The sequence below is a fragment of the Rhamphochromis longiceps genome, linkage group LG15 (assembly GCF_057381845.1).
Source record: "Rhamphochromis longiceps isolate RC_006_pf linkage group LG15, R_longiceps_female_GT1.1, whole genome shotgun sequence".
Lineage (NCBI taxonomy): Eukaryota > Metazoa > Chordata > Actinopteri > Cichliformes > Cichlidae > Rhamphochromis > Rhamphochromis longiceps.
In genome coordinates, this window is record NC_140571.1 from 33567404 (window position 1) to 33855761 (window position 288358).

The window sequence follows — 288358 nt, forward strand, 5'->3', positions numbered from 1 at the left end:
TGATCAGATATTTTCATCAACTAAGAACATGTTCACTCTGAGTTAAGTGCTTGCATGAGAAATGAGAAATGATCTTTTAATTCTGAGCTGATAATAAATGTTTAGTTATGATCATCTGTGTCTGGTGATCATGTCCTTATGATGACTATTGCACTATTGATTAAATGAGTTTCATACATGTACTTCAGCATCCTCAGAAGGAGAAGAAGAGTTGGATAGAAACTCACAGTTTGCTGTGGAAAACTTAGCACTGAGCAGGTTAGATTCTTAAAGTACATCAGTAACTGACTCTAGCTTTCTTTCTAGAGAGTCCCTTATCTCAGTGTTATTAAACTCTAAAACTGAAAGTAGGCCTAGTTCTAGTTTTAGTCTATTATTTAGAACAGGCGCCAGGAAGGATGCGAGGACCATGAAAAAGTCTGGGCAACAAGCTGGAGCAAAGGAACAACAGGGAACAACATAAGCAGGTATTCTGACAGAGGGGTTGTCAGGGACAGGGAGAGTAATTAGGCAGCAAGACAGAGGATCAAGTGGAGCAAGTGAAACTAACAGGTAAAGACAGGGAGGACGAGGCAGATAATCACAAACTCAAAATAAAAAACAAGAATGAGACACATCAGAAACAAACCTTTCAAGTAAAACAGGAAAAAACAAGGGACATTATTGATCACCCTAAATAAGAAGACAGAGACAGAGGAATACAGGAGGGAAAAGGCATGAAGACACAGCATAGGGATTCAAAATAGGGAAGCACTGAGGCAATGAAACCAAGAGAAGAAAAAAATATCTGAACAGCACCCAAAGCTCCATAATATGGGATAAAAAACCAGGTACCATGAGAAATAGACGTATTGTCAAAGCACTGACCCAGACCTGGCAACAGAATCACTTATAAGTTAAAATGTATCAAGACCCATGTTAAATCTAGACAAACCACTAGTACCTAATGAAATGTAGATATAAAATGAATAATGTCACTGGTGTGAATGAGACACGGCGGGTCCAGGGATCATAGGTTTGAGCCATTTTATTCAATATTTGTCACACCACAACACACACCAACCCCTGAGTCCCCGTGTTTTTAACTAGGCGGGCGTGATTAAGGATGCCGTGCAGGTGCGTCTGCCCTCCCTGCACGGCACTGCAGACCACGCCCCACCACAGTCACACATTTATTTTGTGTGTATAGATTACAGGATTATTGTTTCCTGGTTTGGACTACTGCAGGTATTGGAGTAATTCAAATGGACTTGCTGTGACACAAGCCATGAGTGACATAATATCATGTTCAGACATGAACTCTAATATTCTCTTTAATGTAAATCACTCAACAAAGTCATTAAATTTGTAACTCCAGTCCAGGTCATGCTGCTCAAGTCCACTGACATAGAAAGCTTAAGTTGCTAATGCGCTGATACAATTCAAAGGGTTGTTAGGGTTAACATCTATGGTCTTATTTATTTTGTGAAGATTTCTCGTTCTCGTTGACTATTTCTTCTCCTCATTGCTGGATCACCTAATACCCAGCATTCCCTGATATCTTAATTTTTCTACTTTGCTAAAGTCTGTAAGCAAAGACCACTCTGAGGATCCTGTTAGCTGGCCAAATCACTACTGAGGCTTTTTGCCTTTCTGCCCATTTGTAACAAAACATCTCCATCTTTGTCCTTGAGCAATGTGAGAAGAGGCGAGCATAAGGTTCCATTAATACTGCATTGTGCTGTAGGCCTACCTACAGAAAAACACTAAGCTCTATGCTCCGGTGGAGGTTCACAGATGTTAGTTCATCCTAAAATTTTAAATGTAGCTTACTTGTCTTGTAAACATAACTTTCTTCATGTTTATCCTAAAATATCCATAATTTCATTAAAAAGCTGATTTGGGATTTTCCTACTGCTTCACCCAGCATGATTAGTAGGGTTTCTGTGGTGCTAGCAGGACAGAAACTGAAGAAGCTGCTTAAAAAGAAAACTGTGTAATAAAACCTCAGATATCTTTTTACAGAACTGGGCCTTTAAAAACTCACAATTAACCAATACCTTAAAAAATAGGCTTTACAGTCCTGTAAACACGACTGCAATATATGGAGACTCGCTGTATATATAAACTTTAAGTAAAATGTTAAACGTCAGACACTGTAAGAGAACTCCACTAGCTTAAAGTGTGCTTGCTTGCAGACAATCAGTCATTCAAAGGGCATCAGTGAGGGTCTCAAAGTGGCAGAATGCCAAATTAATCAGGCTACAGAGATTAGACAACTTTTGTTTCCAGAGCCATTAGTGTCACCTCAGGCGCTTAGTGTTCTACCCACTCAGCGTGCAGCATATTCCTAATAATTAGCCTTAATGAGCTGACCTATGGACCCACCACCTGCAACACTTGACTCAAATCAGCATTTGATATGATTATAGTGGGAGAAAGCAAAATGTGTGGGAGAAGGTCCAGTGTATTTTGCTCAGGTTCTTACATATTTCATTCTGGACACATTAAGATGTAGCACATAAAATCCCAGTAGGTGATTTTAGAAGACATTGAAAACGCAGGTTAAAGAGTACGCTTTGTGAGCAATGTCTTTATTAAACTGCTGTTTGCCTCTGAATCCTTTCCTCCTTTTCTGGATGGAATCAGAGATAATTTCATGCATATTGTAGCGGAACCTCTATTCCATCAATTATTCGTAATACACAAAGGTGAGCCTCTTCCAACAGGGAACAAAAAAACCCTGGTTGAAATGTTTAAGCGGTTTTAACAAAAATTAAATGAATTTCATTAAAAAGAGAAAGGATTAGTGAGAAAGAATTGCTTGGAGCTGGTGGAACTTCTCTATGAAAACCCTGCTGCTCAGGATCAACACACAAAATTATGTCAATGCTGTTAATTGTCCCCAAGTCTCTGTCCCACAGTGTGGCTCTCAGCTGCCTGTCAGTGCTGTCGGAATAATCTGCACATGGTGTAAATCAATGCTATTGAGATTTCCATTACAAAGCAAACTGTTTGCATTCTCTCTTCATTCTCTGCCTTGCGGAAGGCTTGTGTAAGTATTTTTGCAGCAGTAGTACCACCTCATTTAAAATGTGACAACAGCATAACCATGTCATGATACCTGTTATAACCATGGAGTCAGTCAATGTATTTCAGTTATGCTAAATTTAATACAAAGTTGGATTTTTTTAAAAGATGTCTGTCTACTTGCAGTTTTTAATATATTAAAGTGTAAAACTGCTTTCCTAGCATATATACAGTGTTACACTGCTGGGTGCTCATATTAAATATGCCCAAGCTTCAAATAATGACATCAGTATATTACAACTAAACCCTGTTAGCCAAACGCTCAGACTGCTGCAAACACACATTTCCAACACATTTATTCCACTCTTTGCACCATGTGATGTTACCTGTTTATGTATCCTTAACCTTCCTGCCTTCTTGGGACCTTTTTGTGCCACTGCTATGTGTTAAATGGCTGCCATTTCCACTGTGTTCAGTGGAATATAACCAAACTTGCCACAGGATAGTTTTTACCTGTCAATGTTAATATTCCAGTGTGAATTCCTTAAATCAGCCTAAAATGGCTGAGCAGCAGAAATCCCCACACCCATCACCCTGGGGACCATTTTCTGCCCATTGACTTCCATTATAAACGCTATTTTTCAACCCCAAATTATCATCATATGATTTTATTTTTTCTTCTTTTCTTGGATGTCAATGAAGACTCAGGGCCTTGAAGTTTTAATTTTTAAATTGCAAAAAAAATGCAAAAAAAATAATGGCAGGTCAAAATGTATGTTGGTGCCAATCTTTGGTCCATCTAAAGGCCTACTTATAATGACAATCACATATTACTTCAACTGGTTTTTGTGGAAATATTTAGTTTCGTTTTTTGGTTTTTGGGGCTTATAACACAGGGCGCTCATGTAATAACACTGGGATTTGAAGGGTTAAAACAACGAAAATATAATTAAAACTTTACATGAATATTTCAGGGAGAAGTAGTTTTACAAGGTTGGCTAATTTAAAGTGGAATAAAATATGGATATATGGTCTTTTTATGGCGTGGCTGAGAATGGTCCCTAGGGTGATGGGTGTGAGTTTTTTAAAGGATGGCAGGAGGGTTAAATGGTGCCGCATTTGAAAGGAAACCTGCCTATGCCAAACTGCTATTTAGTCTCATTTGGTGTAGAAATCTGGAGAAACAAGACATTTTTTCTTTTTGTCCAGCATTTGTCATAAGTTAGCCAGTGTGGCTGTGTTGGTCACTCTTGCATGAACAGTACACCCAAGCTAATCCTGCAAGTGTTCAATAGGGTGGAGGTCAGGACTGCAGGCCCTACACACCATCACACTGCCCCATCCAAAAACTACTATCCTATCAGCAATGGCATGGGCCCTATGCAGATCCGTCATACATGCCATTCTTAGAGCAGACACCAACTGACCATCGTGGTAGAGTCCATGCTCACAGGTAGCTGACATGACTGTCAACACCTGGGGCACCAAAAATTCAGAAGAAGTCAATAATAGAATAGCTGTTTGGCATTGACAGAAAAGATCTGAAGTTTTTCATGAGTGCAACCCACATACATACTTAACTCTGTTACTCAACACACAAATGAATTTTAATTGCAAATTTAAATCACACCATTTAATGGAGACTAACACCCAATAATCACTTTTACAACAAAGAAGCAATCAATACACATTTCCTCACTTAGGGTTTTGTTTTATACCTATATGTTGCACAAGGTGGCTGCTCTGCACATCAGACAGACAGACAGACAGACAGACCTATCTCTATAGCCTCCACTCCACTGCAGGGGTATTGTATCATTGGACATGAACCCATCACTGAATCTGGATCCTTGTCCCTGCCAGCTGATTGCTAAACATAGCTAAAAATCTTCGTGCCAGTTGCGGTCTCATTTCTTTTTATTTTTCTTCTCCTTGTGCCTTGTTTTCTCTAATGTGCTTTTTCTTTTATTTAAAGTGAGTGAACTCCGCAAGGTGTAACTCATTCCGTTTTTTGTGTGGTGTCAGGCCAAAGGTAAAAGTAACAACAAAAGCAATGTTCACATACACCAAAAATGCAAGAAAAATAGCAACATGCAGAAAAACTGAAATTAATTTTAAATCTATCTGCACTCACAGCAAATAGAATATGAGATACAGCGTGAGTAAGTAGCTGTAAAATAATTTAAGGTTTAGGGTGTAGCATGCAGAATAATGTTTCATTTCTCTGATTCACATTTTTTTTCTTTGTCTGCTTTGTTCACTGATTGTTTTGAAGCTGTTATGTTAATAAAGACACTTGCACCTTAAATCCTTGAAAAAAAAATCCAAGTATTTTAATAGGAAAATAGATTCACTTTTTGTTAGGTATGCTTACTGAACTCAAACACCCTCCTCTTTCTGGCTTTCTTCCAGTCTCACAGACTTTGCTATTTCCTGAACACAGAATTCATTGTTATCAGTGATTCAATATTAAATGATGAAATTCAAACATCAAACAGCCTGCCTATACATAGTATATTTACTATTTCATTTTAAGGTGCCAAGGAAATATCCAAAGAGGTTACAATAGCACTTAAAATAATGCCATGGCTGTGCTCATCATTTGCTCCAGATGAGTGTTATGGGCCAGAGGAGAACAGATGTGGTTGTCACTGTATTATCAAGCAGGAGAAAAGGCATGACGAGGCTGCTGGTGTGAAAGGAAGCCACTGCAATATTTCGAAAGTCAAATGATTCATCCCATCCGACCAAAGTCATTTGTCTGTGTCAGAGTTTATGCGATGTTCCCAAACACTTTGCCTAGCCCCCCAACTTTCCTGTCTCCTATCCTTGAAAGCCAAATCAATCAAGCTTCCCCATGCAGGAAAGTGGCAAAATAAAGAGACAATGAAGTGGAATGAGCGAAAGCAGGATTGATAGCATTAAGAGGATTTGGGACAGCTTGTGAGGAAATTTCTGGGCTACAGTGTTTTTGGGGTGGAGTAGCACACTCCAGTCCACACTGCTGAATAAGAGGTATGCAGATAAATGGAGTCAAAGCAATGTAATCATATATTCAGGCCCTAGGAAGCTATCGCTAGCACTGATCTGATGGATGATTGCCTATCTTTATTTCTTGGAGTTAGAAAGTCAAAGTTCCAGTGGAAACTGTAATCGATCATTCGTGTCTGTGCTTTCAGGAGTAGATGGTGGTTGTCCCAACAAACTCAGAATGTGAAATGTTTCTCTTTTTAAAAGTAATACCTCGGGTGAGGTTTACTTACACTGACATGTTCAAGCTTTTAATAAGCAGACGGGGAAAAAATTGTATGTTATAAACCAAATTTTATATTGTTAATACTGTAATATGTCTCACTCTGAACCCAAACAAGTAACAAACAATATCTGTTGATATTTTATCTTTGGTCAGGTCAGCTTGTGTCCCTGCATAATGGAAAAACTCCAGTGTTTTTCATGTTCCGCATATTTAGACAAGGAGTGGAAAGCAGACATCCAAGTTGAAGGGCAAGCTCTTTTTATTTGAAGTCACACAGACCCGTGTCAGATTAGTAAATCCGAGTGCTTTCTTGGCCAGCTTCACCACTGGTCACGGCACTCCTCGAACACCATTTGATAGACTTGGACATCTGGACCAAAGTCAAAGAGTACTTGGCAAAGCAGACACTTTATTGTCCAGAGGTGAAAAGGGACATTTCTGGCTGTTGTTCAGGCATTTATTTTCTTGGAGAAACACAAGCATCTGTTGTTAAGTTAATTTTTCACATAGGTGGGAGCTGATTAGCACTTTATCGTAAGCCAAAGCAGTCAAAGCTCAGGGGAAGCAGAGATGTTCTGTCAAGCATTTGAGTTATCAGCCAAGATTTGTTTCAGTAATGGTAATGATTACTTTGATGCAAATCGAAAAGAAGAAGAACAGAATTTGAATCTGAAGGGGGAAGAAAAAATTATTTCACACCTTTGTCTCCACTTTATGCTCAATCTGGGCTCAGCTTGTGTCAGTCTGTCTCTTTTTCTTCGCTAATCGACTTTTATCTGCAGGACTTTTCCCTTTGATCGCAGACTGTTAGCAGCAGACTGCTCCTCGATGTGAGTCTCTGACAAAAAGGGTGAAGCATACGGTTGCACAGTGGGATTCTGGGTAGCCCTAGCGCCTTCACAACATTTTCTCTGTGTGAATGAACCCTTTACAGAAGAAGTGAGTAAGGTAGGCTGAATTCAAATCTGTTTCATTGTCTGTCTGCCTGACAGATATTGTGCCTTCTGATGAAGCCAGCTGAGTCCTAAAATGTAGTGGACATCCATAAACATGTCAAACATATAACCCCACAGTTTTACTTTGGTTTTTTTCTTGGGTTTTGTATCTATATTTTTTCTTTTACTTTATATTTAATAATATTACCACTTAAATTTTTTACAGTACACACAATTGTAGAAAACTGTGACCTGAACTGAAGAGCAACCAAAGCAGGTATTATGGTCACAATTAGGTGGCACTTCAACCCCAGTAGCTTAATATTGATCAAGAGAAGCAGCAAGGACACTGTAATAGTTGCATGATAATAGTTATTTGATAATACAAATGCATAGTTACTCTGGTGGTAAAATACTGTTACTGTACACCAATGGCCACAAAGAGCCAATATCTTTGCAGCTTTCCGAGCCTTATATTCAGCTAATGGGGCCAGAAAGTAACAACATTTTTGGGGTAACATGTTACATTGTAATATAGTGTAGTACAAGCAATTACATAATAATAAGAGTAATGAGGAGTAAGCCTAGTACAGCTTCCATTTCCTGCCTTACCTGCTTGTACTGTAGAATAGCTGTTCCCACAATGTATGTGAAGTGCTGTTTGGGCTGCTAGCCCACCTTTGTGTTAAAACTCAAAAAATAATGTGTGTTTCCTCATTAAGATGTGGATTGACGCCCATGTGTTGAGATGTAGCCTAAGGTTTATGTTGTTAAATGGTAATTAAGTAACAAATTACTTTCTCCGGGGAGTAATTCATTAACGTAATGCATTCGATTTTTGAATCAACCAACAGTGACAAGACAGTTGTAAATCTGTATACCAGCAGAGGAAAGTAAATACTCCACTGCCTAAAGCTATAGAGGACAAGCAGGTCATGAAGCATGTAAAACCACGTAACCCTGTCCCTGAAAAGATAGCAACTGGACCGTTTAGATTTGTTTCATGTCTTCTCTTTTGTCTTCCTCTCCAAGACACTCGTATGTCTTGGAACATTATACTGAGCTACCAAATTTCATATATATAGATGTCCATCCATCTATTTTCTTCTGCTTATCGAGTTCATGGTGGAGGGGGACAGGCTGTGAGGCAACAGTTCCCCAGAGTAAACTATTTGATCAAGATTGAAAGTTTCACAATTTAACTTGCGACTAAATCTCTAGGAGAAGTGTGTTCAACTATAATAATATAAAATAGCATAAAAGTTCAGCACAAACTGTGCCAACTGCCTATTACCACATTTCCACCTGTGCCTTTCCAGCTGTCATGCCAGTTTTAGGATAGCACACTAAAAAAATAACTGATGTGTGTTCCCATTAGGATCAGAATTTTTTACCACTTTGTGGGACTTCAGTGTATGGTTTAAATTCTTAATATACGATGTATCTAAGATCATATCATGAAGCAACAAAAATTAATGTAAAGCACAGAATGATAGACTCAGCAGGAGTACTTAAATAAAACAGTGCATTATTTTATAGAAAAAGAAATGAGAAATAATCTAACTCATTACTTGTTTAGTGCACCAACCCCAAAACTCAGTGGCAGAAACAGGCAAGTCAAAGGAGAATCAAAGTGTTTGGCTGAGGCATGCGTTAACTGAAAGGCAGAGGCACAACTTGTTTTTTCACATCCAGGATCTGTAGGTATCACCTAAGAACACGCTGAGTAATCCTTAATGCATTTTTTTAGTTTTTTCAGCATGCAGGCAAGTGCGAGCAATTTCAGTGGAAGTGTCTCCTTTTCCTGTCCATTTACCACCTTTCAAAGCAAAGTGGTGCAATGAAGCAGTATCCTAAATTTTGGGAAAGTTTTTAAACCAGGTTCATTCCAAATAACTTGATTAAATGCCAATGTGTTAGAAGTGTTCATTGCTGAAATATAGACTTGAATGTGACCTTGTCTTGTAGAGAGACTGGTCCAAAGATCTGCTGCCAGCTTTCATGTTTGATAATTATGGTCTTGAGACAACACACGAGAATGATGACAGTAAAGTAATTAAAGAAGTTTTATTTTATCAATCATGTGGGTAAACAGGAGGTGATGTAAAGGTGCGATGTCCAAAGTCCAAAAAGATGAACCAGTATGTAACAAAGACACAGAAAGTACACAGGAGCTGATTTGATGGCTTGATACTAATGAGGATGGGATAAAGAGCACAGGAGGAAATCAGCAACACAGCAAGGAAGTAACCTTCATAACAAAATAGGCAACTGAAAGTATGTGGATAAATTTTCTCATCCCTTAAAGTCTTCCTGTATGAATAACACACTGCATCACAGTAAACACGGAAAGTAGCTCAGGAGGTGAGAGAGGTGAGAGAGTCATTGCCTCTTTTTTCTTATCTATTACCAGTATATTTCTTTAACATTTCTTTATTTATTTCATGGATTGAATTTTAGAAGAAAATTTCAACTTAAAACGAAAATCTGAATGTCTTAAAATGTAATAACCTGCCTCGGTTGTATAATGCACACAGTAGAAATCTGTCAGCATCATCGTGTTTCATCATAACCCTGTGCTCAAAACTCGTGTTAATACATAATCTGCTCTGCATGTACACATCCAGCATTTAATCAGGTTGACGTTGGCTCTGAAGAGTCTGCTACTGGCTCTATCATAACTGTCTTGGGAACAATCCATCAAAGATGACAAACCCTGCTGGAGAACTCTTTTATTTACAGTATGAATCTAAAGCAGAAAAAAACAATAATTTTCTTACAGTTGTCAAAATTCACAAATTCTTTGCTATAATATGATTAATAAAATTAGGAATTACTAATTGATTTTTAAAACTGCAGTCACATGTTATAGTACCACATTGGCCTTTACTGCTGAACACCATTATGGAGTAAGCTGCCAGTGTGTAGTATACAATAACCAGTTTTCTTAAACCTCACTAAAGCCTTTTCCGATACAACTTTTTATAAAGTCTTTTGTCCAAAACCTCCAAACACCTTTTCTCTTTGTATGTCAACAGCACCATCAGTCAAAAGATATTAATCAGATTGTGTGATCACTCTGTTCACACTGCTCTCATAATGTTTTTACCAACTTCATGCACTACTTTGCGTCAGCTTATTTAGCACAACAATATCAGTTCACACCATTTTCACAGTTTCATTCTGAAAAAAAATGACCTCCATGATCTCAGGGCTGGTTACAGCCACGGTGAGAAATTCTAACAATATTCACTATTCTAAAGTAAAATTACAATTTTTTTAAACTGCTGGCTGAGAGATGAAGATGTCCTCGGGGCCAGTTTAGCTACAAGGTTGAACTAGAGTGTAATTATATTTGCAGGGCAGAGTTGGGCGAGATTCAGGAAGCCAGGTCCAGTGGGGTTAGAGCATGCTGCTGTGTGGTTGACATGATTGATAGACTCCTCCCTCAATGCTTGCAATGATCCCTCAAACTGTAATGGCCCAGAGAGAGGGGCAGCATGGGAACATCTTCTCAGAGATGAATGTCCTGTACCTGGGGTCCTAAGCCCGGTCCTTCGAAGTCTGAACTGTCAAGTCATCCTCATGCATCGATTGGAAGCAGTGATAAATGCCTCACTGCAGTTAGTACTAGATGCCTATGGAACAGGGTTGCAGGATCCCTTTTTAGCAGAAACCTGGAATTCATTAGCAAAGCCATAGCAGCCCTGACCGGACATTACTACCTTTTTATATAATTACGTCCACTCTGCAAAGTTGCAGGACTGGCTAAATCCTGTACTGCATTTTGTTAAGGCAAGACCGAGAACACAGGAACACAGGGCCTGCCAGTCCTATCAATCAAAGAGTAGCCTAGCAAATGAGCAATTTTAGTTGGACATTTGGAATGGGATTAAAGCAACGATGTGTGCAGCAGAAAGGGCAAAATTATCAAAGGTTATAAGGACTGCATCTGTATATACACAGTGTTGTCATGGCATTGTAAATAAAAAGTACAACAATTCAGGCACATTTTGTACGTCTTTTCAATAATTTGTATCAATTCACAGCTTTAACATTCTAAAAGGTTTGTGTTGTTGCAAAAGGCGTGAAGGTCTTTCAGAGGGTCTCCTCCCAGCTGGTTATACAAGGAAAAACCTCTAAGAGGAAGCACCAAGGAGGGATCCTAACCAGATGCCCAAACCACCTCAACTATCTCCAGAACACTCTACACTACTCCCCCCTGCACAGTCTATTTTTGCATTTGGATTGTCTGATTACACCTACTGTCATTCATTTCTGCAATATTCTTCTTAACCTCTTTATTAAGAATCGAACCGTTAAGATACCAGGATGTTGGATTTGTAAAATATAATCTATGTCATTTTCTGCTGTTATCAATGAGATTTAAATTTAGCAGAACAGAATTTGGTATTGAAGACTTTCTGGTTTAGTGTCTTTATGTGGCAAGAAAAAATGAAAGCAAAACATGACCAAAAAATTCATGATTAGGGGAGAAATTATCACAGACTTACTGTACAAACCAACGTAGCTCAGAATGATAGATAAAGAAGATACTCAGTTAAACAGAAGAAAAGAAAAAAGTGAAAAGTGTAATGAATCAGAAATTTGCCTAATCATATATGGCTGATGGGGGGACAGAAAGAGATTGGGCTAACTTTATTGGATTCCTTAGGGGACTAAGCCATAGAGAAACCCTCATATAGCTAAAGGTAAGAAAATGTAAGCCAAAGCTTAACTGACCCTTACATTTCTATACCCACAATCAGCCTAACTAAGATCTGCAAATGGTACAGAAACATTGAAGTTACTGGTTTTTTTTTCATAACTCATTGAATATATCAGTCGTATATCAATGTAATTTCTGGGGAAGAGCTGCTATTGTGGGAACAATATTAGCCATGTGCAACAGGGCTAAATGGGGTATAGGTTACTGGGAGTTCAAACTCAGATGGCTGTGCATTTACACCACCAAACAGAAAAGCAACCCATCATGTTTATGACCCCAAAACCCAGTGAAAAAGAATCTTGACTTCATACAATTTCATACTGATTTCATAATGCCTCAACATGTAAATCATGCAGTTTGAATCAAACTGAGCACACTCTTTATTCTCCGTCTGCCTGCAGACACAAGGGAGAGAATTCAGAGCATAACCAAAGTCTTGACATGTCTCTGTGAATAAGGGAATTAACTTATAAACTCATAAATATGTTGGTTGCAAAAGGAATTACCCATCCTATTCAAGGCTGTTCGTCTTTTCAAAATCCCCCTTTTCTCTATGCAAACACGAGCTATTCATTTGAATAATTCTCACTAAACCTGTCTTATCCACTTGTTTTCCCTTTGAGAGGCAATCACCCGTTGTCAGCTTGTAATTTATGACCACATGCAAATCTGCTGCAGTTTTACAGGATTGCATTAGAATACATTCTTGTTATTGTGAAGCATTATGGTAAATGGGGAAATATATGCTTTTTAATGGAAAAAGACAAGGTAGATCTTGAGTTTTATGTGTTTCTGAGACACTGAAAGCAAGACGGATTATATTTGCATTGCTACTTTTTTATTATCCTAATTATGCAAAGAGTTTACTGCTGTGAAATGCTTTTAAAAGGCTTGTGAACAACCAGCTTCTCTGTTAAATTAAGATACATCTAGATTCTTGTTTTTTGTATTCATGCTTCCCAAACAAGTTGATTATTACCCTAGCTGTAACTGTTGGTTACCAGGTAACCATGGTTAACAGTTAAGACATCCAATGCATTCATTGGAGTATTAACAGCTGGCAGCACTAAAAGCTTGGCTAAATGTGGCATGTTTTATACAGCACTTTGAGTAATGCCAGAGAATTGAAAAGCGCTATATAAGTATCAGACCATTTTAATTCAATTTTATACAGCTCCAAATCTGTCACGGCCTGGAGGTTCAGCTGGTCGCTGATCAGCTGTCTCTCTCTCTCTCTCTCTCTCTCGCCAGGGCGGAACTCATTGTGGGTTCACGCCCTTGTCCCACGCCCTCGGAGGAGGAAACACCTGTGCCTCATCAGTGGATGGCATTTACCGGTAAGCCAGGAAGCAACGGCTGTTCTTCGCTGGATCATTGTAAGAATCGCGTCAGAGAAAGTCAAGCGTCTAGCAAGTGTTTTTCCATGTAGTTGTGTGTTTGGAATCTAACGAGCGTTTCTTTGTGTGCAGACCTGAACTGTTTTCCCTGGTGTTCCCTGAGTGATGAGTGTTCGAGTGGATTCGTGTTTGGATTGTTTGGAGAGAGACGAGAGTGTTCACCTGGATTTCCCCCGGAGCCCTGCCCCTCTCACAAGCCTGCCACAAGGCAACTGTTACATTGTAAGGTAGACCTTACAATAATACATACAGAGAAAAACCCAATAATCACATAACCCGCAAGCACTTTGGCGACAGTGGGAAGGAAAAACTCCCTTTTAACAGGCAGAACCTGCGGCAGAACCAGGCTCAGGGAGGGGTCGGCAGGGATGGCCTACAGTCTTTACTTAAGTACATCCAGATGTAGTAAATTTGTTTAGTCAGCTCTTTTATCCATAATTTTTCTTTAATATTTGTAATCCCACTGTAGATATTGACATTTAATGGAAAATCAACATGTCACATACTGTTCAAAGCCTTTTAATTCCTTTTTAAGTCTTTATCATTTGGTTCAAAATTGACGTTAACACACTTTCATTTGAAAAAGAAACTGCACTAATGAAACCAACAAAAGGAATTAAAAACCAGTCTATAGCAGGGGTATAGACAGACTGTGTGTTTACTACAGTACAATATATATACAGTTTAATGTTTATTTATATAATGCAGTTGTTGTTGTTTTTTGCACTACTTTGTCAAAGGTAGAAAGGGAAAAAATATTTCAAACATATTTATGTGATTATTGTAGCGACTAGGCTTTTAAATGAATCAAGATTCAAATTAAACTGTCCACAAAGTCTGTGCTTTATTTACATTGAGTAAATAAATGAATTATTACAAAGGTCATTTTAGTCATTTTGCAAGGTAAACTCTAAGGGGTCCTGACTGCACCCACAGTAAAAACCAATGATTTTAGAAAACACTCATCTTTAACGCTATCATTGGTACAAACAGATCTTTTAGCTCCCCCTTCTGGTAAATTTGTGTAAGATCGACCAAGACAAATGCCCACATAAAACTGTTTCTCCTGTATAAACAAGCAGCTATCAGATGGAGCTGACCCTATAAAAACACCAGATTACAGTGTGAGAATAGTGTTGACCAAACAAAACCCTAGCCATGTCAGCATAAAGCAACCAGGTGACCATCTGAGAATTGTTAAAACAGCAGCTAAGACTTCCAAGTAACCCATTTGCTGAGTCTGACCATCTACAAAATCAACAAGTGAATAAAACAAATATAAAAGAAACAAAAAAGGCCATACAATATTCAGATCTGTGATTCTGTGCTTAACTTATGTCCCTGTTGTTTTCTTACCTAACCTAACGTTATGGTCTAAGCCACTAATGACATTTTAGAAATTTCAATAATCAAAACCTGAAGGGTTTGATTATTGAGGGAAGTTGCGATTTATCCCAGTGTCATTGTCCTTACACAGTCACGTTTCATCAGTATTTGTGTGTATATGTGATGTGTTGGTTGTCTGTTTGTTTGTTTGTATGGACATACTGCAAATCAATTTCCCGTTAGGGACAATAAAGTTACCACCACCACCATAAAGTATTTTTAAGCTGATCACTTATTTAGCATTGAAATTTCAGTCCCAACTACAACGATGATTCAGATGAACATTTTTTCAATGTAGTCTTGCTTTAAATACATAAACCCATAAACAGTACAAACACTACACTAGGTCCACATAAACACAAATGCCAAAACAACACCAAACCAAAACACGCATCTGACCTTTTCCTTCAATACCTTAGTAACACGTTATGCTATTAAGCATAGTTATTATAGTCTGCACCGACGCGGGCGCTTCATGTGGTATAACTTGTACTACTTGATTCTACTATGTGTAATACGCCTAGAATTATGCAGTCTGCCACATTTCAACTAAACTTTCCTCTGCGATTTTGTGTTGCGTACTAGTACTTCCATCACAGTTGATTCCTTTTTTTTAAATAAATGCTATAAGTGACATTTGCCCCAGGCCCATCAGTCCTATATTTGCTCTTAATACACCTGTAACAGACAGCTTTGAACCTTTTTAGCTGTACAACATAAAACCAGTGATTTGAAGCCACAACCAAAAACACCACCATGATCCTGTCACATTGGTCATCTGTCATCTGTGGAAGGCCAGAATGGTACAGTGTGTACCTGGGTTTAGGAACACAGTTTAAAACCATGGATATGTTGTGGCCTCAGTGAATGACAGAGCTGAAAATTATCAACCAACCCTGATGTTCAACATAAACTTTGACTTAAGTGTGCACTTACTTCTCTCTGTTAGATAAAAAAAAACAAAAAAAAACCCATTTCCAATGATGAAGATGAGTCAGACTTTAGATAACTGCATTTAAAAACTGCTGGAAGATATCAGCAGGCTATGAGGCAGGGGTGCAAACGGACCGGCAGCACCGCCATGTGGTCACATTGGGAAGTTACATCAAACAATTTAGTCATAGTTGGTGCAAGTTGCCAAAAAACCCATGAACCCATATAGTCTTTCTCTCTCACACAATCATGTTTGTATCAATTAACAGGACGTTGAATTCACCTTTTTTATTTGCTGGAGGCTTGCTCAAGCCTTAATCATAATGTTTTCTTTGCCTTTCCCCTAATTTTATAGCAGAAATCAGTACATTTAGGCACGTAGACTAAATGAAGATGACGTGCTGAAGCTCAAACTGATCAACAGAATGGCAAAGAACAGTGATTTAACAGACACTGAATGTGACATCCTTGTTGGTGCCAGAATTCAGATGAGAATGATGAGATTGCTTCTACGTGATAGGATGGCAGCAGTAACTTAAAAAAAAACATCAATTAAAAAAAACAGAGTAAACAGAAGAGCTCATTGTACTGCAACATGGATGCAATCAACTTATCGCACTACTGAGGTTTTTCTGAAGCTTAGGTGGCTTAAATAGTAGCGTTCTGCTCATCTGTGTTTTTGGCTCAGGTGTTTCTCATCTTCCCCTTGACAATACTTCACATGTTTTTTGCAGGATTCAGGTCAGGGGAGTCAGTTAGCCAATCAAGAACAGTAATGTGATGATTTGGTAGTAGCCCTGGTAGGTGCTGAGTCCTACTAAAAAAGGAAACCTGGATTTTTATAAAGTTGATCACCAAATGGAAACATGAAGTGTCTACTTGAAAATCTCCAAGTAGACAGTTGCATTGACTTTGGACCAACCAACTTCAGAATGCAACATGGCACCCAAATCATCAGAGACTGCAGGAACTAAACACTGCACTTCAAACACCTTGGTTTCTGTCCTTCTCAACTCTTCCTCCAGATTCTAGGACTTTGTTCCCAAGCCAAGTCATCAGTCTTTCCCATGACAGCATTTATGTGTACTGAATTAGACTAAGATACATGGTATTTATACAGTTTGTACTTGCATACATAATGAAAACAGAATATTAGTTTACATTTTTTAATTAAATCGTTTAAAATATGAACTTTTTGACAGTATTCAGATTTGTTCATATACATTAGTTTATTTACTGAAATTGAACTATAGCCGGTGTGCAATACCATTTTGTACCATGAGATGGTGTAGAGAGTCTATCCATCTCCTTCCACGTAGCCAATTCAGGGTTGTTGAGGGGGTGCTGGAGCCCCATGGATGTCTTGGACACAGGTAGAACACAACAACTTGTCACAGAAAGACCCCAACTCTAGATTTGAGCCCAGGACCTTCTTGCTGTGGGGTAACAGTGCTAATCACTGCATCACCATACCACAGGGTTTACAGAGTTAATGTCCTAAATGTCATAGGGTGAGAGGCACCCTGAACAGAGACCTGTTTAACAACTCTATTCTATAATAGTTTTTACAAATTGATCTATGGGACAAGGAATTCCAGGTAAGTTGCAACTTTTTTCGAAAGGTAAAAAAGTTGGTAGGCAGTATGCATATGAATAAAATACAATATATACTGACAACAGACAGCGTGAACAATGGCGCTTCCTGTTATATAAAATGTCCACACAATGAGAACCTGCAATGTGTTGACCCATTCTGTCCTGTTATTAAGTGCAGCCCGAGACTAACCTTACAGCAGAGCTCTGAACCACAAAGTTTCACATACAAAAGATATCTTATTATCATTCACCCTAATGTCAGAAGGGCTGATCATGTTAATCCACAGTTTAATACTCTAGCAACCAGCCTTTTCACATAAAAGGGGTGGTGTTGGTAGAATGTCACCAATTACAAAACTCCAGGCAACAAAGTGATTTATTTTAAACAAATCTTCCTATCTAGAACAGCAGCGTGAACATAACAGAAAAGACACTGTGTGGTTATGCAAGTTATTTAAGTAATGTTAAAACCACTGGTGTTTGTGCATTTGAAGTTCCATCACCTAGTTCATCCTATTGGAATGCAGGAAGTAGAACTAACAAAAAGCTGCATAAGTTAACAGGCTTTTCAACATAACCCTTACATTAGGGCATAGGAGTTCCTGCTGGTTTATAATCCACTGTTTCATTAAATTACACCTGAAGTAAAGGATCTTCATAGTACAGAAAACTAGGGTTGAATGCCATATGGCAATGGATCCTGCTGAGAGGCAAACCACCTTTCTAATGCTGAAAACCGAGGGTTAACCCTTACATTACCTGGTTTAGCCCAAACTCCTTTTCATAGTATAAGCATCAAGCCTCCGTTCTACAGTATTTATTATAGGTTATGGAAACTTATACCTGTTTGAAGAAAAAAGCTAATCCCAACCAATAAAAGTACACAGCACACAATGACACAGAAGACAAAGGACTACACATTCAGACTCCAAAGACCATCACTGCCATGCGTCAAAAGCATGGGAAAAAAGGTTTAATGTGTCAGATGAGTTACTCTGATGTCAGACTTTCATTTTCCTATCAGTGTAAAATTCAAAAATCCAGGCAAATCATACTAAATACGGTTCTTTTAATTATATTAGGCTTAGGGACAATTAAGTTAAAATACAATATGATTATATATAAACACTGTCAAGATTACAATGTACAATTAACAAGAATTTGTGCATGACACTGAAAAAGAAAAAAAAAATCAACATTAGCTAAAACACCAGTTTAACTGGTTTAGTAAATGCATCAAGAATTTGAATGTTTGTGCCGTCACTTTGTTGTCGCAGCTTCCATTAATATGAAAGACCCCACAGATCTGAGAGCAGTGTGAACAGAATCAAAAATCACATTTTTCAGTCACAGAGCATCAAACCGTCGCACAATGAATGAGCAGAAGTGTGAAGCAGACAGGTGTGGTGATACTGTGATGATACTGTAGGTGCTTAAAGGAGAAAAAAAGTGCATGCAAATAACTGATTGTTCACAAATGTAGCTTTAACAACTACAACAACTAGCTGCTGATCAAAATTCACAGTATATTATGTGGGGAGAAAAAAAAACAAACTAGACTAAAGTAGCTAATGTTATGCTTCCATTTACATTATTTGCTTTTAGTGTGAACAGAATAACAGCCATCATGACTATGTGCGACTATGCAAATGGTTAAATGCAGCACAATAGTTGCATTTAGAACTTTTAGTAGTGGTTATTTTGGAAACATGACTTAACAGAGTATGCAGCAGGTTTCTCTCAGGACATCTGCAGGACCCCCACGCCCATCTTCCTTTTATTTGTCACCATTTTGTAGCAGCTGTTAGAATTTCTAAAGAGAAAAGCTTGTAGTTAAATAGCTTGGTTAATTTGTCTTATTAGTGACCGCAACTTTGGTTGTCGTCCTAGAACCCCAAAATAACAATAAATGTGATAAAACTGCAGTGCCTGCTATTCTCTCCAAGACAGCAGATTGAGCTTCTAGGTGAACGTGACGCATTACTCCTGTCATGCAATGGCTCAACAAGTCGTTAGTGGAAAGAATGTTTGCTATGCTTCGAGCAAGCCGAACCAGTTAGTCGAGAGCAACGTAATGCTGTGCTGAAAAAGGCGTCTTCCAGTTAAGCGCTCTGTAGGAATTAGGTTAGACACGCATGTTATGCAATTGAGTGCGTTCATTTCAAACAAGACTATGAGTGCTGTCACCAACTCCATTCTGCTTTCCTATTTAGACCTTTTAAATTACATTAGCCAGTCAGTATATTCACGATTTCTTAAGAGTTTTTTTTGTTTGTTTGTTTTCTAATATCACAGCCTGGCAGTTGTGCTAATAACGAGTGGCATCGTCATAGGACGTCACATCCTGTTCAAAGTATTCCTCCAGCTTCCACTGCAGGGTCTCAAATGTAGGCCGGTCCTGTTCATTTTCCTTCCAGCAGTCCTTCATAATGTCATACAAGACTTTGGGGCAGTTTGCGGGGCATTGCATCCTGAAGCCCTCAGCCAGTTTCTGGACCACCTGAAAGTTTGTCATTGCTGAAAGAATCACAGACTCACATCAGTACTAATCTTACAAGCTGGAATTCTTGCTAGATCTTTGTATTTGATAGAAATCAAATCTCACCTGGGTACGGCATCTGGCCAAATGTCACAATCTCATACAGCAAAATTCCAAAGGACCAAACATCAGATTTGATAGTGAACCTGTTGTCATGAATGGCCTCTGGAGCGGTCCATTTCACAGGGAATTTAGTTCCTTCTTTGGCTTCGTACACATTTTCGCTTTCTTTCTGCAAGCAAAAAAAGGCACAAAGATCCAGCCAAAAGTGATCATCAAAGCACATCAGTTTATTCCTGCAGTACAAACATGTGATGTGATCCTGACAGTAGTATAATAGATTCTGTGGATTAGTTTGAGGAGTATTTACAAGTTATGCCTGAAAGCAAGCAATTACATTTAGTAAAGAATGCAGGTTTTCTGAAGGACGTATGACTGGAATGAACGGCATCATGAAAGTGTAGAATACCAATTTCAGTTTTACACTCACCATGAAAACCCTGGCCAGGCCAAAGTCAGCCACTTTGCAGATGTTGTTTTCGCCCACTAGGACATTTCTGGCTGCCAGGTCTCTGTGGATGTAGTTCTGTAACTCCAGAAAAGCCATGCCTGATGCCACCTGTGCAGCCATCTCAATTTGATCTGAGATACGCAGTGTTCTACCTTTATCCTCTGTAATCCAAAGAGAAAGCCAAGTTACTGGTCACAATCTTACACACACACTTTTTCTTTTTTTTAATGAAGCATGCCGGTAAGGAAACAAGTATAGTTAGTAGAGAATGCTAGCTTCTCAAAGAATGTATCTATTTAAGTCTGTCACTTTGACAGTAACAAATTCTTTGTTCCGACTACTGTGTCTATGTGGTAATTTCTATGATTTCATTTCTCTGCCTCCTCACATGTGACCCCAACTCTGCCAACAAGAGCTCAAACTGCCCTGCATAGATGCATACAAAAGCATTTTGGATAAAGCTTTAACTTCTGGATATAACCATGAAATCTTCCCTGCTGCTGGGGAACTGGATGAACCCAGAATATCAGTTTCTTTCTTTACTTGTTTAGAAACATCAGGACTAGCTCATCTTGGCTTGATGTCTTCTTAAGCCAGATAACACACACCAATTAGTTAAACTGCAGGAATGTCTTAAAGACATAAAGACCTGGATGGCCGCTAACTTTTTGCTTCTTAATTCAGATAAAACTGAGGTTATTGTACTCGGCCCTGAAAAGCTTAGAAATATGGTATCCAGCCAGATTCTTTCTCTGGATGGCATTACCTTGGCCTCCAGTAACGCTGTGAGGAACCTTGGAGTCATTTTTGACCAGGACATGTCCTTCAACGCACATATTAAACAAATATGTAAGACTGCATTCTTCCATTTGCGCAACATCTCTAAAGTTAGAAATATCCTGTCTTAGAGTGACGCTGAAAAACTAGTTCATGCATTTATTACTTCCAGGCTGGACTACTGTAATTCATTATTATCAGGATGTCCAAAAAACTCACTGAAAAGCCTTCAGCTAATCCAAAATGCTGCAGCAAGAGTACTGACAGGGACTAGAAAGAGAGAGCATATTTCTCCTGTTTTGGCTTCCCTTCATTGGCTTCCTGTTAAATCCAGAATTGAATTCAAAATCCTGCTCCTCACATACAAGGTTTTAAATACCGTAAATGTCGGGCTATAAGCCGCTACTTTTTGCACAAGCTTTGAACCCTGCGGGTTTTAGTCAGGTGCGGCTTTTCTATGGATTGTCCGTGATTTTTGTCATATCGTAAGACGATTTGTTTTGTGTGTTCCGCTGTTGTACGGCACTACGTTGCCTGGCGGAAGGATCGGGGTTCAAGAGTGGTATGTTAGTCACATGTCCGTCCGCCAGGCAACGTAGTGCCGTACGAAGTAGCGCGAAAAACAAACTTCAAAGTAGCGCTACGCGTTCAGCGGGAGTCGTGGATGATGAGCGGCGATAAACTTGCAAGTTATGCCCAAAAAGCAAGTTATGCCCAACTCCACCGGTGGATTCTGACAGCGTGGAAAAGTGTGAAAACATCCACGATCACCAACGGATTTTGAAGGGCTGGACTGCTGCATGATGGAGAGGAGGACACCGCCACGGCCCTTCTGAGGGTGTTCGACTCTGACACTGACAATGAGGATTTCTTTGGTTTTGAAAGTGACAACGAAGGAGAGAAGAAGAGTGGATGACGAAGCCATCATGAGCCTGTTTGTATCCGACACTGGAGAAGAGGACTTTGGTGGTTTTAGTGCGCAGGAAGAAGAGAAAGATGGTGGTGAATGACTGACTTTTCTTCTTGTTAAAGCTGTGTCACTGCACCTGAGCCTAAAAGGTAGGCCGAATCTATTGTTCTGGTGTGCTGTAGGTTATTGTTATGTACTACATGTGCAAATATGTACCCATAACTTGTTTTTCAAAATATTAATAAAAGTGATGTCTCCAAACAGCCATCTCTTTCCTGACAATTCCCTTTGTGCATATTCTCTTACATATGATAAGTCAACATTGAAACACCTGCGGCTTTTGGTCAGGTGCGGCTAATGTATGTACAAAACAGGATTTTCCCCTGATTTTAGCTTGTGCGGCTAATATTTAGGTGCGCTTTGTAGTCCGGGAAATACGGTAATCAGGCCCCATTTTATCTTAATGACTTTTAGGAACAACAAGTAGGCCTGCAGAGCGAGAGCGAAGTGCTCTAATAGGGTGATATGGTACTACGAGTATTTAAAAGTAGAATGGGAGGGAGAGCCTTCAGTTTTCAGGCCCCTCTTCTGTAGAACCAGCTTCCAGTTTGGATTCGGGAGACAGACACTATCTCTACTTTCAAGATTAGGCTTAAAACTTTCCTTTTTGCTAAAGCATATAGTTAGGGCTGGACCAGGTGATCCTGAATCCTCCCTTAGTTATGCTGCAATAGACGTAGGCTGCCAGGGGATTCCCATGATGCATTGAGTTTTTCCTTTCCAGACCTCTCTGCATTGAATCATATCTGTTATTAACCTCTGTCTCTCTTCCACAGTATGTCTTTTATCCTGTCTTCCTTCTCTCACCCCAACCGGTCGCAGCAGATGGCCGCCCCTCCCTGAGCCTGGTTCTGCCGGAGGTTTCTTCCTGTTAAAAGGGAGTTTTTCCTTCCCACTGTCGCCAAAGTGCTTGCTCATAGGGGGTCATATGATTGTTGGGTTTTTCCTCTGTATCTATGAAGCGCCTTGAGGCGACTTTTGTTGTGATTTGGCGCTATATAAATAAAATTGAATTGAATTAATTTTTGGGTGCCAGGGTGCTGGAAAGGAGAGTTCGTCCGCTAGTCGAACCTCGGATACAGGAGGAACAATGCGATTTTCGTCCTGGTCGCGGAACACTGGACCAGCTCTTTATCCTCTCCAGGATACTTGAGGGTGCATGGGAGTTTGCCCAACCAGTCTACATGTGTTTTGTGGACTTGGAGAAGGCATTCGACCGTGTCCCTCGGGGTGTCCTGTGGGAGGTGTTGCGGGAGTATGGGGTGTCTGGCCCATTGCTACGGGCCATTCGATCCCTATACAACCGGTGCAAGAGCTTGGTTCGCATTGCCGGCAATAAGTCGGACTCGTTCCCGGTGGGTGATGGGCTCCGCCAGGGCTGCCCTTTGTCTCCGGTTCTGTTCATAATTTTTATGGACAGGATTTCTAGGCGCAGCCAAGTGGTGGAGGGCTTTCGCTTTGGTGGCCTCAGAATCTCATCTCTGATTTTTGCAGATGATGTGGTTCTGTTGGCTTCATCGGGTGAGGGCCTCCAGCTCGCACTGGAACGGTTCGCAGCCGAGTGTGAAGCAGCGGGAATGAGGATCAGCATCTCCAAATCTGAGGCCATGGTTCTCAGCCGGAAAAGGGTGGAGTGCCCACTTCGGGTCGGGGATGAGTTCCTGCCCCAAGTGGAGGAGTTCAAGTATCTCGGGGTCTTGTTCGCGAGTGATGGAAGAAGGGAGCCGGAGATCGACAGACGGATTGGGGCTGCAGCTGCAGTAATGCGGACGCTGCACCGGTCCATCGTGGTGAAGAGGGAGCTGAGTGTAAAAGCGAAGCTCTCAATTTACCGGTCGATCTACGTCCCTACCCTCACCTATGGCCACGAGCTGTGGGTAGTGACCGAAAGAATGAGATCGGATACAAGCGGCAGAAATGAGCTTCCTCCGAAGGGTGGCTGGCCTCTCCCTTAGAGATAAGGTGAGAAGTTCGGCCATCCGGGAGGGGCTCAGAGTAGAGCAGCTGCTGCTCCACATTGAAAGGAGCCAGCTGAGGTGGTTCGGGCATCTGCCAAGGATGCCCCCTGGGCGCCTCCTGGGTGAGGTGTTCCAGGCATGTCCCACCGGGAGGAGGCCCCGGGGCAGACCCAGGACACGCTGGAGAGATTATATCTCTCGGCTGGCCTGGGAACGCCTTGGTGTTCCCCCGGATAAGCTGGAGGAGGTGGCTGGGGAGAGGGAGGTCTGGGCCTCTTTGCTTAGGCTGCTGCCCCCGCGACCCGGCCCCGGATAAAGCGGATGAAGATGGATGGATGGATGGATGAATTAATTTTTTCCCCACACAATCATTTTTTTGGATGAATTAACCACTAACCACAAAATGTATTCTGTAATGGCCTTAAGGACTGTGCTTTTTGACACAGATTACTCTCACGTGTCCAGCAGCTCAAATAGACCAAATCAGTAAATCTATTTAAATCTATTAACCAACATGACAACAACTATTTCACCGCTCACTCAGCTATCTTTATCTCATGGGAGATATTCTTTACAGTTAACATCTGATCTCTTCAGTCAAAACTATCAAATACAAATACATAAAAATTCTAATAATTACAAAGATCTAACCAACCTAGAACCTTAGATGACTCCTGCTAATCTGCTTTAAATCAATGAAAACAAAAGAACACAGAGTCAATCTGTCATATATTACAGGCCAGTAGATAACTTGTAATTGTCTATTTACAGCAGAGCAGAATGAGTCACTCCTCAGTAAGACTGCTATCATCACCTACTTCCTTTAACCAGATTTTTTAAAACGTGAAGTCTAACAATCCAAGACAGTGATATATTTCTTTTGTATGTTCTAAATTCTTTACACAATGCATCTGATCTGTTACTAAAAGATTAAAATCTCGGTACCATGGCCTCTCACTGGTGATAACTTTTTAAAGAACAACAGCAGCAGCAGCGGTGGTTCTGTCATAAAGCAGAAGCTGTTCAGAATCACAGGTGCAAAATAAAGAGTGTGGCTGTCTTACTTTGAAGGTACTCCAACAGGCTGCCATTTGTCATCAGCTCTGTGATTATGTAGATGGGCTCCTCCAAGGTGCAAACGGCATACAGCTGAATCAGCTTGGGGTGCCGCAGCCTCTTCATGATCTGAGCCTCTCTCAAGAAGTCCTCTGCGTCCATGGTGCCTGTCAGAGGTGTGTAGTGATTTCATGGTTGTATACTGGCACTCAAAGCAGCTTAGAAATATGGTCATTTTTGTTGAACCCAGCAATGCTAACTGCTCTGCCAACAAATACAACTTGTTTGTGACATACATTTAACTTTACTTTTAAATATATTATCTTTATTTATTATAAGCTATTTTCAGATGGGTGCAAGTGGGCATCTTTCCAGAAAAACCTACTGCTAATTGGAATGTCAAAGGAATCTTCTAAGAAGCTTTCATGCATAGGAACTTGAGTCATATCCCATTTTCAATTCATACGGTTGAAGATCATATCGGCCCACCCAACTTGTAGAAGCAGTACTTATAGGCAGGTGTTTTATTTTATACAGCTGTGGCCATGGAAGTCACTGTAAAACTTGAATTTAATCATTTGGATGGATAAGTGAATACTTTGGTAACATAATCCATCAGTAAGGACAGATAGATGGAAATATACCAATTAGCAGTCACATAAAAACACAAAAGGCATATCTTTATGAGCACTGGCAAGTGAAGTGAATAACACCGATTATCTCTTCACCATGGCACCTTTTAGTGGGTGCAAAGGAAATTTCTTTCCTTAAATTTGATATGTTCGAAGCAGAAAAATGGCCAAGCATAAGGATTTGAGCAAGTTTGACAAGAGCCAAATTATGATTTCTATATGGCTTGGTCAGAGCAATGATAATTTGGAGCTCTTTTGGAGCGTTCATAGTCAACAGTGGTCCAAAGAAAGACGAGTGGTGAACCAGTGACCAAGGTCATGGGCCGGAAAAGCTTACTGATGCATGGTGGGACCGAAGGTTGGCTCATGTGATCATGAGCTACTGTAGCTCACATTGCTGAAAAAAATGTATGCTGGTTCAAGATGTCCGAATGCACAGTGTATCACAGTTTACTGTGTACAGCGCTGCATTGCTGCAGAACAATGAGTTTCCAAGCTGACTCCTGTACACTCCTGAAAGCACCAACAATGGGCGCATGAACATCAGGACTTGACCATGGAGGAATGGAAGAAGGCAGCCTGGTCTAATAAATCCCATTTTGCTTTACATCATGTGGATAGCCAGGTGTGTGTGGGTCGTTTACCAGGATGCTCTGTGGGAAAATGGCAATCCAGCAGAGAGTTTGATGCTTTGGGCAATGTTCTCCTGGAGAACCTTGGGTCCTGCCGTGCATGTGGGTGCTACTAACATGTACCAACTACCTAAGCATTGTTTGAGAGCATGTCCACCCTTTAATTGAAATGGTAATCCCTGATGGCTGTGGCCTCTTTTAGATCTGATGTCTCAACAGGACCTGGAAAAACTAGTCCATGCATTCATCTTTAGTAGGCTTGATTACTGTAACAGCATCTTTACAGGTCTACCTAAAAAAATCAGTCAGACAACTACAGCTCATTCAGAACTCTGCTGCTCGAGTCCTCACTAAGACCACATCAGTCCAGCTCTGAGGTCTTTACACTGGCTGCCTGTCCGTCAGAGGATAGACTTTAAAGTTCTGATGCTGGCCTATAAAGCTCTGAATGGTTTAGGACCAAAATACATCAGTGACCTCCTGACCCAGTATGAACCATCCAGATCCCTCAGGTCATCTGGATCCGGTCTTTTATCAGTTCCCAGAGTCAGAACCAGACACGGAGAAGCTGCATTCAGCTTTTATGCTCCTTATATCTGGAACAAACTCCCAGAAAGCCTCAGATCAGCTGAAACACTCAGTTTATTTAAATCCAGGTTGAAGACTCACCTGTTCTCAGCTGCATTTGAATAAAGCACCAAATCCACACTTTAAGCTTAAATTTCAAAACTTACATTTAACTACTGATTTTATCTACTGTTCTGATTTTATCTGTTTTGATTTTATATACTGTTGTTTGTTTGTTTGTTTGTTTGTTTGTTAATTAGTTAGTTTATTTGCTTGTTTTAATCAATTTTAAATCATGCTTTTTATTTGTTCTTGTTTCTAATGTCTCTGTAAAGCACTTTGAATCACCTTGTTGTTGAATTGTGCTATACAAATAAACTTGCCTTGCCTTGCCTTAATATGCCATAAAACAAAAGTTGGCTAAGGAATGAACACTCAGGGCTGTTTTGACAGCAAAAGGGTCCCAACACAGTTTTAGGAAGGAGGTCATAATAATATGTCCCATCAATGTAAACACCATTTTCATTATTAGCTCTAGTATCTAGAAGCACGCAGTAGTCAGGTGCTAATGATAAATAGCTTATTATTGGTTTAATAATTTGACGACAACTTCATCGGCTGATTAAGTTTCTTTATGTGAATCACTCTTTTTGTAGTTTTTAAGAGCAGCCCTATTCTGACAAGGTCAGAATGTCTGAGTATTTGTCGTTTTGTGTACCTGGTTTGAGAGTCTTCACGGCAACTGATGTAGTTTCATTCCATATGCCTTCAAAGACCTCACCAAACTGTCCCGCTCCAAGCTTTTTCAGTAGTTTGATGGAGCTACGATTGATTTCCCATTGGTCCACTGTGTTATAGGACAGACCATAAGTCTGTGGAACTTCTATCTGCAGACAGAAAGAGTCACAGATTTAAAATTAGTTAATTAATTAGATAAATAAATACAAATTATGCATCGTGCGTGGCAGCATAGTTTGTTTTTTACCTTTTTGCATGGCTCACCCAGACGTGCACAGAGGCCATCAGACTGTCGGGAGTAATGTTCCACTAACTCCTTCAGTGTTTGAAACGATTTGGCCCTTGACACATAGTAGTGACCATTGTCCAGTTTTCTCAGCTTGTAATGCTTCACCTTTCCATTGTCAAGCACTGTAAAATAAGTTAATAAGGCAACATTTGAACATCTCAAACACTATCAAAGATAAAAGTCTGAAACTTTTATTAGTCTTTCTTACTCTCAAAACGAATCATAGTCTGTAATATGGGACAGATAAATTGGCGCACTGGTGATGTAATGACCCTTACAGGAAATGCATGAGACTTTCTATACTAACTAGTTTATATTTCTTTACTTAAAATTATTATTTTTATTATTATTATTATTGTAATAGGACTTTTATCAGAAGAATGATAATTATGTTTGTAGCAGCAATACATTTTTTAAAAAGTGGTAAGCAAAAGATTTCTGTTATAAAACAGCATCAATATTTGGATTGCAAATACTCCATAAGGTTATCAGCTGGCTTTAATAAATAAATATAGCAAAAATTCAACCATGGTGGAAAGAGCAAGGACAGAGTGGAAAACAATACAGATAAGAGCTCAAAGAGATAAAGTGATCCTACTATTTTTTATGGCAGTGGAGACCTCGATTAAACTTTCTGACCTTTAAACCATTAGTCACTAAACAATGCTGCAGTGTCAGGGAAAGTGTGCATCCAATAGTATGGGAACAACAAAATGTTAACTATGTGAGAGCTGACCAACTTTTAGTAACAGTGTCAACGTCTTTTTGAAATATTCTCTCGCATAAGGTCTCTGGTTTTATTTTGTCTTGTTTTAATATTTTACGGTCTACATTTAAAATAAAACACTGTGGCATCCCATAAATGTTTAAACAGGTTCACAAGACTTTTACAAGTCAAAAAGCCACAGTAAAAGCAAACACAAGTGAACTTCCTAAAATGCATGTGACAGCATTATGGTTAAAGAAGTAATAAAGTCAAACAGCTGATTGCTGTCACTAGTCACAGTTCCTACCAGACCAAGTAAGACTGTAGCAAGAAAACCCCTGAGTGGACTAAAGTGAGCAGCTAGTAAGTGTGTTTTATTGGTTAGTAATTCAAATTTTATCGCTAAGAAAGAATATCTTTTTACAATATCACATTACTTTAGCTGATTTCATTCTGAAGCATTTTCATTTATAGGACCTGCCGGGTCCCATATTCACAAACACTCTAAAAATCAGTTACGACAGTTCCAAACTAAGAATTTCTAGCAAGAACTTAGAAGGGATTTAGAACAAAGTCTCTCAAACTCTGGCCAAAAAGAGACTTAAACCAAGGCATGACTGAATATGCAGGGCTGTTTAGGATGTAACCCATTTAATTTTATTAGCCAACTTTCAGAGGAAACAACTTTACACTTCTGGTCATTTATCCAGTTAGAGGAGCGGGGAATGGAAGAATAGGCAGATATTTCACAAGGTTTGGTTTTGGAGACACATACCACAGAATGGACTAAAACAGTTTAAAAGCCCATTTTTCAAGTGAGTTTGTGTAGGACATTACACAAGTGCTACTAAACCCCCCCCCCCCCCTTCCTTCTCGATGTCTTATTTTTGCATATTTGTCACATTCATCATCAAACTAATATTAGACAAAGGTATCCCGAGTAAACACAAATGATGATGTTATTTATTGAGGCGAGAAAAGCTATTTAAACCTGCCTGGCCATGTGTGAAAAAAATAACTGAACAGAATTTATGGAGTCACAGAACTATTAGCATGGGTGCATTGTGTTGCTCACTCATTTTGAAAGAAGGGAAAATCATGGCTATACTACTTTAATTTTCACAAGCAAAAAAGCTATAAAATTTATTTGATGACATTGACTTCAAAAGAGATGAAGTCAAGTGAGAGGTTACCTGACAGTGAGAGGTCTCCTTTCTGACTTTCACAGTTTCTGACGAGAAAGGCTCCATGCTTGTTCCCTCCAGCCATCAGCATCTTCTCAGCATCCAGCCTCTTGGTGTCAGGGAAATACCATCTGGACATCAGAATGGAAGCAGGATATGTCCATATTAGCAATGTTGCAGGGAAGACATGTTTCTGGACTGTCAATGCTTAAAATAAAAACTGCTGACACAGATATATCTTCTGTCATTTTATTTGGGTTTTAATGTTATTTATTTCCCAAGGAAACCAAGAAATCATCACAAGACAAATTTTAGAGTCAACTCTTTGCAAGTTTTCCAACACCGAGCAGATAAATAACGGTCACAGACAGAAGTCAATGTTTTACATGTAAATTAAGTAAAATCTTATGGGCAATCTACCAGTATCAGGAATCATATTAACCACTACACCTTGGGCTCACTTTGTGTCTGCGTGTGTGTCCTTCAATGACCGTAGCCCTTCTATAACCAAGCTATGATATTTATGCTCACTTGGACTTTAAAAATCTAATTGAAAGAGTAAAAAAAGTCAAATCTGTATTTGAATGGTCTGACATTTTGAAAAGTTATTTTGACAAAAAAACTTTTTTTCCTTTGGCAAATATACTTCAACTAGATAGTTACACAACATTATGACTTTGTTTAACCTGTCAGAGTACAAAATTAACAACACGGGGATTCCCATTATGGGCAGAGTAAACCAAGAAAAACAATGATGTCACTGCACAGTTGCAGCTTAAATTAATTGTACGTTTGCATCAGTGCAAAAACACAATAAGTTTTCCTCTTTGAGTCTTAACTGGCTCATCTGGGTGCTTTCCCTTTGTAATGCTCAAAATCAAGTTAAAACTGAGGGTTATTTTCCAGTATTCACACACTTCAGACATATACAGTATCTCTGTCGAGAATTAGAGTGAGATTAATCAACAACAAATTCAAAGAGAGTCACATAGTGCCAGATGTAGAATTCAAAGGATTTCAAATCATAATCATAAACTACACTGTCTATAATGGAACAAATGTACCTGCGGGAATATTGAGTCATAAAACTGACTGATTGAGCTGTGACACCGTTTTCCATTATTAAAACAAAAGAGCTGATCATCTCATCGATAGGATTCTCTCTCTAAAATTGCGGAGTCTTTAGAAAGAACCTTCAGATGACTGATCTAAACTGGCACTATATCCTGAATATAATGTTCAGAGTGCTGTATGTTTCCATTTTTACTAAAGTACTGGTAGTAGATTCTGCTGTGTAAAACTTGATTTCTACTATTAGAACAACCACCTCTTCTTAATCACTGCTTATAGTCGAGGCTCTCTACCAGTCCACGTTACATTTGAGCCAGATTATTTTATGTGGTTAATCTAGATTTGATTAAACTGACAATTAAATTACACACTACAAGTTTTGTCGACTTGTTCTGAACTAACGAGGCCTGACTTTTAGTTTTCCATTAGTTATTTACAGATAACGGCTTTCCTGCAGGTACACAATGTGGCAGACTGGATAATTCATTGTGTAATTGCATTATGGAACAGGTCTGCCTATCTATTAGGTTTGCAACTGGACAAACTATGACACAAATAATGCCAAGACTGATTACCTCTTGAACTGGGTTTATTCTTGTAAAAAAAAAAAAAAAAAAAAAAAAAAAAAAAAAAACCCTTCCATTATTAGTTAGGAATTTGTGTGACGTCATCTTTTTTCCAACAACTAAGCTACACATGGCAGCAAAGAAAAAGGTACACATTCCAGGATTGGTTGCTCTATAGTACCGTGCCCTACACAGGATACCTGAAGCTGAATTTATGACAAACCAATCCTGTCTTTATTCTCAACACTAGAGTTAAATGGCATGAAATGCCAGCAATGTGGCTTTAATGTGTGGTTCTGGTTCTTGTTTATGATCTCCACCTTCAACAGGAATCATTAACCTGTAAAGCTTTCCCAGCATTTCCTGGTCTCAAGGTGAATGATTAACTAGTTTCGGCAAAGACTTTAGGGATAAGGAAAACACGCCGTTACATTTTACAGCCTTTTACCCGTGGGACATGACTGACTATTCAAATGTTTTAAAAACGTCAATCTCAGGCAGAAATAGAACAGTAAAACACTTAAATCACAGGCTGAAGTACTTCAAAAGAATTTTGAGGTTTTTGAGGTACTTCTGCATCTTCTACATTCTGTCACTTTAGAATTGAGAGTGAACTCTAACGACATCGCCTTTACAACACTGTATTTACCATTCAGCTTCAGGAAGTATGTTCTTTTTAGTTGTTACTACCAGTTAAGTTAATACATGTTTCATTGGAAGAAATCCCTTCAAGGAAATTTAAATGACAAAGTAATTTAAGATTAGCTTCCTCCTCATACAAACCTATTCCGTTGATGACTGTCGATGACCATTTGTTGCAGTTATTTAGCATTAATAAATACATTTTTAAAAAAGAAATATATATATATCTATATCCATATCTATATATCTATATCTATATACAAACATTTTAAGTGTTAGATTAAAGAGAAAGTTTCACTTTTTGTTGTCATTTTCGACACAACTGATATGAGAGGATTACTCTATGATGAAAATCCCTGCTGTATGTAACCCTTCTGTAAGTAGAAGAATATGACTGTGCGGATACAATTTGACTTGACTTTCCTTGGAAAGGAAATAAACATCTATTTTGTAGTATTATTGCCTATTTCCCCCTCTAGATTATTTTAAACTCTCAAAAAAAATATGTGCATTTACTTTGACCTGTAATTGATAACAAAAAAAAAATGTTAACTCGTTTTTCAAGTTGTTCTTCCATTCCCAAACAAAACAAAAATGGCTCCCCCCCTCAAAAAACAAACTAAATAAAATAAAATAAAAACCTTCAGCTTGGGATTCAAATAAAACACATTTTTTTAATGGTTAAGTTTGATAAATTATATAAAGAAGACTTCAGATGATCCTTCATACAAAAGCTATACTTACGGTTCGGCATTAATGCTCTCCACAGGCGCCACATAGTTAGCAGGGATGTATCCCTGTTTGGAGGCTGACACCCCGGTGAGGGCTTTAGCGAACCACCAATCACCGGCACTTTTGTCCAGGGCCTCTAAAGTATCCCCCGTGTTGAAGCTAAGATCCTCTTCTGTGCGAGCAGAGTAATCATACAGGGCGACATAATACTCCACATCAGCTGGTGGCAGCGGCGGTAAATCTCTTGTTGAATGAAAGCTCTGTTCGTCTTTGTCAGCAGCGCTCAAGTTTTTAATAACCGTCGATTTTTCCCCACGGTCGGTCTCGTCTCCAGAGGGGCCATTTTTTTTAAAACACCCCAAAAAACTGTCCCAACAGGCAGAAAACCTCTTTTGGATCTCCATGGTACTTTCGTCAATCACAGTCGGTCATTGTTTTTGTCAGGAATAAACAAGGAAATCGTTTAGAGAATCCGTCCTCCTGTCTTTATGATCCACATCCCATTAAATACAAGCGCATTTATTTTTCCCAGTTTGGGATGGTGGCGGTCTTTGACCTGAACACACGCCCAGCTATCACAGATCGGTGTGAGGGGAAGGGAGCGGTAGTTTAAGTGTGGATCTTCGTGTTAGAGGATCGGTCTCACTGTTCAGGTAGCAATCACCTGCACCTGCTCAGGAATGGGGAGCGGCTCGCGCTCACTCTCCACTGGGGTGACGTCACGCCTGCGCTTATAGTCGGGTTAGTCACGCGTTATGAATGTGGGAGAATGCTGATTCATGACACTTTTAGGAATATTTTTTATACATAATTTTCCATTTTTAGAGGCTCAAATGTAATTGGATAATTGACTGGCAGTTTCATGGCCAGCTGAGGCTTTTTACATTGTTATTTTATCACTAACTGAGCAGATAAATGTATTGATTTTACAGTGAATAGAAATAAATATGCTCATTATTTCTCCTTAATGTGACAATTAGCATATAAATGCTTAGAACTGTCATCATGGAAAGGTTTATCTTTATATAGGTATAGTTGTGTTCTCCACTTTGCATGCAGTCCTCATACAGTCATCGGGCTTGAAAACCTTATCTTTAAACCATATCTTACTTATCTTTACTCCTCAAAACATACCTGTCATTGTAGCCTGGTAGTGCTACAATGACAGGTGGTTTGTCCCCTCTAACCACATTTTTTTTCCTCCAGAAGCAGACTTGACTTGTCCATGTGTGCAGCTTCAAATTTCAGTCAAGACTGAAGGTGTTAGTTCTGAATCAGAGGCTTTCTTCTTGGTTGTCACCGTCTCAGTCATGGCAATGTAAAACTCTATTAATATTTTCTAACAGTTCATGGCAAGCTTGAGCCCTGGTGGTTCCTGGATTATTCCTGAACATCCCAATAAGTTTCTTCTCATCGGATGCTGACAGTTTGTGTCTGTAAATGTGTGTGTGAATGGGTGGATGACTGGATATGTAAAGCGCTTTGGGGTCCTTAGGGACTAGTAAAGCGCTATATAAATACAGGCCATTTACCATTTACCATTCTTGCAGGGGTCTTGGCAAAGTGGTCATACATCTGAATACGTGTACTTCCATGGAACTGTGTAAAATGATATCTTGGAATCTGTAGTTTTTAAATGGTTCCAAGAGACCTCCTCAGTTTGTGTAAATCTACAACTCCTTCTTTACTGAGATCTTTTATGTCAAATGTGTTAATATGTCAAGTGTTTTCTATGTTATATTTGCCATTCCTGACCAGATACAAGTGATGACTAGCCAGGTCTTACACCATGAAGAATCCAAATGAGGATCTTTTTCATTCAAAGTGTTATCAGTGTGTATAGAAATGAGGAGAGAGGTGGGAGTGATTGTCTTTAGAACTACTTTCAGCCTGTGGTGTTGAACATCTTATCAGAATTTGTTGAATTATGAACACGGACAAGTACTGTCAGACTTTGAACAATGAAACAGTATCAGCTAATTGCCATCAGCTTAATTTGTCAGTGTGAAAATGATTCCAAAAATTATGTTGCTGTGTATGTTTAGACCTATACAAATAAAACCTTAGCTTCAACATTAGGGATATTTTAGAGATATTTTAAAGTGCCGGTGATTGGTGGTTCGCTAAAGCCCTCACTGGGGTTTTGGCCTCCAAACAAGGATACATCCCCACTAATTATATGGCGCCTGTGGAGAGCATTAATGCAGAAACATAAGTATAGCTGCTGAATGAAGTATCATGTGAAAATAATGAAAGAGCAGATGTGACTGTAGCTGCAGTTTGTATCCATATGATTGTGGCGGAGGTGTGGTCCCGGGCGCGTCTGCAGGGGAGGAGTGGTGCAGTGGGCTCAACGGGGCGGTGCTGGAGATGCCGGTGAGAACAGCTGATGGCGATTTGGACTGATAATGGTTTCCTTCCCTTTTTATAGTGATAAAGACCTGTGTGTGTGTGTACCTGTGTATAGTGCATTTCACAATGATATAATGGATAAAAACAGGATAAAACGGTGTATATATGATGGATAACTATTCTAGATGGAGAAATATTTCAGAAGACTAATTAAAGAAATTACAAAAAATAATAATAATAATTCTAGGATCATACCAAATATTGACTTTAAAGTTCATTAGATTTCTACAGAATGTCATCAAATTAACAGACTAAAATATATCAAGCAACTACTCCTTACAGAACAAAATCTTACATCTTTTTCACCTCAGTTTTTTTCTTCCCACATTTGATCTCAGAGGTCAAAAATGTCTGATTTAAACTCACCCTCTTAACAGAAACCAGATAAAAGTATAATTTATACTAATGTGTTGTTGCAGATGATGTTTAGAATTAAATGAGTTTCTTTGCTTTGATGAGGGTCTCTGTACCTCGGCCTGTCACAGGTGGTGAGACTGTTTTCAAAGAACAGCAGCAGCAATGTTCAAGTGATTTTGAGCTGCTTCTGCTTTATGACAGGGTCAAATGTGGAAAATAAATAGTGTTGCTGTCTTACTTTGAAGATATTCCAGAAGGCTACCATTTGTCATGAGTTCTGTGATGATGTAGACGGGTTCTCCCTGCTGCAGACAACTGGACCAGCCTGGGGTGCCAAAGCTTCTTCATGAGCTGAGATTCTCTCAGGAAGTATTTAGGGTCTATTGTGCCTAGGAGAGATGTGCAGTGCTTTCTCAACACTGGCACTAAAACAGGCTCTCAGATGTTGAGAAAGCATGTTGATTTTTGATGTTATTTTTTTCAAGGATGCTGTGTGGCAGGCGGGAGGATGAGTCAGAAGATGGGACATAAAAACTCAAAAGCAGCTTTATTACTTTGCACTTACAAAACAAAACACGGTTCTGGTCGGGAACAGATCATTTAAAAGGGCAAGGGAGAACTCAGACAACATACATACAAAAAAAAAAATCCCCTCTTGCCCCTGCGGGCAGTTTATCCTTCAAGCTCGGGTCCTCTACCAGAGGCCTGGGAGCTGTTCCTAGGACTGCGCTCTGCTGGACAGAAATCTCCGATGTTGTTCCTGGGATCTGCTGGAGCCACACGGCTAGTTTGGGAGTCACCGCACCTAGTGTTTTGATTACCACTGGGACCAATGTTACCTTCACCCTCCACATTTTCTCAAGCTCTTCTCTGAGCCCTTGGTATTTCTCGAGCTTCTCGTGTTCCTTCTTTCTGATGTTGCTGTCATTGGAAACCGCTACATGTATCACTACGGCCGTCTTCTTCTGTTTGTCTACTACCACTATGTCCGGTTGGTTAGCCACCACCATTTTGTCCATCTGTATCTGGAAGTCCCACAGGATCTTAGCTCGGTCATTCTCCACCACCCTTGGGGGCGGCTCCCATTTTGACCTTGGGACTTCCAGGTTATACTGGGCACAGATGTTCCTGTGTACTATGCTTCCGCTTGTCCTTTTCAGGGTCGCAGGGGGCACTGGAGCCTATCCCAGCTGTCATAGGGCGAGAGGCGGTGTACACCCTGGACAGGTCACCAGTCTGTCGCAGGCAACAGTAACCAATAGGCTAAATAATAAGACAGAATACAGAGGCATAAAACAACGAGCTAGCGAAAACTCAGAAGACCCAAAAACTCATAATAGTACCTACCTTACCTTCCTGCATGGCTCACCCAGACGTGCACAGAGGCCATCAGCCTGTCTGGAGTAATGCCCGGAGTAATCCCCCCTACTGGGGTTGTTTTGGTACCTCATGACCTGAAGGACTTGCTGTGGCAAATGGAACTTTGAATTCTGCTGTCTACCAAGACATCCTGAAGGAGAATGTCTGCCCATCTGTTCATGACCTGTAGCTGAAGTGCAAAAGAAAAACAAAATGAAGTCTTTGAAGTGGCCTAGTCAAAGTCCTGACCTGAACCCAATTGAGATGCTGTGGCATGACCTGAAAAAGGTGGTTCATGTTTGAAAACCCTCTAATGTGGCTAAATTACAACAATTCTGGAAAGATGAGTTGGCCAAAATTCCTCCACAGAGCTGTAAAAGACTCATTGCCAGTTATTGCATATGCTTGATTGCAATTGTTGCTGCTAAAGGTTATCAGGTTTGTAAAACAAACCTGTTTTACAGACCTGTAGGTTTGGACCCCCCCCCTCCCCCCCATAATGAACACCTTCATTTATAACCTGTATTTTGTGTTTACTTGTGTTATCTTTATCTTATATTTAAATTTGTTTGATCTGTAACATTTAAGTGTGACCAACATACAAAAAAATGGGAAATCAGGAGGCAGGCAAACACTTCCTCACACCACTGTAGTAGCTCTTTTCCAGTTTTACTGACCATAAAATGTAAGCCATCAGTGTAAATGACCAGATGTTGCCAATGGCACCCCTTTCATGTGAGCATGCTCAAACCTAGACCAGGATGGCTAGTGAATAACCAGCTTCAAGTGACCATTTATCCTATCTCCTATTGTAAGGTGGAACCAAAGATCTCAAATTTGGACTCATCAGCCCAAAGCGCAGATTTCTACTGATCTAATGTCCATTCAGTCTTTCTTTTCCCAAACAAATCTCTTCTCCTTGGTGTTTTTTACCTATTCTTTGACAATAAAGGCCCGATTCGCGCAGTCTCCTCTAAACAGTTGATGTAGAGATGTGTCTGCTACTGGAACTCTGTGTGGCATTTATCTGGGCTGTAATCTGAAGTGCTGTTAGCTTGCAATTTCTAAGGCTTATTAGCTAATCATAATAAGCTGTTAGCCAGTGAGCATGCACTGTTTTTACCCCTCAGCTGAATGAGGTATTGTCTACCTGTGGGGCAAGTGGGTGTGCGGCTCAGACACCCAACTTTATGAACAAGATAACTCAAGAATAAGTTGAAGTAAGATTTGAAAAATTTGAATTTGATTTGAAAAATCTTACTTCAGACCTCATTCACCTTGAGGTCTCTTAGGTTTCAGATGATACTTTTTCTGAAAATCTTGTCAACACGATAACACGAGAAAGATGTCAACTATGATTGATAAGATAGGTGTCTATACTAGGAGTCTGGTGGCACTGGCAGCTGCCAGTATTTTTTAAAAATAGTATGAGCAAGACTTCCAAAAAAGACTCGACTAGTTATTATCTGACTAAAGGTGAGTGGCTGAGTCCATAAACTCATCTGGAAAGTGTTTACAGAGGGCAAGGCACAAAACCACATTCTTGTAGACTTTTTTCAACCTGTTATTACCACTTTCTGGTGTCCTTGAGATAGAAGGCAAGTTTAAGGCATGTCCAAATTGGCTTTTGTTTTCAACCCAGGAAGCTACATCCATGTTTTATGCTGAGTGGGTGTGAAGTTTTTAACTGAAGGAGGCAAAGGTGGAACTTTTGGTGTTAATACTGTTGAAAATGAGTATCTAATCCGAAAGCAACTTTTAGCAAACCCGGGTTAGATATGACTTTTTTATCTTCCAGGAAAGCATTCTAGCTTGGAAGATTACCATAATGTGACCTATGACTAACACTGACTATTAGCACAATGACAAGGATGCAATGTTTACAAAAAGAATAAAAACCTCTGTGAACAAAATTATTTCCAGACATGAACACACTGACATGCAGTAACACATTCAAAGAGAATTTAAAATTACACTTAAATGATGACAAATGAACATATTTTGAAATGGGCAGTATATGTGTCAAACCTAACTCCACTTGACTGGAAGATACCTTTTTCAGGACAGTGCTACTATGCGTCACTCTCAACCAACTGGTTCTCCTTGCTTCAAACATAGCAAGCATTCTTCTCACTGACTTCCTTACCAGAAAGCAACTATTATGAATCATGTTCACTTAGGAGCTCATTTTGCATTATATAACCAAGCTTTGATTAAAAAATTTTCTCTTTCTGAAACTACCCTTTTGGATTGGTCCCTTTGCGTGTGCAGATTTCCACCTGCATTCCAAAGGATGCATGTTAGGAAAGACTGGAGTTGTAAGAGTGAATGTTTGTCTGTCTCCTTGCCTTTCATCCCATGACAGCAGGGACATTATCTTTCCACACCACCTTAGGGTACATACTGATATTACACCAGCCTGGCCACTGTTCACCTTCAGATTAGATCTCTACAACATACTTCATAGATGTTTTGTTCATTAAGTCATTGCTGTTTCTTCACATTCCATTAATAGTTTTGGTTAATTTTGCAATGCTTAAATAATTTGCATATTTCATATTTTTATTTCCATAATGTTGTTATTGCATTTCTCCATGATGTGGGAATAATATGTAGTACTTTCTGTCTGTTATCTATACCACACTCACTGCATCTCTATAGAGGTGCTACTGCCAGACTTCCTGATGGAGTTCAGACACATATCAAAATAACTGGCCACCACAATTTGATTCTAACTGCTGACCTTTGTTTCCTCTTTTAACTGTAGAAATGGTGAAAGAGGTAAACATAGTTAAAACTGTTATTAAGGGCAATAAGGGCTGTTGAAATAAAAATGCTTTGGGACTCTGTTTGAAAAAGGTCAAATATAAAACATATACAAAATAGGAAAACATAAATCAAAACCAAATATGTTTCTCCAATACATTTAAAATTAATCTTATTGGACATGTTATATGTCCTGTAAAATCCACGACACATGGGGAAGAAAATATAAAAGTGTGCTGTTGAAAAATGAAAGGATTTCTCTTGAGAACAAAATAAAAAGCTAAAGATTGAGACAGGTTACTGTAAGGTTATGTCATGGCCTAATGTGTCATGGCCTAATGTGGTCCTACAGTAGTGCAAACTACAACAAAGGCGACTTCAGGTGATGTTTGGATGGTGGTAGCTGTGTAAGACAAATTGACCTTAAAATTAAGGTTGGGTTTGGGAGCGGTGGTTGTATCAGCACTGAGTAAAATAAGTCAACTACAGCCTGCTCTCATGTATGTTTTTTTTTTTCACATTCTCTTAAATTTGTAATGTACTTTTAACTTAAAACTATTTTTAAAGTCTATATTGTGTATACATTTATTTAACATGTGTGGTCTGACAGCTCCTTGGCATTGCCATTGTCCATCTTCTTAACTTCTTCAGTTCAGTTTTGCTATTAGAATCTGTCCCATCTGTCACAGGGTGAAAGGTGAAGTACCCTCCGGTTTCAGGTCGTTCTTATGACAAACAAGGAAATGTTCACAAAGAGGAAGAATAAATGGATAAACACATGATTTTAGACCACATGATTTAGATTCATGATTTGGCTATTCAACATATCTGCCAACTGTGCTGCATTTGTTCATGTTCATAGACTTGAATTGTCCTTCTTTTTGTTTGTGTGTGTTTATTTCTGAAGCAGCACAACTAGAAGTATGTTTTTGCATATATGCTGATTCTTCAGCAGATTCTTCATCATCTTTAAAGCTTTTTTTCTGGCAACTAGAAAAAACAGCTTTATGTTTTTATGAATGTTGTTTGTATTACGTTGTGTTTTCCAGATTTATTAATTCTTTGTTTTTTCATCTATTCGCGGTTTTAGTTTCTTTGTGTTCTGTGTATTTATGTCTTGATTTTCTACATTGTCTATTTTTTGATCCAGTTTTTTTTTGTATTTGTCTTTAACGCTGGCTATCAGGTTCAGTTGTCTGTAAGCATTTGCTGTTTTCTGTTTGTGTACAGTGTATACATGATTAATTTAGTCTATTCTGTGTGACAAACCGTGCATTGTTGTGATCTCCCAGAGCCTCCAGCTGGAGAGACTAATTATATCTGTACAAGTGCGGGTATATGTACGTGGTGGGATGCTGCAATCACTACTGCAGGCATTAGCCTTTGCGTGCCCTAGATGGACGACTTTTACCTAATTTACCCGATACCTATACACTGTGTATTACGGTTTCACACCCGGAAGCACTGCGTGCTGTCTTGTCTTCTTCTGGCACACAGGAGTTAAACTTATGCCTCCATGTGGACAACTTATTGACATTAACCGTTCTGTGATCAGCCATTTGCGTTGAGGAAAAGCCGCGCTGGTGGGATTATTTTCGCGCAGGCAGAGCGCAGAGCCATCCTCGCCGTCACACGGTGACATTGACACACTCGGAGTGTTTGTGCTGCTGTGCCCAAGTTGGTGCTTCGGAGCGTCCCCCAGCCTCAGCAACAATGAGCGAATACTTCAGCCTTTCGGACTGCGACGTTATCGGCTTCGACCTGGACCACACGCTCTGCCGCTACCATCTGAAAGAGACCTCCAGGGTGAGTGTGCAGCGCGCGCGGCTAGCTTCACACGCACACAACCGTACGGTGGCCGCGAGGCGCTGGCTCGCAACACATCTGGAATAGAAACAACCCGTGGCTGGCCAGCGGGCTCAGCGGGCATCTGTGGCATTTTTCACTGGCATCAAGGCTCGCTGGTGAAAACGCTGGTGTGTGCTGTGGGAGGTTTGATGTGATGTGATGCTGCCGCTGCTGCAGTCACTCTGCGTGACTCACGGGGTGAACGTCGGCGGTGATGCTCACACATACATGTCTTTAAGTGTTTAAGTCCCCTCAGAGGCCTGCTGATAGCCAGCACATTTTCATACCCTTCTTCATCTGATGTCGTTAGAGTAAATAATAACAACACTGCGGACTCGCGGGGTGTTGCTGGATCCCGTGACATCGTATGACAAATAAATAACTGCTGAATCCTTGTTTCCTGCAACTTACCAAGGCCTGGAGTTCATTTGTTTTCCATCAATGTCAGATACGCACAGTTCAATTCTTTACACATATCACACAATGGATATGTCAGTGATAAAGATGTCGTCCAGTTTTAATAGACTAGTGTTTATTATCTGTGAGTGAAAACTAACTTAATGCCGTGATGTGGATTTTTCCTTTGATATTCACAAAGCATCGTACAGATATGTGTAACATGAAAGGTTTAAATACTGACAAGCTTAGTACGTGAACTCTCCAGTTTATAGTTACCTTCGGGTCTTTAGAGTCTGTGAGCACTATAATCCATTGGTTCCCTTTGTGGACCCATACTTTGTGCAGCTGTTTCTATGCTTATGCTGACTCATGGAGGTCATATTCTATAATAAGTATTTCTGTAAATAAAAAAAAAAATAAAAAAAACCTGAGCGGTTATGAGCAATAACTAGTTGTTCTTCATTATATCAGGGTCATAATAGGTCTTTTTTTGGCAATGAGTCTGTGTTAACTTGTTAAGAAAAGAAAAGCATGGTTTAGATATGAATAAATAAACCCCCAGTATAAATAAACCCCCAGTATAAAACATGTTGAAAAAATGCTAATAACCTTCACCAGAGAAGAATGAGGAAAGTCTTTAGTATAGCCTTAATTTGGAATATAAACCTGTATATTTTTGGCATTCTGTAGCACTCTCTGTACACTTCGGTGTGTGATGGTATGTGCTCTTTGTGTTTACAGCTTATCTACGAGAGCTTTGCCAGATATCTGGTGGAGCATAAAGGATATGACAAAGACCTGCTGAATCTAACTCCTGCTACCTGGGATTTCTGGTGAGTCAGCAGCAGCATCAGTTTTGTCGGCCTAAAGCAAAATGGGACAGAAACACGTGTAATGAATATCTGACGATCCCTCAGGTACTACATTCATCTGATATTAATGGCTAAAAAAGAAGTAACATCTTTGAAGAACAGAATGTTAACCTGCACTTCATCATTGATGAATGTATCTTTCCCTCTGCTGTGTTGACTGTTAGTAGGCCAGTACTAACCCATATCCAAGTAAAATCAATATTCGCATTCAGATGTCACTATCAGCACCCACCGAAGTGCAAGCATTCCTATTCACAGTTTTCATTTGTGTGAAGCCCTGAAGGGCAGAGTACCATTCAACCTTACTGAACATTTCATCAAACCATAGTGCAGACATATCAATTTGTTTCAAACCACAAATATTCTGCCTCTCATATGTACAAAACCAAAGAAGTGTGGACATACTGAAAGTTGTATTTTAATCACTTTTAATCAATCAAAGTCATTGCAGGAGCTCCACTTTGGTGGTTTTCTTTTAACCCTTGTGTGGTGTTCGTATTTTTGTTACTCAGCCAGTGTTCATGGGTCTGGTGGACCCGCTAGAGTTTTGGCTTTCCAAATTAACACTATCAAACAATTTTATGTTAAATTACTCAACAGATGTTTACTTCATCCCAATTACAAGCCATATGAACAGCAAACATGGTTAATTTTTTCCCTTTACCTTTGTTAGATCACATTTATGAATTAATGTGCTTCTCGTTTTTCTTTTATATAAAATGTTATAAAAAAATCTGTTATAATCAAGTGGAGTGAGTGGAAAGACACAACACATTTACACGTGAAGCAATATGTTTCACAACTAAATGGGATCAGCTGCTCATCAATGGTGACATTAGGCCCAGGGTTGTAAAACAGGGGAGGTGGTGCACACACTTATCCCACACTGTCCTGATGGCAGGTAGCTTGTCTCTCTGCCGTCGAGCTGGTCTGTCGTCTCGGTTATCAAAACGGATAATCCTGGAAATTTTGTTGAAGTTTTCCAGAAACATTGATGCATGGAAAGGTTCTTGCCGGTTTCTTCATCCCACAGGGATTCTGTGGATTCCCCTTTGGACCTGAAAACTCCAGCAAGGATAAGAACCCCAAAGTAGGCCTTTGGGGTTCTTAGATGGATTTGGTCCATCTCCTTCCACCTCTCTCCAAAAACACACCTTCCTTCTAGATTACTGCAATCCAGAATAATTTTCTGGATGGAATCTGGGATGAAAAGCTCAAATGAAGACTTGATGTCCTGTCAGCCGTGTTGGCCCTGGCTTATCACAGTAGCAGCTCTGCAGGGTGGCTCATTTCTTGGGCAAGAAGACCATTCAATTTCACCAGTTATTGACATCCATATTTCTTCACTTGCTGTCTGGTGGGCTTGTTCTGGTCCTGGAGCTGGCTGCAGATGGGGTACTCGTCTTCGTTTTGTTACTAAATGGTGCTCAACCTCATCCTCTTCTTCAAAGTCACTGTCAGACTCAGAAATGTGAAATATTCTGAAACCTCTTTGTCAACATCATCATCAGAAGCCCCTCTCTCTTCCAAAATCAATTGGATGGCCCTCGCAGCAGATAATCTTTTGCCATCTTGATCAGTTGTGATAAAGAACCACACTGGCAAAGTCTTATTTATAGTATTATGCCCCTAATTTGCAGGTGGGACAGGGTATGAGAAAATAAAATTTGGATCCCTAAAGAAAGAGGGTAAAATGTGCGGGAATGTAAGAGCAGACAGTGTTGATAGTTGAATTTTCAACAATGTTGCAACTTTGTGCGGAGCAGGAGGGGAAGAAAACACTATCAGCAGCACCAGAAAGGAGGAAGACAGAGTGTGGGAACACAGGACCTACACTTTCAACACTTTTATTAGACCTGGGTCCAGTGGACCCGAACACCTTGTATGTAATGTAAATGCGTGGGGGGAGGTACAGTATGAGGTCATTGAAAATTTGTTCAGATTCATGTTCTTCACAGAAAATAAGCCAAAGCCAATGAATTTCAGGTTGAAAAAATAATTAATTGTTTAATTTTTCTTTTGAAAAAAAAACTGAAAACGGGTCTCACAGACCCGAACACCATACAAGGGTTAAGTATATCTTGAGTACTTTCACCAGGACAAAAGCATGAAAAAGAATGTCCCTTATATATTCTGTATAAAAGGTATGCAAAAGTTTTACATCTGAATGGGTCAAAATTTCCTCTTCAAAAGGGATGTCAGGACACAAAAGACAAGCTAATTCTTCAGCTAATTGGCTAATGCTAGCTGGATAAGGTAGTGATAGTGTTACAAAATTCATGTTGGTGTTTTCAGGTTGAAAAGATAATTAATAATGAATCAATTTGGAGTTGTTTTTGCACTTTTATGGCATCTACACCCTGATAACAGTCTTTAAGTTACAATAAAATGCAAGAAACTTTATTGTAATTTACCCACACATTATTATTTTTTTTTATCAGATTTACAAAGTTGTGCATGGACACAGTCTTGTTTAATAAATGTTAGTCGTCTTGTGCTTTTACACCTGTGGCTCATTCCCTCTCCCTTTATTAGCCATGGATGGATGTAAATTCACAATAGAAATGTGTGTTTAGCAATCTTAGATCTGATATCAGACAGCAAAAGAAAAACTACTCAAAGGAGAAAGAGTAATGGAGGCTATCAACTCTACATTTAGAACAAAAGGACCTGGCAGATGTAAAAAGGAAAAAAGTACATCAGTTCGCAGAAAGAAAACATCAGCTATTTATAGCACCCATTTATTAGGGTACAATTTGAAATGTGAAAATGTTGCTGTTAAATGTTAAATATGGCTTCACCTTATTATTTTGCTCAAGTCCAAAGGTCTTGCCTTGCTTAAAAAAAAGAGTTGTAGGTATGGTCAGACGTACGCCTGGTGTTGCTATAGTTCTACAGCACATTTCCCATTTATGCAAGTTTTTGTGCATACACATTCTTTATCCATCTGGCTGTGGCGTATAAGCATTTTCCACTGAACACACGGTGAAACCAACAATTGGTAGGCTCAACAGATGGCAAACAATTGCTTGACCACTGATTTTGTACTTGTAAATCAAGTAACTGCAGATAGTTTTTCTAACAGAGACTTTTGTGTTCAGTTTTAAAGGGCTAGTGGTGGATCTGGAGGATGGAAACCTTGTAAAGCTAGCGGAAGATGGAACTGTCTTAAGGTATGAGTCTGCATCATGACAGTTTCAGCGTTCACAGAACTTCAAAGTGAGATGATAACTTTATCACGGTTTTTCTTCTGTTTGAATAGAGCGACACATGGAACCAGTGATCTCAGCACAGAAGAAATCATCAAACATTATGGCCCCAAAAGAGAGTGGAATCACTTTAATAGCCTCAGTACCTCCTTCACGAGATCTTGTATGATGTTTACATCCATCTGTATCAATCAGTAACTGTAAGCTGTTAGCTCCTGACCTCTTAATATCTCCCATATCACTAGAGACCTGTGGGTTGGTGATGTCTTCTCCTTTATATGGAAATTTCACCTATTTGGGATACCTTACTGAATAATAATCTTAAACTGAATAATAAGCTTACAGCAGATTGCATGTGAAAAACTTGATTTGAAAGGTAATATCTTTCACTGTAATGTTTTTGAAACTGTGCTTTTTTTAATTTGTGGCTAAATGGTTTGCCAGTGACTTGTTGGAGCTTAAGCAGTTGAGAAGCTAATGTATATTTTCTTTATATTTTTTCACAGTTTTTTTTTTACATTTCATTCATTTGCTAATATTTTCTTTTGGTCTTTGCAGCAAAATACTACTTCTATGATAACTACTTTGATCTGCCTGGTGCCCTTCTCTGTGGACGAGTCGTTGACATGTTGCACAAGGTCATTTTTGTTTTTTTACTGTGAGATTTGTAATATTGGTTGGCATTTTCATGAAGAGAACACATACTGAAACTTAATTTATGTTTGTTTCTCAAACAGCGAGGAAATGAGGTGAATTCTGACTTTTGGAAAGACATGGTGGCTGCCATTGACCACAATTACAACACATCTGCGTTCAGAGGTAAGAATTTTATTACAAACCTGCATACATTTTAGATTTCTTATGAGAAGAACACAAATTAACACACATAGGTAATCTTTCGTTTTCAAATAAGAACTTTTATTCCATGTTTGGTCAGTGAGTGGTACATAACTTAACACATCCAAGGAGACATAGTTGTTTAGAAAAAATGGTTTGAATTTTTTTTATCTTACGTTCCTTTCCTGATCACAGTGCTTGTGAGAATGTGCTGATCTCTAATGACATATAGTACACGTTTGCCTTCTTGTATGTCTTTTTATATGTATATTACAGGAAAATTCTTAAACAACAGACATTAATAAAACAAACACAAGTAAAAGACATGCTGTAAATGTTACAGGCAGTTGTAGAGCACCACTTAAAGTATCATGTATCTTATGTTGTTATGTTTCATGGATTTTAAAATTCCAAAGGCACACACAAAGTAAACTGGGGAAAGTGATCATTTTTAATCTGCAATAAATTTCTGAACAACTTCTTAGCAAATTGAAGACATTTAATGAGGCAGTTAAACCTTTAAAACTTGTAACCACATTTTTCTTTAATCTGCAATCCAAATTCTGAACTTTGTAAAGTGATATTTTTCTCTGAGTATTTAAATGTTTTATAAGGTTTTGAGGTTTATTTGGATTTGTGAAATCACGTTGAGGCAATCAAGAACCCAGAGAAACCGCAGTGAACATTATCGGCAGCAAATATGCCATTACTCTCCTCATCAGGGACCTGAATATAGACTCTGTCACCTGTATACAGCTGGAGAACAGCACTGCCTGCCATCTCATCCAGGAAGCCTTTGTTGTACTCATCATAGGTGAAAAGAACTGGCTCCTCATTTCTGTAGAGGGCCACCAAAGCATTGGCACCATTGACATGAAAGTGATAGCTGAAATAGTAGAGGCCTGGGACCTGGCAGGTGAACACGCCACTGTGAGGGTCATAATGGTTCTCGCCATTGTACAGAATCTGGTTAAACTGAATAGGGGTTACCGCTGGGGGGTAGGCCGTGGTTAGCACAGCACTAAAAGCGGACATAGGAGCCTTAATCATCTGAGGCATCACAACCTCATGAGATTTGATTGGCATGCTCTTCTCATGGTGGTAGACCATTTCTCCTGGTGGACCAGGTGGTCCAGGAGGACCAGCAGGACCTGGGAGACCATCATGACCTCTGGAACCAGGAATTCCAGGAGGACCATGGGGACCAGGAATTCCCTTAGCTGTCAAGCCAGCTGGGCCAGGTGGACCTGGAAGACCTGGATGACCCTTGAATCCAGTGGGACCTGAAGGACCAGGAGGTCCAACGGGTCCCATTGGTCCAGGCAGTCCAGACTCACCGCTTTTACCTGGTGCTCCTGGGGCGCCAGTGTGTCCCTTTGGCCCTTGGGCACCATTAATACCTGGGAGTCCTGGGGCACCTTGATGGCCTTGTGAACCCTTTGGACCTTGAGCACCATTATGACCTGGGATTCCCGATGGACCTACTGCTCCAGGGGTACCTGGTTTTCCAGTGAAACCTGGAGCTCCCTGTTCTCCTTTGGTTCCTCTTGGGCCCGGTGCACCTACCATGCCAATGTCACCTTTGGGCCCAACTGGGCCTGTCTCACCCTGAAATCCTCTTGCACCTTGTGGGCCAGCTGAACCCATGGGACCAGTAGCACCTGGCTGACCGGTAAATCCAGTTGGGCCTGGCTCTCCTTTTTGACCAGTAGTTCCTGGACTACCGGGGGCTCCTCTGCTACCTGGAATTCCAGGTTCACCTGTTTTGCCAACACCTGGCATGCCAGGTGAGCCTGGTTGACCAGCAGGACCCTGTGGACCTTTTACTCCCATTGGTCCAGGCATACCTGGGGTGCCATTCTGACCGGGTTTTCCTGGTGCTCCTGTGCCTGGTTGCCCAGTATGACCCTTTGGCCCTTGCACACCCATTGGTCCAGGTGAACCATCTCTTCCAGGCTCACCAGGCTTGCCAGGTTCTCCAGGATAACCGGTGGCACCAGGTTTACCAATTCCAGGTTTTCCAGGCATTCCAGATGGGCCCATTGGCCCAACAGGCCCTGCTGGTCCTTGAACGCCAGGAACTCCAATGCCTCTCTCTCCTTTGGGTCCATGAAGACCAGGAATTCCAGGATGTCCCTTTAAACCAGGCTCTCCTCTTGGACCCATTGCTCCAGAGATCCCAGCTGGTCCAGGTTTTCCAACAGAAGAAAGTCCAGCAGGTCCAGGAGATCCAGGGGTACCAGGTGCACCTCTGTGACCCATTGGTCCAGTTGCGCCAGGCTGACCTCTTTCTCCAGGCTTTCCAGGGGCGCCTGGTTTTCCAGGGCTACCTGAGACACCAGGTTTACCTGCTTGAGTGAAACCAGGTGGTCCGGGTGGTCCAGGTGGGCCTTGTGGTCCAGTGTGTCCCACACCACTCTTTCCAGGAGGTCCAGGAGGTCCCATTGGTCCTGGCTCACCTGGAGGACCTTGAGGGCCTGGCTGGCCTTCAACAGCTAGGGATTACAAAAACCCACAAAAAAAGTAATTAATCAGTTGATAGAATGTATATGTCAAAATGTTATTATGCCTCCGTTTTTTCTGGTTTTAGCTTTTGGTCAGCTCTATCTTTATCTTTGAATTTAGTAAATGTATTGATGAACTGAAATTGAATTTATATGTTGAGATAGTGGCTTCATAATAGAGCATCTTGTGTCCATTTATTGTACAGCCTTTTATGACCCTTGAATAAACCTGACATCTGATATCTTCTCCATAAGATCACAATCTGACTTGAAACACTGATCCCTGTAAATTGTGGAGTGGGTTTTTCACAGCATGATCTTCACAGCACAGTAATCTGTGGTGTTGCTCCCACACAGTTTATGCTTGCTGGTATAAGACCCAGTTGTACCCTCTCCTATGAACAGCAGCTGTATATGTCCACCCAATACTGCACCCATCCTTTTCCTGTACTGCCCATGCTAGTAAATGTGTAGTTGGTGGCATCAAATCAACATCATCTTAATGCATTTCGTGCCATATAAAGTACAATACAAGTACAAGTAATGGCTAAAGTGGGATGAATATGTGTGCTAAACTGGTGTATAATGCCAGTTTGTAGTGGAAGTTAGTGTTCACTAAATTTACAGCTATAATATAGGTGTAGTTAAGCATAGTTCCTTTTCTCCAACAATACAAACTATTTATAGCTTTACTCCAATTTAACAGTAGATAGGGAGCATCATGGACAAAGTTGGCAGTTTGTTCTTCAAACCTAAGGTAACACACATAACTTCCAGACAGTCTAGTTGTGTTGTCTCTTGACCTCTTAACATCAAGCAGGTTGCTAGCAGACTGGTTTGGATTAGGATTAGGTTCACATATACCATGTATCAGGAGTTTTTGTCTTTTTTGAAATATGCAAATAGAAATCGTTAAAAAATGGGGGGTTAACTGCAGGATCAAAATGCATGTAAGAGATTTGATTTGAAAGGCAACATTTTTTAGTTTCTGAAAATATGCCCGTTTGGTGAAAATCAACCCTAACCTCAAGTCTTTTGCAGATGACATGGCTGAGATTAAGAGATTACATTTGTTGTTCATGCATTGGAATTTTTACTGATGACTTAAACTTACATGTATTATTTTTCAGTTTGGTACTATCTTAAAGTTAATTTAATACTTTTAGTGAAAGTAAAGTAAAGGACACAGTTTCCAGAGCTGTCTACCTTTAAGTATCTTTATAAATAATATAATTATCATTTTCATTTCTACTGTAAAAATGAAAACCTGAGCACTCTGAGCTTTAATATTAACAAGACAAATCATTTATATAAATGCTGTAGCTTTTCATCATAACTCTGGATGCATCCTTGTCAAATGAAGCCCTGTCAGAGAAACAAATCAAATGGTGCTGGCCTCTCTTTTGAGATGGTGTTTTGAGAAAAAAAAGTTCTCTGAGAGGGCTATCATTTTCCTGTCACATAAAGGCTGTGCTTGAAACCTCACAGGAGATGTTTGTCCAGAAGTGGGAATTTTTGGCAGCCAAGAAAACCACAAAATGAAGGTGATGATACTGGCCTCGGTAGCTAACCCCTGATCTGAACTGCGTGTTGCCTGTAAACACTGTGCATAGTTAGGCTCACATTCCATGTAGTGTCATTATCCACGCTCAGTTTGGCTGCTTCAGTAAATACCCCCTCAGTCTGACTCTTGATTCTGTCTTTTATATTAGAAAGACTGTTTCCATTCTTTCAGCTGAGTGAAGGTCCATTAAATTTGCTGTGGTTTGTTTGGGAGATTTACTGTTTGAACTTATGAGAGCATTTCTCTGCAGCCTGTATAGGTTTTTTTCCCCTTGTAATTGTATGGTGTGATTTTAATACCACAAGGCACTTTGCGAGGGCGTGCCTGCAACGTGGTCGCAGCATCTGTTTTGGAGATTTGTCAAATTTGAGCTTGCATTGTTGACTTTGAAATCTAGATTTACGTAAAGGCACACAAGTCAAACCACATCAGAGCAAAGCAGCAGAAATAAGTCCTTCTGAAAGTTTGACTCTTTGTTTTGTTGGGGTATAAAATTTAGTTTTAGGCATCATCTTGGTTGCTGTGTCATAACTACTGCTTTGTTTTTTATGACACATGCAGTATACACAGCTTTCCTCTTTAAACTTAATTTATCCAGAGCACAAGTGCTTGCTTACAGCCCTACCCCACCTTTCAGTTATATACAGCGGTACACAGCAGTTTACTTGGCCTGCTTGATAGCACTTAATTAAGGAGGGTGGCACTTTCCATATGTATATGAGTCAGGAGTTTGCCAGGATATGTGACATTCGTAGCGATGATAATTATGATGAGGATAATGACGTGTAGCTTGTTGAAAGATTGTCTTCAACCTATGTAAAAGGCTGCTGTGTTTGCAGGGTTCATGCAGGTTATCAGATCAGCGGTGACAGCTCAAACGGCAATTTTTGTCGTGAGGTGGTGACTTGAAAACCTTGCTTTGAGTTTCCTTTTTAAACCTCTTAATGTCCACCAGGTTGCTGGCAACCAGTTTATCGTAAGGGACGGAGTTAGGCTTAGGTTCACATCTCCTCCCTTTATATGGAATATTCAGGCTAGCATACCCAAACTGGAATCTTGTAACAGTATGAGGCAAAAATGTCTGTAAAAGGCAAAATCTTCAAGTTTTTAAAGCTATGCTTATTTAGTATGTGGCTAGAACCCTACATGGTTTGCAAGCAACCCAGTGAATATTATAAGTTTTATTAAAAATTACTACTATTTTATTTTGGTCAAGTTTTTAAACCTTTATACCTTTTGTAACTTAATGTCCACCAGGTCAGTGCTGACCTTTGTAGAGTTTGGTGAACTGTACGCTTAAAATAAATGTATGCCCAATGCAGGATCTTGTAGTTTCTGACAGTATGTGGCTAAAATGAAACCCGACCATGACCATGACCCTGGTCTTCAGTAACCTGGTGGGCATTAAAGATGGTAGTATTGGAATGATATGGCTTAATTCATCTTATTCATCATTTGTACTGTTTCCCTCATTTTTCCAGCAATAGAGCAGGTTACAAAATATGACAAGTGTCATCTATTCCTTTTTAGCACTTTCATTTGGTTTTAACTGCTCAACAAAAATGTGATGGATTATGAAACTGATGGAGTCTAAAAGAGGTGTGCGTTCCAGCCTGCAGTCATTTGAACACTGGGCTTGTCTGGAGTTAACATACTAAAAGAAATAGATGCACTTTTTGCATGTTTTTTTAAGGCATGTTTTCTATTCTGGCTCCTCCTCGATTTGTTATTGGGATTTTTATGAAAATAAAACACACACAATAAAACTCACCATGACTCTTGACAGGGTAGGGAGTCTTGCTCACTTTTGGGACATGATAATACCTCTCAGGCGTTGCCTCAGCTAATGCTAGGAGGACGAGGAGGAGGCTTGTTACCCTCAGGTCCATCTTGTGACGCTAAACCTGCAAAGACAAAAAAGAAAATCACTTTTATGAGAAAAAGCATCTTCACATACAATCAGTGCAAGTGGAGGAGATGGCCAAAAATTAAACTGGCTTGTCCTTTTAAAAAAAAAAAAAAAGTCATACATCTATTGATTCACTGCTAGAGGAATATTTTGTTGGATCGGCACTCTCAGGTGCAATCTCTCTCCTGGTGTAAACCCAGCTGCAGCACATGGCTCATTACAGTCAGCACTCTGACCCACCTCTCAGTCAGAGCCAGGCTCCAGCTGGGAATCCCCTGATACATTCCCCTGAAATCAGGCAAAAGCCACCTTACCGGGAAGGTTTAGGCCTCTGGAGAAACAGTGGGGAACTTGGGAGGCTGCTGTCCCGGCGTGGTGCTCGTATATCCTTAGTTGTGGAGTCTCTCTTGACTGAGCGGCTGCTGCTGCTTCCCAGGGCACTGGGCTCAAGGTATTTATACTGGTCTTTAGCAGCGTGGAGGATCTGCCTGCTGGAAGTTCCTCCCTTATTCTGATGTCATCTTTAATGATGGTGCCATGTCACTTGTCACTCTAGGGTGATTTTCTCTCTCTCTCTCTCCTCACTCCTTCTGGTTCTCTCTGTCTGTGCGGAGCAGCAGCAGTCAGGGGATTCCTAGCAGACTTTCTATGGGTGACATGTCCCAGTGAGGGTGATCTGTGAACATAACACCTTTAACAGCTCTTTTGACTGGCACTCTTGTGACAGATGTCTGCGTTAGTGTCCCTGTTTAGCATTTTTAATTGCACAAACATAGGTGTTTTCTTAAAGTCTAAAAACATCAAGTTATTGACTAAGTGGGTTGTGACGGGATGTTTTTTCTGGAAAAGTAAAGACTGCAAGTCTGACAATATTTTCCTCCAGTCGGAAGGCTCTGTACTGGTCAGGCTGTGGTGTGCTATACGGAGCAGACAGCTATTTTCAGTCACATTGGGTTAAATGTGAATTTGCACCCATCTTTTAATGGGTGCTGGAAACTTTCCCTTTCTCATGTGTAATTTTCAGCAGACTGTGTGTATTCTTCTAAACGCATTTCCAAACTCAGCAGTCTGACCTTTCATTTGTGTTCAGGTTTATATTTCTCAGAGTAAAAACATGTCATGATGCTGGCATGTTTATGTCTGTATATTGTCTGTGTAATTTTTGCAAACCAGTCTGTGGTTTTTGAGGCTGAGATCCACAGTGCAGCTTTGAAACACCAGGAGGCAGAAGTGAGGTTTTTTTCTAAGACGCTCACCTGCTTCGTCCTGTGAGAAGCCTCCTGTTTGCGCTTCAGGCTCAGGGAGCTGGGTGCTGCTCTACCAGTGCAGCTGGAGGATAGCTGGAGTGAAGTTATTGTTAGTGTGGGATTTTTTGTTTTTGTTTTTTTTTTAATGGCAGTCTGTGTTACAGAGAAAAAAAACCTAAATTGTGTAATTGGACAATGATCTAAAGCTACATATCTGAAAAAGGCATTCTGCTTTAGTTTTAATGTTTAACAACAGTCATTTACTAATCATTTAAGATCAATGTTTAGACAAAAATAATAAAAACATATTAAAACCTTCTTTCAAAATAAATGATCACTTTGCTGTCTGCAACACATTTTTAAAAAGTTGTGAAAGAGGCAGCAATAATTGTACGGTTTTTACTAAGTTAACTACCTTTAATTTAGCAAACTCCCACCGTAAGGGTGTGTTTTAACTGATGAAACTGTGTCGTACTCAGGCTCGGACATCTGATTGCTGCCTTTTATAAGTTTATTCCACAACCATAAACTAACACCAGTACAGTAACCGTGCCTTTACAGATGCCAGGTAATCAACTGAAAGACACAAAATAAAACAACCATACAACATTAACAAAGCAACACTATTAATGACAGTACAGTTTAGTAATAGTCATATTTATAGCTTTAACACGTTACTTGGTTAACACAGAAACTCACCAGCTCGGCTTCATCAGTCATAACAGCGATATCAATGAAAAGAAGATCCGGCAGGTAGGATCTATGAGCGGCCGTTAACACGTACCATCCCAGACTTAGATAAATCACTCCGTCTTAAATAAATTTGTCATTTAAAGCAAATATGAGTCTGGCTGATAATAAATCACAACAAACAAATTGGCATGTTAGTAATATGGGAAGAAACCACACAATAATAGACTAGGACAGTTATCTAATATCAAGCAAAAAAATAAACAGTAATTAGGAGAAAAAAAAGAGCATCCCAGAGAAACTGAATCCCTCAGAAGTAAAGATGAGAATGAAACACTTTTTGGGCAAATAGTTTCATAGAGTAGTAGATTTTAAGAGAATTCTGGGATTTTAGCATTTACAATACATAATAGAAAACAATCCCTTTATGCAACAGATAGGGCTGAAAACCAATACTGCATGATGGTGATGATTATATAAGTCTTTATTGTCAACATGTTTGAAGAAAACGTGGTCAAGGCCCTTTTTCCTTCCTGTACTGTACCTTGAAAAAACATATTTTTTGCGCTTTTTAAAGTGGGGGATGTTTATACATTGCTTCAGGGTTAGAGTAGGTTGTAGGGAGTTGTGATCTTTGGGTCTTTAGACAGCACTACATCATTCTGTAAATCACAACACGGGCACAGGACCACTCCAGAAACCACTGAACAATGAATTAGAGCCAAGTTTATTTAAGATGGATTGACAAGAAGTGGTGTGTGCTAATAATCAAACCCGCTTATTATCAGCACCAAGTTAAAATAGCAGGACAATGCCAAACTCCCCTGCCAGCAGTCTAGACCTGCTACCCTCTGAAAGTGTTATGAAATGGAAGCTTGAATAAGAAAACATGTGCCATTCAAGACTGTAGCAGTTGTAGCAATTGGACTCTTCACTTCCACAATGCTTATGCTACAGTCATAGTAGGCAAAACAGTGACCAGAGGTTGTGGTGCAAACAAAATTATTGCAACCATGTGCAGTGAACTTGTGATTTCAATGCTTTTGGTTCCTTCAAGATACTAACCCCAAGTTGCTCTCCGATGCATCCATCGGAGTATGAATGTGTGTGAGTGTAGTTAGAAAGTACTCAGTATAGAGGTAGTGCTTGTGAGAATGGGTGTGACTGGGTGAATGTGGCGTGTTGTATAGAGCTCTTTGAGTACTCTGGGAGAGTAGAAAAGCGCTATATAAGAATCAGTCCATTTACCATTTAGATGACTGAGTGGACCATCTATCTTTTATCACACTTGTAGCTGTGGCCAGTAGGTTCTCATATGACATCAGTTGGCTAGAACAAGCTTTGGTTTGGCTACAAGTTAATAGCTTGAAGCCAAGCAAGCAGTTGTAATTTATCTAGGAGTTGCCATACTGAGATTGGGGATGGGCATTTAAAGCAAAAATACTATTTGATGTTCACAGAGAACTATTCGGACTAATTCCATCTTTAACTGTGGGAGATGCTCTAATGGGTGTCACCACTGGTTTTGTAGCTTAACCAAAGGTCAAGACCGTGGCCATGGTTAACTCTGGCTCCACCCTTCCTGGTAAGATTGAGTCTCATTAGGCTCCACTCGCAGCCCATGTGATATTTATACATTCAGTGAGTAGTTTTTTTTAAATTGGTTTTTCTGTTTCTCTTTCTGCCTCACATGACATTTTTTTACACATGTCAAGTAGAATAAATGCAAAATTCAGTAAGCAAAAAAAAAAAAAGAAATCAATGAAATTAACAAAATCAAATTAATGAAATAAGAATAAATAATTGTATTATCAATAAACATCATGAATTGTATCTAAAAGTGGTTGTGAAGTAATCCTGATGATAGCCTGACATGGTTGAGGTTGACAACCAGTACAACTCTGACTCATGACTTATCCAAGTAATGCTTTCTGCAGCTTAAACTGTGTTAACTTCCTGATCTTCATCAGCTTACATCTGCTGTACATAAGAATCGTGACTGGCCTGGGACTGTGTAATATATCTGTGGTTTTAGAAAAGCCTTTCCTCCGCTTTCACCGTATCATTTACCCTGCCAGCCACAGATGAGCATTCAGCGAGCCATGGGCCTCTTCGGTAAACTCTTTGAATGAAATGACAGAGTAGCGTGGGAGGTGGAGTCGACATTTAACAAGTTTCTAAGCTGCAGATACGCCATTGCATCTCACCATGAAAGTGGCAGTGACCGCAGTGATAGCTTTAACACGTTACTTGGTTAACACAGAAACTCACCAGCTCGGCTTCATCAGTCATAACAGCGATATCAATGAAAAGAAGATCCGGCAGGTAGGATCTATGAGCGGCCGTTAACACGTACCATCCCAGACTTAGATAAATCACTCCGTCTTAAATAAATTTGTCATTTAAAGCAAATATGAGTCTGGCTGATAATAAATCACAACAAACAAATTGGCATGTTAGTAATATGGGAAAAAACCACACACCTCCCACTTGGGCTACGTGCCAGACTAAGTAGGCCACAATAACCAGTAGCAATAAACACTAATATAGAAAACAAAAAGTCTTATAACAGTGTTTTAAACAGGTTGGGCCTGGTCCCCACACCCAAGAGTCCCCAATCTGCAAGTATCTCCTGGGTACTCAGGGGGATGAACCACGTTCCTCTTGCTCCTCTACTGGCAGTAACACCACCAACCTCCTTACGTCCCTGTGGAGAATGGTGGAATGACATGGTTCCCTGTCCTTCCTTGCCTGAGACCAGTTGATGGGACGACTACAACAAATCCTTACTTTGACATCTCGAACAACACCTAGGTGATCCGGATCTGCCTCCTCCACGCGGCCCAGCTTGAAACGACCCCTAAGTGCGTTCTGATCTGCCACCCAGACAAGGTCCCCAACAGAAACATTTCTCGCCGGGGCATGCCATTTTTGCCGAACAAACAGGTGCGGCCCGGCCAACTGACTCCAGCGTCTCCAAAACTTGTCCACTTCCACCTGGACTGCACGTAGACGACTGAATGGGTAGGCAGGGAACTCAAAACCCATGTTGTCGCCCCTGGGCCCTGCCCGACCCAACAACAAAGAGTTTGGTGTCAACACATCTACAATTTCTTCCTGAATTTGAGCTCTGGCCCCGATAGGCCTCTCATTGGTGAGGTTGGCCGCCAAATAGAGGAGGGTTTGGAATTCCAGAGCAGTCAAGTTTCCCTCCTCACCAACGTTACTCAACGCCCTTTTCAACACGCGAACAGCTGCCTCTGCTGCTCCATTCCGGTGTGGGGAGTCCGCTGGACTAAACTCCCACATCCAGTCAGACCCAACTACGGCTGCCTTTCTTTGGATCTCGTCTTTGTCGATACCCGCAAGGAAATCATAGAGCTCCTTCAGCGCAGGTTTAGCTCCCACGAAATTGGTCCCCTGGTCAGACCAGAGTTTCTTGGGGTGACCCCTCAGGGCAGTAAACCGCTGGTATGCCTTCAGGAAGCCCTCAGTTGACAGATCTTCAACTATGTCTGCATGAACTGCTCTTGAGGCCATACAGCTAAAAACCACGCCCCAAACTTTCTTCTTCACTCGTCGTCTTACTGAGTCTCTGACAAAATATGGACCAAACAAGTCCAAAGTAGTGTACTCAAAAGGGGCTGCTGGCGTAGTACGTACGGGAGGAAGATCACTCATCACCTGAGTGCATAGCTTGGCCCTGCACTTTCTGCAACTTACGCACGAATCAATCACCTTCCGTACGATCCTGGGACCTTGAACTACCCAGCCCCTCTTCCTCATCCGAAGAAGGGTGGCAGAAACACCTTCGTGGTTGACACGATGGGCGTCCTCAGCGAGGAGAGAGCTTAACCGACACTTGTAGGGGATCAAAGGGACCCCGGACCTCTCCTCCTCAACGGATTGAATCCGACCATAGCACATCAAGAGCCCCGTTGTTTTATCCTTGCGCACAACCAGGCGGTTGAGCGTCGTCGTAGGGAAAGTCACACCTGCTTGGGCGGCGAGGCATAAGTCCTGAAACACCTCTACTCGCTCCTGAGCCGTGGGCACTGCCTCCCACTTTAATCCTACAGCAGTTCGACCCCTGCCAGATAACCAAAAGCGCAAGGCTCTGTGGACATAAGCTATGACCCCACAGAGCTTGGCTAGAGAATTGAACCGTGAAAGATCTACTTGATTTATCAAGGCTGAACCCCAGCACTCCTTGATCCTGCAGACATTAGAAGCAACAGAAGGAGACCCCTTAGTCTCAAAAGACGTAACCTTGTTGCTGAATGGTAAAAGCTCTGGACTTACTCGGCCGCCGACCACGGCTTTGACGCTATCAAAACCATCTGGAGTAGTCTGCGCCCTTTCCTGCGACCTTGTTAAGATGGCAGAAAAAGCCTTTCTTTGGAGTCGACTGACGACTTCTCTAGTCCCAGAGGCCACCTCTGCAGCTGACTTTATGGGCCATTCCTCTACTGGCTTGGTTAGGAACATGGGACCGGTCTCCCATGAAGAGCCCTCACCAAGCTGCTCAGGGGAACATCCTCTTGTGACCAGGTCAGCCACGTTGAACTGGCCAGGAAGCCACCACCAGTCGGTCACAGGCCCAGCCTTCTGTATCTCTCCCACTCGATTGGCAAAGAAGGTCTGGAACCCGTAACTCTCCCGTTGGATGGCACCTAACACAGTCTGACTGTCCAGAAAATGGTACCAACGATCTATTTCCAACCGACTGTACTTCAGAAAGTAACCTTTCAGGCGAGTGGCAAAAACAGCTCCACAAATCTCTGCCTTGACAGCATCTCCCTTTTGTTCAATTGGAGTCAATTTGGCCTTGGACTCCACGAGCCGGGTCTTAACCCCTCCAGATGTTTCCCAGCGCAGGTAGAGGACCGCTCCGTATGAGTCACAACTTCCATCAGAGAACGTGATCCCCCAGGGTTTACCCACCCAGCCGGATGGTGTAATACTCCTGGGAAAGATGATGGTACTCAGCCGCGCGTACTCCTCAAAGAGCTTGATCGCTCTCCCACGTAGTTCACTAGACAGCGGCTTATCCCACGTATCCTTAGTCAGTATCCCGGCCTCCTGAAAGGCTCTTCTGACAAGAATAACACCTTTCTGCTTCAGGGGCGTCGCCAGACCAAGGGGGTCATAGAGCCCTGCTACCTGACTTAGAAGCATACGGTGGGTGAGGGGATTTGGCGTCTTCTCCCCTATGTTCTCCTCAGTGAGGTCTACTTGAGTACGCATCTTTTTCTTTCTTGCGGAGAAGTTAATAGCCACCATGAGGAAGAGCTTGTCTTCTTCCACGAGATAACCCACACCCAAGGCCTTGTTGTCCTCGGTCCGCAGCTGGTTGGGCAACATGATGGTTTCTGGTTCGGCAGGAACAGCACCTTGCCTCCCACTAAAGCCAGACCGCACCCAAGGCTTGAGGTAAAACCCACCATGCTTGAGAATGGTTTCAACCCCCTCAAGGATCTCGCTCAGTCTCTCAAGGTCGTTGTGGGACACAAGGATGTCATCCACGTAAGTATCCTCTTCAATGACACGTCTTTCTTCCACTCTGTTGACAAACTGTGGCAGAAGGGCAGTCTCTCGCATGGCAACCTGAGCGATACAACCTGCAGGCTTGTCACCCATGTTCACACGCACCACAGCATAATCCTTGATGTCCTCCTCCAGGGAATGCCTCCACAAGAAGCGGTGAACATGCACCTCTTGATCCTCCAGCCATACAGAGTTATACATTTTGGAGACATCCCCTATTGCCGCATGCTCTCCCTCCCGGAAATGGAGCAGCACTGCCCTAATGGGATTCAGGACATCTGGGCCTTTCATCAAGATGCTGTTCAAACTAACACCTCTGTACACCTGGCTGCTGTCCCAAACGAGCCTCACCGGCGTGGTGTTCAGAATCAGAATCAGAATCAGAATACTTTATTGATCCCTGGGGGAAATTATTTTTTGTTACAGTGCTCCATTTTAAACCAACATTAAGACAAGACAGACAATACGCTAACTAAGAATAGTACAATATATACATATATATACATACATACATACATAAGTCACTTATAAATAAATATTTGGAAAAGAAACGTGTAGTTGTAGCAGCAAACAGTGTGTTAAGTGGATGCGTTGTACAGGGAGATGGCCACAGGCAGGAATGATTTCCTGTGTCGTTCAGTGGTGCTTTTCGGTAATCTCAGTCTCTCACTGAACGAGCTCCTGTGACTGACCAACATGTCATGGAGTGGGTGGGAGGTGTTATCCAACATTGTCTTTATCTTGGACAGCATCCGCCTCTCCGACACCACCTTGAGGGAGTCCAGCTCCATCCCCACAACATTGCTGGCCTTACGGATCAGTTTATTAAGTCTGTTGGCATCTGCGACCCTCAGCCTGCTCCCCCAGCATGCAACAGCATAGAGGATCGCACTGGCCACAACAGACTCATAGAAAATCCTCAGCATTTTCTGGCAGATGTTGAAGGACCTCAGTCGCCTCAAAAAATAGAGACGACTCTGGCCCTTCCTGTAAAGTGCTGTGGTGTTTTTAGCCCAGTCCAGTTTATTGTCAATGTGTACTCCAAGGTATTTATAGTCCTCCACAATGTCAACACTGACCCCCTGGATTGAAACAGGGGTCAAGTGTTTCCTGGTCTTCCTGAAGTCCACGATCAGTTCCTTGGTCTTTGCCACGTTGAGCTGCAGATGATTCTGCTCACACCACGTGACAAAGGAGTCGACCACAGCCCGGTACTCTGTCTCATCATCCCTGCTGATGCATCCAACCACCGCAGAGTCATCAGAAAACTTCTGAAGATGGCAGGTCTCTGTGCAGTGGCTGAAGTCTGTGGTGTAGAGGGTGAAGAGGAAGGGGGAGAGGACAGTCCCCTGTGGTGCCCCTGTGTTGCTAATCACCTTGTCAGACACACACTGTGGGAGACGTACAGATTGTGGTCTTCCTGTCAGGTAATCAACAATCCAGGACACCAGAGAAGCATCCACCTGCATCGCTGCTAACTTATCACCCAGGAGGGTCGGCCTGATGGTGTTGAAAGCACTGGAAAAGTCAAAAAACATGACCCTCACAGTGCTCGCCGGCTGGTCCAGATGGGTGTAGACACGATTGAGCAGGTAGATGATGGCGTCCTCTGTTCCGAGACGAGGCTGATAAGCGAACTGAAGGGGATCCAGATGTGGTCTTACTATGGGTCGCAGCTGGTCCAGGATGAGCCTTTCCAGGGTCTTCATGATGTGGGAGGTCAGTGCCACGGGCCTGTAATCCTGGGGGCCACTGGGACGAGGCGTCTTTGGTACAGGGACGAGGCATGATGTCTTCCACATCACCGGGACCCTCTGCAGACTCAGACTCAGCATAAACAGTTTATGAAAGACTCCACACAGCTGGGGGGCACAGGTCTTGAGGACAAGGGGACTCACTCCGTCTGGTCCAGCAGACTTGCCTGAGTGAAGTCTCCTCATTTGCATCTCAACCTGGTATTGAGTGAAGGTGATGGGTGGGGGAGGGGTGTCAGGACTCTCACAGGAGGCAACATGTGAAGAGAGAGGCTGGCACAGTGGTGTGGCTCTGGATTCCAGGCTGACTACAGGTGAGGTTGTGGGGGTGGGAGCAGACACTGTGGAGTCGAATCTATTGAAAAACAGATTCAACTCGTCGGCTCTATTCTCACCTCCCTCAGCTCCCCTGCTGTTGGTTGGCCTGAATCCAGTGATGGTCTTCATGCCCCTCCATGAAGTGTGGGTTGGGCGCCATCAGATGGTTTATCCACCACACCGCTCCTTTCCACTCGTCCAACACCGTCTGGGAAAGCTGGATAGCGGCCCCCCTAGCCAGCATGTCGCACACCTGCTTAGCATAAGCTGCCTTCCATAGCGGATCTTTCTCGAGGCGCTTTTCTGACTTCAGGAAAGTCGCCTCCACAGCTTTGCGGTTGTTAGGCAGGGTCGCAGGGTCCTCTTTCCAGGGATATTTAGCATCCCAATGGGGTTTGTCACTATGATTGTCACTCAGCTTGAAGGTTAGACCTCCTCTGATGATCTCCAACTCTCTTTCATCAGCAAGTGACATTTCTTTCCCTCCAGGGGCGCACTTCCCGCAGCGGCACCCGCCACACATGGGATCACAGGCGGCACCAATACTGTCCCACTGCAGCCATTTGATGATCTCAGTGTTGGATGTAGCCGTGGTACCGACTTCTACGCCGTTCTTTGGTTTTGGGCAGCAGTTATGGAGGGCCACAACTCTCTGAGACTCCGCCCTCATGGAGCATGCAAAATGGGTCGATGAGAGTCGTGCAGTCACCTCCACATCTTCAAACAGATCTGGGTGTGCACCACTGATGGTTTTCCCCAACGGACCATCCCACAGAACCAAGTCACCGCACCTCATCATTCTCTGGGGGGCTAGACGACCCTCCCGGGTGCTGATGAGTAGCTCAATCTTTTCCGGGCGAATCAGTTCCCCGGGTTCGACGGAGCCTGGGAAAAACTTCTCCAGGCGCCCCGAGTCCACGACGTGACCCACATTGGCAATCTCTTCTAATCCATAGCAAACCATCTCATGGAGTCGCCATGTTCCCTTCTTTGTGGCTACTTTTATGCTCACCAGGTATCTCTTTGTCTCTACTTTTGCCTCCATGCCACCAACACCATGAACAACTAAGGTGATTGGTTCACCAGGCAGACCAAGCCTCTCCGCTGCCTCGTGGGTGATATAATTCGTGTCAGAGGCTAAATCGATGAGTGCTCCAATCCAGTCTCCCCTCTTGGTGGTGACGTCCAACAACATCATGAGGACCGGGAGCTCCTTCAGACAACTCTCATCTTCTGAGCCTCTGCCAGCCCACAACTTTGAAGTTACTTTGTTTGTGCAAGCCAGCTGCTCCGGGGACAGACCTAGGCCAGCAAACACAGCCTCTTGCTCTTCCGTCGGGCCTCGGGGTTCTCTCCTTTTATCCCCTTTTATCCCTTGCCTAGCTGCATCTTTCCTAGTTGGGATCTTAAGACACAGGAAGAAATGGTGATCCGATGAGGCATCACCCCTTCTGCATCCTTCATTACGACACAGAAAGTTTTTACTACACGGGTCATCACTCCCATGAGAGTCCAGACACCTGGGACATACTTTTGTCTTTTTCACGTAAACTCTCCGCTCTGACGGGTTGGCCTTTTTAAACATCTTACAGCGGTATAAACGCCCTGTGTGACCCTCTTCGCCACACAAACAGCAAGGATTCTGTGACAGCTCACCTCTCGTCTCGCTCGCAGTAGCCTTGGTGAACGAACGTCTCTCTATCCTCCGATCAGGCCTCTCTTTTGGTTTCTCGCGGGGGCTCGGATCGGCTGCCCTGGCAGTATTAGACTGTCTGATGGATTGCAACTGCTCCAGTTGCACCAGAACTGTCTTCTGATCTTTCAGGAACTGCCATAGCTTATCAAACCGGTTCTGTGGACTGACATCATTGACAGGATCACATCGGTACAAAAGCCACCTTTCTTTCATACTGTCCGGCAGCTTACTCTCAAGTGACCGGATCACTAACTGATTTTTTATGGCATCTTCACAACCTAGGTCTATTAAGTCCAACAGCGCCCTCTCTACAGCTTGGATCAACTGTAAAACCTCTCTGGGTTTGTTGTTGCGCACGCCCGGTAACTCCTGTAGCTCAAGTACAATGTCATCTGCTATCTGTGATACGTCACCATAACAGTCCTCTAAAACTCGGAAAACCTCACTCGCTGTACGGCAGTGAGACAGCCTAAGTTCACATTTTACTGGATCAGCAATACTGTCCATCAGGTGGAAGAGCCTGCACTCCGGGGAACCTGTGGGTTCCGCTAACGCTTGGAGGATCCCCCAGTTACTCTTCCAGCGTCAGTAGCTTCTCCTGTCCCCAAAGAACTTTGGTAGGCTCAGGGGTGCGAGTGCGATCCTTGTTCCGAGTGATCCTTGAGAGACGGTAGACGTGCTCTGTCCTGCCCCAGCGCCATTGGGTCTCACACCATGCACTCCTCGAAGCTGCTGTGGCGTGCCTGAGAGGCCAGGGTTGAACACAGGACTCCCCAGACCCTGGTATAGTGGTCCCTGTGGTGGCGCTTGAAGGGCTGCAATGGAAGGACTTGCAGCTCGTGCTCCATCGGGGCCACCTTCATCAATAACCTGGTTACTACTGCCCACTGCGGCACTTTGGCATGCAGCAGGGTGCACGTCAGCATCTAGCGCACCACTGGCACGCGCTGGGCCATCATCTCCACCGGTCGCAGTGGGCCCACTGGGCTTGCTAGTGCTGGTCGTCACTCCACCGTCAGCGCCACCTTCATCACTGCTTTCACCTTCACTGCTAGTCCTGCTTCTAAGGTCGCCACACCCAGATCTCCTTCTTCCATCTAGGGTGGTAGCCAGCAGCACCATAGCCACTCTCTTCCTTTCCTTGAACTCTTTGAGACAAGCTCGCATAACGTTCACTTCTTTCTCTGGAACATAACGATCCCACTTATGCACAAACTCACTCAGAGCTTCCTCTCGGCCTTCCACAGCAGGGAGCATTGAATCAAACTGATCCTGTTTTATTTGACCCGTTTTGAGCGCTTCCACCTGGCTAATCATATCTTTTAGGTCAACTCTTAGACTGTCAAACTGACCTGATGCACAACGAGACCATGACGCTTCCTTTAGCTTCATTTCTGTGGTCTGGTATTTTGAGCGGCAGTCCTGCAGCTTCTTCTCCACCTCAGCTATTTCTGCTGCAAGCCCACTTGCATCTTCTTCTTCCATAGCAGCGATGTAATCAAAACTGCTATCACAAACCTCACTATAACTGTCTTTGAGTGTCCTACTTTCACACATGAGGTCATGTTCAGTCAGAAGGTCAATGTTAAAGGCAATGGAATTGGCTTTCCTAGTAAAAACTGCTTGCGCAGAGGACCGCCTTTTCTTTAATTCTTCTCGGGATGCCATACTGACTTTTCCTTCTTGTTTATTACCGGCGTTATTCCTTTGCCCTCAACAAAGATGGCGGCGACCCACTTCCGGTCGCTTAGCGGCTAGTAACTGAATTAAAAGTTCGTTTTCGGCGGCCGGCTTATCCTATGCCAGCGCCCTAATAGTCCCAGCAAAGAAATCCACACACAGTCTCTCACGTACGAGGGCTTGACGGTGTTTTGAGAACGAAGTCACGTCGATCGGCCGTGTCGATCGGCCGTGTCGATCGGCCGTGTCGATCGGCCGTGTCGATCGGCCGTGTCGATCGGCCGTGTCGATCGGCCGGGCTCCGTCTAATTGCTGGATTCTCCGTAGTCGACACAGACCCTCCTCCACTTCTCCGTCGCGGGGGGTTGGCTAAGTGTTGATTACTGTACGGTTTTTACTAAGTTAACTACCTTTAATTTAGCAAACTCCCACCGTAAGGGTGTGTTTTAACTGATGAAACTGTGTCGTACTCAGGCTCGGACATCTGATTGCTGCCTTTTATAAGTTTATTCCACAACCATAAACTAACACCAGTACAGTAACCGTGCCTTTACAGATGCCAGGTAATCAACTGAAAGACACAAAATAAAACAACCATACAACATTAACAAAGCAACACTATTAATGACAGTACAGTTTAGTAATAGTCATATTTATAGCTTTAACACGTTACTTGGTTAACACAGAAACTCACCAGCTCGGCTTCATCAGTCATAACAGCGATATCAATGAAAAGAAGATCCGGCAGGTAGGATCTATGAGCGGCCGTTAACACGTACCATCCCAGACTTAGATAAATCACTCCGTCTTAAATAAATTTGTCATTTAAAGCAAATATGAGTCTGGCTGATAATAAATCACAACAAACAAATTGGCATGTTAGTAATATGGGAAGAAACCACACAATAATAGACTAGGACAGTTATCTAATATCAAGCAAAAAAATAAACAGTAATTAGGAGAAAAAAAAAGAGCATCCCAGAGAAACTGAATCCCTCAGAAGTAAAGATGAGAATGAAACACTTTTTGGGCAAATAGTTTCATAGAATAGTAGATTTTAAGAGAATTCTGGGATTTTAGCATTTACAATACATAATAGAAAACAATCCCTTTATGCAACAGATAGGGCTGAAAACCAATACTGCATGATGGTGATGATTATATAAGTCTTTATTGTCAACATGTTTGAAGAAAACGTGGTCAAGGCCCTTTTTCCTTCCTGTACTGTACCTTGAAAAAACATATTTTTTGCGCTTTTTAAAGTGGGGGATGTTTATACATTGCTTCAGGGTTAGAGTAGGTTGTAGGGAGTTGTGATCTTTGGGTCTTTAGACAGCACTACATCATTCTGTAAATCACAACACGGGCACAGGACCACTCCAGAAACCACTGAACAATGAATTAGAGCCAAGTTTATTTAAGATGGATTGACAAGAAGTGGTGTGTGCTAATAATCAAACCCGCTTATTATCAGCACCAAGTTAAAATAGCAGGACAATGCCAAACTCCCCTGCCAGCAGTCTAGACCTGCTACCCTCTGAAAGTGTTATGAAATGGAAGCTTGAATAAGAAAACATGTGCCATTCAAGACTGTAGCAGTTGTAGCAATTGGACTCTTCACTTCCACAATGCTTATGCTACAGTCATAGTAGGCAAAACAGTGACCAGAGGTTGTGGTGCAAACAAAATTATTGCAACCATGTGCAGTGAACTTGTGATTTCAATGCTTTTGGTTCCTTCAACAATGGGGACCAGATTGGTGTTCACTTGCAGTCATCAATTCAGCAAGTTTCGTGCATCTAAATGGTGATAAAATGGCCAGAAGTCAGAGTCAGTCCGCTGTCTGTTAAATTGCCAATGATTGGGTCAAGAAACTCAAAAATTCCTGCTCCAGTAACATGGTTGTTGTAGAATGGCAATTTAACTAAAAGATGACCAAGAGCTTAGCAAACACTGTTTTTTTTTCTGACTAACTTCTTTTTTTCTCTCATCTGTACTTTGGTGTGACCAGGCAAGTAAAGGTGTAGTGAAATGGAGCATTTGGTATTAAATTCTTAAGGAAGGAGGAAGGTTTAACATTCTTTACAAAAAGTCCAACCAGACGGAATTGATGCTGCAGCCACTGGACGAACTTCCCAGGTGGAAGGAGTTATCATTTTCTGACTCCTGTTCCATTAAATGTACTAAAGGCCATCACTGTAATACTTTAATGTTACAGTGTTACAGGCGTTTCCATTCGTGACCCATGCATGTGGACTGCTTGTTTTTTGTAATTGTCCTATGATCCTCACTGACATGCAGATCATTTACTTTCAGTCACATTTATCCCTCTGTTTCATGCTCTTTTGTTACTTAAATGTGAAGAATCATCTGCGACTGTGCTCCTGGAATTTGTTTGAAAAAGTACAGAACTTTCAAACAATACTTGTTAGATGGGTGGCTGTAGCTCAGGAGGTAGAGCAGGTCACCTACTGATTGGAAGGTTGGAGGTTCAATCCCAGGCTCCTCCAGTCTGCATGCCAAGTATCCTTGGGCAAGATACTAACCCCAAGTTGCTCTCCGATGCATCCATCGGAGTATGAATGTGTGTGAGTGTAGTTAGAAAGTACTCAGTATAGAGGTAGTGCTTGTGAGAATGGGTGTGACTGGGTGAATGTGGCGTGTTGTATAGAGCTCTTTGAGTACTCTGGGAGAGTAGAAAAGCGCTATATAAGAATCAGTCCATTTACCATTTAGATGACTGAGTGGACCATCTATCTTTTATCACACTTGTAGCTGTGGCCAGTAGGTTCTCATATGACATCAGTTGGCTAGAACAAGCTTTGGTTTGGCTACAAGTTAATAGCTTGAAGCCAAGCAAGCAGTTGTAATTTATCTAGGAGTTGCCATACTGAGATTGGGGATGGGCATTTAAAGCAAAAATACTATTTGATGTTCACAGAGAACTATTCGGACTAATTCCATCTTTAACTGTGGGAGATGCTCTAATGGGTGTCACCACTGGTTTTGTAGCTTAACCAAAGGTCAAGACCGTGGCCATGGTTAACTCTGGCTCCACCCTTCCTGGTAAGATTGAGTCTCATTAGGCTCCACTCGCAGCCCATGTGATATTTATACATTCAGTGAGTAGTTTTTTTTAAATTGGTTTTTCTGTTTCTCTTTCTGCCTCACATGACATTTTTTTACACATGTCAAGTAGAATAAATGCAAAATTCAGTAAGCAAAAAAAAAAAAAGAAATCAATGAAATTAACAAAATCAAATTAATGAAATAAGAATAAATAATTGTATTATCAATAAACATCATGAATTGTATCTAAAAGTGGTTGTGAAGTAATCCTGATGATAGCCTGACATGGTTGAGGTTGACAACCAGTACAACTCTGACTCATGACTTATCCAAGTAATGCTTTCTGCAGCTTAAACTGTGTTAACTTCCTGATCTTCATCAGCTTACATCTGCTGTACATAAGAATCGTGACTGGCCTGGGACTGTGTAATATATCTGTGGTTTTAGAAAAGCCTTTCCTCCACTTTCACCGTATCATTTACCCTGCCAGCCACAGATGAGCATTCAGCGAGCCATGGGCATCTTCGGTAAACTCTTCGAATGAAATGACAGAGTAGCGTGGGAGGTGGAGTCGACATTTAACAAGTTTCTAAGCTGCAGATACGCCATTGCATCTCACCATGAAAGTGGCAGTGACCGCAGTGAGGCATGGCTCCTTTTTTATTTCAATTGGATTACTTTTTTCCATTTTGGTGTGTCAGAATTAATGCCTCCCTATCTAAATCTGGCCGCTGTGAGGTTTATTGTAAACGGCTACTTAGATTCACAGCCTGTATTTGGGCGAGTTTGTGCTGTGTATGGCAAAAAGCAGTCATAAAGCAAAAACATGTAATTAGGAGGGGAGATGAGCTCGATAAGAATTAGTCTTCAGTGTTTTCAGACACCTTGTGATGGCAGGCTGGGTTGCACTTGTGGGAAGGGTCTGCTGTAAACGTTGTTTTGCCCCTCCAAACATTAACACACTGCCGCTTCATTCCAGACATGACTTAATTCTTCTTCAATGGCTTTAATTAACTCTAACAGAGTTTGTCCCCCCACTATACTCAGCCTCTGTTTTCCACATTAACTTGAAACATGTTTATGATTAAGTCACATTTGTGTTTTCTGTGATTCTGAAAAAATGTACTCTGCACCTCAGCTGGCAGAGGAACGCTCACACCTTTTGTTGTCCTTTTTCCAGTTTGTGTTGTCTTTTTTAAAATCCCATTGTGTGTTTTTCTATAGTTGAATGCATTTTCCCCCAGATTTAGCCCAGGAATAAACAGTATATTGGACAGTATCAAACCGGCAAATTAAAATCCAAATCCAATTCAAAAATTGGATGTGTTGTTAAATGACTACTGAATTGTAATTTGTATCTTTGGACAGAAAGTCCAGTGTGGTGTGTCTCGGTGTGTCTGTAACTGTTGGATGTAAAAAAAAAAAAAAAAAAAAAGGACAGTCAGTGGTATTTGCATAAACTAGTAACGCACACATAAATGCACTCGGCAAAACTACACAAAACAAGTAAATGTACATGGGATACAACGTTAAGAACAAAAACAACCAAAATGTATGAATTTTGGTGCCAACAAAATCTGATAGCTCAGTGTCATTGTCTCTGGCCAATAGGCAGGGGTAAAAATATTTGAATTTTTTAGTAACTGCGTCCAGGTAATTTAAAATACCCATAATGCCATAATGGCTCAGTCACACGGTCCCCAACCTTTTTTGCGCCACGGACCAGTTTATGCCCAACAATATTTTCACGGACCGGCCTTTAAGGTGTCGCGGATAAATACAACAAAATAAAACTAGTACCAGTACCAAAAAAAAGAAGATTTATTCATAATACACGTGAAAAGACCCAGGAAAACCGAGTTAACGATAAAAACGATAACAAAATAACGCTGAAAACCGATAAAAACTCTGAAAACCATACATTTCATACCTGAGCCTCAACTCTCGCGGCGCAGTACCAAACGACTCACGGACCAGTACCGGTCCGAGGCCCGGGGGTTGGGGACCGCTGCACTAGAGTGAAAGTAGGGTCGCAACCTCTTTGTGTTTGGGAAAAATCTGGTTGCCCTTAGTTATGTTTGATTACCTAGAAATTAAACATGAGGCACTATCAACCTCTGTGTGATAATGTGTTCCAATCTGGGAACCTATCACCTGCTGACTGGATGCTGTTGTTATTGGTGCATGCAAACTGTGACATCATCACACAGCCAGCCTTGACCTGCTGCAGTCAGAAGAAGTCAAAAAAGAAAACAAAGCGTTACTGAGGTTTTTCCAGAGCTTCCTACAAGCATTTCATCCGTCTTCTGGGGGCAACAAGACAAGACCTACAAGACTTACATAATTTCCTTAGGGATTATTAAAGTAATATGATTCTGAAGATTTTCTGTGCCAGAAAACTTTATGAATGAAATGAAAAGACCATCAAAAACCATCACTTAAATCATATGAAATGACAGTTTCAAGATTGCATTCGATTGCAAATGTCTTTAATCTTTTGCTCTTAGTAAAACTCAGACTGCAAGAGGACTACAACCAGGATCCAGAAAACTCCCTGATCCTGTGTGCACATACGCAGGGATTTTTAGAGATGACCCCAAATTAAATAAATTTTTTAAATTAATTAAATTTATGCAGTGGACTTTTTTCTTAGCTGCCATCCACACCCATGTGATGTTAGTAAGTTAGTCAGGCTAGCTCTTTGTTAATCTGTTGACCCCAAACCAATGTTTGGGCTCCATTTGTAGCCAAATACTCACAGAGGCATGGACTCTGTAAGACCTCTGAAAGTGTCCTCTGGTGTCTGGTGTCAAGAAGTTATCTTTAGATCATTTTAAAATTAGACTCACCCCAGCAGTCTCTTCCTAATTTATTCCCTTTCAGACCACTCTCAGCAAATACCACAAAATAATACACAGCTACCGACTAGGTGCACCCCAGCCACATGAGAACATCTAAAAAGAAATGTCACTGATATTTATATCAGCGTTTTAGTAGCCTCCTCATCTAAGACCCAAGTCATTCTCTTGTCATTTGTGATATATAATGCAGATTTTCTCATCTTCCTATCTTTTCCTTTACACATTGTTTGTTTGGTTTTGTTTTTGGGGTTTTTTTTTGTCTCCATATTGTCCTGAGCCCTGCAGCCCGACAGAAAGAGGAAAATAATTGCAGGTTGATGTGCCTAAGGAAACAAGGAAGAGTGGAAAGCAAGAGCTAAAGATAGAGTGTTTGAGATGGGAAGTGACGGTGGCTAAGATTTAACGTTTTAATAAACCAAATAGGCCACTAAGAGGCACTTAGAGCTTTATGATTGGAAAGACTAAAGCTGGACCTCCTGGCTGAGTCTTGGCTGCAATTACAGGGATCCAAAGACAAAAATCATGGTTGCAGGCTTGACCAACCTGAGGCTAACTGTAATTCAGAATAGCAACTAAAGCCCTCACTGCATCCTTCTGGATTTTCTTTGCCTTTTTTTTTCATCCTGACAAAATCTTGCCCGAGTCATTATGAAATTATGGAGAGGTTGGTCTCATGAGAAAGAAAAATTAAAGTCAGAAACACAGAAGTCCATGGTTACCAAATCAGATTTTGCTCTCATTTTAGGATTTATTTCAGGAGCAGGTAATGGGTTACTTTAAATCTAATTATCTTAATCAAGGCTGAGTGAGTGCTTTAATGACCAGCCCTTTTTATTTGTACCAAAGCCTTACCTCTAACTCCAGTTCATAATAAGCAGGTTTTCATGCTGCTGTTGCAATCTGCCTATCCCTGCGACTGAAGAAGAACCTTAATACTTTACTCACTCGCACGTCTTGGTCTTTGATACATTATATCATGTTTTGTCTTGTGTAGGTTGGAAACTAAAATCAACAAAAGCAGTAGTTCACCCCCCCAAAAAAATCCTGTGTACTGAATGTGATTACATGAATTTTATGAATAAACTAAACTATGAATGTAAACCTAGTGAAACCCATATTCACATATACACACTGGCGTGGATCAGACCACACCCATCTTTGAACTGTGTATTGTATTTTGCAGGCTGTGACACCCTGTGTAACAGGACCAAACTAAATCATCTAAATCATAAAGCTCATTGTCATTGCTCAGTTTGGAGGTGAAAGAATAATATATGAGATCAAACATGAGGAGCTTCCCGCTGTGGTGACTCGTTTTGGCAAAGTAGCAGCCAAAAGTAGCTTTAATGTGTACAGCCAGGGTGAAAGTACACTCTGAAATTGTCTAAATTCTAAGATTCCTTGCATCAGAACATAAAAAACAATCTATTAGGCAAATACAACCTCACTATGCAACATGACAATACACAGTGTCAGTCTTTATTTAACTGAAGCCAAGAGCAAAGGCAATGTGTAAGAAACTAACTAACCCTTACTGCTTCAATAAGAATTAATAGTTATTATTTTGGAGTTAAATAAGTTAGGTTCTACAGCAGATCATTTCAAAGCTCCATGGCACATTTGTCTTTGTATTTGTGTTGGTGGCCAAATCACTTCTATCATGGTTTTGGGGTTTTACAGTGAAAGGTGCTGCAAAACAAGAGGCTGTTTGCCCGTTTCAAGTCCTCAGTCCTTCCATACAGCGTTTACCTTCTTCTTCTCAATTCAATTCAATTCAGTTTTATTTATACAGCGCCAAATCACAACAACAGTTGCCTCAAGGCGCTTTAAGGTAGACCCTACAATAATACACAAAGAGAAAAACCCAATAATCATATGACCCCCTTTGGCAAGCACATTGGCGACAGTGGAAAGGAAAAACTCCCTTTTAACAGGAAGAAACCTCCGGCAGAACCAGGCTCAGGGAGGGGCGGCCATCTGCCATGACTGGTTGAGGTGAGAGAAGGAAGACAGGATAAAAGACATGCTGTGGAAGAGAGACAGAGGTTAATAACAGATATGATTCAATGCAGAGAGGTCTATTAATACATAGTGGTTTCTTCTAAACAGAAAGCTATGCTACTTGGACTCTCTCACTATTTTTGCCTGGTGCATAAGAGGTAGACAGCACAGCTCTTTCCTGTTTACAGTCATTGTACTGGTTGTCCAGTGTCTCTGGGAAGCACTGCAGACTTGGTCCTGCTGCTAACTCACTGTGGAGATGGTGACAGCGGTGAGAAAAGGTGTTAGAGGCCAAACCCAGTGTCTTAAACAGCTCCTTCACTATTATGCATGTTTTTTTTTCTTTTTTTGGAAGAAGTGCTAGTGTTTAGCAAACACACAATTACAAAGCACAAGCACAAAAATGGACAGAGCAATAGCAACTGTCTGCTCCTGCAAACATCCGAGTCAAATGCTGTATTTCACTGATTATGAATCCAATATTTTTTCTCTGTGGAAGAGAAAAAATATTGGATTCAGTGTCTTGTTGAAAGGTGGAGTCATTTGAAAGTTTTGTTGTTTACTGGCAAACTCCTTCATAACATGCTCTTCTTGTTGATTACATCTGAGGTGACATTCTTTACAGCCTTTTTCTGGAATTAAATGGCGCTCAGAGCTCAAAAATGTTTATGCCACTGAGAGAGCTTTATGATCAGAAGACAGACAGTCATACATACACCAGTCACCAGTGACATGGTCGCGATTAGGTTGACATCCACGCCTTGATGTGCAAATCTAGACCACATAGGCTTAGTTCAGCAGGGTTTTAGGTTTGGGAGCAGTTACCTGGCAGCTGCTTCGGGGGAAATTACGTCAAACTTTGAAAGAGTTTTTCTGTGCCGCAGCGCCTGTATCCATGCAAACAAGTCCTTAGCTATTAGCCATAATAGGGCCTGTGTTTTAAACAGTTATTAAGTCAGTCTGATTGAAAAAGAAATGCACAGTCCTCAGCATTTAATAGAAAAGTACTGGCAGGCATGTTGCGTGTAAATCAAACAGAAACCATGAATTATGTTTGAATAAAAGCCAAGCAAAATAGAATGCTCTGTAAATATAAAAATACAAACCCTTCACCTTCTCTATGCTTTTTTAAATATAACCAGTAAGCTCGGTTCTTGGCATAAAGTATGTGCTTTAAGATGTCTTTATGGTATTTTAAACCATTACCCATGCTTATCAGTGCTGGTGGCCTGTGTCCTAAATATACTGGGATCTGTGTGGATTTCCCTCGCTGGGCTGCTCTCCGCTCAGGTCTGTTGTTGTTTTTGTCGGTTTAGGTTTTATTTTAGGTGCTGGGCTGGGAGAACCATTCTTAGCCGGTGGGAAGAATGTGTAAGGAAGTTTAGAAGCTTTTTTCCTCCTCCAATCCAAAGAAACCGAGCGTCCCTCAGCAGAAATGAATAAGCAGCGAGTCACGAATAGCATTTATCTCACGAACAGTAAATATCTTTGGTTTGATTTTCACCACAGATAGTGGAAGTGGGTATAAATTTGAAAACGTAAAAGCCATTATATCCATTAAAGTAGCTTAAATAAGTTTTAACTTGTAGCCTCAGAGAAAATATACAGAATGTAAAATTAGCTGAGTAGGGTTTTTCTTTTATTTATGGTCCATCATCACAGAAAAGGCAACATCTACATTTAATTGTACAGTGTCAGATTTGCATCTTTTTTTATCAGCACTGTGAAATGTAATAATAAATAATAGGTCCATGTTTCCTCTGTAGCTTTTGGCTGCAGTCAGCTAAACCATTCACAAAATGAAGTATGTGTTGTTTACAGGGGTGCTTAAGAAAGAACACAGCGAGGCTGTGGAGGAATGAAACAAAGCTCTTGGACTGCACTCTTTAAACTGTGCTGAGACGTGTAAACACAGTCTGAAGATTGCTGCTCTTACCAAAACGGGGGCTTTGTGTTCCCAAAAGCGACTGCATTTACAGCTTTGTAGCCGTGGGTGTGTTGACACTAACACTGAATGGTGTGATTTACAGAGTGCTGTGAATAGTTCAAGGTCAAAAACTTTTGTGGATATATGTAGGAACAGAACAATTCGTTTTAAAACATGAAAATAAAATAAATACATAATTATAATAATTTTTTAAAAAAAAGGAACAGAACAAATCTTAAACGGGCAAGATTGGGGGGATCAGGACTAAAGGAAGGCATTTTTTTGCCAGCCGTGCTAAGACAAAGGCTCCATCTACACTAATCCAGATAAATTTGAAATAGGCGTTTTCGCTTAAAAACGCTCCGCGTCCACACTATCCTTTCCAAGCGTTTCCAAAAAGTTGTTCATCCACACTGAAACAATCGAAAACGCTGCATTCCTGTATTGTGCGTGGGTGAAACTGTCTGCCGTTTATTTACTTAACGGCTCTTTGAAACATTGCGGACATTAAATGGACTAACAATGAGGTGGAGTTGTTGCTGCAAGTAACATAAAAGTACAAAGTTGCAAAAGCGAGTGAGAATTAAAGATTTTGAGGAAAAGCTGTCTACAGCATGTACAAACTGATATTAATCTTTAATAGGGCTGTCAAAATTGAGAGCAAACAAAACAATTGCTGTATAATGCCCTCCATAATCTTAGTTTAACTGGTCACATGACTGCAACACATGACTAAAATACACTATTGTTTTCGAAAAGGCTCCGTGTTCACGGTCCACACTGCGACTGTATCCGCTTTGGAGAGCGTTTTCAAAACGCTGTGTTTTCCTTGACCGAAAGCGCCATCTCAGTGTGGACGGAAGGCCAAAACAGAGGGGAAAAGATGTGTTTTCAAACAAAATTGTATTAGTGTGGACATGGCCAAAACTTGCAAGTATATTATGGTGTCTGACCCAGCACATGAGTCTGTGTCTGTTAACCAGCTCAGGCACTTTTCTTATTCACAGCATTAGGCATTTAAGTGCCTGATACTGAACTGAATACACCAACTGATACAAGAAGAGTTATAACCTGTTGCTGTAGCTACTTTAGCATATTTTCATTTTCTAAAAAATAGCAAAACAAAAGAGGGTTTCAGTTTTGCTTTTAGCTTCCTTTGCTAAACCAAAAACTTTATGTACTGTCACACCTTTTCCCAGCATGTGAGTCTTTGAAACTTGGTTCAGATGATTTGATGGATTATTTGGCTTCTTTCTATTGTAGGTTTATAATAGCTGGTCAGTCATGAAGGGTTTGCTGCGCTCCCATGCATCAAACAGGGGGCTTTGGACTGTAATGACCACTGGTTAGGTGAACTTGTCCAACCCTCCTTGTCCAACCCTGTAATTACTTGGACCTTCTTACAACTCTCAGGCCATTGGTTTCGAGTATGTGGACAAAACACATTTAATGTAATTCACAGCAGAAGGAAGAGGCTAACTGCAGCTGTTAGCGATAGGGAGAAGTAGTAAATAGGACTAGTTTTCATTGACAATATTTTGAAACCACTGCTTTGGTTTTGCTCGAATTTTATTAGCAATATACACATGTGTAATTCAGCTGCTAGTCTGAAGTCAGCAAGTATCACCCAGGAGAGGTGGAGCAAGTGAAATAAAGAAATGCCTAATTTTCTCAGTAAAATGGTGAAGTGGCATGTGCTCTGGTTTTTATGGTAATCCAGCAAATCCAAAATAAGATTGCTTTAAAGTCTGCAGTTTCATTTCAAACATAGTATTAAGCTGCAAAAATACCAAAATGCTCTCATCAAATTCACCACGTCTCTGACCACTCATTCACCTCAGCATCCACTGCTAAATTCACTACTGAATTTGTTTAGCTCAGAAGAATTGTTTGGAGCATCCTATGTCTGATAGCGTGGCTGCTTTCTGCATCGGAAGGCTCCTAACCAAAATCCCATGGTTTATGGTGTGATTGTAATCCTTCAAAGCAGAATCCTATTACACTTTTGCAACATTTTCCTAAACCCTGGTCTTTTAGACTACAGCTTTTTCTAGAGACAAAACACCATTCAGCTGTCTGCACTCTTATATAATCCTGATAGACTTTTATTGTAATCAGTAACTATATTACTATCTAGCTTGTCACAGTGTTTTTCTATGCATCCATCGCTCAGGGCTGTCATGAAGTGAGTGCGTACATGTGCCACTTGTATGTTGACACAGCAACTGTATCCATGTTTTTACAGCTTTATAAAGATTTAAGTTGGATGATGAAGTCATCCATACCACAAGGCTAAATTAGTTTGCAAAGTAGCAAGTGGATTGAATATGACATCTTTGTTTGTGTCTTTATTGTGCCAACACCAAACCTTGAAAAAGTTGGAACGAGAAGAAGGAAGGAAGGAACCTGAAAACATGCACACTTACCCATTCTCATCTGCTTACTGTTGCAAACATGGAGAGTCCACCATTTGACCTTAGAACTGAAGAAGCTTCTCGGATGAGAGGTGAAACGTCTTCAAGCAACTTAAAGAAGTCCAGACGCTTTTCTTTGCAAGCTCCTTTGACTACGATGACCTGGATGACTGAGAACCTTCACAGACAATAATAACAATAATGATAATAATAATAATTAATGTCAAATAAAATATGACAATCAAGTGGACCAGTATAGCAAACGCCGTATAAATCTGTTGGGCATTTTTCTTGGCCTTCAGACAATAACTCTGATTGCTACAGTGCCGGATGGGACATACAAAAAAACCCCATCATAACTTCATTACAGTTTGTGCAAGAAACAGATTTCAAACAGATTTAGAAAGCAGAGAAATATGCTTTATAGGGATATTCAGTGTATCACAGTAAAGCATTCACAAGGTACTGCTGTCTGAGCACAGACAGAAAAATCAGCTCTACCTACACTGTGTTGCAAATTATTATGCAAATGATATTTTCCTCTGATTTTCCTAAGCAGTCGATTCAAATGACAGTCGGTATAATTTTTGATTCATCAACCAATAGATTATAATTCAAATGTTACTGAACAAAACTACCAATGAAAACAGTATCTCTTTCAAAAATAAAAAACTTAAAATGCACTGCTCCAAAATATTACACAAACAGAGTTTCAAAAGTTTTTTAGGTTGTAAAGAACTCAAAATGGTTATTTGTAGAATTTGCAGCATTAGTAGATCAATTTTACTGAAATCAAAAGCTATTTCAATCAAAAACATCTTAACAGGTCAAGTTACATATTAACATAGGACCCCTTATTTGATAGCAGTTTTACAATTCTCATATCCATGGAACTTGAAAGTTTCTGCTTGAATGTCTTTGCAGGATGTCAGAATAGCCTCCCAGAGTTGCTGTTTGGATGTGAACTGCCTCCCACTCTCATATTTTTTTGCTTGAGGATGCTCCAAAGGTTCTCAATAGGATTGAAGTCAGGGAAAAATGGGCACCACACCATGATTTTCTCTTCTTTTATGCCGATAGCAGCCAATGATGCACAAGTATTCCTTGTAGCATGACATGGTGCATTGTCTTGCATGAAGATGGTTGTGTTGCAGAAGGCACAGTTCTTCTCTTTCTACCATGGAAGAAAGTGGTCAGTCAGAAACTACACATACTTTGCAGAGGTCATTTTCACACCTTCGGGGACCCTAAAAGGGCCGATCAGCTAGAAGCCTCGGTGGGAAAAAGTAAACAAAGCTGGGGCATAGAAGCAGAACCCAGTCCTATGTGTGGAGGGACAGTAACTGTGTGTGTATATGTAAGCATTTAAACACTGCAGAGAGTACAATTAACAGTAACAGTATTGTAGAAATTCATTTCACCGAAACAATAACGTGGCGCACACTGTGACGTCAAAAAATGCACACACCTTTGACGCTGCGTTTTCTCAGTTTTTCTTGTCCACACGTAAATGCAAAAATGGAGTTTTCAAAAATATCCACCCTGGCCGGAGTTTTAAAAAATCTCCGTTTTCAGTGACCAAAAACACTGTTTATGTGTGGACGAAAGGTGCAAACGCATAGAAAAATCTGCGTTTTCAAAAATACCCGGGTACGTGTGGACGTAGCCTTGGTTAGGGATGGCCAAATAGAAGGTTTATGCACAACTGCAAGTCTCTGGAGGATCCTACACCTTGATGTTCGCAGGGCTCCAGAGGTACCAGCAGCTTCAAATATCTGTTTGCTGCTTTGTAATGGCCTTTTAGCAGCTGCTGTCTGATGTATTTCTCTGGCAGAAACCTTCATCATTGTGCCTTTATCTGCACAAACCTGTGTGTGCTCTGACTCAGCCACAAATCTCTTAACATTATGGTGATCACGCTTAAGTTTTCATGAAATAGCTAAGTTTTTCATTACATGTCCAAGGCATTCAACTATTTCATGCTTTTCAGCAGCAGAGAGATCCTATTTCCTTCCTATATTGCTTGAAAATGATGGTCTGCTTAATAATGTGGAATATCCTTCTTTAGTAGTTTTTCCTGTAATTGGGCTCACCTGTGGGGATAGGTTAATTGGATAATCCAAATTGCCACTAGGTGTGAATGTGCGAGTGAATGTGAGTGTGAATGGTTGTCTGTCCCTATGTGTTAGCCCTGCGACAGACTGGCGACCTGTCCAGGGTGTACCCCGCCTTTCGCCCTATGACAGCTGGGATAGGCTCCAGCACCCCCCGCGACCCTGAAAAGGATAAGCGGAAGCGAATGGATGGATGGATGGATGGATGGGCTCACCTGGCAAACTAATGATCATAGGTGTCCGGCATTGATTTCAGTCATCCAAAGAGCCCTGAGACACAATTCCATCCATGGGTTTAATTGAAAAACAACTTATTTAATCTTTATGACACTTAAACACAATTTGCATAATCATTTGGAATGCGGTGTAGATTTTACCATGTGTGCTTCCCATTACTGTAACTCGTCAACCATTTTGGATTAGAGAGGAAATTCAAATGGTTCTTCAAAGATGAGAAATATTTTGTATGTTTTATACTCCAAGACATTAATACATTGGGGATTAAATTATTTTATTAAAGTATTTCTTAAATGCTGCAGAGTGCACATTGAAGTTTTTTGATTCAGTTTCAGATTTTGACTACTAAGAGTACCACAGCAGTACGAGACAGAAAGAGTGTGTGATGTGTTGTACTTTAATTATATACCTTACCATGATCACTGTGTTTTTGTTCCCTTAGTCACTTTAGGCACTCTGTGCCTGATTTATTTTCTGCCATTTTCTGTAATGGAGTTCAGCAAGATCAGGTTTTACTTTGCTGTCTCTCTCCAGTGATAGAAAAACACAAGCAGTACATACAGCTAGGCCCATATATATTTGGACATTGACACTGTGCATTTATTGCACAATGCATTTATATAATGTAGATGGACATAATGTGTAGACTTTCAGCTTACATCACTGACATTGGATGAAGGATTTAGGTGTTTCAGCTCCTTAACATGACCAAAAGTAATTGGACACAATTTAATGGCATTTCATGGGCCGGTATGGGCAATTGCTTTGTATAGCCATTATCAATTAAGCAAGGCCTGGAGTTTTATGTGAGGTGTGGTGTTTGAAGATTTTGCTGTAAACAGACCACATGCAGTCAAAGGAGCTCTCCATGCAGGTGAAAAAAGGCATACTTAAGCTGTGAAAACAAGAAAAAATACATCTCAGAAATTGCTACAGTTTGTTACATTCTCTGAGAAAGAAAGAAAGCACTACTGAACTTATGTTCATGGAAGACAACACTTGTGGATGATCGCAGAATCATTTCCATGGTGAAGCGAAACCCCTTAACAGCAGCCAACCAAGTGAACAACACTTTCCAGGAGGTAGGCATATTGATATCCAAGTGTACCATAAAGAGAACTGCATTAAAGTAAGGATTGACACAGGGTTCACTGCAATGTGCAAGCCACTCATAAAACTTGAGAATAGAAAGGCTAGATTGAACTTGCTAAAAAAAAAAGAAGAAGAAGGAAACATCTAAGGATCTAAGAAAGCCAGCAGAGTTGAGGAAAAACATTTTTTGGACAAATGAAACAGGGATCAACACCAGGATGATGGCAACAAAAAAGTATGGAGAAGGCGTGGAACAGCTCATGATCCAAAGCATACCACATAATCTGTAAAGGCACTGTGATGGCTTTACAGAACTAATTCTGAGGTGTTCAGAAACACACTGTCTGGTCAAATACAGCCAAATGCAGTCAAACTGATTGGGCGGCATTTCATAATGCAGCTGGACAATGACCAAAAGCATACAGCCAAAGCATGCTAGGAGTTTATTAAAGCAAAAAAGTGGAATATTCTTGAATGACCAAGTCAGTCAGCTGATTGTAACCCAACTGAGAGTGGATTTCAGTTGTTCACTAAACTTCGAACTCAAAGGCCCACAAACAAACAGCAACTGAAAGCTTCTGCAGTAAAGGCCTGGCAGTGCATTAAAAAGGAGGAAACGCAGGATCTGGTGATGTCCTTGAGTTCAAGACTTCTTTGAGTTCAAGGCTGTCATTGGCAGCAAAGGGTTTTCAACCATGTACTATAAATTAACATTTTATTTTCGGTTATTTAACTTGTCCAGTTACTTTTTAGACATCATCAGATCCAGCACTGCACATGATCTGTTGTTTATTGTTTGTTGAACAGTTAAAAATGATGGCGTTACATGTATGTGTGTTTACAGTTTGCTGCTCCCATATGTGTATTCAGGACACGCAATATTTACATTAACCCCTCCCATCTGTGTCTCCAGTGACAGAGCTAGAGAAACACCACAAAATCCACAGCTGACTTCTAAGTCCTGGGTCTCGTCTGTTAGTGTTAGGCTATTTTCATGTTTTAAAATGATCTGTTTGGCACTGGAGTCCCTTTGTCATTGTCTTTTAAACAAATGTATACATATGTTCCACTGCGTGACGTTCCCCACATCAGGGTGGGGATGCACAGTGTTATGTCTGACTTGCCAAATGATGTTGTGGTGGCGCCTTTCTTTGATCAGCCCCATGTTTGCTCACAGATAAGCTAAATATGTGTTTTGCGTACAACATAACAGACGAGGCATGTTCTGCGCTGTGTCAAATAAACAGCAGACTCCTAATGAACTGCTAGTTTAGTTTCCATCAGGTTTTCTTTGGAGGATGAATGATGCTGCCATATCTTAAACAAGGATAAAATAATGGTAATTGCTCATGTGGTTGGATGTTAGAGTGTGATCAGTAGATTTCAGTCTTAAGAATTTAAAATAAGCGTATATTCGCTGGTCTGAAAGGAACGATAATCGCACCTTTTTTTGGAATACAGAGAATGAGCTCTGACTTACTTTTAACATCAGTTCCATCTGACATCAGCAAAAGGAGCCTCTTGTTTCTTCTGCTCTGAGAGTCGTAAAAACTTAACTGAGCAGCAGCTTGGAGTGTGATTAAAGTGGGTTCCACCAAAGACTTCATTAACTGTTCTCATATTGTGAGAAGACAATAGTTGCACTCAGCTCAATATGTCTTTAATAGCCCGCCTTGCTGCTGTTAAGGCTGTGAAAAATGCAATAAATATGAGTTTGGATTGCATTGTATATGTATATAAAAATAGTTTAAATATGTACTGAATAACTAAAATGTGAGGCTCAGCTCTAAGCATTCAGGGTGAAGAACCAATAGCTACCTATAGGCCTACAGGACTGACATTTGTGAGTATTATCTACAGTGATTATCATGAACTTTTAAACAATTCTGAGAAAAGGAGTAAATTGCCTGCTTTTAATCTTAGTAAATTACACTTGTGTGATTCATTTAAAAGTGCGGCAAGTAATTTTTTTGAAGTTGTTTAATAGGAAAAAAGGAAAACTGTCCTCATGAATATATTCGTTAGTCTTTAATCACATCTTCCACCAAATTGATCCATTCTCCAAAAGTTTGAATTATTATTTTGAAAATAAGGAGCGTGCACCAGAATTCGTCATGTTGCCTCACCATCTTGAACACAGTGGCCAAGAAGGACATTACCACCACATACAGTGGCTTGCAAAAGAGGAGGATGTTGTCCAAGATAAAGACAATGTTGGATAATACCTCCCACCCACTCAGGGGCGGATCTAGAGAAATTTTCTTAGGGTGGCATGAGGGTGGCAAAGAAATCAAATGGGGGGGCAAAATCAAAGCCTTTTTTTTCAAACACATATGCAGGTGGTTAAATATGGTTAAAATGAGTCAATTGCAGTAAGTACACGTTTTTCATATAAATATATATGGTGAGGACATAGAGGGGGCGACACACTGTCTTACAGACTACCTCAACTTTTGTGTGGACACGGTCGCCCCTGCTAAGACGGTACGGTGTTATCCTAATAACAAACCGTGGGTAACACAGGAAGTCAAAGCTGTCCTCAACATGAAGAAGAAGGCTTTCAGGAGCAAAGTGAAGGAGGAGATGAAAGCAGCACAGCGGGAGGTGAAACGCTGCCTGAGGGAAGCAAAGGACACCTACAGGAGGAAGGTGGAACAGAAGTTGGAGAGGAACAATATGAGGGAGGTCTGGAATGGTGTGAAAACCATCACAGGCCACAACACCAAGAAAAGCACAGTGGGGGGGACTGTGGAGAAGGCAAACGAACTCAACAACTTCTTCAACAGGTTTGACCAGCCCACAACCCCCCCACCCTCACCCTCACCTTCACTACAGAGTCCAATCCCCACTCTCCTACCTCCCTCGCTTCCCCCCCTTCCTGACACCATGACACCCCCCTCCTCCAATCCCTCTCTCAGCAGCAAGACATCTCCCCCCCTCCCCTCCTCCCAAACATCTCCCAGTGTCACAGTGGATCAGGTCAGGAGACAACTGAGGAAGCTTCGCCCCAGAAAGGCAGCAGGCCCAGACAAGGTGTGTCCTAGGATGCTAAAGGCGTGTGCTGCTGAACTTGGAGAGCCGCTACAACGAGTCTTCAACCTCAGTCTGCGACTGGGGAGAGTGCCCGCCCTATGGAAGACATCCTGCATCGTCCCGGTCCCCAAAAAGAACCGGCCCAATGAGCTGAATGACTTCCGACCGGTGGCACTGACGTCACATCTTATGAAGACTCTAGAGCGGCTCTTCCTCAACCTCCTCCGACCACAGGTACAACATGCCCAGGACCCACTACAGTTTGCATACAAGGCGGGTGTCGGAGTGGAGGATGCCATCCTGTACCTCCTACACAGAGCCCACTCACACCTGGATGGGGGAAAAGGCACGGTCAGGATCCTGTTTCTTGACTTTTCCAGTGCCTTTAATACCATCCGGCCCTGTATGCTTCAGGAAAAACTGAACAGGATGGAGGTGGACCCCTGCCTGGTCGCTTGGATCTCCGACTACCTCACCGACAGACCACAGTACGTCAGGCTGAAGGACATCACGTCTGACACAGTGGTCAGCAGCACAGGAGCACCACAGGGAACTGTGCTGTCCCCTCTTCTCTTCACCCTGTACACCTCTGACTTCTGCTACAACTCTGAATTATGCCACATTCAGAAGTTTGCAGACGACACAGCCATCATGGGGTGTATCTGGGATGATCAGGAAGAGGAGTACAGAAGTCTGGTGAGGAACTTTGTCGCATGGAGTCACACAAACCACCTGCAACTCAACACCTCAAAGACTAAGGAACTGGTTGTGGACTTCGGGAGGTCCAGAGAAGGTCCACTGCCGGTTCAGATAGAGGGGGAGGAGGTGGAGGTGGTCAACAAGTACAAGTACCTCGGGCTGTGGGTGGACAATAAACTGGACTGGTCATGCAACACAGAGCACCTGTATAAAAAAGCCCAAAGCCGACTGTACTTCCTCAGGAGGCTGAGGTCTTTTAACATCTGCAGGAAGCTCCTGAGGATGTTTTACCAGTCGGTGGTTGCTGGAGTACTTTTCTATGCTGTGGTGTGCTGGGGGAGCAGCACAGCAAAGAAGGACTCATCCAGGCTGGAGAAACTGATCAGGAAGGCTAGCTCTGTGGTCGGCATGAAGCTGGACACTCTGGTGACAGTGGCAGAGAAAAGGACATTAAAGAAACTGATGGACATTATGGACAATGCCAGGCATCCTCTGCACACGGCCATTAACAACCAGAAGAGTCTGTTCAGTGACAGGTTGCTTCTCCCAAAGACAAGAACTAACAGACTTAAAAACTCCTTTGTCCCACACGCCATCAAACTGTTTAACTCCTCTCTGGAGGGGAGAGGGAGGGGAAACAGGAGGACAAAGGAGGGGGGAACAACTAAGCTGTAGTGCCTCTTCACCTCACTGTGCAATACCTTTTGTGCAATACTTTTTGTAAATAGTCAACAGTGCAATAGACCTCAATACTTGAAATGTGCAATTCACTTGTATTTTTATTTTTTATTCCTATTTATTCTATTTATCCCCTTCGTATATTTTATTTATATTGTCTCTGTATTTATATATATGTGTGTGTGTGTGTGTATATATATATATATATATATATATATATATATATATATATAATATTCTGTAACTCTGTAACTTCTGTCGGTGCTGTGCTTTTTTGGAAATCGAATTTCCCAGAGGAACCCACCCGAGGGATTAATAAAGTTCTATCTTATCTTATCTTATCTTATCTTATCTTATCTTATCTTATCTTATAGTCTATAACTTAATTATTGTCTGTAGCCAATGCGTTTTGATTTTATGTACTGTATAGCCTGTATAATAAATATGTAGCCCAATAAGTATAAAATCCAGAAAGCTACACAACATGGGGTGGTTGCTTTACAAACACAAGTCTAACTGAAGTTTCACACTGTCTTTTGTTAGAAAACAATCACATTGTTACATGCTTAAATTACACAAAATGTCAGAAATCTGCACTGTCATGAGCAAAAAACAACTAAATTCAGTTGAGCTGAAAAGAATGATACTAAACAAGGCAAGGGGAAAAAAATAAAATGAAACAATTTGAGGGTAAAATACAAATGTAAAAAGGAGTCAAAAATGGGCAGTTGTATTTCAGACCTCAGAGGGTTAATTCAACAAATCATGAAAAATTAGATTTGAGATCTGACAACTGCTGTTCACAAACGCTGTCCATCTAATCTGACTGAGCTGGAGCTGTTTTGCAAGAATTTCAGTCGCTAGATGTGCAAAGCTGGTAGAAACAGACCCTAAAAGACTGGCAGCTGTAATTGCAGCAAAAGGTGGTTCTACAAAGTATTGACTCAGGGGCTGAATAATTACGCACACCCCACTTTTTAGTTATTTATTTGTAAAAAATATTTGGAATCATGTATGATTTTCATTCCACTTCTCACGTGTACACCACTTTGTGTTGGTCTTTCACGTGGAATTCCAATAAAATTGATTTATATTTGTGGCTGTAATGTGACAAAATGTGGAAAAGTTCAAGGGGGCCGAATACTTTTGCAAGCCACTGTACATAGTAAACATCTTTAAATTAAAAAATCACAAATAGCTCTTTCATATATGACCATTTAACATTTGTACATTTTCATCATGTCGTTCTCCTCCTCCAAAACTGCTCTCTCCCTGCTCTTGTGTCCACTCCTCACCTCAAGCCTCTTCTCCTGGACTGAAGTGAGATCTCGAACACAGAAAAACATTTGTAAACATGCTTATTTATCCTGTGTGTCCTTCAGTGTTGCTTTTTGGTAATATCAGTCTCTCACTGAATGTACTCCTGTGGCTTGCCAGCAAGTCATGGAGTGGGTGGGAGGTATTATCCAACATTGTCTTTATCTTGGACAACATCCTCCTCTCCGACACCACCCTAAGGGAGTCCAGCTCCATCCCCACAACATTACTGGCCTTGCGGATCAGTTTATTTAGTCTGTTGGCATCTGCGACCCTCAACCTGCTGCCCCAGCATGCACTGGCCACAACAGACTCATAGAAAATCCTGAACATTGTCCAACAGATGTTGATGGACCGCAGCTGCTTCAGAAAATAGAGACGGCTCTGGCCTTTCCTGTAAAGTGCAGTGGTGTTTTTGGTGGTTTTTTTGTGTACTCCGAGGTATTTATAGTTCTCCACAATGTCCACATTGATCCTCTGGATTGAAACAGGGGTCAAGGTTTTCCTGGTCTTCCTAAAATCCACAATCAATTCCATGGTCTTTGCCACATTGAGCTGCAGATGATTCTGCTTGCACCACGTGACAAAGGAGTCAACCACAGCTCGGTACTCTGACTCATCACCCTTGCTCATGCGTCCAACCACCCCAGAGTCAATAGCAAACTTCTGAAAATGGCAGGTCTCTGTGCAGTGGTTGAAGTCTGTGGTGTAGAGGGGGAAGAGGGAAGGGGGGGAGGACGGTCCCTTGTGGTGCCCCTATGTTGCTGATTATCTTGTCAGACACACACTGTGGAAGATGTACATATTGTTGTCTTCCTGTCAGGTAATCAACAATCCAGGACACCAGAGAAGCATCCACCTGCATCTCTCTTAGTTTATCACCCAGGAGGGTTGGCCTGATGGTGTTGAATGTAGAGATGGCACGATACCACTTTTTTATGTCCGATACCGATATCATAAATTTGGATATCTGCCGATACCGATATGATTCCGATATAGTGTTTTTTAATCAACAAAACTGTTTTTTTTTTTAAATATCTTGCTGCATTTTGTATAAGTTCATACTCAAGTTTAAAACAACAACTACACTAAAGCTATTCTGTTATACCTGTATGCAAAAAAAAATGTTTCATAGTTCAGCAATACTGATCAATCTAATAAACTTAAACCTACACCATCCTCCCTATTCTGGTATTTTAAAGAGTACTTAGCGTAAATATTAAGCAACCTAACTAATAGGGTTCCAACTCCCAGCAACAAAAATAAATAAATAAAAAATAGGGAACCACCCCTCACGCTCCACCTCATGATGCTTAATCGACGTAATCAACCTTAATTTGATGCAGTGTGAAAAAAAAATGCACAGAAATCAATTTTTTTTCAAGAAATATTAAATAGATTCAACATCTTTCTTCAACAAAATTGCAGACTGCACAGATGGTACCTTCCCAAAGGAAAAAGTGCTATAGCTTACTAGGGTATATATATTAGACTTAATAGTCACTATATACAGTAATTGACTTCTATTCATTTTACATCAAATTAAAACTTTGGGTGTCAGATAATTATTTATTAAAAGCTTTTATTTATTAGACATTTTAAATGAGAATAAGAAAGAAAAGTATGTCTTTGTGCCCCCTTTTCCCTGTTAATGCCCTATCGGCCCCCCTGGCTAAACTTTGCTAGATCCGCCCCTGCACAGTTACCAGCCGTCAGCTAGGTAGAAAAGGATCCTGGTGTAGAAACTAATATTAAATAAATTCTAACAACAGCTTATCAAGCTTAAACGTGCTGCTGTTGTTCAGCCGCTGGTTTCCTCTTTCTGGTGCAAAGTGGGCCTTATTTGCCTCTGAACCTGGTTGTGAGTGAAAGTGATAGTTGGGGGAGGGGTGTCAGGACTTTCACTGGAGGCAACAGTGTGGAGAGAGAGGGAGGCCATGTCCACACTAATACATTTTCCTTTGAAAACGCATCTTTTTCTCTCTGTTTTGGCCTTCCGTCCACACTGAGACGGTGTTTTCGGTCAAGGAATATGGAGCGTTTTGAAAACGCTCTCCAAAGCGTTTTCTTGTCGCAGTGTGGACAGCGAACCCGGAGCCTTTTCGAAAACGATGACACATTTTAGTCATGTGATGCAGTCATGTGACCAATTAAACTAAGATAGCGGAAGGCATTACACAGCAGTTGTTTTGTTTGCTCTCAATTTTGACAGCCCTATTAAAGATTAATATCAGTTTGTAAATGCTCCAGACAGCTTTTCTTCAAATTCTTCATTTCTCACTTGCTTTTGCAACTTTGTACTTTTGTGTTACTCGCAGCAACAACTCCACCTTATTGTTAGTCCATTTAAAAAACGTTGTGCTTTTCCTCAACATTTTGCCGCGGCGTTTCAAAGAGCCGTTAAGTAAATAAACGGCAGACAGAAATGAGGCAGGTCGAATCGGCTTGTGTTTCACGCATGCGCAGTACTAAAAATGACACTTTCCCATTCTCATAGAAAGTTTACTCGCCAAGTGCAGCTAACAGCAACAAAAACAGCAGCGTTTCCTGACAGAAAAGTTAAGGATATCCTCATCAACCCACCTCAATATCCCTGTCATCAAACAAACGTGTGCTTCACTTACTCACTGGATTGTATTAGACTCCTTTCACAACATTTTACAGCCTCCCCTTGGAGCATACAATTGCATATGACGAAAGCCCATTGGCATTTGTGTTCACATATTTTATTCTCCTAGTGATCACTGCTTCATCATTTTAATACCTTTGTCTCTAAAGTCTGGGTTCTATTTTTTAAACTTGGTGATCATTCTTACTCAGCTTTACTGCAAGGTGATCATTTTGCTTTTCTCTCAGGCATCCTGGGCCCTATCAGAGTTCCAGTCCACAGCTTGGATATAGAAATAGTATTTCTTCTGTTTACGTCAGCAATATAAAAGATGTTGTTGCAACATAAGTCAGTATTTTTGCCATTTTTTTCATCCTGTGTGAACTGATGAGGAGTAGCGATCGTGCACGCTTCCCATGTGTTTTCTAAGACTCATGTATAAAGATGGTAGCCAAACAGGTAGCTATTGTTTATGGAGATTGCACCTTGGAGGATAATTCATCATTGTGAGTGCCATAAACTCCCTGTGATTATAACAAACCAGACTGGACTTGTTCAGGGTTTTACACATTTTGCTTTTTGTGCTTTTCTTTTGTCGGTGTTCTTCTGAGAGTCAGCAAAATGTAGTTAAGATAAATATACATAAATGTGTTTAATTTGAAGGGCAATTTCACTTGTGCATTTAACTCTTGTTTACAATAGGCAATGGGATTTTTGAATCAGCGTTTTCTTCCCTGTGTATTTCGGTTGCGCTGCACCTACTGAGACTGTGCACGGTGTCACCCTGTATAGGGAATTTAAGATGTGATCTTCCTGAGATCAGACCTTAAAGTATGAATGCCTGCAGTTTTCTTAAGATAGCACTGGCTAAATATAGCTCTGGTTTGGTGTAATGACAGATTGCAGTGTCCCTCACGTTTGCTCTGAGGCGAAAGTGACTGCGCAACTGGCGTCACTGTCCCCCACAGCGATGTGTATAAGGGTGTCCAAAAACCACCGTCCCTTTTTTTTCACAGCTGCCATTGTTCTTTGTGTCGCTTTTTATCTCCACTTCAGTAGCACTTCTTCAGAAAGTAGAAAAACTAAGGGACAGGAGTCTATCTGCCTGCCTAGTGAACAACTCAAAGGTTTCCCTGTTCTCTTTTTTATGTTCCTTGATCATTAAGATAAAACACCCTTTAAAGCACAACACCTCAACGAAAGACCGCTTTGGGAAAGCTATTCTAATGTATGATAGTCTAATTAATCTACTTAGATCAAACTGGGACAGCAGGCAGATAAATCCTTGGAGGTGTAATTCATCATCTTTCACAAAAAGTTACCTGAAATCTAGCCCTATATTTTTTAGAGATAAAAAGGACCATTTGGGGAAAATACTTTTGGGAGATGGAACGATGGATGGAGGAATTTCCACAACTCATGCATTCCCTACATTCATTGTATGATTTAATAGGACTACAAAATAAAATACTTTACTAATTCAATCTTTAAAATTTCTTCCAGTTTATGAAATTTATTTGATTTATTTTTCCTAGGAAACATCTTCCTAATCTGTCTTAAGGACAAAGTTATCTTATATTAATATTAATGAGGCACTTCGTAACCACAACTTGACTAAACTAGGTTGAGTTTTACAATGAAAACAACTTGTGAGTGTGTGATATTTGTTGAGGTATGTTTCACATTCAATTGAACTCTGCAGTCTTACACTAGTCAATATATCCCAGCGTAATGTAACACCTTTGTACCATAATGTTAGGTTTTCCACCACCATCAACAAAACTTTATTGTTCCAGTAGATGCATTGGTGGAACTCACCCCAAGTTGCCCTGATGTATCCAACGGAGTGTGAATACATTATGTTTAAAGTGAAAACATTTGTATGATAGTGTTTGTGTGAATGGGTGAATAAGGCTGTTACTAAGGCTACGTCCACACGTACCCGGGTATTTTTGAAAACGCAGATTTTTCTATGCGTTTGCACCTTTCGTCCACACGTAAACGGCGTTTTCGGTCACTGAAAACGGAGATTTCTAAAAACGCCTGCCAGGGTGGATATTTTCGAAAACTCAGTTTTTGCATTTACGTGTGGACGAGAAAAACGGAGAAAACGGAGAAAACGCAGCGTCAAAGGTGTGCGCCTTTTGTGACGTCACACTGTGCGCCATGTTATTGTTTCGGTGAAATGAATTTCACCAATACTGTTACTGTTAATTGTACTCTGACTGAGTTTGTTTAAATGCTTACATATACACACACAGTTACTGTCCCTCCACACATAGGACTGGGTTCTGCTTCTATGCCCCAGCTTTGTTTACTTTTTCCCACCGAGGCTTCTAGACTTCTGATTGGCCAACATTTCTACACGGTTAGGAATATATCGCCACCTGTTGCTTTGGCATGTTCCTAGCAGCGTTTTTCTTCATTTCTGTGTTTACGTGTGGATGGGATTATTTTTTAAAACGAAAACGGAAAATGTCCGTTTTCAAAAATACCCGTGTACGTGTGGACGTAGCCTAAGAGAGTGCTGTACAAGTACCAATCTATTTATTACTACTTTTGTTGTCATTGAATCCCCGTCCAAACTTTTTCTAAAGGTCTCTCAGATTTCTTTAGATCTGGGTACGATAATGAAAAGCAAACCTTAGACAGGAAACGGGTTCCACAGTTCTCTTCTCAGTGAGGGTCCAATCTTTGGCACCTAATTTGCAAACTCAGATTTGAAGGTGTAGTTGCACTTTATGAGCTATACTGAGCTGTTGTTCTTATTTATTTCAGTCATGAAAGTTACTTCAAAGTGACAACTTTTGTGTCATTTGTTTGAGTGATTTACCTTTATGTAGAGAGGATGAACAGTTTAATTGACTTACAATGTCAAAAAAAAGCAAGAAATGTCAAAGGCTTTTTGACCTGACGTGAAACTTGTTGTGGACTAAGTTGGAACCTCCTTTTGACAGCTTTGTTTTTAGAGTATATTGCCTTTTTGTTATCACGAGTGTTATTTCGATAGTGAAGCTCCACTGTCACTGACTGAAAGGGGAAAAAAAGTGTGCAAAGGACATGATGCAGCAATTTGTGGTCGTTCTGCTAAAAATGGAAAGTCCACAGACAGAATGGCCCGACCAGTTTTTCCACGTGGTTCCAACAGGTGCTGGAAAATGCTGTTTGTCTGGATGCCTTTTTAAGACAAAACACTGTAGATTATAGCTTCCCTTTAGAGATTTAGTACATGTGCTTTATACAGTGTATATACAGAGATTGATGTTTATTATGTATAATGACAAAAAGAGTAAATGGATCTTTTCTCACATTTGTTTTCTTAGCCTTTATCTTTCCTGCTGGGGGGATAAAGAAAATAAATGAACGTGTAGATTGTGCCCCTCATCACTTTTGGTGTGGCTGGTTGCAAAATGCTCATGTTCTCTGCCCTAATTTCCACTGCTACTGTTGATTTGTGTATCCTGTCAGGATGCTTTGATGTATCAAAGAGATTGACCTGCTGCAGGTTGTGGTTTTCTTTCACTGAGCAGCTATTCAGTTATGCAGGCCTGGCGCCTGCCTGCACAGTGCAGTGCCCAGGCACAGGCCTGCTGGGCCTCAGGGCACTTCAGTCCTATATTCACAGCTAGACACACACACTGTAGTAGCCTCACAGTGGTGCCAGAGCAGCATTTTAAATATGCGCTTCTCTGCGGGACTTCTGGTTTGCTTCTTCGCTTGCTTCTCTGCTTTAAATCATTTGCCTGGAAGCAGACAGAGGGCTGAAGAGATATAGAACAAAATATAGAGCGTCTGTGAAATGAAAAAACCGAGTTGTTTTTGGGAGGTGTCACTGAGACAGAAAGAAATAAAACAAAACAAAACAGCACTCAGTTGAGGCTATCATCCTGTTCTGGGATCACACTCGAGCGTTTTTTTTTTTTTAGCATCTTTGTTCATATGAATTGCAGAATGGGTGGAAGTGTTGATCTCTATAGGGATGTGCTGATATATCAACTGTCTGCTGCTGTCAGCCAGTATTGACTGACACTGACATATCAGCAAAACAGGCGATATATGACCAGCGTCTGTGGTCAGCATGTATATCTGCAAACAAATTTTTGCACTATCTGTTAATATTGACTAAATTGGACACTATGGATTTAGAATTTCCCTTGATCTAGCAACAGGACACTATTTACCACCTACAGCAGAACTACCACGTGCTTTTATGATGTTTTATTGTGGCTGGTATTGGATAAGGAATCCAATATCATCTTTTTAGCCATCTTCATCTCTGAATCTTTGCGGCGTGTTATTGAAATCTGGTGCTGGCATGTGGGGTCGATGTTTGTTAAACACATGAAACTACTTCATGGAATCTTGCTGCTAGGAGAGTTCCCCTAATCCCCCACAGATGACCTCCCTGATTGTGGGTAATGAGGCAAGACAGGCTTTGTGCTTCCTGAGGAGCGGCCGTGGTTGTTGAGACCCCTTTTTGCTGTTTAGCTGAAGGTGTAATGATCTGTGGATGCAATTAAAACTTCAGACGAGATTTTTTTTAAATGTTTGCATCTGGAACACTTTCAAAATGCGGATTAAGAGGTTCTCACTGACCGGATAAACCAGATAAATGAGCCATTTTTGCTTGTTTGTGTTTGTCACCATCTTCTGTTTAGACCTCTGTACTGCCTTTTTTGGAAAAAACCAGAGCATTTTTCCTCTTCCATGTTAGTCCTGTATTTGGCCACTGGAGGCCAGCATGCCCAAACATTTTAGACTTGGTGCAGGACTGAGAAACCGCTCAACCATATCATTCCCATGACAGGCAGTAGTTGTTACATACCTATTTATTTAGTCAGATTAAAAAAAATAGACCTAAACAGAAAAGAATTTGAAACTGCTGCTATAAATACTGTGTCAGGTAGTCTGCTGAGGGTGCTGATGTCAGGATATTAAAAATGGTATTAACTTATAGAGATAAGTAGTGTACTATAAGTAGAATGTAGCTCTTTTTTCTTCTGCTTGCAAAAGAAAAAACACAGCTTCTATTAAAGTTTGTCAGCAAATACCATCTGCTTCATATTTCTGTTTGTATATGGTTGCCTTTATGTCAATTCCATCGCAGAACTGTGAGGTCTTTTGTCTGTAGGATTCATTGGGTCTACAAATAGTCACAATTTTTGCAGTTACAAGACTTCCAGGTACCATTTGATAATGTTTCCACATTTTACAATGCAGAATGGCAATATTATATGTATTCATGTGTATTATGTGTTGTCAGGCAGTATCTGTATTCTTGATATATCATGCTTTATTCATAGGTTTTTATAGTGATGAGACACATAACTGAGTTACATGTTTTAATGAGCCAGAATTGGTAATACTAACAGGAAGTGAAGTGATGGAGAAGCAGGGCCATGACCCTTAGGTCCCACTTTTGTGAACACAGATTCCAAAGAGAACTTTATGTTTTTTTCTGTATGGCATCTTTAAATATAGTTCATGTTTTTGTGTGTTTAGTTTTGTTTGTTTTTTGAAGCTTGCTCAGCAGAAAATAAATTGTGGAAAAGTTCAAGCACTTCAGCCTTCTTTGCTCAATCTGTAAACATTTAGTCTCTCACGAGGAAAAATGGAAGCATGTGTCCTTTGATGTTTGTCTTTGAAAGAATTGTAGCTTTTTTGGGGTTTTGCAACAATATGCGAAGAAGCTAATTGATTACCATCTGTGCTGGTTTCTTTCAGTAACCCAAAGACTCCTCTGGCATATTTATGGTAGCAGATTTCAGTTTTCTTTTTCTTTGTTTTGTTGTTTCTCTGCATCGTTGCATTACAGGTAGTTACTTGTATCAAAGTTTTAACGCAGCTGAAAGAATTTTATCCTAGAATAAGTGACCATAACTGGAGGTCAGCATGCTGTCCTTTGTTATTAAAGTGTTATATCAGGTAAAAAGATAAAGATGACCACAGATTACTTAAAAAAATCAGATTAGACAATAAAAATTTTACCTGTTTAAAAATGGACACTACGTTAGCGGTTGTGAACAGCTGGTACTTTCCATATAGTGTTACATTTGCACTGTATGATGGTACAGCAGAGCAAAAACAGACCTGTGTTAGCCACTCAGAAACATGCTGTCAGTTTAGCTCTATGACACAACTGTAACTTACACGTATGTTACAGTGGGGATCAATTTTAATGAGATGGTCAGTGGGTAGTAAGGAAATGCTGTTATGTTCAGCAGCTGAGGGTGTTCTAGCATTGGACTGTAAATAACAAATGAGTTCAGTTCAATTTAATTCAGTTGACTTTGATTTGTATAGTGCAAAATTACAACAATAATGGCCTCAATGGGCTTTGTCTTGTCTTGTAAGGTAAAGACTCTACAATAATATAGAGAAAACCCCCAAAATTAAATGGCCCACTTTGAGCAAGCAGTTGGTGACAGCGGGAAGGAAAAACGCCCTTTTAAAAGAAAGAAATCTTCAACTGAGCAGGTTCAGGGAGGCAAAGCCATGACTAGTTGGAGATGAAAAGATGAAGAGAGTGACACAAGACAAAAGCCACAGTAACACTAACTAATGATTAAATACAGAGAGGTGTATAAACATAGGGAGAGTGAAAAAGAAACACTCAGTGTGTAATACGAAGCCCCAAGCGGCATGGTAGTAGTGCTTCACAGCTACAGTAATCAACTATTACCATAGTAAATAACTGTTGTAGCTTTGTTACTGGAGTCTCTGTCGAGGTGTGTCAGATTGTGGAAATCTGAATGTGAAATAGTAGCAGCGTCACTTTTGTTTACATAGCGTGCACGTGTCTTACTACTGTTGTGTTTCCCCACAGATGATGCAGGGACATACTTCCCAAGTGTGAAGAGGGATCCGGGCCAGTACCTGCAGCGTTGTTCCGACTCTGTCAAGACCTGGCTGCGCAGCATGAAAAATGCTGGCCAGGTTCTGCTCCTCATCACCAGTTCCCATAGCGACTACTGCAGGCTCATCTGTGAACACATCCTGGGGTAAGACTGCCCACACCAATACTTCACAGTGGCACCTCCATTAACAAAGCTGGAACCTCATCTGCTTTGTTTACCATAACAGTCCAAATAGGGCTTTTAACCTATTCTTTTTTCATTCAACTCACTCATCCTTGACCTTTCTAAACCTGCCCAGCAGGATGCTGATGAGGTCTGTGTTTTTAAATTGTAGCGGTGGGGCTACTGTTCAGATCACTGGCTTTGTGCATTACCAGCTTCCCTCTGTCTTCACTATACAAAGTGTGGTTAGAGCCTTGTTTTTGTAGCCTAAGCCCCATTTCACACTCGATCAAGCAGCAGTACAGGGCCTTGAAACAACACAGTGTCCACGTTGCTGCTGTGTTTGGACTTAGATAAGCCCTTCTTGTTCTTTGTCGGCTCTTATCCTCTTCTCTGGCCTTGTCGATAGTTTGGTTTTTTTTCAGTCTCCATTGCTTGAAGCTGTTGCTCCATGTGAAGTTTTCAGGTTAAAGCCGTTTTGCTCTGGATGTCCTCCTCTCACACCATTTCCTGTCGTCTTCCACAGAAAGCAGAGGCCTGTCTGAGTGTGTGTGTTTGACACACACTCAGACCTTTACAAGGTCAGCAGATTTCTGTTGTAAGACTTAGAAATTAGGCTGAAGTGGTTTAGGGAGGAGTGTTTGTGCTGATTGAGGTAGTTGGCTTCAACATCCTACTTGGTTGTCTTACAGCCAAAGTTTGTGTATTCTTCCAGGGAAATGTGTTGGTGGGTCATGTCAGCACATGATGTGTGATATGTTAAGAAAGCACTTTATTGAGAAACGGGGCTTCTCCTTTGTCATCATGCCACCGTCCTTTTCAAGAGAAAATCGTCACTGGCCCACAGTAGTTGCTGTGTGGCAAATAGTGGCTGAACACCAATGACACGAGGCTGTCAGAAATAGCACAGGAAAGCCAGCTCTGTCCAACAGGAGAGTACAAGCTAATACTGACCAACCTGTCCAGTGAAGTGGGCATTACTATTTGGTACAATTGGATGAAGACTTTTTTTATAAGAAGAATAGCATCATTTCATGATTCTGTGAGTGTTTATTCCACTGACTAAGCATGTTTTCTGGTTTATATAAAGTACTGAAAGTTGAGATGTTTATCCATTTTCTTCAGCTAATGTGGGAGTGGGTCATATGGGCAGCCAAAACTGAATTTAAAAAAAATTGAACTTAATTTTTTTAAACATGCACTTTTCAAAGAGGTTTTTACATGTCCACTTAGGTGGACAACATACGTTTTGACTTATGAATTTGACAAACTACTAAAATAAAATGTGAAAGAACTATAACATAACAAAAATATTTTTTATATATATTTTAAATATATTTTATAACAATATATGTAACAAATATTTATTAATCCTTTATTTATCCAGGTAAAAAATCTCATTGAGATTAAAAATCTCATTTCCAAGAGAGACCTGGCATCATAGCAACAAAAGTCACATACCACATAGGTATATATAAATATAAATATAATATATATATATAAATATAACAAATATAACCCTGTCACCCAGTGAGTGGCAGGGTATGGAGTGACACAGCAGTGTCCAATGTAGTGGTTTATATGCAAGTATACTATCAACACAGACACAAATACAAGAAAACCGCCTTTGAATAGCTGTCCACTGTAGTGACCACTATGCATGAAAGGGTTAAACTCCTTGTCCCTGACCCAGTGTAGGCAGTTTGGGGATGGCCCTTCCTTTTCCAAAGTCACACATCACTGTCTGACTTTCCCATAAACACACTCCTAAACCTCATGGAAAGCCTTCCCAGAAGAGCTAAAGCAGTTATAGTTGCAAAGTGTGGATCACAATTATATTAATATATTTTTCAGTACAAATAGACTTTTGAGTTCTGAATTATGATTGTTAAAATGTGCAGAAACCCATTTTTGCCACGGTTATATACTGTACTGTACTATAATGAGCACTTTTGTCATGAAGCAATTAAAGCTTGGCACATACTAATATGTATGTCTTGCTTCATGAGCCACTTGTTGGCTTCTCTCCTTATAAGGAAGATTCTTCCTCATAAACATGTATACTAAAGTCCTCATGACTGTAGGTCGGTGTTTACTTTAGTCTGCATTTCTTCACTGTTTATTGCTCTGTGTTTTCTATCATCTGTATCATCTGATTGTTTAGGCTCATTCAGCCTCACTGTGTGCACTTGTGTACTTGGATGCTTTCCACGAGTTGTCGAGTCTAAAGAGTTTTCTCTGGCTGTTACAGGAAGGACTTTGAGGAACTATTTGACATCATTATCACAAATGCCCTTAAGCCAGGATTCTTCTCCTTGGTGCCCCAGCAGAGGCCCTTTAGAACCCTTGGTAAGTAAAAGATCACCGCACCCATTTCTCAGTTATTTAAGCCTTGAAAACATCTGTAGAAAAGGCTCAAATATATAACTTTTGCACCGACTGGAGGTTTCAAAATGTTGTTAAATGTTACATTAAAATATTATTATGATTTCAAATATATAAAAATAATAATCTGTCACTTTAAAGAGTACCATCACATAAAACGTACTTTTAATTAAACAAAAACAAAACATCTTTTTTCAATTATCTTGTACGTGTTTGTCATATTGTGTAATTACTGCTGCATGTCTGCAATTGAATATATTGGCTTTGCCACATTAAACAGCAAAGTGGCATCATTTTGAGTCCAATGATCTGGTAATACTTTTTAAGGAATGGTGTTGTGTAAGTTTACTGTAGCTGACCTCTGTAATATGAATGTTTCAGGACATATAAGAGTGTACGTTAGTGGTTATTAACACCGACTTATTGGGTGTGGTTTCTGGACATTTTCAGTTTAAGCCAAAGCTTAATTACAGATGTAAAAAGCTCCTCCAGACCATTCCCTGTGGATGATTTGACTAAAACAGGTCAAACTACACTGGCTCATGTTTAGTTTGCAATTGAGAGTGTTTAAAGGATGGACAAACCCACTGGTTTTGGATTCTACATTATGAAAGTGACCTTATTTGAAAAAAAGAGGGTGGAATGCAAGTTTATCAGCCAAGAATATCAAGCTTGGCTAGTCACCAAAACTAAAGGGCAAGGGAGCCTTGACCTCCTTGGCTCACTTGTGACCTCAGTAAACACATTCCTAAGGCGAGAGGCGGCGTACACCCTGGACAGGTCGGCAGTCTATCACACAGAGACAGACAAGCATTCGCACTCACAGTCACACCTATGGACAATGTAGAAATATTAATTAAGCTAACCCCAATAATTGCTTATGTTTGGACTGTGGGAGGAAGCCATAGTACCCGGAGATAACCAGATGGTGGAGTTCTTTCTGACGTCAACTGTTCTAACCCCACACCTGTGCTGCTCCATTTACAACAGGCTTTTATTACTTTGTTAGTCTATTGATGGGAATGAGAGCTTACTCCAGCTATAACCACCACAGATTTTACATTTAACCTGAATATTATAAACAGCTGTGCGTTCTGTTATTGACAGCACTATCTGCAGCTTCCATGTAGCTTCTCCTACCTGCCCCAACCCCAGACATCTGCTCCTAGATGCTGGTGGTGAAGGCGTGTCCTGGGACAGGGGTTGTTTCCTGGTATGCTCCCCATGTCTGGATTATCTGGCTGCCAGCAAGAAGACTGGGGATGCATTATGTGTGAAGACGGGATGATCCACTCACTGAAATATTCTCTCCCTCGCCCTTAGCTTTGCCACGCTGGCAGAAGTAGCATCGGCATCTGGCCTCTATTCTTTCTTTTTTTTTAAACTGAAATCGTTGCTTCTTGTTCTGCACTCTTGACATATTCTCATTTTTATTGGCCAATAAAGTTTATTTAGAACACTTCAAATTTATTACACTAGAGCTGATGTTTGAAGACCCGCCAAGCATGCTCAATTCATTGTCATGAAGGTGAGCGCGCAGAGCTGATCATCAGCTCGTAAATGATTGGTTTAAGAACAACGTCCACTTTCCTTCTATATTCTGAAGACATTCAGATTCACAAATTGCATTTACTTCCTCATCATCTGCAGATTAGGTAACACTACATAAAAGTACTCTACAAGTACCTGGATGGTGTACTTGTAGATGGCCCTACTGGTGGTGGTCAGAGGGCCCGGTGGCGCCAGTGTCCAGCAGCCTCGCCTCTGTCGGTGCACCCCAGGGCAGCTGTGGCTACAATGTAGCTTGCCATCACCTGTGTGTGAATGGGTGAATGACTGAATTTAGTGTAAAGTGCCTGTCATTCTGGGACAGGATAGTTTTATCTGTTCAAATTCGTCAGTTTCTGAAGCCTGAAAGTCGTCACCAGTAGAAGAAAAAACTGGTGTTACAGAAACAGGACTTCTTAAGAGCTGCTGCTTATCTCAGCTGCACCATTTGCACTGCTCTGAATCCAAACCACATGACCCCATCACTCTCATACCCCAGTGTCCTTGCAGCTGAGTATACACGTGTGCATGAGTATTCGCAGATGTTCAGGTGCTCATCCCTCGTCTTACTGTTTTTTCTCTCCTGTCAAAATGTTTCTAGCATATTTAACCTGAGTTTGAACTCGCTCTGTGGAACACTGTCTTTTTTATCGCAGAGGGTGAAGGACTCCTTTTATCATTATGCTGCTGCTGGGTTTTAGATGCAGTGAGCCCTCTATCCTGCTTCACAGAGAGGAGAGTGTAAATTCAGACAGGGAGCAAGCGTTTGCCATTGTTTAGGTTGACTAAGGAGGCTTACTGCAGAAAGTCAAACAGTCATACAGTATATAGCAGCTTCAGAAAGTTTTCTTTTTGCACATTTGCATTTTCACAAAGTTTATTTTAGCAAAAAAAACTGTAAGAAAATACATACTTAAAGCTGTGAATTAGTTTTTATAACTATATGAAATATTTACAGTATAAATGTGTAAAATTACAGGATATTTTCTGTAATTTTACACATTTATTTCTTACAATTTAAACTCAAACAGTCAGTTATTGAAAATGATCTATAGGAAGCTGCCCAGCATTGTTAAATGTGATGTTGTGATCATCGTGCAGTTAATCATTACTGAAACATTGGGGATTACATGTCTGTATCCCAGTTCCACTTTTGCTTATTATCTGCACTAACAAACAGCTTCTCTAGAAGGAACTTCTTTGCTAACATCAAACCTGTAGCCAACCAGTGGAAAACTCTTATTCGCGTTGTTATTCACAAGCTCTGTATTCTGAAAATGACACGGGTGTTTTACCTCCACAGAACCATGGCTCTGACTTTTCGGAGAGAAAAGATGAGATTTGTTAATACCTTGGCTGACAAGTGGTGTTTGTTAAGGTTGGATTGAAACAAGAGGGGCATGGCTGGATCTGAATATGGCAGTCTTCACTGTGCTGCTTTCATTCGTAGTCTGATTTTCCCCTTCAGTGCTGAGCTGAGATAAGGGCTGCCGAAATGCAGTTTCTATCAACAGCAGCTCACGTCTTTGTAGAGTCATGGAATACTTGGAATCAAGTTACCAAACTAAACCAAACAGAAACTTCAGAGGTTTTCTACCATTTCGATTGTCTTTTTTTTTTTTTTTACTTTTTATTTTATTTATTTGAACAACTCACTTGTCCATTACGCATACAGTTTCTTCAGAATAACAGAATACAAAGAGGGTCACAAACTCAAGACAGTGAAATTAGAAAGAAAAAGGAACAAACAAATATATGTATAAAAATATAAATACATATATAATAATAATTAGAAAAATAAGATAAAGTAAAACAAAAGAAAAAAGAAAAATAGGAAACATGCCTGTGGTGTCAAACATTTCCATCGTTCATTTCACATTCTTTTCTTTTTTTCTTTTTTTTTGTATGCCCATCTTCATTCAGTTCAGTCTTTGTTTTTTTTTCTTCTGCTGTACGTCAACCATTTTCCCCAGTTCTTCAAAAAGCGTTCTTCCTTTAATTTTAGTTTATGTGTAAAGTTCTCCATCTTCATAATGTCCTCCACAATTGCTACCCACTGCTGCTTTCCTGGTGTTTCTGTCTTAAGCCAGTTTTTGGTGATGGCCTTCTTTGCTGCCAAAAGGAGAATCTTTGTCGCATGGAGTCACACAAACCACCTGCAACTCAACACCTCAAAGACTAAGGAACTGGTTGTGGACTTCGGGAGGTCCAGAGAAGGTCCACTGCCGGTTCAGATAGAGGGGGAGGAGGTGGAGGTGGTCAACAAGTACAAGTACCTCGGGCTGTGGGTGGACAATAAACTGGACTGGTCATGCAACACAGAGCACCTGTATAAAAAAGCCCAAAGCCGACTGTACTTCCTCAGGAGGCTGAGGTCTTTTAACATCTGCAGGAAGCTCCTGAGGATGTTTTACCAGTCGGTGGTTGCTGGAGTACTTTTCTATGCTGTGGTGTGCTGGGGGAGCAGCACAGCAAAGAGGGACTCATCCAGGCTGGAGAAACTGATCAGGAAGGCTAGCTCTGTGGTCGGCATGAAGCTGGACACTCTGGTGACAGTGGCAGAGAAAAGGACATTAAAGAAACTGATGGACATTATGAACAATGCTGGGCATCCTCTGCACACGGTCGTAAACAATCAGAAGAGTCTGTTCAGTGACAGGTTGCTTCTCCCCAAGACAAGAACTAACAGACTTAAAAACTCCTTTGTCCCACACGCCATCAAACTCTCCTCTCTGGAGGGGAGAGGGAGGGGAAACAGGAGGACAAAGGAGGGGGGAACAACTAAGCTGTAGTGCCTCTTCACCTCACTGTACAATACCTTGTGCAATACTTTTTGTAAATAGTCAACAGTGCAATAGACTCAATACTTGAAATGTGCAATTCACTTGTATTTTTATTTTTTATTCCTATTTATTCTATTTATCCCCTTTGTATATTTTATTTATATTTGTCTCTGTATTTATGTGTGTGTGTGTGTGTGTGTGTATATATATATATATATATATATATATATATATATATATATATATATATATATATATATATATATATATATATATATATATATATAACAATTCTGTAACTGTAACTTCGGTCGTTGCTGTGCTTTTTGGAAGTCGAATTTCCCAGAGGAACCCACCCGAGGGATTAATAAAGTTCTATCTTATCTTATCTTATCTTAATCTTAGCCAGGTAACGATCCTTTACATCTACAGTACCTTCCAAGTACCCTAGATACAAAACAAGGCAGGTTCTAGGAATAATATAACCTAATATATCACAGAGAGCCGAGTGAATTTTAACCCAGAAAGTGTGAATTTTTCTGCATTTCCAGAAAATGTGCTTATGGTCTGGTTCATCCCATCCACACAGCCTCCAACATTGTTTTTGTGTATTGGTTTGTTTATTTTTAATCTTAGGTGTAATAAAATAGCGAATTTGATTTTTCCAGATGAATTCTCTCCACCTCAATGAGTGAGTTGTATTCTTATGTTCTTTCCATGTTTCATACCACACCCTCTCAGTGATTTCTTCACTCAGCTCTCTTTCCCATTTTACTTTAACATATACAGTTGATTCCTGTCTTGAGTCCATCAAACATTTGTATAGGGTAGACACTGATTTTGGAATAACACTTTTATATGCCAGTATAATTATTTTTATAATAGGATGGATTTTGTCTTCCTTTATTTTTATGTTTTTATTAACGTAATCTCTCACCTGTAAGTATCTGAAAAAATCCTTGTTTTTTAAGTTGTATTCCCGTTTTAATTCTTCAAAACTTTTAATTTCTCCTTTTTTGATTACCGTAATTGTCGGGCTATAAGCCGCTACTTTTTGCACCAGCTTTGAACCCTGCGGCTTTTAGTCAGGTGCGGCTTTTCTATGGATTGTCCATGATTGTTGTCATATCGTAAGAGGATTTGTTTTGTTTGTTCTGCTGTTGTACGGCACTACGTTGCCTGGCGGAAGGATCGGGGTTCAAGAGTGGTATGTTGGTCACGTGTCCGTCCGCCAGGCAACGTAGTGCCGTACGAAGTAGCGCGAAAAACAAACTTCAAAGTAGCGCTACGCGTTCAGCGGGAGGCGTGGATGATGAGCGGCGATAAACTTGCGAAAAGCAAGTTATGCCCAACTCCACCGGCGGATTCTGACAGCGTGGAAAAGTGCGAAAACATCCACGATCACCAACGGATTTCTAAGGGCTGGACTGCTGCATGATGGAGAGGAGGACACCGCCACGGCCCTTCTGAGGGTGTTCGACTCTGACAACGAGGATTTCTTTGGTTTTGAAAGTGACAACGAAGGAGAGAAGCGGAGAGTGGATGACGAAGCCATCCTGAGCCTGTTCGTATCCGACACTGGAGAAGAGGACTTTGGTGGTTTTAGTGGGCAGGAAGAAGAGAAAGATGGTGAATGACTGACTTTTCTTCTTGTTAAAGCTGTGTCACTGCACCTGAGCCTAAAAGGTAGGCTGAATCTATTGTTCTGGTGTGCTGTAGGTTACTGTTATGTACTACATGTGCAAATATGTACCTATAACTTGTTTTTCAAAATATTAATAAAAGGGGTGTGTCTCCAAACAGCCATCTCTTTCCTGACAATTCCCTTTGTGCATATTCTCTTACATATGATGAGTCAACATTGAAACACCTGCGGCCTTTAGTCAGGTGCGGCTAATGTATGTACAAAACAGGATTTTCCCCTGATTTTAGCTTGTGCGGCTAATATTCAGGTGCGCTTTGTAGTCCGGGAAATACGGTAATAAACAAATTGCTGTGATTCCCTTTTCATTCCAATTTTTAAAACCAAGATCCAATTTTCCTGGTCCAAATTCTTCATCGAAGGCTATCCATTTTAGCAAACCAAGCTCTTTACCAATTCTGAACTCCTTTACTGTATCATACAATACATTTAATGTAAAGGATATTATTGGGTTCCTATCTTGGTCTTTAGTTACGTATTCAGGGATCTTTTTTATACCCATGTTTGTTTGAATTGGGACATTGAGTGTGGAGAGCTCCACATCCTTCCAGCGAGCCCCATAATCATCACTACACCAATATGTTATCTGGCGTATCTGTGCAGCACGAAAATATTCTTTTAAATTAGGAAGCGACATTCCTCCTTTCTCCTTAGTAAGCTGTAAAGTAGTGTATCGTACCCTTGGCCGCTTGCCTTCCCAGACAAATCTAGATATATACTTATCCCATTCTGAGAATTGGGTTTCAGGTAAGCTTATCGGAAGAGAGAGGAATAAATATAGCAATCATGGTAAGATATTCATCTTTATCACATTTATCCTGTCACTAAATCCTAACGGATATGTATTCCATCTTTCCATATCCTGCCTTATACATTTGAAGAGATGCAAATCTAGCCCGATTAATAGCACTGTAATTTAATCCTCTGAGGTCGACATCCTCATCAGTCGCAACCCAAATTCAAATTCTTAGCCTGGGCTATCAGAATATGTCATTTTTCGTGGTTGCATGATTTTCATTAAAATGCTCTTCCAAATTTTGGCAATTGAGGAAATAAGAAAATAATTATTCCAACTTTTTTCAAAAAAGTCCATTTTGGACTTTGAAATAGAGGGTGAGGGTCGTGTTGGGGTTAGATTTACAACCTATGATCAACTCAGAGGGTTAAAAGGTTGAATGATTCTGAAGACCTAGTAAAGAATCATAAAGTAATTTAAAAGACAAATTAGAGCTGAGGATAAGATGCTATTTGTACTTCCCTGTTCTGTTTTTTCACAAACACTGAGATTTACTCTTTGTTTCCCTGCACAAATGACGCTGTACCTCTGCCACTGAGTTGTGTGGTTTTGTCCTGGATTACTGGAGGTTTTGCTGGTGTGTCTGCTCCTGCAGCAGCTGGCTTGTTGGTCAAACTGCTGCGACTGTTTTATATTACCCATTTTTGCTTGTGCAGTGAACGATGTGGAGGAGAGCGAAGGTCTGCCATCGCTGGACAAACCCGGCTGGTACTCCCAGGGCAACTGGCCACACCTCCACGAGTTGCTCAAGAAAATGACGGGGAAACCAGAGCCCAAGGTACACAAACCACCTCATACACTACAGCAGGCAGCCAGAGCTCTGGCTCACTTTGAGGTTAGCTCCAACTTCAGCTTTTGGCAGGCACTGAAAGAGATGAAGGCTTCATGATAAATACGCTCAGGGAGATTCACACTAGAGTGATGAAGAGGAGGAACATGGCCCCTGGCATGACTGTTGACAAGGCAGGGGTGTGACAGCATGCTGAGAATTCACTGATAGAGCCAGTATAAGCCATTCTTAGAGACACTTCTTTCCCTCAAGAAAACAACAGTTAACCAACATTCAGTCCCACACGACAGTGGTTTGTTTAATTGACAAGACTAAGGGAAACCTTATTTTTTGTCATGTACATACAGATATATTTATGACTTCTCAAATTAAACATGGAAAAAATTAGCTAAACTAACTAAATACTGTGGTCAACTCCAGCCAAGTACCTCTGGCTTCAGACTTTTCTAAATGCTTGGCTTCAGACTTTTTCTTCCAAGGAGCCACGTTTTTTTTTACATTTTTAAAGTGGTCTAGAGCAGCGGTGTCCAACTCCAGGCCTCAAGAGCCGTTGTCCTGCAGGTTTTAGATGTGTCCTTGATCCAACACAGCTGATTTAAATGGCTAAATTACCTCCTCAACTTGTCTTGTAGTTCTTCAGAGGTAATGAACTAATCATTTGATTCAGGTGTGGTGACCCAGGGTGATATCTAAGGCTACGTTCACACTGCAGGCGAAAGCGCATCAAATCCGATTTTTTTGACCCTATGCGACCCATATCCGATCATGGTATGACAGTGTGAACGGCACAAATCCAATATTTTCAAATCCGATCTGGGTCACTTTCGTATGTTGTACTGAATCTGATACATACCCGATGTTTCAGAAAGCGACTGCTGTGTGAACGGTCAAGTCGCATTAAATCTGTCTTTTACATCACTGACACAAGACAGACGCCAATTATCAAGCGCCCGATAAGACATCGCGAACGCTTCCTGGCCATCCGGTGAAACTGTTGGGAAGACAACGTTGGAGAAATGTTAACATTTTATTTATACTGCATAATCTGCAGATTCTGACAGAAATCTGCAACTATCCTTTGAAGCACCGCTCCTCTCTAAAACAGCAATAAGGATCATTATTAGGTTATCTACATTATTATGTAAATAACAAAATAACTTAAAGCAAAAATTGGGAAACGTGAAGTCCGAAGTCTTTATATTAAGGGCCATCAGTCAAACAATATTGTTTGCTCTGGGTCTAAACAGAGCGCGTTGTGTGTGACATCTTCTTTTGCGCATGCGGCCGCTTTGAGCGTTCACACTTGAGAGCGTTTGCTGTCGCATTTTATTTGTAGTGTGAATGAGCAGACAAAAAAATCGGATTTGATCAAAAAATCGGAATTGAGCATTAAGACCTGCAGTGTGAACGTAGCCGAAAACCTGCAGGACACCGGCCCTTGAGCCCTGGAGTTGAACACCCCTGGTCTAGAGTATTAGTTCTCCAGGCTTTTTGAAGGTCTTTTAAAGTCTTTGGACTTTGGCTGGTTTTTCACGCATTTTCATTCCAGTTCTTGTGCTTCATCATTTTAAGAGGAATTCTCTTTTTTTTTATTGTTTTAAAAGCCATTTTATACTCACTTATGAATCATTCGAGCATATAAAAAGTACTGTTGCGAAACATATAATTTGTTCCCATTTATTTAGTCGACTGTATGTAAAGTGCCAACAATAGAACTGTTTGACAGGTGTAAAACAATATTTTTGCACTACCGTATTTTTCGGACCATAAGGCTCATCGGATTATAAGGCACACTGTCAATGAACGGGTCTGTTTTCATACATAAGGTGCACCGGATTATAAGATGCACTAAGCAAAACAAAACAGTCAGATATGTCAAACTTCACTCAACTCATTCTTCTTGTTCCTCCACTTCCGTACCATTGATTCATTAATGTTGAATTCTCTCGCAGCTGCTCTATTCCCATGTTGTTGCAGTATATTAATGACTAACCTCATATTGTGGATGGATTATCTCAGTTGTTCTCCTGACTGAAGTTTGGTCTGTTTACAGCATCCTGCCTTGTGATTGCATTTGTCCCACACCATTGGGAACCCTCACGTTAACTTTTATCGAGTGGATAAAAGTTAGCGTTCATGCTCCAGCTTCACTGTGTTTATGTTATGCTAACATAGCTGTGTAGCGATCATGTAGCACATCATTATATTCCAGCTAGTCTAACTTCAGTAACCCTACAAAAGTCACTGCTGTTTAGTTTTCTGTCTTCAGTTATGTTGGAAGTGATAGCAGAGCTGTACGTTTTAATTTTTCACAAATCTCTCAGTCAGAACATGCTATATGATGTTTAGGTGGAAACTAGCAAGCTAACTTCTTGCTAACTTCTAACTCCGTTAAATGTAATAAATTTTGTTGTCATGGATGCGTGGATGTTAAATTTAATTGTTATACCTGGTAAAGTGGCAATGCTGATCATTTTATTAAAAACGAAATAATTTAGACAGTTTTTCCACTCTCAGTGATGCCACCGTGTTCGTTTGACTTCGGGACCTTAAGTGGAGTTTGGACCCGGATTACTCCGCAAGGCTCCTGACTACGGTAGCCGTAATGCTCCAACAATCCATCAAGCGGTGCAGCTTCGTAGCTTACCAAAGTTGTACTAAAACATTTTTTGACAGACTTTTGAGCGCCGTGTACCACATAAAATCGGTTCAACATCAATAAGCACAACCAGAATTCACACATAAGGCACACTGTTGATTTTTTAGAAAGTCTACTGAATGTGGGATCACCTCGATTGAGAAAAGAAAGATAGAATAAAAAAGGAGTATCCAGAAGTTTTGGGGCATCCTTGAAGAAACTTGAAGAACTATTCCTGAAGACTCCTACAAGATATTTACAAGAAAGCTTGCCCAAGTAAGATGAGGCTGTGTTAAAGAATAAAGGTGGTCATACCAAATGCTGTAGAACTAAAACAAAACCGAATAGAAAGGATAGACAGAAAGGATCAAAAATAATTGGATAATTGACTGACAAGTAGTCCTACTTTTCAACTGTTTATTTCCCCCACATTAATTGTATTTCGGATTAAAATCTTGCTGACTACTCAAAAAGCTTTGTGTTGACTCATTTGTAGAATAAGACAAACATTTATTTGTATTGTTTGTTTTTATGGATAAAATAGTATTTGCTGCTCTCTTTGGTAGTTGACAGTCTTGAAAATGAGATTTTCAACCTTAATTAAACCTTTATGTGATCACTTAAAGGATATATTAAATAAAACCTAATAAACAATCTAAGAAGCTTTAGGGATTAGCCAAATATACAACTTTCTAGATTTCTTTCTCTATGAAAATAACTTTTTAAAATTTCAATTAAATACTTCATATACTTCATTAAATACTACGTATGTCAAAAGATTTTACACCAGATACCGTCACCTGACCCAATTAACCAAGTTTGGAATTGTCACTCGGAGTCCCCTAGCTTATGATCTGCTAGGGCCAGATAATAAGGATCTACAGACAAGATTTTAGTTGGGAGGGAACAAGATCAGAAATGACAATGGTTGGATGTAAACGTGAATATTTTGGCAGCACGGTGGCACGATGGTTAGCACTGTTGCCGCACAGCAAGAAGGTCCTGAGTTCAATTCCACCATCAGGCCGGGGTCTTTCTGTGTGGAGTTTGCATGTTACTCTCCGGGTACTCCGGCTTCCTCCCACCGTCCAAAGACATGCAGCTTGTGGGGATAGGTTGATTGGATAATCCAAATTGCCACTAGGTGTGAATGTCCGAGTGAATGTGAGTGTGAATGGTTGTCTGTCTCTATGTGTTAGCCCTGCGACAGACTGGCGACCTGTCCAGGGTGTACCCCGCCTTTCGCCCTATGACAGCTGGGATAGGCTCCAGCGCCCCCCGCAACCCTGAAAAGGATAAGCAGAAGCGAATGGATGGATGGATGAAAACTATCAAATAAAGTAGGTATTTATAAGACAATAGCTTATATTTGGTGTCTGGTAAGTAATGCAGCTGTCTTCCAGACAAATAAGCTTCCATCTGTGTGAAATTATGAAATTGTATCAGAAAAACAAGCAATAAAGTGGCATCAAAGCAACAGTTTAGTCAAAAACAGGGCACAGGACACAACTACATAAAAGGAAAAATGCCAGACAAAATAGACCAGAAAAAATGCTGACTCATCTCTGCTCTCAACAGTCTAACTACAAGCCAGCCACAAAACTCCCATTAGACGTTACAATGAAAGCTTTTTGGCTTGTGGCTTTTTGTAGAGAGAAGAGCTGTCCCATACTGGAATGCATCTAAAGGAAAAAGCTGTTAAATAATCCAGTGTGTCTGTGTATGCTCACAGGGATGTATAATTGTGTCTAAAAGGACCTAATTTGGAACAATCATGTCCCTTTAAATTTGATAGATTTTCACATAATACAATGAAATATAAATATGTATGCTCAATGATTACACTTGAATGTTCTACAAGCAATTAATAATGTATGTTATCCATCTATTTTCTTCTCCTTGTCCCGGACAAGGAGAAGAAAATAGATGGGCTCCATCTCCTTTTCCGAGACGGAGCCCACACCTCCGTCTCCGTAGCCACCTACTCTAGTTTGTCCGAGGGAACACCAAGGTATTCCCAGGCCAGCCAAGAGATGTAATCTCTCCAGCATGTCCTGGGGCTTTCTACCAGTGGGACATGCCCTGATGAATCCGAAAGAATAACATCATCTGCAAAAAGCAGAGATGCGATTCCGAGAGCACCCAAGTGGAAGCCTTCCATCACTTGGCTACGTCTGGCTATTCTGTCAATAAAATTATGAACAGAATCGGTGACAAAGGAACTCAGGGTGAACCTCATCTACCTCAGGGACCCTGGTGCCATGTGCACTTATGGACACTTTTGTGTTCGAACATGGTGTTCATTAAGGACAAACTGTGGTTTGATCAGGCAGACCATTCTTTCCAATCAAGCCCCTCCAGGTCTCGGTGTTGTTGCCCACATGAGCATTAAAGTCTCCCAGTAAGAAAACAGAATCCCCAGGTGGAGCACACTCAAGCAACCCACCCAGGAACTCCAAAAAGGCAGGTACTCTGAACTGTCGTTTGGCAGATAAGCGCAGATGACAGTTAGGATCTGTTCCCCAACCTGTTCCCTTGATCTTACGCTTATAAGGGTCTTCTAAATTGCTCTTTGTCTGGTCTCTCACGCAGGACCAATTTGCCATAGGAGACCCTATCAGAGGGCAAAAGCCAGCCGCCAGAACATCAGAACCCTGGGACACACACTGTGACATTGTGATGTTAAGACAAGAACTTTGACAGTGGCTTTGTTAGTGGCTGGGCAAATGGGGTTTAACACCACTGACAGGCAACCACAATTTATACTGATTTTTCAGAAAGCTCACAATTGATCCAAGTAAACACTTAAAAAATTTAACACGAGTATAACTGTTTTTGGACATTTATTCAGAAATGTGAAATGTGATTTTCGCTCACATAATTGTACACATTGAAATATAAATCAATGTGTGTGAAATATAAATCTTCTACTACGGTTGTTGTGGTATGGTGATGTATAAATTTTTAGCACTTTATGATTTCCTATGAAGCTTTCTTGCTTTTGGAAATAAGAGGAATAAGGAAATCTGTAGTTTAGCTGCCAACAATGCCTTAAGAACCATAAGAGCATGTAACTTTTCTTTTAAAAATAATCAGATAAACTTTTTCTATCTAAACTGACAAAATAATTTAGGGCAGGAGAAATGATCTGTAATAGATCAGGCACAGCCAGCACTGCACTGGGCAAACCCAAGTCCAGGTAGTAATACTCATCACCATCCACATCGAAAGTTCCTCTTCCCCCTCCTCCCACTCCTGTGCTCAATGCTCCCCCTGTTCCTCAGCCACGTGGAGAAAGCTCTTGTGGAATTTAGTGTCAACCTGCACTTATAGCTGCTTTAAAGACTCCTCTGGGTTGACCTGAGGCACTCTGTATTTTCAGTTCTCTCCACTTTCACCTGACAGGACTTAAGGCAGGTGGCTTGAATAGAGGCATTCAAGGAAGATTACAATTGACTTACAGGACACTGCTGAAACTACTGGGGTTGTGACTGGACTGATCGGACATGATCAGACAGGTTCTTTGGGTATGGGTAGTTCATTCTGTGTTCCCTGTGTTGTTTTGGGAAAAGCGGCACAGGTTAAAAAGGAAAAAAAACAACATGTGTACTGATTCTGCTGACAGTATTTCACAAGTTAAGAGAAATGTCTGGTTTCTGAGAGTGTAACTGACAAAATGTCTGTTGCCCCCACCCCCCTTATGCTCCAGGCTCCATGCTGCCTGTAGCACAATGGCCTCATTAAGGTCATTCTATATGTTTGCATTGCCTGATTGCCTGATAAAAGAACTACAGACCCACATGGCTGATTCTCATAACTTGACCAAGGGGAAACTTTCATGTGCAGCTTTTTGCCATGAAGGAATCCCATTGGATTCCTAGTCTTTCACCTGCAAACTTTATATTAATACTAGATTTTCTGGTTGGCTTTCAACTTACATAATGAGGCATGACCAGATAAAGTTCCATGCTTACATGTTCTGCAGAATTCATCCTGAAAAACTTTGGTATTATAAGATGGCACGTCAAGTAACTTTGAATTCAATTCTACTTGTATAGCATTTTAATTAATTTGCACCAGATAACCTGTACACTGGAGAGGAACTGCATCTCACTAATTTAGGAGGTCTTCATTTAGTCTGGAAAAAGAGTTTGTTGCTCTAATAAGTCTTATAATAATAATAATAATAATAATAATAATGGATTGGATTTATATAGCGCTTTTCAAGGCACCCAAAGCGCTTTACAATGCCACTATTCATTCACTCTCACATTCACACACTGGTGACTTCCCTAAAGCTAGGGCGTCTTACTGGTCACTGAATCTCTTTTTTTTTCTTTTTCTTTTTTTTTTCTCTTTTTTTCCCCGATCTAGATCCTATAACTTAGTCTATGTACCGTATTTTTCGTACCTTAAGGCACACATATAAGGCGCACTGTCGATGAACGGGTCTGTTTTCATACATAAGGTGGACCAGATTATAAGGCGCATTATGTGAAACAAAACAGTCAGATAAGTCAAATTTTACTCAACTCATTCTTCTTGCTTCCTCCACTTCCGTACCATTGATTGATTAGTGTTGAATTCTCTCGCAGCTGCTCTATTCCCATGTTGTTGCAGTATATGAATGACTAACCTCGTATTGTGGATGGATTATCTCAGTTGTTCTCCTGGCTGAAGTTTGGTCTGTTTACAGCATCCTGCCATGCTATTGCATTTGTCCTTAACCATCGGGAACCCTTACGTTAACTTTTCTTGAATCGAAAAAAGTTAGCATGCATCCTCCAGCTTCACTTATGTTATGCTAACATAGCTGTGTCGCTAGCGATCACATAGCACATAATTATATATACCAGCTAGTCCAACTTCAGTAACCCAAGAAACGTCACTGCTGTTTAGTTTTCTGTCTTCATTTATGTTGGAAGTGGTAGCAGAGCTGTACATCATAATTTTAAGTTTTCATGGATGCCAGGATGTTAAACTTAATTTAGACAGTTTTTAACTCTCTTTTTTTTTTTTTTTTTTTTTTTTGGCCTGTCCCGTTTGGCTCTTTTGCCATCAGAATTGTTGTCTAAAGGCAAAGAAAGATGCCCAACGGATTTACTTTACCAAACTGACCATCCCAGCCTTGCCGTAATGGTCCATTTGATTCACCTTTTATTGTTTATTTTATTTTCACTTAATGAATACGGGACAGACTTGACTGGGGGAAAGAAGGGGAGAAAGAAAGAGGGAAAGAGAAACAGCTGAGAAGAGGGACGGGGGAGAAGGGCAAAAGACAAAAACCAACAGAACGGGCAGAGAAAAAAAAATGCATATATCAATTACCTGGATCACCTGCTGAGAAAGAAAAAAGAAAGCAAGCAGAAGAGAACAAGAGTAATAGAATAAACAACATCACAATGATATATGGGAATATGACAGTAAATACTAAATGTTAAACATTATTGTGCAGCACATAAGATCAACAGAACACAGTGTGCTTTGAGGTAGGAGCCAAAAAGGGTGTAGTTTGTGGGTGTGATCACCCGTGTGTACACCTGTGAGTATGGACGCGCTTGTTTTTTGTTTTTTTAAAAGGTTCCTTCATGTAATAATCTGCTAGAGGGTGTGGGGGGGCCACAGCCCCGTCCTCCAGGGCGTGAAGCAGGTGTGGAGGAGATCAAAACTCCAGACATCCAGAGGCCCCCAGAACACAAGAGACCAAGGAAGACCAACAGAGGGGCAGCTGCGCCACTGTCCCGGAAAGAGCTGAGGAGAGTCCCAGATGAGGGCTCACTCAGCAGCCGCGGAGCAGAAGCCAGGGGGAGTTGCAGTGACGCGCCCGTGAGCTCCGCCGGCAGCCAGCTGCGCCTGAGTGACCGAGCCCCAGGCCGAGAGGCCGGGGGCACCCCACCTCCGAAGTGGCCCGAGCGAGCCCCAGGCTCCAGGCCCCGATAAGCGGCCGCCAAGGAGTGAGCCGGTGTGTACCTGGACGCCCATCCCCGGACACAAAGAACCACCAACGCACCGATGTCTGAGGGGGTCCGCCACTGGCAGGGGAAGTGGTGGTAGGGGGAGATAGGCCTCCAAACCTTGGAGGGCCTGAGATGTCCCCAGAGAGGTGGCGCCTGACACCCAACCTGACATATAGACACAGACATACAGGCACACACAGATACAAACATCCATTCCCACCCTCATGCTCTCATATGCACTTACTCCACACTCAACCAACGTGGAGACAGACATAAAGAGACGTTGTACACACGATCACACTCCCCAAGCGTACTCTACAAACCGGGTCTAGGTGCCCCCGCCCCTGGAGGGGGAACTGCACCCAGACCCAGGTGGTGTTTCCCTTTTCCCTGCGGTGGGGGGAGGCAGACCGCCCCGACTCCGCAGCAGCAGGAAGGCTCCACACTCCAGACCGCAGTCGGACGGCCAACTCCTCCTCCTAGTCCTAGCCCCCCTGCTCCAGCAGGTCGCAGAGAACGGGGGTGAGAGAAGACTCCGAACCTCCCTCCACCCGCTCATTGTAATGTTGATGCATGTGTGTTCTAAGGTGCATTTAAAACCCAGGAGGGCTTGGGGCTACCTGCCAGAGAGCAGCAGGTAAGCGCATGGTCCCTCCTGCTAGCCCTCAATGTCTACGTGTATTTAAAATTGAGAGGTGGGCAACGATGCCAGGGGTGGGGTGTACACCCTGATGGTACTTTGGACTCCGTGTATCGTGCCCACCCCCAAGATCCTATATGTATGTGTAATGAGAGTGTGAGTAATGTGAATGTCTAAGTTGTGGGATAAAATTGAGGCAGAGGCAGCCAGAAGGGGACAGAGGGGGGGGTAGCCTCCTCTGCACCCTGGTGACATACCCCTACTCCAAGGCCCTGCATGTGTGGGTGGTTGTGGTGGAGCGGGAAGAGGGAGGCAGCTGGAGATGGGGAGGGAAGGAAGGGAGGGGCAAGTGACCCCTCCCTGGGGCCAGCTCCCCCGCTGACCCCAGTAGGCACCCCCATACTCCGCGACCCGCCAGGGAAAGGGGGCCCAGGCCCATCCAGACCGGGCCCAGTGCAGCAGCGCCGCCCGGCCCCACAGAGCCCGGGACAGTCCACCCAACCCCACCACAGAGAAAACTGCACCCACCCCACCATCCACTCATCTTCCAGACTACATAAGACAATAAACACCCAGGCTGAGATCTTCCTCCACCTCTCCTGTATCTCCCCCTCCTGCAGAGGGAGCTCCTGAGGAGAGGAAAGCTCCTGCAAGATGTGACAATCTCCCCCACCAGTTGAAGAGCCCCCCAGGTGGCTCGACGCACCGGCGGCACCCTGCTCCAGGGCTGGGCCCCCATGCACCCACCCGCCCACAACCCCGGCAACACACCAACCAGGACCCAAGCCCCCGAGGCCCGGTCCGGGTCCCAGCCCAGAGACGGAGCGCCCCCAGAACCTCACGCCCATGCCGGACCCACCCAGGGGCAGCCAGGCTACCAGGTCAGTAACCCACGTCCGTCAGCACAGACCCTCCCCTAGCCCCGCTGCACGCAGCCGCGAGGAAACAGTCACCGGAGAGCCAACAGAGCCCCTAACTGGACATGACCGCTACCCCGGGTTGAGCCCCCCAAGGAAGATGCCTCCGGGGAACCCCCCGACGCCCTAAGCCTGTCCCTACCCCCACACCAATCACAACAGTGAAGGCGGGACCAAACTATGACCCCCCACCCCCACTAGGTGATGGAGCTGATCAAAGGAGCCCAGAGCAATTGATCTGATGTGGTGGCAGAGGCTGTATCAAGACTAATGTAATCTAATAGATAATTTCTATATTGGTTAGAATTAAGATTATTTTTATTTTTCCAGTTCATGAGGACTGTTTTCTTGGCTATGCATAGGGCAGTGAAAACCATATGGGCGATATTCTTTTCTGAATTGACATTATCTAAGCTGCCCAACAAACACACTAAGGGGGAAGTTGGAATGTTACATTTCAGACACTTCGATAAGTCTTCACATATCTCGCGCCAAAACTTCTGAACTGGTGGACAGAACCAAAGAGCGTGGATATAATTGTCCGGTGAATTGGTTTGGCAGTTTGAGCAGTTGTTGGTAGACGTAAAGCCCATCTTGAACATCCGATGACCTGTATAGTGCACTCTATGTAATATTTTGTATTGAATTAATTGAAGACTGGGATTTCTAATTAGATGAAAGGTTTTTAATCTGAATCTCTATTAGTGAGCTACGTACCACAGGCCTTTAGGATTTCCACGATGCTGCTCATGTTGTTTGAAATTCCTACCAACACCACCATATATTTTTCACAAATGTTCTATATGCAAAAAGTGCAATGTATTTGTGTTAGCCAATCGTAATATTGGAGAGAAATCAAGTCAAGAAACCGTTCCTAGAACACCAGCTGTGCTGCGGCACAGCAAGTTTGACAGCTGAGAATTAAGAATAAAATACAAAAACTAAAGGGTGCATTTATAACCAATGAACAGTGTGATCGTTATGCTTACAAACCAAGAGGTGTCTGCCTGGCTGATTTAACCATAGCCTGGAGTCTGATTCTCTTTATAGGTCTTCCCCTAATGCAGAGCTTAGTGTAGTTGAGGTCGGTGTAACTGTATTCATCAACAATGAGTCTATCTGTAATATATTTTCTCTGTGCTGGAATCCATGGCCTCTCTAAATATTTATCATAGTGATCCCACAACTCTGGCAGCAGTACTGCTTAGCAATGAGAGGTGCAGGATGTTTCTGGGGTTCGAGGATCAGCTGTGGCCAGTTCTGGGAAAGTTAGTGGAAATATAACTCCTGCAGTCCTTGCACCACAGGCTCTGGGCTGCAGCCCCCCAGATTAGCCGGTCTGTTTGTTTACATGTGAAAGGGAGCTCTTGAGTCACAGCACAGAGCTGTGAGGAGAGAGACAACCCCCAGCTACTGGAATGCCTTACATACTCTTTATGGCCTTCTGGTTTGATTTAGTTGTATCTAACACGCATATATTTGCAGAGATATGTGTGTGTGATCACTATTTGTTTCGGCTAGTATGGGTTTACATCATTGTATATTGGGTTTGGGTAGAAACGGTAATACGTACTAGACTCAGAATTGCTACACTAATCAGCTTAGCTATATATGACCATTAAATACACCACCATTAGGTATAAACTGAGCTAGACTGGTTTGCATGACAGGGATAAAACACTGCTTTCCAGACAGAGCGGTTCTGCCATCTGCAGATCTGTTGAAACTGTGTTTTAAAGACAAATGAGATGTACTTTCAGTTTTCATTACAAAAATTATGTTAACTAAAAGAAAGTGGTTAAAAATCTTAGCCTATCTGTGAAACGCGGTGGTGGTAATGTCATGGTTTGGACCTGTTTGGCTACATCTGGGTCTGACAGCTTGTCATCACTGATGGAGTGAATGTTTTCTAAAGGAAAAAGTCAGGGCCTCTAATCATCAAATAAATCAAAAAGGATAGTGAATTGTGCAATAAGACATGACACAATGCAAAATATTATTAAATATTAAAATATTACCAAAGAGTGTAAAATGATAAAGCCAAGTCAAAACTTTGGCCTTAATCCAACAGAAATGCTGTGGAATTAGAGGGAACCCATCAACATTTTAGAACCTTAGAGTTTTTTGAATGTGAAATGGTATAAAGTCCCTCCCAAGTCTATTATTGTTTTATTTGATTATTCAGTTGTTTTTACATATACTATTTTGAGGGCTTGTGTGAAAAGGATAAAAGAGATATAGAAAATTCCAGCAACTGTAAACTGTATGTATCTGTGTAGTATTCCTGTGAACTGACCTCTAGTCTTCTCCATTTTATACTACTTACTCTAATGCCCTTTTCCCATCTTCTGTGTGTCAGTAGGTCTGTGTCATTTCATTTTAAACTCCTGCATTCTGAGTTCCCCACTCCAGTTTGGAGGGCTTTAACCTCTTAACATCAATCACCAGTGAAACCCTTTTTTGTGTGTGTGGGAAATAGGTCAGAATTCATACATGCTACCGTCATCATTGTGAATGTTAAAAGAAGATAAAAACCAGTTTAACTGACTTTCACTAAGCCTACGCAAGAATTCTGTTTCACTGAGAGTAACCAGGCTGTTATTTTTCACCCTGCAGGTAGTTTATTTCGGTGACAGCATGAGATCAGACATGTTCCCTGCCAGCAGCTTTGGGAAGTGGGAGACGGTGATGATAGTGGAAGAAATGGAGGGGGAGGGCGTCCCAAAGAGTGAAGCGGCATTGTCCAATGAGGCGCAAGTGGAGCCTCTAGAGAAGAAGGGAAAGTTTGAGGTAAGTTATATAGCAGTCATTCCCTACCCCCAGCTCTAGCCTTCTGACACCTTGTGGACTTTGTGTTTGTATATGCAGGCTCAAATCTTCTGTCAATTGAACTTGTGTCTGACTCTTTCTGGTTTCTTTAAGTATAGTTCTTACCCCTCAGCTGTAAAAGGCTGACGGGGTATTGTCATCAGCCTACCAGGCAGGTGGGCAGGCAACGTGGAAACTCAAGATTTAAATGCAGTAACTCAGGAATAAAGCAACATAGTTGTTTCAAATTGATACCATAGGTCTATGTACTAAAAATCTTGGATGACTTTGAATCTAACAAAGCACAATACTCAAAAGGAGGCGTTATAGTTTGAAATAGGTTCCAAAGCAGCTTGCAGATGTGCAACAAGTAAATAGTTTGTGCTACATACGACTTTCCAAATGGAACTAAAGAATATGACTTCAGCTGATGGATCTGCAGAAGCAGTCTGGCACTGAGATCAGCTGCTCTAAAACTGCTGTAGGATAGAAAAATGTAAGTGACTTTATTTTAATTTTGCTTTAATAGTCCAAAAAGTTGAGAATACTGCCCAACTGTGTTTGACCTTAAAACATCCATTCATGAACTTGTGAGGCAGGCTTGCTGAGACACAGTCATGAAATAAAAGGTTTTTAAAGGCAAATTATGGATCATATCAGGTGTTTAACTTCTGTCGTGTAGAAAGGAAATTGTAAAGAAATGAATAAATACATATCAGCCCTCTTGGTCACAGTTCAATGAGGATATTAAGCAGCAGGATGTTAACATCCCCTCAGACAAAAAAATAAGGCGTCAGCACATCTTCTGGCAAGAAACACCAGGATAAGAACATTTCCTCATTTTCGTTTCAAAGGGCACTCTGCACTGTACTTTACTGCAGTAAAGGAAGGAAGAGCAAAATTAGATGCGATGGAGTAAAGCGGTCACATTTACCCGAAACACCCTGATCTAACTTACTGCTCATGTATTAAAACCAAGAACTTATTTTTTCCAACATACAGAAAAAGCCCACAGATGTACAGTGCACACTTTAAAGAAATTAGTAAAATAGACTGTATAGGGAGACTTACTATGGAGTCTTTGACCTCTGAATAATTCAGTTTTAAAATATATTTTGTCCTGTTATTACTAATAAGAAACCAAACTAGTTAGTAGGAACACTGCAGTGTTAATCATATATGAGGCATCAGGGCACAAATTCACTGTTGGGCCCTAACTAACTACAGAGTGCCTTGTTACCTCCCTTTAACTACAATCCAAATTCTGTAAGGGTTAGGATAGAGCTGGTAACATTAGCATACATTCTGATATACTATTAAGACTGACTTTCACTCAGTTATATATTACATAATGTAATATATTCATAATATTCTAATTGTTATGCTCAGTTACTACAGTAGGTACCTCTAAGCTAGCTAGCTAGTCATGTCAAGGAATCCAGCTTTTTTGGAACTTTCTTGGGATGAAACCATTCTTTGCCCTACTTATCTTTTATCTTTATCTTTCTTGTATCATTATATCCATTATAGTTTTTGGTTGACCATTTTATAGCCCTGAGTTTGGTATTCTAGCCATTAGGAGGTTTTCAGCTAAGCTAGAACAAATGCTAGTGCTGAGTAACTAGAGCAGTTAGCAATAGTTAAATGTAGAGACCATTTTGTACTAGGCTGTTAGTTAATTTATCATGTTACGTTGGCAACTTTAACATGAAGGAGACTGTAACAGAGCTCATGTAATCGTTTCCATTGAATAAATGAATTAAACAAGAACTTAAGTGTCAGAGATATTGGTAGTGCTGATAAAACAAGTGTTACTGACACAGATAGAACATCATTTGTGATAAGAAACTTCCTTTTCCTGTGGTTTGCAGTCTTTATTTTGAGCATTATCAAAGATCAAAACTAAGTAGTGTGAAGCCTGCTTGGTATTTTTCATCTTGTTTCACGGTCAACCATCATTAGTCTTTAGTGCATTTCATGTTTTCCCCATCTTCATAAATCTTTTGCGCAGTTTGCCTTTTTTTGTTTTAAAATATTATTATTATTATTTATTTTTTTTGTACTTTTATTTAACTTTTCCCCCCCAACAAATACAAGGCTGGTTCACATCCAAAATAATAACACTACACAGCACTAGAATATTACAACATTATGTCGATAATTGTTGTCCATTAGGATCCAGTTTACCGGTTACTCCCAGTGCTTCCAGTGGTTTCTTCCATTTGTCCACAAAAATCCGGGAGCTCCCATCAATATAGTGTCCCAGCCTGATCAGAGTCATAACTTCAATGATGAGCGACTTCCATAGAGAAATGGAGGGAGGCTCCAATATACCAATATATACATTAATATTATAAATAAAATATTCTTTTTAAAGTAATTGGAACACGTCTTAACATCATAAGCAGCTTGGGCTTTTTCCTTTTTTCTATTTTATCACCTGGTAAATCTCTGTTATGCAACATTTCCTGATATCTTTAAGGCTCATAAGATCAGTGTGTTATCAAACTTATTTTAAACACCACATCCTAATGTTGCTGCTCATTAGCAGAATCTGCTTGCAAAATGTACAAGTGATTATGACTAACACAGCAATACATTTCTCAGTAATAGTGATTCATTTCAGTACTAAAGAAAAGAAACCTCATCATAGCTGGCTGGATTGAAACCAGTTTAGAGATTCATCATCCTCTGTGTGCTCAGGGTGGTAATTCCTACATGTAAACAAGTCTGTACCTGTCTGAAAATGAACACAGTGTTGCATAGTTTGGCTTTTCTATCAACTGTCTCAACAGGAGCAGGGCATGAAGTCACCCTCTGCTGTGTCCAACCAGTGGGGTTCTTACTTTGTTGATGTGCATAAAAGTGGAGGAGGGGATGAGGAGAGCCAGAAGCTGACCTGGTGCTGCCACTGCATTCACAAATACAGCACCATGGCCATCCCTAGTGTTGAGCACATAGCAGGTATGTGAAAGGAGACAAACAATGGAAATACATTTGAAAGTGATGTGAAATACAGAGCAAATTAATATAAACACAGGGTTAGGGAACAGGGAACAGCCCTTTATTTAGAGCTCATGTATTTGTTACCCTCTACAATAACCCGAAAGGCTGACAGGAACAAGTACAGTGGGGCAAAAAAGTATTTAGTCAGCCACCGATTGTGCAAGTTCCCCCACCTAAAATGATGACAGAGGTCAGTAATTTGCACCAGAGGTACACTTCAACTGTGAGAGACAGAATGTGAAAAAAAAATCCATGAATCCACATGGTAGGATTTGTAAAGAATTTATTCGTAAATCAGGGTGGAAAATAAGTATTTGGTCAATAACAAAAATACAACTCAATACTTTGTAACATAACCTTTGTTGGCAATAACAGAGGTCAAACGTTTACTATAGGTCTTTACCAGGTTTGCACACACAATAGCTGGTATTTTGGCCCATTCCTCCATGCAGATCTTCTCGAGAGCAGTGATGTTTTGGGGCTGTCGCCGAGCAACACGGACTTTCAACTCCCGCCACAGATTTTCTATGGGGTTGAGGTCTGGAGACTGGCTAGGCCACTCCAGGACTTTCAAATGCTTCTTACGGAGCCACTCCTTTGTTGCCCGGGCGGTGTGTTTTGGATCATTGTCATGTTGGAAGACCCAGCCTCGTTTCATCTTCAAAGTTCTCACTGATGGAAGGAGGTTTTGGCTCAAAATCTCACGATACATGGCCCCATTCATTCTGTCCTTAACACGGATCAGTCGTCCTGTTCCCTTGGCAGAAAAACAGCCCCGTAGCATGATGTTTCCACCCCCATGCTTCACAGTAGGTATGGTGTTCTTGGGATGCAACTCAGTATTCTTCTTCCTCCAAACACGACGAGTTGAGTTTATACCAAAAAGTTCTACTTTGGTTTCATCTGACCACATGACATTCTCCCAATCCTCTGCTGGATCATCCATGTGCTCTCTGGCAAACTTCAGACGGGCCTGGACATGCACTGGCTTCAGCAGCGGAACACGTCTGGCACTGCGGGATTTGATTCCCTGCCGTTGTAGTGTGTTACTGATGGTGACCTTTGTTACTTTGGTCCCAGCTCTCTGCAGGTCATTCACCAGGTCCCCCCGTGTGGTTCTGGGATCTTTGCTCACCGTTCTCATGATCATTTTGACCCCACGGGATGAGATCTTGCGTGGAGCCCCAGATCGAGGGAGATTATCAGTGGTCTTGTATGTCTTCCATTTTCTGATGATTGCTCCCACAGTTGATTTTTTCACACCAAGCTGCTTGCCTATTGTAGATTCACTCTTCCGAGTCTGGTGTAGGTCTACAATACTTTTCCTGGTGTCCTTCGAAAGCTCGTTGGTCTTGGCCATGGCGGAGTTTGGAGTCTGACTGTTTGAGGCTGTGGACAGGTGTCTTTTATACAGATGATGAGTTCAAACAGGTGCCATTCATACAGGTAACGAGTGGGGGACAGAAAAGCTTCTTACAGAAGACGTTACAGGTCTGTGAGAGCCAGAGATTTTCCTTGTTTGAGGTGACCAAATACTTATTTTCCACCCTGATTTACGAATTCTTTACAAATCCTACCATGTGGATTCATGGATTTTTTTTTCACATTCTGTCTCTCACAGTTGAAGTGTACCTCTGGTGCAAATTACTGACCTCTGTCATCATTTTAGGTGGGGGAACTTGCACAATCGGTGGCTGACTAAATTATTTTTTGCCCCACTGTATTTTTCTATGACAATGGGTTCCTTTTACACTCCTGTGCAAAAGTGAGCTACCTTTCTTTTCTTTACACAGTGGGGGAAATGATCATTTGACCCACTGCTGAATTTATAAGTTTGGTTACTTACAAAGACAGTTTCTGATTTGTATAGTAGAGAAATAGAATATCAACCAAAAATACTAAATAAATATACATAAATATTATAAATTCATTTTCATCTCACAGAGTGAAATAAGTGTTTGATTCCCCGAGCAAAACATGTCTAAAGAGAAACCCTTGTTGGCATGCAAAGCAGTAAGACATGTTTTGTAAGTGGTCACCAGGTTTGACCTAACACGAGGTTTGTTGTATTGGATCATTGTTATCGTGTTCTGGCTGAGGGGAGGAGCTTCTTGTCCAAGATTTTAAGGTACTTGGTCCCGTCGATTGACCAAAGTATAATGCTTCCAATTCCATGCTTGAAAGTGGGGATGGTGTTCTTTGGGTCATACTCAACTGTTCTTTTATTCTAAACGCAATGGATCGAGTTAGTACCAGAGAGCTTGATTTTAGTTTCTTCTGACCTCAGCACTGTCTCCCAAGCCTTTTCGGAATCATTTAGCTGTTCACTGGCAAACTTAAGATGTGCCTGTACACACGCCATCTTTAGCAGAGGGACCTTGCAGGTGCTGCATGATTTCAGTTCATTATAATGTAGAGTGGTGTTCTTGGGGACTGCGGTCCCAACTTCATTTATATCATTAAAGAGCCCCTCCATCTTTCTCATGTTACTCCTTGCACAGATTTTTACACCGAGGGTGATTGATTGCCATGTTCTATTTCTTTCATTTCCAAATAGTTTTACCTGATCAATTTTAGAGGGATGTTTTTGTTTGTTTGTTAAGCCACTTAACATTGACCCATGAATCACTCAAACATAAAAATGCCACTTCTTTAGTTGAATCCTAGCCTTGAAGTTGATTAAGCTACCAGTCACTGAAGCCTTATCAAAAAAGGTCTTGGTAAACACTGGGTTTTAATTATTTATAAAAAAAAAAAAAACAGGTACAGGTAACTCTGTTCTAGTTTATATACACATATGGTAAACAAACTGAGAATCAAACTTATTGTGTTAAAATTGTAAAAAAAAACCTACATCCTTTAGGTATACAAAAAAGTCCTCGTATCAGACATCTCCATTATTCTACTTCATCAGAGAAACATTCACATGAACTCAAACAAGGACAGAAGCAGACACAGATGTGCAGCCAAAGTTAAAATAACTCTTACCAAGCAGCAGTGTGCTGCAGAGCAGATCCTGGGAAAATGTGATCTGCGGTTCCCTCATCAAAGTGCAGGTGTCCACAAAGGTTGCCAAGAAATGTCTTTTTTGATGTGTTGCATTGATGTTATCCTGGCGTGTGTGTGTGTGTGTGTGTGTGTGTGTGTGTGTGTGTGTGTGTGTGTGTGTGTGTGTGTGTGTGTGTGTGTGTGTGTGACCTTCCTGTGTAATCTACTTGGAACAGTTTGTATTGTGACTGCACAAAAACCACAACACTGTTTGACTAAATATCATGTCAGGCCTGGGTTATGGTCTCTGTGAACTAGTTCTTAAGAAATGTTTGTCCACCACATGGGAAATCCAGTGTTTATTCTCATTGTCAATGGTGAAAAGTAGGCTCTTATGCAGTTGGGGACGTGGTTATGATGGCACGCATTTTCAGACTTGTTCTACAGGCAGACACGACAAAATGTCACATGTGCATGAGTAACAAAGGGAAGAAAAGGAAGGCTAATAATAATAATAATAATAATGGATTGGATTTATATAGCGCTTTTCAAGGCACCCAAAGCGCTTTACAATACCACTATTCATTCACTCTCGCATTCACACACTGGTGGAGGCAAGCTACGGTTGTAGCCACAGCTGCCCTGGGGCAGACTGACAGAAGTGAGGCTGCCATATCGCGCCATCGGCCCCTCTGGCCAACACCAACACTTCTAGAATTAGAAGTGCAGTTCTAACTTTGGGCTCCTCTCCCACCTTCCTGCACCATTGGCCACTGTGAATGTCAAATCATCCCATTGTTAAAGCTAACGGGTGATGGGGATGTTTAAATCTTTACCATGGACTATATATAGAAGAAGGGATGGGCCTACATGATGAAAGGGGAAGCAAATGTGGACGTGCCTAACATCTGCATTATTTATAATGGCCAGCAGGTGGCGACTCTTCTGGTTGGATAAAATAAATCTAGGATTTTATGGGAAGATTACCCTTCAGCTCCCTTGCTCTATGACCTCAATAAACCCTTTCCTAATGTGTCTTTGGGTTCAGTGGCTATTTTAAATTCTTACTGAATATGTTTGAAATGTATTTTGCAAATTATGAAACCCACTGTAGTCAAAGAGGATTATAAAGCAGGTATGGTTCAGGGCTGGTCTATAGGAGACATTATGGTGTCTTCACGAGTTAGTATCCTAACCCTAAGCCTCAGCAATATGCTCCTTGATCTTGGAGAGCAAAAAATTATTCCAAGCCTTAAAAGCTATTTTTTGTCTGTCTCTAAAAGTAACAGAGTTAGGGTTAGACAAAACCTGAGCCCAGTGTTAAGATACTGCCAGTTCATGTATGTACAGGTATGTTTGTGAAAATTCTCAATCATCTAGGTCATTGTAGTCTAAGGAGCTTGGAAAGAAAAGTATCTGGACTTCTTTACATTTCTTGAAGATATTTCATCCGAGAAGCTTCTTCAGTTCTAAGAACAACTGGTGCTGTGTCCCAGATTTTAGGCGCTATAATCCCTATGGGAGTGTACCTAAGGCTATGTCCACACTAGCCTGGATAAATTTGAAAACGGCTTTTTCGTCTGAAAACGCTCCGCGTCCACACTATTGTTTTCAGTCGTTTTCACAGAGTTGTGCGTCTGCATTGAAACGGCCGAAAACGCTTACGTTCCAGTACTGCGCATGCATGAAACGTGGTCACATGACTGCATCACATGACTAAAATGTGTCATTGTTTTCGAAAAGGCTCCGGGTTCACTGTCCACGCTGCGACGCGAAAACGGCGTTTTCTAATGTATCCGCTTTGGAGAGCGTTTTCAAAACGCTGCGTTTTCCTTGAACGAAAACGCTGTCTCAGTGTGGACGGAATGCCAAAACGGAGAGAAAAAAATGCGTTTTCAAATGAAAACGTATTAGTGTGGACATGGCCTAAGAGGGTCATGGACCCCCTACTGATCCTCTACCTAATCACAAGAGCCAAGGAGTGAAAACGGGTGTGGGTCACAATCAGCCAAGGTTTCGGGTGAACCCATTGTGAAACCAACCAATTGTGATCACTTGCAGCTGACTTTCCTATTTGATTTTTCCTTTTTCTAGATCTGCCTCTGGATTACAAGTTTCCCAGGTTTTCCCCTGATAAGCCCTGCACCACCGGCTATTACCCTAGACCCCCGGATTCTTTGCTGAAAAGGTGTGAGAGTATGTCATAAAAGAAAAGAAACGGAAAAATAAAATCCTCCCTTACCCCTTCTCAGGAGAGGAATGTTCCTCCATTTATGCCCGTAGTTCCCCACCTGACCCCACCATCATCTATGGAGCACAGAAAACGTCCACTTTTCATCCTTTCAGAGAAACCATGTGAATGTAAGCCACAGTATCTCTCTGTAATAATGCATACATTTGAACATTGTTTTGTGGTTTAGTGTACGTGGAAATACGACAAACTAAGTGTGTGAGCGTGTGTGTATCTACATTCAGTAATGATACGGTGTTCTTATTGTTTTATGTGTGTGAGGCCTTCTCTTATTTTCCTTGGTAAATTGTTTCAAAATCTGAAGAAAAATCAAATGTTTTGCCCTCTTTTTCCTGAAGTTATTACCTCAAAAATGTGATTGACTGTAAGCAAAACAGGAGTACCTATCCCTAAAGATCTGTTGGAAATATTGTGTGAGTATTTCTGTAAAACAGTATTATTGTGTAGTCCTCTCTTCTGGATATGGTTTCACTGTATGCATTTTAGTAACCTTAACACGAGATTTAAGGTCTGTTGTTCCTACTGTGTCAGTTTAGTGGAAGATGTTACTCTTCAGGTCATTGTTGCTAAAGAACTAGCACAATACTGTCCTTTGTGATGGTTGTTTCAACAACAAAAAAACAAAAAAGAAAAAATCACAACTTGGGGAAACAATAATAATATGACTGATGATGACTATGCTAGATGTTCTTTGTATTACTTTTGTTGCAACAGTGAAATGTGCTCTTTGAGTGTAAAAACGTGGACTTCTACTTGTGCTTCATTTGTATTCAGATTGAGGTATGCTTTAACCGACTTCTGAATGGTTATTTTGTCGGTGTGCATAGACAGGTTGTGCCATAATATTTAAGGAACACTCGGTTTGGGAAGACTCCGCAAAGTCACAGAAGATTGGCATCAGGTTTATCTTTGTGCATCCAGGAAGTGTTTAGCATAACTTAGTACCAAGTATCCCTGGTGCACAGTGAAGACCTTTAGTTGTTTGCAGGGATCGCAGTAAGCAAGACCTAATTTTGCCAGGGCTAAACTCTGTTTAATAGAATTTATGCTGGGTTCAGATCACTGATACATGAAAATAGCCAGACCAGAATGATCTTGAGTGTCTCACAATACTCCAGCAGAAGTACTTCTCACCTCTTCTGTAATGCTGACCCATAGCCCAAAGCACTCTTCCAAATGTAACAATGCGAAAAACAAGATAAAACATAGACAACCCATGCTTTTCTTTGGATATGATCTGTGTACTTTCTTTTTTCTTTTGTTAGCCTTCGATTCATGCCAGTTATTTGTTTCTGTTCTGGTGCATGTTAAAGGGTCTCCATTGAAGGGGATAAAAGCCAAATGTGAATCAGCTACAGTTTGTGAACACTTAGATTGCACGTGGTACCTTTGCACATGACTTTTCTATCTATCGTGCCAAATCGAGAATTCTTCCATGTCTTCTATCAGATGATTTAGCATCATCTCTTCAGTACAGTTCACTCTGTTTGGATTAATCATTTGCACAATTAGGGTAGCTATCATTGCTATAGGGAAGGCAGCAGAATGGCATGGAATTCATGAGGTAGGCCTACTATGTGAATTTCAATTCCTTAGGTTTTGTGCCAAAAAGTAGATGCTAGTTTGTGCTAACCTGGACCCCGACCTGTCTCTATGCTAACCTCACAAAGATGATACTGGTCTAAATCTTCTTATCTGGCTTTGATAAAGTCAAACAATAGGATTTCCCAAATGGCAAAGTGTTCCTTTACAGTGGCCATCATCTCACAAGTGAAGACGGTATATTTTGATAATGAACAGCATCCAGCTGGCAGCATGTAAGTGAGATTGGTCATCCAAAGTGAATTATTACTTGTGCTGTGTGTGCAAGTGTTTTATGCATACAGCTGTAGTGATTGTACTCTTTGTTTCTCATAGACCTGGAAGATTTGACATGCGCATTTGCCTTATGTTGGATTCATTTGTGCTCTTAAGTTCTTAAAACCACAGGGAAAGTTCACTTAAGTGTTCAAGTGTTGGAAGTATTGTCAAAGAAATAAAATGTTCTTTGATTTTCTTACAAGTTGTTTGAGATTTCTTTGCAAACTGACGACTTTTGCTGCACAGATTCCATTAAAATTCAAAAAAACACATTAGCACAAACATGATAAGAGCAGCTGAGTGACTCCAACTCCCATCTGTGTGGAACATCAGACAGCAGTTGGCTACTACTGCCTAAAGTCATATTCATAGAGTCTAGGCTGTAATCTTAATTTTTAATGCTGTAAAGTTGGGCGTTAACTAAAACCTTGACTTTAAATTTACAGAATGTGTTTTTTTGATCATTCCTTTCAAATGTATAACTCTGTCTGTAGCTATTAAACGTGGCTGGTTAGTCTTAATCACTAAACGCCTCGTGTCTCATATTTGATACATGACTTTTGAGTCTCCTACATCATCAGTGTGATTTTTTTCCCCCAGATATTGCAAATATTTTACAAATTTAAACTCACATATTTAGTCATTTTTTTGTCAGGAGATTCAACAGCCAATCAATTTGGGGGGAAAAAAAAGAATGTTCTGATTAAACTTACTATTTGAATATATATCCACGTTTTTCTTGCAGTTTACAGCAGCTCTGGTTTGGGGCTTTTCGTTCAGCCACAGTTCATTAGGTCCTCTTAAAGCTTCTCTTCCTGCGGCCCCTCCTCATTCGCCAGCATGACGCTGGCTCCGCACTCACACATACCTCCCTCCTCTCTCTGTGTTTCCTCTTGAAAAAAAGGGATTATTAAATTCTGCCTTTCAGCCGTATCAATCATCTTTTTGAAACCTGCTGCTGTGAGATGACAGCTGGAAGAAGTGACATACGGATTGTGAGCGCCGCTTCTGACAGGTAACGACTCTCCCCCCCACACACATTTGAGAGGTCCTTAAATCTTTTTGGTGGGCTACGCACGAACAAGGCGACTTTGTGCGTGGCTCTGGATTATCAGTACCACCGAAAACGAATATTTCCGCGAGTGTCGGTGCTATTGTGTTGATGGAGGGTGTTTCCTGAAAGCACAGCTGCTTGTGTCGGCTGGTTTTGGGGTTTAATGAAACGCAGAAACTCTTTGAGCGAGAAGTTAGCTTAAAAATTTTAACGTTACTTTTACCGTACCTTATTACCTTACAAACATGAACCAGAGGAGGCAGCTCAGCTTCATACCTGAGCGTGACCGTGGAAAAATACGGAATAAAAGTTATGACTGTTTTCTAATAATTTATTAAACAGCACGTCATTCTTGGCGTACTTCACACTGGAATTAGCTAGTGTTGATAACGAGCTAACGTCCAGGACTTTGTCTTATTACGGCTGTAAAGATGTGCTAAGGTAACATAAAAACAAACCCGAAAAAAAACCAACGTAATAAATATGAGAAAATGCCAAAGGTATCAGCCGGTGGAAAATTACTGAGCGGAGTAAAATGCTGCCAAAATACAAATGTGAGCAATTACATGAGAAGTACAAGCCCAACACTCAGGCCATGCCTAGTTTTCCTGTAAATTGGGGAAATTGTTAATAACACTGGAAAATATCTGTTAAGATGAAAGGTCTGGTATAATTTAAAAAACCTTCTTACTTTTCTTAAAATAGATCACTGTTACCAGGCTAGGTTTTTAATATGATCAGTGCAAATTCAGCTATATAACTTAGTTATATAACTTAACCTTTAAATAAGTCAATAAAAAATCTAAAATTATATTTATATTTTCGGTTGGAGACACCACAGGTGGCACTTCCTTTTGGCTTTACTCAGCCCTGGTGCTCTTCTGTTAGATGAACCTAGCCAATTCAGATGGCTTTAAAGCAGTGAAGCCTTCAGTTCAGAGCTCAGATTCGTTTCATATATTCAGGTATTATCACCTGATTTATCCATTGTTTTCTTAATGGAGAAATGTTTTTCTTAATTAAGTAAATCTACAGTAGTGATGTGTCGGTCGCGAACGAAATGGCTCTTTCGAGCCTGTGTTGTGCCAAAAAGTGATTGTCTGCCAAAAACTGAGTCCCAGTGTTTCTGTGTATTTTTTATGTGTAATATCTTTAGGTATGTTCGTAAATAGACTTCGGTGAACAGGGTTTACAAAGGGGTTATATAGAGAATTAGAAAATTATCCGTTTTTCAAGTATCTTTACAACTCTGTGTTATTGTACTTACATTATAACCAAGCCGGTCCTTTATCCCCACTTAAAATATTTTTACAGAACTATTGTAATATTTGCTGCCATTTCTGCTGTCCTCTTGGCCAACTTACTCTTACAAAAGACATTTTAATGTTAATGAGATTTTTTTTAACTGCATAAATAAAGGTTATATAAAAGTCACTGCCAAAAACTGATTGCGGCTTCTACCTTGTTACACGAATGCTGTTTGTGGCTTAAGATGACTTTGTCATCCATAAGGGATGCATTTGACGTATGTTTCACATAGTATAGCCCAACAAGTTACTTATAGCAGTTTAAATACGAGCAATCAGTTTTTGGCAAATACCGGAAATCACTTTTTGGCACAACACCGGCTCCTTATCTTTTTTTCACTTCACTCCGCACTGGGGCCGTGTGCTTGCGCTGGGAAGAGTGGGGAGGGCCGGTAGTTACACTCAGTAGTACAGGAACAGAGCAGGAGGGAGAGACAGAGAAAGAGAGCCAGGGACAACAACGTCACATTAGAAAGGTATAGTAGTCATCCGCAACAGAAAGTAGTTGTGGATGATTAAAGGATACAGAAAGTTTATTCATGCAGGCCTATATGACAGAGAATATGCATGTTCTTTTTGTTTTCATATTTTAATTTATATTTAATTGTGTTGTGGTTTGCAGTGTTTTGTGTTGTTTCACTTTAAATTTGTTTAAAAGGAAAAAGCTGAAAAATTAAATAGTTAAAAGTTGAAATGTGAATAGTTTGTTTTTGTATTATATGATTTATTTATTACATTTTATGTGGAGTGAATAAATAAAAGTATATTTACGGTGGACCTAGAAACAAAGCATGTACAAACATGTACAAACTCCAAGCAAGTACCAACGACCGGATTTGGTGTGTGATAGTAACAGGTAAATGAACAATTTTTAAAAAATTATTTGAATATATATGAGTGCTTGTGTATAAATACACAAACAATACACATATGCTTTCAATTGTGTAATTTAAGTGATCTAGGTAGCTCTGTTTTGGAAGTTCAGTTAACGCTAGAAATGTGTTTTGGAGTTTGTAGTGCTTTGTCTCTAGGGGCCACTGCATATATTTATATATAAACATATATAAATAAAAACACATTTTTTACATTAGTAATTCCTTTTGTGCATAATTTTATATTGTTGTTAATAATAAATTAATTAAAGCAACAAAACAACCTGAAGAGCCGGTTCGGAGCCGAAAGAGCCGGTTCTCTAAAAAGAGCTGGAAATCCCATCACTAATCTACAGTGATGTTAAATGGAGAGGGAAGGCAATCATCTCTGAAAAGCTGCAACCATGACATACACACCCCTCACCAAGGAATGATTATCCGTTAAAACAGAGGAAATAAAATATCTTAATCACTGTGTTCAATACACATTTTGCAGATTATGTTTTTACATTCAGTTACAGTAGGATATCTTAACTATCACATGCTTTTTATCCTTTTACAAAATAAAAAAAAAAGTCATGTTGTAAAGCAGTGATAAAACATAGAAGTCAGAGCTCAGCTGCAGTCCCAGCCAATCAGCTCGTTTCATTCTAAGGTCATCCCGTACTAGTCGATGGCTCGGCTCATACTTTTCTACACATTCAATTGGCAAATATCATACGGGGCACGCTAGTTAACCTGCTCTAGACTGTACACATCAGCTGAGCAAGCCGCTTTGCAACCCACCTCTGCCCTCCTCTTTTCATCCTTTTTTTGACCTAATTTATATGAGAACTGTTGTCACTGATGCCAGCTGTGCTCTGTGCTTTGCTGCTGCCAAAAAGAAATAGACAGAAATAGCAGTGTTTAAACCTTAAATATCAACATAAAAGCATTATCATAACTATGTAATATTTTTTTTTGTATAATATGCCAATTGTAAACAAACATATAAAAGAATCTGCCAAATAACAATATAAATAATATTATTATCATTTTTTATTCTGGTAGCTCTAATTTTATAACAATCTTCTGTTGACTACAGCTGTCCTGACTGAGCCTGAATTTAATGAAAACCATAAGATAGAGAGCTTAAGAAAAAAAAAAGTTTTCTGTTCTGCTTGGTCCTTGGTATAAATCTTCCACCTTCGTGTTCACCACAGAGGAATGTGACGCCTCCTGAGGTCAAATGTCAGAATTAATTCCAGGAGGAGACTCAGTTTTACATTCCGGCTTGAATTTTCTTTCTTTATAAGATGCACGTCCACTTTCAGCCTGTTAGAACGGACTCCAGTCTAGACGTCTTTTAAATCACTACCAAATGCTTTTCCACTGGGGCTTTGCCAAAAGCTCCTCTAAGGTCATGGAATTTACGCTCATGTTTGGAGCACAGTCTCACTGTAAAGCACACCATTTTGGTTTAAAGCGTGTTTCAGTGAACCAGACTAATGTTACTGCAGTAATGGGCCATTTATGACCTCTAGGGCCTGCTCCTCTGGCCTGGCCTGGGTGTGCATGGCAAGACTTGTCTGACAATAGCAACGCCGACTTAAATCCTGTGGGTTTAAGAGAAGGTAAGGCGGTGTTTCATGGAAATTTTAGGCTATTCTTAAATTCTTGGAAACGATAAAGTCCTACTCTATCAGACAGTGCTGATCGTTTCTAAACACTGCTGCCTCTCCATCAGTATGGAAAGGCCGGATCATCAGGCCTACAGCTGTATCTAATTATTCAAGGAATGCAGGGCTTTTGCGAGAAAAAAAACTCTGCAGAATATGGGCCGGCTTTCTCAAATCTTTCTCCCCCTTCCCCTTCTCAGCTGAGCTCCTTCGGCAATGCCACAGCCCAGTCTCCGATGAGAGGATGAGAACCTACACCCGCGGGGCGCCCACTGTCTTCTTCATAAGTCTTCTGTGGCCCCTGCTCTCTCTGGCAGCTGTAGCCGAGGTGGACCCCAGCGGAGGAATCCCCTTCATGGGGGGCAACTACAATGGTCATCCCATGCTGTACTTCAGCCGTGGGGATGTGGAACAGCTGCAGTACGCAGCTGCAGGGACTCACCAAGAGATGGCGAGACGAATCCGTGAGGCCGGGGAGACCATGCTAGAGCACCCCGAGGAGTACCTGCCCCCCTGGAGCCCGGCCGAGTTCAGCGCCCGCTGGAATGAGGTTTATGGAAACAACCTGGGCGTCCTGTCCATGTTCTGCCTGCTGTACCCACACAGGGCCGGGGCCCTCGATCTGGTCAAGGACTACATGGAGAGGATGGCAGCCCAGCCTAGTTGGTATATTTTCTGTTGTTTTTTACTTGTGACTGTGACTGTGACTGAAACTTTTTGTTTACAGTTTACAGATGTTACTCGATATCTCTGCCCCACCCCTACATCTTCATCAATGCAGCTTTAATGCTAAACCACTGCTGTCAGTGGCTTTTTAGTCAGTCCCCTCTCTGGAGTGTTCCGGTCCTTCTCTGTGGGAAGACTCGTGGTAAAGATGCATTGTGGGCCGATAAGTCTGTAGTCCAGGAAATATGTTTAGCAGCTGTTTGCCCAAACAACCCCCACCCTCACCCCAAGTGAGAGGAAATGAAATATTCAGATGTGGGCTGAATAGTTCAGGCCTGGGTTGTGACTGAAGCTCAGGGTCCAGGTGACCTGACAGGGACTGCCTCTAGTTGTGGTTAGTTCTCCTCTGTATTGCATATCATCAGGCTAAGCTACAGTCATTTCCCTAACCAATCTTTCTTGTATTTCCCATGTTTTCAACTTGGTAATCCAGCTGTGGGAGCTCTTGCTTTAGTATGATGTACACTTCATCCTAGAGAATATGTTTCCATCATATGTTTGCTTCAGTTTACACAAGGCTAAGTAATTCTCAGGGAGTTTTGACACGACATTTGCCACCTTTGTATGGAACTTATGATTGTGTGGTTATGACATATGCAACCTCAGTGTTTGAGTGGCTGAACAGAGCTGCAGAGTATACACAATCAGTGCCATAGGGCTCATTATTATCGTTGGTTTGAACATGGCAGAGGGATCTTAGCTTTGCTGCATATCAGCACTTTGATGTCAAATTAGGTAAGAATGTATGATGATGACTATTTTGGATGTGCAAAGGAAACCACAGCAATGAGCTGTTTATATCAACTCTGAACACAGCATATATTATCTTAGGTGACGATAGGTTGCTACGTTCTTCAGGCTTTGAAGTTTCTCTAAGTATCAATTCAGTGCTTTTCACAGAGTTACATTCTGTTTGTTGCAGGAGCATTTTGTTTGAGGGTGAACAAAGCCAAATTCATCCATACTTCCCCAAACTAATAATTAAATATACATATTACTGTCAGTTTTTCAGGTAGAGGTATCCAGGTAGAGTTGAATAGCATTTTTCCCTTAATAAATAAAAAACAACATTTCATATTTACTCTAAGATCATCAACAAAGACAACTAAACGAGTGTGGCAAATTGCAAAAAATGAGAAACTAGGAGAGGGGAAATACTTTTCCACAGCAGTGTATCTGTGTTAATTTAATTCAGGAAGAAAACAAACAGAAACTATTTGGTCACAAACAGTTTTTAAGAATGATAACACAGCTAAATGGAAAAAGTACTCAAAACCTCTAAAATCCAGTCATCTGAATTTAGGCTTTAAATGGTTTTCTTAGCAAACTTAACTGTTTACTGCAGTCAGCATCTTCTTTGGACACTCCACTGCCTTCCTGCTACTGATAAACTATGTGACTGGGTCATAGCATTTATTTTTTATTCATTCGTATTATGATTCAACAGAAAGTGTGTGGTTTTTTTTTTTAAATGTCCTGTCACTCACCCTAAACCTGTTGTGGCAGATGGCTGCCTCTACCTGAGCCTTGATCTGTCAGAGGCTTCCTTCCTTCTCACTGTCACCAAGTACTTGCTCAGAGAGGGTCGCATGATTGTTGGAGTTTCTTCTGTGTCTGCTTTCTAATTTACAGTATTATCCGGCTCAAGCTCGAGGTGGTTGCTGTTGTGATTTAGCGCTATATAAACAAATTTTAACTAAATTGAACTTAATTTAAAATGTGAAAACAAAGTGATCTAAACTAATGTTCTGCTTAGTCCCAAAGTCGTTGTACAAAGCTATATTTCTTTAGCTCCAAAACCTCTTTCAAGTTTAATTATAACAGTCAAGACTTATTGGCAACCAAAATTCTCAGGGGTAAATTTAGACTAGCCACTCGGAAATGTGTCAGTCTAAAATCGAAATGATATAAACACATGCATGTCTATGTTTTTATTTTCCACCTCGCCACATTTCCTACTGTGAGAAAAACATTAGCAAGTCAGCTGAATTCATCCATTCAGCCAATGCCTGGACAATCCTCAGGCTTTTCACAGTCAGCCATGACTGAACTTCATGCCAGTAGCCGTGCTTCCTTATTTCCCTAACAATTCGATTGAGTTCAATGGCCATCAGTTCTGGCTGGCAAATGCAAAAAGGCTGAAAAGTGGATTAAAGTCATTCACCGCTTCCAATTCTACACACATTCTGTTTGAAAGACTAAAACCAATCAGAAGTGGTGCTTAAATACTTTCATATATGGAAATAGTGGCTTCACAATCTTGCAGGAGTCAGGCTCTCTACCTGTATAATATTTGTTAATCATCACCATCTCAGTGCTTGCTTCTCTTACATTTTCAAACAGTTTGCTCAACCTCTGCAGTTTTTGACTATTAATGGTGTAAACAGTGTTAATAAGCAAGATTTAAATCAGCAGGTCCTGCAGGAATGTTGGGAAATTCTTGTGTATAGTTTGAGTTTCCTTTTTTTTTTACCAGTGGTTGGGGCGTGTCAAGTTATGTATTTCGGTAAACCAAAGAAGCTGGGGAAAAAGAAGACTTAGACTCGTTTTTCAGAGCCAATTAAATTGTTTGTAATGTTGCTGCAGATCACTTTGTCGATACTTGTGAGATAGTCCTCAGTAAATATAGGGTGAATGGAATAGAACCATGTACTTTTTTTTCTAGGGTTTTTAATTTATTCTAATGTATTCTAATTAGCCAAAAAGGTTTAGCAGGACTTAGACATGCAAAAGTTAGCAAAAGAGCACAGTTAAATCAAAGTCTCCTCTACTGGTGGTCTTTAGATTTTTATGTTATCGTACTGTGTCACCGTGCCAGTTAAAATGCCCTCTCTGGATCATCATTAGGATGGAAACAGACACCATAGATGTTTTACACCTGGTTCACTTCACAAACAATACATTTGCAATAAAAAGTTTTCCAAATTAATATTATACAAATACAAAACAAGCTATAGCAATATTGCAAGTCCTAGTGACCGAAGAGTGTTTTTTGACTGCTCCAGTTTCTTAGAAATTTCAAAGCAGGTTTTGTGCACCACCCATGATTTTCTTCCCTGCATCATTTCCTCCCCAAAGGACTTCAGATGTGGAGAATAAGTCCATATTTCTAAGCCTAATTTGTCTTTCTTTTTCATTTATTGAAATCAGCATTCAATATTAAAGATGTCAAAATTGATAAATGTGATAATTAACTTCTTCATCGCGCTACTATACAAACGCTGCTCAAGATTCTTGGCAGTACATGTTCCCAGTGGTGGAACATCATTATCTGTTGTGTCACTCACAGCAGAATTATGTTTCTCCCTTATCTAAACTTGTCAGTTTGTGTGTTATAAAGCATTCCTGTTGTTTCATAGGTGCTCAGTTTTACAAGAACAGAAAGAGAATCTCAGGTGAATTCTTCTTTAAAGGGACAGTTTAATCCTTCTCATTCCACTGCACGGTTGCCATGTTCCCTCCAACCACTGAACAGGGCCAGGGGGATTTTCCAGATTGGCATTAGTGCAATTTACAGGGCATTTTTCACAACATTAGGATGTGTGCCACAGTGCAGAAAAGAAAAGCCACTGAGCATGTGTTTTCACGTCTTAAGAGCACACTGTGAGTTTTCTACTTGGCCGCACTTTTATTGTGGTCACTGAACCTCTCGGGGCCTCTGCAGAGTGGCTCCAGGACCTTCAATTACGCCTGCAACAACCATGTTCCAATGAAGAGCTTCTACTTTGTGGCAGAATGGTGCCTGCCTCTCTGGTGCGTGTGTGTGTGTGTTTTTTTTTATTGTCATTGTACATGTGTGCCGGAATAAAATAAAAATAGTGGAATAAAAAGCAAACAAGAGAAATATATAAAATCAAAACTAGTGTGTTTTGGCATAATTTAATATCAAGTCCAACTCTAAGTTTGCAGTAACTTTTATTCTCTTTTCTTTTTTGTCCTTTGGCCAGATTTCAAAAATAAAAAAAGCTCTGATTTTCAAATGAATGAATATAAATTTAAGGATCCAGCTGAAGGAAGAATACCATTAATGCATTTTATCAAGTGTGTAATTGGGGCAGCTGGGGGTTTCTGCGAAGGCTCAATAGTGTGTGTCCATAGACCACAAAGCAGAGCTACCTATACATACATAACCACAAAGTTTAGAAGTTTTAATGGGAATTTTTGATCATTTTTGCACAAGTGCATTTCTGAGGTTAGAGACTACCGGTAATGTGAAGGCCTGGATCGAAGTCTCTGCTCTAGTTGATCCCAGTGGTGTTCTGTCAGGGTTGAGGTGAGGACTCTTTGCAGGCCAGTCAAGTTTTCCACACCAAACTCACTCATTCATGTATGTATGGACTTTACTTTGGTGCACAGTGATGTTGGAACAGGAAGTGGCCATCCCCAAACTGTTTCCCCAAAGTTGGTACTCTTATGCTGAAGCATTAAGAGCACTATGCACCTCAGCAGCTGCTGACTGATTTTATGTGGCCTACCACATAAAATCAGTCGCTTTCACTTTGTTATGACGCCACCAACAGTTGACTGTGGAATATTTAATAGTGAGGAGATTTCACAACTGGACTTGTTGCACAGGTGGCATTTTATCACTGTACCACACTGGAATTCCCAGTGATTTTATACACTTTTGTCCATGGAAGTGATTGGAAAACCTCAATTCAGTATAGCAATATAGTGTGTTACGATAGTAGTGAAATTGTCTAATGCACAACGGGCTGCAGGACAGGGGATACCCCACTACTCATGTGCCATTTTCAGTCAATGCAAAGAAAAGTATGCTTTCATGGCGTGCACTTGCAGCAGATTGGACTCTTTGTAGCCTGGTTGCTGACGTTGCTCCAACTAGTACTGGATGTTTTTGTAGACTGCAGATGCCAAAGCTTGAAAAATGAAATTATAGCAGCATTATAAATTTCTGTGAAAGGTAGTACAACTACAGTGAAAGTCAACAAACTAGGCTTGATGGTTAGTCAAATTACCCAAAATGACAGTATTTAGGATGCTACACCCTGTGCTTACTTTGTGTCGCACTGAAGTGGAATGCTGCCTACTGTCCTCTTTTGACCCACTCTCTACAACAGAGGTGCAAACTGATTCTTAGTTACCACAATTCAAATTTACACAGGAGGTTTTTTCAGTTGAGATGAACAGATTTCTATTATTTGTTGTTGTTGTTGCTTTAGTGTTTAGTGATTTATCCTTGCAGCTAGACTGGAGGTGATAACAGGACTCTAGTCCGGTTTAGATCTTAAGACAGCCTTTGTGTAGATCTCAGCACAATCCATGATGTCAATTATTGGCTGTTAAAATGCAGTCCACACATCTGTAGTTCAGTTCCCTTTAATTAACCTGAACAGAATGGTTGCTTTCACTTTTTTTCTCAAAAGTAACACTTTGCAGTTCACACGTCAGCAGTCTTAGATCCAACCTGGAGAGAATCTACCCACGCTGCATTTCTAATGTCTTGTTTTGTTGGTACACTTGTAATTTTGCTGATAAATCCTATTTAGCGTCTTTATTTTGCTTTCAAAGAGACCAGCCCTTTTACAGCTGCTATGTTAATTAAAAGCCTTTGCAAAGGAAGGCTTTCTCGTTCATTAGAAGCCATTTGCCAGGATTTCGTTGAAAAGAGTGAAAATTTCATACTTGCAATTTCTTTCCACTTGCTGATGCTTTCCCTTCTGTTTGTCTGATCTATGTATTGCAGGCTTGTTAAAGACGCTCCCTGGGATGAAGTTCCTCTTGCACACTCTTTAGTTGGATTTGCCACTGCCTACGACTTCCTGTATGAGTACTTGAACAAGGGCCAGCAGGAACGTTTCCTGCAGGTGATCGGCAACGCATCACGCCTGATGTATGAGAAGTCCTACGTCCGAGGGTGGGGGTTTCAGTACCTACACAACCATCAGCCTACCAACTGTGTGGCTCTGCTCACAGGAAGTCTGGTTTACATGATGCAGGGTAAGTGTGTGATGGTTACGTTTCTGGCTTCGCAGATCCGTTTCTTGAGTTTGTTGCTGTATGTTATTCTCAGTCTGCTGTGCCAGCACACCACAGAATCATAAAACATTGAGATATTAAAGAACTTCTCAGGAAAAATAAATCGTTTGGGGTTTTTTAGGCCTTCTGTGTTTTGTCCAGTTTATTGTCAGTGTTCAGACCAAGGTATTTATAATCCTCCACTGTGTCCACACAGACCCCATGAATGGGTTTTTTTGCCATGTTCACATGCAAGTTTTTCTGTCCATGGTGTAAAAGGTGGAGACAAACAGGGAGAAACAGCTCCTGAAGAAACACACTAACAATAAATGGTCTATAGCAAACATTTATCTACAGTCTTCTGCCGAATTGTGTGATTAAAACACACATTATCTTGATTCCTTTTCTCCTTCGTAACACAGACGATGCCTCTGAAGCGTGTTTCAGTGCAATCCTTGGTGTGTTTTGGTTTCTGTTACTTCCACAGTTGTTCCATCACATTAGTTTCTCCCCAAAATATTTCTGTTGTGTTTTGTATGATTTTTGTATTTCCGTTGGTGCTTTGTGTGCTTTTGCAGCCTTTTCTCTAATCGCTGGTGTTTTCTGCACACATTCACCACAGAAAGTTCGCACTAATTAACAGATTTAGGTAGAATCTATTTACTGAACACCAATGATGCTGTCCATTTGTACTTTATTGCTCACACTGGTGATCATTTTGAATTGTGGAAAAAGCCACAAAAAATTCTGTTTTGTTTTCTGTTTGTGTGCCTCAAATGTTTTTATGAAGAAATATTTTTCCACAAATAGTTTGGAAGTTGGAGAGAAATCCTGGAAACAAAGCAAAATGCAGCCTGACTAGACGATTATCATTTGTCTGGATTTCGTTGAAGGGATTTAGTTAAACATGGTCCAAAGTCTGATTCCGGGAATTCTTTAGGGGGATGGGTTACACTAACACATGATCAATTGTTTTGTTTTTTTACACGACTGTGAGATATTGAGACATTTCATGCTGTCATGTCTTCAACTTAATCTGCTTCCATGATGTTTTTCTCTCAGTCTGAGCCTCTGATCATGTAGGTAAACTTCACTTCCACCGTCTTGGAAGGCAGATGGAAAATGTATGCATTGAATTCTTGTTCTGCACAACTTTGTAGTAGCACATAAAGCAGTACTAGACCTGCTGCAGGTTCCTGTTAGAGTAGAAGGACTGCCATATAGTCAGAGTCAATGTGGAATCTATCCAGCAGCTGGACAAAATCACCTTTGGGTAAGCAACTGAATGACATGCACAACCCTAACCTGACTGGGTGGTAGGGAGAACACAAGACTGAAAGCAGCATACTAGCTAGTTAGCTCCTGCTGACTGTTCAAAATATGAGTGAGGGGGATTGCCCTCAAGTAAAATTATTGTTTTTGCTAAAACAGTGTCAGAATCTGTAGTTTTAGTTTTGGTTTTACACTTTATATGTTAGACAGCTGCCCCTTTTCTGGTTTCCTCCTCAGACTTTGGACCGTGTTTTTAAGTTTCTCCAGTTTTGCTTTTTCCTTTCTTTCTGTCCTAGCAGTACAGGATTCTCTCTTACGACATTGTCGCCACTTTCTCCACTTAAACCCCGCATGAGCAAGTGCTTGGTGAGAGTGGGAAGGCAAAGCTCACTTTCAACAAGAAGAAACTTCTGGCAGAACCAGGCTCAATAAGCGGAAGATAGGATAAAGACACACTGTGGAAGAGACCCAGTGATTAAGAGATTAATAATTACTAATGATTATATGCAGAGAGGTGCATAAACACATAGTGAGTGAAACCTCACTATGTGTTGTAATGTAAAAGGAATTGTTCCTCGCACAGAATCCTGTGGAATTCCATATTTAACCTAAGTTTACATTTACAACAACAAACTGGATTCTGTTAGATAGGTATGATTCAAACCACCGCACTGCAGTACCTTTAACACCTACGGCATGCTGTAATCGCTCTAATAAAATATTATAGCTTATAATTAACTAAGAAAGCTGGGTCAAGTGATGGCTTTTCATGTAAGAATTTAACTACTAATTTAACTGCCAGCTTGAAGGCCTGTGGTACATAGCCGATACATTGAAGCATTAATTAATGGTAGAACTTCTCAGAGCAGTCTTGTAGGAATAGGGTCTAAAAGACATGTTGATGGTTTGGAGGAAGAACTACTGAAGTCAACTCAGAAAGATCAATTGAAGAGAAAGAGTCTCCAACCGATCAATGCTACTGAAAGTAGCTGTAGATAATGTTACGTATGTGAGATGGTTATGAGTAACTTCTTATCTAGTGGTTTAAATTTTAGCTTTGAAGAGATTCACGGTTCATTAGTTCATTAGTTCAGGTTAAAGGGATACTTGGCCCAACTATTTTTTTATCGGCCTGGCTACAGTGCTGCAGAGAAACCTAGGGTTCTTTTTATTTTCTTCAGTGCAAATGTACACTGAACAAAAATATAAACGCAACACTTTTGTTACTGCTCCCATTCCCCATGGGATGGACGTAGAGACCTAAAATTCATTCCAGATACACAATATAACCATCCCTCCCAAACAGTGGTCACAAATCAGTCCAAATGTGTGGTAGTGGGCACATCTGCTATATTGAGATAATCCATCCCACCTCACAGGTGTGCCACATCAGGATGCTGATCTGACATCATGAGTAGTGCACAGGTGTACCTCAGACTGCCCACAACAAAAGGCCACCCTGGAATGTGCATTTTTTTGCGCTATTGGGGGTCTGGGGACCCAGAACCGGTCAGTATCTGGTGTGACCACCATTTGCCTCATGCAGTGCAACACATCGTCGCATGGAGTCTATCAGATTGTCAATTGTGGCCTGTGGAATGTTGGTCCACTCCACTTCAATGGCTGTGCGAGGTTGTTGGATATTCGTGGGAACTGGTACACGCTGTCGTATACGCCGGTCAAGCACATCCCGAACATGCTCAATGGGTGACATGTCCGGTGAGTATGCTGGCCATGCAAGAACTGGGACATTCTCAGCTGCCATCTGCCCTGAACAATGTGAACCATGATTCATCCGTGAAGCGCACACCTCTCCAACGTGCCAGACGCCATCGAATGTGAGCATTTGCCCACACAAGTCTGTTACGGCGACGAGCTGGAGTCAGGTCAAGACCCCGATGAGGACGACGGGCATGCAGTTGAGCGTCCCTGAGACGGTTTCTGACAGTTTGTGCAGAAATTGTTTGGTTGTGCAAACCAATTGTTCCAGCAGCTGTCTGGGTGGCTGGTCTCAGACGATCTTGGAGGTGAACCTGCTGGATGTGGAGGTCCTGGGCTGGTGTGGTTACAAGAGGTCTGCGGTTGTGAGGCCGGTTGGATGTGCTGCCATATTCTCTGAAACGCCTGTGGAGACGGCTTATGGTTGAGAAATGAACATTCAATGCACGGGCGACAGATCTGGTTGACATTCCTGCTGTCAGCATGCCAGTTGCACGCTCCCTCATTGCTTGTGGCATCTGTGGCATTTTGCTGTTAGACAAAACTGCACATTCCAGGGTGGCCTTTTGTTGTGGGCAGTCTGAGGTACACCTGTGCACTACTCATGATGTCAGATCAGCATCCTGATGTGGCACACCTGTGAGGTGGGATGGATTATCTCAATATAGCAGATGTGCCCACTACCACACATTTGGACTGATTTGTGACCACTGTTTGGGAGGGATGGTTATATTGTGTATCTGGAATGAATTTTAGGTCTCTACGTCCATCCCATGGGGAATGGGAGCAAAAACAAAAGTGTTGCGTTTATATTTTTGTTCAGTGTATTTCCTTTTATAGCTATCCTTTTTAGAGAAATGGGCTGTGGTTGATTTGGAATGAGTCCTGTTCCCTATCATACGCAAATCATACAGTAAGAACACACTTGTCCTGTGTGTTTGTGTCATACATCTGATGGTGATTTTGCGTAAACTCTTTGCGCAGTTCTTTTGTGTTGCACATGTTAGTAAATGGGGCCCGCTATCTTGAGCATGTCCTTTGCAGAATCTGCCATGATTACTCCAGTTCACTATCTCAACACCATCGACTAAATATGTATGTGAAGCAGAAGAGGAAGGAAATCAAGATGTTCTCAAATTGTTTTCTGGCGTTTAAGATTTATTACTGATGTAAACTAAATTTAAGCTCAATTGCCGAGAACCACTGTGGTCACAGTGGTTTTATTTCTGCTCATTTTTCATAAAGGTTACCAACAAGCACACAGTTCTGTGACATCTCAGGAAAGTTGCAACCTGACCTTGTCTTGCTTGGTTTCATTTTACTCCCCAAAAATGACTTTGCTCCTGCTCTGCATTACTGAGGAAATACACTGTGTTTTCCTCAGCTTGGTTGCTTTGTTTATGACATATTTATTTTTGCTTAAATGGTAAATGGTCTGTATTTGTATAGCGCTTTACTTGGTCCTAAGAACCCCAAAGCGCTTTACACTATACACAATCATCCACCCATTCACACACACATTCACACACTCAAGTGTGATTTACAAGCAACCTCATGCAAAGATGTGAGTTTAAAAACTAACTAGGGTGAAGAACTTTGCTTCCTAATAGTTTGGCAACACATGATCGATTTTAAGTGATCCAAAAAACAAAAATCTGCTTTATTTAAGATTCTTTTTTAGCAGCTTCATTCAGGCGTCATGTCTAACGCTGCGCTTAATTCAAGCTTAATTTAGGCATGGCATTAAATTCAGTCCTGGCTCTGAATAACTGAAAGCTTTCCATTTATCGCTGCCAAAAACTACGTACTATATTTTTTCTTCATAGGTTATCTGACAAAAGCTTTTTGCACACTGCTGCCAGTTTGAGAATGAGTTAAAGATGTTTTCATCGTAGCAGTGTACGCCCATTCCTACAGGTCAGATGTCAAAACTGGCCAAAAGTCATTTTATTATTTATTTGACACACAGGGTCAAAGAATTTTAATCAGTATAACAAGAGGCAGATCTGCTTACATAGACATTTTTTCAAAATAAACATGTAACAACAGAAGAGTGGCTTGAGTTATACTGAGTTTATTTATAGACATTTGAGCTTTTATGTGAAAAACATGGAACAATAATCTCTTCTTTGCTTAAACTTTGTTTAAGGACTGGAACTACTTCATTTGTTCAGTAGCTACACAGCTCTGTTAAAAAACTGCAACCAAATCAATTTTATTTTCATTCAAGTGTCGCAGCTTAAAGGCTGAGTTATGTTTATTTTTTTGTCTTCTGAACGTTGATGCATGAAGTGATGCACTCAAGATTGTGAGCGATAATCACCTACACACAAATATTTGATAGTGTTACTGTAAGTGCTAATGTCTGCCTTTTTGATCTTTAAGGGGATTTTTCTCGTGTTTCTTCCACTTCCCTCTTCAGATTCAAAAAAGCCACCAGGCTGAAAAAAAGAAAAGCGTTGCTACGAGGCGACTACCATTCTGTCGCTTGCTTTTAGACGAGTATTTATTGATCCATCCGTTCAAAAAGAACATGTCCTTGTGACATCTCACATATTGTTGTCAGGGATAAGATCATTTTTGTGTCAAGATGTTAATTTTGGTCCGTATTGCCTGAAACTAACCGGCTGTCCAGACAGACTGAAGGATTGCTCGGCGAGTCCAGGAGCATTAGTGGAAAGTTGCTGTTTCACATTCCTCTGGAGTGCAGAGTGAAAGTGCTCTGAAGGCTGAGCTGGCAGCTGTGGTTCCTAGCACTTAGAGCGTCATGCCCTCTGTCGGTCAGCTGTCCACAGCGTTAGACTCTGTGATAACAGCTACTCTATGTACATGCGTATGAGCTCACATGCTCATAGAGCCTTTTTTCCCTTTTTGTAAATGTTGGTGTACGAGTACAGTGACTTGTGTGGTGTGCCATCTTTTCGATTTCTGGATGTTCTGTGGACAACATTTAACTGTCACATAATACATGAATGGTGATTATTAATACCTCTGTACCTCACTGTAGTAAAAAGAAGCCTGATTCTTCCCTGAGAAGTTGGGGTGGAAGTAGGTTGCAAAACAGAATACAGATGTACAGTGACTGTTGGAAAACTTAAGCGGCTTAAACTCTGTTTCCTGTATGAAATTTGCCAACTGGATGTGTAGAAGGATATCAGCTGATGTGGGATGGGACAGGCATCAGCTGATCTGCCAGGATTGTGGTAGAGCCTGACTTAATGGCTTGCCTGAACTAACGCTATATATTTTTTCTTTCTTTCTTCATTTCACAGCAAAATCAAATCAAAAATGTATCTATGTTCTTTTCTATATCGCAGTTTCCTTTTAAATGTGTGAAATGACGGGATGTGGACATTAATTATATTAAAGTGACAGACAGCTCTGAAGTTGGCTCCTGGACTTTTGTAAGCACTGTTTAAGCCCTGTTTGTGTAAATGTAGTCTTTGTGTCTCTGTTTGATGACTTGTAAATACCTGCTCTGTGCACAAAAGCCAACCAAACCAAACCCATTCAGGGATGGCTCCAGTGGGTGGACCATGTCTCAGAGAAGGGGGGTGTTGTGGGGAGCGTGTCAACCAGAGTTTGCTGACAGCCCGTGATTCCTCAGTGAACTGTGGCTACAGTGTTTATGTGGCTGCATGTTCTCATAGTAGATTCTGTGTGTGTGATCTGGTCTGTGTTTATGTCTAAAGGAGTATATATAGTAGAGTGTAGCATAGCTGTGTGATGTAGCCACAGCTAAATATGGAAGCTTTCTTTAGATGGCACCCTCAGATCCATCAACAGGCAGAGTCAACTCTGAAATTGTTTCATGAACTGAAATTTAGATTTAGTTTTGGATTTTTTTGACACCATCTGAACTTCCTGTGTTCCAGGTTACCTTCAGGAGGCCTACCTGTGGACCAAGCAAGTCCTGTCCATCATGGAGAAGTCCATGGTTCTCCTGCAGGATGTGACCGACGGTTCCCTGTATGAAGGAGTAGCATATGGGACTTACACCACCCGCTCTCTCTTCCAGTACATGTTCCTGGTGCAACGCCACTTTGCCATCGGCCACTTCGACCACTCTTGGCTACTTAAACACTTTGCCTTTCTGTACAGGACCATCCTGCCCGGTAAAAGTGACACCACATACTGCCAGCAAAATTAATTATGTGATTTTTTTGTATTTTTTACTGTAATGGTTATATTTAGGCAAGCACATAAAAAGTCAGTAACCTGTGAGGAAGTGTTTATTCAGCTATGAGTGGCCTAGACATCTGGCTTATGCCTACTAGAACGCTTCCAGCCAAAGGCCTCATTATGTTAGCTTAGGCATGAAAATTACCTCAGGCTGCCCCACTGGAGAGCACCCTCTCCTCTGAACTGATATGGGGCATGCATGCGTGTAGTTATTACCTTTCTGGATGTCTGACAAAGCTGTGCTGAAGCATGCGGGGATCTGTGGTGTCCTGGGGGTTTGTCTGGAGGTCAGGGCGAGGGTAGCAGTGGGAGGAGGGGCCCCCAGGTCAAACTCAGGCATTTTGCAGCCAATTGCTGACAGTTTCTATATTGTAGCTGAGCAGCAATTCTGCACCCAGAAAGCACCTCTAATTGCACTGACCAGGAGAGCCTGAGCTTCAGAGCCACAATAGCAGCTTTCTCCTCCTACCAGACAGGAAGACAAGGCCAGATTATCCCAAACTGGCCTCGGAGCACCCTGAATGATCGCTGTCCACTAACTGTCTGTGTTTTTCTTTTGGGATCTTGTGAGATCTTAATGAAATAATAAGAGGTTTAATGTTACTTAATTGTTCACTGTTTTTAATGTTGTGTTCTGTTGTTGGTGTGTATTGGAACAATAGCTCAAGCTGAAGCTTCACAGTTTAAAGAAGCTAAAGTGTCAGAAGACAGCTGGAAAAAAGGAAGTAACTGTCAGTTTAAGTTCCAGTATTAGTCTGAGTCTTGAATGCAAATGAAGAGATGCCAAGTGCTGTAATGTAAATTGCATGTCCATATGCTATTTTATATAAATGGCAGATTTACTTACCATTGCTACTTTTCCAGACAGATTTTGAAATAGATAACAACCTTCTAATAAGTCAGTAGCATTTTGACATGTAATTTAATGACATGCGATTTTTAAATGACTAAATCCAAAATTTCAGAGTAGTGTTTTTTTGTCTTTCCTCTCATTAACTCATATGACGTATAAGATTTATGTGATCACACTTAAATCCAGGTTGGAGATGGTTGGTGTGGGTAGTTTTGCGTAGTATATTACCATGTTGTATGGAGATGCAGTGTTTATGTTATTTAATCAGGTTTTTTTTTATCATGTGTTGCATGAAAATGCCACCAGAGCACAGAGTCTACTGGTGGATGAGAGCAGCTGAGCTCAGAGAGCTATTAAAAAAAGCTCTAAATAGTAACTTTTTGGGCTGTTGAGTTTCCATATATCTATGACAGGCATTATCCAAGGAGATGATTTTTGTGACATCATGCCATATATTCCAGTTACCTGGATTGATACTTGTGTAAAACCTCTGTGTTTACCTGAGCACTCGAAACGCTTACTGTAGTGTACACACGCTTTCATCCCTTTAAGCCCTGTCCATCACACCTACTCCAATGCATGCATTTGGCATTGCCAGGGATTGACCCATGCTATCTCCTGAGTTGGGATAGACCTTCTTATCATCCTGACAAACATGACATTATGAGTTGTCTGTGTCAGGAAAGTGTGAGTGCACCTAAAAACAGATGCCACCCAAGCAAAATGAAGGCTAGGCTGAAGTACAAGCTGGAGGGTGAATAATGAAAAAAGGTGGAAGGTCAGTTGTAGTGGGTGTTGCTGAAAGACTATGGAGGATTGTTGTGTATCTTTGTATTTTGTATGGTTGCTTGTATGTTCTAAAACTGTTGACAGGATTAGAGAGTCAGTCAGTTGAAATATAAATGACCAACGTTCTCATAGATGTTATTGTCAGTTCATTTGCAGTGTTTACTTAAAGTTAAATGAAGAAAGGTTAATTTCTATACAGATACAAGAAATATAATTCTACCCATGGTCCAATGTAAAACTAATCTAAGTACTGCTGTGCAAAGGATAAAATGAAGACATTAACTTTGGTTTGAGTGTAGATTACACTGAAAGCAGGGGCTTTATAAGTCTGAAGAGACTTACCTTGACAGTGTTTGTGCTATAAGTTCCCGAGTGTTTGGGTTTGACAAATGATTTACTGTGATAACATGTTGTAGTTACTATAACGGGTTTCTAAGAATCCTCTCAACAACAGAGAGCAAGAGTTTCCTTATGTAATTATAGACAACAAAACTGTGTGAACAATTTGCACTTAGTGTGGAGCTGAGCTGGGCCACAGAGGTTTAAGATGGGGAATGCTCTTTTGTTACACATTTGTGATCACAAGCCAGATCCTTTCATAATGAGTTTTGCATGGTTGAGTTTTGTAATTTGCAAAGAATTCATAGTGTTTAAAGTGCTATTTTTGCACATTTTTTGGCTCTACAAACCTCAAACTCACTCAGTACAACATTTTATTTGTCATGTGTACCCTTTACAAATGAAATATGGTGTTTTTATCTTCTTTGTGTTTTCACCATCTCACCAGGATTTCAGCGAACTGTAGCAATTGCAGATTCCAACTATAACTGGTTCTACGGGCCAGAGAGCCAGCTGGTATTTTTGGACCGCTATGTGTTGCGTAATGGCAGTGGAAACTGGCTGGCAGATCTAATTCATCAAAACAGGGTAATGGAAGGGCCGGGGCAAGCTGGAAAAGGCCAGCGATGGTGTACTCTCCATACAGAGTTCATTTGGTAAGCTGCTCAGGTTAATTTCATCGTTTTTTTGTTAGTGACAGTACTTTAACATACACTTCTGCACATCTTGTCAGGGGTCACTTTTTGGTCATTTGGTCAATTTTTCATGTAAATTTAAATGGATAATATGATAAATTGTTGCCTTTTTTTACACTTGCCAATGTTGGGCTGGAAGATCATCCATTTAACAGGACAGATGGCCATGAGAGTCTCTTGGCAATGAGCATGAGACAGGCACCCACTAATTATTCTTGCACCAACTGCGGCTGCATGGCATTAGCTGAGAGAAATGCAAGGCAGCACTCGATCCTGACATCCTGATTGTCAAAGTTTTGCTGTCAGCTGTTTCTCACTGCAACGTTTCAGCTACTGGAAGGCCTTGGTCACCGACCTTTGGGTGCTAACCAACACCTAACAAGTGTATTGAGGCTTTCTCCCTTGAAAGCAGAGGCTTGCAGATTTTTCTATACTTGGATAATTAGTTGACATGCGGCCCTACTCAGATGCAGACTGTCTTAGACATAAAAACTCTTCTTGTGTTTGTTCAGTTGCTGGGGAAACTGACAGAAGTCGTGGAAGCCACTGGGGCTTCTTTCTTGGGGCCCCCTGCAGGTTTGTATCAACAGCTTGGGCCTTGACCCCCAGAAGGACCAAAACAGGCCAGTGGTAGTGTTGAAGTATTGCCTTCAGTCTCTGGACACCTGGAGGAACTGGACTTTTTTTGACCCGTGGTATTCCTTTGGATCATTTCCCTTCCACGGGGAAGTGGTGGTTATAGATTCCTCCCTCTAAGGCTGTAGTGCTGTGTGAGACCACAAGATAACATGTATCATGATAACCAATGGGGCACCAGATCAGGTCAGTTCCTGGAGGCTCAGCAGCTCTTAACATGAGCTTCTCCTCACCTTGTGAGAATGAGTCAGACATCATTTCTGACTAAAAGTCCCCTGGTGTATGAGAGGAGGCTGAAGCCAGTGGTAGATCTAGCAAAGGCATGGCCCCAAGAAGGGATGGGTATTGATAAGATTTTCACGATTCCGATTCCATTTTCGATTCTGTTTAACGATTCGATTCTTTATCGATTCTCTTATCGATTCTTTTTAAAAAAGGAGAACACTAAGGTCGAATAGCTTAGAACTTTGTTTTATATCTTCTCTTTGAACAAGATAGAAATTTAGGAGTAACATGGCCTTACAAACCCAACAGTGAGATCTTAAGAGATCCAGCCTACGGCTCTTCAATGGGGTGTCACAGGGTCCCCAGGAAAAAAAATTGTAAATGTAAAATAATAAAATAAATATTCTTCTGTAGCAATAACAAAGTATAACATAAATTATTCTGTAGCAATTACACAAGAATATCCAGTAATGTCCCTGCCTACAATTAAACACATTCACTTACCAAAAATTGGGGGCATCTGCTGTGGCAAATGGGTGCAAGCCTTTTACCACAAACTCAGTCACTGCTCGGTGACATTCGTCTATCCTGGCCTGAAAGGAGACGCTACCGGTAGATTGCAGTGAGAACTGCCAGCATCTGAGCCAGACTCTGTCTGTCTCTCTCATCATGGTCACCTAAATGCACAGTAATGGCAGGTTTTGTAATAAGGCAGATCGCGCTAACATAATATGCACTGTTAGTTGATTATTTACCTGCGGCATTAACGGGAGAGGACGTGCAAACGTTACCGCTGCTGCTGGGTTGAGATTCACGAGTCCGGAGCGGAATTAAAAACACGACATTCATTTAAGGTCATCGCGTGTTTTGTGAGCAAATGCTTTTGCATATTCGTAGTGTTTCCTCCCTTAAATGAAATATCCACTTTGCAAGTATTGCAAGTTGCCCTGTTGTCATCCGTTCTCGTAAAGTATAACCAAACTTTTGAGCGTTTGAGCCGCTTACGCGCTGTGTAAATGACGCTCCGCAATGTGGTGACATCCTTCAGGGCGACTGGAATCGATAAGGGAATCGTTTACAAAAATGGCAAACAATTCCAAGGAATTGAAACAGTGGGAACCGGTTCTCAACAAGAACCAGTTTTCGATACCCATCCCTAGCGGCAAGTGATCTGTTTGCTTTGGAAACATCAACGCACTCACATACTTGACATACTTTGCCCTGTTCAGGCTCTAAGACATTGACATGACTCCTGGCTTCTGTAAGATAGATGCAGTCTTGGTCTATCATGAGAGGCACAAACAGAGGCTTTTACACTGGGTTGTTGATACCATTTCAGAAGTGTAGAGACTTCAGGGCCTCCAAGTTCCACCTGTGAAATGTCCTTCCACCAGGAGTGGAGCTGTGGAGAGATGTTTCCCTCAGTGACATCTGTGCCACAGTTCTTGAGCTTCTTCCTGTACCTTTGCCTGCTTCTGCAGGGTTAATGTGGTCAACCCTCATCCTGTGGTGACAGCAGTTGTGCAGGGCCCTTTGGTCTGCGACTGAGTTGTAGTCTGAATCTCTTGTGACTTTGTTGGCGTGAGTCATCCAGGTACTTAATGTCTTCTCTGGCGGTCAGCATTAAGTAGAACAGTGCCAGTCTCTGCATTTACATGTGCTCAATTAACCTTGATTAACATTTTAATACTATTAATTAATATTTTAATATTTTTTTAAAATAAAAATGACTGCTCTAGGATAATAACACCAGCAACAGCCCAGTCCATGATGGTTCTTTTAAATGGTGTAATGAGTCTGATACTCAGTTAAACATATTTAAGATGAAATATAGACATAGTCATTGATTTTAGAAAATCCACTCATATACATAATGGATGTGGTTTCGCATTGTCTTGCTCAAATTTTCAGACAATTTCTTTTTCCTTGAAAGGTTTGAAAATTTGCAAATATTTTTCCTGATTTCAGGAAATATTTTTCCTGAATTGGTACATTTATTTACATTTTAGATAGCATCCCAACGTTTTGGATTTGGGGTCAATAATATCTGTCCTCTGGTTCTGCAGGTATGACCCAGGCCTGGTCCCCAAACCCCCATCAGATTTTGGAACACCCAAGCTCCACTACTTTGAGGACTGGGGCGTGGTAACATATGGAAGCGCTTTACCCGTCAAAGCCAACAGCTCTTTTCTGTCCTTCAAGTCAGGGAAGCTGGGGGGACGTGCCATCTTCGACATTGTTCATAAGAACAAGTACAAAGAGTGGATTAAAGGGTGGAGGAACTTTAATGCCGGCCACGAACACCCTGATCAGAACTCTTTCACGTTTGCGCCCAACGGTGTCCCGTTCGTCACTGAGGCACTCTATGGACCAAAGTATACCTTGTTGAACAATGCGGTTTTGTTTAGCTCAGCCTTCTCAGGGAGTTGCTTTAAGCCATGGGCTGGACAGGTTACAGAAGCCTGTGATTCCAAGTGGTTAAAGTACAAGGTGGGGCCAGCTGCTGATGCTCAGGGGAGAGTGGAAGCTGCTATAGAGAGGAAGGGCATGATCTTTATCCGAGGAGAAGGACGTTCTGCTTACAATCCAGAACTGAAGATCAGGAATGTCCAGAGGAACCTGCTCCTTCTTCATCCACAGCTCCTGCTTGTTGTCGACCACATCCACCTGGATCCTGACAGCCCTGTCCGTGCCATGAGTGCCTTCTTTCACAACACAGAGCTGCCATTCCAAGGTACAAAGGTAGATGGTGTTCATGGAGCGTTTATATCACACGGGGAGGATAAATATAAGATGTTCTGGATGGATGACACAAACTACAGTAACAAAGGGGTGGTAGGCTACTGGAATTACCCTCGAGGATACCCTTATAATGGCTCCAACTATGTGAATGTCACAATGCCATTGAGGTACCCTCACACTAGGATGGCCTACATTTTCTTTGGACCAGGTGTGGATGTGCAGAGCTTTAGCCTGCGTGGGGATAATGAGAGGGTCGATATCTACCTGGCCACCAAGAAACACATCTACACAATTTACCTGTTGACTGCAGAGGTCACCAGCAAGGCACTTTTTGCCATGGTGCTATTGGACAACAAGAAGATCGTATTTGAGAAGGAAGCAGCTGAGGTTAGCAGCTTTCCGGAGGAAGTGGAGGAATATGTCAGCCTAATGGAGGACAACCTCCAACACGTCAAGCCCGTCTTCCAGCAGATGGAGAGGCACATCCTTGGACGGGTCCTCAACACCGTCAGCTTCCGAAAGACAGCAGAGCGCCTCCTCCAGTTCACTGACAAGAAGAAGACGGAGGAAGCCATTGAGAAGATGTTCGCTATGTCCAGAAAACAGAGCAAAGGTAAGGGGGGGAAGAGAGTGAACCTCGGAGATAAGCTCTCAGAGACTCTACCTGACATTTTTGCACAGATTGAGGTGAACGAAAAGAAAGAGAGACAGAGAACTTCAAAGCGCACATATGATGACAGTCCAGAAGAGGGCGATGCAGATACGCGGGCCTTTGTGGATTACGCAGACAGCCGCAAGAACAGAAAGGGGGGCTTTTTCAAGGGTCGCAAATTCAAGGAAGTTCACATGGTCGCCACAGCAGGAAGCGACAGTTTACCCAGCACGGCTTCCTACATACGCCTGTTCCTCCTCCTGAACATGGCCACCTTCTTTTCACTGCTGGCTGTACTGCTGACTCGCTTTAAGAGGGGTCGGAGTCTGTACACACAGAGATGTTTCTACAGCATCCTTCTGATCGACTGCTTCATCCTGCTGTACCTGTACTCCTCCTGCTCTCACACGCAGTGCTGACATCACGAGTGTACTGAGCACGCCAGCTGATCCGTGTGCAGTTTGAATGACCTCACACCTCACTCTGAGCCAGGTCTTATGACAGGATAGTAAGGCCACTGTTCCATAAAACAGAACTGAGATTTCAAGAAAAAAATGGGAAAAAGGTGGAAGGTTCAAAGATTAATTTTACAAGAAAAGTGTTGATGGTGTGAGACAAAGTTAAATCACAAATCCAGCTTCCATCACATAGTATGAGCATCTTGTAACATTACAGATGGTATCAGTCAGGCAAGTTTTGCTCCTAATCTCATGATTTGTAGCGCATCTTATTATCACCTGTATTGTTGTAATATCACAACTTTTGCTTTTATTCTCACGGGTGTGTAATAATTCCAAAGCCAAGAATGAAATCATGGTACAAACATTGACCATAACATCTTCTCGTACTGCGATACCCACATGGAGCTGTAAACGCCAAGTTAAAGAGTGCTAGGCTGATGAAAGCTGTAATGATGTCAGACTGCTCAGGTAAATAATGAACTTGAAATACAGAATCAGAATAATAGAGAGTTTGTTTGTGGTGTGTTTATTTTTCATTTCAAGCACAAAGAGGAAGCAGCATATATGTGCCAGTGGGAGGGCACTAAAGGTATCCACGGTGTACTTTCAGCTCCTCCCTTATTTCCGCAGTGGATGGATCCATGTTTTGATTAGGCACAGAATTTATACCAGATTTTACTCTTATTTTCTAATTGTTATATGTATAAAAAACAGTAAATGGTAATGTTAGATAATTAATTTGCATGAGCTAATTTAATGTTTGTTGCTTTTGTCTGAGAAACATTCCCTGACTCAGGATTGGCAGAGAGTCAGCTTTGTGAAACACTGGCAGAAACTTTAAACCCCGCCCCCACCCACATATACTTCTAATAATTTGTTTTATTTGAATAAAAACAACTTTTTAGCATTTGAAGATTTTTATTTGAACTTTTTTGTGTACAAAACAATCTTGGAATGTTGACTTTAATATTGTGATATAAATGTTAAAGTTCTGTACTGCCCAAAATCACACCCTTACCTCAGGGCTACTTATTGATTACTGATCTATAGATCAGGACTGCATTCTGGTAATGAGTGTACACTTATGGGAAAAAACAGTAGTCTTTTTTTGTCATCTCACAGAAAAATCATAGTATGAGACATGCAGTATACATAAACATTTACTGTAAGAGTTTTGTCTTTTCCATGTGGGTATTCTTGAAGTCTCTGGCTGTTTCTAACAGTGGCTTTAATTCTGTGGGATGTAATGAGTGTCTGTTTAGGAAAAGCAGTGATTCCAAGTAGGAATGTTTGAATTGCCAAGATAAGAGGAGACCACCTCTAATGTAATAAGCTTCTGTGGAGCTTTAGAGATCTGTGTGAAGGTGTTCTCAACTACAATGCCATCTCCACATTTGTACTTGAGATTTGTCTTGCTCTACAGAATTGATAGCAACACTTGTAAATGTATATATTTTATGTTAAAGCGAAAATATATTTTTTGGTCTCTCTTTTTTTTTTTACCATTTGTAAATAAAGTTAGAACATGCAGAAGTTTCAATTCGCTGTGTGTTGTGTCCTGTAAGCGTGTTACAGTATGAGCAGTACTATGGCCACTGCGCCATTACAGCTGTGGAATCAAATGCTGATCAACACTTCAGTGTGTTACATCACTTATTTTTTCATGTACTGTTGGCTGACAGGGTTGTAATTTGGTGTAACATTAGAGTTTGGCCCAGTGAAGTGACCATACACAGTGCTAAGTTCTCAACTAACACATCATAGCTTAGCTAGCAAAGCTGTATTTATAAACTATACAGATGTAATGCACAGACACATTCATCTGATAATTATTGTTAGGTAACAGACTTCTTGGACCATCTCTAGCACACAATGCACAATATTATTTGTCAGATAGTCCTATTAAAAGTTTATTTTCCAAAAGATACTAAAAGTACAAACAGTCTGTGTGGTCTAATTCAGGGATGCTAGTTAGTAGAGGTGTGGACTAACATGTCAATAAAGCAGCCACACCCCTAACCTTGAGCCTTTCCTGAAAATATACAGTTGCTATGAAAGGAGAAATTAACCACAAAGGCCAAAACTGATGTTTTCTATCAGGCTGTGAAATGTTTGTGTGTTTAAAAATGGGTGGTTGACTTTCTTTTTTGGACATTAGAGGAACTGCTGTTTTTTGGCACCTTGTTTGCGTTATTGTTCAGCTCCAGATGAACACATGTGGAATGACCCCGGCACCCCCTGAAATATGCCTGTTCTGCCTCATTCGTAGTCTCCACAATGCCATTCCATTGCACACATCATGAGCGCAGCTTGTCTCTAAACACTGTAGCAGAAAGTGGTGGAGGAGGAAATATTTGGAGTTGTCACATTATCTGCTGAGTCCACACGGACAACAATGATAAGCAGTCTTCAGCAGCTCTCATATTCCAGCTGCACTGTTTTGTTGTTGTTTTGGAATAAAACCTACCTCAAGACAGTAGCTGATGTAACTGAAATATCACTGGCTGGCCTTTTATTGACTTCCATCAGCTCCCAGTTTGGGAGCTGATTCCTCCACTCCTCACAAAAATACTGTGAGCTGTTTCTTTATGATTGAGTAGATAATTACCTCCAGATGTGTTCCCAGCATCTTGCCTTACATGAAGACCGGCTTCTGTTGACCTGTTTAAATGCTTATTTATTTCCTTTACTTCAATAACAAATAAAGCCTCCCTGTGCCAGGCCTGACGGGTCAGTTCAGTTCATGTTTGAAAAACATGTCTGATGAGCTTGAACCTCAAAAAGAGGCCAGCCATATAACCCCACTTAGAATGTGATAGAGTATTAAATGCTGCCCTCTGCTGGACATTTTAGGGTTATAACTGATCTATACAAAGTGATCAATGACACCATAAGCTCAGGCTGTCTGAAGCTTTTTTCTTACTAAATCTCCTAGATCCTTTCTTGGGTTTACTCTGCTGTGTATATAAAGATGGATAGTTTTGGGAATTAAATAGTGGAAAAGAAAAGTGTCTGGAAACAGAAGATTCTTTCATGGCCATATTGAAAACCACCCTTGGATCTCGACCTCAATAAACACTGTCCTAGTGAGTTTATTGTTTTGAATTTTAATGAGTACAAAGTGAGATAAGTTTATCTTATTGGATAAAACAAAGTTTAGGACACCCCAACTGGTCGCAGCAGATGGCCGCTCCTCCCTGAGCCTGGTTCTGCCAGAGGTTTCTTCCTGTTAAAAGGGAGTTTTTCCTTCCCACTGTTGCCAAAGTGCTTGCTCATAGGGGGTCATATGATTGTTGGGTTTTTCTCTGTATCTATGAAGCGCCTTGAGGCGACTTATGTTGTGATTTGGCGCTATATAAATAAAATTGAATTGAATTGAATTGAATATGGCCTTGCATCTTCAGTAGGGCTCCTTGGAGACATAGTTGGCTTCTCACCCTAATTGTTAAGTATGTTTTGTAACAAACAAACATACACATACACTTACGCTGTGTCCTTTGTATTTAGATTTTCTCCTATTTATTTTTCTTTCTCTCTTCTTTCTTCTCTCTGTCACTCTCCTTTCTTCTGTTTTACACTGACTGTTAAACAGCACAAATGGTAATGTGAACAATTCTTTTTTTAAATAATACAATAACTCTTAAAAGGAGCCTATAAAGAGTTTATCACGTGGCAAAGCAAGTGTGTTTGACACAACAGTGCATTCAGATCACGATTCTTCTTGTTAAAACTGGCAGTCAGGTTTTTACAACAAAACAAAAAGATATGTTTTATTAAAAACACTCAATTAAATTATGAGACTAATTATTTATTTCTTAATTTATTGAGTTAACTAAGACCTGTATCCAGCATCCTTACGTTTGGCAATTGAAAAAAAGACACGGGGAACAATAAACTCATCCAACCACACGGTGTCGCTGCTGCTTCCTCTGCGCTTTTCACATTTCCGCCTGTAAAAAGAACCTTCTCGCTCGCCGTCGGCAGTTTGAATCAACTTTATTCATAGCGGGCTTTGACAATTTGTTAAACATGGGTGCACGGGTTACGCGTGTGTTCAGGAATTACAACTTGGAAAACCGAGTGCACCGAGAACTTTCCAAGGACAAGCCGCGAGCGGCGCCCCGGCACTCGGTTAAGCTTCCACCGACAGCCTCCAGCCCGCAGGGTAAGTGAGTGAGTGCTAGCTGGCTTGTGTAACAGTTAACCCGGGGTCATGGTAGGCTCACCGTTCATCCGTGTGTCCTCAGAAAGCTCGGGGACGATTCTCACGTCGGTTTGTGTTTTTCAGAAGTGGATTCGTTGAACCAGAATAACGCGCCGCTGCTGGACCACCTCAGGTCCGTGTACGTGGAGTCCAGAGATCCAGCACCGGCTGCAGCAGAGGTCAGACTGACACTGCCTGAGTGTTTGAATGCTGTTACATCAGCTCTGCTCAATCATTCATTGTTTGTCAGTGTTTTTGCTCTCAGTTTGGGTCATTCAGACGTTTACAGGTCGAATTTTTGCAAAGTTGAGACATTCATGTATTCTATGTTATGAAGAATAAAGAAAGACATTATTGATTAACACTGGCTGTTAAAAGGGAACTATCATTATCATCGCCAGCTACATATGTTTCATGCTTGGACTCTGCTTTGCATGAACACAGTTCAAAAATAGTCTTTGCTCTGTTCAGCTGCTGTCTGGAAACAAGCTGCCTAATCTCCTGCTGCTCCCTTTAAGACTGTTTTCTTCTAATTGGCTGGTCCTCGTAAACAATAGGTCGAGCTTTTGTGCTCACAAGTAAAAAAAAATAATTTTTTTAAATTGTTTTAGAATTATCCATCAAAGTCTTTGTAATCAGGTGACAGAAATTTAAAAACCTAATCAACACTCATCAAACAAACCATGTTGATGGTAGTGAGCCACCAGTGATAAATCACCTGCAGCTCCCATGATTCTAGGCTTGGCTGTGTTGTAATGAATCAGTTTTATTCTCAGTTTTTAATTTTTAATTTGAAAAAGAAGAGTTGAATCCTCTGTAGCTCTGCCAGACCAATTTATACCACCATGGCTGTCCATAGCTGGATGATGGCAGGAGGACAGCTGTGACTGTGCTTCTATTTCTTAATCAGAATAGTCAAATATTCATGTGCATCCACATTACTTGAATTTGACCTTTTATCTGTTCATAGCTGTTCATATCTCATCCATATGTGGTCCAGAGGACAAGACATTTCAAAGGGAACAACTGAATATGTAGATTCATGTTAGGCATGCACTAATCCAGTTTTGTCCAGTTATGTTAAAGTTCCAACAAGAGTGTTAAAATAATAAGCTTAATATTGCTGACGCTGAGACTGGAAGTCATTTTTTTCATATTTAAGATAGCATCAGAGAGTACATATTCTTTCCTGACTCTGTAAAATAAAATCTAACTAATGCATGCATCTAAGAGTATAAATGATGGACTCAGTATCTGTTAGATTAATAATTAAAGAAATCTGTTAGCATTATTTGTTACATTTATGATTGCAAATGTAATTAGGTTACCTTTATGCCACAAATTATCATAAAGGTAAGGTGGACGTCCTTGCTGTGTTGCGATAGGGGACTTTTTGAACTTGTGAATGACAGATTGGCTAATTTCCTAACTTCAAACCTGACTTTCCTGTGTGGGATTTGCATGTGCACTGGCCAAAAGTTTTTAAATGTTGATTTTTGTTATTCATAATAGTTATTCTTCACTGCTTGTTCTTCCCTCAGGTATCGAAGGACGTGACGGCGGGGAGAGAACAGCGACGACTTCTTAAGTTCAGTGTCCCAGCATCTCCGTTGGGCCTGGTGGAGCTCACAGATGTTCCCATTGGTAAACTGACCATTGCCGAAGCTCTGAAGGCTGTGGGCAGCCACCAGCATCAGCCTCAGACGTGGAGTCCCGAAAAGATCGCACAAGAGTATTCTCTAGACTTGAAAGAAACAAAAGCTCTTTTAGATTTCTTTGTCCCCTTCAAGGTTGAGATCATACCACCCAAGACTAAAAAGACCAAGCAGATAAAGGCTTCGTAGGACTAGAGTCTCTGACATCTCTGTGGAAAATGACAGCGTATTTAATTTATTTATGCTTTTCAGTGTTTGTCACTGCAAGAATGAGCTGATTGAAAGCTTGGACATTACATATTGCTGACATGGAGATGAGATCATAGGAAATTTCATGGGACATACTGCGAGATACAAAACACCCCTACAATAAACATGAGAATAATTGTAGATATTTAATCTTCTTTGCAATCCTATTGGTTAGTTATCTGATGAAAATAAAACAATCTAAAACTGGGTGATGTCATTATGCAGGTGGATACATCAAAAGGAGTCATTCAGCTCATTCAGTTTGGAAAGTATATTTACTAGATTTTCTTCATAGAGTGACATTCAGATGGACAGGCTCATATTTGAGTTATATGAGAGTCAGGATGTGATTAGCCTAGTTTAGCATAAAGACAGTAAGCAAATGGAAAAGGCTAGCACAGTTAGCGCTGGGATTCCCATAACTTGCATAACTATAAGTCCCCTGGGCATCTCAGTCAGGAAACCTGATCCAAAGATACAATTAGCAGGAGGAACTTCTCTAATTAGCATCTCTTCCTGTGACCTGGGGGGTGCACCAAAAGCCCAGCTTGACGTAACCAAGCTTGCCTGACAAAAGCCTTGGCAAAACCAAGAACTTCAGGGATAAATGCTGTTTTGTGTGTGGTTATCAGCTTTCTTTGTTAATCCAGTTTTATGTTTTTTTTTTTTTTTGTCCTTGTGTCATCATCAGTCAGTATTGAAGTTCATGTGATTACAGTTTTACAGTTACCTGCTTCTGGTGCACAGCTGAACTTGTTAAGGTATATAGAACTCCTCTCCTGGGTAGAAAACACATGTCACTTTTATAGAAAATTAGTAATTCTGTGACATTTTTAACATCAATACTGAGCGTCATTGAAAACAGACGTTAGCCTTAACAGACCTCGTTAACAAAACTGGGTGTAGCCAACTGTGATGTTGCCAGTTGATAGTAAAGTCATGTTTTGAACCCTTGAATATTTTAGCAAACACCATCTTGATGTTGTCAAATACATATTGAGTGAGGGGTGGATTTGTATGTGAGTCAAACATGAACTAAAGTCTGATGTTCTTAGTAAAAAAGTAACCATAATTTATGAGGAAATAGGTCAAGGGAGCTAAAAAGTCTTTTTTCTCATATTTTGCTAATCAGATACAGAATTTATTTTTGACTTCAGCTTCCATCTTTTATATATAGTCTGTGGAGGCATTGAACTAAATCGCATATCTAAACGCAGGTCAGTAGTAGATGAAAATACAAAAGATCATAGGTCAGGTTTTATTTTTCAACAATGCAGATCACATGATAAAACGGTGCAAATTTAGTGTTATTATTGTTTTAAGCTAATGGCTAACTCCACCTCTATACCTCTGCATACAATTCACTATCTGTGGTAATAAATACATATTTCTATTTTAGACCACTTTAAGATTCTACTGTTTAACTTTTGACTTGAGTTCACATAAGGAGTCAAATGTAGCTCTAGTTTGTCCTGTTTCAGAGTTATTATCCAATAATGAAAGCTATAACCTTGGAATGAAAGTGCAGTTCCTCTAATACTGTCACTTGTAGTAGTTAAAGACCTGTTTGCTGATACTGTGCTTGTATACAGGCTTGTATGATGAGAGTAATTCCACTGTACAAACCACACACAAAAGACAACAAACAGCAGCAGTCTGTTTCTAACTTGCTGAAATGTTCTTTTAAAGATGTCAGACAGTGTCGTGTCTAAAACGTAGCTGTTTATTACTACATATGAACTCACTGACATTTGTTCTGTTGACTTTTTTTTTGACTCCATCCACCCCATCCACCACTGTCACAGATCTGGATTACTCAGCATTCCAGGTAAGACAGTGATGCTCGGAAATGTTGTTTTGCTGACAAAGGAGATGAGTGTTGTCTAACACGTGGGTCCAAAGTTCCATGGATGGGGCTGTTTTTAATGCATTTTAATGTAGAATTCATGGAGCCACATCATGGAGTATATTTATGAGTGAAAACAATCCTGTGCCATTTATACCATCTGCTGCATATACGCACAATTTTTCAAATAAAAGGAAAAAAAAATCTTCAAATAATTGAATTTCTTGTACCGTCCAGCCACACTGCACAATATCCTGAAAACACAGTGATTACTTTAGAGCTAATGTACTGTCTTTGTTATCTTTACCACCCACTGCATGCATCCGCACATGCCCCAAAAAGCACTTCCGCTAAAACAAGCCACGCCCCACTTGCACAGTCTATCTTTTAGGAATATCCACTTTTGCCCATGACATTCTGTGTATGTCAGTTATCAAGGAACGCAAACCTTACCGGAAACTGTGTAGCCTTATCTTCAAAATAATGCAGATAATTGATTTATAAATCAAAAATGCAGAAACAACAATTTAGCCATACGCCATGAAATTTATTTTTGAGTTAAAGCTTAGCTATTTATTTTTCAACACAATCTTTTAAAAAAACCCTATTCATACACATTTAATTTTTTTAAAGATATGTGACAAAATTTGCAATTACAAATAAAGTGGGACTTTTACAAGAAAAACTTGTTTTTGAAAAATCCTCATCAGATGATTTTCAGCGCGAGGCAGCAAACTGTTTATACCATGCGGAAGGTTGAGGTGGGACAACTGCAACAGCATTTAAGAGCTTTTTGTACTGTTTATAACATAAACCACATGAAAACAACCAAATCAACTTTACATCCACTCAAAAACACTATTTAAAAAAACACAACTAGTTCTTTATTTTGAAAGGCAATATAGGAAGTAGTGGGTGTCTGCGCCTTCCCGCAGGCAGCAGCCAGTGAGAGTAGTTTAGAACCGTATGAGGAAAATCTGGGCTCCGTACAGTAGACGCTCACATACAGTGACACTGGTACATTTGTCAGTGGAGGATGGGCCGTTCACACCTCACATATGGACGAAGGAAAACAAAGATTCGAGCAGGAAACCTTCCGTTTTCCCGCCGCGGATAAGCAGCTGTTGCTGGAAACAAAGCCGTTCTGACCAAACACAGATTTCACTTTTTTTTTCTTCTGAGGCTTCATTTGTGGAGGTGGTGGCATCACCGGCCGTCGCGCTGTTGCCAATATATATATATATATTTAAAAAAAAAAAAAAAAAGCTAAAACAGGGTTTTTCTCGGGCACATCAGCAGTTATGTGTCTTTCTCTACACCGACGACCATGAAGATTTTTGGAGGTGAGATGCTCCATTTTCCGGACTGAGCTTCTGTACTTGAGCTGCTCCTGAGCTCTAGCATGGGAGAATGAAGCAGGTAATAATATTAGCGAGTATACTTTAAATCCGACCAGCGGCGGTGTAATAATGACATTCATGTTTTGTGTTAAAACATGAATTAGGCCGTTTGTTCAGAACACCCACTGTTCTCGTCGCTTACAGTAATGTGAAGTGTCTGTTTATTTTCTCGGTCTCTGAGCTTGAGTGGATGGCTCCAAATCACCGAATCCTGTCGAAACAAGCGGTTTCATGCTCTGTGAAACAGCGTTCGGCGAGCTACTTCGGCCTGGCGTAAATAGCTGTGAGTTGGGGTGGATGAAGGGAAGGCCTGGTCTGTACTAGGCACTAATATTCCATTAAGGTCGTTGTTCATCTGTCTTTGAGGGGTATCTACCGGTGCCAAGTACCAATCCAGTACCAGTGTTCAATAAGCTCCAGTCAGTGCGTGGAAGAGACTGGAAGCCATCCAGGGAACATCAGCCTTCACTGAAACATTCTTTTTCTGAGTTTATAAAATAAATGTAGCAAGTAAATGCATACAGCAATCTAATTTTACAGTTTTTTTTTTAAATTAATACATTTTATTTTACAAAAGGCTAACAGTGAAACAAATTAAAGTAGGTATTCAGTAGGGGTGGTGGAAAAAATCGATACTGTGTAGTATCGTGATATTTTGTTTGCTAATAATGTATCGATACAGGGACAGCAGAAATCGATATTTTGTTACAAAAAACGTTTTTGTGGACTGGAACTCTGACTTCAGAGCATGTTGATCAGCTCCTTTTTCTGAGCAAGAATCCTGACATTCCTTCACTGTCCAAATGTGTTTAACTTTTTTTTTGGTAGCAATAAACATGACAGTTTACGTATTTTAATTTAAGACATGTTTTATTTTAATTAAGTTTAAAACTTTTTTATTTAATGTAAAATTATATTTTGTTTTAATTAACTTTCAAATTCTTCAGTTGCTGAATGGGCTGCATAGTTTTCATAAATTGCATAGTTCAGAATAGCTATAATTGTACCAGATGGTTGCATTCAGTTAAGTTGGACTAGACTGTAATACAAACCGTTCAGTTTGTCAACAATAAAACTGACTGAAATGAGAGAAAGACTGAGTGCGAGACTTTGATATTAGATAAAATGAATATTGATAAAGTTTACCTTTATGTACAGAATCTGAATATCGCAAAATATTTTTAAAAAATCGCAATAATATCGTATCGTGCGTTAAGTATTGTGATAATATCGTATCGTGGGATGTATCGTGATTCCCACCTCTAATATTCAGTGTAATTTCAGCTTGGTGTGAGGGTTGTATGGTTAAGCATAAAGTGGTTGAACCAGTTAGTAAAGTTGGAGCAACCCTCACCAACCCTGACTTGATAATCTGGCTGTAATGCACGAAAAAGCAGTAAAACTGTTAAACTTGCTGCAACATCTGACTTGTGAGGCAAATATAACGCAACAGTATACTGCTGTCATTTACAGTTGCACTTCTTCCACTCAGTCTGACAGTGAAATTATACTTTGTTAAAACTAGGTTATAGGTACAGCGTAGCCACAAACCCTTCTGAACCCCTTTGCTGTAACTGATGCTGTAGCCTAACATGCACTGCCCCCAAAATGTAACTACATGATGGATGATGCGGTCTGCAGCGGTTGTGATAGGCTGTTCAGTGGTGTTCATTTCTTCCATGTCTATATTTTGCTACGTTTTCTGCGGCTGCTATTTTTCAAAATGTCTGGAAGAGAAAGGATTAACTCAATCAGTTGACAAGAGGCAGGTAAAACCTATTATTGTTAGGCCAGTATTATGGTCTCCAGTTATGGCAGATGGCCACCCCGGTTCTGCTGGAAGTTTCTTCCTGTTAAAAGGGAGTTTTTCCTTCCCACTGTCGCCAAAGTGCTTGCATCTTGAGGCTATTGTTGTTGTGATTTGGCGCTGTATAAATAAAATAAAATTGAATTGAATTGAATATTACTGACTTCAGTTGTGGTCAGAAGTTTACATTCACTCATCATGTATTTTTGGGGGGATTTCATGTAATCCTCACAGGTTAAAAAGTATACATACAGTGTCAAACATAATCTTTTAATAGATGGTGCAGTATGTTTTAACTTGACACGGTCTGTTGTTGATTAGCGATCATGATTGACTACTCTTTCGTAATTTCTCTGTGACAGCATTCATTGCAGTGACCCACACTCAGAATAATGGGAAAATCAAGTAAACTTAGTGAAGTTCTAAGGAGAATTGTGAATTTATACAAGTTAATAATTCTTAATAGGAACATCATCCCATGTACACATCAAAACTGGTGTTGGAATTGATAAAACCTTTGGAATAGCTTTCCTAACAATCCAACCCCAGACCTGTTAAAAATCTGTGGAATAGTTTTAAAAACCCCATGCCAATCAATTAAATTTAACGCTTAATATTCTGCCAAGAAAAGTGGTCAAATATCCATCCAGAATTATGTCAGACTTTTCTTTATGGCTACCAGAAGTGTCCAGTCAATTTGTAACATCCAAAGGGACATTCAACCAAATCTTATATCGTATATTTATACTTTTAGCGCTGTGTGGATGAAAGAAAATCCAAAACAAATGTGAATTTTCTTTTTGTTTTCTTTAATAAGTCATTAAAGATGTATGCACAATGATTCCACCCTGGGAAAAGAACGGCTCAATAAAATAAGTGGATGCTAACGTCTAACTGAAACTGTATTGGCATAGGATTCATTTGACTTCTTGACCCCCAGCTTGCAGTAGGGCTGCTGAGTGTAAAGCGAATTGGCACCTCCAAATCTGAGATCATAGACCCACAAACTCTGTGTAGTGACAACAAGATTGAGGTTGTGGATAATCTTTCTTCACCCTTAAAGATAAGGTGAGGAGCGCGATTATTTGGAAAGAGCTTGAAGTAGAGCTGTTACTCTTCATCTACATCAAAAGGAGCCTGTTGATGTGGTTTGAACATTTGACAAGGATACCTCCCAGACACCACCTATATAGGGTGTTTCATGTCCCACCAGTAGGACTACCTGGTGAAGATCCAAGACACACTAGAGAGATTATATCTCTTGGCTGGCTTGGGAATGCGTTAAAGTCTCCCAGAATAAACTGAATGGAAGAAGCAGCTGGGTAGATGTAAATCTGGGCATCTTTGCTTAGACTTGAATCTGGATGGATGAACGAAACTCATCTTTTTTTATATCAGATAAATGAACATTTTAAAAAGTAAAGAAGAGATTGGAACAACCTTCAACACCATTCAGCCTTGTTGCTGGTGTTCCAAATGCATTTTTTTAAGAAAACCAGAAACAATAAACGGCTGCTCTAGGTATAGTCAGGCAGTGCATAAATGTGTAATTAAAATAACTACACATAGTAAATCATAGGGAAATGGGTTTTTTCACCGATATATCAGAACATCCCATTTTTTAGATCGCCAGAAATCGGTATTAGCATTGCTAACTAATGCTAAATAAACACGAGCAAAACCAACCAAATCTTTATTCTTCCAGACCATTTGAATGCAGACAATAAGGACACTCGGATAAGATAAGATAAGATAAAACTTTATTAATCCCTCAGGTGGGTTCCTCTGGGAAATTCAGTTTCCAAAAGCACAGCACCGACAGAAGTTAGAGTTACAGAATATTATATATATATACACACACACACACACACACACACACACACACACACACACACACACACACACACACACACACACATAAATAAATACAGAGACATATATAAATAAAATATACGAAGGGGATAAATAGAATAAATAGGAATAAAAATACAAGTGAATTGCACATTTCAAGTATTGAGGTCTATTGCACCATTGACTATTGACAACATTGATATCTTGTGAATCACAACATCTCTGCTAGATCCTCGGAAAACTAATGTACTAAATGGATCTGTGGTAACATTCCTTCCACTTGTGCTTTCACTACTGTGCAAGAGCTCTTTAAGTTAGAGTCCCTGCTCTCCACAGTCTGTAGTTTTTATTTTAAAAGTAATATCTCATACGACTACTTTAAAGTGCTCCCTGTAACCGTTTCACACCGTTGTGTACAATCTGCTGCAAAGTCTATGCTTAGTTACAAATAAGCAAAGGTAGATGGTATGGGAAATTAAAGCCATGAGTCATTTGTATCAAGGCATGATATCACTGGGAAAAAATCAGTGTGAAATGTTCAAAGGTACCTAAAAACAAGGTTATACACGAGAGCCCTGGGTCGCAGGTTTCTGTCTACCCTCCTCTCTGTAGCTGCTTCATTTCAAGGACATCGGAGCAACATTTATAAGACTGCAGAGATTACCAACTGTTAGAGTACAGGCAGGAGGGAAGCATGACACAGGGAAGGGCAGGAGCTAACTGGCAAGCAGCAACTGAACTTTGAAATAATAGCAAGGGATTGTCCTCTACTTAATCCAGCACACGTTGCATTATCTCTAGATTTGAATTTTTAAGTAACTCTTCAAACATACACGGGTGGGTGATCGTATAACTCAGCAGCCTGTCCAAATAATGCTATGTGAGGGGAAACACTGGTATTTCTCTCACAGACACACCAGTGTTTAACAGTATATTTGAAATAAACACGGTATTTGAACTAGCTATTATTGCGTTAAAACTGGCACCTCCCAGTAACATCACGAGCACCATCGTGAGCTCACTGGGCAGCTTCCCAACAAATCTTTTTCCCTCTGAGCGATTCAAGGTTACAAGATGTGTGAAAAGCTGTAAGCATATTCTCATTACATAATTGCAGGGCCTCTGCAGTTATTTAAACATTTCCCTGTCGTTCAGAACACCAAGTACCTGATCATTCATTTCCTATGCAGGATCACTTGACTGCTGGGAGACTGGAGTGGCTCTTTTAACATTGTAGGTCATTGCACCCAAAAGCAGCGAACACTACCCTACCTGTTGAGGCCGACATGCTGCAGGCTACCTCACTGAATGCAGAGTTAATGAAGTGGGAACTGGGCCAAGAAGACTAAACCGGCTGCTCCTTGCTCTCCTTGTGGAAATTGTGGTAGACAATAAGCTTGTCATCAGCATATGAACAAAGCAAACTCTGCCCGATTTCACTGCCGTTTATTTTTGCATTGTAGGTTTTTGTCCCCTCCGGTGTGCTGAAGAGATGGCGCTATCTGTCAAATGGCTGCATATCCTAGTATCACAGCAGCACAGCTAAAGTACAGATCCCTCTAACAGGCTTAAATGCAGTGTTGTCACAGTAATTGCTCATAATTACACTGGTTTGATATTTATTTATTTTTTTACACCCACACAGGACTAAAATACTAAAAAGCTTAATTTGTGTGGAAAGTTATCCTATTAACAAATGGACTCTCTGGTGCTGCCCATTTATTATATCTGAAATTTGCTGCCTATTGTAATAATACCAGCTGGCCTGCCTGCAATGCCTCCAGTGTTTATACTAGTGATAAGGGTTTTTATTGCAGTATTTGCCTTGTGTCCGGTTGAGCACTAGCTTTCTGTCACTCTCAGGGGTAAAAAAAAAAATTCGAATAGGATTTCTTATCACAGCTTAGCCAAACACACCAGACAATGTGTTTCTGTTTGGAGACAGATTTGTCTTTCTGTATTCCACTTTTAAATGTGGCTTAATTCTGTATACTGAAAAATAAACTTTATGCTATTTATTTCAAAGATGTAATTAGTTTAATAGGTATATGGTTGGGGGCAAGATACAATCAGACACACTTAACAAAATGATGAAAAAGAAAACAGTTGCTCATTGAATTTTATTTTTGTCTAGTAAACTTTGACATTTTAGTTTCAGTTTTGTAAAAAGGTCTTTGTGAGAAATTCATCCTCTGTTTTGTAAAGATTTCCGTCATGGTGTTGGTCTGTTGTTCTAAAACAGTAAGGCTCTGTGTTTTTGATTGCTTAAAAAAACTGAAATGAGTCATATTTTATTCAGGCACCAATCTTTTGGCAGAAACATCCTATTTTATTACCCCAATTTACAGTATCATGAAATCTTTCGGGACTCTGTGTTCTTGGAGCTTTGTTCAAATTTTTCATATTATTTCAAAATACTTTTGGATTTTTCAGCTTGTTCAAACTATGTGGGAGCACTTGCCATTAATTTTTTACAGCCAAATTTTGTCCACTTCCTTAAACTTGTAAAAGTGTGTAACTCATACACACTTATACCCACGAGTCCTGCTCAACTTTTTAATTATTTGTTGCTGGAAATCAATGCATTTGTCCACCCCACGCCTCAGTTGATTGTAGTTTTCCAGTCGTGAAGGATCATTATCGTACCAAACATGGCAACCTTGTTTCTGTTTCAGCGTCCTTTCTGACACATCATACATTGACGGAAGTGTTGTTAAGTGTGTTTTTAAATAGAAAATGAATAGGCGTCTCGTGCTAAGACAGAATAGTTATATCCTGTAGCTGTATGGTGTAATATGCAAATAGGAAAATTGGTGTTCTCTAAACCATTGACCCTCTGCATCGGTCAAGTTGTGTTTAGTCTGGTAGTGACAACTCAAATTGTTATCCTTAAACACGGAAATCTGCTCTACACAAACTGATTGTAAGGTAGACCCTACAATAATACATAATGGAATTCTAACATATTTTTATTTTTGTCTTAGGGTCTTGCTACCATGAAGATGGTGCTGTGTGGCCTTGGGGAGATGATATCCGCATGTCTGCCATCAGATTTTATGTGAACTCTCCTGCAATGATGCCTGCTCACCCTGGAGAAGCATGGTTCTCTCCACTACTGTTCCCCTCCTGGATACAGGGGACATTAACAGCCGTTTCTGCTGCGTCGTTACGAGGTTGCTGAACCTTTCTGAGAGGCTACCAATGGAAGACCTCTCTGTGGCAAACATTTCCCTGGGCTCCGGGTCTCCCTCGGAGCCGGTCACCCCAACAGCAAATGCTCTGGAAATCCAGCAAGGCATTGGCCTACCTCTGCAGATCTTCTTCTGCTTTGTCATGGCAGCCATCCTTTTAGTGGCGCTGTCAGGAAACATAGTGGTGTGCCTGATGGTGTACCAGAGATCTGCCATGCGTTCAGCCATCAACATTCTGCTGGCTAGTCTGGCATTTGCGGACATGATGCTGGCCATCTTGAACATGCCCTTTGCTCTGGTTACTGTGGTGACCACCAACTGGATTTTTGGAGATGTTTTCTGTCGCGTTTCCGCCATGCTCTTTTGGTTTTTTGTTATGGAAGGAGCAGCTGTACTGCTTATAATAAGCATTGATCGTTTTCTTATTATTGTCCAGAAGCAAGATAAGCTGAGCCCACAGAGAGCCAAGCTGCTCATAGTGGTCACATGGGGACTCTCGTTCATTTTCACTTTCCCTCTAGCTGTTGGCTCACCTCCCTTACAGATCCCACCCAGAGCTCCTCAGTGTATATTTGGCTACAGCAGTGATCCTGGTTACCACGCCTATGTGTTGATATTAACACTAGTTTTTTTCTTCTTGCCTTTCACAGTCATGCTATACACATTCATGGGCATCCTCAACACCATCCGCCACAATGCCATTCGCATCCGTAGCCACACAGACAGCGTCTGTCTGAGCCAGGCCAGCAAACTGGGCCTCCTCAGCCTTCAGAAGCCCTTCAAGATGAACATAGACATGAGCTTCAAGACCCGTGCCTTCACCACCATCCTCATCCTCTTCTCCGTGTTTACAGCGTGCTGGGCACCCTTCACTGCCTTCAGCTTGGTAACTACCTTCAGTGACAGGTTCTACCGCAAAGACAGCTTTTTTCAAATCAGCACATGGGTCTTGTGGTTGTGCTACCTCAAGTCAGCCCTCAACCCTCTTATTTACTACTGGCGGATCAAGAAGTTCCGCGACGCCTGCCTCGATCTGATGCCCAAATATTTCAAGTTTCTTCCTCAGCTGCCAGGCAACACAAAGAGGCGCATACAGCCGAGCGCTGTGTATATATGTGGAGAGCATCGCTCTGTGGTATAAGGCATAACTCCTCTCTGAAACACTGTTAAAATGCATCTTATCTCACTAGGGTTTTCTCATGGTTTACTTCTCTTAGCAGGCTATAAGACTGAGGTTAGCACTGCATTAAAAATATAAGGGGGCTGAGGTGGAATGGGTTATTGCTACAGTAGCCAGACTGAAGATCCAATCCGGGAGGTACACGGTGAGTCCAACATGCCAGAGATTTAAAGGTTGTCAGGTGAGAAATCGCAAAATTTCCAATATAAGACCTGACTGTTAGTACTGAAACTGTACTTTATAAGTTTTATTTTTAAAACATCATATGTGAATGTGAGGATTCTTCATCAACAAAGATTTGGTTGAGCTTTAGTTTCCACAAGAAGTAGCAACAGTCAGTCATGAACAGACAGAATGGCATTTGCATTTAGTGGTTAGAAGTTACGCATGTTGGGCAGGAAATTCAGAGTGAGGTGAGCCTTTTGAAAGGCAAAAAGGTCATTTGTGCACCATGGCTTAAGTCAGGGGTGTCCAACTCGGCTGGTGTCCGGCAGGTTTTAGATGTGTCCTTGATCCAACACAGTAGATTTAAATGGCTAAATTACCTCCTCAGCATGTCTTGAAGATATCCAGAGGCCTGGCTGGTAATAAACTAATCATTTGATTCGGGTGTGTTGGCCCAGGCTGATATCTAAAACCTGCAGGACACCTGCCCTCAAGGCCTGGAGTTGGATGCCCGTGGCTTAAGTAAACATAAATAGCCATTCAGGATGACCTCTTGTGGCAACAGTTAGTAGACATACCTTTAGAATCATTGCTGGCTTCACAGCAGCTTGCTTTGTGCATATGCATACACTTAAGGATTGTTGTGGTAGTTTTTCTGGTTAATGTAGTCTAGTATTAAACACAATGCTACTTAATGGGCTTCTTTGTCATTCCTAAGACTCAAACCACTTAAAAACAAAAAACAAGAAAAAGAGACTTGATGTAAGGATCAAATCAAAGATTGACCAACAGTGAGCCCACAATTCATTCCATCTGTTTGCTTTTACATTAGAAAAGAAAGAAATTTCATCTAAAAGCAAATAATAAATACCTGGGGGGCTTTTAACTAAACTGGGTAGAGTTCAGGGATTATTGGGTGATCTAAGCTCAGGACCTGTCATTTGACGTGCTGTCTATATGATGGCGACCGTAGAACAGGAGGTTGGGAAGTGCATCTGTCACCGGTTCGATCCCCGGGCTCTCTGTCCTGGTCGTTGTGTCCTTGGGCAAGACACTTCACCTGCCACCTACTGGTATTGGCCAGAGGGGCCAATGGCGCAATATGGCAGCCTCGCTTCTGTCAGTCTGCCCCAGGGCAGCTGTGGCTACAACTGTAGCCACTGTAAAATTGTTTTATTTGTTTGCACTTTAGGATACGCTCAAAATATTTGATGACAAATTTGTGGTCCAAAGATTAAAAATTTTACAAGACTCAGTAGATTCAATATCAGCTTCTGATACTTGATAGTTCAAGTATCAGTAGTAGTAGTTGGTGGAATATAACAGGCTCGACTGAGACCCTGTACCCAACAACCCAGAACAAACATTTTAAATAAGCACGATTCTGTTGCTGATAGTCAAGAATGACCTACCGGTGTGCGTGCAGTCTACCTGCTCAGTCTGTCCAGTGTGTTGGGATATGATGTTCTATTGTTGGCAAATGTTGGGTTGGATCAACTGGATGTGTTTGCAGTATCAGCCTCAAACCCCCACAGTGGTTCAATGCAGTGTTAATGTCAGTCTGACTTTAAATGGTCAGGGAGTGTATGAAGGTTCTCAGAAAGTTGTGAGGCTTCCAACAGGTCGATGGCAACTGGACTACCATACCAAACCCTACAATTTGACCTATACAACAGGTAATGGGAATCTTTAGGTTCTGTGTTCATCTTTATATACAATATATATATCTTTATATTCAAATCTATATCTGCTGTATCTGCCAAATTTGAATCTTGAGCACATCTTTTGAAACACACTGGAAGTCCATTTGGCATTTGAGCCTGTAGAGCAGGGGTGTCAAACTTCAGTCCTCGAGGGCCAGTATCTTGCTTGTTTTTGAGGTATCCCTGCCCTACCTGCTGCTGATTACCTGGATCAGGTGTGCTTTGCCAATAAGAAGCTACGCACGATCTGATATCCTCGTGTTGGTGTTGTTCCCACATCATCATAATAAATGTTGTTCCAGGTTCAACATTGCAAGTGACCAATCACATTGGTGTGATGTCATACTTTTGCAACTTTGGAAAAAAACGCCTTAAAAAAATCTACTTAACTTGCGAGAAACCGCCTCTGTCCGCCAATCCAGCAATTTGAATTTGTTGCATTTCAGGATACTGTTCTTTAATAAACGGTAAGCACTATACATATTGTCCTTGCAACATTCGAATTTCATAAATGAATGAATGGCTTGGCTTGCAAAAGTATGACGTCACAACAATGTGATTGCTCACTTGCAATGTTGAACCTGGAACAACATTTATTATGATGATGTGGGAACAACACCGACACGATATCAGATCATCCAAGAAGGCACAAGGGCAGGTTAGTTGGAAAACAAACAGGACAGCAGCCCTCAAGGCCTGGAGTTCCGACACCTGTGCTGTGAGTCTCGACCATTCAGGAAATAACAAGTGAAATGCAAAAAGTTTTGTTTTGTCAAAAATAATAAGATAAGAGACCAAAAAAAGGTACATTTGTTTTTGACAAGTGGCTGCACATTACAGGTGAAGACACTGATCTCCACCTGCAGCAGCTTCAGAGTCTAAGCTAGTTCTAGGTCAGCTCAGGCAGTTTACAGCTGGGATTTCACCTCACTTTTTAGTGCCAAAGTTCTCTGTTTTTTTTTTTTTTTTGTCTTTTTTTGTGCTTAAAATCAGCCTACATTTGGCAAAAATATCACCTGAAATCAAGAAGTAATATCATATAAACCTCGCCGTACTTCAGAGACCAGCTCATCCAAAACCGCAGCATTAGATAAACCTGCTCAAAAGCCATCACTGCTGCATTTACTGAGCCCACAATCACCCATTCCTCCAAAGGTGAGACAGTGTCATTCAGGTTTTTTTAAATTAATTAATTTTTCTTTTAAAGACATTATCTTAAGTGAAGAAGTTGTCTGAAGGAAACCATAAAAATACACGAAAAGGCTTTATAACTCCTGAAATGCACTGATTGGCACATGTTGTGCAAGAGAAAAGATTTTTTGTTGTTGTTTCTTTTGTGTTATTTTGAGAAGATAATCTGGGCTTGGCCTGACCTTACATGTTTTGTTGCCACTGGAGTTGCAGGTAGAAGACAGTGTGTTTAGCTGTATAGAATTTGTTTTACCAGGCATGTACATTAACAGCTAAGTGGAATCTGTGTGTGGTCAGAAAATGGCCATGACACATTTGAACGTGTGTATTTGTATTTAAATGTCTTGATTGTGCCTAATAATTAGTCCATTTGCCAGTCAGAATGCTGCTATATCTGGTGAAAATGTGCAATTTCAGTGTACTGTACTGTTGAATGTAATAAAGAAATAGACATTTCTTACCTTGGTAAACTGTCTTAAGTGGAGTTTTAATTTAAAGCGTAGTTTTGGACCCATGATGGTAGAGTGGCAGGATGTAGCCAACAAGCTTCTTTGCCACAGAGGTGAGAAACCAGGGACCCAACATATAAGACTGCAGTCCCTCTAATTGCCACTTGAGGCTAGCTTGCATGTTAAAATGTCTTCCACCTCTCACCCCCACCGGTCGCCGCAGATGGCTGCCCCTCCATTAGCCTGGTTCTGCTGCAGGTTTCTTTCTGCTTAAAGGGAGTTTTTCCTTCCCACTGTCGCCAAAGTGCTCATAGGGGGTCACATGATTGTTGGGTTTTTCTCTGTATGTGTTATTGTAGGGTCTACCTTACAATATAAAGCACCTTGTTTACAGCCTCATAAAATAACTGAATATGGTTTTGGTCTCTATAACCAATTCACCTTTCAGGATAACTTTATGTGGAGTAATGTATCACATAGCCTACTCTGTGACCTGACGCGCACCTCCCTAGAAATGTAATTACACGTCATCTCTGTGAAGCTTACACACACACATGAGTGTGTGGCTGCTGATACCGTTTGATACTGAAAATGCAGCTGTATTATTAATTCATTTATTCATCTTTCTCTTTCGAACGCTGTATGTTTAAGGCATCACATATGGGAACCATGTGTTTATGTGACGATGCCTGTTTGCAAACTCTGCCTTCATTACCCTCCTTCCGATGCGTCATCTGTGTCTTCTCTTTCCACCCAGGGACTCCACTTCCTGTCATCATCTCCACTGAGTGCTTATTCATCCAGTACTCCTCATATACTCCTCATATGTGGCCCATTTAGATAAAAGTATGCATCATTTTCTCAGTAACGTTTTCTGATATACCAAGTCCTACATCATGGTCAAATTCACCAACACCAACATCTCTTTCCTGAAATGGTGTCCTTGTTGCTGTGTGTGTCAGCTCTGTGCATAATTCATGCATTGATGAGATATAGTCTACTCCTTTTCACCAGGTTCACGTCTGAACCAGGAACTCTGCTTTAGTGACTGTTCAGTTCATTGAGTTTGACTCTTCGATATATTCTTGTTTACCTTGTATAATTACTCAGAAAGCTAACTGAGTAACTACCACCCCCATATGCCCTTTGCAAAAATGACATCACAATCTACTTTTAATAACTGTGAAGAGCATCTTCATTAGCAAGTATCACAAGGTTAAAACGGCAAATGTGATCACTTCTGTCAAGTGTTTTAACTTTATTTTTCCTGCTACCGCTACATGTGTAATATCAATCTTTTTCTGTGAGAATCATCAACATGAAGTTTAACCCTACCTTGAATTTGGGCAAAACCCTAACCCCAAAACTGGACCAGTGAGTGAAATAATAAATATGAAAGAAACATCAAAAGAATCACTGAGTAAGTCGGCACGAGACACATGCCAGCCTCCTGGCTGTTAAACCTGTAGCTATTGCCACCACCGCTCTAAACTCCAGATGTGGAAGTTGTAGGCCTGGGACTGGCTACAGAGAAGACTTGACAGACAGCCCCAGGATGAGAATGTGTTGGTTGACTGCTCTACGCCTGATGCTTTCATCCTGAGACTGAAGCATAGTGGTGGTAGCATCATGCTGTTTGGGTTCTCTGCAGGGTGAATGACTGTAACTAAGGGAGTTCATATACAATACAGTGAAGAGGGCTAAAAGTGAAGGATTTTCAAAGGTTGTTATGATGTTGTGGAAAGTCATCCTTTGGTTTGTGTGTGTGTGTGTGTGTGTGTGTGTGTGTGTGTGTGTGTGTGTGTGTGTGTGTGTGTGTGTGTGTGTGTGTATCCTGTGACTGTAAAATAAAAATAAATGACACCTGCTGTCTGATAACGTCCCATATCACAGTGAGTATGAACTACATATGGATGTTAGTAATCTGAATTTTTTTTCAGAACAGTCCGCCTTTAATGTCAGCCCAAAGTACATATCAAAGACAAATGTATCTGTGCAGACTGTGAGACATGAAAGCCAGGCAAATGAGATCCTGGCTGCTTGTAGCATCATGCAGAGAACACCAACCATCCACAAAAAGGTCAGCAGGTTGTTTTTCTTAGATTGCTGACTGGCCATTTCTCTAGTGACCTCATTGACCTGCTACGGATGGATGAGGCACAGATAGACCGAACACTAAGACAAATTTGATCCCCACCACACTCTTGATTACAAAGGATGCTGTTCTTAATCATCTTCCTCCCAGGGATTCATTATGCAGGCTGCTGTGAGTAATGAGTGTGTCCAGAGCTTTGAAGCTCACTTTAATCATAGCACTGAAGACTATTACTAAGCAACAGGAACCTGCAGATGTCTCATGAGGAGGCATGGTGACAGCGGATGGATGTAGACGGGGATGTTCACCTAAGCAGATGAGAAGTCAAGGGGCCACTTGTGAATATCCTTCTGTGTGTACTGCTCTGGCATTATTTCAGCTGAGTGTCACTCTGTTGACGAACTAAACAGACTCCAGTTAAGTTGTGTGTTTTTTTGCATTGAGGCAACTGTCATTGTGATTTGGCACTTTATAAATAAAATTGAATAAATTGTTTGTTAATCATTAAATAAAATCCTATTTCCAAACAAAGGGGAATGCCAGAGTGCAGTCTTCTGCTTATTTCCATCTGGCAACCTCAAGAACTGTGACTGTAAAGAATAAAGCTGCAGTTCCTCTAAAATACACATGAGGCATATTAAGTCCTCAGGGACTCGCAGGTTCATTGAAACAGCATTAAAAAGCATCTCTATGGTATCTATACATGATATGCATATATATCAGGAAAACAAGCTGCGAATAATGATAAAATTGTAATGTTTTTTTCTAGAGAAAATGGCTCAAATTGACACAACTTGAATATAATTTGACAAATATGCAATGCTATTAAATTCGAGTTTTACATAGCAAATGCATATTTAAAAACTGTTGCAATTAAAAAAAATGAAACTTATCAGTAATTCCGTAGATATCAGTAAACATCTGCTGTGTTTGCAGTGCAACATCAACCACAGCTAGGCTAGCTTTCAAATCTGCAAGGATGTAGGAAGAAAACAGACTGTAGATGGAGAGGCCATTGTGGAGTCTAGATACTATTAAGGGAGCAGTGTGGAACTTTCAACACCAAAGACTTTTATCAAGCAGCTAGCTCCATAAGAAAAATTTAGGGAAGGAAAATGGACAATTTATAAGATAAGCAATGCGGATGCAAGAACATTCTGAAACTGTTATGTTATGTTTTCTTGATAATGTTTATATGCCATGGTGCACTTCAACAGTACAATACAAGATTTTTTTTTAAATTACATGGTAAAACCCATATTACAATTACTATAATCAAAAATTAGGATTTTGTTGTAATTATAAAGTCTGTTACTAGTTGTACAACAAGATTTTGACTTTCTTAAATGGCTGGTATTTAATCATATTAAATATTAGAAAAATCACATCAAGTTGTTTTTACACATGTACTTATGCTACCTAACTTTTCATTTAGCATAAAGAATCTGTAAAAATGTATGAAATCTCAGGTGAATTAAAGTTACAAAACTATATTTTAATTATGGAGAAATTCTGTATTTTTATGTGATGTATTCTATTATTTTACAGCATTTATCTGGTGGCACAGCTACTAGGTTGTTGTATATTAATAGTTATTATTATTATTTTTACACATTTCATTCTTTCTTTTGTTTCTTTTTCTTTTTTTCTAAAACTGTGTCAGCAACCTGCTAATCAAATTTGCAGGCGTTAGCTCTTATGATATTATCTTTTCAGGGGTCAAAGTGCATATAATGAGGCATTAAAATGTGGTCCAAAAACAGCTGGAATGACTGATGTTCAATTTTTTATATACAGTCTATGATTTTTTTTTTTTTAACAATCACAAGTTTATTAATAGTTGAAATGTTGCATTTCTTCATTTTGTGTGTTTACATAAAGGCTATTGATTGAATTGGAAAGTGAATTTGAAAGTGACCCAAGCTCCTTTCTCACAGCCAATGTAAATACTTTAACATAAGGTAAAGCTGCTAATGGCTGTTGCTCACACCCACTAGTGTCCTATGAATCCTATTGGGAAAACGCCCTGAGATTATCTTCTGGGAATCCTTTGCATGCTATATCCTCTTTGAAACACTGACACCTTAAATTAAAAATTCAGCGTTGGAAGGCTCAAGTCCTTCTCTTGTTGCCCTTGGTGACAGTCATGCAGCATCCAAATCATCCTGCAAAGGCAGAGCTGAAAGTTTATAAAAATAAAAGCCTGAACTGCTTAAGCAGTGATCTGTCAGCTCATGAATCAATATGTTCACTGAGATTGGTCGGTTAGATATTTGCTTGTGCATTGCTTTAGCAAACAGTTGTTGCTATGCACTGTCAGAGCTGCCTAGTGTTATAATCATCAGCACACGATGTACAAAGGTGTATTTGAGAGAGGCTTTTAGGGCTTTATGTAAACAACAACATTGATTTTATTGACAAGATAAACATGGATTACATGGACACTACGAGCAATTTACCCTATGAAACTGTGTGGGACTAACTGCTGTCATTTGAGGCAGTCCCACTGGGGCCAAATGTGATTAAAATTGATGCATTATGTTATTTTAAAAAATATTGAATTTTGCATTTACACGAATCACCTCCATGAATCACTGTCTTATTGTGGAGAAGTTTTGTTGTTTAGGTTTTTGCCCATGACAGGATCTCCCAAAGCAAGGTTGTCCTAGTTGATGGGCCAGATTAACTGCAACTGGGAAGACCCGTATCATAGAACTACTGATGCCATCTTGCCAAGATTGGGGTTACTGGGGCAAGGCTCCAGAGAGGAGCACATTTTTTAATTCAGTTCTTTTTCAGTTCAATGTAATTTTATTTATATAGCACCAAAGTGTCATACAGCTCATATGTAAGGAATGTGGCAGGAGATATGCTAAATATAATGCCAAGTATGAAGTGTGAGCAACTCATTCATTCACATTCTCAACCAATTATCCAACTAGGGTTGCAGGAGTGGCTTGACTTGGCTTCGCTATGAAGCGCCTTGAGGCAGTTGTTAATGTGATTTGGTGCTATATAGATAAAACTAAAAAAAAAATTGAATTGAATTAACCTCTTTTCACTTCCAATGAGTTTATACACAACTCTTACTATTAATCTCTGGCTCTCTTCCACAGTTTGTATTTTGTCTTGTTTCTAACTAACTAACTTGTTTCTAACTGTTAAAGGGAGTTTTTCCCTCCCATTGTCACTGACTCTTTGCTCATAGGTGTTCGCCTGATGGTTGGGGGTTTCTCTCTATTATTATTTTGTCTTTACCTTCCAATATAAAATGTTGCTTTGATTTTGTGCTATATATTGAATTGAATTGTTTGGCTCATATCAGTCTTCATTAAAGCTCACCTTTTCTTAGTATCTGTGGTGACTGAATTTTAACAGTTATATGCAGCCACTAATTGTTAATGGGATCCATTCATTGTCTATTTGGTCATTTAGTAACATTTGTTTACATTAAAAGTATAGTAAGGAAAGCATGAAATGGAAAAGATGTCTTTCCCTCCAATGAAACATAAACACCTGATTATTTTTCTATTTAATTGGCTAATTAAGCATGAATACACAATCCATCCACCTATTAAGCCACCTTAGAAAGGGGTTGGATAGCGTGGGATTCTCTTATTTTAGAATAAAATTCCTCACTTGACATCTCTCCCTTGCCAAGCCCAGAGGCCTCCTTTCTCAGAAGATGTGTTTCCATGGCAATGTGGAGCATGTGCTTGTGTGTATGATGAGCTCACACATCCATGTCCTGCTCAGCAAACTCTTCTTCTGGCAAAACGGTGTGTCTGCCTCCACAAACTACAGATGGTGCAGCCACATGCCAGGCTTCCACTTTTTCTGTGGTGTTGCAAACATGAGAAAGTCAACAGCTCCACCTTTATGAGGATAAGCATCATCCCAACCTCCATATTGTCTTTAAATAGAGAGGAACGGTTTTTACATAAACTAGATTGAAAGAAAAAGAAATGCTCATCATATACAACAGGCAGACACTAGATGCCTTTCTTGATGTAATCCAGAAGGGGATTTGGATCTCTGGCTGGATTGAAAATCAGGCAGAATCAGGCTTAGGGAGGTGTAGCTGTTCACCACAACTAGTTGGTGGTGAGGGGAAAGAGAAGAGAGCGGAGAGCTCACCTTAATCTTAGACTTGGAGGCACTATTTTTTTTATCCCTTCTGCTTTGCAACTGGGTGCAAACTGCTGCAGTGTGACTCAAAAGTCACCCCTAGATGCATGCATGATCACAAGATCACTGAATCAGAAACCTCTTGCCTGGCTACACTAATAATGATATAAAAATTCACAAATTAGTGACAGAAGTCAGCCCTGGCGTAATACAATGCTATCCAGTACAGACTCTGATTTAGAAGCAGATTTATGAAGCATGCTCTGTTGTATAGTGACCAAAAAGAGACTAACTCCTTATAGTCTTATAGTCAACATAGCCTTAACATTTAAGGAAAGCTCTTTTGATAATTGGGTGAAGGATGTGGAGTGGTGTGAACACATATGTTCAGCTTTTTTATGGCCTGGATTAGTAATGGTTCTAATAAATTTCACTTCAGTTTTATTTCAATGGTGCCAAATCAAACCACCTGTCACCTCAAGGTGGGATGAAGGGAAAAAAAAAAACATGTATATGCTGATTTTTTTACACTGAAAAAAAAAGAAGAGCAGATTTGTTCAACCTCAAGTACAAAGGGAGCTCCAGGAAACTGCTTTATGTGTTTGGCCTGCAGAGAGCTCTGACCTTAACACCTCTGAGATGAAGTAGAATATAAGAAGCAAATGCCAGCAAGCAGATTTAAAATCCTGGGGTTAAGCTTGAAACCACTGGGATGGAGACTGTGACATCCGTGTGTGTAGTGTACTCAGTTTGGTTCCTGCAGTGCTCTTCCTTTCTTTTATAACTGCATCAATATCACTCAAACGACTGTTTGCTGTTGGTGCCCCCAAGTGTTGAAACGCAGTATCATGCACTTTAGTGTAAGTTCACATAATGGTCACAAGACGGAGACAAACACACCTAATGCATCACTCTCAGACTCATCATGCAGACGTGGTACTGTCTTCATTGGCCAGTTATGCCCACATGTAATTTAAGCAGTTCAAAGCTCAGTTATGTTACATTTATGAAGCATGAAGAATGAGAACCAGGAATTTGCAGTACACGAGTACAAGCATTTAGTTCATTTACACCACTGTATTATCTGATGTTAAAAAAGGTCAGTAATAAAGTGTGAAGCCGAATGTTCTGCATTTGTGCTGATCACAGAAGAAGCAACTCACTTGAGGAGGAGGAGAGCATTTAATACGCAAGTTAATCAGAACCTCACTGAGGACAATTGTGTTAAATTCATCATACACAGTGATTTCCTTCAATAATTTAAAATGATGCCCACATAGAGAAATCATAGAAAAATACAGGACCACCAGCTGATCTAGAAGCAGCACAGGTCTTTAACCCTGTGACATTCCTTCCTCTTTATTCAACTGTTCAGTCAGTCCTCATTAACAGACGTCTTCCTCTGAGACAGCACCAGGTCCTTCACCTGAGGTGTAAGGGTCTGGACCTGAGCACGTGCGCTCCTCGCCTCCTCGTCCTGCTCCTCGTCATCCTCCTGCTTCTTGCTCTGGCTCACCAGCTGCTTCACCACCAGGCTCTGGTAGGTAGACAGCAGCTGCTGCTGCTCCTGCAACAAAATGCACACATTTCAGCTGCTTCACTCTCCTTGCAGCAGATGGAGACCACCGACAGCTGCTTCGCCTCAACACTACTTCAAGCGATCCTGAGATGAAGCTTTCAGACAGCACAATCACACGACGGGCATCGTAAAGCTAAACATTTACAGTGTTAATGGATTATGCACCTGTTTCTATATCCAATGAGAATCATATCAACTCCGGGAGGGATGGCTGTGTAACATAATATAACTGGACTGTGTTTCCCCTACACCAGGGGTCAGCAACCTTTAAGACACAAAGAGCCATTTGGACCTGGTTTCCACGCAAAAGAAAACACTGGGAGCCGCAAATACTTTTTGACATCTAAAATGAAGATAACACTGTATATATAGTTTTTTACCTTTATGCTTTGTGTAAACAACTAAGGTGTGTCGGTTATGAAATCCATGAAGTGCTACAGAGAAAATTACATTTTATTTATGTAATTAACACATTTTGAACTCTTAAAGAAATATAACAAAAGGAAAGACACCAACCTGAACTAAAATGATCCATGTAGCAAACAGAAACTGTTGTGAGCCGCCACTCTTATATCGCCTTTGGGCTTTTGGAGCCTTGACCTGACTTTTAAAAAAAATAATTGGAAAAAGCACTATGCTGCTGAAAAATAGATATTTACAAAATTCTGCCTAAATATGTATTTTACCAGGTTAATGTGTGTGGCGGGGCGTCGTCTGCAGCACTGCTGCAGGGGAGGCGGACGCACCTGAGCGGCACCCGTAATCACGCCTTGCCGCCTTAACGTCTGTGCTATCTATGCTGTTGTTGGTATGTGTCGGGCTGTGAGCTGAAAAGCTACAGCCGGCTGTATACGTACAGCAACCGTGTGTGAAAAGTGGTCAATAAAGAGATGCTGAAAAGCATGTTCATGGAAACATCGTCGGGTCTGCCGTGATATGTTTACAATGGGACTTCTGCTCCTAAGCCTCTGCGCACAGCGTCTGCAACTCAGGGCTGTACGAAGTCACTTTCATCTTTACGCAGGACTGTAAGCTGTCATCTGTGAGGCGCGAGCGGTGTTTGTTTTTAACATAGTTCACGGTGGAGAATAGCTGCTGACATAATGTGGATCCGAAGATCCATAACTGGCCTACCTGGGGTTGAAAGTCTCGATAAATGCACAGCGTTTCGGCGGGTACACCGACTTCTGTGAGTGTGACGCTTATTTTGATCAATGAAAAAAATAGACTATAATTTTATTTTTATATTTCAATATTACAATAATCTTCCAATTTAGAACTACAAGTTAAAAAAGAACTAACATAAATAAAATACACTTCAGCTAAATACTTCTAATTTATTTTCTCAAACCGCACGGAGCCGCACTATAAGGACTAAAGAGCCGCAGGTTGCCGACCTCTACCCTACACAGACGTGATGAAGGAGTGAGCAGACTGGTATATCTGATGATCCAGTTTATCATTTTTTAAAATTGATGGATTGTGATGCAACACTTTTCCTTCCCATTCAAATCACGTTCAATCAGCTGTACATACTGCAGATATTCTCCCCATGAGTGTGCTGATGATCTGAGGCACACAGCGGCCCGGGGCATGCAGCATACAGTGCGTGCTGGCCTGAAACAGCAGCACGCTGGTCAGGTGGAGGACCAGAGCGGGATCCTCGGTGTCCTTCAGCTGCTCAGTCAGGGCCTGGCGGTGCAGGAACAGGGCTTGTCTGCAAGACACGCATTCACACACTTCTAGACTCCATAAGTGGATCAGGGTGAAGAGTTTTGTGGCTCGAATGTGCTTCCACTACCTCTCTTTTTTCTTGTCTCCTTTCTTTAGCATGAATCCACAAACCTCAGCACAGGTATCCAAGTTAGTCACAAAGTCTTCAATGGACTGTAAACACAGAAAGCAAATCCACCTTACTTAAAATGTTATCCCTCAACCTTTCCCCAGATTAGCGATTTTTAAATTTCAAGGTATTAGCTGTCATTTTGCAGTCACCCACAGTGCAACACTATTTTAGACAGGCATACTACTTACTTTGCCGTTCAGGGAGTTGTGCAGCTTCAAAAGAGGCCCTTTGGTCTCCTCTGACAGTTTGCCTAAAATCTTTAGTCTGACCTGCAGTACCAAATCGCATATTCAGTGTGAACCGTTGAATTCAGCTCCACAGATAATCGTAACACAGTTTGAGTTTCAGGTTGCCGAGAGGAGCGACAGACACAGACCTCGTTGGTGATGGTGCTGGGATTCTCCACGGACATCATCAGGTCAGCAGCCAGGAAGTTAACCAGGATGTTACTGACATCAGTGCACACGGTCTTCAGGATGTGCTTAGCGATGTGGGCCTGGGTATCATCTGCATGCATAAAAAACAAACATACAAATATTGCATGTAAAGCCTTTGAAATTTTGGATGATTCTACTCAGCCCTCACCATTTTTACAGTCATTTTCACCATGATACACACGTTTTATAGCCTAATCTCTCCAGTGAATTATGTCGGAGAGCTCCAACTTTAGCAGTTGTTCAGCTGCTTCTATTTTCTTTGCATTTAAGTGCACAATTCTCAATAAATAACTCACTACTCTTGCTGGGTGTAAAGCAAGGTCAATACACAAAACCTGTTATATTTCTTTTATGTTCCTCTAGAAATCCTGGAGATTTGGACAGTTTTGGATTGAAGTTCCCTTACATACTTAAATGTATTGGCTCTATTTTGAAGTAACAGATGAGTGTGTCATCACGTTTTCACATTCTAATTAAATTACCCCGATGTTGTGGCTGCCACTTAGTTTTGGATGTTTGTTCTTGTTTTTCATCTGTTAATATCACAATATTGTGTCTCACTATGAGGTTTTTATCAGAGCTTTACTAAAAAACAACATTTGCTCATTTGTCACTGTTTAATCCAAAAGTGGAAATTCAACCCAATATGTGTGATGTTCAAAGAGGAGGTAATATCTGGTATTAGTTACAGGGTTTAATACTACAATGCCAGATATTTTTTTCAAAATAATCCTTATGTATCTTACATTGGGCCTCGGTGCCGCTTTTGACTTCACTCTCTTCTAACCTTTAACATCCACTAGCCCATCTGTGGTCTGTTGTGGGTTTAGGGCTGGTGCTTTTAGCCACACACTATATAAACTGACTTTGAGAAACTAGAAGATATTGTTTGTGTTGTAACTTAGCCATTACAATTTTTCTCTTAAAAGCTTTTTGACAGCTTAGCTGTTGATGCAGCAACGAGCTCCTTCTTCTGAATGACTGCCCTCCAGGTGGGTGGAGCTTCTGTGCTCACAGTCAGAGCTGTGCTCCTGAGACTTTCACATCATCACTTTCTTTGGCATCACAGAGCCAGGAGTACAAAAACTGTCTCTGAGCATTGGGTACGCTCTGAAGCCTAATGCTCGTTTCCCTCGACATATATACGAAAATAAAGCAAAGGATGCTAGCTTTCCCGAGTATGACTTGTCTTTCACGGCTAAACATTTGATTCATACAGAAGAACAAATATCAGAACATGAACCCTGACATGATCAGTTAATCCAGTGTAACAGATCTATTACAAATACAGTGATCTGCCAAACAGTAAGGGTAAAATCTGGACCTTGTGAACCCCGCCTCCTCTCTCGTCTCCTGTCAGGATGCGAGAGATGAAGATGGTCCTGCTTCTGATTTCCAATACATGGAACATGACCAGGGACGTGCAGAGAGGTTTAAAGGGGCGGGTGCTCAAGCCCCTCTAGCCCCCCCCTCTGCACGTCCCTGAACATGACTTACCTGAGAAGAACTTGGTGCCTTTTTCAAATAGTCGGATATTGTTGTACAGGTTGGTGATCTCTTCCTGCAGATCCTTCATGCTCTTCTTCTTGTTGGCCCCTGATGGAGAGCTGGTGGAGGACATGAACACTGTCCGCAGCACCTCCTGGTAGGCTTTAGTCAGAGGCCTGCAGGGACATTAACAGAAGGTGAATGAAAGGATTGTTGGCAGCTCTGAGAAAAGGGAACTTCAGAAAGAGATGTGTCTGTTACCTGACTAACTGCTCTGCCAACTCAGACAGGATTTCTTCAGGGCAGTCACTCACTCGTTCCTCTAAAACGGCTACGATCGCCTCCTGGGCCATAAAGGGGGTTTCAGTCTGTCTGCTGCGATCTTGGCAAAGGTAAAACACAAGCTAATTAGTCCCCCTGGAATCCTACAGTTACCTTTGTCTTCCATGTAGAAAAATTAAAAAAAAAAAAAAGCTTAACGACCCAGGAGATTCCTCGTAAAGCAGCCATTAAGCTCTTATTACAGTAAAAAACCTCAGTGAGCAGGCTTAATGTGCAGATGGAGACCGTATTTCCCTGAGAACATAAAATGTCTTTGTGACGGCTGACATACTTTGTTGAGAAGGTCCAGTTTCCTCATCGCTGTCTTCATCTTTCCGCCCTTTCTTCTTGGTTTTACGAATCCGGATCTCTCTGGCATTGCCTCCTCCACCTGCTTTCACACTGCCACTGCCCTCTGGAAGACAAACAGTTAACGGATCCCAGTCAGTCTGAGAAAACTCAACTTCTTAAAGTCAGCAAACACTGACTTGCCACATTGCAGATGTCTTTATTTTCACTGCTCTAGTATCACTTTAAGATAACCAGTCTATTATTTTTCCTGTCTTTGTCCTACGGGTCATTGTAGGGTAGATGTTGGCAGGTGGCGATGCCGTCTACTCCAAACGTTACAGAGCTGGTATAAAAATAGCACAAGCAACATTTGCATAAAGCTGTGTTGGACAACAAAACACACACATTGGGCCTCATTCATTAATATGCATGCAGAAATGATCCTGCTCGCTACCTACAATCTGCAATCTGCCACACCCCCATTTCACTGGGACATGTTTTATTGGTGAGGATGTTCTAAGAGAGGCAACTGCAATACAAAAGCAAACATCAGGAGAATCTCTATAAGAATGACGGTTAACTGTGACGCAAATCTTTCAAGTAAAAAAAACAAAACAAAAAACATATACGTCACATTTTAGATTTCAGAATTTCAGATGAACAAACAAAGATTAACATTAGACAAAACCTGCGTAAACGGAAAATACAGGTTTTTACTGATGACGTCATTCATTAAGAAGCTATCCACACCTGCTTGTCCCTGTGTGAAAAACTGCTGCCTTAGACTAATAACTGGTTGTACCATCCTTGGCAGCAAGATCTGCAATCGAGTGTTTGTAATAACTGGCAATGAGTCTCTCGCATCGCTGTGGAGGAAATTTGGCCCACTCTTCTTTGCAGAATTATTTCAATTCAGTTCCACTGAAGGGGTTTTGAGCATGAGCAGCCGTTTAAGGTCATGGCAAAGCATCTCAATCAGTTCTGGGTCCACTCCAAAAAATAATCTGATGATATTTGATGATTGTTTAAGTCCAAGTTTGTAAAAAAAAAGAAAAAAGAAAAAGAAATATTGGTGAGTTTTCTTGTAGATTTATTACTACGGGCACCTTATTGAATCCCTCTCGTCTCATCGTTCTGGTTTCTGGAAGCAGCTCTGACTGCTTTACATAAATAAAGGAGTCGCTTTACTCTTTGCTGCGCCGTCATTACACAAGAAGCCACTGACAGTATTGTCCTAAACAATAGGTGACACGGCAACCATAAAAATGGCCTAAAACCCACATCTCTGAGCTTTGGGCCATTCTAATTGTTGCAAAGGCAAAGTGAAAAAAGTCTTTACTTGATCAAAAGAAATGAACAGATATTCCTCTCATTCAATTTCTTTTACCCACTTTCAGCTTTTTGCAAACAGAAACTGAAACATTTTTCTGCAAATTAAAACAGAAAAAATGATTTCATGTAAGACATCACTCATTAGACTCACTCATACATCATTACCTTAGAGAGCTTTGAGGACACATGTTGGACACTAAGAACCAAAATAAAATCCTGGGATTTCTCACCATTGTCAGTCTCCCTCACAAAATGCCAAAGGGACTAAAAACTATATGAATAAAAATAATAAAACAAAAAACAGTGGGAGTTTGTGAGATAGGTTTCACAAACCTGCTGCCTTCTTCCTGCGCTCCGCTTCTCTCTTCTCCTTCTTAGAAGGTGCGGTGCTCTCAGTCAGGATAGATGCTTGCTTCAGATCCTCTTCAGTTATCAAAAACACTGGATTGCTCTTAACTTCCTGAAAAGCACACAAAATCTAGTTCCACCCTTTGGACAGAGCATATACATATACATGTAAAACCGGGTGTCAAAGGAATCTCTACCTTCTGAGCTTTCTGCTGCATGGCCTCATCAAATAAAGAGAGGCAGTTGCTGATGAACTTCTCACTGACAACCACGGTGCCCCCCAAGATTCTGGCAGACGATTGGATGTTAGTGTTTCTCATAGCTTGGTTAATCAGTATCCCAATGTCCTCAGTCGACAGGCAGCTGGGCAGAACTGGCTAAAGCAGCCCAGACAGAAGAGGATAAGAAACAGAAATCTAAAAACAAAAAAAACAAACAAAAACGATGCAACTCCTCTAATATCATCAATTTAAAGGTTAAAGAGCTGACCTGGAGGTCAGTCCAAGTGGCGGAATTGACAGCTTCCTCCACAGAGGCCTCCACCTGGTCGACCAGAGCTTGGCCCACACAGGCCGCTCTGAGGAACAGCAGCTTATTAGACTTGAAGCGCTTCTTTATGTAGCTGGATGGGTCGGGAATCCCCAGTCTAACCAATGCATCAAACTCTGTGGGATAACGATGTCATCAGTTCATATAGTATAGCAGTTTATTTAATAACCCTGAGCGTAGGGCTGCTCGATTATGGCAAAAATGAGAATCACGATTATTTTCACTGAAATTGAGATCTCGATTATTTGACGATATTTATTTAACCCTTACGACCTACTATAGAACCAAGTCCGCCAGAGCTTATATTATTTTTTTTATATGTTATAGTGCCATTTGTGGGAGCATTTCAAGTTGCTATACAACTGTTATAGCCCATATTTTAATAATATGTGTGCATTAAGTCCATAGTAACTACATTAATTGCAAAAAAGTGCAATAAACTACAAAACAATTGAAAATCGTTTTTTTTACATATACTTCTACTTGGATAAATTTAAGAGGTTTATCCCTCGAAATTTATTTTGAAATTATGAAATGTTCATAAAGATGATTTTTCTATGGTTGATGTCATCTCTTCTGCTTAGGTTTCTACAAAACTCACAGCATGTGACTGATGTAAAGTAACTGAAATCAGCTGAACCCCAAAAATATAGTAAAATGCAACATAAACATGAATGCAGCAGGAATGTTAATCGATACCACAGTCCCATATCTGTAACACTCTGACTTGGGAAAGTAATTTTTTACTGTTCCCTTTAGCAGTTACCACACCAACCCTCTACATGTCCACCACTGTTTATTCTTAGTTAACCCCCTTTGCCATGTGTGGGTAGCAGCTCTGCTTGCCTTTCTGTAACAGTTCTTGCATGCCACTGCTGCAAAGTGCCAGGTGTCGCTGAAAAGCAAATGTTACTACCTTTTCATGATTACTGAGGGCACAAATGGGAACCTCAGTGTCCTATTTCACAGTTTTGCATGATGCGGATCTGCACCAAAACACGACTGCGTCTTCCTTTACCCATGGTCCACTGAGGCACTGAGTTCTTTGAAATTCATTGTTTTTTTTCCTCCTTGTTTTTAGAAATGTAACCTTGCTTACAAAATGACAGAACCGACAAACACATTGATCACCTGCCTCTACAATGGCTCTTGCCTCAGAGGAAAAATTGAGTTTTTAATCATTGTCATTTTTCATCTAGTACACACAAGATAATAACTTCTGTGCCCAAGATAAAAGAAAATATTTTTGAGACAGTCACAGCTCAGTATAACTGCTTATCTCAAGTCCCCAAAGTAGGAAGTAGGAGAAACTAACAACAGTAATAAAGAAAATTTAAAAACAAACACAAAACACATCTCACTGTTTTTAGGGTAATAACTGTGCAACGACCAAATAACCAACAACTCCCTAAAATTTTTAAACTGAAAGAGTTTCAAATATTTCAGCCCTGCTGTCAAAGAGCCTCAAAAACTCAGTCTTACACTGACTCTCTTGTCATTTTTAACAAACATAGGAAATACTGTCTTTCCCCTCAATCCCCAACCATCGGCATAGACGGCTACTACTCTCTGAGCCTGGGTCTGCTGAATGATCTACCTGTTAAAGGGCACTCCTGCCAATCCATCACCAAGTGTTTGCTCGCAGGGACTGCCTGATTCTTTGAGTTCTCTCTCTAACATTGTAGAGTCTAAACCTTACCGCAGAATGTGCTTCGAGGTAATTGTTATTGTGAATGGATGCCAGTAACACTGAAACCGAAACTGGAGTTGATCTGAGGTTTTAGGAATTTTAAAAAAAAAAAAATCATTTTTCTAGTCATCTTCTCATGAGTGATCAAAGTAGTCTTGTGGGTATACCTCTACTCCAAGTATGGCTGACAGGACTTTGAAATTAGACGGCAAAACAGCCACTTTTTTTTCTTCTTCTTTTCTTTCTTGTGGATCAGAAGATAAAAAAGCTCAAACATTCTGAATGAGACAGCTAGCTAACTAGAAAAAGCCTTAGGGTATTTTTGATCACCGACATCAAGTTTAACAACACCTACCTAAATATCCATTTTGCTGGAGAAAAGAATCCACCCAGGCATTTTGTGTTTTGGTGTAGATATCAGGGATATACACAGCCTTGTCCTGCCGCCCCCCAACCACGCTTCCTTTCAGGCGCCCGATATTCACCAACTCCTCCAAGACAGCTGAACCACAAAAAATACAATATCATAATACGCCCTCTAAAGTATTAAACAATGACAATAGAGGACTGTTTGTCTAATGTTTAACATTAGACAAAGTTGAAAACGATTAAAAACAAACATAAATATCATACAAGTTTAAAAAAAAAGAAGAAAAAAAAAAAGAAGACTAGTACACACATGAAACCAAAGAGCTTAACAGGTTAACTTAAATGATGTAGCAGCTGGTCCTTACAGTACAGAAGGTGTTCCTGAAATCCAAATGCTCCAATCATACTGCTGACAGGTGTTGGCCTATAGAAAAAGCAAAACAGCAGGAATTATAAGAAAGTGCCAACGAATGCAGCTGTTGAAGACAGCGGGGTCTCATGTGAGAACATTTATTTTTTCACATCTGTTAGACGTGAAGATCAGTTATTATTAATCTTTGACTTTCTCTTATGTATGTCTTTTATCACGTCTCCCTACACCTTACCTCCAACCGGTCACAGCAGATAGCTGCCCCTCCCTGAGCCTGATTCTGGTGGAGGTTTCTTCCTGTTAAATGGGAGTTTTTCATTCCCACTGTCGTCAGGTGCTTAGCAGGTGGTCTAATTGATGGCGTTTTCTCTCTATTAACATAGGGTCTTTACTTTACAATATAAAGCACCAGTACTGAGGTGACAGTACTTGTAATTTACACTGAATATAGTTATATGGTAGCACTTATATCCTTAAACAGCCATATAGGCTAGCTTTATGGCTCTCTCTGTGGCAAACACTAGCTTCCAAAAATGCTAAAAACCTGTAGCAGAGAACAAAACACTGAACAGTGAAAGTGTTTTTACTAAATCACAGATGGCTTTCACAGTTCCATGAAAGTCATGGAGATTGTTAAAGCCAATGTGGTATTACAGAGTCAGGGTGTTCACTTTGTGTTCCTTGCTCTTTTAAAGTACATGTTCATCCTTCTCACACAATCTGCTGTTATCTGTCCTCGTTTCTCTCCATAGCAACACAAGTAGCCTACACCTCATCACCTCTGTTTCCTTCACCTACATGTCTATGGGGACATTCTCTATCACTTCATCCAACCCAATCAAGAATTCCTCTCCCTTTTCTATCTGATGCCCAACCTGTGGGGATGCACTGACAACATTCAGCACCATGCCTTTAGTCTTTATTAGCTTTAGATTAGCGAATGTAGTAAAATTAGGAAAACTTCACGCGTTTTAATTTCTCAGCTATATTGCACCGGTGCAGCCTTATGGGTTTCATATCTGCCTGATTATATATCATCATTAGAAACACAACTGTTGTAGATGCTGCTTGTGACCAATAGGTTACACAGTAATTTAAATGAGAAAAATAATCATAGTGTGCATAAAATATTTGCACTATTGCACAGTGAGGAGTCTCTAACAAGGTTAAATGTATGTATATTTGATTTTATGAACTTCTCAAATGTTCATGGGATATTTTGCCTCGGTACCCTGTTCTCTGGATTGCCCATTAATCTTTAAATTTAACCGAAGGGCTTCGTTTAAGAACCAAGCAGTGAAAGAGAAACAGATACCATTTTCTTAATACTATTCATGTAAAGTCTTACTTTAACAACAAACTGAACATTACTATGAATTCACTCACTATCACCAACACTGGAATGATCTTTAAAGCAGCTACCCACTCACTGCATTTTTTGGTGTCAAAGCTTCACTAAGTATACACAGGGGAACCATAATGTAAAAAAACTCAATATGACAGAACATGCAAAACATTTTAGCTACCATCTGTCAACCTGCTGGGATGCTGCAACACAAACACAGCTCAAAATAATGTCCTGCAGACAGAAATCCTTCATAGCATCTTGAGCTATCCCACACAAACAGCTTAACCTTGCTTAGCATCAAAGAACTGTTTCTATAGTTTCTTTAATAACCTTGTTTCATTTAGTTACATTTTTTAACTGACTTGCTTTTCGATACACACAAGAAATGCTGAGACAGGTATGGACATATCAAAATCTGTACATCTGCAGAAGAAAAACAAAAAACAAGCCATAATAAATATTTAGCCTTTTTGCAATATTTACCTTGTGACTGCACTGAAGAGCCCTTGTATTCTAGCTTTGTGGCGAGCAACAAAAGCCGGGGTAAATATGACACCTCTGTTGTACTGGTCCATTTCTCCTTGGATAATCTTCCCAAGACGCTTCGACAACTCCTAAAATATGGATCAGAAACCCACGGGGTTTTTTTTTTACTAACAAAGAAACAACGTGTCAAAACAAGCTGAGACCACAAAGAAGACTAAACCATTTAAAAACACAGACGGCACAACACATTGCTTAATTTAATGACCAGATTTCTTATTGGATTAAAAGGCACGTAAAAACTGGCTCACCTCAGTTAAGAAATCTCCTGGGAGGTCATAGCTTTTACACAGCTCTGCAATACTGATCATACCAGCCTCCTGCAGTTTGTCATTCACCTCCTCGGCCAAATGGTCCAGGTATGTGCTGCAGATGACAAAACATGAGCAGTATAATCACAACACCTCACTCTCATTTAACCTGTTCAGACTTGACCCTTATATACTATACTTTTGTAAATACTTCTGTGCAGAAATGAGACTTAACTAAACCTTTAATGTGAAAAAAATATATTTAATTTATTGAATAAGACTTTGAATAGAATATAAAATTTAATAAGATAAAAATTTTACCCTCTTTGAAGTCATATAAGGAGTTTCCCTTCAAATCTGATTGATTTGCTTTTATGTAGAAATGAACTAAGAATGAAATTTGGTGACAGGCAATATTTCATTATTTATGGGCCCTATGTTCCTACAGGGATACAAATGAATTAGAATAGAATAGAATAGAATTCAACTTTATTGTCATTGCACATGCACAGGTACAGGGCAACGAAATGCAGTTTGCATCCATCCAGAAGTGCTTAGTGATTAGAGCTGGGCGATAGAACGATAACGATATGTATCGCGATATAACTTTTACTCGATAGAGAAATTAAGCTATCGCGATAGACCTCGCCGCTCTTGTCCTCTTAAAATAAAAAAAAAATAAAAAAAAGGTCAGCCAATCCAAACTAAGTAGCGCAGAGCCGAACCAATCACAGCCGCAGCGTCACGTCGCGTGACTTGTTACGTACAGCACAAGTGCCAAGCCGCACGTGTGTTTGTTTGCGAAGCAGCCAGCGGGTAATGGAGGAAATGAGTGTGCCGACTAGAAAAATCAACCGAGCGTGACCGAAGAGAAAACAGATGATGGTTCCAATGCCGGAGAGATTGTCGAACGGAAGAGCCAAAGAAGTTCCGTAGTGTGACGGTATTTCGGCTATTTCAAGTCTGACAAAAAAACAGAGTAGCGTGCACTGTAAATTGTGCCGAAAGCAAGTCTGGAAATACAATAAACTGGTGCATGCGTCACACTGCGCCACGTTATTGTTTCGGTGAAATGAATTTCTACAATACTGTTAATTCTACTCTCTGCAGTGTTTAAATGCTTACATATACACACAGTTACTGTCCGTCCACACATACGACTCGGTTCTGCTTCTATGCCCCAGCTTTGTTTACTTTTTCCCACCGAGGCTTCTAGACTTCTGATTGGCCAACATTTCTGCACGGTTAGGAATCTAGCGCCACCTGCTGCTTTGGCATGTTCATAGCAGCGTTTTCCTTCATTTCTGCCTTTATGTGTGGACGGGATTATTTTTTAAAACGAAAACGGAAAATCTCCGTTTTCAAAAATACCCGTGTACGTGTGGACGTAGCCTCAGTCTCTGACTGGAAGCGCTAATTCGTCATTCGGCTTTTGTCAGACTAAAGTAACTGTTAAAACTGTTTGAAAAGCTCAGCTATACAACAAGGAGAGATTGAGAATTTCCTTTTAGTTCTCAGTTTATTTGATATTGACAAAAGTTAGTCAGTTTTGTCTGTTCTTCTGTAAAACAAACTAAGATTTATTTTTAGAATTAATATTTTGTTTCTAAGTGGAATTGACAATTTAGTCTGTTTCGTTTGTTCTATTTTGAAACTTAAACGATTTAGCGGCTGCCTTTTGTGTAGTTTGCAATATTTGCCTTTATTTATCTGAAAAAGTCTCATGTTCCTTAAGTACATCTACCCTGTTGAACTTATTATGGGAAATAAATATTTAAATAAAAACAAGCTGCTGATTATTTCACATTTTACTTGTGAGCAACGGCACATTTAAATCTTACAAATATAGTTATTTGGCTTATATCGTGATAGATATCGTTATCGCCTGAAATGAAAAAAACATATCGTGATATGAAAAAATCTCATATCGCCCAGCTCTATTAGTGATATAGATATATTACAATATATATTAGCAATAATATAGATATGTAAGTATATTACAGAAATGGGTCTATTATGTTATAATGTACACGGTATGAAGTATGTTGTGAATATTCTATAACTATAAGTATGTACAGGCTGTAGTGAGTACAAGCTATGTACAGGATATGGACAGGATATAAATATGAAAAACTATACAGAATATGAAATAAATAACTTTACAGGAATCTGAGATATACAGCTATACAGAAATGGGAACTATGCAAGTTGTAAACAGTTGTAGGGTTAAAAATTATCGTATGTACAGAATGATTGTTTACACAGGGCTATACAGTAGTGCAGTTAAGGTAAGTGAGGGTGTGGATAATTTCTACAGAGGCTATATAAAGTGCTAGTGGTTGTGAGTGGTGGTTCAGTCCATGTTATTATTGTGTGTTTGAGGGTACAGTTGTCCATTGTGTGTGTGTGTGTGTGTGTGTGTGTGTGTGTGTGTGTGTGTGTGTGTGTGTGTATGTTCAGTCCATGAGTTAACGTGGGTCAGATGTCAGGAGGCAGAGTTCAGGAGTCTGACAGCTGTGGGGAAGAAGCTGTTCCGGTACCTGGTGGTCTTAGTCCGGAGGCTCCTGTAGCGCCTCCCAGAGGGCAGGAGGGTGAAGAGTCCATGTGATGGGTGACTGGGGTCTCTGATGATTTTCCCAGCCCTTTTCAGACACCGCTTCCTGTAGATGTCTTTTATGGCAGGAAGTGGTTCTCCGGCGATGCGCTGGGCAGTTTTCACGACCCTCTGCAACGCCTTCCGGTCCGAGGCAGAGCAGTTCCCATACCAGACTGTTATACAGTTGGTCAGGATGCTCTCGATGGTGCAGCGATAGAAGTTCACCAGGATGTCTGAGGACAGGTGGTTCTTCCTCAGAGTCCTCAAGAAGAAGAGGCGCTGGTGAGCCTTCTTGACCAGCTTGGAGCAGTTGGTCGTCCAGGTGAGATCCTCGGAGATGTGGACTCCCAGGAACTTGAAGCTGCTCACACGCTCCACAGCCGTCCCCTTAATGTGGATGGGTGGATGTGGGTCAGCATTCCTCCTGTAGTCCACGATGAGCTCCTTGGTCTTCTCGGTGTTAAGCAGCAGGTTGTTTGTGTCGCACCACTCAGCCAGACGATCCACCTCCTCCCTGTAGGCGGCCTCATCGTTGTCACTGATGAGGCCAATCACCGTGGTGTCATCTGCAAACTTAATGATGGTGTTGGAACCATCAGCAGGTCTGCAGTCGTGGGTGAAGAGGGAGTAGAGGAAAGGGCTCATCACACAGCCTTGTGGTACACCGGTGTTCATTGTGATGGTAGATGAGCAGCGGTTATCCAGCCGGACATGTTGGGGGCGGTTGGTCAGGAAGTCCAGTAACCATTTGCAGATGAGGGAACTGATGCCCAGGTCTGTCAGTTTCCTGATGAGTTGTGAGGGGTGGATTGTATTGAATGCTGAACTGAAGTCTATAAACAGCATTCTGGCGTAGGTGTTGTTGTTGTCCAGGTGTGAGAGGACAGAGTGCAGTGCGATGGAGACTGCATCCTCTGTGCTCCTGTTCTGGCGGTATGCGAGTTGGTGGGGGTCCAGGGTGGGGGGGAGACAGGATTTGAAGTGTGCTAATCCGAATTATCCGAATCCGAATTATAAAAATAACTGAACTGTTTTAAATAGGGCTGGGTATCGTCACTGATTTCTAGAATCGATTCAATTCCGATTCACAAGGTCCCGAATCGATTCGATCCACGATTTGATTTAATTCGATTCGATTCGATTTAAATCTGGGAAATTTTGACAGTCAGAGATATAATTCAGATCAGGACATTTACATATTTTTGTATCTATAAAAAGGAAGCTGACACTCTCAAGACTTTATCCAAGGTGTGAGCATCACAGCAGATGCCTTTGTGTCAAAGTAGCTGAAGATAAAACACAGAAAAACATGTAGGTGATTTTCCTGGCCTGGGATTTTATAAAAATATTCTGCAGTACATCAAAAACGAAAGAAAACCATTAATTAATCAACATTACCTCTGACGTTACAGCGGTTTTATTAGAGACATGGCTAAGCATTTTGCATTTTGAATAATTTTAAAAAGTTTCAATTTGTTCAGTATTGAACAGCAGAAATGAGGTTTTCTTTTCGGAAGACTGTAAAAGGGGAAAAAACAGCGGCCGACAGCGCTGTAAACAACAGTAGACTTGTGTAACAAGCAAGCGAATAATGACGAAAGGGAAACTGTTCGAGAGAGAGAGGGGGGGGGGGGGGGGGGGGGGGGGGGGGGGAGAGGGAGGGAGAGAGGGAGAGCTGCGCATCGCAATGGAAGCAAAACAGTAAAAGAGTGAATTCATGACGATGTTTATGTGAAGCGTTTGGATCTTCTTTTGCTGCTGATTCGGTCAATATTGTTTGGAGAGAGATCAAACTAACAGCTTTAGAATCAGCGCATAAAGGGCGTGAACACAAAGCGCCGACCCGGATCAGCGAGCTGTCGGCTTTCAGCCCCGACTGTGAGAAAGGCGACATCTAACTGATTCTGATCCGCGGGTCGCGCTGTGTGTTTAAGTCTATGTGCAGAATCCCTGTACCTGCTCTCATTTACTGTTTGGTGGTTCTTGAAATTTTGTGAGATGTCACCAGAGATTCTGGCATTTCGGACAAAATAAATTTATATTAAAAAATCGATTCAGGATTTTAATGAATCGATTTTACGTTATCCAAGCCAGAATCGATTTTAATCGATGAATCGATTATAAAAACCCACCCCTAGTTTTAAAGTCTTTTGGTTCTTAATCAAATTAATTGTGAACCTTTAGCTAGCACAAAACTGATGTGCACAAGTAAACACAGGTCAGCATCAACTTATTTGCAGACAGCCCAATAACAGTTAAAGCTTCCTTTATTTCCTCCTTCAGCAGAAGACAAACTGGAGCATTCTTTATGAAAGGAAAGGACATAATGCCATCCCACAATTCACAGCGAAGCACCATCTGGGCAATCACGAAAACGATCAACATAATAGACGAGTGACACAGATTGTGTCAATATTAATTATACGTTTGTTTTCCGTGCCATACCCTGCTGATGTGTTTTGAACCTTCAGCAACAGCCTAAGTTAAACCCACAGTCAAATTATGAACATTAATTTGTTATAGAAAAACTGGCTCTCTAAAGCTCACTAAAGCTCTCTAAATCAAGATCATCCTACACTGAAATGACAAAAGTCTAAAGTTTATCAAAATAAAGTTTGCATCGTTTATGTCTGTAGCTGCACTGTTGGCCTTTAGAATTATCATTAATTTTACCTCAAAAGCTTCAGTTTTGTAAAAAGAGTTAACAAGTGCAATAGGCTAATGAGATGGAGCTTAACTATTATAATTAGCTAACTTAAGTGTTATAGCTTTTTCTCTGGATCCTATAGACCTAAATATCTTGTAGCATATATCGAGAAACACTGGGCATGTGTGAAATGAGCCCATAGAGTCTAAAGTGTTGGCTGATAACTTAGTATTTTGCTCTTTCATGCAAATATGCAACTTGGCTCACAAAACCCATTATAGTGCTGTCCATAGTGTGACTTTATGGTAGCCATTTTTTATACAGTATAGACCTAATACTCACTCATCAATCAGCTGTCCCAGTACAAGCTGAACCCCTTTATCAGACTTTGCAATTTCATTTGCTCTGTTTTCAACATGGACCCAGTCCACATTGATAATCTGAAAGGAACAACATCATGAAAACATTCATAAAACATCTGACCCAAATTTGAATGAACAAACTGTATATCTCATCTAGAGGACGCAGGACGAAACACAGTGTTAACACACACCTGCTGGAGGTCCACAATGTTGATTCTCCCTGTAATACAGAATGAAAGCACTTAGTTTCTGTCACAATCTACAATTCTGAAAATGTCACAGGGACAATGTGACAATGCTGCATCTCATTTCTTAAACTTCTGTATCACACCTCCGTGCACGTAGAGTTCATCTCGGATCTCCCTGCTGATCTGAGCTGGGGTGACATACTCTTTACCATCCAGTGTGTGCACCACATCCAGCTTCTTGTCTTGGACTAGTTTTGCTATTATTTCAATGCAATTTCTTTCCGACAGCCTGCGGAAAAGTTTACACAAGTGCCGTAAAGGACAGTGTAGTATACATTTATTATTGTGTTTGTTTTAGTCACAACAGTTGTTACAAGAGAAGCCACAATCTTCATCTAATAGCGTTACTTTTAAATCAACTTTAATGACAGCTGTGATTAGCTTTGATGCTATCACCCGTTTAGTTGCGTTTACCTTTGCACTGTGTCAGCAAACTGCGCTCTCTGGAAGTCTGCGGCAAGCCGGCGAATCTCTTCCCAGTCATCCGCCATTACTGTGAGTTTTTGAGTTCGCAAAACCAGCCTGTAAAACAGCTACTTTCAGTGTTCAGTGTCTGCTAGCTGTTTGTTAGCTAACGGAACAGCTCAGACACACGTCAACATACAATAACCCGCTACAGCGAGCCAGAAGGGACAAAGCTTCTCCTCCGACTTTTCGCCCACAAGTCACGTAGAGCAAGAACAAGCAGAGCGTCTGCTTTATGTTGAGAGAAAACCGTCGATATGATTCAAACTAAGATTTAGAAATGTGTACAATAATTTGTGTCTAATTATACAGACAAATTTTTTCCAATTCACACACAAATACAAATAGATTAGAACATACAAAGACTTATAAAAGCATTTTATAAAAGCTATACTTCAAAATAACAACAACAACAGCAACAAAAAAAAACCCCCCGTGATCGTTTAACAGACATTTTTATATTTAAAGTCAACAGAATGATATTTTTCACTTTCAAAGAGCTTACGCCCACATAGAGCTTCCTGTGCGTATAAATGTTTAAAGATATTTGTGACATTTTTACAGATCCTGGAGAATCTCCCAGAAATCACGGGTTGTGTGCACTGGCCCTATCGGGACCTCTCGCATAGTCCAGAACTACCTCCTACAGAAGGTTGTATTAGATTTTTAAGTTGTAATACATCAACATGTATAGAGTCACCCCTCCCACCCCGAAAACCCCAACCCACCCAACAGCATCGTATTCTCAGCACATATGTATATCAGTTACACCATAGTTCTCTGTACAAACAATCCCGTTATAAATTGTAAAAAGTGTGTCCAGATCCGGTAGAAGTCTTTTCTTTAGCTAAGAACGTCAACTTTCTCATTGCAAGCCTGTCATTTCTTTGATCCATTAATTAGGGGTGGGTCCATGTATGTCCTTCCATCTTAAAGAAATTTGGCTTTCATTTCTTTCCATGTAGTTGGAACTGTCCAGAGAGAATGTGGAAAATGCACAATTTTGCGTCAACTGGGATAACATGTTCTATTAACCTGGAAATTAAGTCAAGAATTCCTTTCCATAAGGGTTGCAATACTTTATAGTCCCACATACAATGAAATAAGGTTTCCTTCTATTTACTACACTTAATACAGTCATTGCGAATACTGGGATTAAAACAGCCATTTGTACTTTAAAATCCTGAACCTTGTGTCAATGGTTTGGGTTTGAGCCACAAGACAGGTCTATCTCCAATCTTCTACAGGAAGCTCAATTTGGAGGTCATTTTTCCATGCAGTCAAATAAGAAAGGCTTTCCTTAGAAACGAATACGAATGATATTATCACCCCATTGCCTGAGGAGTCTCGGGGACTGCTCCCTTACACTCCTCCTTTATTAACTGGAATACTTGCTGATTAATACAACTCTATTCTACTCATTTGTTTTTTATGTCGTGTTCTTCAGGAAAAATCTGGATTTTGTTTTTAACTGAAACATGGCAGCTAATTATGGAATGCTTTCCCTTTATTAAACTTTGCCCAGTATGTAGACAGTGCCTTTCTGATCTCACCGTGACCTTTAGATGTGGAGATGAGCTGGCTGTACTTCCAGCTGGTACTTTCAGCTAGTGAATACTACTTTTAACTCCTTTCAGATACATATCATGAAGACTGGTGAGATTAATCTATTTTCTAGACCACTGGGATGAGCCTGAAGTTTCTTAGCAAACTTCTGTAACTTATTATAACCACCATTAGGTTGGAAATAATCTTTCTGCCTTCTACAACTAGAACATATTTCCCGAGTTTCTTTCTTATCCACTGTAAAAACTAAGGTGTGGAATCTTAGGCTAAATTTTGGTCATTCTTTGGACTTGATGCTCACATTAATTCTATGGCCTTAGATTTCGGTTTAAAAGCTTGGTTTTTACTTTTATGGCCTTAGGTGATAAGGTGACTTATATTACATATTCCACCCCTATTCTCAAAACTTGATTCTTAGGTCCGCAGATGGAAGTTTTCTTGTGATGCCATGAACTGATCTGAAAGCAAAGGGTGTTATGGCCCTGTCCATAATCTGTTTTGGTGGCTGTTGTTGTCTGTGCCTTTAAGTCTTTGCAGGTCCCGGAGTGGATGAGCTGACGGCTGCTGATTGGTCCCCTGGCCATGTGATCTTCTTCAAATCCCTCACCAGCAGTTGTCCTGGAGCAGCCACTGACAGCAGCAGCAGACCTGACCCTGGCCTCCAAAACCTGAGACTTTTGTGCCTGTGATTTTTGCGGCCTTTCTGAGTTTTGTATATAGTGTGTACATTAGTTTTCATTGTAAATAGCACTGCAACAGAAGGGGTGAGCTGCCGTATTGTTTTTCCTTGCACTGTTTTCTCCTGTTTATTTCAGTTAGGGAGTTAGGTGTAGCGCTTGTCTTTTGTTTGATGTTTGATTTCACATAGGGTTCTAGATAGCACCTCCTCCTGACTTAGCTTGTTTTGTTTGTTATTTTGGCCTTTGTTCACCCTGGAGCTTCATTTTTGCAGTGTAGAGAATAAATCACAATTCATTAAGAAATTGGTTTTCCCTCTGTGTATGGTTTTGGGGACCAGGGCGGGGCAGTCTTTTCAAACTTATGTTGCGTTCCTGTACCCCTAGACTGGGGCGTAACAAAGGGGAATTCTGCATTCCAAACCTTCAGTCCAAAATGCTGGAACAGATAACCACTCTCTATTAACACTTTAAAAAAACAGCTTAAAATTCATGAGCTTTGATACATGTTTGGGCAGCATTTTGTGTTTCCTGTTGTCTTACTTGTGTTTATTTGATTTTTATTGTAAATCAATTTGTGGTTTTTTTTCTTGAAAAGAGATTAATTTGAATTATAGAAGTATCCAGATGTTTAGAAACCTCTCTAATAGGTATTAGGTGTTAAGTTCAGGAAGTGTTGTTGGTGTGTGTGTTTTCCTTTTTCTGTGACCATTAGAAGCCAAAGTGAAAAATCACACACACACACACAGGAGCACTTGGGATATGTATATTTTCAAGACTTTGGTTTCTACAACTTTCATCAGATGGATCACAGCAGCTGCTGCATACGTTATACAATCTGTGCACCACAGAAATGAGATCATGTGATTAATAATAAACACATGAAAACACACACATCCTGCCTCATCAGAGGCCTGTACTATGAGGGAGGATTTATTTCTTATCTGGATAACTTCAGGGTCAACCGTGGGTTTTCTGTACTACAAACATGGTTTACTTCTCACTGGAGTATGTTGCCGTGGTAACTTGCACAGTCAATATAACCTGCTCAGGTCAGATTCCAGATTAGTGATGAACAGGTGTGAAATCAACACATACTGAACAATCAGTTCTCTGGAAAGCAATGCCTTTTTTGATATAGAGTATTTGTATTTCTATGATATGCATTTGCAACAAATAAGGATTCTTAGACACAAATTTAGTCTTTAATTATTTTCCTGGTGGCTGTTTTTAACAGTTTTACAGCTATTTTATTTTTCAGTAAGCATTAATATAGCACATGAAAGTAGGGCACCTATTTGCTCTGTATGTCAAATTTGCACGTGGACTAACCCTACTTTTGAATTTTGTATTTAGATTTATTCTTTAGTTGTTCTCAGACCCTTAAACCCCACCGAGGCCACAGCTGAAAGAATAAAGACTAAAACTGTCTTTTAAACATTAATTTAAAAGACAAAATCTGATAGAGTGGAGTAGATTATAGTGTCCATCAGATTCTTGTGTCTTAGTGATAGAGCTGTAATACTGATAAATCTGTTAACTTACACACACTTTGGAATTTCATCAGAAAGTAGATATATCTGTGCAAATGCTGCTCATCTCATCCAACCACACTTTTCTCTGCCCCCTCACTTCTGTTCTGCTGGGCTTTGTTGTTGTGCAGTTATGAACTCAGCTGCACTGAGCAGATGCACGTAGGTTGCTGTAAAGAGGGACATCATGTGGAGGTATTATATGGCTGTAAATTAAAAACCTCACAAACAGCAAGGTGTCTTGGAAGAAAATTCTCTACTTTGGCAACAAATTATATAAACACTCGAAAAAACAGGAAACGAGAACTTTTCTCATGGAACAAGAAGCTAAAAAAAACTGAGCGAGTAGGAGGGAAATCCTTCAGACAGACCCAGGCCCAGTCCTTCCAGAGAGGCAAGGGCAAATATATGAGGCTATTATTGTAGCAAAACCATTAGTGTGTGTATCCCAAGCTGCACTTTGGTTTTTTTAATCTGTTTGGAGTTTCCTGTGTGCATATTGAAATTTATGTGTGCATCTTCAGATCCGTGTTTGTTTAATCTGGTTTGGTAATCTCTACATAGATTTGTAAAAGAGTACAAGAATGTGCAAATGTGTATTCCGAATGTGTGTGTAAGATTTCTAAATGTATAAATAAATGTAAGTGTGCATTCATATTAATTTATGGAACGTCTTAAAGTTTACCCAAAGCCCTGCTTGTTATTCCCATACAGACTATGTCAGCAAAATGTGATTTAAACATAAAAAAACCCACAAAAAAGTCTTATGTCCTGTTAGTAAATTATGTAATAATTGATTAAAAAGCTAGGAAATGTTATTATTTCTCAATTATTGGGGAAAATAACAACCCAGGGTTTCTCTTCAGCACTACAGCTAGGCTGACAAAGAATCAAAGCTCTGCTGAGTCGAATATTCCTTCAACGTTAACTAGTAATGACTCCATGAATTTCTTTATAAATAAAATAACATTACAATTAAAAAAATAATTACTCATAACAATCTCACAGATATATAATTATGTACAGTTACTTTCAGTATGATTGATATTTAGAGACTTTCTATCCTATTGATCCATCCATCTTATTCAATACCTCATTCCAAGACTGCCCAAAGAAGTCCTACCATTAATAGATACTTCAATCATGAATATGATTAATCTCTATTAATGGGCTGTGTACCACAGGCAGAGGTGGCAAAAGTACACACATTCTGTACTTAAGTAGAAGTAGAGATGTAGAGATACTAGTGTAAAAACAAAAATCCAGTAAAGGTTGAAGTTGTCACGTCTGCCGAGGCGAGCAGTGTGGTGTTGGAGGGAGAAAGGACCCAAAATGCAGGCGGTGGATGATAATGCTAGTGATGTTTATTTACAAAGTGGCGTAGTGGCAAAACGGGCAATGAGAGATGACATATAACTAAAGAAACCTAAACTGGGAAAACTAAATAACAAACCTGAGATGATACCAAATGGGGTGAGAGACAGAGAGACGCAGACAAGGAACAGGACACCGTGGAACACAGACAAACCGGCAACAGAACACACAGGGCTTAAATACACACAGCAGTAATCAGGGGATGAGAAACAGGAGGGCACAGGTGTGGGAGAAATCCCACACCTGGGAGAAATCAGAGCTGACGGGACAGGGGAAACGTAAACTGAACACACTCACATGAGACGGGGACCTTCAGAATAAAACAGGAAACTCAGACACAGAGACCCAGACAAGACACTGAACTAAACAGACAGATTCACAAACAGACAGTATGACACCATGGACAGACAGGACACAGAAGTGGGACCAGGGCAGGCACAGAACAGAAACCTAACAAATGGCAAATCATAACAGAATACATACTCAGAATAAACAAAAGCATAAAGAAACACAAAAAACTGAGTCGGCAGACTCAGGACCATGACGGTACCCCCATGACAGCCCAACAGAAACACAAAAAACGTTCAAAAAACAGAAAACAACCCGACCAGGTCTGGCAGTGCTGGTCCAGGAAGGAGGGACCGAGTCCAAAAACAACCAAAAAAAAAAAAAAAAAAACCCGAAGCACAGAGAGCAGATCCAAAACAATTCGGGAGGCCGACCCGGAGGACGGCGGCACAGCAGTCCAGAACAGTTTATCTCCGGAGGCCGATCGCACGGAAGGCAGTGGCGGCGACAGAGCAGATCCGGAGGCCGGCCACGCAGAAGGCAGCGGCGGCGTTCAGCAGGTCGTCCACACTGGTGACGATGCCCAACAAGCGGCCTGGCAGATGACTGACGATGGTGAGGCCGCGGGCTGGGCCAGGCGAGGCAGAGGCTGCTGGCTGGGCCAGGCGAGGCGGAAGAGGCAGAGGCTGCTGGCTGGGCCAGGCGAGGCGGAAGAGGCTGCTGCTGCTGCAGGCGTGGATGAAGACACGGAGGCTGTACCAGATGAAGATGAAGACACTGTAGGCAACAGCGTGGAAGCCGCAGGTGGTGGCACTGCAGGCGATGGCGTAGAAGCGCAGGCGGTGGCGCTGCAGGCGATGGCGCTGCAGGCGATGGTAATGGCTGGACGGGCTCCTCGGACCCTCCAGCAGGGGCAGTCACAGAACCAGTGGGCACAGGGGCCCCTGGAACACACAGGGCAGAACCAGCAGGCACGGTGGCCTCTGGTAGACACAGAACGGAACCAGCAAGCGCGAACACCTCTGGCAGGGACAAAACAGAACCAGCAGGTGCGCAGACCTCTGGCAGGGTTGATGCTGACTGGAGTTGAGGAGCACATAGGTTCGGGTCGGGTAATGAGATCATGGGTGTAGGGTGCAGTTCCCGGCTGACTTCTTAGCCTCCAGGCGACTCTGGGGAGGCCCTGGAGAGAGTTACGGTCTCTAAACGGGCCAGCTTTTGAGGAACGATTACATTATTTATTGGATTGTCTCTGTGCTTACAATGGATGGATGAAAAACAATTCCCTTTGGATAGAATTGATTTAGCTTGTTGTACTGGAGGAGCAGGTGAAATAGGGCACAGCATAGCTGGACTGGCCATCGGGCATAGCGGGCATTTGCCCGGTGGGCCGCTGGCGATTTTTTGTTTTTATGGGCCGATGGATTTTTTTTTTTTAGGAAGGGTATATATAATGAAAGGTGTTGGATTGGCCAATTGGTCATGATCGACTCTGGGCTGGACCAATTACAGCCGAGGAGGCCGAATGCACCCGCCCCCTTGTTTAGCAATCACGTGATTTTCGCGCATTGCATGCCGGGAACTCGTGGCAAAACAATCCAAGTACCGCATCAAATGCAAGCATTTGCAGCACCGCAAAACGGTCATTCTCCGGTTCCAATACCTTCTTGTTTTTTCTTTACAGTTTACCGACGGATGTGTACAGGACCTTGAAACGCACCGTGTAGAACGAAAGACCATCGTACGAACAAAGGTAAGTTTACCAGTCTCACAAATCGTCGTCATAAATACACATTCGTTAACCGTTTATTAATATAACCTTTGAGCTCAACGGTAATTAATTAGTAGTGGAAATAATTTCTGGTAGAATTACAGAAATGTAGCAGTGACAATAATATTGTATGCTGTAATTGCACTGGACAATTAGTGATACAAAACAACTGTTTTATCCTGTGAATAAAAGTATATGTTTTTGTCAATGTACCATGGTAATAACAGAAGCGAAACGCAATATTGTGTCAGGACAATTCACTATTTATGCACAATAAATAAAGGAGCATAGCGCGACAATTTCTGTTCAGCGCCAGACTTGCTTGTAACCTATATCACCAATTATGTTAAGAAAAATGACGTATTAACGACTAAAAAACTCTGACCTTTGTGGGAATGCTTGGAGCAGACTAACATGTGAGCTGGAGTGTTCTGGGACGTTATATTTGGTATATCCAGACCATCCGTCGGCTCTTACTTCGGAAACATGGCTTAAAACATTTCTCTTCAAGGACGTAATCCGATTAAAAAAAAAAACGATCGGCTTCCCGTGGCTGTCATGCGACCGGCTATTGCAGTTAATAATACAACAGCTTCTTGCCATTTTTTGTGTTTCTTTTTATCGCTGTGTAACGGAGTTCAATTGAAAGCCTGCGTGCGCTAGTACCTCTTGCCACAAGTTCCCAGAATCCTTTGCGGTTTTATCCCTGAATGACGTCACATTTTCAATCTTTATCCTGGTGGGCCGGTCTCTAGTCAAAATGCCCGGGCCGATTTTTTGTCCCAGTCCAGCCTTGGGGCACAGGGTGAGTGGCTGCTGAACAGGGGGCTGAACTGAGGGCAACTGAAGTAAAGTGTAACCACTGACTCATTTTAAATAGTTTAGGACAGCCAAACTACGGACCAGTTGCTAGGTTCGGCAGGGCTACAATAGAAAGCGAGGCGAATGCAGAATGAAATGGCTGGAGACAGGAATTTGAGCAGCAACAGTTATTATTTTGCACAAAAATGAAATAAACAAGACACAAATTCCACATTGACAGTAGTAGTGATAATAACCATAACAATAACAAGAAGAAGCCGGCAAAACAAAAATAACCCCAAAAATAGTCGTTTGAGCTCAATATTCAATTGTCTTTTTGTCTTTGGTCATTTGTCAAGTCAAAGTTCTTGTTCTCTTTCGTTTGTGGTTTGTGTGTTACCACTTGGGAGTCTCCGTCGAGGAAGAAGAGTAAGTTCCTCTGCAAAGTTCAGTCTGGGCTCAGGCTCGCCATCTCCATCCGGAGAGAATCCATTGGAATCCAAAATCTTAGTTCCTTCCACACGGACAAGGGAAAAAAACCTAGCCTGCACAACAATATTAACATTATTGTACACAGCCAGCTCCGTTTCTTCTCTTGTATCACAGCTATAGCTTTAGTTCTTTATCTCTTTTCACATTTCTTTCACATTACCACAGTAATACATTACATGCATGCTTTGAATATATCTCTCGTTATACATGAAATTATTTTAACCATGTAAACAACAAATGAATTTCTTGTTCTCTTTTTAACCATGAAATTATGATTAATAGGTATAACCAGCAAGATAATACATTTTTCCAATCATCCTTCGAGTATGCTAAACAAATCCTACCACAACAGCATTTCAACCGTTTTTAAACAGCAAATTACCACTCGCGAATCGGTATGAACAGAAGAAACAACTTTTAGCAACAGACTAACACATTATTAACTTTTCAAACCCATGGGCTAAACTCACCAAAATGTTAGAAAATTCCGCACGAGCTATCCGTGACCTGTCTCATCTATTTCCACGTGCGAAAAGATCTAGCTCATGTGAAATGATGGTCTGGTGTTTCGGAAGACGGGGCTAAAACCACCTTCAACCAATGAAAAAGGCATTTATCCCTTGTGATCCAGCAACAGAAAATAAAGTTTGCTAGAGGATCACACTTCCTTTTTTCAAAATAAATGTTTCTTTTCAAAATAAAATAATGAAAATACATTTATACAATCAAAACGAAAACAAGAAAAAAATAACAAAAGGTAGTTTTCTCTACTGGGTTACAAAAGGTTGAAATGAAATGATGGTGGAGTTGGAGACTGAGCTTGAGGCCGGGCGGCTAACTGAGCTTGAGGCCGGTGTTGTGCCAAAAAGTGATTTCCAATGTTTGTGTGCATTTTTTTTAATGTGTAATATCATTACGTATGTTGCTAAATAGACTTTGGTGAACAGGTATTACAAAGGGGTTATATATAAAATGCAAGTTTTGATTTGGCACTGTATAAATAAAATTGAACTGAATTGAATTGAAATACAGACAAGTGTGTTAGATTTGTGTCCTCATGAGTAAATATATTAATTTATTTTATGTTGTGAAAGAAGTTTTCTGATTGTCATTTTATTTTGAAAAGGATTTTATTTTGGTGATTATAGATTACTTCACTTCCTGTTCCTGTTGTTCTAAAGCGCGAACTGCTGAAGTAATGTATGGTTTTCCCCTCCTGTGTTGTTAACAATAAAAGAAACGGGAAAAGTAATCAACCACCAAGTGTGTGCATTATTAAGAGAACATGGCCGAAGAAGAAGAAAACTCTTCGAGCTCAACAGGTTATGGGCCCAGGCGTGACACAACAGGAGGAAGATGGCAGAGGTTAGTGTTCAACGGAGACGAAAACAGTTACGAACTTTGGGAGGCAAAGTTTCTCGGCCACATGCGGATCATTGGTCTAAAGGACACTATATTATCAGCCACTAACCCAGATGCAGAGAAGAACGCTGAATGCTACGCTGAACTGATACAGTTTCTTGATGATAAAAGCCTTTCACTGGTAATGAGAGATGCGACTGACGACGGAAGAAAAGCTTTAAAAATACTACGTGACCACTACGATAGTAAAGGCAAGCCCAGAATCATCGCACTGTACACAGAGCTGACGTCTTTACAGAAGAAACCAGATGAGACAGTGACAGATTATATTATCCGGGCTGAAAAAGCAGTGACCTCCCTAAGAAATGCAAAAGAAGTCATCAGTGATGGACTTATTATCGCTATGATTCTAAAGGGGCTTCCTGAAGCTTACAAGCCATTTGCTATTCACACAACTCAAAGCAGTGAAGATTTAACATTCACACAGTTCAAAAGCAACCTACGAAGTTATGAGGAAACCGAGAAATTCGACAACAAAGTAAAAGCGGATAATGTGATGAAGGTTGATTTAACATCAATCACCTGCCATGGATGCGGAAACCGAGGACATTTTGTAAAAGATTGTCGCCAAAAGGGAACACCTAAGTGGTGTAGCTACCATAGAAGCTCGACACACAGTGATGAGACATGTAGAAGAAAAACCAAATACAGAGATGATGCGAAACTAACTGTAGTAAAACAAGAGGACAAGAAAGAAGAGCAGACTTTTGTATTTAAAGTTAGTCAAAGACTTCTGCCTACTGACATAATAAGAGAAGGACTAATGGTGGACTGTGGTGCTACTTCACACATCATTACAGAGAAGAACAAGTTCATAAAGTTTGATGAGACTTTTGATCCTGAGAAACACTACATGGAGCTCGCTGATGGATCCAGGACAAACAACGTCGCACTCAAGAGGGGAGATGCCAACGTCTCTCTACGGGACATACAAGGACACTGTACCACCATCACACTGAGAGACGCCCTGTTCATCCCATCCTACCCTCAGAGCATATTTTCAGTGAAGGCAGCTACAAACTATGGAGCACAGGTGATCTTCAAGAAGGGACAGAATGAACTGGTGAACAAAGATGGGACAGTCTTCTCCATTGAAGAATACAACAGACTCTACTATTTGAAAACGGTAAACAATGAAACATCATACAATGACATGATGTCCTGTGACACTGTTAATCTGGCTTGTGATGTGAAAACATGGCACGAAATTTTAGGACATTGTAATGTTAGTGATGTGTTAAAGCTACCCGATGTTGTAGATGGCATGAAAATCACAGGCAGTGGCATGTTAGATTGTAACGTGTGTACAGAAGGGAAATTCACTAACAACAGAAACAGACAAAGCGACCCAAAAGCGAGTGACCCATTACAGTTGGTGCACACTGATCTAGCGGGCCCCATTGAACCTAGTGGCCAAAGTGGTCATAAATACGCTATATTATTTACAGATGATTTTTCAGGGGCGGTGTCAGTTTACTTTCTAAAACAGAAAAGTGACACCACAGAGGCCACAGCAAAGTTTCTAGCTGACTGTGCACCATACGGCAGTGTTAAGTGCATTAGATCGGATAATGGCACCGAGTTCACAAGCAGTTCCTTCCAGTCTCTTTTAAGGGAAAAGGGTATAAAGCATGAGACATCTGCGCCATATTCTCCCCATCAGAATGGCACAGCTGAGAGGCAATGGAGAACTCTCTTTGAAATGGGGAGGTGTCTTTTACTAGAAAAAGAGCTGCCAAAAGAATTATGGCCTTACGCCATCCAAAATGCAGCACACACCCGCAACAGATGCTACAGTAACAGGACTAAAAGTACACCGTATCAGATGTTAACAGGGAAAAGACCAGATCTCTCAAAACTGTGGATATTTGGGTCAGACTGTTATGCATACATACATGATCACAAGAAACTTGATCCCAGATGTGAAAAAGGGATATTTGTGGGTTATAGTAAAAATAGCCCAGCATACCTGGTCTATAACCCTCACACAGGAAAAGTGTCAAAACACAGACTCGTGAGATTTATCAAGAAGAACACTGTTGAACAACAAACACAGACTGATGAATATGACACAGAAATTCAGACTTATGAACATGTAGTGCCTTTAAAAGAAAGTACAGAACAACAAAATGAAAATGCAGCAGAGAACATACCTCCTAGAGAAGAGGAAACCAACACAAATGAACCAAACCCTGACATAGAAAGAAATGAGGGTGATGAGCAAAACCAAACTGAGCGCTATCCTAACAGAGAAAGGAAACCTCCTAAATATTTAGAGGATTACACATCTAACTGCAAAGATTTAGCAAATGAAACCCCTGTAAGTGTTGATTATTGTTACAGAGCAACCTGTGGAATCCCCCAAACCTATAAAGAGGCGCTGATGTCACCAGAGGCACCAAGGTGGAAACAGGCAATGACAGAAGAAATCAACTCTCTGAAGGAGAATGACACATTCGAACTGACTACTTTACCTACTGGTAGAAATACCATTGGAGGAAAATGGGTCTACGCCCTCAAAGAAAATGAACAAGGACAAATATTCAAAGCCAGGTTTGTAGCAAAAGGTTACAACCAGACACAAGGAATAGATTACCAAGAGACATTTGCACCAACAGCAAACATGACATCTGTGCGAACCCTAATGCAAATAGCAGTCCAGAATGATCTTATTATCCACCAAATGGATGTTAAAACTGCATATTTGCATGCTCCCATTGAGGAAGAAATATACATGGAACAACCAGAAGGTTTTGAGCAAACAGAGTCAGGAGAAAACTTGGTGTACAAATTAAAGAAATCCCTTTACGGGTTAAAACAATCAGGTAGAAACTGGTACAAACTCTTGAATGACTACCTTGAACAAAATGACTTTGAAAGAAACCTTTCTGATCACTGTATATACAGAAAGGACATTGGACATGAAACTCTACTCGTTATCATCTGGGTAGATGACTTGATCATTGCGGCTAGCAATACTAACTTGTTAAACACATTCAAAGAAACAATGAGGTCAAAGTTTAACATGAAAGACCTGGGGAAAATATCCAGTTTTCTTGGGATACAGTTTATACAAAAAGAGAATGAAATCAGGATGAATCAGAAGAGGTACATTCAAAGAATGTTGGAACGCTTTGGGATGTCTGAATGCAAACCCAGATCCACACCGTGTGAACTAAAAACGGACACTACTACATGTGGAGGAAGTGATGCAAATGAGACTGTTAACTCAAGAGAGTACAGAGAAATAGTGGGCAGTTTGATATATGCCATGACGTGTACGAGACCAGATATAAGCTGGGTTGTTAGCAGACTATCTCAAACACTAGCTCAACCCACGAGAGAGAACTTAGTAATGGCAAAACAAGTCCTCAGATACCTAAAAGGCACAAATGACTTTGAACTGATCTTTAAGAAAAGCAGTGAGAATCTAGATCTAATTGCTTACAGTGACTCTGACTGGGCATCCTCTGTAAAAGACAGACGCAGTACAACAGGCTACTGTTTTGCACTTACTAAAGAGGGACCAGTAATATCTTGGAAAACAAAGAAACAGCCTACAGTGGCACTCTCAACATGTGAAGCTGAATACATTGGTCTTGCAACCACTACTCAGGAAAGCATGTACTTAACCCAACTGTTAAACGGCATGGACAGAAAAAGGTACACATGTACTAAACTGTTTGGGGACAACCAAGGGGCCATTGCGTTGAGTAAAAACCCAGTGAACAGACAGAGGTCAAAGCATATTGATGTGAAATATCACTTCATTCGTGAAGCGGTAAATGAAAGGAAAATCTGCATTGAACACTGTCCATCAGAAGAAATGGCTGCAGACATACTAACAAAACCAGTTACAAGAGTGAGACTCAGAAAGTTTCAAAAATGGTTCTTTGGAAATGCATAAGATGCTATGGGCTAGCAGCATGAGAACAAGGGGGGGTGTTAGATTTGTGTCCTCATGAGTAAATATATTAATTTATTTTATGTTGTGAAAGAAGTTTTCTGATTGTCATTTTATTTTGAAAAGGATTTTATTTTGGTGATTATAGATTACTTCACTTCCTGTTCCTGTTGTTCTAAAGCGCGAACTGCTGAAGTAATGTATGGTTTTCCCCTCCTGTGTTGTTAACAATAAAAGAAACGGGAAAAGTAATCAACCACCAAGTGTGTGCATTATTAAGAGAACATGGCCGAAGAAGAAGAAAACTCTTCGAGCTCAACAAAGTGATCAGTTACAAGTCACCAGCTTTTCAATTGGCTGTCTTTTTAAATGTTACTTTTCCTGCACTTCTACTATGGCAGATCTGTGAAGCAGCTCTCTGTAAGTCAGGGGTTCATTAATGCTGAGCTCAGGCTCACAGGCTCACATCGCCTCTCTAGCTCACAATCTGGGAGCATATTACTCAGTCTTTAAGCATGACATTTGTCAGCTGGTAGTGGTGGTTGTCCCCAAGGCAGGCTCAGATGGACATACCACAATGGATTTACCATATGTTTGCTGCAAGTACATGTTCATGTTTTTTTCAGTAGCTGTCATAAGTGGCTCATATTGGAGCTGTGTAAAAAATAAAATGTTATCCGTGACTGGAAACAGCTGTGATTGCTCAGCTTATTGCTCACCTTACAGCTTCCATCCACTGGTAGAAAGGAGTTACCTGAAGCAGGTAGCCAAAAAACTCACTGTGTGAGAGTTACTGGAGTATATGGTATCTATGCTGGCATTAGGTATTTTCTGTTCTGCAGCAGTTTGCCCTCTAGTGGTTGTTTTTGTGTATTTTTTTTACTCTGTAAGATCGAGCCAGAGGCAGTTTCACCTCCATTAATCTGTTGCCATCCATGCCTTCACAAGCTGATAAACGGCATCATCTGTGAGTAATATTGTTTGTTATCACTGAGACAACTTGTGTGCATTATTATTTGTTGTGAAGGCGTGATATAGTTTGTAGTTAGAATTTAATTTGAATGCATGTATAACCTAAGCTAGTGAGGTTAATAAGCTAGCTCATATGTCATGTGGTTTCTTTAACGTTTTGATCATGAGTGTGATTTCATTTGATGTTTTATTCGGGCACTCACTAAGCAGATAAATATTGTGCTCATATTTTTGAATATGTGTTTGATATACTGTATATTGAGGCAACATTTTTATTGGTTTATTTCTGGTTTTGTCAACAGTTTCACACTTTTTCCTTATTAAATCATCCAACTCAACACATTGGCCTGTTCCCTGGATTTTGATTAGGAGAGTGTTTAGCTGTCTGTATAGCTGAGTCTACGTTCACGAGGACAACGCTTAGTGAGGACAGAACAGTGAAAAGATGAATCATCACATCAAGCTTTGAAGGAATCTCGGCAGCCTATTTCTTCGCCACCAGTAACCACTAAGTAGAAGAAAAACATCAAAGAGGCTACGTTCGCTTCTTCTGTATCTTTTTACGGGATTTGAAGACCCATTCACCTGCCTGTATTAAACGATGTCCAGCTCAAACCCTATTGACGCCGATATTCAGAGCCTGGAGGTTAGGTCAGAGTGTGCTGCCTCAGCTGCATTTTCCAAGCAAAGTTCAAATAAATCTTCAGCTAGTGCCGCTGCTGCTAAAGCTCGTGCAAAGGCGGAAGCTGCACGCACACGAGCAGCCTATGCAAAACGTCAAATAGACATGCAAGTGGAGAAAGCACGCATAGAGGCTACATTGAATGCACTAAAAGAAGAGTGTGAAGCTGAGGCTGCCTCAGCAGAGGCTCAAGTGTTTGAGGCTGCTGCGGATTTAGACAACTGTGACCTTGGGAGTAAAGCCAGTCATGCTCAAGCAACGAAGCAGTCATTACAGCGAACTGGTGAGTTCATCCAAGCACATTTCTCTTCAGGGCAGAGTTATGCTTTAGCTCAAAATGAGAAAGAAACACAGGCTGCTGCTTCTGTACCACAACACAGACACCTCCCAGATATCAAAGTTCATTGCGTCAGTCGTGACACACAACAGCCGTATCCTTCTGCCTGCTCGGCTGAAGGCCTGCACCCAGGCAACCAGAGAAAGAATCGCCCTGACCCTCTGCCTTTTAACACAGATAGAGATGTCCCCTCCATGCACACACATCGCTGCACAGACTCAACAAACCAACTTCCACCCCGCTCACCACTGGAGGCTCAAGGTGTATCTGAGTTAGCTGTATATCTGACGCGTCGAGACCTTGTCACAGCTGGACTAAAAGTGTTTGATAACCAGCCTGCTAGTTATCTGTCATGGAAATCTAGCTTTGTTAACGCTGTGGAGGGACTTAGCCTCAAACCTAGTGAAGAACTGGACCTGCTCATTAAGTGGCTTGGTGGGGAGTCGCTACACCACGCCAAGAGGATAAGGGCAGTTTATGTCAACAGTCCATTCATGGGTTTGAACATGCTTTGGCGAAGGCTGGACAAGTGTTATGGCTCTCCAGAGGCCATTGAAGCTTCTCTCTTCGATAGATTGAACCACTTCCCAAAGCTTTCAAATAGAGATCACCAGAAGCTTCAAGAACTCGGAGACCTGCTCCTAGAGATCGAAGCTGCTAAGCAAGAGGGATATTTGCCAGGGCTCAGCTTCCTAGACACTGCAAGGGGAATAAACCCTATAGCGGAGAAACTGCCCCACAATGTCCAAGAACAGTGGATAACTCAGGGGTCTCGCTATAAGAGGGAGCACCAAGTTCCATATCCCCCTTTCTCATTTTTTGTGGACTTCGTGTATAACCATGCAGAGATGAGAAATGATCCTAGCTTTGCTTTTGCTAACTTCAGTTCAGCTGTGTTCAAAGGTGACGGATCCTTCTCCAAACAATGGAAATCCAAACCTCCTTTATCCGTAAGTAAAACTGAGGTAGGAAACCCCCCCACCTCTCAGTCCTCCAAAGGACTCACCGTTGATCTAGACAGAGAGTGTCCTCTCCACAAGAAACCTCACTCCCTCAGGAAATGCAGAGGCTTTCGAGAAAGACCACTTGCAGAGCGAAGACGCTTCCTGGTGGAGCACTCCATATGTTTTAAATGTTGTGCTTCAGCAACTCACCAAGCTAAAGAGTGTAAAGCTGACACCCACTGCTCTGAGTGTGACAGCGACCGGCACATTGCAGCACTCCATCCTGGACCGGCACCTTGGGCTCCAAGTTCCAGACCACCTTCTGCAGAGCATGGTGGGGAGCCTACCGAGTGTGTCACTGACATAGCAGCCTCTTCATGCACAGCTGTGTGTGGTGAGGGTCTTAAAGGTAAATCATGTTCCAGAATCTGTCTGGTCAGTGTGTATCCCAAGGGTCGCCCAGACCAAAAGGTGAGGACATACGTGATGCTGGATGACCAAAGCAATGTGTCGCTAGCCAGATCAGCATTCTTTGACATGTTTGACATCCAGGGTGAGGCTTCCCCCTATACCCTCAAAACATGCTCAGGAATCACCGAGACTGCTGGAAGAAGGGCCTCTGGATTTATGGTGGAGTCAGCTGATGGACAGTTGCACTTATCATTGCCGACTCTTATTGAGTGCAACCTGATTCCCAATAATAGGGACGAAATCCCTACTCCAGAAGCCGCCCAAAGCCACAAGCATCTCAGGTGTATTGCTGACAGGATCCCTCCTCTTGATGCGTCAGCTGAGATACTTTTGTTACTTGGGAGGGACATCATCAGAGTTCACAAAGTGCGCAGTCAGCGTAACGGCCGTCACAACGAACCTTATGCCCAACAAGTGGACCTGGGTTGGGTAATAGTCGGTGACGTCTGTCTCGGTGGGGCTCACCGGCCGACTGTCAACACATTCAAGACCAATGTCCTTGAGAATGGACGACCAAGCTACTTCAAGCCTTGTGAGAACAGGATCATCTGCAAAGAAATGTTCATAGAGGAACAGCTAATATCCCCTGACACACTGACTTCCAGTCGGCCAAGCTTAGGTGAGCTGGTCTTCAGCCATTCAAAAGAGGATGATAAGCTGGCACCCTCCATCGAAGATGAAATCTTCCTCCAGATCATGAACAAGGAGTTCAAGAAAGATGATTCCAACAGCTGGGTGGCTCCCCTGCCATTTCGTAGTCCAAGACCACGTTTACCAAATAATCGAGAGCAAGCCCTCAGCCGACTGATGTCACTTCGCCGTACCTTGAATAGGAAACCGGAGATGAAACATCATTTCATAGATTTCATGGAGGATATTTTCAAAAATGGACACGCTGAGCCAGCTCCTCCACCAGAGCCTGACAAAGAGTATTGGTATTTACCTTCCTTTGGTGTCTATCACCCCCAGAAACCGGGAAAAATAAGGATCGTCTTTGATTCAAGCGCACAGTTCAAAGGCATCTCATTGAATGATGTGCTCTTACAAGGCCCGGACCTCAACAACACCCTAATTGGGGTTCTCATGCGTTTCAGAATGGACCCAGTGGCTGTGATGACAGACATTCAACAGATGTTCCACAGTTTCCTAGTGAGGGAGGATCATCGGGACCACCTCCGATTCTTGTGGTTTCGTAACCACCAACTTGATGACAAAGTGCTGGAGTACCGCATGAGGGTTCATGTGTTTGGTAACTGTCCCTCGCCAGCTGTGGCCATTTATGGCCTGAAGAGGACGGCTATGGAGGGTGAAGAGGACTATGGACCCGAAGTGCGGAGCTTTGTGCACAGACATTTCTATGTTGATGATGGCCTGAAATCTTTCCTCGGTGCAGAAGATGCCATCAAAGTGCTGAAAGGTGCACAAGACATGCTAGCGCAATCCAACCTCAGACTACACAAGATTGTGTCTAACAGTGTTGAGGTCATGAGGGCATTTCCAGCTGAAGATCTTGCTAGCAACCTGCAAGACCTGGACGTGGGTCAGGACTCCCCTCCCATGCAGCGCAGCCTGGGTCTTGGTTGGGATCTTGCTACAGATACTCTAACTTTCCATGTGGACTGCGCAGAAAAACCCTTTACACGTCGGAGTGTGTTGTCTACTATCAACAGCTTATTTGACCCGTTGGGGTTCGCTGCTCCCTTCAGTGTTCAGGGCTGCCTCATTTTGAGAGAACTCACTACTGAGACTTGTGACTGGGATGCACCACTGCCCCGAGAAAAGCTTGAACAGTGGCAGAGGTGGTGCACATCTCTTCAAGACCTAAGAGAGTTGAAGATCCCAAGGGCCTACACAATGGTCCCACTCTCCACAGCTCAGAGCAAGGAGATCTGTATCTTTTGTGATGCATCTACCAAAGCTATTGCTGCTGTTGCTTATCTGAGAGTCACAGATGCTGCAGGACATAGCGAAGTTGGATTCCTGTTTGGGAAAACAAAGTTGGCACCTAAGCCTGACATCACCATCCCAAGGCTTGAGCTCTGTGCAGCCGTTCTTGCAGTGGAACTGGCAGAGGTTATGTCTGCAGAGTTGGACATTCAGGTAGACGACATCAAGCTTTTCTCAGACAGTAAAGTAGTGCTTGGGTATATATTTAATGACTCTAGACGGTTCTACGTCTATGTTCATAACAGGGTACAAAGGATCAGACGTTCAACCAACAAAAGCCAATGGAACTATGTTCCTTCTGATGTCAACCCAGCTGACCAGGCAACTAGAGCGATTCCAGCTAACCAGCTTGCAGCTTCCTCCTGGTTGTCTGGACCAGCCTTTCTTGTAGACAAGCAACATTGTCACTTAAAACAGGAAGCTTTCAGCCTAGTTGAACCCGCAACAGATGTGGAACTACGTCCAGAAGTAGTGACTTGTGCCACAAATTTGTCATTTCAGCTGGGCAGTAAACGCTTTGAGCGATTTTCAAGTTGGAGGTCACTCACCAGAGCTATTGCCAGGCTCTGCCACATTGCTTACTCCTTTACAAGGGCAGCAAAAGAAGGTCCTTGCCACGGTTGGCACAACTGCAAGCTGCTTTTCAGTCCAGACCAGCTGCATCATGCAAGGATCAGAATTCTTCTTGCTGTCCAAAGGCAGGTCTATTCAGAAGAAATACACTGCTTACAAAAGGGAGGTCAGGTCCCTAAACAGTGCTCTCTCAGCAAGCTTTGTCCTTTCATTGATTCTGAAGGTCTTCTCCGCGTCGGAGGACGACTGAAAAAGTCACAGCTCACAGCAGAAGAGGGTCAGCCAGTTATCATGCCTGGTAAACATCATGTTACCTCCTTGCTTATCAGACACTGCCATGAACAAGTCTGCCATCAAGGACGACACTTGACGGAAGGCGCTTTGAGGAGTGCTGGTTTCTGGATTGTTGGAGGAAGACGGTCTGTCAGCAGTTTGGTCTACAACTGTGTGACATGTCGAAGATTGCGTGGGAGAGAGGAGGAGCAGATAATGGCAGACCTGCCTGCTGATCCCTTGAGTACAGATCCTCCGTTCACCTTTGTTGGATTGGATGTGTTCGGACCATGGTGTGTCACCTCAAGGAGGACACGTGGAGGGCTAGCCAACAGTAAGCGTTGGGCAATCATCTTCACATGTATGAGCGTGCGTGCCATACACATCGAGGTCATCGAATCAATGGATTCATCCAGCTTCATTAACGCTCTAAGACGCTTCTTTGCAGTTAGAGGGCCTGTCAAACAGCTAAGGTCAGACTGTGGTACTAATTTTGTTGGAGCCTGTCGAGAGCTTGGGATCACTTCCAAAGGCTGTAACAACAAGGAAGTGTCCAACTACCTGTCTGATCAGGGCTGTGTATGGCTGTTTAACCCTCCCCACTCTTCACACATGGGGGGAAGCTGGGAGAGGATGATCGGTGTCACACGTCGGATCCTTGACGCAATGTTCCTCAAGCTTGGGTCTTTTCAGCTCACACATGAGGTCCTGACAACATTTATGGCAGAGGTAACTGCAATTGTCAATTCCAGACCACTTACTTCAGTGTCCACAGATCCAGACGAACCTCTCATCCTCACTCCTGCTATGCTGCTAACTCAGAAGATTGCTGTACTTCCTGTTCCTCCTGGTAACTTTGATGATAGTAATATCTTCAGACGTCAGTGGCATCAGGTTCAAAGCTTGGCCAACACATTCTGGGAGAGGTGGAAAAGGGAGTACCTCAGTAGTCTACAAGGTCGAAAGAAATGGAGAACGGAGAGACCTAATCTCATGGACGGAGACGTTGTTCTAATGAAAGACAATTCACTGAAGAGACATGACTGGCCCACAGGACTGATCACAAGGACTTTTCCAAGTGACGATGGGAAGGTCAGGAAGGTCGAGGTGAAAGTTTTCAGAGACAGTGTTCCAAAACTTTACTTAAGGCCAGTGTCTGAAGTTATACTCCTGTTGCAGAGAAACTCTGTCAAGTGATGTGCAGTTTGACATCCTGGGGATGTCAGGTGGGGAGTATGCTGGCATTAGGTATTTTCTGTTCTGCAGCAGTTTGCCCTCTAGTGGTTGTTTTTGTGTATTTTTTTTACTCTGTAAGATCGAGCCAGAGGCAGTTTCACCTCCATTAATCTGTTGCCATCCATGCCTTCACAAGCTGATAAACGGCATCATCTGTGAGTAATATTGTTTGTTATCACTGAGACAACTTGTGTGCATTATTATTTGTTGTGAAGGCGTGATATAGTTTGTAGTTAGAATTTAATTTGAATGCATGTATAACCTAAGCTAGTGAGGTTAAGCTAGCTCATATGTCATGTGGTTTCTTTAACGTTTTGATCATGAGTGTGATTTCATTTGATGTTTTATTCGGGCACTCACTAAGCAGATAAATATTGTGCTCATATTTTTGAATATGTGTTTGTTATACTGTATATTGAGGCAACATTTTTATTGGTTTATTTCTGGTTTTGTCAACAGTTTCACACTTTTTCCTTATTAAATCATCCAACTCAACACATTGGCCTGTTCCCTGGATTTTGATTAGGAGAGTGTTTAGCTGTCTGTATAGCTGAGTCTACGTTCACGAGGACAACGCTTAGTGAGGACAGAACAGTATCTAACTAGAAGCCAGAGCGATGTCACAATCTTTTATTTATTCATAAGTATCCTACTGTGCCAAGCCAAAATTTATACTGTGAACATCACCTTTAGTGCCACAGCACTAAATCACAAGTGATTTATGGAATCCCGAAAACAAATGGTGAGAGAAAATAATGAAAACTTTATTTTCAGGGGCCCACCGTCATGTTAAATAAGCCATTGATTCAGACAGAAATACAATTTTAAAGCACATTTTAGAGTACATTCAAGGTATTGTAATTCAATTCAATTCAATTTTATTTATACAGCGTCAAATCACAACAACATTTGCCTCAAGGCGCTTTAGATCCTACAATAATACATACAAAGAAAAACCCAACAATCATATGACCCCCTATGAGCACTGGCCATCTACTGCGACCGGCTTTGGGTGAGAGAAGGAACACGGGACAAAAGACATGCTGTGGAAGAGAGCCAGAGATGAATAATAAGTAATGATTCAATGCAGAGAGGTCTATTAACACATAGTGAGTGAAGAAACACTCAATGCATCATGGGAATCACCCAGCAGGCTACACCTACTGCAGCATAACTAAGGGAGGATTCAGGGTCACCTGATCCAGCCCTAACTATATGCTTTAGCACAAAGGAAAGTTTGAAGCCTAATTTTAAAAGTAGAGATAGTGTCTGTCTCCCAAATCCAAACTGGAAGCTGGTTCCATAGAAGAGGAGCATGAAAACTAAAGACTCTGCCTCCAATTCTACTTTTAAATATTCTAGAAACAACAAATAAGCCTGCAGTGCAAGAGTGAAGTGTTCTAATGGGGTGATATGGTACTATAAGGTCATTAAGATAAGATGGGGCCTGATTATTTAAGACCTTTTATGTGAGGGGCAGGATTTTGAATTCAATTCTGGATTTAACAGGGAGCCAATGAAGGGAAGCCAAAACAGGAGAAATATGCTCTTTCTTTCCAGTCCCTGTCAGTACTCTTGCTGCAGCATTTTGGATTAACTAAAGACTGTTCAGGGAGTTTTTAGGACATCCTGATAATAACACATTGCAGTCGTCCAGCCTAGAAGTAATAAATGCATGAACTAGTTTTTCAGCATCACTCTGAGACAGGATATTTCTAATTTTAGAGATATTGTGCAAATTGAAGAAAGCAGTTCTACATATTTGTTTAATATGTGCATTGAAGGACATATCCTGGTCAAAAATGACTCCAAGGTTCCTCACAGTGTTACTGGGGGCCAAGGTAATGCCATGCAGAGTAAGAATCTGGTTAGATACCATATTTCTAAGATTTTCAGGGCCGAGTACAATAACCTCAGTTTTATCTGAATTAAGAAGCAGAAAGTTAGAGGTCATCAAGGTCTTTATGTGTCAAGAGATGTATTCTAAGACACTTCTTCAGCTGAGAATCAGAGAGGAGAAACACACATTTTTACTTGCTGTAAGGGCAGTCACAGAGCACCCGCATGAGAGTGAGAGCTCAGAGACTTGCGCTCTGCCACTGCCCTGGTCTTTATTTATAGACATCAGTCGTTGTTTGTTCCTCATATTGGAATGTGGATGTTCATATGTGTGTGCGCGTGTGTGGGGTCAGAGTGTGACCCCATAAAGACTTCCCTAAACCTGCTGGTCTGGAAGTCCAGCAGTTCATCTAAACAAAAAGGCACTTGGCTTAAAACAGACATAGATACATTTATCCTACCACAAAACAATAAGAGAAGGTACAACCTCTCCCATGCTCCAAGGATGTGGGTGTGAATGCCAGAGCACTCTGGAATGCACACAAAGTCTTGTAGTGAACAACAGCCTAAGTCATCAAAAGATCAACATGCAGTATTCTACCATATGCAAACCTATATCACTAAAAGCTTATACTGACTACTAAGTACAATTTTCCATTAACATTATGTCTTTAAGATATTCCTTTAGTTAACTTATTGGTGTGTGTTATATGGCTTCATGGATAGATAGAGTTGGGTGTCATCTGCATAACCGTGAAAATGTATGCAATGCCTTCTGATGATAATGCCTAAGGGAAGCATGTTTCATGTAAACAGAATTGGTCCTAGCACTGAATCCTGTGGAACTCCATAATTAACCTTAGTGTGTAAAGAGGACTCTCCATTTCCATGAACACATTGGAGTTTATTAGTCAGATATGATACAAACCACTGCAGTGCAGTACCTGTATTACCTACAGCGTGCTCTAATCGCTCTATTAGGATATTATCCGACATAGCAAACTTGGTATGGCCTGGATCTGGCCCACAAAATGTGCTTACACATGGCCCACATACCGCAAAGAATGACGGCCCTTTGGTGGCTCGTAGCTGGTCTGCCAGCACAAGGCCAGTTGCAGACACACTGCTGGTCCTGTGCTGGCCCAGAACACTTTCAACTCTGGCCCCAGATGTCAGCCTAATGTGTACCATAATCAAGCCATGTAATGACAACATGTGCCGGAACATAACAGTGCAAAAGTAACATGACAAAACTCTGTTCGGACAGTGAATGGACAGATTTGTATATAGCGCTTTTCTACTCTCGCAGATTACTCTAAACATGCCACATTCACCCAGTCAGTTTCTCTAAACCAAGTGCTTCCTAACTACATTCATACACATTCACACTCTTGACACAGAGACTGGAGGAGCCAGGGATTGAACCACTAACCTTCCGATCAATAGGTGACCTGCTCTACCTCCTGAGCTACAGCAACCAAGTGGCAAACATAATAAAGTGTACACTCACAAACCTGTCAAACCTGCATTTGAAACATTGGCTACCATAGCAGTATAGTATTGCAACATGGCAATTGGGTCTTCTAACTAAAACAGGAAAATAGGAACATAAACATAGAGGCCAAGTACAGGTTCACTAAAGAAGTGGACATTGCTAAACATCAGCACTCTGAGAAGATGCAGCAGCAGATCTCAGAGAATGACTCGGCCTCTGTGTGGAAAGGTTTTAGGAATATCACAAACTACAAGCCTAAAACCCCCCACTCCACTGATGACTTGCTCTTAGCCAACACCCTAAACGACTTCTACTGCCGTTTTGATGAGCCATCAGGCAGCCTTCACACCTCCAACGGCCCCACTTTGGACACTAATTCCCCCACCTCTCCCCCCTCCATAGAGCCATCACCACCTTCAAACCGTTCACCTACAACACCCCCCTCCTCACCCCACACAAAAGAGGATTTCACACCACCTCCTCCCACCACAACTCTTCATATTCATGAAGCAGATGTGAGGAGGCAGTTTAAGAGTCTGAATGCTCGAAAAGCTCCCGGCCCAGACGGTGTGTCTCCTGCCACCCTCAGACACTGTGCAAACGAGCTGGCCCCAGTGTTTTCTGGCATTTTCAACTCCTCACTGCAGGCATGTCATGTGCCTGCCTGCTTCAAGTCCTCCACCATAATCCCTGTCCCCAAGAAACCTAGGATCACTGGACTAAATGACTACAGACCCGTGGCTCTGACATCTGTGGTCATGAAGTCTTTTGAGCGCCTAGTTCTCTCCCATCTCAGGACCCTCACGGCCCCCCTCCTGGACCCCCTGCAGTTTGCATATAGAGCCAACAGGTCTGTAGACGACGCCATCAACATGGCCCTACACTTCATCCTGCAGCATCTGGACTCCCCAGGAACCTACGCCAGGATCCTGTTTGTGGACTTCAGCTCTGCCTTCAACACTATCCTTCCAGACCATCTCCGAGACAAGCTTTCCCAGATGAATGTGCCTGATCCCATCTGCCGGTGGATCACTGACTTCCTGACGGACAGGAAGCAGCATGTGTCATTGTTCTTGACAATGACAATAAATAAATAAATACTAAATACTAAATACTAAAGGCTGGGAAAGAATGTCTCGGACTCCCGGACCATCAGCACCGGCTCCCCTCAGGGCTGTGTTCTTTCTCCTCTGCTCTTCTCCCTGTACACCAACTGCTGCACCTCCACCCACCAGTCTGTCAAGCTAATCAAGTTTGCAGATGACACCACCGTTATTGGACTCATCTCGGACGGGGACGAGTCTGCCTACAGGAGGGAGGTTGAACGTCTGGTGTCCTGGTGCAGCCACAACAACCTGGTGCTGAATGCCCAGAAGACAGTGGAGATTATTGTGGACTTCAGGAAGCACACAGCCCCACTCCCCCCCATCATCCTGACTGACACCCCCATCACCTCTGTGGACTCATTCTGCTTCCTGGGTACCACCATCACCCAGGACCTGAAGTGGGAGCCCACCATCACCTCCGTCATCAAGAAAGCCCAGCAGAGGATGTACTTCCTGAGGCAGCTGAAGAAATTCAACCTGCCAACACGGACGATGATGCAGTTCTACACTGCAATCATCAAGTCCATCCTCACCTCCTCCATCACCGTGTGGTACGCTGGAGCCACTATCAGGGACAAACAGAGACTGCAGCGTGTTGTGCGCTCTGCTGAGAAGGTGATTGGCTGCAGACTCCCATCTTTGCAGGACCTGTACACCTCCAGGACATTGCGGCGTGCAGCTCGGATCTCAGCTGACCCTTCTCACCCTGGACACAGTCTGTTTGACCTGCTCCCCTCAGGCAGGAGGCTCCGGTCCATTCGCACCAGAACCTCTCGCCATAAGAACAGTTTCTTCCCCTCTGCTGTTGGACACATGAACAATAACCATATGACTGTTCCCACCACTAACACATGACCCTACGCTGTGTTCACTGCATCATTCCATGTTTGGCACTGATCACCACCTGCACTCATGTATATATCTTTCAACGTAGCACTCTTAATTCTTATTCTCATGTATATATCTCATGTATATCTCATGCACATATCTTCCCACGTAGCACTTTTAATTCTTATCCCTACTTTTATTTTTTTCCATGTCTATTTAAGTGCTATTTATGACACTATGTTTGCACTGAAGCACCGCAGCAATTTCCTAATGTTGTAAACCTGCTCAACATTTGGCAATAAACCCCATTCTGATTCTGATTCTGATTCTGATTCTAAACAGTGTCATCATTGCCAGACCTGGTCCCCATCTGGTTGACATACACCCTGCCATGACACCAGTCAGTCAGAAGTGCCAGCTTGATGCCGGATCTGGGCCAGACCTGTTTTCTATGAGCCTGGGCCACATAAACCAAACCACAATCGGGCCAAATGTGGCATGCCATCACATAAACAGTGCCATCTATGCCAGGCCTGGCCCCTATGTGGATGACATAACACTTACCATGCCAGAAGTCAGCCAGCAGTGCTTGACACCAGATCCGGGCCAGACCTGTCTGCTATGTGGGTATGGTCGACAGTATCAAACGCTGCACTGAGGTCTAGCAGAACAAGCACAGAGATGAGTCCACTGTCAGAAGCCATAAGAAGATCATTTGTAACCTTCACTAAAGCTGTTTCTGTGCTGTGATGAGCTCTGAAACCTGACTGAAACTCTTAAAATAAGCCATTGCTCTGCAGGTGATCTGTTAGCTGTTTGACAACTACTCTTTCAAGAATTTTTGATATGAAATGAAGGTTAGAGATTGGTTTATAATTAGCTAAGACCGCTGGGTTAAGAGATGGCTATTTAAGTAAAGGTTTAACTACTGCCAGCTTGAAGGCCTATGGTACAAGTGGTGCTGATTATTAGAGATAGGTTGATCATATTAAAGATTGAAGCATTAATCAATGGCAGGACTTCTTTGAGCACTTTTGTAGGATTGGGGTCTAAAAGACATGTTGAAGTTTGGAGGAAGTAATTATTTAAGTTAACTCAGAAAGATGAATTGGAGAAAAAAAACTCTAAATAGATATCAGTGCTACTGAAAGTAGCTTTAGATAATGTTTCCTCTGTGAGATGATTATGAATTTTTTTTCTCTAATGGTTAAAAATTTTATTTGTGAAGAAGTTCATGAAATCATTACTAGTTAACGTTAAAGGAATGGTTGGCTCAACAGTAGCACACACCAGCTTATTAATTAACCAAAGACCCAGACAGACTTTAAATTGTACTGCTTCATGCTAGCATAACACCCTCTTCTACAAGAACTGCAGAAAACTGAGAAATTCAGTCTCACGGAATTCATGCTGACCGCAGACCTGGAATCAAAATTTGTTTGTAAAGTCCTTCTCCTAAGAGAATATACTCTATTACTTATAGATATTATGCAATTCTACTTAATAACATAAGCAGTACTGTCCAAATTGTGCTACATGTAGTAATAATACTAACTAAGCTAACTCTAAGTTCTGCAATGATCAAGCAGCTTGATAGTTTTAAAACAAGAACCTGAGAAGAAGACAGTTTTCACAATCAGCTCGTCGAGGGTAACTGCAGCGTGTTCTCCAGATACTCTTCATAGTTTGATGCCTGAGTATGGAGGACCTGTCCCACAGGTTTGGACTGTTTTTCAGCACACTTAACATTTAAAAATGTTATTTATACAAAATGAAAAGAAAGAGGAACAAAGAGCAAGAAGAAATGAAGAAAAGACAGAAGCCACATAGATAGAAATAAAGGAAACGTTATTAATGGAAGTCACACAGGTTTAATAACTTTAACTTACTATCTTACTATCTGTCTTACTTGTCTGGCTTCTTAACTCCCTCATTTTGTTAGTTCTTTATTAATCCACTGTTAAAGTCACTCTTAGATTTTTACAAAATCAACCTAGCAGCAAGAAACCTGGAATGATGAACACAATCTAGGACTTTCACTGCAGACGTTTGTACTTTAAGTACTTAAAATTCCAAGGACATGGCCTCCTCAAACAATCTGCAGTACAATAAAAGTTGCTAAACATCCTTTAGATTGTTTCTTGAATTTCCAAATCAGGACAGTGATGGTGGCTGTGGGAGTATCTAAAACCTGCTATCACCCATGATAGCAGGTTTTAGAGCAGGGCTGCCAGACACACTGTTTGAATCATAAAGACATAAAATACTCCTGTTGTTTGCTTACGTGATGGTTTTGTGCATCAGCTTTGATCTGTTATCAATTGATTGTAATGTACATAACAATAGACTTAGAAAAAATTATATCTGCTACTGAATTATACTATTATTCATAAATCATGACACAATGATCTCCCGCACATAAGCTGCATTTAAAAATTAAAAACATCACTTCCTGGTATTAGCAATACTGCCCCTGCTTTTACTTGGTATTAGATCGATACCAGATTTCACAATATCGCACACAACTAGTTTGTGGTTGGTCAGAGTCTACCTGTGACACCACTTTCATATGAATGCACAGGAGAAAAAAAGAGGTTAACTTAATGAACTGATAACCAGCTTTGTGTGGCTGCTTATCCTGACTGCTGATACTTTGTAAGTGAATTCCCCAGCTATTTCTATCGGAAGATTTATCCCTTATATTAAATATATTTTGATTGTCCTTCATTTATCAGAACTGTTGAATGCTCTGACTCAGGTAAAATTCCCTCTATACATCATTTATTTCAGCTGAACTGAAGTAAAAATTAATTTATAGCCCATGATCTTGATTTAGTTATATAAATATATGTTCCTCATGCAAGGCAATAATTGACAAGAATCTGATTTTATTATAGCAGTGCGATGTTCATAGTTCATCTGTGTGTTTAAAAGGCTGTTAAAAACCTCAAAATATATGAATATTATATGGCATGAAATGCAAAATTTACTTATACTTAACATTTACATGATCTACACCTCTTTGTCAATTATGATGATTATTGCTGTGAATAGTCAGGTGGGGTGTCACTGTGAATTATGCAATAGCATTTACTGTTCTCCATTCATAAAAGATGGTCCAATGTATCCTTTGCTAAAGGAGGCCATAGAGGAAGCACTGAAGCTCCTTTCATAAGCATTTGAGAATTTGAACAGTTCTCATTAGGACCACTTTATAAAAACTAAAACATATTATTGTAACAAATATTAACAAAAAATGTGACATAGATTCAAAAAGAAACATGGAAACTTTCCTTAGTGATTTTGATCCTTATTGACATGATAACATCACACTGTAGCTGCAGATTTGTAAGCTGCACATGCATGTTGTGACTATACTGTCCAACCACATCCTATGAAAGTCTACTGTTATGCACAGACAATATGCTGAGTTTATTACCAGTAAGTGCCAACCCTCCTATCTTCTGAGGGAATTTATGTCCATTATGCTCATCGCTGTTTACATCCTCCCAACCGTCCAGCGTCAAAGATAGGAGTGAGGCACTCAATGAAATGTGGCAGGACATCACAGCCAAATGGATTCCTCATCACTTTAGTCACACAAATTTAAAGTTTTATAACTTAAACTGCACTGACATGTGGACTTTGTAATAACATGAGTTGACATGATTTCGTGTACACAACCTGTAAGGGTGCAGACAAGGCCTCCTACCTCCACCACTTTTGGACTCTCTGATCACACCACCATCATGTTGAGACCTTCATACAGACCTAGAGTGAGAGCCATCAGGTACACGCAAAAGCAGGCATGTGTGTCTCCTGTTCCCTGAAGAACTGCTTCAGCATCTCAAACAAGCAGCCACCTACACAGACACAGAGGAATACACTGAGCGTATGTCACAAAATGCACTGATGATGTCACTCACTGCAAAACTATCACTGTCTAGAAGTCATGGTCGACAGGGGAGGTTCACACCCCAAAGACACTGCAGGACTAGTAATAACCAGAGCCAACCTGTCCTGTGGTATCAGGAAAGCAAAACAACAGTAGAGTAAGAAAATATCTAGACACTTCAGTAACACCAGCGACTCTACCACAGACCTGTGAGAGTGACATCACATTACTTAACTTCTTGACTTCTTTTGACCACTTTGAAACACAATACAACACACCAGCACAGAAGACTACTCCCTCACTCCCAGACAAGCTCCAGCCAGCAGCTAATACAAAAACTTGGACACTTTGTTCTCAAAACCTCTCCTTACCCGGGCACTGGACTTTCTCACGGGAGGTCCACAAATGTGCTGGTTGGAAGTAACCTGCAAGGTCATCATACTGAGCACTGGGGCCCCACAATAGTGTGAAGAGCAGGTCAGCTCACATCTCTTTGATCGGCTGACCCACAGCTGTGTACCAACCTATAGCACCAACCACATTGTTAAGTATGCAAATGAGATGACTGTGATAGGCCAATGCTAACAATCATGAAGCCAACTCCAAGAACAAGGTGAGCCATCTGGTCAGAGGTGAAAAAAACAATTTCTTCCTGAATATGAAGAAAATTAAAGAGATTTTGGTAGCTGACCGTCAACCGTGCTGCTGTGGAGAGAATGAGTAGCACCAAGTTCCTGGAGGTACACATCTCTGAGGACCTCTCCCTCTGATAGTCTGATAATACCGCATTGCAAAATCTGCATCTGTATATTGAGGAGAGTACGATTCCCCCATCCCATCATGTGCAGATGGGGGCATCATTGTGTGGTAAAGAGGTTACCACAACACAAGATGTTCATTGGTGTTCATCCTGCTCTCCCTCATGGACATTTTCAGCCTCCGCCTTATCTGCAAAGCCATCAGCAGCTCACCAGACTGTCAGAAGGCAGTTGATTCAAGCAAACAGCTCTGCTTCCAGCTTTGAGAGCAGCTTTTATACTCACCCCTTATTTTCTGTCACACAAAGATGTGTAATGAAATTGATGTCACATCTACTGCAGTGAGCCCTGTTTTGTTATCGGCCGTGCCACAGCTGCCACAGTGGGTTAAAGATGAGTGTACCACTTTTCATTGCCATTTTAATGATATATCAGTACAGAAACTCAGAGATTCACAGATTATACAGAGTTAGATGTTGCAACAGTTTGAAAAGATGAAACTTTATGGGGGAAAAAACTTAGCAATGTCTTTGCTTTCAGCTTTGCCTTTTTGTCTTCCTCTTTCAGGACTGACATGGTGGTATTGTCTGAATGAGAATTTTAACATTAAAGACTGGTACTGGTACACTGCTGTGATGGGGTTTTTTTTTTGTCTCAGTACAGTGTGTAATATGCCAAGACTTAAGATAATTAAGTCTTGGCATATTATAATTAAGATTGTATAATTAAGATGCAGTTGAATATGTGATATTTTCTGTTTCTCTCTACAGGCCAGGGCCTACTATGTTACAGAGTATAGCATGGTGGAAAAGGATGGAGAGAATCCCCCACTAAGCTTTTGGGTTGGCATTACTTTAGATTTTGTTTTGTATTAATTGCATGCTTTGGTGTTTCTTTGTGTTTGATGTGAGGTGTGGGCCACACCCATGTGGGAGTGGAGATTCTACTCTAGTCCAGCTGCCAGCTATTTGGAGTTGAATACAGGGAGCAGCTGATTGGGGAGGATTGGAGCCCTTCTCTATAAAGGGGAGAGGAAACAGGAAGTAGGGGTTGTCGTTGTTTTTTTTTAGTAGGACACTGGTGTAGCAGGGAAGCCTCGAAGATCCAGGATGAAGTGTGCACATTTTAATGGAAAAGATTTTTAACCTGGCCTGGTTTTGCTTTTAAAATAAACTGAGGATGTTGGAGGGAGGACTCATTCTTATTGGGATGTGAGTGGATGTGCTGGAAGGCAGGAAAACAAACACTGGACTGGAGACTCTCTGTGCCCCTGACAAGGAAACTGGACCAGTTTTGGGGAAGTTCCAGCTCCCAGGATGTGATGTGGAGACCCAGCCTCGAACGAAGTCAGGCCTGAAAAGGTGGGTGGCAAGCCTTTTTGAGGAAGATGCAGGATTGATACGTTTTGGCTGCTTGTTCTTCCAAGTGACCACCTTTCCCCTGTTTGTAACCAGGCTAACAACCCTGACCGCGGTGGCTTTGGGCCTTGGATTCCTGGCTAGAGTTGTCTAGTTTTACCCAGAGAAAGAACAAATAAATCTTGTGTAACCCATTACAGTGTGAGTGTGGTGGTTTGTTACTGGTCAATATTAGAGCTACTACTTTCTTGTACGGAGGCCATTTTGGGCCTTACGTAACAACTAAATACTGCATCCAGGCGGGGTGATTGCCAGCCTACTATGTGCAGGTTGGTGGGTCTGGGAGGACGACTGCTGTTTCCTGCCAAAGCTGTCAGTGTGTGAAGTGTGACTGATTTGTGGCCCTGACCTTGAACGTGTTTTACCCTTTTTGCAAGTATGATACTGGACTGGTTTATCCCTCCTTCTTCATTTGATGTCTTATGTAGCTGAGATTGTTTCCTATTGATCCCAGCAACTTCACTAATAAATTATATTTAAGGATTTATTGACTGCCATCTTTTGCCCATGGCTGAAACTGTTGGTCAGACCTAGAATCTGTGTGTGTGCTACTGAATACTGCAGTGGCTCCCTGTGTCTTAATTTTGAGCATAAATAGAGGGGACTGTGTGCTGATGTTTTGGCAGTGCACAGAGTGACCAATGTGCAGGGTATACTGGTGCTTTTACCTGCAAGAACATGAATCTGTTGACGGACTCACAAAGCAAACACTTGCATATGTGATGGGTTTGGAGTTCTGTGTGCAGGTTTTTTCTCACATGTGACTTTTGGCATAAATATAATTCCATCAAGCAGAGTGTTGAATTGTGGTTAAACTTTATGGAGCAATTGGTGCCTTTTGTGCATTCATGTTGGAAAAGAAACACAGATTTGCACGAAGGCTAAGGTATTTAAAGTATTTAATGTCCTGTAGATACTAACATGTAATTGTATTTCCTCATTTCACATTATCCCTGCTGAGTCTAAATTGCTTTGAGGAAGCAGCCTCTTTTCTATGCATGATTGTCAGGAATCATTTTCATCTCAGCTATGTCTGGCAGAAAGCTGGAGGGTTGACAGCAGTGCCATAAGATTAGTTATCAAATGACTGTAACTTCAAGGAGTAAAACAGCTTTTTAACAATTTATTGGAGTTTAAAATCTGCAAATCTTTTAAGGATTTTCCCTCAGATTTTACTAGTGACTTCATTCAAATACAGTTTTTATTTTATTATCGTTGTTTGTCATGAACATTTGAATCAATGTTAATTTTAAGAAATGCTTCAAAATGATTGCCTGCTGACTTGGTCCTAGAAGGATATCGCTGTCTTTTAAAGCTTATTCTTCCAGTGCAATGATATGAATGATGTCGTGCATATTTTTTTCCACCTCTACTTTATTCATACAAAATGTGGAGTCCCTGACAAATGAGCATATCCATAGTCATATTTTACATACTGTAAAGTTATTAATATTCCATGTTAATATTAGTCACTGCTATCTATATTGTTGTTTAATTTTATGTCAGAATAAATGTGAGTGTATATTAGCAGTAGATTGTTATCAGGATTGCAGTGCTCCTCCCCCCATCTCTACACCAACGGTCTGTCAGAAGCTTGACTACTACTGCCAAAAGTCTGGAGACGACTATCATAGAGTGCAGCGCTATTAAAAAAAACAGCAACAATGAAACAGATATTTGCTCTAATATTTGCGCTAACTGGTTACATCTCACTAAAATAAAGAGAAAGATTAATGTCTATTTTTGTCCTTAAAGCTATTGTTGGTGACTCTCATGTGTATACTTATTGTCATTAATATTTATATTATTTCCTAAAACTTTAAATAAGTGTCCAAACTTATTTGCTTTTGAAATGACTTGAAATAATTTTGATGTTGACAGCGCTCACTGACATAGCTGAAGTAGACCAACAAGTATGCAAGGGGTCCAGTGTTGTCAGACCACTGACTTCTGTTCACATCTGGAAAAGAATTTGAAAGATAGCACAGCAGTAACTTCAAACAGTGCAAAAAGACATGTCAAACATTCACTTCACATTTATACAGCACTCATAAAGACAAACTATTAGAAACTAATAGTTCAGGGAGCAGGTATATGCCAAGGAAGAAGGCAATTCCTTCTGAGGCTCAAATGGCAGTGGAACATACAGAGATTTGCCCTGAAAGATGACATCAGTAAACTGACTGAAAATTTGGCATTACTTGGCATTCCTGAGACAGATGTAAAAGGGTGTTAAAACAATGATAAAGTGGATGTATCCACGCATTAGGTGTGATCTTTTTTTGATAGTGTTGTCCTTTGAATTAGTTTTATGAATAAACCATCTGGTCAAAGTTGAGAAACAGTTACTTATGTGGAGCTCAAGAGAAGAATAAATTAGCTAGGGTACCATGGCAAATATGTACCTCACAATCCATATGAGAAGTCCTAGAAGTGATAAACCTGGAGGGCATGCTGTTCACACCTGGTGTTTCCTACGATTCCCACCAGAGTGATTAGAGACAAGATAAAGAATTCAACTGACAATGATCCCTGTCAGCTGAGACAGATTGTGTAGTTCATTTAGGCACTTGTCATTTGTTTTGGACAGGTTACCTTTTAAAAAATAATGAAAGAGGACGGCTTGTATTTTTAAAAAAAAAAGAAAAAAAAAAAGAAAAAAAAAGAAAAACTCTTTCCTGATCTTCCTCTGAGGCCAAAACACCATTAATTATTACCCAGAGCATTTTGGACCAGTTTTATCTGTAGATATTTCAATTTGAGAGCAAGTCCGCATATTTAAAAGTACGTTCAACTAAGTGCTACAACTCAAAAAGCTGGTTCTCTACCCTTGCTGAAAGACATCGGCTCCTCGAAGCCCCTTCAATAGCTCAGTTGGAGTGGAAAACTGTAGAGGAATGCAACACCTCTCCTTAATTGCTGGTTCAAATCTGGCTTGAAGAAGATGCCTTTTGAGGTACAGTAGCTGTGGTGCAAGAGTTAGGTTATCTTCTAACCTAGGGTTGTGGTTTGATCCCTGGCTGCTCTAGTCTGCATGTCAAAGTATCCTTGGGCTGAACCCTGAGTGTGTGAATGAGACATATTGTATAAAAAGCACCTTGAGTGATAAAGAATTGTAGTAGAGCACCATATATAGTTTACCTTCTAACTGTCAGTCAGACCTCCACATTTAAAATGAAGCTAAAAGGGACTGCATAAACACACATACACACAAAGTTTCTAATGCTTGATCAAAGTAATGAGGGTATTGTATTTGGAAAAAATCAAGGTGATGTTGTACACTTTATCTTAGAGAGCTATAAGTTCGTATTGCGGATTCTTTAATTAAAATAATATTCCATACATGCATACATTTTCTTCCGCTCATCTGGGGTCAGGTTGTGGGGATAACAACCTAAACAGAAAAGCCCAGACCTCCCTCCTCTTCCAGCTTATCTGGGGAAACACTGAAGTATTTCCAGCCCAGCCAAGAGATATAATCTCTCCAGAATGTCCTCGGTTTGCCTCCCAGTGGCCTCCACTTGGGGGAGGAACTCATCCCTGAAACAAACTTGTTTATCCTGCACTAACCTGCTGAGAAGCGCTTAAAAATAATGGAACGCAGGATATGTTTGTAATACCATATATTCTCAATTTTTATCATTCATCATATGATGATATTGATAATCAATATTTAGATGAGTCTGAAGCATTTTAATCAAAATAGCTTTAACATGACAATCAAATGAATGCATGTGTTTTGTTTTATGAAAACAGCCAACTTAGCCTTTCCCAGAATGCAATTCAGCAAAACGTTTTTGACTGTGCTTTTCTGCCTGTACCTAAAACCCCAGGATGAAGTTTTGCTGGGAAAAAAAAAAAACTTCCCAAAAAGATGGAGCAGGAGCCCAAACACTGACTTTAGCCTGCTGTAGTCCAGGAAACATTGGAACAATATCCCTCAGAGAACAGAATGAACATTTTTCATCAACAAAGGGATTTAAAGCAGAAATAAAAGCATTTACAGGTGGCATTTACTGTACCATGTAAAGCCCACCTTGTAGATTTGCAACCTTTTTCGTTAACTTGGTTTGTAAAATGCTCCCTGTGCAGATCTTGCGTGTCTCCGTGGAGTGTCAACACCACCATTCAGTTTACCCCAGGGGGTCAGGTACAGCACAAAAGAAAAAGACTGCCTGGTTATCCGATGGGTGGTCAACTCTTTTTGTATTACCCCCTGGGCTGCCCTTTCATCCTCAGTTCACATCATGGCCTGCTGTGGTGGAACTATTGCATAATGGATGCCAACACCCAGTTTGTCCGGTGGTATCTGGCTCTCCAGCCTTTAAGGTTCAATCATGTTATAGTGTCTCAGATGCCCCATCCCACTATTTACCATTTTTCATTGAACTATTTATTTCAGTCATCTGTAAAAATACCCACATCAAAATAATCCAGACATTAAAAATACATCATAATATGCATCAGTCTTCAGGGTGGCTTGAACTCTGTTAGAGAGGAAGCTCCTAGGTGCAGAAAAAAGTGCTTTTATGTGTAGGTGTGAATGGGTGAACGGGAATTTTTAGTATTTAGTATTTATTTTTTAGTATTTATTTATTTATTGTCATTGTCAAGAACAATGAAATTGCGTTTGGGGCTTCCATACAACCCAAAAAAAAAGAAGAAAATAATAAATACCCCTTAAAACCCAAGTGTACATATTTAACCCAGTGTGACTCCAATGCAATAAGACAATCCTTAGCAATAATGTTCGTAGAAATTCAGACAAAGACCTGAGAAACATGACAAAATACAACAATGCAACCCATTCAATATTATTGTACTGTGAGATATGATATCAGATATGATAGTTATCTATTTAAGAAAGAGGGGGGGGGGGGGCAGGAGGGGGAAGAGAATAAAGATATGATGCACCAATGCAGACCAGTTCATTGCTATTAAGAAGTTGGATATGGTTATTGTCCGTGAGAGGGGGGCAGAGAGTTCAGGAGCCTCACAGCCTGTGGATACAGGCTGTTGGCCAGTCTGGATGTTCTGGCCTGTATAGACCTGTACCTTCTCCCTGAGGGCAGCAGATGGAAAAGGTGGCGCGCAGGGTGATGTTGGTCCCGCAGGATACTGTGCACCCTCCTCAGACAGCGAGTGGGGAAGATATTACTGATCTCTGGCAGACTTGTTCCAATAATTCTGCCAGCTTCTTTCACCACCCGCTGGAGTGCTTGCTGATCGGCCTTGGTGCAGCTGGGGAACCACACTAGAAATCCATACGTCAGAACGCTGCTGATGGCACAGTTGTAGAAGTTCAACATCAGAGATCTGGGAATGTGTGCGCTCCGCAGTCTCCTCAGGTAGTAGAGGCGCTGTTGGGCCTTCCGTACAACTGAGGTGATATGGTTGCCCCAGGACAGGTCCTCGGTCACAGTTACCCCCAAGAATTTAAAACTGCTCACCCTCTCCACCGCCTCACTGCCAATGAAGAGAGGCAGATGGTTGTTATGACCCCTCTTCCGGAAATCTACAATGATCTCCTTGGTCTTTTTGGTGTTTAAGACCAAGTTATTGTCGTGGCACCATGACTCTAGTTGTTGCACCTCTGTCCTATAGTTTGTCTCATCATTGTTGGATATAAGTCCGAGCACTGTAGTGTCATCTGCAAACTTAACAATGAGATTGGACGCGCAGGAGGAAATACAGTCATGGGTGAAGAGAGTGTATAGCAGAGGGCTCAGAACACACCCCTGAGGGGCACCGGTGTTGACCACAAGGGTGGAAGAGGTGTTCTTACCCACTCTGACACTCTGTCTACGGTTAGTGAGGAAGTCCACAATCCAGTTGCACAGAGAGGAGTTAAGTCCCAGTTGGTGGAGTTTGGGACGGAGTTTGTATGGCCGGATGGTATTAAAAGCCGAGCTGTAGTCTACAAAGAGGAGCCGTGCATAGGTGTTCCTGTGTTCCAAGTGCTTCAGTAATGTGTGCAGCACTGTGGCGATCGCATCCTCGGTTGACCGGTTCTCCCTGTATGCAAACTGGTGCGAGTCCAGGGATGGTGGAAAAGCAGCTCTGATGTGTTTAATGACCAGTCTCTCCAGGCATTTGGCGGGAATGGGGGTGAGTGCCACAGGTCTGAAATCGTTCAGACATGTGACATTTGACTGTTTTGGGATGGGAACGATGGTTGCTGCTTTGAAACAGGATGGTACCAGTGAACAGGACAACGAGGTGTTATATATAGAGGTGAAGACGTCCGCCAGGTCCGCAGCACAGTCTTTTAGCACCCGGCCCAGCACTCCATCCGGCCCGGCCGCCTTCCTGGTGTTAATGCTCCGGAACACACGCCTCAGCTCATGAGTGCTCAGGACCGGAGCAGGGTCGGTTGAGGGGAGAGGGGACAGGACAGGGTCGGTGTTCTCCCTGTCAAAACAGGCATAAAAGAGATTTAGATCCTCAGCCAGAGTAGAACTGTCGGCTGAGGGTGATGGTGTTCTTCTTTTGTAGTCCGTGATAGCCCTGATGCCCTCCCAGACCTGCCTTGGGTTTGTGTTGTTCTCAAACCTGGCCTCGATACGCCTCCTGTGCTGCTGCTTGGCAGTCTTGATGCCTCTTCTCAGGTTGGCCCTGGCAGCACTGTATGCCTCCTGGTCCCCGGATTTGAAAGCGTTGTTCCTTGTTCGAATAAGTTGTTGAACTCCGTGTGTCATCCAGGGTGGGTTATTAGGGAACACACGGAATCGTTTCCAAGTTGTTACATTGTCCACACAGAAACAGATGTAGTCCAAGACAGTGGAGGTGTAACTGTCCAATGCGACACGATTGTCAGTGTCCTGCACCTTGAATACATCCCAGTCTGTGCAGTGGAAACAGTCCTGAAGCATCGGAATAGCGTCCTGCGGCCATGTTCTCACGGTTTTGGTTGTAATCCCAGTGCTCTTGATCTTTTGTGTGTATATTGGGTGTAGCAGAAGGGAGAGATGGTCTGACAGACCCAGGTGGGGATAAGCCTGGGCTCTGTACGCATTCGCCATGTTGGTGTACACCTGGTCCAACGTTCTATCTCCTCTGGTAGCACACTTCACATTACGGTGGAAATTGTGAAGTACAGATTTCAGGTCCGCGTGGTTAAAATCCCCAGCCGCAATAAAGACACTGTCCGGGTGTGCTACCAGGCTGTTATTGATGCTGCTGCTCAATTGTGCTAACGCTAGCTTAGCATTAGCATCTGGTGGAATGTAAACAGCGCAGATGTAAACGGCAGAAAATTCCCGAGGGAGATAGAATGGACGGCACTTTAACACCAACAGTTCTACCTCTGTACTGCACAGTTTTTCCGTTACCGTGACGTTCGTGCACCAAAGGTTGTTAATATAGATGCACAGCCCCCCGCCAGTCTTCTTACCCGAGTCCGCAGACCTGTCGGCTCGATAGGCGGTGCGGCCTGCTAGATCGATAGCCGCATCGGGAATGGTGCTGTCCAGCCAGGTTTCAGTGAAAATCATGCACGAACAGTTATTAAAAGTCCGTCGAGTGGCGATCTGCAGTCGTATTTCATCCAGTTTGTAACGGATTGAACGGGCGTTGGAGAGGAATATGATCGGGAGTGGTGGTTTAAACGGACTAGTCTTTAGCCGTGCCCACAGGCCTCCCCGCTTGCCTCTCTTCTGCCTCCGCTCGCAACGTCTCCTCCTGCGGCTTGCTGTTGCGGGTAGCCCCGGGGGTTGCTTAACGATCTCCGGGGGGATGAGATACTCGGATGTTAGTTGAAGATCTCCACGGCTTAGTTGTAGTAGATCATCTCTGTTGTATTGAAGTAACCCCAGACTGTGTGAAATAATACACAGTACCACCAAAAGTGCAAAAGTGTAGGAGCTCCGGGCCGCTGCGTCTGTGCGCGCCGCCATCTTAAAGGAGATCATTGTTATATTAGAAGAGGTAAAAAAATCAAAGAAGGAAGAAAACGCTGAGATAACAGAGCCTCTGCCTTATACAAGTGTGAGAGGAAGACTGAGTTAAAACAAACATTAAAGGAGAAAGATTCATGCTTACTGTAGGGGACTTTATATAAAATGGTCAAAGTTAACATCTTAAATGAAGAAGTATGTTCTGCAGTGTGAGTAGGGTCAGATACATGTTTAACCCTCCTGCCATCCTTTAAAAAACTCACACCCATCACCCTAGGGACCATTCTCAGCCACGCCATAAAAAGACCATATATCCATATTTTATTCCACTTTAAATTAGCCAACCTTGTAAAACTACTTCTCCCTGAAATATTCATGTAAAGTTTTAATTATATTTTCGTTGTTTTAACCCTTCAAATCCCAGTGTTATTACATGAGCGCCCTGTGTTATAAGCCCCAAAAACCAAAAAACGAAACTAAATATTTCCACAAAAAACCAGTTGAAGTAATATGTGATTGTCATTATAAGTAGGCCTTTAGATGGACCAAAGATTGGCACCAACATACATTTTGACCTGCCATTATTTTTTTTTGCATTTTTTTTGCAATTTAAAAATTAAAACTTCAAGGCCCTGAGTCTTCATTGACATCCAAGAAAAGAAGAAAAAATAAAATCATATGATGATAATTTGGGGTTGAAAAATAGCGTTTATAATGGAAGTCAATGGGCAGAAAATGGTCCCCAGGGTGATGGGTGTGGGGATTTCTGCTGCTCAGCCATTTTAGGCTGATTTAAGGAATTCACACTGGAATATTAACATTGACAGGTAAAAACTATCCTGTGGCAAGTTTGGTTATATTCCACTGAACACAGTGGAAATGGCAGCCATTTAACACATAGCAGTGGCACAAAAAGGTCCCAAGAAGGCAGGAAGGTTAACAAAATGATAATAATAATAATATTGATGAGCAGGAGTTTTTGATGGATTCTGAGGAAGTTCCTGACTATGATAATCTGACCTAATTTAATAGTAGGAGGTAAAAAGTGTTGAAAGTCAGATAGAAAAAATGCAGCAGATCCATGTGGGCAGCATATCACAAGAGGTGAACTTTTGATAATAGTGATATCAAAGATAAGTTGTTTGACATAAAAATGTATTTTCGAAAAAAAAAACAAAAACGAACAAATAAACAGCTCTTCCACCTCCGCAGCCAGAAATCTGGCACACAGAAAAATAAAGAGAAAGAGAAATAATAGATACATAGGTGTGACAGAGAGACAGAATGAGGGGATGGATCATTGAGATGAATAACTGAGAGACAGAGGGATGGCAGAAAGAATGAGTGGATAGAGCGACGGGGATGATAAAAAGATGATAGAAAGACAGAATAAGAAGATACTTCACTAAATTCTGTTTCTAACATTTGACAGCACTGATTTTAGAAACCAGTGTTTTCTTACAGTTAGGATATACACATATAAAAATATGTACACACACACACACACACACACACACACACACACACACACACACACACACACACACACACACATATAAAGACATACAGTCAGCAGGTTGACCTGGCTACAGAGCAGCCTCCAGCATGGTGTGAAGTAGTTCTGAGGTCAGGCAGCTGATGAGGGGGAGGCCAACAGTTCAGGGGGTCTGCCAGGGCTCGGGCCAAAACCAGCCCTGGTTGGCTGGAGGCTGAACAGGGCACTAGCTGTAGTAATAATGACAGGGCCCCTCAGAACGATGAAAAGGAGGACCATGGTGATGTGGCAGGATGAATGGTTGTTTCGGGTGAGGTGTAGTTCTGCTGATGAATGGGCAGGAGGCCGGCAGTGATGTACAATGATGGGATTCAGGTGGGTGAAGACAATGGGTGGTCTAGCAGGGTGCTGGTGATAAAGGAGGAGGTAAACCATCAAGTTAGACGCAGGAACTGGCGACAGAGAACCCTCTGGTACAGGCGCAGGCAGCATGGAGTCTGCATGTGGTGTGGAGTCCACAGGTGGCGTCCGCTGCTGAAGTGTCAAGGTAGGAGTCGTGTGCCGTTGAAGCAACGCGAAGAAAGTGAAGGAGAGAGCCAAGTCACGGGCCTGGACCTGCTTCCTCTATGTAACAAAAGACAAACTTTTTTTTCTGGATTATTTTGAGTATTCTGTTAAATTTGACTGACTTAGTTTTAATATCACAGGACTTAATAGGAAGTCTCTCTGTGTGTGGGAAGTGGATGGAAGGCATGATAACAAAAACATATACAATGAAAATTATGTTGTCCAAGTCAACACACACACACACACACACACACACACACTGACAGATAGAAGGATAAGAAATTATATTGTGAATTTGTACAGATGACTTATTAGGGAAAGTCTTAAGTTATCTGATAAATCTGCTGGTTGTAGATATGCCAGTATAATTAATGAGTCTTACCATACAATTATACTTTAATACGTCACCCATCTGTATATCTGGAAATACACCATCTATGCTCAGCATTTTTAATTGAACCTCGATCAATTGAAGCTACCGTTATCAATATATCAAAGGTAATGGGAGATACAAGTTGCAGTGTAGATGTGTAACCTCTGGGGAGCAGCACACTACAATCCATTAAACACTTTCTTGGGCACATAACAGATGGTACTGGATTGTATGAACCACTCCATCATGCTGGCAAATACCTGGCAGAACTGAAGCACTATAATTATATGTCATGCACATATTCACTGCAGGCTTATATGTAATTAATCGGAAGTTTAATATTAAAAAAGCACAATCTCAATGAGAAAACTGTCCCTTAGTTCACTTTTGCCAGACACAATGTCTTACAGCCACATGCTCTCTAATAGGCTGCTGCCACAAAGAACTACTTCAAATACCCTCTTCATAACTCTAATGCTTCCATGCGACTACAGTCTGGTCCTGCCAGTTTGCTGAAACTCACACTTTGTAAGTGAGTAAAGAAGAAACTCATCAGTAGCCTTGAGCTAAGTTTTACAATCAGAAAAGTTGTAACTAGATTTGTTCAAACTTTAGGACATATTATACGATCCCTCTGTCATATAATTCTGCCTTCAAGCTTTGATTTAAATGACCAGTCATAGTAAAAGAAAAATTAGATCTTTTTTCAGCAGGATTCAGAGGAGTGTGTGGGTGGGGATACATTTCCTTGGAAATGGATAAAATGCAGCTTAGAAGCGTCCTTGCCTGAACCATCTGAATGTTTAATTATTTGCAAAGAGCATTTGTTAAAGTCTTCTCAGTTTGGGCCTTTAAATGGTACATTCCAAATATGTGTGAGTGTGTTTCACCGAGCGTGCACAGGAAATGATTAAGAATCTCCAAACATATAAAGGCCTGGTCTTTTAGCGAGGCAGCAGACCTAACACAGAAAAGATGAATGTGTTCAGATAATTACAATAAAAGCAACAGCAAAAAAAGATGCTCGGGGGCACAAAGCTTATTTTTACATTATGAGTTTGTGGATGTATTCTTGGCGTTAATTCGTTGGCCAGCATCTTTCATCTGACGGGAGTGTGGGAGATTTAGTGTAACTCCTGCCAAGCAGTTTGGGCTTCTTTAAAAATGTGAGAAATCTCTAAACAAATGTGCCATGATTATGCATCACTGCATACTGTAGCTTAATTAAGCAACAATAGCTTATTGTCTTAGGGAAATCGTGCTTGTTTTACCTTCTAATATGTAGTGACTGTGCATTTGTTCAGAAATCCTCAACTAACTTAAATTCATTAATAAATGAAAAATATTGCCATGAAAGCTGAAATTAAAAAAATGACAAACAAGTAAAAAGCTGAGGTAAAACCAGTTGGTGCTTGCAGTCAGAAACTGAAAGTTAATTAAATTTACCTACTTTTCTTGTGGTGTGGAATAAAAAATGTACTTTTAACCAACCAGCATCTCAATTTTTTCTACACTTATTTCAAAGAAAAGCTTAATATTAAACTATTAAGCTGTTTACTAAAAGTAACCAAATTAGACAAAACCCAACTTTCAGTATTACAAAAACTGAGTTAAGTCTATAATCTGACATTAATGTCTTACCTTGGAGTGGGAAAAGTGGAAAACATGAAAAATTCACAATAATACACAGGAAAAAACAAGCTACACTGCAGTGACTGCTGCTAATACTGTGTATGTTAGGATGGCCCATAGTGGCTGATTTACAACAGGAGGTTTGAGGTGCAGAGCAACCATATGTATATTCACCAAAATCAGGGGTGTCTAACTCCACACCTTTAGAGCTATTGTCCTGCAGCTTTTCGATGGATGCTTGTTCAGACACACCTGAATCAAATGAATGGCTTGTTAGTAGGCGTTTGCCAAACTTGATGGCATGCTGAAGAGGTAATCCAATCATTTGATTCAGCTGTGTTGGAGTAGGGATGCATCTAAAAACTGCAGGACAGTACTCCTGAGGACTGGAGTTGGACACCCCTGACCAACATCAATGGGACGTGGTTCCAGCAATAGCCTCAAACGTTAACTGGAAGGCTTTTATAGACTGATGCTAGTCTTAGGTTTCATGCTACACTGAACTAATTAACTAAACACACAGCTTATCTAATAATTTTTATTAACATTAAATCAATACAGCAGAAATTATTACAACTATAAAATAAAATGTTTTCCAATTTGGCATACCACCTCAAATAAATAGTAAAGTCTCATATGGCTATTTAACCCCTTCTTCAATTACTTGCTGCTAGCTGGAACCTCAGAGAGTGGGACTCTTCTGGGTGGTACAACCTTGGGAGAAAAACACAGGTGAGAAGCAAATAATGAATAAAACTTGTGAGTCTTTTATACAAGCAGTCCTACAAAGTGAGAATTTTGTAACTGAAATTATCTCATAAGTTCCCTTTGAACTATCAAACCCTCTTGGCTCTTGAGGCGGTCGCACTTTCTCCTTCTCCCTCTCCTTTATTTTTCCTGCTTTTGTATAGTCTCACTTATTCTCTAACCCTAAGAGAGTCTCCCAGACTTGTTCTCTAAAAATTTGAATTATGGATTTGATCAACTGGTCCCTTAACGAAACTGACAACTCCTGGGCTTGGGAGAGCCTGATTGTCATGCAGAGACGTTGGCTGCTGGACAATCGATGGTCGGTTGCATCGTGCGTCTGGCTACACTCTCAATGGAGGGCATTGAATGAGATCTACCGATTCAGAACCATGATAACAGAGTTCTGGTTGATTGGAGCTGGTTCAGACCTGGCTTATCAAAGTACAAGAAGCGGCTACAGCTGTTCAAAATCCCACAAGGCTGGCCGATATGATAGATGATGGGCAGGACTGTGAGTACTCAGACTGTGTTTTTTTTTAACGCAATATGGATAAGATCTTGGAGAAGCTCATGGCTCTGCTATATGGATGACATCTTGAAGAAGAACAATGGGAATTGAGAGACCTGGTGACCAGTGACGGACATTAGACCTACTGTAAAATTGGATGCAGTTTGTTTGCACTAACCAAAACAACTACCATCTTCATCTCATACGGCCCCCTGGTGCCAGCTGGTTGCTCAAGGCAAAAGCTGACGAGAATAACAATTCTCCCTTAGATAACAAGACTGTGTTGTGACTTTCTCCCTCCTCAAAGTCGACCGAAGATTGTTGACTTTTGCCTAACCGAGTGAAGGAACACTTTCTCTCGGCTGAACACGGAACACAAACACACACTCACACCCACACATACGCATGTACACTGACACAGACCCACACTCACCCCCCAGCCCCTCCAAATGCCTTCGAAGCTTATGTGTTCTATGTTGTGAGATGTGATGATTCATGTGCTATGAGCTGAGGTGTTTTTTTCTGTTCTCAAACTGATCTCCTTGTTGGAGCTCCGTCTGGGGGGAGTTCTTTTTTCTCCTCGTCTTTCCTCATGTTGTGCATTTTCTATTGTTATACCTCTCTGACCTGTCTTCCCCATGTGATGTTTTGTAATGTATGTATGGTTGGAAGAGTAAGATGGCGCTGGTAAAAGGTCAGTTGCCTTAACCCTTCGGGGTCAACCTTCAGTATCAATAAAGTTTTATTGAATTGAATTGAATGAAAATTAACACAAGCAAATAAAATCTGCTTTACTAGTTTGTGCAGTTTCCCAAAAAAACTGCACTTTCTACACCTAACATTCACACTCCGATGAATGCATTATTTACTTAAATGGACAATATCTTGCAGAGGATACTTTGATATACAGACTGGAGCAGTCAGAGATCGGACCACAACCTTCCAATTAGCAAATGACCTCCTGAGCTACAGTGTTTGACTGGTACTCTCTGTTTTTGTCATATTTAAATGTATCTAAACATAATGCAATTTGCATTAATACAAATGTAAACTGGAAAAACATTAACTAACAACTTCCCTAGTTTAAAATGCTTTTTTCAGAGTTTGCCTGTTGAGCACTGACTTCACTGTAGAGACTTGTTATGCTTTTTCTGAAAATATTGGCTGTTATAATTTCACAATAGGCCCTTTCTAGGTCTGTGGATGCGGATTCACATCTATTGGAGTTTTTGATTTACTTTGAAGTTTGAAGATTTATCAGTTGATTGGACAAATCTTTCTTTCTGCTATCCTGTGAAATGTATCTGTCTGATATACAGCAGGGAAATCGGAGCGTTCTCTGTAAAAGACTGAAATTATGCATGCACCCAGTAACCAGATGCTGCATGGTTTGTGTTGCTGTGAAATGGCACTGGGGTTCTGAATGATCTCACTCACAGAACTGTAATGCTTTACAAACATGTCATATACCTGAAATATGCTGCTGTGTGAAAAGATTCGAAGAGCCTGCTTATATCACAGCCCCATCTACGCTTCTACTCTCTGTGACTATCTATTAAACTAAGACTGAAGCAGCTTTATGACAAGACCAGAGATGTGGCTAATTGAGTCTTCAAAAGCTTTGATATTAAGAATAAAAAAAACAAACAACAAAACACGTTGTATACGATGCCTTTTTCTAAAAGAATGACTGAAGCTTCCCCAATCTCATTTCAAACTTCAAAGCAGAGTTTCCCTGACAAAATGTAGGTCAAATTTCCACAGACTGCCTCTTTGAATTGTAATCAAGCCGGGGTCTATGAGTAATCACGCTTTTCCTCACAGCAGCAAACATTTCTTTCCTATGTCTTTAAACAGGTGAACTTAAGATACTCTACAGCTGATTGTGTGGAAAATTTGCTTTGAAGATGTTCCTGAAGGAAAGTGAGATGTTTAGTTAACGCTAACGCTCTTTGTCTTCTTATGCAGTTGTGAGTGTTATATTAAATAGTTTTTTCACCACATGGACAAGATCTCATATGCTAAAATAACCAGGTGACTACACTACCCAGTCATCACATTAAATAAAGTCATCTTTCTCTTATTTCAGGTGCATTTCAGGTGCAGTGACCCTTCACTCAAAAGAAACAAGTAGGTCCAAATTAATGCTATCAAAGTGCTGCCCGCAGCATAACAGAGCCACTGCAAACACTTCACAAGGCTTCAGGTTTTTCCTTTCCTTTTTCATCTGTCTGTCTTCTAACTTTGAGAGGTTTTTGATTAGTTGGGGTTACACACCTTACACACAGGTCCATTAACAAAATCAACCTTCTACTTGTGAAGACACAGGATCAAACCACAGCCTTTTGATTGGTAAGATAAGATAAGATAAGATAAACATTTATAACTTGTACACGTGAGTACAAGTTAAGAGCAGAAAAAATTAAGAAAAACACAATAGAATAGGATAAGATAAAATAGGATAAAATGCTTTGTTATAGTAGGAAAAATTGCACTTGGTACTACTGCACATCAGGGCGAAAGTTACAATTGTGTATGCGATGTGTGTGCGTGTTTCTGTCTGCATGTGTGTGGTCATCTGCAGAGACCATGTTGTGGAGTCTGACAGCAGTGGGGAGGAAAGACCTGCAAATCTCTCCGTCCCTCATTGTGGGTGCCGCAGCCTTCCACTGAAGGAGCTGCTCAGTGCTGTCAGAGTCTCCTGCATGGGGTGGGAGATGTTGTCCAACAGGGATGACAGCTTAGCCATCATTCTCCTGTCACTCACCACCTCCACTGGGTCCAGAGTGCACCCTAGAACAGAGCTGGCCCTGCGGATCAGCCTATTCAGTCTCTTCCTGTCCCCAGCAGACATGCTGCCGTCCCAGCAGACCACACCGTAAAAGATGTCTGAAGCCACCACGAGTCATAGAAGGCCTTCAGGAGTGGCCCTTCACTCCAATAAACCTGAGTCTCTGCAGCAGGTACAGCCTGCTCTGCTATTTTCTATAGAGGGCGTCTGAATTGTGAGATTGCGTGTTCTACCTCCTGAACCACAGCCACATACGGTTTGGCTATTCAAGAACTTCCTCTCATATTTTTTGGTGGTTACATTAGGATATATTGGTAAGTGATCAGTCCCCATACTCTAGGTATTTAGGGTGAAGCTGCTTTCATGTTGACACTGAGGGTAACAAAAGGCTGCTTTTCAGCCAGAAACCATAAAGATAATAACCAAGTTGTTATCCAACACTAAATAAACCATAGTTTCTCTTTCAAGAAGCCATATGGGATAGTTAGTGGCAACTTGCAATGATTTGCAGATTGCAACCAGATGAATATGCCCCATCTCACCATCCTATTACAAATGTATAGAAGAAACAACACAAAAACCTTCTGTAGAGCTTGTGTTTGGCTTTTCAGGCAACTAATCATGTAGAGATTGTAATCCTTTAGATTGGGCACCCAAGTATTGCAGAAAAAGCTCTGACCTTCTATGAAAGGCAGACATAGCATCCTTAGAATCTCCCAGTGATTTGTCCCATTGTGAAGCCTTGAGCTGAACATTTCCACTCATGGCCTATTGGTGCTTTAAAACTAGACAAGAGCGTCTTACAACGAGAACAAGGCATGGTAGTGACTTATCAATCACAAGGAAGGCACACCAGAAGCACACAACATGACTCAATACTATTACTATTTAAGTCATTACTCAGTGAAGTCAAAATATGAAGCCTCAAGTGTTTTAAACAATATAATGAGCAAGGGGTGGATTGGACTGAAGAATAAATCAACACTGCATTCTAATTTGCTACTGACTTGTTAATCATACAGTAAATTATACACTTTTGTATTTTCCTTTTTGACTCCAGTCCATAATTTACAAAATAAATATGCTTTTCTTTGTTTTCCCCCAATAAGTAGAGCTAGCCATAGGAAAGAATACCTCTTTTCAAATGTGGAAACTACCTCATTATTTAATGTGGTTAATGTTGCAAAGGACCAATTTTAGTGCAGAGTATGAGCCTTTAGACTTTAGATATTTGGACTTTCCTTTCAGTTTAGTAAGAAAATGTCTTCTATAGATGGCAGGATTTGATATAAATTGCTCATTGCAACAAAAACACGAATCATGTTTTCATACACGAATGAAAACATAATTTTGGCTATTATATTCCATTTCTGTTAATAGAGCCCGCTAAATCCTACACACTCAACTAGAAAGTGCACCTAAATGCACATATTTAATGTTGTTGTTCAGCCAAGTTCTGAAAGTTCAGCCAACCCAAATATGACTCACTGTTGCGCCCAGTCTTTTCAGACTAAAAATACAGCAGATACAGAAGCAACGCCAGCATGAGGTCTGGTACTGACACCAACAGCTCCAGGTGCCTTCTCTGACTTCTCCCTGCCTCCCAGTGGTGTTGACACCTCACTCCTCACTCCTCGTCTGACTCTCTAATTCCTCAAGGATGTGGGTGGTGTCGACAGTGATTATAGCAGTTGGTTGTGGTAGCCACATGCAGGGGAGTCTTATTTATTCAGGCCAAAAAGTGAGTCTGTTGCAGAACAGGTTCAAACTGCTTTCATTTGCGTTTTAAAGATGCAGAAAGAAACAAGTAGAAAAAACAAATAATTTTAAGTGTTCATTTCAAAGTGTTTTCATGAAAGGCTTAGTTGTTAGTCAAGTTAAAGTTCAGTCCTTTCATGCCCACTTCAAAAGACAGCAGTGCAAAATGTTTGATACCCCAGAGCTAAGAGCCTTAGTTAGGTCAGGGTTTTTTTTTTTTGTTTTTTTTTTAAAAGAAGCTTCAGAGTACTTTTACCCTTTGGCTGATTTCACTGATTGCAATATAAAAAGGTGTGCTAAGGTCACAGCATATATAAACACAGCTATTTTACTTCACGCCTACCTAATTTAACAGTATTTCAATCTGCAACTCAGACAGAGAGGCAGCGCCAGCAGCAAGTGAAAGTGACACTACCAATCTGTGAGAGGGGAACTAGAAGAATGTGACAGCTGTCTGTATCAGAAGAGTTTATGTCTGTCCACACTGATGCAGCAGGATGAACCATGTATAGGGTTACAATCTGATTCACATATACCTTTATATTGAATTTTCACCCACATGACATACAAAAAACACCTTAAATCTTCTAACAGAAGAAATGGAAATATGAGGAAAAAGTGAAGTCAAAGTAAACAATGTCTTCTTTCTGAAAGTACAAATCTTTCCCATAATGCTACAGTGACACCAGACAAAACACTGTGACACAACCAACATTATTGTGATTGTGTGCAACGAACCTGTCAAGTCAAACCAAGATCCATTTAGTGACTTAAAAACAATCAATAAAATCTTAAAATCTATTCCAAAATGTAGTGGAAACCAGTATAAAAAAGCAAGCCTGTCAGGAGTCGAGCTGCTGGAGTCTTGTAGATGAAAAAGCAGAGTTTTGCTGATTCCAAATTAAAAGCTAGTTATGATCAAGTATGGATGAAGTGAAGACATGAATTACTTTCTCAAAGTCAGCAGTTGAGAGCACGTTCTTAATCTTCTCAACGGCCCTCAGATGGAAGAAACTTTCTTTAACAGAAGAAATTATATTTTTTATTAAACTTGCAGTCGTGTTACTTTTGAAATGGCTGCTTTAAAGACAGGGACGAGGCAAGAGACCACTCACACTCAGTAGCCCTCTAGCCACGGCGAGACAGCAGTAATATGATGTAGTCCATCTGCTATTTGTTGCTCTCAGCAGTACACACTCATCAACATACTGCCACATCATATCTGTTTGCATTTATGAATTCATTTAATTCAGTTCAGTTTAGTTCAGTTGATTTATATAGGACTAATTCACAACAACAGTCGCCTCAAGATGCTTTATATTGTAATGTAAAGACCTCATGATATGAGACCCACCAATCAAACAATAGCCTTTTGTAAAGCGTTCCCACGTTTCTTGAAAGGCACTATACAAATCTAAGTTATTATTATTGTTATTACTCTGAATAAGCACTTGCCAACAGTGGGAAGGAAAAAATCCAGCAGGCTCAGGCAGGGGCAGCCATCTGCCACGACTGATCAGGGGTGAGGGGAGAGGGAGACAAGTCACACTATGAAGGAGAGACAGAGTTTAATACACCAACATTAATCATTAATGTTGGTGTATTAACACATGAGGTATGAAAAGGTAAATACAGTGGGGCAAAAAAGTATTTAGTCAGCCACCGATTGTGCAAGTTCCCCCACCTAAAATGATGACAGAGGTCAGTAATTTGCACCAGAGGTACACTTCAACTGTGAGAGACAGAATGTGAAAAAAAAATCCATGAATCCACATGGTAGGATTTGTAAAGAATTTATTCGTAAATCAGGGTGGAAAATAAGTATTTGGTCAATAACAAAAATACAACTCAATACTTTGTAACATAACCTTTGTTGGCAATAACAGAGGTCAAACGTTTACTATAGGTCTTTACCAGGTTTGCACACACAGTAGCTGGTATTTTGGCCCATTCCTCCATGCAGATCTTCTCGAGAGCAGTGATGTTTTGGGGCTGTCGCCGAGCAACACGGGCTTTCAACTCCCGCCACAGATTTTCTATGGGGTTGAGGTCTGGAGACTGGCTAGGCCACTCCAGGACTTTCAAATGCTTCTGACGGAGCCACTCCTTTGTTGCCCGGGCGGTGTGTTTTATAGGCAAGAGCCTATGAAATCGCCCACAGGTTCGAGCCAACGAAAAGGGCCGCCAGGGCAGTCACGCAGCTTATGCAGCCAGGGGCACGAGTCTCTGCAGCACAGGGGGCCCGAACAGCTGCATTACGGGAGAATGTTCATATGCTAAGCTATGAACCACCAGAAAGAGCTCAAAGACCTATCCAGCGTGGGCGCCAAAGCTGGAGCACATTTAACAAGTCAAGCAGGAAGGAGGCTGTTTGCCATAACTGCTCCGGCATAGGACATCTACAGAGGAACTGCCCCTCTCCTCACTCACCTGCCCAGAAGCCTGTAAAAGCTGCTAGAGGCCCAGCCCCTGACCCAGGCACAGTGTTCCATAATGGAGGCCAAGATGTGATGTGTGTCCAGATAGTAATACAGGGACGGGAAATACGGGCCTTACTGGATTCTGGTGCACGGCGGCATGTGCTGCCCCTCCACTATTTTAACACCATCCCCGCGGAGTCAAGACCCCAGGTGTAGGCATCCATTGCTCAGACTGTACAAGGCATTGGTCCAGAGGGATTGGCCGTCCTGGGTGAGGTCATCCTGCCTGTACATGTGGGGAGCGGTGTTAAAAATGTAGACTTTCTTTTGGCCGACATGGCTGAGGGCACTGAAGTTATCCTGGGGCACCCTTTCCTGCAACAATCGTGCGCTTGCTTAGACTACGGCCACCAAGAGATAACCCTGTTTGATGAAAAGATACCATGCTTTGGCTTGTGCCCTCAACCCCAGGTGCTTGTTGTTAGGGTGGCACGCACTACGGTTTTGGAACCAGGCGAGTATGTGGTCCCGGGGTTTTCCAGCTTCCGTTGTGCCGCTCATAGAGACATGATGCTAAGCCCCACAAAGGGCTTTGTGGAGAAGCACCAAGTGCTGGTGGCTCACGCAGTTGTACAACCTCGTAAACCCTCTAGCATCCCAATCAGAGTCTTTAACCCTGGGGCTGCAGCTGTTACCTTAAAGCGGGCTGCCGTGGCGGGGGTTCTTCAGCCGGTGCAGGTCCTGGAGGGGTCGGGGAGTCACCCACCAAGGGTCTTGGCAGCCCTCGAGCTTAATGGTACTCCCCCTGCTTCTGTGCCAAGCCATTTGCAGGCCCTTTATGCTGAGAGCAGCCCCGGTTTGACTCATGTTTCCCGCTGCAAACTGGTAGGCCTGCTGCGGTCCTATGGTGATGTCTTCTCCACTGGCCCAAATGACCTTGGTCGCACTGGTGTTGTCCAGCATGACATCCTGACCACGCCAGGGCCACCAGTTAAGCACCCGCCGCGCAGGATGGCAGGGGACAAACAAATAGCGGCCGACCAGCAAGTACAGCATAGCCTGGAGGCTGGGCTAGCTCAACCTAGCAATAGCAGCTGGGCTGCTCCAATTGTGATGGTGAAGAAGAAAGACCAGAGTCCCAGACTATGTGTGGACTATAGACCACTAAATGAGCGAACCCTTAAAGACGCTTATCCCCTGCCACGCATCCAGGACACCCTTGACACGCTTTCCACTGCCAAGTACTTCAGTACACTAGACCTGACATCAGGGTACTGGCAGGTAGAGATGACCCCTAGCACTTAAACGAAAAGCAGCTGCATTTTGTACCCGTAAGGGATTGTTCGAGTGGAATGTGATGCCGTTTGGACTGTGCAATGCACCGGCCACATTCCAAAGGCTTATGGACAGAGTCCTGGCTGGGCTGCAGTGGGAGACGTACTTAGTGTACCTAGATGACATCATTGTCCTGGGACAGGATAGCACCCAGATGCTGGAGCGGCTCGAGCAAGTGTTCATCAGATTGCGTCGAGCCAACCTAAAACTGAAGCCATCTAAATGCTGCCTGTTTCGGGAGCAGGTGGCCTATCTGGGCTATATCATCTCTGCTGGAGGTATTTCCACAGATCCCCAGAAAGTTCAGCAGGTGACGGACTGGCCTACACCGCAGACCATCACAGAAGTGCGTCAGTTTGTTGACTTAGCCTCATACTACCGCCGCTTCGTGGAGGACTTTGCCACAATAACCAAACCCCTCCACGAACTCACTAAGAAGTATGCCCGTTTTAACTGGACTGCTGAGTGCCAGTAAGCATTCCAGGAATTAAAAAAACGACTTACAGCAGCCCCTGTCCTGGGTTACCCACTGGACCAGGGTGACTTGTTCCTTGACACTGATGCCAGCGATTGTGGGATCAGAGCAATTCTCTCCCAAGTGCAATGGGGCGAAGAGCGGGTCTTGGCTTATGGGAGCAGGCGGCTGTCAGCTACCGAACAAAACTATTGTACGACCAGACGAGAGCTTCTGGCGGTTGTGGCGTTCACTTCCTACTTCAGACAGTACCTGCTGGGTAGGCCGTTCACTGTCCGGACTGACCATAGCAGCCTCTGCTGGCTGACAAGGCTAAGGGAGCCCGAGGGCCAGCTGGCCCGCTGGTTGGAGAAGCTGGCAGAGTATAACTTCCAGGTGCTGCACCGACCTGGGAAAAACCACCAGAATGCGGATGCACTTTCCAGGAGACCCTGCCGCGCTTCATGCCTGTGCACACTTCCAGAGCCCACCATCAACAGCGGCCAGTTCGAGCATAAAGGTGTGCAGTGTAACTTAAAGGACTATTGTACCAGCATAACCCCCCCAGGGCAGCCCCCAGTGGGGGTAGTGGGGCCTGATGGTAACAATGGGAAAAGCTGGGTACCAGGACCAGAGTGTGCACCCGTAGCAGCAGTGGACTGTTGTTCCGGGAGTAGCCACGACAGCCGCCCAAATATCAACCGGGTGGATGAGTCACATCACACTAGCTCGTGGCTAGCCAAAAGAACGACGTGGATATATGCCCAGTTTGGGAATGGAAGGAAAAAGGGGGAGGTCGGCCAGTCTGGGCCGATGTAGCAGCATGCAGCCCATGTTACCGGCACCAGACCTATGGGAATCTGGACCGGCAGCAAGCAGCACACAGGCTGGAGAGCACTGCGTAGCCAAATATGAGCAAACTGTGGATTAATAGAGAGGACACTGAAGTTAGCGTCTTGCTCAGGCCGGAGTTCATTTATTTCTGAGCTACGCATGCACAGACCCTATAGCTAGAGTCTCTCTGGTAGTTCCACAGCAGTGCAAGAGCACCATCTACTGGCATAATGAAATATAACCATGGTCTCGCAACACATAACAATGTCAAAATAAGTCACAATAATAAACAAAAAATAAGGGGGTAATTGGTTTTCTTACAAAAATAAACATGTAGCTTTTTCAACCTGCTACACTCGCAACCAAAGCCTACTGGGCGCAGTGGAAAAGACTGTACCTAAAAGATGGAGTACTGGTGAGGAAATTCCACTGTACAGAGAGTAATGTGTTTTTCCCCCAAATCCTTCTGCCTCACGCCTATCGTTACTCCGTAATGCAGCAGATGCACGATGGCCCAGTGGGCGGCCACTTTGGGGCAGAAAGGACCCTGGCACGTCTGAAGAATAGGTACTACTGGAATAACATGAAAGATGATGCGACCCTGTGGTGCCGCACTTGCACCGGTTGTGCTGAAAGGGCCTGGCCCCTAAAAACCCCCCAGGCAGCGGTACGTGTTGGCGCCCCCATGGAGAGGATTGCAGTCGATCTGATGGGACCGTTGAACGAAACAGAGAGGCATAACCGGTTCATATTGGTGGTACAAGACTATTTCAGCAAGTGGGTGGAGGCTCATCCAGTCCCCGATGAACAAGCACCCACGGTGGCAGAAAAGGTTGTTGCGGAGTGGGTGTGTAGATATGGAGCCCCACAGTCTCTTCATAGTGACCAGGGCACCAACTTTGAGTCAGCTGTGTTCCAGGGGATGTGCGAACTGTTCGGAATCAAAAAGATGCGCATCACGCCGTTTCATCCACAGTCCGATGGCCAGGTAGAGCATTTTAATGCTACCCTTCAGAAGGCCTTAGCCACCACCGCGGAGCGCTGCCACTGGGACTGGGATATAATGATCCCATATGCTGTCATGGCTTATCGGGCAACTAAACACAGCTCCACAGGACCCCAAACATGATGCTACTGGGGCGAGAGATAACCGAGCCTATTGACCTGGTCGCGGCTATTCTTGCCAGTTGACGACACCCCCAACTGCACTGCACCACAGTATGTGGTGCAACTCAGGGAAAGGCTGGAGCTTTCCCACCAACTGGCATGGGAGGCTCTTTGGAAATCTGTTGAGCATGCTAAGAGACAGTACGATAAGAATGTCTGTCAAGTTCAGTATCAAGTCAGCGCTGCAGTGTGACATCTGATCAAAGGGACCAAGAGAGTGCGGCACAAGGTTCGCCAGTTTTTGCCTTCCTATGAGGGCCCCTACTTCGTAGTGGGCCTGCTGGATGATGTGGTCTACTGCATTAAAAAGGGGCCCAGAGCAAAGGCTAAAGTGGTTCATCACGACAGACTCAAGCCTTATCACTCAAGAACGCCGCTGGGCAACAGCTGGGTCTTCCAAGACTCCGACCAGGCTGCACCTATCGAGGTGCCTCCTCCAGCTCTCGACGAAAGCGATTCTGACATCGATTTCGGTCCCTTCGACTTGTGGGAGGCCCCATCCGGGGCAGATCAACCAGATACTGGTGCTTCCCTGAGAACTGGCTCTCCGCCACCCGCCCTAGGAGACTGTAGCGGGTTGCCAGCCAGCCCTGTTCAGCCTTACGTGGATGAGGCTGAAGGACCAGGACATCACCCTTCCCTGCCCTACTTCTCTGACATCATCACTAAAAACAGCCATAATGCTTGGGTCTTATTTTCTACAGTTGACAGGCTAACAAACCCTCCTGTGCCAGTGGCAGCTGAACTTCATTCAACCACGGCCTGCAATGACTTTGCCAAATTCTTCACAGACAAAATCCAAAAGATTAGACAAGCAGTTGGTACATCAACAGCAGATCCAGGATATGTACTGTGTCCACCGAAAAACTGTTTAAACACCATCAAACAGTTTCACCCGATTAACAGCAAAGACCTGGAGGACATCTTAGGTCAACTGAACTCCTCCTCTTGCTGTTTAGATGTCCTGCCAACAAGTTTTTTCAAAAAGGTCTCAAAGACTTTAGAGTCAGACCTGTTACAGATCGTCAACTTTTCCTTAATGTCAGGTGTGTTTCCAGAATCACTAAAAACTGCTGTAATCAAACCTATACTGAAAAAGGACAATCTTGACAAGACACAAATGAAAAACTACAGGCCGATCTCAAATCTCCCATTTTTAAGTAAGATCATTGAAAAAGCAGTTTCTCAACAGCTCAATTACTTCTTAAAACAGAATAACTGCTACGATGCCTTCCAGTCAGGTTTTAGACAGAACCACAGCACTGAAACCGCTCTGACCAAAGTGTTTAATGACATATGTCTGAACACAGACAGTGGAAAAATGTCAGTCCTAGTTTTACTGGATCTCAGTGCAGCATTTGATACAGTTGACCACAACATATTACTCAAATGACTGGAGAACTGGGCAGGTCTTTCAGGAACTGTACTAAACTGGTTCAAAACATACTTAGAAAACAGGAAATACTTTGTATCAATAGGTAACTTCACATCCGAGCAGACAAGTATCACATGTGGAGTTCCCCAAGGTTCCATCTTGGGACCCCCTCTGTTTAACATTTACATGCTCCCACTGGCACAGATTATAAAGAACAACAAAATAAACTACCACAGCTATGCAGATGACACACAAATATATATCACAATGTCACCAGGAGACCGAGGCCCTGTACAGGCTCTTGGTAAATGCATTGAGGAAATTAATGACTGGTTGTGCCACAATTTTCTCCAACTAAACAAAAACAAAACTGAAGTAATAGTCTTTGGCGCCAAAGAAAAATGATTACAGGTCACCAGAGAACTTCAATCTATACATCTAAAAACCACAAACCAGGCGAGAAATTTGGGTGTAGTGATGGATGCAGACCTAAACTTAGAAAAACACATTAAGACAATAACAAAATCAGCTTACTATCACCTCAAGAATATTTCAAGGATAAAAGATCTGATGTCTCAACAGGACCTGGAAAAACTAGTCCATGCATTCATTTTTAGTAGGCTTGATTACTGTAACAGCATCTTTACAGGTCTACCTAAAAAATCAGTCAGACAACTACAGCTCATTCAGAACTCTGCTGCTCGAGTCCTCACTAAGACCAAAAAAGTGGACCACATCAGTCCAGCTCTGAGGTCTTTACACTGGCTGCCTGTCCGTCAGAGGATAGACTTTAAAGTTCTGATGCTGGCCTATAAAGCTCTGAATGGTTTAGGACCAAAATACATCAGTGACCTCCTGACCCAGTATGAACCTTCCAGATCCCTCAGGTCATCTGGATCCGGTCTTTTATCAGTTCCCAGAGTCAGAACCAGACACGGAGAAGCTGCATTCAGCTTTTATGCTCCTTATATCTGGAACAAACTCCCAGAAAGCCTCAGATCAGCTGAAACACTCAGTTTATTTAAATCCAGGTTGAAGACTCACCTATTCTCAGCTGCATTTGAATAAAGCACCAAATCCACACTTTTAAGCTTAAATTTCAAAACTTACACTAACTACTGATCTTATCTACTGTTCTGATTTTATCTGTTTTGATTTTATATACTGTTTTGTTTGTTTGTTAAGCTTAAATTTCAAAACTTACATTAACTACTGATTTTATCTACTGTTCTGATTTTATCTGTTTTGATTTTATATACTGTTTTGTTTGTTTGTTTGTTTGTTAAGTGGGTTTAGAGCTCTGGGTAGCTCCCCAGCTGGGTCTAGACTGGGTCTAGAGAGTATTTTAAATTCAGGGAATTTAAAATAGAAAGTAGCTCGTCCACAGAAGGACTGGTAGCTCCCCTTACGATAAGGGTTCAGATCGCGCGAACAGGTGTGAAATGTGTGTGTTTAGTTAGTTTGTTTGTTTGCTTGTTTTAATCAATTTTAAATCATGCTTTTTATTTGTTTTTGTTTCTAATGTCTCTGTAAAGCACTTTGAATCACCTTGTTGTTGAATTGTGCTATACAAATAAATTTGCCTTGCCTTGCCTTGCCTTCCTTCAGGTCCACACCCTGTTCCAGACCACAGCGTTTGCGGCGGGCGTCGGACATGTTTGGTGACTGGGTCAGTCACTAGGCTAGTATGTCCAAACTGAGTCAGGGTGTAGGCGGATCGCTGCCCTGCTTAGTCGTTCGAACATAAAAAAAATAAAAAATTGTTCATGTTACATATGTTAAGTGATATGACTGTTGTAGATTGAGTTGTTACAGGGGGCTATTCTTACGTGTACTGTTGGGCTTGTTTGTCTTGCTGTTTGCTGGTAATATGGCTGTCGACGGGCTCAAGTTATTGTTTGAACTGTTTATACTAATGAAGTAAAGCTGGATATAGGGGCAAATGGTATAAGAGAGGGGCAAACGTTCAGCTGTAGTGCCTTAATGTCGTAGCGCATCTTGAATAATATGGGCATCACCTCTAAAAGCTCATGGGATCGATGTAAATGCTGTTGTGTGTGTGTTTTTTTTTTTTTTTTTTTTTTTCTTTCTTTTTGAATACTATATATGTGAAGGACGGGATATGGACATTGACTTGCACCCTCCTCAAAGTGAACCCTGTACATTCTATGTTTTTTTTTGTGTGCAAGATATGGACAGTTGTCTACTTCAAGATTGTTCCCTCCTAAGGATCGCCATTTATGGACTGTGGGCATGACTGCTGTCCCGCATAGAATGCTGTATATTTCCTTGTTAATGGGGGATTCATGTGCTGGAATGATGTTAAGGGTTTAATTATCATCCAGAGTGAGGGTAGTGTTACAGGCATAGTCCTTAAGGGTGAAGCCTGACGGGAAATGTATTCGGGATGTGTGTAGCGGGACTGCCTGGTGCAGGTGTGTAGAAAGAGAGCGGAGAAGGGGAAAAGTAACGGTTAGCTACAGAAGAGATGGAAAGAAAATAAATAAAAGGAATATAATAACTCCCTCGACAGCCAGAGTTGTGTCGGCGATGCTCGCTGTGAGTAAACGGTTTCAGCCATTCGTGCCTTGGAGAAGAAATAAAGTTCGGTGAAGCAGTTTCCTACGCCTCCTTTGATCTTTTTGCTAGCAGAGTTGACCTGTATAGTAAGCTGGTTGCCGGCTACGAGCCAGTTACGGAACCTTCAAGTAACTGCCAGAGGTTTCCTTACTACGGTTTGGGGCCGCGGATCTGGCGCGGTAACACAGAATTTTAATTTTTTTTTGAGTCTTTATTTTTCAGACAACTTTTTACTTTTACTCCTTAAATCTTTACACAAATATCTGTAAATATCAGTCAAAACACACATTGTGAAATGCCATCCAAAGCTTAGCTTTTTGTACTATGGTGAATTTACAATAGCGCACTGTATTGCACTGGCACACAGTGGCTGTGGTGTGCACCAGTCTAACATAGCGCCAGAGTAAAGTAATTTGGTTTTACTATCAAATAGTTTTTAGGGTATTAGCATATGCTTCCCCTGGACCATCTCAATCCATGACCTCAGATCTTACAACCAAAATATCCACTGGTGTTACTGAAAAAATTGAAACATCACCTGGCTGGTTCAAAGTATCATTGTAACAACATAAATTATGCTGATATGTTGTTCAAAATGTGGGAACCAGCTTTTGCTGTTTGGGTATATGAGAGAACCTTGTATCAAGGGACCCAGGTAGTTTCAGGTGGATTTTCTTCAAAGACCCCTGATTGGACCATTTTTTCTTTTGGCAACCAATTAGATGTTCACATGTCAGGTACATTATCAGGTATGCTACAGCGAGCACCTTGTGAGCTTTCTGATCACTGATGGTCTTAAAATTAATTTTGTTGAGTTCAATTACATCAAAAGCTGTCACGGTCTCGAGTCAGTGACCTAGTGTTTTGATTTTTGATTTTGTCATTATTTATCATCTCTAGTCTTTTGGGTTCAATGTTAAAGTTTTTAATCTTCTGGTTTCTGTCTCTGTGTTCAATGGTTGCTCTGTCTCTCCTGTCAGCTGTATATTCTCTGGTGAAGTCTGCGTCTCTGTGCCATTCTTGCAAGGTTGTATTGTGTCATCTCAACAAGATTAAATGCAACAAGTTTTAAGTTGTTGAATTTTATGCAGATCGTTGATCATTTACTTATGTTCACCATAGAAACATAGAACCATTTTATTCAAATGACAACTTGTGAATGTAATAATGAACCAATTTCACTTTTTGGCTAAGTTTGGCTGGCAAGGTGTATTCAGAAATAGTGTGGGCATGATGCAGATACACATATTTACAAAGTAACTGTCATGGTCCTGGGTCATTTGACCCAGCGTTTTGTGTTTTCTATTATTATAATATATTCTGGTTGTGGTTTCTAGCTTGTTGGTTTTGGTTCGGTTCTTCCTCAGTTTAGTGTTAGTCATCCCTGCCTGTGTGTTCCCTCTGTGTAAAGTCCGTGTTTCTTTGTATGTGTGAGTTCCTATTTTATTTTGAAGGTCAGTGTCTCAGGTTATTGTATTCTGTTTTACTTCTCTCAGTCTCATCAGCTCCAATTTTCCCCAGCTGGGTCTCCTTCTGTTTCTCATTGCCTCTTTGTGTATATAAGCCCTGTGTTTTCCGGTGTGCATTGCTGGTTTGTCTGTGTGGTTCCCTTCATCTGTCTTCATCTCCCTGCATCTCTGTTTGTGTTTCAAGGTTTCAGGTTTGTTTTATTCTTAGTTTCCCAGTTTAGGTTTTGTCAGTTCTGTTCTCGCCACCCTTGCCTTTTGTTGTATTTCATCCTTCTCAATAAAAGCTCACTCATATCAGTAGTGCCTGCATCTTGGGTCCTTTAATAATTCCCACACAGTTTGCCCTGCTAACCATGGCAGTAACAGAATAACAAAAGCCTATAATTTCATTTCAAATTTCATTAAAACTGATGCACAAACTTCTAGGACATTCTGTATCACACAACAAACCATATTATTAGTCAGATAATTCCAATAAAAATTATCCAAAAGGTACCGGCAGTACAAACACAGTGGAGAAATCCAGTCCAGTTACTCAAATAAGTTTCAAGGTCTATATCCAAAAGGTAAAAAATGCAGTGGGCTGCTTTTAATGATGCAAATTTGGCTTGATTTTACAGCACCGATTCCGTGTGAAAGAATATTTTCCAAGAGTCGCACAAGTTTACAGAAAAAAATATGGATGAAAGTTTGTTACATATGAAGTATTCTACATATACTTCTCAGTAATGTGTTCTGACACCTTCCGCTTCCCACATTTACCCACTTAGCAAACACCATTATTATTTGTGACTCTTTACAGTACAGCAGAAAAAGACCAGGCTGTTGATATTAAACCTCCTGCTAATGATAAATTGGAATTAAAGGAGAAAACTTTGTGCATCCTCTCGCCTGTTCCCTGTGCTCCTGTAACAATTGATTTCCTCCTCCGTGATCAATAAACTCTTATCTTGGAGAACTGATCAACTTCTCTCATTAGTTGGAAAAACTCTGCATTTATATTGCTTAAGTAACACTGGGATAACAAAGGTTGTGTTAATAAATTAGCCAATTAAGATGTAAGCTATAGTACCTAAAATGATCTCTCTGTAAAAGTTTATATAAATTCAGAGCTGTGTAAGTTTTAAAGCGCTCCTCCAAAAGAGACCTATAACTGAGTTCTGGGCATTTTGTCTCAGTTTTTCATAGTTGCTAAGACACATTTCCTTTTTTTCTTTAAAAGAGTAGATATAATTTTACAAAACATCTGAGTCTGCAAAACCAAACAGTTACATTAAACTACATATAACAGTGCTGTATACATTTTAATAAAGTAAAAAGTAAACTGAAGTCACAATAAATGCAATAAGACTTGGATTACCACATGTTAGCTCTTTATAATGCTCATGCTTATAATGCTAATGCTCTTATAACAGAAATACATGCTCAAATTCTCAATCCAGCAAACTAATTCATTTGTTTGTTGCCTTTGGGGTGAGTTTTCATGTCTGGGAAATACTCCACCATTAACTCATTCCACTGTTGTATTTCCCACACAACCCAAACTCTGAACTACTACTTTAAAAAAAACAGGGAAAAAATGCTGTGAGGTTTCACCCCTAACAAACTCACAGATCTGTGGAGGACAGTCGGTCTGATAGCTGAAGGCTCTGCGACATTCACTTTTTATTAGTGTACAATTAACTGAGGGGCCAGGAATGAATTTGAGTGTCAGAACCAGACTGTACTGTAATTAGATCTCATTTTCAGGTATCTGTACTTCACTTGAATTTGATTTTTTTGACTACTTTTTACTATTGCCCCCTACATTTTTTACACAAATATACACTCAACAAAAATATAAACGCAACACCTTTGTTACTGCTCCCATTCCCCATGGGATGGACGTAGAGACCTAAAATTCATTCCAGATACACAATATAACCATCCCTCCCAAACAGTGGTCCCAAATCAGTCCAAATGTGTGGTAGTGAGCACATCTGCCATATTGAGATAATCCATCCCACCTCACAGGTGTGCCACATCAGGATGCTGGTCTGACATCATGAGTAGTGCACAGGTGTACCTCAGACTGCCCACAACAAAAGGCCACCCTGGAATGTGCAGTTTTTTGCTTTATTGGGGGTCTGGGGACCCAGAACCGGTCAGTATCTGGTGTGACCACCATTTGCCTCATGCAGTGCAACACATCGTCGCATGGAGTCTATCAGATTGTCAATTGTGGCCTGTGGAATGTTGGTCCACTCCACTTCAATGGCTGTGTGAGCTTGTTGGATATATTCGTGGGAACTGGTACACGCTGTCGTATACGCCAGTCAAGCACATCCCGAACATGCTCAATGGGTGACATGTCCAGTGAGTATGCTGGCCATGCAAGAACTGGGACATTCTCAGCTGCCATCTGCCCTGAACAATGTGAACCATGATTCATCCGTGAAGCGCACACCTCTCCAACGTGCCAGACGCCATCGAATGTGAGCATTTGCCCACACAAGTCTGTTACGGCGACGAGCTGGAGTCAGGTCAAGACCCCGATGAGGACGACGGGCATGCAGTTGAGCGTCCCTGAGACGGTTTCTGACAGTTTGTGCAGAAATTGTTTGGTTGTGCAAACCAATTGTTCCAGCAGCTGTCTGGGTGGCTGGTCTCAGACGATCTTGGAGGTGAACCTGCTGGATGTGGAGGTCCTGGGCTGGTGTGGTTACACGAGGTCTGCGGTTGTGAGGCCGGTTGGATGTGCTGCCATATTCTCTGAAACGCCTGTGGAGACGGCTTATGGTTGAGAAATGAACATTCAATGCACGGGCGACAGATCTGGTTGACATTCCTGCTGTCAGCATGCCAGTTGCACGCTCCCTCATTGCTTGTGGCATCTGTGGCATTTTGCTGTGAGACAAAACTGCACATTCCAGGGTGGCCTTTTGTTGTGGGCAGTCTGAGGTACACCTGTGCACTACTCATGATGTCAGATCAGCATCCTGATGTGGCACACCTGTGAGGTGGGATGGATTATCTCAATATGGCAGATGTGCCCACTACCACACATTTGGACTGATTTGTGACCACTGTTTGGGAGGGATGGTTATATTGTGTATCTGGAATGAATTTTAGGTCTCTACGTCCATCCCATGGGGAATGGGAGCAGTAACAAAGGTGTTGCGTTTATATTTTTGTTGAGTGTATATGCTTTTTACTTCTTACATTTCCAAAACAGGCTTGTGACTGACTTGAAACAATAACACATGAAACCCAGGCCTATTCCCATATTACTCACCAGGGGATGTCGCATACAAAGAGAGGGAAGATGCAAAGCCAACAAAAGAAGAAACTAAAAACAAACAAATGTCACACAGTGGAAATTTGTATTTATCTTGTATATTGTTTTTATTCTGATTTTTAGTGTTTATTTATGAGTGTTGTTTTGTTTGCATGGTTTTATTCTGTTTCTATTGCATGATTTTTAGTGTTTTATGTGACATGGTTTTTATCCACTGTGGACTGGCTGCACATGGGACAAATTAGCTGATAGGGACCACCTGCTGAGGCAGGGGTGTGTCCAGAGGTGGCCTATCAGCTGTGTAAAGACCTTTTAAATACAGGCTAGCTGAGCACTGAAGGAGAGAGGCTGGAAGGTTAATGCGAGATGGCCAGTGTGATGCGGCGACCAAGTCCTGACCTCATGGAACGGCAACAGTAAGAGACAACGCGTGTGATTGGCAGCAGGGCAGAGGTTTACCTCTGCCTGCATTTGTGAGTAGGGTCTCTACTGTTGTTTACTGGGTGCAGCTGGATTGGGAGAGGGTCACCATGGCCATGAGCCAGGGCCGCTTCTGGGACCATTGTTCTGGCCCCTATTTGTTATGTTGCAGGACACCGACGCAAGGGGAGCTGTGGCGGTGGTCGCATCATGGATTCGGGTGCAGAACGCAAGCCGGGCTGGGAAGTGATGGGCCAGCGGAAGGACAAGAAGATGGGTGGCTCTTTCTTGTCTGCTGAAGACGGGGCTGGCGTGGACTCTGCTCTAAAGGAGGAATTCCTGGCCTGCTGATGGACCCATAATGAACATATGGCCTAATTATAGCAAGGGGGGGGGGGGTTTAGTGAATGTAGAAAATGGTAGTTTTACGGGTTTTAGAATTGTTTTTAGTAGAGAGCAAACATTTTATTATGTACATTTTAAGGGTGTTTTATTTGTGCTTCCTGGCCTAGTAATAAACTGTTTCTGATCAGACCTGCTTCCTCTCTGTGCCCGTGGTATCTGACTTGCTTGCTCCCCCTTGTATTTTAAAGAATCTTTCTTTTTAGCGTGACATTCTGGCGCGACCGCTTTAGTGTCCGCCGCGCGTTACATTTGGCGTTGTCGACAGGATACAAGTTTGGGAGCAGTGTTCAGTACCTGGGCTACAGATATAGATGATAGAATGCAAAGCCAAGTATTTAAATCAGCTACCCTCGCTGAGGGTTGAGCAAAGGGTGCACAAGAAAGACTTTGTTGCCACGTGAGGAGTCATGAGTAGTGTTCAACCACAGGGATATCAGAGGAGTTAAGCTTCAAGAGTTGCTGGCTGTGGGATCGTGGGTTGCTGCTATGCAGTAGTGCTTAGGAGAAGCACGAAGACCAGGTTATGCCTGGAAGGATCCCAGCAGTGCCCAGCTGAGAGGAGCCAATAGTCTGATAATCCCATACGTTAGCTATGCTATGTGGTCATGAAATTGAAGAAATGCAGATTACCTGGAGGTGGTAACTGGACTGCATCTCACACCTATGCTGTAACGTTTCTAGGATGCATTCGAAAGAACTGATTGATTGGTAGCAGATTATTGCTGATGTTTTATGTGTTATGGGTACAGAATGTGATAGCAAAGCCACAGTATCCAGCAGGTTCAAATGTTGGCCATCCACCCTCCTGGACAGAACACCTGAATGTTGTGACAGGGACTGTCACAGTTAAAATATGGGGGGATGTCACACAGTGGAAATTTGTATTTATCTTGTATATTGTTTTTATTCTGATTTTTAGTGTTTATTTATGAGTGTTGTTTTGTTTGCATGGTTTTATTCTGTTTCTATTGCATGATTTTTAGTGTTTTATGTGACATGGTTTTTATCCACTGTGGACTGGCTGCACATGGGACAAATTAGCTGATAGGGACCACCTGCTGAGGCAGGGGTGTGTCCAGAGGTGGCCTATCAGCTGTGTAAAGACCTTTTAAATACAGGCTAGCTGAGCACTGAAGGAGAGAGGCTGGAAGGTTAATGCGAATGCGAGATGGCCAGTGTGATGCGGCGACCAAGTCCTGACCTCATGGAACGGCAACAGTAAGAGACAACGCGTGTGATTGGCAGCAGGGCAGAGGTTTACCTCTGCCTGCATTTGTGAGTAGGGTCTCTACTGTTGTTTACTGGGTGCAGCTGGATTGGGAGAGGGTCACCATGGCCATGAGCCAGGGCCGCTTCTGGGACCATTGTTCTGGCCCCTATTTGTTATGTTGCAGGACACCGACGCAAGGGGAGCTGTGGCGGTGGTCGCATCATGGATTTGGGTGCAGAACGCAAGCCGGGCTGGGAAGTGATGGGCCAGCGGAAGGACAAGAAGATGGGTGGCTCTTTCTTGTCTGCTGAAGACGGGGCTGGCGTGGACTCTGCTCTAAAGGAGGAATTCCTGGCCTGCTGATGGACCCATAATGAACATGTGGCCTAATTATAGCAAGGGGGGGGTTTAGTGAATGTAGAAAATGGTAGTTTTACGGGTTTTAGAATTGTTTTTAGTAGAGAGCAAACATTTTATTATGTACATTTTAAGGGTGTTTTATTTGTGCTCCCTGGCCTAGTAATAAACTGTTTCTGATCAGACCTGCTTCCTCTCTGTGCCCGTGGAATCTGACTTGCTTGCTCCCCCTTGTATTTTAAAGAATCTTTCTTTTTAGCGTGACATTCTGGCGCGACCGCTTTAGTGTCCGCCGCGCGTTACATTTGGCGTTGTCGACAGGATACAAGTTTGGGAGCAGTGTTCAGTACCTGGGCTACAGATATAGATGATAGAATGCAAAGCCAAGTATTTAAATCAGCTACCCTCGCTGAGGGTTGAGCAAAGGGTGCACAAGAAAGACTTTGTTGCCACGTGAGGAGTCATGAGTAGTGTTCAACCACAGGGATATCAGAGGAGTTAAGCTTCAAGAGTTGCTGGCTGTGGGATCGTGGGTTGCTGCTATGCAGTAGTGCTTAGGAGAAGCACGAAGACCAGGTTATGCCTGGAAGGATCCCAGCAGTGCCCAGCTGAGAGGAGCCAATAGTCTGATAATCCCATACGTTAGCTATGCTATGTGGTCATGAAATTGAAGAAATGCAGATTACCTGGAGGTGGTAACTGGACTGCATCTCACACCTATGCTGTAACGTTTCTAGGATGCATTCGAAAGAACTGATTGATTGGTAGCAGATTATTGCTGATGTTTTATGTGTTATGGGTACAGAATGTGATAGCAAAGCCACAGTATCCAGCAGGTTCAAATGTTGGCCATCCACCCTCCTGGACAGAACACCTGAATGTTGTGACAGGGACTGTCACAGTTAAAATATGGGGGGATGTCACACAGTGGAAATTTGTATTTATCTTGTATATTGTTTTTATTCTGATTTTTAGTGTTTATTTATGAGTGTTGTTTTGTTTGCATGGTTTTATTCTGTTTCTATTGCATGACAAAAAACGTGTGGGCCAGTGTTTTATTTATTTATTTATTTATTTTTATTTGGCCCAACAGCGGAACAACTGCAGGTACCAGTCTTAAACTGTGGTTGGGGTACTTCACCATCTAGCTAGCTCTACAGAAGAGGAGCGATTATTAAGGGTGTCGCAGGTAATTTCAAATGCAACATTTCAGCTATCAGCTCAACAAACATCAGGAAACATGTGTGCCATTTGTCTCACAGTGTGTTGCTAGCTAAAGGTTCAGCTGCTGTATTTCACAGGGAGAGAAAAGAAAAAGAGCTAACTTAATTTAGAGAAAGATAAGAAAGACAGGACAGGAGAGGAAGAAGACAGGTTAGATTTAAAGTTATGGACGGCTCAGTGGGATTTGATAAGCTGGAAATGTAAATCCTCATGTTTTTAAATCTGATAATGGGTCTGTACATGTGACACTGCTGCAAAACAAACTGAGGTAGACTAATTGTTATTTAAAGGTTGCATGAAAATCATCTGCAGGTTAGTGCAGGGTAAACATTTTCATGTTTAGAGGCAAAGCCACCCACTACAATGTGGGCAACAGAAAACAGAGCTATTATTTTATTTTCCTTCTTTTCCCCTGCTCATGTTCTGTTTAACCGATTCAAGCTAAATACCTTTATTGGAATTAAAATTTAGACTAAAATTACATTTGTATTCCTGTCTACTAATATTATTTTATTATTAAATGAATATAGCACAAGGTTCAGTTAGCTTTGCATAAAAACAGCTGGTACAAATGTTCTTCAAGGAGCTACTTTTTACTTTCTTAATTGAAGTACGTTGCAGACCCTGTACTTCTTCACTTTTACTTAAGTGAAGAAGTTGAATCAATTCCTTAACTTTTACAGGGAATTTTTAACACTGGTATCTGTACTACTACTACTTACTTAAGTACAAAATTTACTTTTATCATCTCTGCAAATAACATCCTGTTATTGTGTAGTTAGACCCTTGGAGAAACTTTTTTTTTGTGTTTTTTTTACATTGCTGTGAAAGCAGTATCAAGACATAACCCCCAAGAGCAACACAACCTAATGAAAACCAGAATGCGTTTCTTGCACGATATAAAATATTGCCTGTCAGCTTTTTTAAGAGTTCACTACTTCTTGTGTAGGACACTGTCTATGAACCACCACGGCCACAAGAATCGACTTTTTTTGGGAATTTACTGAAAACAAGTCCTTTCAGATGTTCCACTTGCATCCCCGGTGAAGACACAATTACCTCAGTCCTGGCATGTCATTGCTGTTCCTTAGCTACCTGCTGAAGGATTCTCTTGACTGACCATGTGGGCAGCTAGGACACTCTGCTTTCCTGACAGACATCCCTATTTTTACTCCTGTTAAGGTGGCAGAGCACAAGCTTAGCTTGCATGCAGAGTTTTTCATGTTTTAGTCAAATGGCTCTCTGGCACGATAACATGGATGGATTACTCAACAAGCAAACCACGCACAGACCCAGAGCCTTTTTGGGTCTCTGTGGAAAGTCAGTCAAATATCTACCAATATAAGCAAAATGGCCATCGCATAATGTCTGCATACATTAGGGATAGAATGTGATCACAGAAGACAAGGACACAGCAAATGAATGACTAAGAGAAATAAAAAAAATGTTAGGCGTTCCTGTAAACTGTTTTTTTAACAGCTATTTTAAATTAAACTATATGACTCAATTTAACATACAGTTGTAGAAGTGTATCAGTAGAAGGCTGTGGGCGCTGAGGTGGCAGCATTATGGACAGACCTGCAACACCAAGACCCTTCTGTAACACTGACCCTGGTGGGAACTGAACAGAAAATAAGTCACAACAACAATTTAGTTGTTGTTACAATAATTGTACCTGTAATCTTGGTACATGTAGAATATTTGACTTTTTCATTCATTGAGCTCAATCAGGGATTGTAACATCTAGTCCTTTTACTGAATCAATTGCAAACCTTTTGCACTTTGTTATTCTGGGCTATTGTGTAGAATTATGAGGTGAAAAATGAATTGTATCCATTTTGAAATAAGACTATAGTATGACAAAAGTACTACTACTCAGTAGAACTACACAAGACAAGTGAGGAAGAGAGTACAGCAAGTGTAAAGTGGGTGTAGATGAGTGTCAGGGTGATTTATGATAGAAGAGTAGCAGCAAGAGTGAAAGGGGCTGGTGATTATAGTGGATAAAGAATGTAGATATTAAGGAGGAGAAAAAGAGGAAGACTTCAGAGGATGTTCATAGATGTAGTGAAGGAGAACATGCAGAGGGTTGGTAAGTGTGAATGGAATGTGTGAGACAGTGTGAGATGTAAGCAGAAGATTCATGACCCCTAAGGGGAGCAGTTGAAGAAGACGAAGAAAAACTAAAACGACCCAAAATTGAAATGATAAAGAATTAACACATGTTGTTATGTGAAAACTATGTTTTAGAGTGAGCTACTAGGCCATGCTAACCAGCTAGCACAGTAAGAAGCAGTGGTTAAGCCGTAATGGTCTGAAATAGCTTTCTAACACTTGGTCTGTAGGTTAATGTATATTACTGTCGAATGCTCAGTAATCAGAAAGTAATAACACTGCATGGGCCCTTGTACCTTGAACACGTCCCTTTTTTCTCTTTCATCCCTGTGATGTGTTCATAGTGCAGATGTAAATAAAGCTGACACTGTGGTACTTCAGCATCTAGCTGGCTGTAAAGAGCTGGAGATGTTTTTAAGTGGCAAGTAATTTCAAGTACGTTTGAATAGGTCAACAATATCACCAGTCACATGTGTAGTTTTCATGAAGTTTGTCACAAAATGTGTCTGCTAGGTAATAGACAGTTTCTGTATTTCCCAAGGACAGAAAAAAGGTTAATGTGTGACACTGAGAAATACATAAGAAAGAGAGGATGAGAGGGAGATGAGAGGTAATTATCAAATATAAGGAGTATTTAGCAAGTGAAATGTCATAAACTGGAAATTTAAATCTCAGAGATGATGTGCTAAATCATCTGAGTTTTAAAAAATACATATTGGATCTATAATGTGCAGCTTAATTATGTTTCTGTGAAATGTCTTGCAAAACAAATTGCAGTACAACGGCCAGAGTATCTTATTTTATTCAGCGACTGCACACTAATACTGTACAAGGGAGTTTGGTACAGTTTAGTGCAGGATAAACTGGTTAGATTGCAGCAATGTGCTGTGGTGCAGTATAGCACCACAGTAGGACTCAAGCAGGGCTGGTTGTGATGTGTCAGGTTACATTAAGAGGAGCAGACATCAATTTATATGTAAGGTGCTCTTTAGTGTAGTGCCTAACCAGCAAATTATCCCATGTTTAATCCCAGGAGGAGACATATCCCTGAGGATTACATCAGGAAGGGCTCCAGCATAAAAATCTGCCAAATAAAAAAAAAAAGCAAAGCTAGCTCTTATAGCAGAACATTTATACTACTACAGTGTACTAGTGTAAAGTATGTATGTGGGATAACAAAAGCACTAGAAAGATTATGGAGTAGGTGGCAGCAGCGCACTCAATGAAAGTGACTACGACAGGCAGTGTTTTGTTCAGGGTTAACTGGACGATTGGATGGACTTGGGCTGAAGTGGGACAAACTGGCAGGTGTAAGTTAGTGCTACAAATTAACCATGTTGCTGATGTTGTAAACAGCCTCTTAATTTCATTAGGGCGAGACCACGGACTCATAGAGAGTTTAATGCACTGAACATGGCGACACTCGCTGTCAGATAGCTGTCGGCTGGCTCACCTTGGCCAAAGTGCTAAAACGAGTATGAGACCTAAGATCAGAAACGTTAGAGTTCTGTGAGAAGAAAGGTAAGGACATTCCAGGGCTCTCAGATACAGAACGGAAGTCAGATCTTGCATTTGCTATTAATGTAACTGTCCTTTACATTTGTACCTCAGACGTGGATCCTGACTTTAACACACTCTTTTCAAGCTCAACAAACTCAATTTCTCTCACTGAACAAGAAAAAAGAACTGAAACTGCAGATGAAGTAATTCAAGTATGAACAGAATAAAATAGTACTTAGTAAAAAGGTAGAAATCTTTGCGAACAAAATTGTGCAAAATGTCAGTTGTTTTGGGGGAATAGTGATGAATTAAATACTGATAAAATGCCTACTTCAAATTTTTATTGCTTAATTGTATGATCTACTCTTGCCAGTAGCAGATTATAAAGAGATAAAATTTATATTGAGCAGGATTGATTTCAGCTTCTCGGTGTAGGCCTCTAGAACAGACCTAGTTTCTTGTATGGCCTTTTGGGAAAATAATTTCCCACCATTACACTAACCAAATTGTACCTTCTGTACAAGCCTTATAGTCTCTAGGGGTTGGAAATTGTATATTATATCAATCTATAAATTGTGTCAATCTACATCTGCTTATATCTTGTTGAATTCAGCTGGTTAAAAGCAGTGAACACTGGACTGGTAGCACATACCAGCTGATCACAGCCTGTACACAAAGAAAAATCTGCTCGAGCTCACAAAACAAGTTATTATGTGGCTCATTTCTAAGTAATTCTTTTCTCCACGCTGCACTGCTGGGCCAGATCCTTGGGTTTTTCCTACCTGCCAAATCCCGCTGTAAATCCGGCAAGGAGACACAAAACCGGGAGGCACAAAGTGATTACAAAGAAAAATGAAATACCTACTGTACCACAAAGAGGTAAAATGACTGCAAAGTTATACAAACAAATAAAAAAAACCTACAAAAACAAAGATGCATCATAAGCCAGAACAATAACAGTATCAATAAGAATAACAGAGGGACTGTAAATTGATCCCAAAGAGAGGCAAAGAGGTTATGAATTTTGGGGTCTTCTTAGCATTGATGGTGAGCAGCCCTTCGTCTTATAATGCATCCTTATAAGCCGTAACTCCAGAGTTATGAGTCTTCTGAGTCTTGTAACTTCTGTGGTTTGCTTGGAAGTTAAAACTGACATTTCTCACAGCAAGTAAAAGGAGACAATAAAAATAAGCTTCTGCTTAGTGTTTCGACTATTTCATGAATCATTTACATTGTGGAAAGCAAAACAATCAGAGGTAATTAGCAGAAAGCTAGTATGGTCTTTGAATCAATACCTGTAATTACTCTCACGATGCTGCTTTTGACTCGTAGCCTTGAAGTTAGAAGGAACCCTACTTGACTCGTTTCAAGTTTTTGAGACTGGTAATGAAATGCAGACAGGAAAGTGTAGCATTTTGGAGACCTCAACAAATGAGGGTCAAATTTTTAATTTCAGGATTATTTTGAAAAGGTTCTAATATTATTTTCTCTGTAAAGTTGTGACATATGAACTTAAACTCACCTATGTAAATGGAATCTAAAGAGTTCACATAATTCAGAATGAGCGGGTTAAGCTTAGTGGACCCTGCCCCCTCAAGATTTGGAGAAAATATGAACATGTTTGCATCAAGCTCTCTCCGTGCTAACCTGCGGTATATGTGACATGTGGAGCTGCAGGCTAACTGTCAGAAATGGAAGGGTCGGCTCTCAGAGGCACTTGTTTCTTCACAACCCTTGTATCAATACATAAAAATGTGGCAATACTTTCCAGCTTCATGTTTATGCATGACTGGGCTTCAGCTAAGATCTTTTTTGCATGGCGAGAAAAGCTTGTGGTTTGAGTGTCTGTAAATAGACTCTTGGCTGTCCTGCGTGGGAGGACCGGTGGAAGTCGGTGAACCTAAAAAGAATGTCGGGCTAAACAAAATGGCCTGCCAGAACACCTGATTCACATTGAATCCATTATCTTTGGTCGTCTCCTCAGTCTGCATCTATTTTTCATAGCTGTTACATCAGAGGATAGGCTGGCAATGAATCTGTCATTTATTATGAAATACAGGACCATTTTCAGAATTACTGTCCTGTGTGCTGGGATTATGTCAAGTGTACAATTACTTTAATCTACTGAATAATATCTGAAGTATTATACACTTATTTTAGTAGTTTCTAATATTTTCATTTGTGTGGATATGCTTTTAATTTGTGTTTATTTTTGGGATGCAAGTTCATAAATGGAGCTACATCAGAGGATCTTAGGGTCACTATGTGGCTATTTAGCGCTTCATTGCTTGTTCAGCTTGTGACCATTTTTGATTGGAATGGCATATCCCTTTTCTTTGAACTTGGGAAATTCTAGGGTTTTGAGTTCTGGAGAGCCTAAATTTGCTTGATCAGTATGATAGAATATGTTGTTTCTCCACTTCACAGCTATAAACTATATTTCCACATGTTAAAAATGACAGTATCAGAAAAATATTTAAGAAGATCAGCCTAGTATAGGTAATATAGGTAAACAGGAGACCCTGTTTTGAGCAGCTGTCTATTCCAGACTGATACTCACATGTCACTTTTCTACTCTGACTGAACAATCCAATGTGGCTTGTAACGCATATCGTTGCACACCACAGGGTTATATATCCCTTTTAAAGTTTACACAAAAACTCCAATTGTCCTGTCAATGATAAGAAAACAGATGAAGCACACCAATTCTTGTTTCTGCTTCTACATGTTATAGACTTTAAAATATGCCAGTTTTGCTAATGAAACTATTACTTTGTTATTTTTAAATTATCTTTAAACATCAATATCAAATGGCTGGTGCTGAAAAATGAAGCCAAGGTGGCAAGTGCCAAAAAACTGCAGTTTCTGAAGTGGCTAGATCGAGGCATTTTCAATGTTCAAGAAAATTACAAATTATTTTAGTTTAGGGGGTTTAAACAATCCCCTTCTTCACTACTGCATGGTGGGTGAATTATACACAGGATTACAATCAGGGGCATGGCCACTTTAGTTTAGCAAGTGAGGCTAACACAAGCAATATAGTTGATCGGCTCACCTTTGTGTCACCTTTGAGTCATGAACTGAACCATGTATCTGATGATATTTTGGACTGTATTTGACTGAATTATCTTACAAACATCATGACTTGATGTATGGTATAGACTGTCCAGTCTGCTTCAGTCTTATTAAAAGAAAGTCTCAGATATTCAAGCTTGCTACAGTAGTGCTAGCTGACTTAGCTCAACACCCTTTTTGTCTTTGGTTTATAAATGCAGTCCGTGTGGCTGTGTCAAATGTCATATTCGGTTTATGCCGGTATGTCATACTGCACAAAGGCATAAGTGCATACATTCACATACACATGCACTCATTTGTGGGAGGCAGACTCCACACTGGCTAGTTCAGGAGATAGAAGAGTCCTCAGTGGGAGTGTGAAGAGTTCATCTCAATTTATTAAAAAGTGGGAAAAAAAAAAAAAAACAGTGTGAAGAATAAAAGGATGTGTTCCCTGCTGGGACCTGTATCCTCTATTTAATTTGCAAAAAGGGCCGTACATCAAAAGTCAAGGATGTCCTTTTTAAAATATTCACTGTGGCTTGTTAGGAGCTTCATCACTCGCTTCTATGAAAGGCAGATGGAGTTGAGCAGTTAAAGCTTTCTCTCTCTCTTTCTTTCCATTGGTCATCTTGTTCCTCTGCCTCCAGGCCTGACAGTCTGTCATTCTATAGGGCATTCCTTCCTTATCTCCCAGGAGGATATCATGCTGACAAGCTCTAGTTGAAGTGAGCATGACAGTGGAAATGGTGAGGAAGATGTTTCCCCATAAAGGAGTTGCTCAGTCCACAGTGTGGAGGAAAAAACTGCTGCTGTGGCATTTCTGTCTGTATGAAGAGACAGTAGAGGCTTGCTGGTGTCCCACACCGCACACAACATGGTGTTTCTCTGCAACAGCCAGCATGTCAAAATATTTAGAACATGCTGGGAGAATGACTGACACTGTTTGATGACCACACGGGCATGAAACAGAATCCAACGAGTTCTGTTTACCAGCTTATTTGTATTGTGTGAGCAGTTGTAAGAAAGTGTGTTGTGTGTATTTCTGCACCAGGTGCTCCTCTGTGTGGGTGTGCATTCTTTAGCCCTCACATATGCTCAGAGTAAAATGCAATAAATCAAATGAAATTAAAAAAAGTACGTCTGCTGTGTTCCTAGCAAAAGCAATTTCTAGCATGTATCATTATACGCAGATTTATCATGCACCATGTAGGCTGAACAGTACTGACAAATGGATAAATATCAGGTGAGGAGTAAAGTCACACTGAAGTCATTACTAATGAACGCATTTTTAGAAAAACAGATACGTCTGTGATTAATATTATTGTTGTCTAAATGGCTATTTGGTCATTAATCACACTGATTAAACAGCTGCAATTAAAAAGAGAGACGTATTCTTTTCAGCAGTGCTGCTTATTGCTGGGAATACTAACTGTGAACTAATCACCAAACATTTCGCATCTTTTTCGGTCTTAAACGGATTGTTTTTGAATGTCATCGTAGCATTTCATTACTTGTGTTTTTGCTTTTTTTCAACCAGCATTAGCTGCGGTGTTTGCTAAAGTAGGCCAGAGTGAGTCCTTTAAGTCAAGTCACTGCAAGTCTATAATAAGCACACATGGTTTTCAGACATTTCACATGATACCTTCAGGGACATATCGTTATTTACATCACAGCCTGTATGTAAAAGATGGACCAGCATTGACCATATTTGGATGACAGGGAATGATCAGAGCACAGCAGCTTGACATAGACTGCAGTACGCAGACGCAGGTAGTTGTGTCACCTGTTAGCAACATACAGTCTATTAAAACGGTACTACATGAAAACAAAAACACTTTTTTTGTGGGTGGAAGCATCAAATTATTGCCAGATTATTGCATCAGAAAGGCAAAAGGCAGACTGCTTCTGGCTGGAGCTAGAGATATCTGCATCAGCATCTACTTGTCAATCAAGAAGAGGATGCTTTTTACTTTTTCTCTCTCTTTTTTTTTTTTAAACAGACACACTCCCTATCTCCTAGCTTCCTCTTCCAGGTTTTTTATCGTAGCAGTCAAGTGGCCAGTTGAGGAACTGCACTTTTTTTGGCACCCCGAGGTTCGCCTTAGTTTTTGGTGTGCCAAAGGTAACTATGTGGTTAGAGACGTGTGGTTTGTGGAGATTTTACACACACTGAACATGTGATATAAAACAAGAACATGGATAAAGAAAGTATCATTTGTGGTGGCACGACATTCATTGTGTTTGTTTTACACTGACTTCTAATAAATGCCTTTTGCTTTTTCTAACTAGGAAGCATTTCATTTTATTACTAGATTTTTTCTCTGTTTAGTTGAAACCACGTGCTAAATTTAATATGTGCTTTAATAGGCCTCCCTGAATTTCTTCATGTGCTGTTAAGAGCTGCGTTCACCTAAGGCCTACTTTATTGCACCTCAGGGTACACACCTTAAGCAGTGAGAGGAGTGCCAGTCTAAATGAGGTAATATAGTATTGATTTACGCTCCCTTTTCATATTTTTAAATCTCTTTTTCCTCTCTCAAATGCCTGCTTGGCCTCAGGCATTTAAATTCCTGAGCAGCTAGTAACAGCCACTGATGCAACAGGAGGAATGTATCATTGCTAATGACCTAACTAATTAGCCACCTGGTAAACATTATCTGGTCATTTTTCACCTACAGCAAACCTAAAGATATTAGCTTAGCCTGCTCCTGGCCTGATATGTGAAGCTGTTTGTAGGGCTTTGAATAGAAATTAGGTTTTACTTTGCAACAAAACTTTCTCTTTACCTAGACTAACTGTTCCAAATAAAGGTTTAACATGCACAGAATGTCTGCTTACTGTCACTGTGTGTGTGTTGTGTGTGTGTGTTTGGTGAACAAGACTTTAATTTATGCCTATAATATCAGAAAATAATTAAATAATTGACCTTCACTGTGAAATGGGAAGTAGAAGGAACAGCCATTTATCAAATCCAAGTTAAGGACATTCTTCCTACGTGTGTGTGTGTGTGTGTGTGTGTGTGTGTGTGTGTGTGTGTGTGTGTGTGTGTGTGTGTGTGAGAGTGTGAGTGTGAGAGAGAGAGAGAGAGAGAGAGAGGGAGAGTGAGTTTGCAGCTTGATTTTATCTATTAAAATCAATTAAAGACAAAGTAAAATCCCAATCTAAGTACTATTTTTTTCACAATTTCTGTTGAGAAGACTTGCTGCTTTTGATGGAATTAACTGTTTAAGAACTGTACGAGATTTTAAAATCTAAAGCCTTTTTTAAAAAAAGCTTTCACAGTTTGAATGAAGTGCAAGTATTAGTGAGCCTCAAGTTTTATAATATGGAGTGACTTTAATTATACTATCTTTGTTTGTAAAAGGATGTCAAGGGTCATGCAGCATGGCACTAAACCAGAGCGTTCTCAATAGAGCTTTATTCATGCTTTCATCATTTCCATGTTTGCAGATAATGTTTCTGCTGGTTTTGATTCTCCCACAGCAGAGCTCGCCAACAAAACTGTTCAGCAGCCAGCTCTCATGTTTCTCAGATTTCAGAGTCAGCGCGTGAATGTAGCTGAGGTCAGGAGTATGTTTTTCAAATGAATCTCCATTAGAAAAATCCATTACTTAAAGGTCAATTCAATAAGAATTTTTCAAAAAAGTTTTCAGTGTAATGATTTATTCAGATCAAGTAAGTGAATGTGATCAAAATGGGACTAACAGGAAATACAAAATACTTTCAGGTATCTCAAACACAGAGGAAGTATATATGTTCATGAACTTAGTCATCCAAGTATGAATATGCAGACTCTGCAAACTTGAGCTTGAGCTTTGGCGGGTAAACTGTACACGGAAACAAAGGAATGAACACAGAAGCCTTTTAATCAAATGAGGGCTTCTAATACAATCTCAAAACCTTTGGTTATATAGACGATAATTTAGCTTTTTATTTGTTTTTAAAAATGCATCAGTATCCATAAATAGTAAACAGATTTCAAAATATCATTAGGGTCAGACAGCAGCCAGAGGATTTGTAGACTGTGTGATTGTGATTGAAAAATGGTGGACCCTTTCTCATTTGCAGCACATTCCAAATAGTAAATTTTGGCAAAATGTACTTTATTATTGTGATTTCCTTCATAATTGCATTTCTATAATTACTACTTTTTGCTGCAGTAGACAATTATTGCTACAATACTCTTTCTGTTCTGGTTGCACAGTGGTGGATAGAATTACAGGAAAGTATATACATGTCATCTATTTATATTTATATTATTATAATGATACATTTCATCTTTAGTCACACTTACATGCAGAAATGTGTGAAGTGGTTTTATGTTAGAAAAACTGGCAGGTGTAGCAGACCTTTTTTTTTTTTTATCCCCCTGGAGTAATGTATTGCAGTTACATAGTAATTATTTTTTAATCAGTAAGGTCTGTCAGAGCTTTGGGTAGTGCCACTGATTCTCTGCCTGCATCCCCATGGCATGGAAAGGCTACAATCAGAAGCAGATTGAAAATCTATTTCTACATCCAAAGGGGATCGGCTGGCTCAGAGAAGCGCTGAAAACCAAAGAGTCTGCAATCTGTCTGCATCTGAGGCTTTTCCAGTGGGAACCCCAGTCGTAGCTGTAAAACCCAGAAAACAGGTCATCAAATGTGAAGATTTCAAAAGGACTGTTTGAGCCTTGGATGAATTCTAAATTCAAGGTTTCTCAAAGGGCCTTTTTGTAACTAGTTTATGGGTACACATACCAAAAAGTAAAACTTGCACAAATAATTAAGAAATAAATTGTTTCAGTACAATATACTTTTGCTGTTTCAAAATGAGCATGTGCCACTATATGAATGGAAATACAGTATATGCATGTACAATCCTAATTCAGTATTTGATATGACTGTCTTTATTCTTCAATATTGCCTAAACTCTCTAAGGCAACCTTTCTTGTGATTTCATCGACTCTTCAGAAATCAATTCTCCGGGCTTCTTGAAGGCCATTCAACGTTTTTGAATGCGGCCTGCCTTTTATTCCATTCTGTGTCAAGATGTTCCCACATTGCTTCAATAAAGTTCAAGTTTGGAATCTGGGGAGGCCAGTCCATGACTGACACTATTACACTGTGCATTTTTTCTGTCCAGGCATGCTTTTGTGCTTGGGATCGCTGTCAAAAATGAAGCTGTTGGCAATCCTTTGCAGATAGTATTTCATGGGGCCCTTAAACTTATTTTTTTCCCAAGCATTTTTTTTTCCAAGGACACACTGCACAACAACATCCGTAAAAGGACAGGGCAGAAAATGAGTGCAACAGCAACCAATATCTAGAGACAAATCTTTAAAACAAAGTCTGGAAAACTTGTTCAAGGCCACTTTTAAAAATTTAGAAAACGGTTTAGCTGCCTGGAAGCAAATTATAAACAGATTTTTACCACCACAGAACCTTGGATAGTATAAAGATGGATGCAACGTCTGTGCCTAAAAACTGACGTCCCTTACCTGTGGTTGCAAAAAGATTTTAGGTCTTGCAGAAGCCTATGGGAAAAAAGCTGACCTGCCTCAATACTTTCCTCTTGATGTTATGGTCTGAGTCACTCATTTTAGTTCATATTGAATAAAAAAAAACAGTTTGCAAATCTTGGTCATATTATGTTTCAAAATAAATGTTCAGAATGTGTTAAAACCAGTGAGGGGTTTGCAACATTCACAAAAGTACAGCATTAAAGAAAATAAAATGAGCGTCTTTTACAAAACTATACTATTGCAGCACAAAGGTCAAAAGTAATTTAATGGCTCACTGATTCAAAGATTAATTTTAACTAGCTGTTATAACAGAGCTTTCCAGGTGGAATGAGTACATTTTAAATCCTACTTATAATGGGTTTGAGAAACTCTGCATTTTTCTATACTTGTGTGTAACTTTGTGTGTTCACAAATTGAAATTGGCATGTTATTTAACTCTGATTCACCCCTTTGAGCATTTAAATTCCCCCCTCTATGGAACAGAGAGAAACAATGGAAGCTGCCAGCTGTTTTCCTTTAAGCAGTTTATGTTTTCTATATAAATCTGTTGCAGTATGGCACAAAAATGCAGTCATACTACTGATGGTCCTTTCAGGTTTGTTCAGGAAACCGGCACTCCAGGCTGTCACTGACAACCAGCTAATAGAAAAATCTTGTATTAAATTGAAGTACATAGTACTTAGTATATATCAACTGTATACACAGACCTTGGATAGAATTTGTGGCTTATGAAGGATAATACAAAAACCAAAGTGTAGCGTAAACAAGAAACTTATTGAAAGGAATGTTAAAAGGGGAAAACGTTTGGATGATTATGTCACATAGATACAAAGTAAAATGCTACATTTAATAATTTTCCCAAAATAAATGGCTTTTGTTGGATACGACAAAATAAGAGCAGCACAATGTTGCGATTATTGCTATATATAAAATCACTGAAACCACTTTTGAGTGCCATCTCTTTCATTGCACGTATTTCACATTGGTGACTTGCAATGAAAATAATTCAAAAACATGTCTTGCTTCTGTTTGATTCTGTTTCCATTATATTCAGTCTTCAGGCTTCATTTCAAAATATGATCAGTGGTGTGAAGGGCTGCAGTGAACCCTGAATCCCCAAAATAAATCGCATGCTGAGGGGAAGTGAAATGAGCAGCTTGTCATTGTTCAATCAGCTCCTCTAACTTTGACTCTTGCAGAAAAACACAGAAAGGCAATTTAATCATTCAAGTCTGCCTGCACGCTGCATACTTTTACTTTCAGAACGTCTTCAGATTTGAACATAGAAGCAGATACATGTTTGTGCTGCAACACTGTAGCATGAGGTAGATTATACCTCATGAGACCACACTATGCAAAAGCTGATCCCTGTAGGTTTGCTTAAGCCCATAATCAACATGCACCTCTGCTCTGTTTCAGTTTCCATTTCTTTCCTCTCACTTCCACTTGTGTTGGGATGTCAACAGTTTTCCCTCACATCAATCAATGCACAGACTGCAATAACTACTAACCTGTTCCAGAGTACTTCCTTTCCAATCTGTCACAATTCAATTCAATTCAATTCAATTTTATTTATATAGCGCCAAATCACAACAAAAGTCGCCTCAAGGCGCTTCATAGATACAGAGAAAAACCCAACAATCATATGACCCCCTATGAGCAAGCACTTTGGCGACAGTGGGAAGGAAAAACTCCCTTTTAACAGGAAGAAACCTCCGGCAGAACCAGGCTCAGGGAGGGGCGGCCATCTGCTGCGACCGGTTGGGGTGAGAGAAGGAAGACAGGATAAAAGACATGCTGTGGAAGAGAGACAGAGGTTAATAACAGATATGATTCAATGCAGAGAGGTCTGTTAATACATAGTGAGTGAGAAAGGTGACTGGAAAGGAAAAACTCAATGCATCATGGGAATCCCCCGGCAGCCTACGTCTATTGCAGCATAACTAAGGGAGGATTCAGGATCACCTGGTCCAGCCCTAACTATATGCTTTAGCAAAAAGGAAAGTTTTAAGCCTAATCTTGAAAGTAGAGATAGTGTCTGTCTCCTGAATCCAAACTGGAAGCTGGTTCCACAGAAGAGGGGCCTGAAAACTGAAGGCTCTGCCTCCCATTCTACTTTTAAATACTCTAGGAACAACAAGTAGGCCTGCAGAGCGAGAGCGAAGTGCTCTAATAGGGTGATATGGTACTATAAGCCAATGAAGGGAAGCCAAAACAGGAGAAATATGCTCTCTCTTTCTAGTCCCTGTCAGTACTCTTGCTGCAGCATTTTGGATTAGCTGAAGGCTTTTCAGTGAGTTTTTTGGACATCCTGATAATAATGAATTACAGTAGTCCAGCCTGGAAGTAATAAATGCATGAACTAGTTTTTCAGCGTCACTCTGAGACAGGATATTTCTAATTTTAGAGATGTTGCGCAAATGGAAGAAAGCAGTCTTACATATTTGTTTAATATGTGCTTTGAAGGACATGTCCTGGTCAAAAATGACTCCAAGGTTCCTCACAGTGTTACTGGAGGCCAAGGTAATGCCATCCAGAGTAAGAATCTGGTTAGATACCATATTTCTAAGATTTTCAGGGCCGAGTACAATAACCTCAGTTTTATCTGAATTAAGAAGCAGAAAGTTAGCGGCCATCCAGGTCTTTATGTCTTTAAGACATTCCTGCAGTTTAACTAATTGGTGTGTGTTATCTGGCTTCATGGACAGATAGAGCTGGGTGTCATCGGCATAGCAGTGAAAATGTATGCTATGTCTTCTAATGATGCTGCCTAAGGGAAGCATGTATAATGTAAACAGAATTGGTCCTAGAACTGAACCCTGTGGAACTCCATAATTAACCTCAGTGTGTGAAGAGGACTCTCCATTTACATGCACAAACTGGAGTCTATTAGATAGATATGATACAAACCACTGCAGTGCAGAACCTGTAATACCTACAGCATGTTCTAAACGCTCTAATAGGATATTATGGTCAACAGTATCGAATGCTGCACTAAGGTCTAGCAGGACAAGCACAGAGATGAGTCCACTGTCAGAGGCCATAAGAAGATCATTTGTAACCTTCACTAAAGCTGTTTCTGTGCTGTGATGAGCTCTGAAACCTGACTGAAACTCTTCAAATAAACCATTCCTCTGCAGATGATCTGTTAGCTGTTTGACAACCACTCTTTCAAGGATTTTTGATATGAAAGGAAGGTTGGAGATTGACCTATAATTAGCTAAGACTGCTGGGTCTAGAGATGGCTTTTTGAGTAAAGGTTTAACTACAGCCAGCTTGAAGGCCTGTGGTACATAGCCGATTATTAGAGATAGGTTGATCATATTTAAGATCGAAGAATTAATTAATGGCAGGACTTCTTTGAGCAGTTTTGTAGGAATGGGGTCTAAAAGACACGTTGAAGGTTTGGAGGAAGTAATTATTGACGTTAACTCAGAAAGATCAATTGGAGAAAAAGAGTCTAACTTAACATCAATGGTACTAAGAGTAGCTGTAGATAATATTACATCTGTGGGATGATTACTGGTAATTTTTTCTCTAATGATAAAAATTTTATTTGTGAAGAAGTTCATGAAGTCATTACTAGTTAACGTTAAAGGGATGGTTGGCTCAAAAGAGCTCTGACTTTTTGTCAGCCTGGCTACAGTGCTGAAGAGAAACCTGGGGTTGTTCTTATTTTCTTCAATCAGTGATGAATAGTAAGATGTTCTGGCTTTGCGGAGGGCTTTCTTATAAAGCAGCAAACTATTTCTCCAGGCTAAATGATGATCCTCTAAATTTGTGACACGCCATTTCCTCTCCAGATTACGAGTCATCTGCTTTAGGCTACGTGTTTGAGAATTATACCACGGAGTCAAATACTTCTGATTAGAGACCTTATCACAGGAGCTACAGTATCCAGAGTCGTACGTAGTGAGGAGGTGAAATTATTAACAAGGTAATCGACCTCTGTTGGGGTAGCGTTCAGATAGCTGCTCTGCTCTGTGTTGGTACAGGGCATTGAAGATGATAACAGTGGGTGGATTATATTCTTAAACTTAGTTACAGCGCTTTCAGAAAGACATCTACTTTGATAAAGTCTACTCTCCACTGCTGTGTAATCAATTATTGTAAATGTAAATGTTATCAGGAAATGATCAGACAGGAGAGGGTTTTCAGAAAACACTGTTAAATGTTCAGTTTCTATGCCATATGTTAAAACAAGATCTAGAGTGTGATTAAAGTGGTGGGTGGGTTCTTTTACATTTTGAGAGAAGCCAATTGAGTCTAATAACAGACTAAATGCCATGTTGAGGCTGTCACTTTTAGCATCTACATGGATGTTAAAATCACCCACAATAATTATTTTATCTGAGCTCAGAACTAAATTAGATATAAAGTCTGAGAAATCAGACAGAAACTCTGTGTAAGGCCCGGGTGGACGATAGATGATAACAAGTAAGACTGGTTTCTGAGTTTCACAGCTGGGGTGGACAATGTTAAGCATCAGGCTTTCAAATGAATTAAAAGTCTGTCTTCGTCTTTCATTGATTAATAGGCTGGTGTGAAAAATTGCTGCCACACCGCCCCCTCGGCCTGTGCTTCGAGGTTTCTGGTAGTTAGAATGACTCGGGGGTGTTGATTCATTTAAACTAACATAATCATCCTGCTGCAACCAGGTTTCTGTAAGGCAGAGTAAATCAATTTGTTGATCAATTATTAAGTCATGTACTAACAGAGACTTGGAGGAGAGAGACCTAATATTTAATAATCCACATTTCACTGTTTTACTCTTTGGTTCAGATGTGGATACTGTATTGTTCTTTCTTTGTAATTGTTTATGTTTAAGTCATTTGTTGCTGGTTTTTAGTTTGTTTTTTGTCTTTTTGGAAGCTGACACAGTCTCTATGGAGATGGGTTTTTGGGGGGGTAGCAGGAGGAGAGAAGCTGCAGAGAGGCGTGTAAGACTGCAACTCTGCTTCCTGGTCCCAACTCTGGATAGTCATATTTTGGGGGGTTTAATAAATTTGTCCAT

At 41.2% G+C, this 288358-nt stretch overlaps 8 protein-coding genes across 11 annotated transcripts; 5 read left to right on the plus strand and 3 right to left on the minus strand.

The window, feature by feature from the left end:
* Positions 1–18293: 18293 nt before the first annotated feature.
* On the minus strand, positions 18294–33481 carry frk (fyn-related Src family tyrosine kinase). Its single transcript, XM_085381515.1, has 8 exons — positions 32824–33481; positions 29810–29931; positions 27869–28032; positions 27602–27770; positions 25061–25219; positions 20271–20452; positions 19847–20012; positions 18294–19758 (listed from the first exon to the last, which is right to left on the minus strand). The coding sequence occupies exons 1-8, from the start codon at positions 33213–33215 to the stop codon at positions 19550–19552; spliced, it is 1563 nt and encodes a 520-aa protein (XP_085237641.1). The 5' UTR covers positions 33216–33481; the 3' UTR covers positions 18294–19549.
* A 7622-nt stretch (positions 33482–41103) lies between these two features.
* nt5dc1 (5'-nucleotidase domain containing 1) lies at positions 41104–130113 on the plus strand. The gene is made up of 12 exons (XM_085381688.1): positions 41104–41511; positions 42694–42785; positions 45926–45997; positions 46087–46196; positions 46592–46671; positions 46771–46852; positions 96656–96830; positions 99100–99197; positions 106719–106840; positions 119621–119794; positions 122608–122776; positions 127901–130113. Exons 1-12 carry the CDS (start codon positions 41419–41421, stop codon positions 128011–128013), a joined length of 1380 nt encoding a protein of 459 aa, XP_085237814.1. The 5' UTR covers positions 41104–41418; the 3' UTR covers positions 128014–130113.
* col10a1b (collagen, type X, alpha 1b) lies at positions 47484–53294 on the minus strand. The gene is made up of 3 exons (XM_085381687.1): positions 53162–53294; positions 52710–52842; positions 47484–49365 (listed from the first exon to the last, which is right to left on the minus strand). Exons 2-3 carry the CDS (start codon positions 52825–52827, stop codon positions 47513–47515), a joined length of 1971 nt encoding a protein of 656 aa, XP_085237813.1. The 5' UTR covers positions 52828–52842; positions 53162–53294; the 3' UTR covers positions 47484–47512.
* A 625-nt stretch (positions 130114–130738) lies between the features above and the next one.
* Positions 130739–156937, plus strand: dse (dermatan sulfate epimerase). Of its 2 annotated transcripts, XM_085382088.1 has the most exons (6): positions 130739–130932; positions 135009–135474; positions 141242–141495; positions 148380–148619; positions 151116–151323; positions 154290–156937. In XM_085382088.1, exons 2-6 carry the CDS (start codon positions 135053–135055, stop codon positions 156034–156036), a joined length of 2871 nt encoding a protein of 956 aa, XP_085238214.1. In that variant the 5' UTR covers positions 130739–130932; positions 135009–135052; the 3' UTR covers positions 156037–156937. The 2 variants fall into 2 exon arrangements, with proteins under 2 accessions (XP_085238214.1, XP_085238216.1); XM_085382090.1 differs by lacking the exon at positions 130739–130932 and having other exon boundaries at positions 135332–135470.
* Positions 156938–160042: 3105 nt separating this feature from the next.
* Positions 160043–164220, plus strand: ndufaf4 (NADH:ubiquinone oxidoreductase complex assembly factor 4). The gene is made up of 3 exons (XM_085383083.1): positions 160043–160243; positions 160367–160461; positions 161824–164220. The coding sequence occupies exons 1-3, from the start codon at positions 160108–160110 to the stop codon at positions 162124–162126; spliced, it is 534 nt and encodes a 177-aa protein (XP_085239209.1). The 5' UTR covers positions 160043–160107; the 3' UTR covers positions 162127–164220.
* A 737-nt stretch (positions 164221–164957) lies between these two features.
* On the plus strand, positions 164958–175804 carry gpr63 (G protein-coupled receptor 63). 3 transcript variants are annotated; one of them, XM_085382291.1, is made up of 2 exons: positions 164958–165451; positions 172075–175804. In XM_085382291.1, exon 2 carries the CDS (start codon positions 172190–172192, stop codon positions 173420–173422), a length of 1233 nt encoding a protein of 410 aa, XP_085238417.1. In that variant the 5' UTR covers positions 164958–165451; positions 172075–172189; the 3' UTR covers positions 173423–175804. The 3 variants fall into 3 exon arrangements, with proteins under 3 accessions (XP_085238417.1, XP_085238419.1, XP_085238418.1); XM_085382293.1 differs by having other exon boundaries at positions 164958–165375; XM_085382292.1 differs by lacking the exon at positions 164958–165451 and adding an exon at positions 165484–165715.
* An 8533-nt stretch (positions 175805–184337) lies between these two features.
* Positions 184338–202421, minus strand: ufl1 (UFM1-specific ligase 1). The gene is made up of 19 exons (XM_085382005.1): positions 202222–202421; positions 201891–202036; positions 201751–201779; positions 201540–201637; positions 195955–196069; positions 195644–195774; positions 193808–193866; positions 193429–193575; positions 191324–191499; positions 191032–191211; positions 190820–190946; positions 189156–189278; positions 188804–188924; positions 188552–188718; positions 186994–187124; positions 186806–186886; positions 186573–186658; positions 186308–186488; positions 184338–184759 (listed from the first exon to the last, which is right to left on the minus strand). The coding sequence occupies exons 1-19, from the start codon at positions 202296–202298 to the stop codon at positions 184568–184570; spliced, it is 2367 nt and encodes a 788-aa protein (XP_085238131.1). The 5' UTR covers positions 202299–202421; the 3' UTR covers positions 184338–184567.
* Positions 202422–211959: 9538 nt separating this feature from the next.
* LOC146652983 (uncharacterized) lies at positions 211960–215402 on the plus strand. The gene is made up of 2 exons (XM_085382945.1): positions 211960–213321; positions 214539–215402. The coding sequence occupies exons 1-2, from the start codon at positions 212059–212061 to the stop codon at positions 214566–214568; spliced, it is 1293 nt and encodes a 430-aa protein (XP_085239071.1). The 5' UTR covers positions 211960–212058; the 3' UTR covers positions 214569–215402.
* The last annotated feature ends 72956 nt before the right edge of the window (positions 215403–288358 follow it).

What these genes read in the sequence shown, in the direction of transcription:
- gpr63 (XM_085382291.1), top strand. Translation starts at nt 172,190, where the DNA reads ATGGTTCTCTCCACTACTGTTCCCCTCCTGGATACAGGGGACATTAAC.
- frk (XM_085381515.1), bottom strand. Translation starts at nt 33,215, where the DNA reads ATGGAGATCCAAAAGAGGTTTTCTGCCTGTTGGGACAGTTTTTTGGGG. An exon ending in AGGAGACCTCTCACTGTCAG is followed by an intron (nt 28,033 to 29,809) that starts GTAACCTCTCAC and finishes CTTATTTTACAG; the next exon opens with TGCTTGACAATGGAAAGGTG. An exon ending in CCTGTTGGAGTACCTTCAAA is followed by an intron (nt 20,453 to 25,060) that starts GTAAGACAGCCA and finishes TTTGGATTACAG; the next exon opens with AGGATAAAGGTAGAACACTG.
- ndufaf4 (XM_085383083.1), top strand. Translation starts at nt 160,108, where the DNA reads ATGGGTGCACGGGTTACGCGTGTGTTCAGGAATTACAACTTGGAAAAC. An exon ending in GACAGCCTCCAGCCCGCAGG is followed by an intron (nt 160,244 to 160,366) that starts GTAAGTGAGTGA and finishes TGTGTTTTTCAG; the next exon opens with AAGTGGATTCGTTGAACCAG. An exon ending in CAGCACCGGCTGCAGCAGAG is followed by an intron (nt 160,462 to 161,823) that starts GTCAGACTGACA and finishes TTCTTCCCTCAG; the next exon opens with GTATCGAAGGACGTGACGGC.
- nt5dc1 (XM_085381688.1), top strand. Translation starts at nt 41,419, where the DNA reads ATGAGCGAATACTTCAGCCTTTCGGACTGCGACGTTATCGGCTTCGAC. An exon ending in ATCTGTGAACACATCCTGGG is followed by an intron (nt 96,831 to 99,099) that starts GTAAGACTGCCC and finishes TGGCTGTTACAG; the next exon opens with GAAGGACTTTGAGGAACTAT. An exon ending in TAGTGTTGAGCACATAGCAG is followed by an intron (nt 122,777 to 127,900) that starts GTATGTGAAAGG and finishes TCCTTTTTCTAG; the next exon opens with ATCTGCCTCTGGATTACAAG.
- ufl1 (XM_085382005.1), bottom strand. Translation starts at nt 202,298, where the DNA reads ATGGCGGATGACTGGGAAGAGATTCGCCGGCTTGCCGCAGACTTCCAG. An exon ending in CAGGAGATTTCTTAACTGAG is followed by an intron (nt 195,775 to 195,954) that starts GTGAGCCAGTTT and finishes TCCATATTTTAG; the next exon opens with GAGTTGTCGAAGCGTCTTGG. An exon ending in CCACTTGGACTGACCTCCAG is followed by an intron (nt 191,212 to 191,323) that starts GTCAGCTCTTTA and finishes GGGCTGCTTTAG; the next exon opens with CCAGTTCTGCCCAGCTGCCT.
- LOC146652983 (XM_085382945.1), top strand. Translation starts at nt 212,059, where the DNA reads ATGGCCGAAGAAGAAGAAAACTCTTCGAGCTCAACAGGTTATGGGCCC. An exon ending in GACTCTACTATTTGAAAACG is followed by an intron (nt 213,322 to 214,538) that starts GTAAACAATGAA and finishes TTATTGTTACAG; the next exon opens with AGCAACCTGTGGAATCCCCC.
- dse (XM_085382088.1), top strand. Translation starts at nt 135,053, where the DNA reads ATGAGAACCTACACCCGCGGGGCGCCCACTGTCTTCTTCATAAGTCTT. An exon ending in TCTGGTTTACATGATGCAGG is followed by an intron (nt 141,496 to 148,379) that starts GTAAGTGTGTGA and finishes CCTGTGTTCCAG; the next exon opens with GTTACCTTCAGGAGGCCTAC. An exon ending in GTACAGGACCATCCTGCCCG is followed by an intron (nt 148,620 to 151,115) that starts GTAAAAGTGACA and finishes CCATCTCACCAG; the next exon opens with GATTTCAGCGAACTGTAGCA.
- col10a1b (XM_085381687.1), bottom strand. Translation starts at nt 52,827, where the DNA reads ATGGACCTGAGGGTAACAAGCCTCCTCCTCGTCCTCCTAGCATTAGCT. An exon ending in CTACCCTGTCAAGAGTCATG is followed by an intron (nt 49,366 to 52,709) that starts GTGAGTTTTATT and finishes TGTAATCCCTAG; the next exon opens with CTGTTGAAGGCCAGCCAGGC.